A 288,358-nucleotide genomic window follows, 5' to 3' on the forward strand; every position below is an offset into this window, starting at 1 on the left:
ACTTGACCTGTCTGGAACATGAATATATGAACATCTGTTCTACAAGTACATGACTTTAGTCACTTATTATGACATGTTAAATGACAGAAAATAACTATAGATTTAGTAACTGGTCTCCATTGAAAAATTTGTAAGGTACTCAGTTTTATAATTTTTTTTTAAGAGACAGGATCTTGCACTATTGCCCATACTGGGTGGTGCAATCATAGCTCACTCTAGCCTTGAACTCCTGGGCTCAAGCAATCCTTCTGCCTCAGCCTGTCCAGTAGCTGAGACTATAGGCACACACCACCATGCCTTGCTGATTTTTAAAATGTTTATGTTTTGTAGAGACAGAGGTTTCACTATGTTGCCCAGGCTGGTCTTGAACTCCTGGCTTCAAGAAATCCTCCCACCTGGGTTCCTAATTTATAGAGACAGAAAGTACATTATTGGTTGATTAGGAGTTGGTGGTCACATGGGAAGAAAAGTGAAGTGACTGCTAATGGATATAGGGTTACTTTTAGGGAGGATGAAAATTTTCTAAAATTACATTGTGGTGATAGTTTCTCAACCCAGTAAATATATTAAAAACATTGGCATGTACATTTTAAATGGGTTAATTTTTTAATGTGAAATACACCTCCAAAAACTTAAAAAACAAATTTGCATGACTTTGACATGATCCTGAGGCTAATGGAACAACTCATATCCAATATGATGTGACTACACATATATCTGTTAAAATAAAATAAATATTCTCTTCTGGTTTATAAGAGAAGGCAACTTACTATATTAATTCAGTGTTTGTCCTCCCATCTATGTGTAATTAGTATTTAAAAATACAAAGCACAGCTAAACAGATAGTTAAGTGAAACAGACCCTATTTGGGTCCTGAAAGGTTGCTTGCCCTAATGAGCCGGGTGCTCCTTGGGAATAAATAGGCACTCGAATCTCCCCTATGCCATACTTTAAAGGGCATGTAAGTTCAAGTACAAATAGTCATCAGCAATTTTTCAGAGCTATTTTTGCTTTTTCCTACAGAGGGGGAAATGGAGCCCAATAATATATGCTATTTATAAGCACTCTTTTTTTTCCTCTAATGGACATTGCTATGTTTTCTGCTTTTGTACTCTATGTTTCCCCCACTTCACTATCTTACTCTGTCACCTTTCTCTAATCTTTTCACAATCATGTTATGTTATAATAGCACCTTACAACAACCTTGGGCCCAGATTTGTGCACCTTGGTTCCTCTTAGCTACTTTTCAAGCACACAGTGAACTGCTGCAATCAAGAGGTTTTGATTTATTTTTTCTACCTCCTTTGCCATATGTTTAATGCTAGTTTGTTTGTATCATTAATCTTGTAATTAAAGTCTTCCTTGGCTGGGCACAGTGACTCACACCTATAATCCCAGCACTTTCGTAGGCCGAGGTGGGGAGATTGCTTGAGCCCAGGAGTTTGAGATCAGCCTGGGCAACAAAATGAGACCTCCATTTCTACATTTTTTTTTAAATTAGCCAGGCATGGGGTGTGAAATGTTACTGTCACGATAAGCCTTTTATATAGCCTATAGTCCCAGTTACTTGGTAGGCTGAGATGGGAGGATCGATTGAGCCCATGAGATCAAGGCTCCAGTGAGCCATGTTCGCACCACTGCACTTGAGCCTGGGCAACAAAGGGAGACTTTGTCAAAAGAAATAAATAAATAAAATAAACAAAATCCCCCAAAACCCTCCTTAGTTGAATTCACAGCCTCTGCACCTACCTGAGCAGTATGTTCTTTCTGACAACTTGAAAGTGATTTTCCTTGATCTGTAAGTCTTGTATCATTCCTAAACCTTGATCCTCAAAAATTGCTTTTAGGTCCACCAGCTGGGAGTTGGAAGGGCAGATACTGTGGTATCTTCCCAGGACAACTTAAAGGCTAGAGCCTCCAAGGGGAAGGACCACTTTCAAGCTATATGTTCATTTCTTTTGATAGTAACTGGGTTGTAATACTGGCTAAAATGTGTTCAGCATAATAACAATAGCCACCAATATGTGACAGGTTCCCCATGGGCAGCCCTTGTTCTTGCTACAGGTCCACCAGGGCATCCCCTAAATGAATGTAATCCAGGGAAAGAGTTTGTATTATGCATCTTTATGAAATTTGATAGTTGTCAAACACCCTTGTTTTTTAATATTCTTCTCATCCATTAGCAATCCTTCTTCTTCTTCATGCAAACTGTTTCTCAAGATTATCCCAATTATCCAGAGATACTCAACTTTTACCTTTATCTTGGCACCCCATTTAGCAAAAGAAAGCCTAGTGATCAGCAAGGAAGCAACAATCTTAGACGCCATGCCTCATGATAATTTTTCCCTCACCCTACTGGCTTTTCAAAGTACTTTATCCAAAAAAGATTATTCTCATATATCTTACACATCATTTTATTGAAATGTTACTGTAGTGATAAGCCTTTTATATACATTTAGAATATTCATATGTTCAGTTTTAGTAGAGACTGCCAAAAGTTTTTCCAAAGTGATTGTATCAATTTAAATTTTTACCAAGAATATATGAGAGTTCCTTTTGCTCCATATCCTCATAATTTGCTAGTGTTAGTTTAATGTCCACATGGATGTGTAGTGGTTTATCATTGTGGCTTTAATTTGAACATACTGATGATTAATGACATGGCCCAGTTTTTAATATGTTTTTTGGCCATTTGTATATCTTTTTTTATTAAGTGCCTCTTCAAGTCTTTTGCCCTTTTTTTTTTTTTTTTTGAGACGAAGTCTCGCTCTGTCACGCTCTGTCATCCAGGCTGGAGTGCAATGGCGAGATCTCAGCTCATGGCAACCTCCGCTGCTCGGGTTCAAGCAATTCTCCTGTCTCAGCCTCCTGAGTAGCTGGGACTATAGGCGCCTGCCACGATGCCTGGCTAATTTTTGTATTTTTGGTAGAGACAGGGTTTCACCAAATTGGTCAGGCTGGCCTCGAACTCCTGACATCAGGTGATCTGCCTGCCTTGGCCTCCCAAAATGCTAGGATTACAAGCGTGAGCCACCACGCCTGGCTTCTGTCTTTTTCTTACTGATTTGTAGTTCTTTATTTTGTATAGTATATGAGTACTTTGTCAGCAATATATTTTTCAAACATTTCCTACTCTGTGGCTTGCTTTTTCACTCTTTTTGTTGTTGTTGTTGTTTTGTTTTGTTTTTGTTGAGACAAAGTCTTGCCCTGTCGCCCAGGCTGGAGTGCAGTGGTACAATCTTGGGCCACTGCAACCTTCACCTCCTGGGTTCAAGTGATACTCCTGCCTCAGCCTCCCGAGTTGCTGGGATTACAGGCATGCGTCACCAGGTCCAGCTAATTTTGTATTTTTAGTAGAGACAAGGTTTCGCCATGTTGGCCAGGCTGGTCTCAAACTTCTGGCCTCAAGTGATCCGCCTGCCTTGGCCTCCCAAAGTGCTGCTGGGATTACAGACGTGAGCCACTGCGCCTGGCCAGCCTTTTCACTCTCTTAATGGTACAATTTGATGATCAGAAGTTCTTAATTTTAATATATTCCAATTTAATATTTCCCTTTAATGGTTAGTGTTATTTTTGCCTCCCATTTAAAAATATTTGTTATTCCAAAAATCATAAATATGCTTTATTATGTTATGCTCTAGAAGCTTTACTGTTTTGCCTCTCACATTTAGATCTACAATCCACCTTGAAATCATTTTTGTATAGGTGTGAGGTTGTGGCTGAGATTCATTTCTTCCTTCATTCCTTCTATAGACCTAGAACAATTAATTTAAAAGAATTCCTTTTCCCACTGCTCTGCAGTGTTATCTTTGTCACAAATCAAATGTCATATGTGTGTGGACCTATTTCTGGACTGTGTTCTGTTCTATTAGTCTATTTGTCTGTCCTTTTGAAAAGGCCACAGTCTTTATTAATGTAGTTTTATAAGTATTGCTATCTGTGTTAATCTTCCCTTTGTTCTTCTACTTTAGGATTGTCTTGGCTATTCTTGGCTCTTTGCATCACTTTCTAAATTTTAGAGTGAGCGTGTCAATTTCCACTCCCTGAAGAAAGAATGTGCTGAGATTTTAATTGGACTATATTATGTTTATAAATCAATTTGGGCAGAACTCACATCTTTGCAATATTGAGTTCTTCAAGAACTTAGTAAATTCCTCCATTTATTTACATCTGCTTCAATTTCTCTCACTAATATTTTGTAGGTTCTTGTGTAGAGGTCTTGTTAATCTAATTCCTAGGTATTTTATGTTATTCTAAATAGTATTTTTAAAATTTTTTCATTTACAATTACTTGTTGCTAGTCTATTGAAATAAAATTGATCTTTTACATAATGACTTTCTATTTAGTAAAATGGCCAAATTCACTTATTATAGTTTTTATCTGTAGATTATTTTGTCTTTCTATATACATACTCATGCCGTCAATACAGTTTTCCATGAATATGTGTGCCTGTGTATATGTATGTAATACAAATGTCCACTGGGAGACTGCAGCAAAGAGATGTCTCTCATGTGATATAAACTAATTTATCCACTGTAGTTATCACTGAGCAGTCACCCTGTTCTTTTCTCCTTTTCTGAATCCCATTTGTCTACAACTGCTGCCTGACGAGCTACTCAGAAAAGCATGACCACTGATACCACCTATAGTGTCAAGTAAACTGTCTCTGCATGCTTCAAAAATGCTCGCTCTTTAGGGTATCAAATCAGTACTGAGTCCCAAGAATAGGCAAAAAGGGCTTTTCCTATTCTGTATTACACTGTGTTGACTTAGATCTAAAGCTAACCCACTTACGCCCAGAATTTCAGAGCCTTTCTTGAATGTTCCCTGCCATTTCTGGTTTGTTCATCCTTCTCTAACCACAAGGGGTCACTCAGTACACAGGGCTGGGAACACATCCTATATTATCACCTCTGTTCTCTTTCTTCATCTCTTTTGGTTCCTCTCCCCAGAATAAACAAACAAACAAACAAACACTTCTCATAGTTTATCAATGGTAACAAATGGATATTAGTATGTGGAGAGTGGAGGGTAGACAGGGAGCTCATTACACTAGCTGCAGCCAACACAAGAGTTCCCATTATACTTTAGCCATAGTAAAATATTCGTAGTCTTTTGATTTAATTGATCCTTCCTTAAAATGGTGTGTGTGTTGGGTGGGGTTGCAGTCGCAAATACAGACATACCTTGCAGATATTGTGGGTTCAGTGCCAGAGCACCACAGTAAAGTGAATGTTGCAATAAAGTAAGTGACAAAAATTTTTTGGTTTCCTAGTGCATATAAAAGTTATGCTTACACTATACTGTAGTGTATTCAGTGTGCAATACCATTATGTCTAAAAAAAACCAATGTACATATCTGAATTAAAAACACTTTATTGGGCCGGGTGTGCTGGCTCACACCTGTAATCCCAGCACTTTGACAGGACGAGGCGGGCAGATCACCTGAGGTCAGGAGTTCAAGACCAGCCTAGCCAACATGGTGAAACCCCATCTCCACTAAAAATACAAAAATTAGGGCATGGTGGTGGGCGCCTGTAATCCCAGCTACTTGGGAGCCTGAAGCAGGAGAATTGCTTGAACCCGTGAGGTAGAGGTTGCAGTGAGCCAAGACTGTGCCATCGCACTCCAGCCTGGGCAGCAAGAGTGAAACTCCATCTCAAAAAAAAAAAAAAACTTTATTGCTAAAAAATGCTAACAATCATCTGAGCCTTCAGCTAGTCATTATCTTTTTGCTGGTGGAGGGTCTTACCTCAATGTTGATGGCTGCTGACTGATCAAAGTGGTAGTTGCTGAAGGCTGGGATGGCTGTGGCAATTTCTTAACATAAGATAAGAAATGAGTTTGCCACATTGATCGACTCTTCCTATCAGGAGAGATGTCTCTGTAGCACACAATGCCATTTGATATCATTTTACCTACAGTAAAACTTTCAAAATTGGAGTCAGTCCTTTCAAACCCTGCCACTGCTTTATCAAATAAGTTTATGTAATATTCTAAATCCATTGTTTTCTTTTCAACAATGTTCACAGCATCTTCATCAGAAGTAAATTCCATTTCAAGGAACTATTTTCTTTGCTCATCCATAAGAAACAACCCTTTGTTTATTCAAATTTTACCATAAGATTGAAGCTATTCAGTCACATCTTCAGGTTCCACTTCTAATTCTAGTTCTCTTGCTATTTCCACCATATCAGCAGTTATTTCCTCCAATGAAGTCATGAACTTCTCAAAGTTGTCCATGAGGGCTGGAATCGACTTCTTCCAAACTCCTGTTAATATTGATATTTTGACCTTGTTCCATAAATCACAAATGTTCTTAATGGCATCTAGAATGGTGAATCCTTTCCAGGTTTTCAACTTCCAGAAGGTTTTCAATTTTCAACTTTGCCCAGATCTATCAGAGGAATCACTGTCTATGGCAGCTATATCCTTATGAAATGTATTTCTTAAAAAAACAGAAATTGAAAGTCAAAATTACTCCTGCAGAATGGATGCTGTGTTAGCAGGCATGAAAACAACATTGATTTCCTTGTACATCTCCATCAGAGCTCTTAGGTGACCAGGTGCACTGTCAATGAGCAGTCATATTTTTAAAGGAATCTTTTTTCTGAGCAATAGGTCTCAATAGTAGGTTTAAAATATTCAGTAAACCATGCTATAAACAGATGTGCTGTCATCTAGGCTTTGTTGTTCCATTTATAGAGCACAAGCAGAGATTTAACATAATTCTTGGGGCCCTAGGATTTTTAGAATGGTAAATGAGCATTGGTATCAACTTAAAGTCACCAGCTGCACTGGCCCCTAAGAAAAGAGTCAGTCTGTCTTTTGAAGCTTTGAAGCCAGGCATTGAATTCTCTCTAGCTATGAAAATGCTAGATGGCATTTTCTTCCAATAGAAGGCTTTTTTCCTGCTACATTGAAAATATGTTGTTTAGTCACTTTCATCAATGATTTTAGCAAGCTCTTCTGGAAAACTTGCTGCAGTTTCTACATCAGCACTTGCTACCTCACCTTACACTTTTATGTTATAGAGAAAGCCTTGTTTCTTAAACCTTATAAATGAACCTCTGCTAGTTTCAAACATTTCCTCCGATGCTTTCTACCTTTCTCAGACTTCATAGAATTAAAGAGAGTTAGGGCATTGCTCTGGATTAGGCTTTGGCTTAAGGGAATGTTGTGGTTGGTGTGATCTTCTATTCAGACAACTCAAACTTTCTCTATATTAGCAATAAAGCTGTTTAGCTTTCTTATCATTTGTGTGTTTACTGGAGTAGCACTTTTACTATTCTGTAAGAACTTTTCCTTTGCATTCACAACTTGGCTAACTGTTTAGCATAAGAGGCCTAGCTTTCAGCCTATCTCAGCTTTTGACATATCTTCCTCACTAAGCTTAATCATTTCTAGCTTTTTATTTAAAGCAAGAGATATGTGACTCTTCCTTTCACTTGAATACTTAGAGGCCATTGTAGAGTTATTAGTTACCCTAATTTCAATATTGTTGTGTCTCAGGATATAGGGAAGCCCAAGGAGAGGGAGAGAGATGGAGGAACACCAGTCAGTGGGGCAGTCAGAACACACACATTTGTGGATTAAGTTTGCCATCTTATATGGGCATAGTTTGTGGTGCCCCAAAACAACTAAGATAGTAACATCAAAGATCACTGACCACAGATCACCATAACAGATATAATAATAATGAAAAAGTTTGAAATATTGTGAGAATTACCAAAATGTGACACGGAGACACAAAGTAAGCACATGCCATTGGGAAAATGGTACCGATAGACACTGGGTTGCCACAAACCTTCAATTTATAAAAAACAAAATATCTGCAAAGTGCAACAAAGTGAAGTGCAATGAAACAAGGTATGCCAGTATGTAGAAACTAGGGCCAGGCACCACGGCTCATGCCTGTAATCCCAGCACTTTGGGAGGCCGAAGCAGGCGGATTGCTTGAGCCCAGGAGACCAGCCTGGGCAACATGGCAAAACCTCATCTCTACAAAAAATACAAAAATTACCTGGTTATGGTGGTGCATGCCTGTAGTCCCAGCTACTAGGGAGGCTGAGGTGGGAGGATCACCTGATCCTAGGAGGTTGAGGCTGCACTGCAGCTTGGGTGACAGAGCAAGATTCTGTCTCAAAACACACACACACACACACACACACACACACACATGAAACTAGGATAATAGAAGGAGGCTATTTGAATGTAACTGTAAACACAGATTGGGACTCCTAGCGTAATGACTTACAGTTATTTTTGGATGCTAGAATGATGCGGGCTTTTCTTGATCCCATACTCCATCCACATGGATTTAAAGCCCTTCCCATCTTCAATGAAAGAACTAAATGGAATAAATAGATAACAAACAATCTAGGTGAGAGACTGAAGCAAAGAAAATGTAGGAGCTCAGAAGAAGAGAGAGGCTTAACAGCAGGAGAGGCCTGTAGAAAAATGAAGAGATGACTCCAAGAGGGAAGTGGTTCCCTAGGAGAAAGGTGACTACATGGATGGCTCCAGGAATTAATACAACGGTTCAACATGTAGGCCAGGTGCGGTGGCTCACACCTGTAGTCCCAACACTTTGCATTGCCAAGGCAGGAAGACTGCTTGAGCCCAGGAGTTTAAGACCAGCCTGGGCAACATAGCGAGAAAAAATTAGCTGGACATGGTGGCTCACAGCTGTAGTCCCAGCTACTCAGGAGGCTCAGGTGGAAGGATCACTTGAGCCTGGGAGGTTGGGACTGCAGTGAGCCATGATCGCGCCACTGCACTCCAGCCTGGGTGACAGAACAAGATTCTGTCTCAAAAAAAAAAAAAATTCAACACACATACATCTGTTAGCAGGATGAGCTACATAGTGTGGAAAAGCTACTTCCAGTTCTGAAAAGAGATCCCTTTCTTGCACATTCTTCTGGGCTCAGGGCAAGTGACTAATTGGCTAAGAGTAAGATTTATCTTTTTGGAAATGTATTTTATTGTGTTCCATTTGGGTATTCAAAACAGTAAAGAAGTTACACCTACCAACTCTGAGTGTTTGGCTTTGAATGGCTTCCAGGGAAGTTGCTGTGTTGGCAGTTTTCTTCATTGGATGCAGAGAATAGAAGTTTCACATTTTGATGCCCTTAGCCATCTTTAGCCCCAAATTAGGTCCTGTGTCTACAGTTATTTCCCTACCCAAATGGCTAATACCACGTTGTAAAACTCTCAAAACCATGGGACTAGTATTTTTGAGGTATAATTAGTTGTTTCTATTGCCCTTACCCAGGTTATAATGTAACATACCTTTAATCAGTACTCATTTATGCTATTCTTCAAGCAAAATATATATTCCTCTGGAAATATCTTACAAAATTTATCCTAGGAGGCCCTGGGTCTTTCCATTAATCAGCCGCTTTAGCTTGCATTCTGTCCATTGTCCATTCCTCTGGGTCTCACTCCTAGTTGGAAGATTGACAGGTTGTTAGGACCAGAGTTGATCACCACCATAGACCCATTCCCTGGAGACCAGCCCCAATTTCTGCTATTTCTCATTCAGAAAAGTATGCTATACTTTGGGAGCTAGATGGCCCTGAACCCTTCATCCAAGATACTTTCAATAGCCTTAGATATGCCTTGTGAAAAACAGCATCACTGTCTTAATCTTAAACCCAAGGCTGTAGAAAATATTGTACTGAATCATAAAATTAATATATGAGTGCTATTGCTAGTAGCACCTATCAGCATTGGTAAGTATACAGATAAGCAGTACATAAGAAAAGGCACACTATAAACATATTCTCTGTAAGAGCCCTTTTAAAGCCAAGAATGATATTTTGTGAATAGGATATTGAATCTCACCTGCAGACAGACTTATACTGGCAATAACTACATACATATATCCTCTCTTCTTAATTGTCCTGATAAACCACAATCCTAATGTAAAAAGAATGGTAAATACAAGTTTTGGGGAGGTCAAAAATGTTAGGATGGAAGCCTAAACAGGTCATCACTGCCTGAAATACCTATCTGTAGGCTTTTTTTTTTTTTTTTTTTTTGAGACGGAGTCTCACTCTTGCCCAGGCTGGAGTGCAGTGGTGTGATCTCGGCTCACTGCAACCTCCACCTCCCAGGTTCAAGTGATTCTCCTGTCTCAGCCTCCCAAATAGCTGGATTACAGGCACCCACCACCATGTCTGGCTAATTTTTTTTGTATTTTTAGTAGAGACAGGGTTTCACCATGTTGGCCAGGCTGGTCTCAAACTCCTGACCTCGAGTATTGGGATTACAGGCATGAGCCACCATGTCTGGCCATACAGGCCTTTTCTGGCTAATCCCTAAAGGGGTAGAATGACCTGGCTATCTGGTCATTGAAATACCCCATTTTAAATCTAGTAACTCCAAGTCAGTTCATAAAGGGGTTTCAGAAATCTGTAATGCCCATTGAACCTCAAGAACATCCTTAATTAATATAATTGCTGAACAGAGACAGTTGATAAGAACAAAAATCTTTTGAAAATCTGTGATCATCTCCAGTCGTGGCATAATATGCCCTATGTAATCCAGGACTGGTAGAATTGGCATTTGCCAATGAATACCTTCAGGCTTGCATTTTGCAAAGGGTTCCATATTAAGAGCAGTTATCATTAATTCTCCTCCAAATTCCTGGCAAATATAATTATACCATTTAAATAAACTAACATCACCAGGTAATTCCAATTACCAATCACTTTTTCCATCAACTGCTGGAATATAGTAGTTCCTTCACAAAGATAACTTGGAGCAGCCTTTCGGACTGATAAATTCCCACAAGACAGATGAAAGCTTCCTTTTAATTGCTCACTTCATCCATAGGAATTTAATAATATTTACACCTCCAGTCCAACAAATATTAACTCATTACAATATACATGGTAGTTGATATTTCCTTTTACAAATGAGGAAACTGAGACACGGAGAGATTAAATGACTAACCCAAGCACACACACTAGTTACTGGTGGAGCTGAGATGTGAACCCAAATATTGAGTCTTCACTCTTAATGTCTACTTTTCAATCTTACTAGATAGTTTCTTAAATGAGTAAAGATTCCCGCAACTGCGTCTCATGCTTGTCACCTTGAATACACCCACCCCATTGACAGAGGGAGAAAAGTTTACTCTTGGCTTAGAATTTCCTCCTCAATCTCACCATCCTCTCTTCAGGTGTTAGTGAGTTCTCCTAACTAAAACTGTCTGCATTTAACCTAGGGGACCAGGGAGTGTTCTTATCCAGGATAGAAATATGGGTTGGGGCAATGGGACAATGCCAAAAGAGAGTTGTAAAAAACCATCATTACACTCAAGCCAAAATAGGAAAGGGTAAAAATCTATACATCATTATCATAGCCATTGGCATATAGGCCCTGCCAAGTCCACCAATATTGGCCATCTGGTTTGCAAATACAGTGGAATTGATAAAAGAACCATTGAGAAGTTTGAGAAGGCAGTACCTGAGCTGGGAAAGAGATCCCTCAAATAAGCCTGGGCCTTGAATAAATCGTTAAGTTAAACATGAACGTGATGGCATCACCAATATCTTTCTATGGACATTCAACACCTTCAAATCCTATGTGCTCATCATTAATGTCTCAGGACACAAATGTTTTCTTCTAAAACATTTACACATACACTTAAGCCTGATGGAATTGGCTAACATAAAATAATTGTTTGTTTTAAAAAATGAATTCCACCGAGACACTCTACAACCGGGAAATATATGACAAAATTGTTAAAGAACCCAGCCCTTACTTTTCAAAAATGGCTACAACCCAAACAGTAGTATTTGCTCTAATTTCTAATTGAAATGGGAAAAATATGCTGGAGTCAAGCTCTAAAATAACTTCATCAAATGGATGGGAATTAATATATAAGGATGACATTGCTTGAAATACACTGCATGAAGCTTTGGATTCCATCCTGAAGGAGGAAACATCTAAAACTGTCTAACTTAGCTACAAAAGTTTAAGTGTAAGACTAGCTAATGATAACAATGCATCATAAAAACTTTAGATGAAAAGAAATATTTTGTGGATCATTTATTTTGTGGAAATTTGTAACAGACTATGTCAGTTTCCTACCCAAAAATTACTAGTCCCATCCCTTGCTGGCAGAGGTATCATTAATTACATACAAGCCAAAATACCAAGCAATCCTTATTTATTTATTTATTTATTTTGAGATGGACTTTCACTCTTCTCGCCCAGGCAGGAGTGCAGTAGCACGATCTCGGCTCACTGCAACTTCCGCCTCCCAGGTTCAAGCGATTCTCATGCCTCAGCCTCCCGAGTAGCTGGGATTACAGGAGCCCACCACCACACCCGGCTAACTAAGTGTCAGCCATTCTGAATATTTTGTTGATGAATACTGGATTTTTAAAATTTCTTTAATTTTTTTTGAGTTTTGTCTAGGGGTGTTGTTAAATTATGTGAAGACACAGAGAGAAGACAGCCATCTACAAGCCAAGAAGAGAGGCCTCAGAAGAAAACAATCCTATGGACACCTTGATCTGACTTCTTGCCCAGGAATGTGAGAAAATAAATTTCTGTAATGTAAGCCACCCAGTCTGTGGTACTTTGTTACAGCAGCCCTAGCAAACTAATAAATTGCCCACTAAAGCATCATAACTGATAAAGAATGTAGTTATCAGTTTATAAGATTGACACTCTAAAAATGGAAACAACCTGACCAAAAGCTACCACAGATTTTTTGGAACAATTTAAACAAAGTTAATATAAAGCAAAACAAGACAAAAACAAATAAGACCAAGTGTTGGGGTTCCACCTTAAATGACTGTAAAACAGGACAAAACGTACAAAATAATTTTTTCTTTTTTCTTTTTCTTTTTTTCTTTTTTTAGATGGATTCTCGCTCTGTTGCCCAGGCTAGAGTACAGTGGCGTGATCTCTGCTCACTACAACCTCCGCCTCCCAGGTTCAAGTGATTCTCCAGCCTCAGCCTCCTGAGTAGCGGGGATTATGGGCATGTGCCACCACGCCCAAATAATTTTTTTATTTTTTAGCAGAGACGGGGATTTCGCCATATTGGCCCGGCTGGTCTTGAACTCCTGACCTCAGGTGATCTGCCCACCTCGGCCTCCCAGAGTGTAGGGATTATAGGCATGAGCCACGGTGCCTGGCCCAAAATAATGGTTTTCATACATTGAACAATAGGCAGTGCAGGACAGCTATCTTCAAGAAAAGGGGAAAAAAAAGAGGTTAAGTCCTAAAATTTCCCAGCTTACTGCCTGGTAATATCCCTGAATTGAGGGTACAGAAAATTCAAAGAGATGGAGACACCTAGAATTTGAAAGGCACAGTACTGGACATGAGAGAGTTGAAGTTTGGGGGTTGCGGGAGAAGGAAGGGAGAGAGAGAGAGAGAAAATGGAGGAGGGAGCGGCAAAGCATGAACACTGGAGATCTGTGGAAAGTTTTCCTTAAATCTTTAGCTGAGTACTGATTATACATGTGAGGAAAATACCTGAGGCTGGGATGGAGAGGTGGTGGTGTACGATGGAAAGGAGTAGGAGGAGCAATCCTCAGAGCTCAGTTGGGGTGAGGAATAATTTGTACTCACACTAGCCAGAGTGGAAAACATAATTCCAGGGCACCAGGAGCCACAAAGGTATTACCTCAGTAGTGGGGACAAACTAGCTCTAGACTAAAAGCTGCTCTGATCTTACCCTAACAAAGTTTAAAAGCAAGCCTCAATAGTATCCCATGATTTTCCAAGTAATTTAACAACACCCCTAAACAAAACTCAAAATAAAATAAAATAATTTTAAAAATCCGTTTCTCATCAACGAAATATTCAGAATGGCTGACACTTAATTAAAAAAATTACTTGGCATGCAAATAAGCATGAAAATGCAACCCATAATGAGGATAAAAGTGAATCAATAGAAAGACACACTAAGGAAACATATGATAGAATTACTGGGCACCGACATTGAAACAGCTATTATAACTATACTCCATATATTCAAAAAAGTAGGGGAAAGTGTGAACATGTTAAAAGACATGGAAGACCCAAAGTGCACTTTATCAGAAAAATACAATTTCTGAGATGAAAAATACCTTATATGGGAGTAACAGCAGATTAGATATTGCAGAAGAAAGATTGGTTACTTTGAAGACATAGCAAAAGAAAAAAACATAATACAGAGAAGAAAGACTAAAAAATTGATAGGGCATCATTAAGTTCTGTGGGACAACTTAAAGAAGTCTAATACATGTGTAAATAGAGTTCAAGAAAGGAAGAGAAAACTATTTGAAGAAACAATGGCAGAAACTATATGATAAAAATCTGTAAGGCCACAAATCCTAAAAGCTCAATGAATCTCAAGCACAAGAAATATAAAGAACAATACACCAAGGCATATCTTAAACTGCTTAAAACCAGTGATACAGGGAAAATATTAAAAGCAATCAGAGAATACATTACATTCAGAGACACATTACTTTCACAAGAATAAAGATAAGAATGACAGTAGATTTCTCATTGAAAACAATGAATGCTAGAAGAGGGAGGATAAATATATTTAAAGTAGGGAGAAAAATACACTCTCAACTTAGGCAAAATATCTTTCAAAACCAGAATAAATTAAAAATGTTAACAGACACTTCTCAAAAGAAGACATTTATGCAGCCAAAAAACACATGAAGAAATGCTCATCATCACTGGCCATCAGAGAAATGCAAATCAAAACCACTATGAGATATCATCTCACACCAGTTAGAATGGCAATCATTAAAAAGTCAGGAAACAACAGGTGCTGGAGAGGATGTGGAGAAATAGGAACACTTTTACACTGTTGGTGGGACTGTAAACTAGTTCAACCATTGTGGAAGTCAGTGTGGCGATTCCTCAGGGATCTAGAACTAGAAATACCATTTGACCCAGCCATCCCATTACTGGGTATATACCCAAAGGACTATAAATCATGCTGCTATAAAGACACATGCACACGTATGTTTATTGCGGCACTATTCACAATAGCAAAGACTTGGAACCAACCCAAATGTCCAACAATGATAGACTGGATTAAGAAAATGTGGCACATATACACCATGGAATACTATGCAGCCATAAAAAATGATGAGTTCATGTCCTTTGTAGGGACATGGATGAAATTGGAAACCATCATTCTCAGTAAACTATCGCAAGAACAAAAAACCAAACACCGCATATTCTCACTCATAGGTGGGAATTGAACAATGAGATCACATGGACACAGGAAGGGGAATATCACACTCTGGGGACTGTGGTGGGGTTGGGGGAGGGGGGAGGGATAGCATTGGGAGATATACCTAATGCTAGATGACACGTTAGTGGGTGCAGCGCACCAGCATGGCACATGTATACATATGTAACTAACCTGCACAATGTGCACATGTACCCTAAAACTTAGAGTATAATAAAAAAAAAAATTAAAAAAAAAATGTTCACAGACATACAGGAGCTCAAAGAGTATGTCATCAGTCAACCAAAAGTTCAAGAAAGATTTTGCTTCCATCAGATGGGAGCAAAATGGCAGAGTAGGCACCTCCCAATACCTGCCTATTCACAGAAACATTTAAAAAAAATGCAGAGCTGTCAGAATCAACTTTCCCAGAACTCTGGAAATCAGTCAAATGTTTACAGCAACCAAGCAAACACCGAATCAAGAAAAAGATAACTTTAAAATGCAAGGAAACACTTTTGGTGTTTTTAATTGCCCTTGTCCTGCTCCCTTCCCTACTCTACAGAGGTCTTGAAGACAGCAGCTTATGGTTCTATGCACATGCCAAAGACAGGACCATGCTCAGAAAAGACCTGACAAGACCTTGTTTTCAACACTGGCTGATCTATAGGCTCAGTGTAAGTGAAGTGAAGGCTGAGGCAGAATTATAAGTCGCCTAGCTAAGTTTTAAAGAGGGGTCCAGCACAGAACCAATCTATTATGACTGGGGAAGGTTTATTTTTGGTTTTTGATTTTTTTTTTAATTCCTGGCAGTCAAGAAAACCTCAGTCAAAAACACATGGAATACAACCAAAGCCTTCAATAATCAAGATTAACAAACCCTGGGGAAGAGGGAGAGAATCTGATTTCCAGAGCTACCACATTATGATATTTGAATGTCCAGTTTTCGACAACAACAACAAAAAACCCACAAAACATACAAAGAAACAGGAAAGTATGGCCCATTCAAAGAAGAAAATAAATAAACAGAAATTGTCCTCGAGGAAGCCCAGACATTGGACTTTGTCTTAGGCCTTTGGTGCTGCTAAAAAAAAAAAAAAAAAAAAAAAAAAAAAAAAAATCCTACTACAGACTGGGTAATTTATAAACAGAAATTTATTTATCACATGTTTAGCGGCTGGGATGCCGAGATCAAGATACCAGCAGATTTGGTGTCTGGTGAGGGCCTGGTATCTTCTTCTTGTTCCATACTCCAGAAGGGAGGAAAGCTATGTCCTGACATGGCAGAAGGGCAGAAAAGAATGAATGAACTCTCCCAAAGCCTTTTATATTGGCCTTAATCCCACCCATGAGGGCTTTGCCGTCATGAGTTAATGACCTCTTAAAGGCCCCACTTAATACTATCACTTTGGCAATTAAGTGTCAACATATGAATTTGGGGGAGATACCATTATTCAAACTATAGGAGGCTTACTAGACAAATATTTTATTTTTTTAATTGACAAAATTGTCTTTATGATGTATTACATGATGCTTTAAAATATGTAAACATTACAGTTTGTCTAACTTGAACTAAGTAACATATGTGTTACCTTACATACCTATCATTTTTGTTGTTGTGAGAACACTTAAAATCTACTCTCTTAGCAAGAGACAAAGGAGATGAACAGATACTTTCCAAAAGAAGACATTCATGCATCCAGCAAGCATACAAAAAGTGTTCAACATCTCTAATCAATAGAGAAATGCAAATCAAAACCACAATGAGATATCATCTCATACCAGTCAGAATGGCTATTAAAAAGTCAAAAAATAACAGATGCTGACAAGGTTGTGGAGAAAAGGGAATGCTTATGCACTGCTGGTGGGAATGTAAATTAGTGCAGCCATTGTGGAAAGCAGTTTGGTGATTTCTTGAGGAACTTAAAACAGAATTATTATTTGACCCAGCAATCCCATTATTGGGTATACATCCAAAGGAATATAAATTGTTCTACCATAAAGACACAGGAACGTGTATGTTTGTTGCAGCACTATTCACAATAGCAAAGACATGGAATCAACCTAAATTCCCATCAATGGTAGACTGGATAAAGAAAATGTACTGGCCAGGCATGGTGTCTCATGCCTGTAATTCTAGCACTTTGGGAGGCCGAGGCAGGTGGATCACCTGAGGTCAAGAGTTTGAGACCAGCCTGGCCAACATGGTGAAACTCCGTCTCTACTAAAAATACAAAAATTAGCCAAATGTGGTGGCATGCGCCTGTAGTCCCAGCTACTCGGGAGGCTGAGGCAGGAGAATCACTTGAACCTGGGAGGCAGAGGTTGCAGTGAGCCAAGATCGTGCCATTGTACTCCAGCCTTGGTGACAAGAGTGAAATTCTGTCAAAAAAAAAAAAAGAAAGAGAAAAGCAAAAGAAAGAAAGAAAGAAAGAGAAAGAAAGAAAGAAAAAGAAAGAAAGAAAGAAAGAAAGAAAGAAAGAAAGAAAGAAAGAAAGAAAGAAAGAAAGAAAGAAAGAAAGAAAGATGGTACATATACACCATGGGATATTATACAGCCATAAAAAAGAATGAGATCATATCCTTTGAAGCAACACGGATGGAGCTGGAGGCCATCATCATTCTAAGAGAACTAATGCAGGAACAGAAAACCAAATATTTCATGTTCTCACATATAAGTGGGAGCTAAACATTGAGAACATATGGACACAAAGAGGGAAACAATGGACTCCGGGGCCTACTTGAAGGTGGAGGGTGGGAGCAGGGTGAGGATCCAAAAACTACCTATTGCGTACTAAGCTTATTACCTTGGCAATGAAATGATTTGTACACCAAACCCCCATGACATGCAATTTACCTGTATAGCAAACCAGCACATGTATGCCGGAACCTAAAGTAAAACTATTAAAAAATATATAAATAAATAAATATATATTCAATATAACAATTATAAATATACTGTGAAAAAATACACAAGAATGTATTTTTAATGAGGCAACAGATAACAATATAACATGGATTTTAAGTAATAGTTAGAAAAGTATTTTTAGTTTAAAATTTAAAAAATAGAAATTAAATAGCACACTTCTAAAACGATAGGTCAAATAAAAAATCTACAAGAGGAATGAGAAAATACCTTGAGGTGAACACAAATGAAAACACAACATAATAAAACTTATGTGATGCAGTAAAAACAGTGCTTAGAGGAAATTTAAATGGCTATAAACACCTACATTAAAAATGTAAAAAACAGCTGGTCATGGTGGCTCACACCTGTAATCTCAGCACTTTGAGAGGCTAAGGTGGGAGGATCACTTAAGGCCAGGAGCTTGAGTCTAGCCTGGGAAACACAGTGAAATCCCATCTCTTAAAAAAATATAGAAAAATTATCCAGATGTGGTGGCGCATGCCTGTAGTCCTAGCTACTCAGGAGGCTGAGGTGGGAGGATTGCTTGAGTCCAGGAGTTTGAGGCTGCAGTGAGCTAGGATCACGCCACTGCACTGTATAGCCTGGGCAACAGAGCAAGACCCTGTCTCTTAAAAAAGAAGAAGGAGAAAAAGAAAGATAAATATTAAATCCATAACCCAACTTTACAGCTTAAGAAAGTAGGAAAAGAAGAGCAAACTAAATCCAAAACCAGCAGAAGGAAGGAAAAAATAAAGATTAGACATGGATAAATGAAATAAAAAGAACAGAAAAAACAATAGAGAAAATCAACAAGACCAAAATTAGTTCTTTAAAAAGATGAAAAAAATTGACAAATCTTTAGCTAGACTGACTAAGAAAAGAGAAAAGACAAATTACTAATATCAGAAATTAAAGTGGAGATATTACTACCAAATTTATAGAAATAAAAGTACCATAGCTGAATAGTATAAACAACTGTATAGCAACAAATATGATCACCTACATAAATGGACAAATTTCTGGAAACATAAACTGCCAAACTGACTTAAGAAGAAATAGAAAATCTGAATAGCAATGTAATAGGTAAAGAGATTGTATCAGTAATCAAAAATCTCCCAAAAAAGAAAAATCAAGAGCTAGATGACTTTACTGGTGAATTATGTTAACACAAAACATGTAAAGAATTAATACCAATCCTTCTCAAACATTTCCAAAATATTGGAGAAGAAGAAACATTCCCAACTCATTCTATGATGCCAGCAGTATCCTATTACCAAAGCCAGAAAAAGACACCACAGTAAATGAAAACTACAGACCAATATCCCTTATAAATTTGCATGTGAATATCTCAAGAAAATACTGGCAAACTGAGCAGTATATTAAAAGGATTATACATCAAGACCAAATGGGATTTATCGCAGGAATGCAAAGGTCATTCAACATAAGAAAATCAACCAATACAATAAATTACATTAATAGAAAGACGGAAAAAACCCACATGATCATCTCACTTGATGCAGAAAAGTCATTCATGATAAAAACACTCAGTAAACTAGGAATAAAAGGAAACTTCCTCAACATGATAAAGGGCATTATGAAAAGCCTGCAGCTAACATCATACTCAATGGTGAAAAACTGAAAGTTTTTCCCCTATGATCAGGTACAAGACTAGGCTGCTTGTTTTTGCCATATTTATTTATTTATTTATTTATTTTTAGACACAGTCTAGCTCTGTCGCTCAGGCTGGAGTGCAGTTGCGTGATCTCAGGCTTACTGCAACCTCTACCTCCTGGGTTCAAGCGATTCTCCCACCTCAGCCTCACCAGTGGCTGGGATTACAGACACGTATCATCAAGCACCACACACTACGCCTGGCTAAGTTTTGTATTTTTAGTAGATATGGGGTTTTGCCATGTTGACCAGGCTGGTCTCGAACTCCTGACCTCAGGTGATCTGCCCCCTTCGGCCTCCCAAACTGCTGGGATTACAGGCGTGAGCCACTGCATCTGGCTGGCATATTCTTAAAAAGTTAAATATATACCTATCATATGATCCAGCCATTCCACCCCTTAGGTACCTAGACAGTAGTACCTAAGTACTGTTTAAGTTACAGTAATAAATAATCATGTGGTAGTAACATAAGGATAGACATCTGTCTAAGTACCTAAGGGATGGAATGCTATGTACAGCACTGGGCAAGCCATGCTTCGCATATCACCTGGGCCAGGCACATAACTGCTAATGTTTCTATAAGTCTTTCAGGAAAATTTCAGCTTTAAAATAATATGACTCAGATTTGTGTAATCTGTACACAAAATACATAGTACCCAGTTAGTCAACTGGATATTGGAAGGCAACTGGCATTCTCTGACAAACTCATTTTTCCAACCTTTCGAACTTTCCAGGATGTTCTCCAACTTTAGGGTATCATAACTTTCAGCTGTATGTAACAGAAAAGTGGAAATACATTACCTTAAATAATAAAGATAACTTATTATTCCTTGTAACCAAAAAGTCCAGAGTTAGGTGAGGTTTCAAGTGAGGCCCAATTCAACGGCTCAGTGATGTCACCAAAGACCTAACATCTTTTCATCTTTATTTGCTGCCTTCATTGATATCCACTTCACTTTAAGGCTGCTATCTATTCCCTCCAAACTGACTTCTGGAGGCTTTGTTTCCTCATTCACATCCAAAAGAAAGTCAACACTTCCTCCTTTTCACCAAGGGAGTTTTTATACTGAAGCCTCCAGCAACTGTCTCCTTAGACCAAATTAGCTTAAGTCAATATAGAACTGAATCTGGGCATGGAATCATTTCCCCTAAAACACATGGTCTGTGTTGGGTAACAAGGGATAGCTACCTGAGTGAAAATCAGGATATTATTACCAAAAGGATAGAGAGATGGACGCTAGGTAGATAAAAACAGTAAATGTTCACTACAATTGGGAAAAATACAGATGGGATTTTATGGTCAGTATTTGTACATAAGCTCATCCCCCACCTTTAGTAGGCCAGCTTACTTTGTGGGATCCTTGTACCTCTTTATCCAGTGGTTTTCCTTTTGAGGGATTACAAGAGGACACAGATTTTCTTTTTCCTTGAACTTTTCATCATTTGTACCAGTCTCTATAGTCACTTCAGTTGTTTAAGGGCTTCTCTTTTTATTGGCTTAGAAGCTTAGCATTTTCCTTCTCTCTTTTCCACATCATGTGCAACATGGGAAGGAGTAAGAAGTGTCTGTCCTTGGGTGGAAAGCTAGAACTTTAGCAGCGTGTCTCTAGGACAGCCTCTGCCTTCACTAGCTTGAGGTGGGTCTGATCTTCATTATTAATTGCTCCTCTTTTTGGTTGTCTTCGACAGGTATTTCCAGCCTTAAATTTAGTGGATATCTTTTTTTTTTTTCCCATACTCTCCTAAGTAGGAAGGAGTGTACTCTGTGCATCCCTGTGGCTCTTAATGCTTTCAAACGCCAGCTCATGAGTCTTCAAACTTTTGGTCTTTCTAACTGATGCTTTGCTTCCCTGGAGAAAACTAATTACTTTATTATTATTTTTTTCATCATTGTCCTTCTTGTTTCTACATCTGGTATATGCCACTCTTGCTGCAGCTCAGTAGCATGTCCCAGTCCAAGTGTATTAGTCTGTTTTCATGCTGCTGATAAAGACACATCTGAGACTGAGCAATTTACAAAAGAAAGAGGTTTAATGGACTCACAGTTCCACGTGGCTGGGGAGGCCTCACAATCACAGCAGAAGATGAAAGGCACGTCTCACATGGTGGCAGATAAGAGAAGAGAACTTGTGCAGGGAAACTCCCCTTTATAAAACCACCAGATCTCGTGAGACTTATTCACTATCATGAGAACAGCAGGGGAAAGACCCGCCCCATGATTCAATTACCTCCCACAGGGTCCCTTCCATGACACGTAGGAATTGTGAGAGTTACAATTCAAGATGAGATTTGTGTAGGGACACAGTCAAACCATATCACCAAGTTTCTATGTTTTTCCCTTGTGCTGGTATAGAGCTCTCTTGAAAACACCCTCAGTTCACTACTAATGGTCCACAAGAGGTTAAATTGTTTTCCCCACCAACTGTTCAACAACTGTGCCTTTTTTTTTTTTTTGAGATGGAGTTTCCCTCTTGTCAGCCAGGCTGGAGTGCAATGGTGTGATCTCGGCTCACTGCAACCTCTACCTCCCGGGTTAAAGTCATTCTCCTGCCTCAGCCTCCTGAGTAGCTGGGATTACAGGCACACACCACATGTAATTTTTGTATTTTTTAGTAGAGATGGGGTTTTGCCATGTTGGCCAGGCTGGTCTTGAACTCCTGACCTCAGGTGATCCACCTACCTCGGCCTCCCAAAGTGCTGGGATTATAGGCAAGAGCCACCACACCCGGTCCAACTGGGCAATTTTTTCATGTGAAATGGCTAGGGTTTAAGCTGTAGAGGTGTTTTTACACCCAAGAAATCTGGGCACATGCAAGAACATCTGTCCTTTTCTTTCTAGGCAAAGACTCAGTCTTTTAAAAATCTTAGAGTCCTGAAGAGGAGCCCTAAAAATTACTTACCATGTACTCCACTTTCTCCCTTTCCTTTTCTGGTATTTCCTAAGGCTTGCAAAATAATACCCTCAGGAAATGCTAGTAAGACCACATACACATACTCTTCCTTCCTGAATAATTATCAGGCACTATATATTTGCTGACAAAATAAATGCATGAATTAGTGAAAATACAGTAGTTATATACCAAATGAAAAATCAAATTATGAGACATATATAATATTATTCCTTCTCTGTAAAATGTAACATATATTTGAATAAGCCTACCTACATAGAAAAGTCTGGAATTATACATAAAAATGAATGTATAAAATAGTTTACCTTTAAGACTGGGATGAAAATTTTTAAAACTTAGTTACTTTTGACAATGATTTTTAATTGTTTCCTTCCTTCTTTTCTCTACTTATTTCCCTTCTTTATTCTTTCATTTATTTATTTTTTTCTTTGCATCACAATCATATATTCTTTAATACACTTTTTATTTTGGAATATTTTTAGATTTACAGGAAAGCTGCAAAGATAGTACATGGTTTCAGCTTCTCTTTATGTTATCATCTTACATTACTATGGTACACTTGTTTAAAGTAAGAAACCAACATTGGTACATTATTAACTAAATTCCAAACTTCAGTCACATTTGACGAATTTTTCCATTAATTTCCTTTTTTCCTTTCCAGGATCCAATCCAATTGCATTTAGTTGTCATGTCTCCTTAGTCTGCTCTGTCCTGTGACAGTTTCTTTCCTTGTTTTTTTTATGAACTTGATAGTTTCAGGGTGTACTAGGCAGGAATATTGAAGAATACCTCTTAATTTGTGTTTATTGGCTATTTTTTAAAATTAGACCGGGTTTGAGTTTTTGGGAGAAATATGATATAATCGATGTGTCCTCTTTGCATCATACTGGGGTACATGTTAACAACATGACTTATCCCTACTGATGTTCACTTTGATCACTTGGTTAAGGTGGTATTTGCTGTTTCTCCACATTCAAGTTACTGTTTCTCCCTTTCCAGCACGTATTAGTTTAATAATAAAACAACTAATAACATGTTTTTATTTATTTTTTATTTTTATTTATTTTTTGAGACGGAGTCTCATTCTGTCGCCCAGGCTGGAGTGCAGGGGTGTGATCTCGGCTCACTGCAACCTCCGCCTCCTGGGTTCAAGTGATTCTCATGTCTCAGCCTCCTGAGTAGCTGAGACTACAGGCGTGTGCCACAGTGCCCGGCTAATTTTTGTATTTTTAGTACAGACAGGGTTTCATCATGTTGGCCAGGCTGGTCTCAAACTCCCAACCTCAAGTGATCCTTCTGCCTCAGCCTCTCAAATGCTGGGATTACAGACGTGAGCCACTGCACCCAGCCACTCATATTTTTTAAAGTAGAAAAATTATGCCAAGGACCAGATGACTCCCTGCAGATCAGTGGCTTCTTTGAAAAGATCAAAAATATTCTTTTTTTTCCCCCCAGAGAATAGAGGAATATGACCTACTGGAAATTTCTTTTTTGTTTATTTTCCTGACAAATTCCACTCATATCCTTTCCATCCTTCTTTTCAGGAATATAGGACTTAGTTTTTTAAAGCAGTCTGAGTGGTAATGGAAAGAGAAAGTTTCCACTTTGTTTTCCAGAAATCCAGAAAGGCATGACTTGAACTTGATTCTTTGAAGTAGCTTGAAGTATTTTAGGAGAAGCTTAGAGTACAGCTGCACTGACTGCACCTCCACATTCAGGGTTTGGTATCATAGAACATCTTTCTGTTACCTTCACAACTGAAATGACATATCAAGACCTCATTCTGGTCGAAGTTTAAAAATTTAAATAATTAATGCCTTTGTGAAGAAATTCTCCTGCTTTCCTAAAGGAATGTAGAAAAGTGGCATCGTTGCTCAGGTACTGCGAATCTTTCACTTCAATTTTGAAGAAAATGATTTTTTTTTTTTTTTTTTGCCACAGAATACTCTATAGTAGTTAAAAGTTTAAGCTTGTTCTGGATACATTATTTACTATCTTTGTAGGCCCCTTAGTCTTTCTGAGACCTCGATTCCTCATCTGTAAAAATTAGAATAATTAAAACTACTCCCTACCTCATACTATGAGGACTATTGTCTTTCTGTTAAATTGACTCTTTTTAAAATTTTTATAGAGATGGGGTCTTCCTATGTTGCTTCGAACTCCTGGGCTCAAGTGATCTTCCCACCTCAGCCTCCCAAAGTGCTGGGATTTCAGGCGTGAGCCACTGTACCCGGCAGACCCTTTTATCACTATGAAATGTGCTCGTGTTCCCTATCTCCGGTAATACTTCTTGACTGAAAGACTACTTTGTCTGACATTAGTATAACCATGACAGCTTTACTGTTGTTGTTGTTGTTGTTAGAGTTTGTATGGTATATTTTTCCATTTTTGTACTTTCAATCTGTATCTTCATACATAAAATGTGTCTCTTGTAAATGGTATATAGTTGGGTCTTGATTTTTTCCAGTCAGACAATCTTTGTATTTCATTGGAGTATTTTGTTTATTTGTATTAATGTGACTAATGATATACAGCCATGCATTGCTTAACGACAGGGACACATTCTGAGAATGGTATTGTGCAAACATTATAGAGTGTACTTACACAAACCTAGATACTATAGCCTACTATATACACCTAGGTTATATAAAATAGCCTATCACTTCTAGGCTACAAATCTCTACAGCATGCTACTGTTAACACCAGCATCACCTTAAACACATGAGTAATGCATTGCACTATGACATTATATGGCTATGACATCACTAGATTATGGGAATTTTTCAGCTCCATTATGATATTATGGGACCACCATCATATTTGCAGTCCCTTTTTGACTGAAATATTGTTATGCAATTCATGACTGTGGCTGCATTTAAGCTCACTATTTTGCTATTGTTGTCTAGTTGTTTAATCTGTCAGTTGTTTCCTTGTTCCTCTTATGCTACCTTATTTTGGATTAATTCAGTTTTTCATTATTACAACTTCATTTTGAGTCCTCCATTAACATTTTGTTTATACCTTTCCAATGTTTTTAGTGGTTATTCTAGAGCAATAGTTCTTAAACAGGAGTGATTTTGTTACCCAGGGAAATTTGACCATGTCTAGAGATATTTTTGGCTGTCACATTTTGGGGAAGGTGCTACTGGCATCTAGTGGGTAGGGGCCAGGGATACCATTAAACAGCTTAAAATACAAAGATTAGCCATACACAACAAAGAATTATCCAGCCCCAAAAGTCAAAAGTGACAAGGTTAAGAAACCCTGCTCTAGAAACCCTTCATCCTTAATTTATTACAATCTTCCTTACTTAGTACCTTAGCACTTCATAATGCAAAAAATTAAACAAGAGTAAAGGTCCATTTATCTGCTCCCATCATTTCTACTATTATCATATATTTTACTTCTACATGTAACTCCACAAGGCATTGTTATTATTGTTACTTTAAATAATACATAATCTTTTATGTTTATGTACATGTATACCCTTTCTGATGCTATTCATTTCTTCCTGGAGTGCTGTTCTTTAATGTAGTATCCTTTTCCTTCAGTCTGAAGGAAAAAGTATTTCTTACAGTGCAGTTTTGATGGCAATGAATTCTTTCAACTTTCGTTTGTCCAAAAAAATCTTTATTTAATCTTTATTTTTAAAGGATTTTCACTGGACACATAATTATAGATCAGCAATTTTATCTTAGAGTATTTTAAAGATGTGATTATACTATATTCTGACATCCATGTATTGTGCTGTTTTGGAGTTTGTTGTTAGTCTTATGTTCATTTCTTTAAGGTCATTTGCCTTTCCCCACACTCCTCTGGCTTTGTTTTGCTTGTTTTTTTTTTTTTTTTGGGACAGGGCCTCATTCTGTTGCACAGGCTGGAGTACAGTGGCATGATTATGGCTCACTGCAGCCTTGACCTCTCAGGCTCAAGCAATCCTCCCACCTCCGCCTCCCACAGGTGTGCAGCACCACACCTGGCTCATTTTAAAATTTTTTTATAGAGACAGAGTCCCCTTATATTGCCCAGGCTGGTCTTAAACTCCTGGGCTCAAGTGATCCTCCTACCTCAGCCTCCTGAAGTGTTGGGATTACAGGCATGAACCACTTCATCCAGCTCTGGCTGCTTTTAAGTTTTTCTCTTTATCCTTCATTCAGAAGTTGAACTATAATGTGCCTAAGTATGGTTTTCCTGTTTTTATCCTACTTGGGGTTTACTGAGATTACTGGATCTGTGGGTTGATGTCTGTCATTACTTTTGAGAAATTATCAGCCATTATCACTTTGAATAGTTTTTTTTTTCTGCCTCATTCTCTTGCTCTTTTCCTTCTGAGATTTTAATTACACTAATATTATACTGGCTGACAATCTCCTACATAACTCTCGTGTTGTTTTCTCTTCTTTCCATTATTTTTTCTCCATGTACTTCAATTGAATAGTTTCTATTGCACTGTCTTTGAGTTCACTACTCTTCTGCTGTGTTCAGTCTACTAATAAACCCATTCAAGGAATTAAAGTGAAATACACAAACATAAAATTAATAAAGTGTAAAATTCAGTGGCATTTAGTACCTTCAGTGTTGTCCAACTACCACCTCTAGTTCCAAAAAATTTTAATCACCCCTAAAGTAAACCCTATATCCATTAAGTACTCACTCCCTATTCCCTTCTACCCATAGACCCCAACAACCACCAATCAGCTTTCTGTCTCTATGGATTTATCTATACTGGCTATGTCATATAAGTGGAATAAAAAATGTGACCTTTTGTGCCTGGCTTCTTTCATTCAGCATGTTGTTGGGGTATAGCTGTGCTGCATCACGTATCAGTACATTCAACATCTGGATCACTAGTGGGTCTACTTATACTGACTGTTTTCATTTTGATTATAGGTCACATTTTCCTGTTTCTTCATATGTCTCATAATCTTTTGATATGCTTGTTTTGCAGGAGACAAGTCTATGCAAACCTTTCCCAAAGTCCGAGGAAGCTGAGAGGCTGAAGAAAGAGGCTGACAAATCCAGTTTCTTAGATCCAGTTTCTTAGAAAGAAACATTTAACAGCGACTTAGGAACAGAAGCCATGTCTGTCTCAGGTGGTGATGAGACAAGATGGTGGATTCCTGTGCCATTACCCCCTAGACCCAGAGTTTATATACAACAGGGGAGGGGGTGGTTCAGAAGGGTTATGTAGGACAACTGAAGTATGATAACATCAAAGTTGTTTGACCTAAGGACAGGATTTATGGTAAGAACCTGCTCTTACACAAGGAACAATAGATAAACTGGAAATCTTGGAGGCCTTCCTGGAATAGGGGTTAATCAGAAGCCAGCATGGTGGATTAGCTTCCACGATGGAGTTGGTTTAGCCTCCACAATAATGAAAATTGTGCAAAAGTGATATAGATTCTGATATCAACGATTTTTTTTCCTTTTAGAGAGGGAAGGCTCTTTTGTCAGGAAAATGGGTGAGGAGTAATCACTTCAAACCAATTAGAAATTGAGCTAGGTTGGCACAGGGTTGTGGGTTTAGTTCCACTCTGTCCTAACTAAAATTCTTGAGGGCAAAATCTGAAAATAGATTCTTCCCTTTTGGGAGACAATCTTTTCTATACCCAGACTTTGTCTCCTATAAATCATGAGATTGCAAGAGATTTATCTCGGACTTTCCAGCCCATCCTCTGAGGCTCCAGTGCCGCTCCAGTGCTCAAGAAAAGTCAGTGGGGAAAAACCAAGGTGAGACCTGACTTCAAGTTTGAGGGTTCTCCAAATTCTGATCTTTCATGTCAGCTCATGAGGCTGTCAAAAGTTCTACTACTTTTATCTCCTGAGCAGAGTCTCTCTGCCTATGGCAAAAAACAATTATCAGCCCATACCCAGACTTGGCAGATGCCCATGGAAGGAAAGTGGTCATTAATCTCCACTCACATAGAAAGAACTCTCTCTCTCTCTCTCTCTCTCTCTCTATATATATATATATATACACACACACACATATACATATATACATATATTGTTGTTATAGTAGGAGGGAGGTATGTTCCTATCTTCTATATCCTGCAGGGTTGCACTCCATTACATCAAGTAGAAATGGGCTTATGAGAATTATATTGATTAATTTTATTAATTCATTCAATTAATATTTATTGTTCACCTATGTGTCAAGTACTGTTCTAAGCACTACAGTTGTTTCAATATTCTTATCTTTAGCAGCCATGTGAATAGTTGCATCATTTAGGGAGGTGTTAACATTGGGAATGGAACCAGTTTTTGAATAGGAAGTGTATCAAGAGTTCTGTTTTGGATGAGCTCAGTTTGACATGCATATTAGACATCTAAGTGGAAGTATCATGTAGGAAGCTAGATATACAAGTAGAATTCAGGGGAGTCTCAATCTGAATGAATTTGAATGTCATCAATTAGTACAGATAGAGAAGTATTCTGTAGTACTGAGCCCTGGGAAAACCCAACATTAAAGATGAGAGAAGACAAATCAGCCAGCAAAGGAAAGAATGAAAGAGCAGCCAGTGAGGGAGGAAGGAAACCAAGACTAAGGTTTAACAGTAGCCAGGTGAAGAAAACATTTCAAGGAGGGAGTGATCAACTGTGTTGAATGCTGCTGAGAGGTTAAGTGGGGACAAAAAGATGGCCATGACATCTTTTGGCAACTGGTGGCCTTAAAGAGTTATTTCAGTAAACGGGTAGGGCCAAAAGCCTGACTAAACTGAATTAAGGAGGAAAATTGGAGATAAAGAGGTTATACGAGGACAGGTGCCTGGATAGCCTCAGCCAACCTAGTTCTTCCCACTCCTTCCTCTTAGTTGAAGTGTCTGAAAAAATCTGAGCTATGACCTTGTTTTGCAACATTTGTGCTCAGTGGGACAAGTGGCATCCAGAATATATAAATCCAGAGCAGAGCAGTTTCGGGGTCACTCAGCTGTTGTGCAATGTAGGGTACGTGCAGATAAGACTCCAATCACCTTGGGCACTTCCCTGAGCCTTTGAGAGACCGGCTCACTCTGGATCCTAGGCTTCTGTTTATCCTTGCTGCCTATCTTTGAGTAATAAGGCAGCTTTTCTTGACTTGTACAAGTGTCCTGTCTTACTAAACTCACGCAGGTGGTAGAGATACTGGGGGTCCTTTTGCTCCTCGCAGCTGTTTTCATGTTATTGGAACTGCTGTTGCAACTGGGTCTACTCTAAGCCCCCGCCAGTCTTGTGAACCTTTACAGAGGTATAAACAACTCTGGATAAATTTTACTATTAAAGGGAGTATAGAAATGGGATGTCAGCTGGGAGGACATCAAGGGAGGGTTTTTGTAAAAATGATGAGATTGTACGATACATAAAACATGTTAGCATAGCAATGGTAAGTAAATTGTTATGCTTACTATTATTATCTCACTACAAGAATCATTTGAACTTTTCAAACAGCAGTCTATATAATGTTAGGACTTTTAGGATTCATATTCTGATTCTTTATAAGCTTAGGCCAAAAAGGAAAGTTAAGTTCTCAGAGAGAAAGTCAAAATCTTGTGAGCATACTTGTGACTGATGACCCTACTCACTATGGACAAGCTTATTCCACCAGAGAACAGAAGACATCCACGGTTGCTCAGGTATTATAGGAGAAATAATTTTTGGCATGTTAGTTTCTCACTATAATTGTTTGAAGAGGGAAAGACTGTAAGAATTAGCTAATGTGTCAAGTATATCTTCTCATTCACGAATTCAACAATTGTTTATTAAGCAACTATATGACACTATTCTAGATGCTTGAAACATGGCAATTAAAAAAATATTTTTACTCTCTTGGAGGTCATATCCTTTTTTTTTTTTTTTTTGAGACAGAGTCTCGTTCTTTACCCAGGATGGAGTGCAGTGGCGTCATCTCGCTCACTGCAGCCTCCACCTCCCGGGTTCAAGCGATTTCCGGCTAATTTTTGTATTTTTAGTAGAGACAGGGTTTCACCATGTTGGCCAGGCTGGTCTCGAACTCCTGACCTCAAGTGATCCGTATGCCTCGGCCTCCCAAAGTGCTGGGATTACAGGTGTGAGCCACTGCGTCTGGCCTCTTGGGGGTCATATGTTAATAGGGGAACAGATAATCAAGTATGAAAATAATTGGTAAGATAATTTCACATAATGTTGAGTGGTATGAAGGATGTACACAGGGTCATGAGATAGAAAGTGACTGAGAGGAGAGTTGGTGAAATTCTTTATAAATAAGGTAGCCAAAGAAAGCTTTTCTAAGGGAAGTGACATTTGGCCTGATGAAGGAGGCAGCCACGTGTACATATGGGGTTGTGGGTTGGCGGAGGGGGGGCAACTTTCTAGGCAAAGGGAACAAAGATGCTAAGGTAAGGAGAAGCTTGACTTCTTAGAAAAGAATGCCAATATGTCTGCTGTATGTGTAAGGGCAGAGTAGTATGAGAAGAGGTCAGAGAGGTGGTCAATAGCCAGATCTGTTATAGGGCTTTGTAGACTATGATAAGAAGTTTGCTTTTTTAAAAAATGTGGACAATGCACATAACATAAAACATACCATCTAGACTTATTTTAATTATTTTTTGCAGTTGCAAGATTTAATAGAGTGAAAACAGGGCTCCCATACAAAGGGAGGGGACCCAAAGAGGGTAGCCGTTGCTGGCTCGAATGCCTGGGTTTATATCCCGATCATTGTCCCTCTTGCTGTGCTCTCAGGCGATAGATGACTGGCTATTTCTTTACCTCCTGTTTTTGCTTAATTAGCATTTTAGTGAGCTCTCTGATTGGTCGGGTGTGAGCTAAGTTGCAAGCCCCGTGTTTAAAGGTGGACGCGGTCACCTTCCCAGCTAGGCTTAGGGATTCTTAGTCGGCCTAGGAAATCCAGCTAGTCCTGTCTCTCAGTACCCCCTCTCAACAGGAAAACCCAAGTGCTGCTGGGGAGGTTGACTGACGACCGCTCTACCTGCTTCCTGCTGAAATGGGGCATGGTAGGGGTTGTGCAGTTGAGATTTCCTCAGGAGGGGTGCCTTTGATGTCATTAACATCGGAACAAGGGCTAGCAGGCTGGTCCAGGGGTCCGTGGTAGATTTTAGTCATGGACTGCATCTGGGGCTCCATTTGAAGAACCATTTGTAGCTTTACAGCTTCAATTCTGGAAGAGACAAACTTAACAAGGAGGTTAAAGATACAGGGTCCAAAGAGGAGTAACAATATTAGAGCTGCTAGAGGTCCTAAGAAGGGGAGAACCCAGGGCATCCATTGGCTGAGGAGGCCCCAGTGTTCGGTGTTTTGAAGCTCCTCTGCTCTACATTGTATTCGATCTCGAATTTCTTTAACTTTCTCAGTGACAATTCTGGATTGATTAACATAATAACAGCATTCTTCTCCTAAAAATAAACAGGTTCCCCCTCTTTTGGCGGTTAGCAAGTCTAAAGCTCTTCGATTTTGAAGGACTACTGCTGCTAGGGAGTTAAGTTGATCTTGCAAGGTGACCAGGGAGTCAGTGACCTGTTCCATGTCACCATTTATTTCTTGAGATAGTTTGTAGTAGAACTGAGTAGAGGTTGTGATACTGCCAATGCCAGTACCTAGTCTGCCTAGCACTCCTGCTCTGATAACAAAAGGAAGAATGGGTACTCTTTTGTTGTGGGGCTTAGGTACGACATGATTGTATAAATCTTGTTCAGTGTAGATGGTCATAGGGGGCACTAAGAATGAGAGGAAGCACATAGATTCTGAAGAGCCATTCAAACAATGATAGGCTGAGGTACCACAGACAAAAAATATTCCTGAGGGTAGGCAGACTATTCGTGTGGGAGGTGTTACCCACCTGATGCATTGGGAGCTGGTTGTGTCTATAGTATTGCTAAATTTTACACAGGTGAGGTTTGAGGTATGGGTTATTTCCAGATTGGAAACAAGAGGTCCTACTAAAACGGAAGTGGTGTTTATTTCTGTGCTGAAGTTGTTCCATTGTTCAGGAACAGGGATTGAAATGTATGGCCTGAAGTGCAGGGGGAGGCACATCCAACAGTTAGTAGGGTTTTGGGCTGAGACCTCATGGAGCCGAGTGAGGGTGGTATTAAATAGGCTCACCAGGCGAGTATGGGTACGGAGGGTTTCATGTAGTTTTGAGAGAACTAGTCCTTTGTAGGGGCTAGGGGTGCTATGTCCCCGGGTCAGTTGGGAGATTGCTTCCTTTACTTGTTTTTCTCTTGCCTGACCTTGAATTCCACCCCCATCAGACATACTGGTATGGGTGAAGTAAGTCCAACAGACAGTGGCTCCAAGTCCTCCAGGACAACTAGGATTAATCATTTTCCCTGTCCAATAATGAGTATTTGCATGCATGCAAAGAGTGGCAGAGTTATAGCAGTTGCGGGGCATATGGGTGTGGGCAGTGAAGGTGGAGTTTCCCTTAGATAAACTCCTATATGATGGGGCATCAATATTTCCAGGAAGCCGCGTTCTTCATAGAAACTCTTGGTAAGGGGAGCTACTGGTTGTACAGCAGCATGGAGGGGGTGCAGTGAGAGCGAAAGGGGGTAAGAGAACAGTAAAGAGAAAAATATGATAAGGGAGGGCCATGGGGATTTATGATTTGTTACTTTCCTCACAGTTGTCTGATAGTCACAAGTCTCCTTTAGCAGTGAGCATGCCGTTCACATCATGAGATTCCACACAGTAAGATCTCTTCCCTGTATTATTTTAACTGCTTCAGATACTAAGACTCCTACTGCTGCCACTACCCATAAACAATGAGGCCAATCCTTTGCCACTACATCAATTTCCTTACTCAGGTACGCCATGGGTTGCAAGCTCATCCTTCGGACCTGTGTAAGGACTCCTAGAGCTATTCCTGTTTTTTTCTGTGACATATAAAGAAAAGTCTGCCCCACTGGCAAGCTTAACACTGGGGCTTGGGTTAGGGCCTTCTTTAGGGCCTGGAAAGCTGCTTCTGCTTCAGGTGCCCATCTTACTAAATGGTATTGGCTTTCTGAGTTTCCTTAATTAGTGTATATAATGGTCTGGCTATTTCGCCGTACCTGGGAATCTGTATTTGGCAGAAACCTGTTATGCCAAGGAACCCTCTTACTTGCTTTAGGGTTTTGGGATGAGGATAAGCCAGTGTAGGCTGGATACGTTCTTCACTGAGGGCCCTGGTGCCTTTGGATAATTTTAGACCTAAGTATTTAACCTGCTGTGAGCAGAGCTGAGCCTTTGGTTTGGAAACCTTGTAGCCACAGGTAGCGAGGAAATTTAAGAGCACTTGGGTGGCTTGATGGCACAAGGTTTCTGAACGGGTGGCTAAAAGCAACCATCTAGACAATTTTAAAGTGCACAATACAGTGGACATTAAGTACATTCACAATGTTGTGCAACCATCACCTCTATCTCACTCCAGAATACTGCCAGCATGCCAAAATGAAACTGGGTAACCATTAAGCAGTAACTCCCCATTCTCTTTCCCCCAACCCCTGGAAACCACTAATATTTCCATCTCTGTTGTATTTGCCTATTCTGGATATTTCATAAATTGAACCATACAATATGTGACTTTTTGTGTCTGGCTTATTCCATAGCATAACGTTTTTGAGGTACAAACATTGTAGCATGTATCAGTACTCAATTCCTTTTCATGGCTGAGTAATATTCCATTGTGTGGCTATATAACACATTTTGTTTCTCCATTCATCAGTTGATGGATATTTGAGTTGTTTTCACCATTTGTCTATTGTGAATAGTGTTACAACAAACGCTAGAGTACAAGTTTTATTTTTTTATTATTTTTTTTTGAGACGGAGTCTTGCTCTGTCACCCAGGCTGGGGTGCAGTGGCACGATCTTGGCTCACTGCAAGCTCCGCCTCCCAGGTTCACGCCATTCTCCTGCCTCAGCCTCCCGAGTAGCTGGGACTACAGGCGCCCGCCACCACGCCCAGCTAATTTTTTGTATTTTTAGTAAAGACAGGGTTTCATCGTGTTACTCAGGATGGTCTCTATCTCCTGACCTCGTGATCTGCCCGCCTTGGCCTCCCAAAGTGCTGGGATTACAGGCGTGAGCCACTGCGCCTGGCCAAGTTTTATTTGAATGACTCATTATTTAATGAACCACATCATAATTCTATGGTTAACTTTTTGAACAGCCAATCTGTTTTCCATAGCAGCTGCCTTCCAGCCATGTATGAGGGTTTGAATTCCTCAAAGTTCTTGTCAACACTTACTTTCCTTCTTAGAAATGTATTCTTATACTCATCCTTGTGGTGTGTAGTGGTATCTCATTGTGGTTTTGATTTGCAATTCCCTAATGACTAGTCAAATCTAAGAACACAAAGATTTATCCCTATGTTTTCATCTAAGAGTTTTATGGTTTTAGCCCTTATATTTAGGTTACCACAACTAACATCATACACAATGGTGAAAGACTAAAATCTTTTCCCCTATGATCAGGTGGAAGACCACTGAGTATCATGTTAGCTGTGGGCTTTTCATAAATGTTCTTTATCATGTTGAAGAAGTTCCCTTCTATTCCTAGTTTGCTGAGTGTTTTTATCACGAAAGGGTATTAGATTTTGCCAAATGACTTTTCTGCATTAAATGAGATGATCATGTGTTTTTTTCCTTTCTATCAATGTAACTTATTACATTGATTGATTTTCTTATGTGAATGACCCTTGCATTTCTGGGATAAATCACATATGGTCATGATGTATAATGCTTTTAATACGCTGTTCAGTGTGATTTGCCAGTATTTTCTTGAGGACTTTTGTATCTGTATTCGTAAGGGACATTGGCCTGTAGTTTTCATTTCTTGTGTATTTTTCTGGCTTTGATGGCAGTGTAATACTAGCCTCATAGAATGTGTTAGGAAGTCTTTCCTTCCTTTCCATTTCTTTGAAGAGTTTGAGAAAGATTGGTGTTAATTCTTCTTTAAATGCTTCTAGAATTTACCAGTAGAAATTTCTGTTCCTGGGCTTTTCTTTGTTAGGTTTTTGATTACTGATTCAATCTCTTGTTATAAGTCTATTCAGATTTTTTCTTTGTGCGTCAATTTTGGTAGTTGTGTGTTTCTAGGAATTTGTCCATTTCATCCAGGTAATCTGATTTATGGTGTATAATTATTCATAGTATTCTCTTATAATCCTTTTTATTTTTGTAAGGCTGACAGTAATATTCCCATTTTAATTTCTTAAATAAATTGAATCTTCTTTTTCTTAACCACTATAGGTAATGGTTTGCCAATTTTGGTGATCTTCTCAAATAATCTTTTTTTTTTTTCATTTTAATGGTTATATTGGTTTCCTAGTCCCTATTTCATTTATCTTAACTATTATCTTTTTTTTTTTGGGGGGGGCGACAGGGTCTCACCTTGTCACCCAGACTGGAGTGCAGTGGTACAAGCATGGATCGCTGCAGCGATCATGTGATTCTCCCACCTCAGCCCCCTAAGTAGCTGGGACTATAGGCATAAGCCACAATGCCCAGCTAATTTTTAAATTTTTTTGTAGAGACGAGGTCTCACTACATTACCCAGGCAGGTCTCAAACTCCTGGGCTCAAGCAATCCTCCCACCTTGGCCTCTCAGAGTACTGGGATTACAGACATGAGCCACTGTGCCCAACCCTTAGCTATAATCTTTACTATTTCCTTCCTTCTACTAGTTTTCAGTTTACTTTGATTTCATTTTTATAGTTCCTTAAGGTGTAAAGCTGGGTTATTGATCTGAGATCGTTCTTTATTTAAAAAAAATAGATGTTTGCACTTTAAAAATATGCATTTGAGCACCACTTTTGCTGCATCCCATAATTTTTGGTATGTTGTGTTTTTGTTTTCATTTGTCTCTTTTTGTTATATTAGTTGTTTAAGCATCTTTCATTTAATTTTAACTCATTTGTGGATTTTCCAGTTTTACTTCTGTTCTTCATTTCTACTTTCATTCCATTGGATTTGGAGAAGACACTTCATATTGTTTCAATCTTTTACAATTTATTGAGACTTGATTTGTGGCCTAACGTACAATCTGTCCTAGAGAATAGTCTTCCATGCGCACTGGAGAATAATGTGAATTCTGTTGTTCTTGGGTGTTCTATAGATTGTCTGTTAGGTTTAAGTGATTTTAAATGTTTAAGTACTCTATTTACTTCAAAAGCACAGGCAACAAAAGCAAACAAATGGGATTATATTAAACTAAAAAACTTCTGCATAGCAAAGGAAACAATCAACAGAGCAAAAAGAACCTACAGAAGGAGAAAATATTTGCAAACTACTCACCCAACAGGGGATTAATACTCAGACTATACAAGGAACTCAACATCTCAACAGCAACAAAAAAAACTGTGATTTTAAAATGGGCCAGTGATCTGAGCAGGCATTTCTCAAAAGAAAACATACAAATTGCCAACAAATACATGAAGAAATACTCAACATCACTAATCATCAGGAAAATGCAAATCAAAACCACACTGAGGCCAGGCGTGGTGGCTCATGCCTGTAATCCCAGCACTTAGGGAGGCCGAGGCGGGTGGATCACTTGAGGTCAGGAGTTCAAGACAAACCTGGCCAACATGGTGAAACCCTGTCTCTACTAAAAATACAAAATTTGCCAGGCGTGGTGGCACACACCTGTAATCCCAGCTACTTGGGAGGCTGAGGCAGGAGAATCACTTGAACCTGGGAGGCGGAGGTTGCAGTGAGCAGAGATTGCGCCATTGCACTCCAGCCTGGGCAACAAGAGCAAAACTCCGTCTCAAAAAAAAAAAAAAAAAAAAAAAATGATCTTTGATAGCAACAAGGACACTTTGTCTATTGTAATAATCTAACACTTACTGAGTTCATACCAGGCACTATTCAAAACACCTTACATGTATTAATTCTCACAACCACCCTGTGAGGTAATAGTATTATTGCTCTCATTTCAAAAATGAGAAAACGACTGTTTAGTGAGTTTAACTTACTCAGGTTCACACAGGTAGTAAATAGTGGCCAGATTTGGTTATAGAGCTAGTAAATGGTAAAGACAGTGTATGGTAGAGCCATACACTGGGAATATGGCATTAGATCACATGCCCTTAACCATTATACTGTTCCGTAAGTGGAGGAAGCTACAGTGTAGGCACAAAGGTAAGTAGGTGGTAGATTTGTATTGAAAGAATAAGGGCCTCGTGTCAGGCTGCTATAACAAAGTACCACAGACTGAGTAGCTTATAAACAGAAATTTCTCCCAATTTGGAGGCTGTACATCTGAGATCAGGGTACCCTCATGGTCAGGTTCCGGTGAGGACCCTCTTCCAGGTTGCAGACTACTGAAATCTCCCTGTATCCTCACATGGCAGAGAGACAGCACTCTTGGGTCTCTTTTTTTTGTTTCTGATCCCCTTACCTACCAGATGGGATCTAAACTCCCACAGTGCTTTGCATCTTTCTTTATGGTACTCATCACTTTATGTTACAGCTTACAAACAGGTTTCTTACCTCCCCTATAAGCTGAGAGATTCTTGAAGGTAGTGACTCATATATTTATTGTTTAACCTAGTACCCCAATGGCATCTTAGAGAATGTCTTATAAGTAGTAATGATACATATGTTTTTCTTAAGGGCATTAACCCCATCCTGAGGCCTCGCCCTTCTGACTTAATTATCTCTCAAAGGCCCCAATTCCTCAAACCATCACATTGGGGTTTAGGATTTTAACATATTAATTTTGAGGAGTCACATTCAGTCTATAACAATGAGGAGGTTCTCAATGAGAACACATGGACACAGGTAGGGGAACAACACACACTGGGGCCTGTGGGGTGGGGTGGGCGGAAGGGGAGGGAGAGCATCAGGATAAATAGCTAATGCATGTGGGGGTTAATACCTAGGTGATGGGCTGATAAGTGCAGCAAACCACCATGGCACATGTTTACCTATGTAACAAACCTGCACGTCCTGCATATGTATCCTGGAACTTTGAATTAAATTAAATTAAATTAAACAAACAATGAGGAAGTTCTCATTTGACTGCCAACATGATATTTTATTGCACGGTTGTACCATAATTTTAAACCAATCAGTCCCCTATTGATGAAATTTTGTTTCCAGGTTTTTGCTATTACGATGCAATGAATATTCTTGTGCCTATCTCTTTGAACACATGTAAGTATTTCTATATAATAGAGATCAAAATGTGGATTTTCTAAATCTACATACTTAAAATTTTAATAGATAATGCCAAATGCCCTCCCCAAAGGTTATACTTACTTATACTCCCATCCAAAGCCTACAAGAGTGTCTATTTTCCGTACCCTTAGCAACATTTAGTGTTATCAGTTTTTATATCTGACATTCTGACAGGTTAAAAAATGACAACTCAACATCTAGTGCCCAGATCTTGGTTTCTAAAAGTCATTTCCCAATAAAAGGAAGTAGGGATCCATGCAGAAATGATTAATTCCAGTGCTAGGGTAGGGAAAAAACAAGATGAGCCTGGAACATCTTGTGGTACCAGAAAACAAGGAAGTGGGCAAAAATTGGGGACATGTCTAAGAACAGAGGGGCCAACCTGAAGGAGCTCCTAATGGCCAAAGGTAGAAGAATTTGAGCAACAAAACAATGACAATATTAGGCTATAAGCCATAGAGTAAAATAAACATCCATGCTGATATAAATACATGAGAAAATAAGCAGGAGATGGGACATCTTCCTTACAGAATTTCAATATAGAGTGAAAAAAAAAAAAGAAAATCACTGCTGCTGTCTGAATGTGCCTTCTCAAATTCATATGCTGAAACTTAATCATCAATGTGATCAATGTGATAGTATTAAGTGGTGGGTCTCTAGGAGATGATTAAGTCATGAGGGTGGAGCCCTCATGATTGGGATCAATGATGTTATAAAAAGGGATTTGCCCTTTTTACCCTGTACCTCCGCCATAAAAGGGAGCAGCGTTCTTCCCCTCTGGAGGATGTAGCAACAAAGTATCATCTTGGAAGGGGAGAATAGCCTTCACCAGACACTGAACCTGCCAACACCTTGATCTTGGACTTCTAGTTTCCAGAACTGTGAGAAATAAGTATCTGTTCTTTAAAAATTACCCTGCCTCCATTTTTTTTTATTGTTGTTATAGTAGCACAAACAGACTAAGACAATCCCCACTAGGTAAACACTACCGTAATAATTGCTGCTGTCAAGAACCATTGATGAATGCTAAAAGTAGTGGGCAAAAGTATGATGGGAAACAGAATATTTGAACAGCCTCAGTGCATCTTCCAGAAGGTATTTAGTAATTGTAAAGAGGAAAACTGTAACTTTACAGTAAAGAAATCCAGCAAACACCCCTTTAAGCAAGTGATCAAGGTTAACATCACCAGTATTAAAAATTATCATCAAATATGTCCTGATACAATGCACTAAAAAGGGCTAAAAATCACTTTTGTGGCATTCTCACCAAAAACACAAAACATGAAAAAACATCAGACAGACCCTCATTAGGGACATTATACAATATAACTGACCAGTATAGTACTCTTCAAAATTGTCATGGTCATCAAAGACAGACTGAGAACTGTCACAAATAGGAACAGAATAAGGAGATAACAAAATGCAATGTGGCATCCTGGATTTGATCCTGGATCAGGAAAGGACATTAATGGGACAACTGGCAAAATTAAAATAAGGTCTAATAGTTAATAGTGTTGTATCAATATTAGTTTCCTGATTTTGATAACTGTACTATAGTTAAGTAAGATGTTAGCATTAGGGGAAGTTGAGTGAGGATATATGACAACTCTCTTATTATTTTTACAACTTTTCTATAAATCTAAAATGCTTTTTGAAAATGAGAGCCCACTGTCTTAATCTGCATTACTACTCTGAGCATTTGTCTTAGTTTATTGGTCATTTATATTTTCTTTTCAACAAATTTCCTTTTCCCACTTTTTTATTGGATTTTTTTATGTATACTAAAAAGTTATATACATTGTACACTAAGAAATTAGCTCCTTGTATGGGATAAATATATTTTCCAGCTTGTCCTTTGATTTTTTAAAATGGTGGGCTTATATGTATATGTGTATACGAATTTTTTCCTTTCTTTTTTTTAGAGACAGTGTCTTGCTATGTTGCCCAGTCTGCTCTTGAACTCCTAGCATCAAGTGATCCTCCTGCCTTGGCCTCCGAAAGTGTCGAGGTTACTCGCATGAGCCACCGTGCCTGGCCTACGAATGTTTCTAACTGATGATTTCTGCTGACCTGTGGGCAGAAAATAAGGAATGGTAGCAAAGTGGCTTTAAGTTTTCAACTGTAATCAAAAGGCCACAGAATAAAAAACTACTTAACAGAAATGACCGTCTCTCCAAGTTTTTCTTTCCTCCATAAAAATAACATTTATTTAAAAAAATTACACACAGTAAAATTCATCCTTTTTAGTGTACAAGCCTATGGGTTTTGACAAATGCATATACTTATGTAACTACAATAAAGACACGGAAAATTTCAATTATTAAGACAAATTCCTCATGCTACCACTTTGTAGTCAAGGAGCATTCCAACCTTAACCCCTGACATCCACTGAAGTTTTTTCTCCATCCCTATTGTTTTGCTTTTTGAGAAAATAATATGAATGGAATCAAACAGTAAGCAGCCTTTTGAGTTTGGCTTCTTTTACTTAGTAAAATGCATTTAAGATTCATCCAAGTGGTTGCATGTGTATTTCATTAGTTTATTGCTGAGTAGGATTCCATTGCATGGATATACTACGGTTTATCTATGCACCAGTTGAAGGATATCCTTCATTTTTATGTTCCTCAATTGCAGTGGTCTGTAGGTCTAGTAAAAAGCAGAGGTGAAATTTTCTACCTAACAGGAAGCACTTCCTTCTAAAAAGTCCAGCTTAGAAGTATGCCCCTGGTAACATGTATCAGAGGCTATATCAGGATAATTTATTCCTTGTCACTTAACTATGTCTGAAATTAGAGTGTTAATCCTAAGTGAGCAGTATATCAAAGGAATAGGAGTTTGTCCTGAGTATAGTCAGATGATATCCCCAGAGTAGGCCTGACAAATATTCTGGAAGCCATGCCATTGGCAGAATATTTTTTAAAAAATTTTTTAGTTAAAAAAAAAAATGAAAAAAGTAAAAATCACCCCAAAATCACACCACTTTAAAAATTTTACAAAGTGAAAGTCCTCCTTCAGCCTATTCAATCCCACTTCCAAAGGTTTATAACTTTCTATGTCTATTTCCCAGCTTTTTCTTAAATTTATTCAGAAATATCTATATACATACATACTATACATAAATGAATGCTTTTGCATAAAAATGTATTCATACTATACATATTTCTGCATCTTGTTTATTAACTTAATACACAACCTTGGACATGAGTATAGGTCATAATATATTCATAGATACACTTCACTATTTTAATGGCTGCATAGTATTGTACTAAATAGATGTACCATAAGTTATTTACCCATTTTCCTATTGATGGACACCCCTACTTTTGTGAGTTTTATTGAGATATAATTCATACACCACACAATTCACCCATTTAACGTGTACAATTCCTGGTTTTTAGTATATTCAGAGTTGTGAAATCACCACCACGACCAATTTTAGAACACTTTCATCAACCTCTAAAGAAACTTCATACACTTCAACTGTTACCCCCAGCCCTTCCCATTCCCCCCAACTCTGTGCTAGCCCTAAGCAACCACTAATCCACTTTCTATCTCTATATATTTGCCAATTCTGGACACTTCATATAAATAGTATCATATAATATGTAGTCTTTTGTGACTGGCTTCTTGCACTGAGCATATTCTGAGTTCTTCCATGTTGTAGTATGTGTCAGAAGTGTTCACCACTCTTCTACTTTTTGAAAAAGTTTGTGAAGAATTTGTATTAATTTTTCATTAAAAGTTTTGTAGAATTCATTTAAGAAGCTATTTCAGCCTGGGCTCTTCTTTGTGGGTATCTTTTCAAAAACTCATTTAACCTATTTACTTGATATAGGTTTATTCAAGTTTTCTACTTCTGAGTTGGTTTTGGTAGTTTGTGTCTTCCTAGGAATTTGTCCACTTCATTGATAATTTATTGACATAAAATTATTCATAATATGCCTTCATAATCTTTTTTATTTCTACAAGTTCAGTTGAAATGTTCCCTCCTTCATTTCTGATTTTAGTAATTTGATTCTCCTTTTTTCCTGGTCAGTCTAGCAGAAGGTGTGTCAGTTTTACTGATCTTTTTATAGAATCAACTTTTGGTTGCATTGATTTTTCTCTACTTTTCTTCACTCTATTTCATTTATTCTCATCTAATCTTTTATATTTCCTTCTTTCTCCTGGCTCTAGGTTTAGTTTGCTCTTCTTTTTCCAGGGTCTTAAGGTGTAAAGTGAGGTTAGTGCTATGGTCTTTCTTTTCTTTTTTTTTTTTTTTTTGAGATGGAGTCTCGCTCTGCTGCCCAGGCTGGAGTGCAGTGGTGCAATCTTGGCTCACTGCAAGCTCTGCCTCCCAGGTTCACGCCATTCTCCTGCCTCAGCCTCCCGAGTAGCTGGGACTACAGGTGCCCACGACCACGCCTGGCTAATTTTTTGTATTTTTAGTAGAGACAGGGTTTCACCATGTTACCCAGAATGGTCTCGATCTCCTGACCCCATGATCTCCACCCGCCCCGGCCTCCCAAAGTGCTGGGATTACAGGCGTAAGCCACTGTGCCTGGTCTTTTTTCTTCTTAAGTACAGGCATTTGTACCTATAGATTTCCCTGTAAACACTGCTTTAGCTGCATCTTGTAAGTTTTGGTTTGTTGTGTCTTCATTATCACTCATCTCAAAGGGTTTTGTAATTTCCCTTATGATTTTTTTCTTTGACACATTTTTTTTTTTTTTTGGTAATGACAGGGTCTTGCTGTGTTGCCCAGGCTGGTCTTGAATTCCTGGTCTCAAGGGATCCAAGGAATCCTCCCACTTCGGCCTACCAAAGTGCTGAGATTTCAGGCGTGAGCTACTGCACCCAGCCAGTCACTTACAAGTGTGTCTGATTTCCACATATTTGTGAGTTTCCCAACTTTTCATTGTTTTCTAACTTCATCCCATGTGGTCAGAGGGCATGCTTTGCATGATTTCAGTCTACTTATATTTATTAAGGCTTGTTTTATGCTTTAACTTATGACCTATTTTGGAGATGTTTCATATGCACTCGAGAAGAATATGTATTCTGATGTTGGGTGGAAAGTTCTATAGATGTCTTTTAGGTCAATTTGCCTTATAATGTTGTTCAAGTCTTCTATTTCCTGGTTTATCTTCTGTCTAGGTGCTCTATTATTGAAAAAGGGGTATTGAATATTCCAACTCTTTTTATGGACTTATCTGTTTCTCCTTTCCTTTCAGTTTTTGCTTCATGTATTTTGGGCTCTACTGTTAGATGCATATATATTTATAGTTGTTACATCTTCCTGATGTATTGACCCTTTTATCATTGTAACATTTTACTCTTTATCTCCAGTAACATTTTTTTAAGTCTATTTTGTCTGGTATTAGAATAGCCACTCCAGCTTTCTTATGGCTGTTGTCTGTGTGATATATTTGTTTTCCATCCTTTTACCTTTAATCTCTTTCTATCTTCTAAAGTGTGTCTCAAATAGATGGCATGAAGTGGAATCAGACTTGTTTCTGACATCTCTGCCTTTTATAGTATTGCTTAATCCATGCACATTGTTATTTTGATATAGGAAGACTTATGACTGCCATTTTATTGTTTTTGATATGCCTCAAGCTTTTTGCTTCTCCATTCCTTCTTTTGCATTATTTCATAATGTGATATTTACATTTAATAATATTTTTGATTTTTTAAAAGTTATTTCCTCAGTGGTTGCTCTAGGGCTTACCATACACATCTTAACTAAACAGAATAGGCTTCAGATAAACACTAACTTAATTCCAATGTAACAACCCTATTCCTATATAAACCCATCCCCCGCTTTGTGGTATTATTGTTATATATGTTATTCCTATACATTACAAACCCAACACACATTATTATAATTACTTAATATAATTTTACATCTTTAAAAGAAGCTGAGAGAAGAGTAAGTATATGTTTATAGTTTTTTTATATTAAACTTATTTCCTATTTCACGTTCTCTCCATTTGTTCCTGTGGATTTGTCTTACCATCTGGAGTCAGTTCTTTAGTACAAGACAGTTTTGCTTCCACTCAGCTTCTTCAACCTGTTATCGGCAAATATATTATATTTTATACGTTATAGGCCAAACGATGCAACTATATACATATTGTTTTATACAACTGTGTTTTACATTAGTTAAGAGAAAAAAGAAAAATGCATAGATTGTTTCTGATAATTACATAATTATTTTTGCCTGTGCTCTTTTTCTGCATGTGTGTAGATTCAGATTACTGTCTGTGGTCACTTGCTTTCAGGCTGAAGAACTTCCTTTTGTATTTCCAGCAAGTCAGGTCTGCCAGCAACAAATTCTCTTGGTTTTTGATTATGTGAGATGTTTTATTTCACGTTCATTTTTGAAAAATAGTTTTATTGTATATAGGATTATTGGTTGACAGTTATTTTCTTTGAACACTTTGAATGTGTTATTCCACTGCCACTGCCATTGTTTCTGAGGGGAAGTCAACTACTAATTTTATTTGGGTTCCTTGGTAAGTGATGGCTCATTTTTCTCGTATTGCTGTTAAGATTTTCTTTTCGTTTTTGGGTTTTAGCATTTTTCTTATGATGTATCTGTCTGTAATTTCTTTTTCTTCTGGGATGTATAGGTTAATGTCTCTCATCAAATCGGGGGTATTTATAGCCATTATTTCTTAGAATATTTTTCTGCTCCTTCATTTCTTTTCCTTTTTTCCTGTACTCCCATTAGAAATATGTAGGAATGCTTAATGGTGTCACACAGGTTCTATACTCTTGTTCAATTTTATTCATTGTTTTCCTTTCTGTTCTTCAGCCTGGATAATATCTCAGTTCATCTTCACAACCCAGTGAGGTAAGTAGCATTATTATCCTCACTTTATAGATGAAAAATGTGAGGCTCAGATTAAGTGACTTGCCAAGGTCATAGAATGTTAAGTGTGGCTGTACAGGTCTGACTCCAGTTTGTACTACTTCCTCTCTGTATATTGTTTTTTTATTTTCCAGCAACCATAAACAAACAACTGGGGGATTTGTGACTGGCATCCTCTTTTCTAGAGAACGCTTTATTTCCATTTCCGTTTGGCATTCTTTGCTTGTATGTTCCTCTTCTAAAATTCATATGCCTAATATTTAACATATATTAGACACTTAATCAATGTTTATTGCTATGAATTCAATGATACTCAATGGTTGCTAGCTTAAATGGCTGTGAGAACACCAACATTTTGATCTAAAATATTTCACTAGAAAAATATATAGCTTTTTGAAGACTGATAACTTGTGGAGGAAGCATTCATTAAATAAGTCAACTGACTTATGAAACTACCTACTATTACTGCTGATAGTTCTGACTTAATAGCATTTGTTGATGCTTAGGCCTGGGGGTCCTACTCTTTTATTTACTAGGTGGATGAAATATGGCAAATGGGCTCTAGTAAAGAAATATTTCAACATTTAATTAGTTTTTTATTTCTGTGTATACGAAGCAGTCTAAGAAAGAATGTTATCTCTAGAGACAAATATTGAGGACCCCAGAAAAATTATAAAGATTTTTAAAAATCCTTAGGAATAATCCGTTGTAATTCATCCTGAGAAAATAATACTCTTTGCACTTTACCCTTCATACTCAGCATATCATCTGTCCTATATAGTCTTCAATTATATAATAGAAAATGTTTTCTACCAGTTCTCTCCAAAAGCTGAAATTACTTTTTTCCCCTCCCTCAGTTAGTTTTTCCTCTTCAACTCCAAACAAACTGGTGTCTATACATAAATCCTAGATCCAAGATTCCAATTCAAGAAAGACCATCCAGGACCCACAATTTATATATATTCTAGCTACCACTAATTTCTGTAGTGCTACCTGTAGCACATGATATGAGAGAAGTCGCTTGGAGATTTGACCGTTGCTTTTTGTTCTTTCCAAACTCTATCACCAATATTTTCCCATGTAGTTTGTATCCATTTACTAGATGCAATGCTTGCCATGCTATCTCCTTATCTAAAAGAGAAAGAAAAAATTTCAATTTACATAGGACTTAATAATTCAATTCTATTCCAGGTTTAGTTTAGATTATTTTGCCTTGGAGTTAAATGTAAGCTATAAGGCCATATAGTCATTTGATTTGATCATTTTTTCTATAATCTCCCATTTGCATTATTAAGCAAAATTAAATTAATGGCAAAAATAATAACAATAAAAACTCAAAATCGGTGTTTGAGGGTGTCTCCTAATTCAAAGAAACAAGTAGAGAAACAAAGACATAGGCAGCGTGCTAAAGAAGTCTAAGCTATTAGTAATTATACACAAGTCTCTATCTTAGGTAACAGATTATAGGTATTATTAGAATCAATCATTTTCAAAATGAGTAACACAAAAGAAGTTATCATGTTATCAAGGGCACTTTGCCACTTTTTTTTCAGTGGGAGAGTGGTTCTGGGCCACCTTATTGGGATAAATAAGTATAAGAACACTTGTAGGCATATTGAAGGTTGAAATGTGAGAATATATACTACATGCCAGGAGTATTCAACTTATGGGTCTAAGAGCCTGGATGTAAGAAATAAGGAAGGGATGATTTGTGGCCAGGAGTTTGTGGAATCCTAAGTAGACAAGTAGACTAAACCAATTTTGTTTCATATATATAAGTACTACAAATTTTTTTAAGTGTATAGCTTTCAAGATTAGTAAAACAGCTACACATTTTAAAGTACTTGCTTTAAAAAGCCTTTTTATTATGTATTTTTTCAACTAATACATCGTATTATGTGGGGCACCCATAAACGGTTTTTTAAATTTAAAAGGGGTTCTTACACTTGAAAAGACTGAAAACCACTGGTATAGCGGATTTAAAAACCTTCAGTATGATAGGAAAGATGATACAAGACTGTATGAAAACAATGGAGGGGAGTTTGGCAGTATTCATGTGTAAAACCACTTGCCCACATATAGATTAATAGGCTATTTAGAAATGACGATACTTTAGGGACAATGAAAGGTACAGATCCTACAAAGCCTTCCCCCAAAACAACATATTATCTGGTCTGTCATAGAAACTGAAATTTGCATATTATTCTTCCAGTTGGATTAGAAGCTATGCATTAATTAATATGCAAATAATATTTAGAAGACTGTATCATCATCTACTAATTATGAATTAGTAATAAATTAGTATATTAGCTTGCTCTCACTTAGTCCTAAAGGAACAGCGCATAAGCCAAGTACATGTGTTCTGATCAGAATACTAATACATTAATTAATGAGTAATCTAATTATAACTTGGACTAGAAATACTATTGTCAGTGAAGGGAGTACAGATTTTGGTAGGGTAAGAAGGAAGTACCAAGACTGGGAAAAACTGAGGACACTGGGGTAGTGTGGCCATGCACTGTCAATGGAGGAGAGGAAACAGAAAGAAACACTGAAAACATATTTTTCGTTCATTGTCTTGTTCTCACATGCTGTGGAGAAATCAAAGGACTATATCTAAATTAGAGAGGTTATAGGTAATCTCTAGCGAACTGAGGGGCAACTGAGTAATCATCTGGATGAAACTACTTACTGGGAAAGGTGATAAAAGCCTGGCCCCTCATTCGTCCAGTCATCATTCGGAATTGAATTGGAGGTCCTTTTTTCTCCTGGAACCGAGCGAACAATGACACAAGATCTCTTTCAGTCACCCGAGGGCTAAGGTTCTTCAGGTATAATACCTAAAACAAATTGAGGATCAACCAAAATATCATATAAAGGAGGTAAGGCACTCTTTGTTTTTTTCTTTTTGAGACAAAGTCTCACTCTGTCACCCAGGCTGGAGTGCAGTGGCGCAATCTCTGCTCACTGCAACCTTGGCCTCCCAGGCTCAAGTGATTCTCATGCCTCAGCCTCCCGAGTAGCTGGGATTACAGTCATGTGCCACCACACCTGGCTAATTTTTGTATTTTTAGTAGACGTGGGGTTTCACCATGTTGTCCAGGCTGGTCTTGAACTCCCAAACTCAGGTGATCCACCCGCCTTGGCCTCCCAAAATGCTGGGATTACAGGCGTGAGACACCATGCTCAGCCGTAAGAAAACTCTTTCATTATGATTAGAATTAGTTTCACATAAAAATGGTGGATTGAACACATTCATTTAATTTCATTCCATCCAGAAAACTCTCTAAAACTATAGGCACTTAAAAAAAAAAAAAAAAAAACACAAATCAACAAGGTCAGGAGGAACAAGAAAAGGAGACAACAGCAATAATAATCTGGAAGATGAAAAATAATTGGATGAGCAGGAACCAACTCAGCACACTGAAGAAAGCTGAATTTTAAACTGGTAGTGGAGAGAGCCAAGAACACACCTGTCACCACTTAAGAATCCTTAAATAGTTCAGGAACTGATAATTTCACTTACCTTCAGAAATAAATGTGAAGGGATGGGGTTAAAATAAGGCAAATCAGTTGAAGGCTGTCTAAAAGCCAATATGATTTTTAAATACCCTCCCTCACAATATGCTATGGGGTAAAAGATAACTTGCCAATCCTGGTAGAAAACTTGAGGCTCATTGTCAGAAGATGGGGAATGCCATACATGGCTGAAGATGTGAACACTGTTTCTGAAAGCAAGGAAACTAAGAGAATACTAAATGTTGAGGTCCTCCCAGTCCTTTTCTGCCATTTGGCTCCTAGAACGCTGGTAGTACCCTCGTAAGAAAGATTTTGGAAGTCTTCTCTGGGAAAACTGGTAAGTCCTAGGAGGAAAGATATAAAAATACTGACTTGGGATGAGGAATTTCTCTAACAAATGACCCAGCCAGACCACTTTAAAGTGAAGCTCAAAGTCAACAAGTGCCATTTGTGTGCTCAGAGATTCCAATCTGCTTTTTAGTTCCTACTTATAAAGTTGGGCATGGATTATCAGGCATCTTAGGAACTCCTCTAATGTGAAAGAGAGAACACAACAAACATAAAGAAAAGAAAGGAAATAGGAAAAAACTTCAACAAACCATAACTAATATCCTCAGGAAAATAAGAGAAATTATTCTACCTATTAGGCGGCACGGGAGGGTAGGTGCGGTGGCTCACTCCTGTAATCCCAGTGCTTTGGGAGGCTGAGATGAGAGGATCGCTTGAGTCCAGGAGTTTGAGATCAGTCTGGGCAACACAGTGAGACCCTGTCTCTGCAAAAGAGACAGGGTGGCATGTGCTACTTGTGAGCAAACAGCATGCACCACCACAACTGGCCAATTTTACAAGTCCCAGCTATTTGGGAGGCTGAGGCAGGAGGATTACTGGAGCTCAGGAGTTTGAGGCTGTAGTGAACTATGATCACACTACACCACCACACTCCAGCCTGGGCAACAGAGTGAGACCCTGTCTCAAAAAAAAAAAAAAATTCAACAGAACAAAAATGAGCTCTTATATGTGATTGAACGTAAGATGTTATCAGCTTAAAACAGATTGTTTTACCATGCCCTATACCTATAAAAGATAAACAGAGAAAAATGGGAAAGATATCAAAGTATATCACTACAAAAAAAAAAAAAAACCCAATGAACCACAAAGGAAGACGGCAGAGAGGGAGAGACAAAAGAGCTACAACAGAGACAGAAAACAATTAACAAATGGCAATAGTAAGTCCTTTGCTAGCAATAATTACATTAAATATTAATAAACTCCCCAAGAGACAGAGTACCTGAATGGATAAACAAAATCCAACTATATGCTAGCTATTCTATGAGGCCAGGATTACCCTGAGACCAACCTAGACAAAAACATTATAAGAAAAATACAGACCAATATCCTTAATAAACAGATGTAAAAATCCTCAACAAAATATTACCAAACCAAATTCAACAGCACATTAAAAAGCTCATACACCTTGACTAAGGGAGATTTATCCCTGGGATGCAAGGATGATTCAACATACAAAAATTGATCAATGTAATACAACACATTAACAGAACAAAATATAAAAATTACATGATTATCTCAACAGTTGCAGACAAAGCATTTGACAAAATTCAACACTGTTTCATGATGAAGACACTCAACTACTAATAGAAGGAATTTACCTCAACATAATAAAGGCCATATATGTAAAGTCCACAGCTATAATATTCAGTATTAAAAAACTGAAAGCTTTTCCTCTAAGATCAGGAACAAGGCATGGATACCTACTCTCACTTCTATTCAACATAGTACTGGAAGTTCTAGCCATAGCAAATAGGCAAGAAACAGAAATAAAATGCATCCAAATCAGAAAGAAAGAAGTAAAATTATCTCTGTTCACAGTTGAAATGATCATCCATGTAGAAAACGCTAAAGACTCAACAACAACAAAAAATTAGACATCAGTAGAATGGGGAAAAGCTGAAAGCTTTTCCTCTAAGAACTGGCAAAAGACAACAATGCTCACTCTCACCACTCTTATTCAACACAGTAGTGAAAGTCTTAGCCAGAGCAATTAGACAAAGGAAAGACATAAAAGGCATCCAAAGCAAAAAGGAGGAAGTCAAATTGTCCCTGTTTGCAGACAACATGATCTTATATAGAGAAAAACCTAAAAAAAAACCTGAAAGAGTCTACCAAAAAGCCCTTAGAACAGATACACAAATTCCATACAGTTGCAGGATACAAAATCAACACACAAAAATCAGTAGCGTTTCTACACACGAACAGCAAACTAGCTGAAAAAGAAATCAAGAAAGCAATCTCATTTACAATAGCTACAAAAAGCAAAATAAAATACCTAGAAATAAATTAACCAAGGAGGTAAAAGGCCTCTACAAGAAAAACTACAAAACACTGATGAAAGAAAAGTTTAGAGGATACAAACAGAAAGATATTCCATGCTCATGGACTGAAAGAACATTGTTAAAATGACCATACTATCCAAAGCAACCTACAGAATTAATGCAATCCCTATCAAAATACCAATGACACTCTTCATAGAAAAAGAAAAAAAATCTTAAAATTTTTATGAAACCACAAAAGACTCTGAAGCCACAGCAATCCTGAACAAAAATAACAAAGCTGGAGGAACTGCACTACCAGACTTCAAAATGTACTACAAAACTGTAGTAACCAAAACAGCATGGTACTGACATAAAAAGAGACACATGTAACTGTGGAACAGAATAGGGAACTCAGAAACTGACCCATGTATCTACAGCCAACTAATATTTTAATAAAGACACCAAGAACATCAGTTGGGAAAAGACAGTCTCGTCAATAAGTGGTGCTGAGAAAACTGGATACCTATATGCATGAAGAATGAAACCAGACCCCCATCTCTCATCCTATACAAAAATCAACTCAAAACAGATCAAAGACCTAAACGTAAGACCGGAAACTAAAAAACTACTAGGAAAAAACATAGGGGAAACATTTCAGGACACTGGTCTGGGAAAAGATTTCATGAATAAGACCTCAAAAGCACAGGCAACGAAAGCAAAAATAAACAAACGGGATTATATTAAACTAAAATCTTCTGCACATCAAAGGAAACAACAGAGTGAAAAGACGAACTACAGAATGGGAGAAAATATTTGCAAACTACTCACCCAACAGGGGATTAATATCCAGACTATACAAGGAATTCAACATCTTAACAGCATCAAAACAAACAACCTGATTTAAAAATGGGCAAATGATCTAAACAGCTATTTCTCTAAAGAAGACATACAAATTGCCAACAAATATATGAAAAAATACTCAACATCACTAATCATCAGGAAAATGCAAATCAAAACCACAATGAGGCATCATCTCATTCCAGTTAGGATGGCTACTACTGGAAAGACAAAAGTTAACAAATGCTGGTGAGGATGTGGAGAAAAGCAAATTATTACAGACTGTTGGTGGGACTGTAAACTTTTACAGCCACTATGGGAAACAGTACGGAGGTTCCTCAACAAACTACAAATAGAACTACCATACGATCCAGCAATCCCACTACTGAGAATTTATCCAAAGGAAAGGAAATCAGTATATTGAAAAGACAATGGCATTCTCATATTTATTGCAGCACTATTCACAACAGCCAAGATATGAAGTTAACCTAGGTGCCCAACGATGTGGTATATATACACAGTGGAATACTATTCAGCCATAAAAATATTGAAATCCTGTTATTCAGAGCAATGTGGATGGAACTAGAGAATATTATGTTTAGTGAAATAAACCAGGCACAGAAAGTTAAACACTGCAGGTTTTTACTTATATGTGGGAGCTAAAAAGAATTGATTTCATAGAAGTAAAAAGTAGAACAGAGGATACTAGAGGCTGTGAAGGGTAGGAGGAAGGAAAGGATAGGGAGAGACTTGTTAAAGATGTAAAATTACAGTTTGATAAGAGGAATAGGTGCTAGTGTTCTATACCATTGTAGAATGGTTATAGTTAACAATAATATATTATATAGTATCAAATAGCTAGAAGAAGGATATTGAATTATCCCAACATGAAGAAATGATAAATACTTAAGATAGTAGATAAGCTAATTACCTTGATCTGTTCACTATATATTATATGTATCGAAACATCAGTATGTACCCCATAAATATGTATAATTTATTATATGTCAATTAAAAAACTTTAAAAAGAAAATAAATAAAATAATAAATCAAGGTTCACAAGTGCAGCAATCAAGACATCGATTTTTCTCCCTTGGGTACTTTGCAGCTGAGACAAGCTGCTACCTGGTGAATGGTGGTACCATGTTTATTTGGCCCACAGTTCAAATAGCTTTCATGGAAGACCTCTTGAGAACATCACTTTTCTGTTTTAATTATACCATTTTATTATTGGCATGAAATTATGACTATATTAATGGAAATAATAGAAAAAAATTAAACCAAAAAAGTTAGAACTAATTAACAAATTCAGTGAAGTTGCAGAATAAAAAATCAACATAGAAAAATTCAGTTGTGGTTTCTATACACTACCAATGAACAATATGAAGAGGAAATTAAGAAAGGTATCCCATTTACAACGGTATTGAAAAGAATAAAATACTGAAGAAAGAACTTAACCAAGGAGGTGAAAGACTTGTACACTGAAAACTACAAATGTTGCTGAAAGAAATTAAAGAAGACACAAATAAATGAAAAGGTATCCTGTGTTCATGGATTAGAAGACTTAATATTAATATATCCGAACTATCCAAAGCGGTCTACAGATTCAATGCAATCTCTATCAAAGTCCCAATGGCATTTTTTACAGAAATAGAAAAAACAATCCCCAAATTCATATAGAACCACAGATGATACCAAGTACCCACAACAATCTTGGGAAAGAACAAAGCTAGAGGCCATACACTTTCTTATTTCACAACATATTACAAAGCTACAGTAATCAAAACAGTATGGTACTGGCATAAAACTGGACACATAGGCCAATGGAACCAATTTGAGAGTCTAGAAATAAACCCATGAAGCTACAGTCAACTGATCTTCTACAAGTGTCCCAAGAATATAACATGAGAAAAAGATAGTCTCTTTAACAAAATGTTGAGAAGACAAGACAGCCACATGCTAAATAATGAAATTGGACCCTTATCTTACGCCATACACACAAGTCAATTCAAAATGGATTAAAGATTTAAATATACGACCTGAGACTGTAAAACTCCTAGAAGAAAACATAGAGGAAAACCTTCTTCACATTAGTCTTGGCAATGATTTCTTTGCTATGACACCAAAACCACATGCAACAAAAGCAGAAATAGATAAGTGGGACTGCATCAAACTAAAAAGCCCTGCACAGCAAAGGAAACAATAGAGTGAAAAGGCAACCTATGGAGTAACAGAAAATATTTGCAAACCATATTTAATATCTAAAATATATAAGGAACTCTACAACTTGATGGCAAGAAAACAACCTCATTAAAATATGGGCAAAAGACTTAAACAGACATTTCTCCAAAGAGATATAAATAGCCAACAGGTATATGAAAAGATGCTCAATATTACTATCAACAGAGAAACGCAAATGAAAAACACAATGAGATACCACATACCTGTTACAATGGCCATTATCAAAAAAAACAGAAAATTACAAATGTTGGCAAGGATATGAAGAAGTTGGAACCCTTGTGCACTGTTGATGGGAATGTAAAGTGGTACAGCTGCTATGAAGTACAGTGTGGAAGTTCCTCCGAAAATTAAAATTAGAACTACCATACAATCCAACAATCCCATTTCTGGGTATTTATCCAAAAGAGCTGAAATCAGCATCTCAAAGAGATATATGCATTCCTATGTTCATCCCGGCAATACTCACAATAGTCAACAGGTGGAAAAACCTAAGTGTCCACTGACTGATGAATAGATAAAGAATATGTGGCATATAAATACAATGGGGGCTGGGTGTGGTGGCTCACGCCTGTAATCTCAGCATTTTGGGAGGCTGAAGCAGGCAGATCATGAGGTCAGGAGTTTGAGACCAGCCTGGCCAACATAGTGAAACCCCATCTCTACTAAAAATGCAAAAAATTAGCTGGGTGCGTTGGTGGGTGCCTGTAATCCCAGCTACATGGGAGGCTGTGACAGGAGAATTACTTGAACCTGGGAGGTAGAGGTTGTAGTGAACCGAGATCGCACCACTGTATTCCAGCTCAGACGACAGTGCCAGACTCCGTCTCAAATAAATAAATAAATAAATAAATAAATAAATAAATAAATAAATAAATAAAATACAATGGAATATTATTTAGCCTTAAAAAAGCAGGAAATCTTATATGTCATTATGCTGTAACATGAATGAAACTCGAGGACTATAGGCTAAGTGAAATAAGCCAGTTGCAGGACAAATATTGCATGATTCCACTTACTGAAGTATCTAAAGTAGTAAAACAGAAAGTAGAATGGTAGTCACCAGGGCTGGGGGAAGGAGGAAATGGGGAGTTGCTGTTCGACAGGTATAAAGTTTCAGTCATGCAAGATAGAAAAGTTCTATAGGTTTGCTGTACAACATTGTGCTTATTATTCACAATATTGTATTGTACACTTAAAAATTTGTTAAGAGGATAGATCTTGTGTTTTTAAAACACAATTTAAAAAAATGGAGGAGGAAAAAAATCTCATACATTACCTAGCATTAGTTATATCCTTTATAGCTTAAAGGAACTATGGAAGAATTCAGGCAGGAGCAGCAAAAGCAAAGAACAAGCAAATATACCTCTTAAATGACTTAAGTGCTAAAAGGTATAAATAAATAAATATTGTTAACAAGTAGTAGAATCTTTAAGTTTCAAAATCTTTAAAACCTGGATATTAACATATTTAGCATTTATGTATGTTCATATCTTAAAGGCAAGGGCATGGAATAATTGACTTGCCTATGCTCTCAAATACTAATCATGAAAATATCAAATTAAATAACCATAGAAAGGGGTATGTGAAAACAAACTTCGAGTTTCTCATCCATTAGGGAAGACCCATACTAAGACTGTTCCCTTTGATATGAATTTTTTTGAGACAGAGTTTCGCTCTTGTTGCCCAAGCTGGAGTGCAATGGTGTGATCTCGGCTCACTGCAACCACCACCTCCCAGGTTCAAGCGATTCTCCTGCCACAGCCTCCCCAGTAGCTGGGATTGCAGGTGCATGCCACCACGCCCAGCTAATTTTTTATATTTTTAGTAGAAATGGGGTTTCACCATGTTAGCCAGGCTGGTCTCGAATTCCTGACCTCAGGTGATCCACCCGCCTCGGCCTCCCAAAGTGCTGGGATTACAGACGTGAGCCACCGCACCTGGCCAATATGAATAATTTTTAAAAATAAAGAGGACTTCTGGTTGAGGTGGCTCTGTCAGGGGATGCTGGGATACATCCCCTCTGCATATATACACACGTAAGTGCAGACTTGTATGTATGTATGAATGTATCCACAACATACATAACACACACACACACACACACACACACACACACACACAGATAAAGCTAGGTTCAAAAACAAGATAAACAAAGCTGTGAAAAAGAAAAACAGTGCCTCCAAGTCATAATACAGCATAAAGCTCTTCCTGGTATCCCTATGCAATACACGGTATTATTTTACATGTTTTCAACTTCATGTAATATAGCCCTTTATATAAACAATATGCATTCTTCTACAGCTACATTTTTAAAAACTCTTTAAAAATGGATTTTAATTTTAGAACAGTTTTGGATTTATAGAAAAATTGAGAATACAGAGAACTCCCATCTACCCCATGGTTTTCCCTGTTATTAATATCTTACATTAATGTAATGTAATGTAACCTCACATTAATATGTTGTTACAATTAATGAAGCAGTATTGATACATTATTATTAACTAAAGTCCACAGTTTAGATTTCCTTAGTTTTTACCTAATGTCCTTTTTCTGTTCTAGGATCTAGGTTACATTACATTTAGACTGGGATTATGGATTATTGGGAAGAAAACCACACAGGAGAAGTACAGTTTTGATCACATAATGTTAAGCATACACACAATCAATATGATTCATCAATATGATTAACAACTATTGGTGTTGGCCTTAATCACCTGGCTTAGGTAGTTTGTCAGGTTTCTTCTTGAAAAGTTACTCTTTTTTCCTGCTTTCTCTTCCTGTACTCTTTTGGAAAGAAGTCATTATGAGCAGCTCAAAACTAAGGAATGGGGAGTTATGCTCTCCCTCCCTGAGGCAGAGTATCTACATAAGTTGTATGAAATTCTTTTTCATGGGAGGTGTATATTTCTTTTCCTCTATATATTTGTTTACTCAATCACTTATTTATATCACCTGGACTCATGGATGTTTATTCTATACATTGGATTATCCAACATTATTTTAGTTTGTTGCACAAATTGTTCCAGCTATAGTCATTGGAAGCTCTTTCATTTGGCTCCTGTATTCCTTTGCAATACCAATGTCAAAAAACAACATAAAATCATGTCAAAGAACAATAAAATAATGATTTTAAGATAATGATTTATTTTATCTTAGTTTGTTGCACAAGTTGTTCTGGCTTTAGTCATTGAAAGCTCTTTCATTTGGCTCCTGTATTCCTTTGAAATATCCCCAATGTCAAAAAACATAAAATCATCATGTCGAAGAACAATAAAATGATTTAAGATAATGATTTATTTTATTTTATTTAGTTTGTTGCACAAATTGTTCTGGCTTTAGTCATAGGAAGCTCTTTCATTTGGCTCCTGTATTCCTTTGAAATACCCCGAATGTCAAAAAAAAAAACATAAAATCATCATGTCAAAGAACAATAAAATAATGATTTTATATTGTTCTTTTTAGCACTTCCTTACTTTCTGGCACTACAAGATGCACAAGGCTCATCTTGTATATTTCCTGCCCCAGTATTAGAAGCAGCCATTTCTCTAAGGAGCCCTGGTTCATTTTATTAGAAAATGGTATTAGAAACCAAGATAAGGATGCTGTGCAAGCTCATTGCTACTGGTGTGTCCTTTCATTTGGGTCCTTTCATCTCACAGAATAAAAAATATGTATTTATACTAATCCATGTATATATAAACACATATAAATATTTCTATATGTAAACACTTATATCTATATTAAGTTAAACATGAGTTCATCCTGATGTCTCCAACTGTAAACCATTATCACATGGATCATTTCAGCTTCCTCCCTTTACTTATCTGTAGATTGCAACAGTGAGAAACCTGGCCCCCGCCATCTGCCATACATTTACTTAATTGTTCCATTCCATTATGCATGTATAAGAGTATCAGAATTGTTACTCCCTAAGTAACCAGTACCTGCCATGGGAAATAACCTTATCAATAAGGGTACCGTGCTTATGTGAAGTTCCATTTGCTTTTAGTCTTTCAGACTCCACATATTTCCAAAGATGCTTAGTTCAGCATCTTTTCCCCCATCCCTTCGATGAGGTTGTTTTACAGTTAGACTCTCTTCTCACTGTCTGCATTCTTTCCTAGGGTCTCTCAACCTCCTAAATGAGTTTTTAACATTTGCATACATTAAGTGTCACTCTTTGTGCTATGTAGTTTAATGGTTTTTGACAAATGCATGTCTTGCCTCTACAACTACAGTATTATACAGAATAATTTTACCGCCCTAAAGATTCCCTGTGTTTCATGTATTTCTCCCTTCTCCATTTCCCTCAAACCCTTGGCAGTCATTTATCATCTGTCTATAGTTTTCCCTCTTCCAGAATGTCATATAATGAAATCATACAATATGCAGTCTTTCCATACTAGCTTCTTTCAGCTATTAATATATATCTAAAGTTCCTCTATGTCTTTTTGTGGCTGGACATGCATTTCTTTTTATTGCTGAATTATATTCCATTGTATAGATCTGCCACAGGTGAATGTATCCATTAACCTATTGGAGGACATCTTGACTGCTTCCGGTTTTTGGCAATTATGAATAAAGCTACTATGAACATTCACATGGCACTTTTTGTTGAACACAGGCTTTTCAAATCAACTGGGTAAATAAGTAGGAATGCAGTAGTTGGACTGTGTGGTAAAATAATGTTCAGCTTTGTAAGAGGTGGCCAACCTGTCTTCCAAAGAGGTTGTATTACCACCAGCAATGAATAAAAGTCCCAGACTTCATGACTGTGAAATATATCCATAAAAAAAAAAAAAACTGCAGCCGGGCATGGTAGCTCATGCCTGTAATCCCAGCACTATGGGAGGCCGAGGCAAGCAAATCACTTGAGGTCAGGAGTTTGAGACCAGCCTGGCCAATATGGCGAAACCCCATCTCTACTAAAAATACAAAACTAGCTGGGCGTGGTGGCTCGCACCTGTAGTCCCAGCTACTTGGGAAGTTGAAGTAGGAGAATTGCTTGAACCAGGGAGGCAGAGGTTGCAGTGAGCTGAGACTGCACCACTGCACTCCAGTCTGGGTGACAGAGAGCGAGACTCTGCCTCAAAACACGAAACAAAACAAAACAAAACAAAACAAAACAAAACTGCACTTGTATCTTCTACATCTATAATTTTTAAAAAAGTACCTGTTGCTCTGCTTCCTGAACAGAATTTGGTATTGTCAGTTTTATTGTGGACTTTAGCGATTCGAGTAGGTGTGTAGTGGCACTTCTCATTTTTCAATTCTCTGATGACAAATAAAGATGAGCTTCTTTTCGTATGCTTATTTGCCATGTATATATCTTCTGTGGTGACGTGTTTGTTCTTATTTTTTACCCATTTTTTAAATTGAGTTTTTTAATACTGTTGAATTTTGGGAATTCTTTGTGTATTTTGGATACAAGTTTTTTATTAGACGTGAGTTTTGCAAATATTTTTCTAGTCTGTGGCTTGTCTTTTGATTCTCTTAAAAGTGTTTTTCATATAGCAGAAGTTTATAATGTTAATAAAGTCTGACTTACCAATTGTTCCTTACATATATTGTACTTTTGGTGATATATCTGATAAATACATCATCAAACACAAGGTCACTTAGATTTTAATCTTTTTCTTCTAGAAGTTTTATCGTATTGTGCTTTATATTTAGGTCTATGACCATTACGAGTTAATTTTTATGAAGGATGTAAGGTTTGTATCTAGATTCATTTTTTTTTTACATGTGGCTATTCAGTTGTTCTAGCACCATTTGTTGAAAAGACTATTCTTTCTCTACTAAACTGTCCTTGATCCCTTGTCAAGTATCAATTTACTGTATTTATGTGGGTCTAATCCTTGGGTCTCTATTCTACTCCATTGATCTGTATGTCTTCTTTTCCCTCAGCAACACCACACCATGCTACTTGATTATAGTAACTCTTGAAGTTGGGTAGTGTCAGTCCTTCAAATTTGTTCTTCTTCAGGAGTGTGTTACATGTTCTGGGTCTTTTGTCTTTTCATATAAACTTAGATTAAGTTCCTAAATATCCACAAAATAACATTCTGGGATTTCATTGGGATTGTGTGGAATCTACAAATCAATTTGAGAAGAACTGATATCTTAACAATATTAAGTCTTTCAATCCAAGAACACAAAATGTCTCTGTGTTTATTTAGATCTTATTTAATTTTTCATCAGTTTTACACTTTTGTGCATATAGAACCTGTACATACTTTGTTAAATTTATACCTAAGTATTTCATTCTTTTTTGGTGCTATTGTAAATGGTGTTGTTTTTAATTTCAAATTCCAATTGTTCATTTCTGGTATAGAGGAAAGCAATTGACTTTTGTGGATAAACCTTGTAACCTCCAAGCTATACTAATCTACTAGTCCCAAGAGTTGTTTGTTAGTTTGTTTTTTGGCTGATTCTTTGGGATTTTCTACACAGACATACGTGTTACTTGTGAACAAAGAGAGTTTTATTTTTTCCTTCCCAATCTGTATACTTTTAATTTCCTTCACTTGTTTTATTGCTGTAGCTGGTACTTCTAGTACAGTGTCAAAAAGAAGTGGGGAAAGGGGACATTTTTGCCTTATTTCTCATCAAAGGGGAAAGCATCCAGTTTCTGTTAAGTATAATGTTAGCTGTAGGGTGTTGCAGATATTCTTTATCAAGTTAAGGATGTTATAGTCTATTCCTAGTTTGCTGAGAGTTTTTATCATGAATCGATGTTAAGATATTTCAAATGTTTTTCTACATCAATTGAAGTGACCATATGATTTTACTTCTTTAGTCTATTGATGTGGCAGATTATATTAATTGAATTTCAAATGTTGAACCTATGGTGGATATCTGGAATAAATCATACTTGATCATAGTATATAATTATTTTTATACATTATTGAATTTGATTACCTAACATTTTGATTTCTCAATCAATATTTCAATCAAATGTTTTGATTTTCCTAACATAGAGGATTTTTGCTTCTATACACGAGGGATACTGTCTGTAGTTTTTTGTCATTGTAATGTCTTTATCTGGTTTTGGTACTAAGCTAAGGCTGGTCTCATGAGTTAAGAAGTGTTCCCTCTGCTTCCGTTTTCTGAAAAAAGACTGTAAAAAATGAGTATTATTTTATATGCTTCCATTTTCACCCTTCTCTTAGCCATATCAGTTGTACTTCTTTATATAATTTTTTTTTAGTAATTGCCTTAGAGTTTGCAATATACATTTACAACTGATCTAAGTCCACTCTCAGATAAAACTATACCACTTTATGGATAGTGCAAATACCTTATAACAAAGACAAATTTGTATTTATATATATACACTAATTCCTGCAACCTATTCCTTATAATATCACTGTTACTCATTTCACTTATCCATATACTATCATTATCCAACACATTCCTATTATTAATTTGAAAAGTTTTATTCTAGATTGTTTTAAAATGAGAAAATAAAAGATTTCATTTTACCTTAATGCATTCTCCTACGCTCTTTCTTTCTTTATGCAGATCTGAGTTTCTGACCTATATAATTTTGCTTATCTCTGGAGAACTTTTTTTGAAAGCATTTTTTTTTTTCCCTACAAGGTGGGATTTACTGGTGAAAAAATTCCCTCAGTTTTGTTTGTCTGAGAAAGTCTTTATTATTTTTCCTTCACTTTTGAAGGATTTTTTTTTTTTTGCTGGATAAATTATTCTAAGTGGGTGTTTTCTTTTTACTTTTGACACAAATATTTCACACTACTCTCTTGCACAGTTGCTGATGAGAAATGTAATTCTTACCTTTGTTTCTATATAGGTAAAGTGTTTATTTTCTCTGGCTGTTTTTAAAATCTTTTCTTTGTCTTTCTGTAGTTTGAACATGATACGCTTAGGTGTAGTTCTGGTATTTATCCTGCTTGGTGTTCTTGGAGCTTCCCAGATCTGTAGTTTGTTATCTGCTATTAATTTTGGAAAATTCTCATCCATTACTACTTCAAATATTTCTTCTCCTTCTTTTTCTCTTCTCCTTTTGGTATTCCAATAACATGTATGTTATACTCTGAAATCGTCCCATAGTTCTTGGATATTCTGTTCCTTTTTTTCAGTCTTTTTTTCCTTTGTATTTCAGCATGGGAAGTTTTTATTGCCATGTCTTCAACCTTACTGATTCCTTCCTTGGCTGTTTCCAACTTACTGATGAGCCTATCAAAGGCATTCTTCATTTGTTACAGTGTTTTTGATTTCTAGCAACTCCTTTTGATTCTTTCTTAGAGTTTCTCTCTGTTTAGATTAGCCATCTGGTCTTGCATGTTATCTACTTTTATTCATAGCCTACTTAGTATATTAATCGTGGTTATTTTAAATTCCATATCTGATAATTCCAAAACCTGAATTTGGTTCTCACGCTTGTTTTGCCTCTTCAGAATGTGTGTTTTTTTTTTTTTTAGCATACGTTATAATTTCTTTTGTTGAAAACTGGACATGATCTATCAAGTAATAGGAACTAATCCAAAGAGACCATTAGTATGAGGTTTTATGTTAATCTGGCCAGGAGTTGGGCTGTGCTTAATGTTTGATGTAGCTGTAGGTGTCAGAAGTTTCTGTTTCTTCTACTGTCTTTTTGTCTCCCTTGTTTCCTTTGGATTTACAAAAAAAAAAAAAAACAAATCAAAACAAAACAGCAACAAAAAAACCTCCTTAAATAGAGTCTGATCCTTGCAGGTCTTTCAGCTATAATCCACGATTATTATACTGAAGCTCTGTTGATGTAGTAGCAAGGTGTGGAAGGGGAGGCATTCTCTAATCCTATGATGAAGTCTCAATCTTTTAGTGTGCCTGTGTCTCCAGCCTGTAACCTTCACAAGCACTTCACAGCTTTTTTTCTCTCTTAGATGAGACAGGAAGGCTAGAAGAGCCTGGAGTTGGATAAGGCTTTGGTAAAGTTGTTTTCCTTGCTGGGTAGCCCTTTACTAAGTAGAAAGTTCTAGATACACTTAAAAATGATGTTTCCTCTCTCCATGCCAGAAACAAGAGATTTTTTTTTCTTCGGTCTTTACCTTGAAACTTGTGGGGTTCCTGGAAGCAATCAAAACCTCTAAGACTGTGGGCCCCCAGTTTTGTCATTCCTACACTAGTCTACACTCTGACGCCAGCAATTTGTCAAAGTTACCACCTAAGTGTTTCTACCAGTTTATGGCTCCAGTGCGTTTTGCTCCTGATAAGCAAATCTGGGATGTGATTTTCTGTAACTGCCCGTTTCTTCAGATTTCAAGATTACAGTTTGCCCTGTGACTTAAATTTTCTGTTGTGTCTAAGAAAAGTCATTGATTTTTAGTTTGCTCAACTGTTTTTCTTATTGTAAGACAGGAGTGATGACTTCTAAGGACTTCACATGTTGAAGCTGAAACTAGAAATCTGCAACTAGCTATTTTTGTTCAAAATTATGTTTGTGAGTTTCATCCAAATTGATACCTATAATTCTATTTTATTCATTTTCTCTACTGTGTAGTATTCTATTTTATAAACATACCATGTTTTATCTATACTCCTGCTGATGAACAATGCCACAACAAGCATCATTATAACATCTCCTAATGTGGATGTCTAAGGGTTTCTCTAGGATAGATAATGAAGAGTGAGACTGCTGACTTACAGTGTATGAAGATCTTCAATTTTACTAGACATTGCCATAATGTTCTTGGAAGTGGTTGTATTCATTTATATTCCCCTGGAGGTATATTAGAATTCTTATTGTTTTTCTTTTTTTTCTTTTTCTTTTTTTTTTTTTTTTGAGACAGAGTCTCGCTCTGTCACCCAGGCTGGAGTGTTGGAGTGCAGTGGCATGATCTTGGGTCACTGCAACCTCCACCTCCTGGGTTCAAGAGATTCTCATGCCTCAGCCTCCTGAGCAGCTGCGATTACAAGTGTGTGCCATCAAACTCGGCTAATTTTTAGTATTTTTAGTAGAGACGGGGTTTTGCCACATTGGCCAGGCTGGTCTCGAACTCCTGACCTCAGGTGATCTGCTGGCCTCGGCCTCCCAAAGTGCTGAGGTTACATAGAGTTCTTATTGTTTCGTATGTTCACCAATACTTGGCATTGTCAGGCCTTTAAATATATGCCAGCATTCTAAGTACTAAATGTATATATCATAGTATAGATTTATTTTGCATTTTATTGATTACTAATGAGATTTCTTAAGTCTATAGGCCACTGGTGTTTTTGCCTCTGTGAACTGCCTGTTATGTCTGTTTTTATAAACACTTTTATTTTTATTGTGTTGTTTGTATTTTTCTTATTGATTTGTAGGGAAGGATCTCCTTAAAATGATTCAAAAAGCACAAACCATTGAATAAAATACCGATAATCTGATAACATTAAAATGAAAGACTTTTGCTCAACAAAAGACATCAGGAACAAAGTTAAAAGGTAAGTCATCCACTGGGCAAAGATATTTGCTAAACAACAGAAAGGATTCATATGCAGAATTTTAAAATAATCCCTATAAATAAATATGAAAAAACAAACGATTAAATATTCAGCAAAGGAATGTAACAGGTAACTCACAGAAAGTTCCTGAAAGGCCAATAAATGTTAAGAATACATGCATAACCTCACTGGAAATCAGAAACATGCAAATTAAAACAATGAGATAACTTTTCAAGCTGATTAGGCTGGCAAAATAATACTCCAAAGTTTTGGCAAGAATGTGAAGAGGATCTCTGAAACCCTGTTACATTAGAAATTGAGATATACATACCCTATATATCACAGTAATTCCACTCCCAGGTATATAACCTAGAATGATGATTCTTAAATTGTTACTCTCGACCAGCAGGATCAGAATCTCTTGGGAACTTGTTGGAAATGCAAATTCTCAGGCCCCACTCCAGATCTACTGAGTCAAAATTTCTGGGGGTGGAGTCTAGCAATCTGTGTTTTAACAAGCCCCCCAGGCAATTCAGATGCACACTAACATTTGAGACACTGTAATAGAATGACACCTTCCCAACACTTTTGATTGAGATCTACACGAAGAACTGCATTCTTCAATGTGGCCCCACACACATTATGTCACATATACACAAACACATATAAAAAAAAAGCTTTAAGAAACAGTAATTACCCTAACATACTGTAGGGAACACTTTTTGATATTTTCTATTCTATTCCATTTCATTAAAAAAATCCCATTGGTTGTAACCTACTAATTGTAATCTAAGTTTGAAAAACACTGTCCTAGAAAAAGTCTGGCATATGTGCAACAAGAGGTGTATGATAATACTTGTTGCAGAATTAACTGTAATAGCAAAATAACAGAAAGAACAAATCTTCAGGAAAGTGGATAAATATAACAAATGATGGTCTATTTCTACAATGGAATACTATATAGTTCCTTGTATCTTTAGAAATAAATTTCAAAAGCATTATGCATATTGAGTCAAAAAGGTTGTAGAATGATAGAGTATGTCATCTATATAGTTTTAAAACATATAAAACTATATGTTATTTGTGAATATATGGCTATGTAGTAAAAATATAAAAACGTGCACAGGAATTATAAATAGCAAATTCAGGATAGTGGTTACATCTGGAAAGGATAAAGGAGAATGGGATTGGTGAGGAATATGTGGAAGTCTTCAGGAATATCTATAATGCTTTATTATTTTTTTAATTAAGCAAATATGGAAAATATTAGGAATTGATAATGATTAATAAAGGTTGGCTGGCTACACAGGTATTTGCTATATTATTCTATATAACTTTTGGTATATTAATATTTCATAACAAAAAGTAAATAAAAACAAAGCTACCCTTGAACTAATAGTATAAATACCCCCGAACTATTAGAAATTCAATCAGTCAAACAAACTGTTTTAATATCCCTCATCTAGAATGATTTTTTTTTAATTCAGAGACAGTCAAAAACTAACATAATAATTTTGGTTTTGTTTTTTAAATTAGACACAACAAAGTATATGCTCCAGGGGTTTGTGTTGTCTCTTTGAGTAATATAGTAATGAAGAGTTTTCCATTCCAGATGTAACATATAACATGAATGTGAAATAATGATTTGATCAATAAAATAAGAATTATCTACAACGTTATTTAGTTACGTATTGGACAATTTTTTTTGAGACGAAGTCTCGGTTTGTTGCCCAGGCTGGATTTTGCAGTGGCATGATCTCGGCTCACTGCAACCTCCGCCTCCCGGGTTCAAGTGATTCTCCTGCCTCAGCCTCCACAAGCTGGGATTACAGGCACACACCACCGCGCCCAGCTAATTTTTGTATTTTTAGTAGAGATGGGGTTTTACCATGTTGGTCAGGCTGGTCTCGAACTCCTGACCTCGTGATCCGCCTGCCTCAGCCTCCCAAAGTGCTTGGATTACAGGCATGAGCCACCACACCTGGCCTTGTTGGACAATTTCTTAAAGCTTATAGGACCTTTTCACTTTGCTGCTTTGCCAACAGCAATTTAAGTCATATGTCATATGACAGCCAGGTAGAGCATTCTGAAGAGAAGACTCATGTGGTAGCATATACCCAACTCACGACCAGGCAGTCAATTATTGGCTAATTCCAGAGGCACCAAGGCTACCAGCTATGGTGGTCCTATGAACACTATTTGATTATTACACTGTAGGAAATTGGATGTTACTATTCCTTCAATTCGGGGCTTCTAATGGGTATGGACTAGAGTCTTATCAAGATTTCTTTAAAACGCTAAGGATAGTTCAGGACCTTAGCAAAGTACCAAGAACCTTATAGGAAATATGCTACTTATATAGTATGCAGAGAATGAATAGTCAAGGTCAAGGACAAACACAATCACTGTGCCTATATCATGATTCTTTGGTATAATCAAAGCTAATTTAAAAGTATTACTTTAGGTAGAGGTAAATAAAAGCGAAATCAACCCAGGTTGTTTTACTTGGTTTGGCCTATACCTTGTTTGGTTCCCCTGGATTATATGAAGAAAACATAGGAATTTTTCGGATCTCTTCCTCTGACAAACGATTTCTCTGGATTTCATCTTCTGGGACAAATTCTATTGGCTGCGTCAGCTTCTTAGGCCCAGTCCAACACTGCTCAGGTGAAAAATCAATAACATTTGCCACATGGAGACTGGGGCCTTTACCCTGTGCTGCCTGTTTTCCCTTGTCCTGGAGTAATGATGGGCTCTCAGCTGTGCCACTATCACCCACTGATGTAGCTGAGACCAGTGAGTGGGAAGCAAAGGGTTCACCTCTCATAAGTTGAAACTCTTCAAGACGTTTTTTCATTATCATCTCTTGGTAAAAACTTTCCAGGTTGTTCATGGGATCACCTTTGTTCTTCTTTTGGGGTTCATCTGGATCAAGACAAAGAGATAGGGAAGTTCTACAAAGCCTACCAATACAACCTTTGGCAAATTAATAAAAATTAAATCCTGGACCTCAGATAAAGAAACACTGCTGGGGCAGGTCTTTACAACCTGTGACAAATGACAATGGTAAATAGTTATCTTATTATAGTATATTTCAAGCAGAACTATAGGCCAGAACTATGGTGAGGCAAGTGAGGCACCTAGAGTCATGCAAATATATGCACCTCTAATTGATAAGGACATTTAAAAACATATAAGCAATATAGCATTATACTTCACAAAATTAATAATTCCTTAGTATCATCTAATACCAATGTTATGTTCAAATTGTCCTGATTCCATCTAAGATTTTTTTATACTTGTTTATTCAATTCAAAATCTAAACTAGCCTTTGGCTGTTATATCTCTTAAGATACTTTTATTCTAAAACAGTGCCTCGTCTCTCCCATCCCTTTATTTCATTTTCTCACTCATCCATTGATTAAATAAACTACATTTGTTCTATGAACAAATGAATTTGATTAATCATTTTCTGATGGTGTTGTTTAACTTGTTCCTTAATCCCTTCTATTTCTTGGCAGATAATCCATAACTATGCTACCTAATATAGTAGCCACTGGTCACATGTGTCTATTTAAATAAATTTTTAAATATCAGCTCCTCAGCCGAACTTAACAAATTTAAAGTGTTCGACAGTCACATGTGGCTAGTGGATACCATATTGGACAGAACAGATAAAAACTATTACATCATTTTAGAAAGTTGCATTGGACAGTGCTGATCCAGAGGTTTGATTAGGTTCAGGTTCAATATTTTTAGGAAATAATCCTTTATAGACAGATATGTACTTCCTATTGTATCATGTCATAAGACACATAACGTTTGGTGGTCCTATTTTTAGTGATACTGAAATTGATCAGTGGATTGAGGTGGTAGATGGCATTAGTCTCATCCCTCCATTATTAAATTTTCCCATTCACCTTCCACCTAATGGGTTTTTTACATCCACTGATGACCACTGCCTAGTCTATTAATTTATTAAGAGTTGCAAATCATGGCTTTCCTAATTCTTTCTTTTACGCTTATTATCCGTAATTCTAAAATGAACTTACCATCATCAACTATGTGGTTTCCCTAAAAATGTAGATCATATGGGAATGGCAGGATAAATGCTTGATTCTTTGCCATTATTTACCAATTATGAGAGTAAGAGTTGACATCTTAGAAATGTCTAATGGAGGCCGGGCGTGGTGGCTCATGCCTGCAATCCCAGCACTTTGGGAGGCCGAGGCAGGCGGGTCACAAGGTCAGGACTTTGAGACCAGCCTGGCCAATATGGTGAAACCCCATCTCTACTAAAAATACAAAAATTAGCCGGGCATGGTGGCGGGTGCCTGTAGTCCCAGTTACTCGGGAGGCTGAGGCAGGAGAATTGCTTGAACCTGGGAAGCGGAGGTTGCAGTGAGCCGAGATCGCGCCACTGCACTGCAGCCTGGGCGACAGAGTGAGACTCCATCTCAAAACAAAAAAAATGTCCAATGGTGACCAATGGTTATTTTTAGTATAATAATGAAATCGTGTATTTTCATATACTTTATCTGTGTCAATTAAACATACTCATTATTCTTTTTAGTGGCCAAATTATCCCACTTAAGACCAGTGGGAGCCCCTTCAAATCGGCTCCTGTATTGCTTCTCGGCTTTCTGGCACAGCCAAATATCCTAAGCTCATCTTGCATACCTCCTAACTCAAACCTGGAATATTTTTGTAGGGACCCTTGGTTCCTTTTAGTAGGAAGTGGTATTTAGAAACCAAAGTGTGTTGCTGGTGTGTGCAGAAGCAACTTCCAAGTTGTTGTTTCCAGGCCTTTTCAGTGGACAAAAGCTAGGACATTTTTTTTAAAATGATCCACTAGAATGGTTTTATTTTATTTTATTTATTTTTTTTTAAATTTTACTTTAAGTTCTGGGATACATGTGCTGAATATGCAGTTTTGTTACATAGGTATACATGTGCCATGGTGGTTTGCTGCACCTATCAACCCATTATCTAAGTTTTAAGCCCCGCGTGCATTAGGTATTTGTCCTAATGCTCTCCCTCCCCTTTCCCTCCACCCCCCGAAAGGCCCCAGTGTGTGATGTTCCCCTCCCTGTGTCCATGTGTTCTCATTGTTCAACTCCCACTTATGAGTGAGAACATGCGGTGTTTGGTTTTCTGTTCTTGTGTTAGTTTGTTGAGCAAGAGGGACATTTTTAAAGAGAAAAGTAAACCATGAGTTTATATTGGTATTTCCAACTCAAATTTAAGATAACAAGATTTTTACTTAAACTCCTTTATTTTAGAGTGTATCTCCTCTCATATGCTTAATATTAGCAAAATTATTCATTAGCTTCTTCCTACAATATACTTACAGAATTTTACAATGTCAATAACAATACTATCACCAATAAAACTGCTGAATATAGTTTTATATTTCTTTTGCAGTTACTTTTGCCCTTAGAATATGGGTCCCATTGGAAATATACAAATGTTTTAAAGTCACTATAAGTAACTGCTTTGTTTTCCAATTGTGTGTTTATGCTACTAACTTTATTTATCATTAGGCTCATTTGCTTCAGGTTGTTTTTGAATTTTAGGGATTGAATTTTACCTTTTTGATTAAACTTTTAGATGATGCAAAATATTTACATGGATCTAAAGTGAAACTGTTATACAGTACCTTCACAGAAGTCTCACTTCCATCTCTGTCCCCTTTATCCCATTCCCTTCATTCCCCATAAATAATAATTTTTATTAGGTTTTGGCTTATGGTTCCATTGTTTCTTTTTTGAAAATATAAGCAAATAGGCATATATACACATATACATAATTCATTAGTTATACCTCTCTCCTACATAAAAAGTAACTTACTATAAGCACTGTTCTACAATTTACTTTTTTGCACTTAACAATATGTCCTGGAGATAGTTCCATGTTAATGTGTAGAGCTCTTCTCATTCCTTCGTAAAGCTGCACAGTACTCCATTGTGTGGATGTACCATAGTTTATTTAACTATTCCCCTCCTGATACACGTTGGTCTTATATCTAGTCTCATACTGTTATGAATAATGTCCTGATAAACAGCTTTGTGCATACAGGATTTGGTATTTTTCAAGTATATGTTTAAAATAGATTCCCTGAAGTGAAACTGCTGAGACAAAGGGCAAATGTGTATGTAATTTTTCTATGTATTGTTAAATTTCACGCTGTAGGAGTTATACTATTCTATATTTCCACCAGCAAGGCATAGGAGTAGTTATGTAAGTATTTCCTAAGACACAAAAAGCACTAACCATTAAGGAAAAGATTGATAAATTCAACTACATTAAAATTAAGAACTTCTGTTCATCGAGATGTCATAAAGAGATGGACCAAAAAAAAAAAACCCCACAGGATAGGAAAAGATATTTGCTACACAAAGAATTATCAGAGAACTTAAAACTAAAATACATGAATAACTCCTACAAATCAATAAGAAAAAGATGAACAACCATTAGGAAAATGGGCAAAATACTGAAGAGATACCTTACAAAAGAGGAAATACACATAGCTAATAAATATATGTGGGCCAGGCGTGGTGGCTCATGCCTGTAATCCCAGCACTTGGGAGGCTGAGGCAGGAGGAAAGTTCCTTGAGCCCAGGAGTTCAAGACCAGCCTGGGCAACATGGTGATACTCTGTCTCTAAATTAAAAAAAATAATAAAATAAATATATACAAAAGTGCTCAGCCACATTAGAATTCAGGGAAATGCAAATTAGGAAGGGTATAAGATACTAATAGAAAACCAACATATTGGCAAAAATTAAAAAGAATGCCAACATTACATGTCAGTGAAGTTGTAGAGCAACTGGTACCCTCACATATTGCTAGTGGGAATGTGTATACACAGTGCAAATCAACATGACATCATCTACTAATGTTGAAGATATGCTCAACATACAATCCATCAATTCAACTCCCACATATATACCTTAGAAAAATGTAGGCATATATGCACCAGGACACAATAATAAGAATTTTCAGATCATTGCTATTTATAATTGCCCAGAGTTAGCAAAAATACAAATGTTCATCTAAGAAGAATTAATTATAAAATTCTGGTACGTTTATATGATGAAATACTATCATCCAAAGAAAGTGAACAAATTTCAGCTACATATGTCCAAGTGGATGAATAGATTAATAAATACACTAAAAAATAATTAAGGATGCATCAATAAATAAGGATTCCTCCCTTTGTAGAGCTAAGTGAATTACATGGCATGTTAGAAGGTAGGAGTGCTATAAAAAAGAAAAAAAATACAAGATAAGATTGGAAGAGCTATGGGGTGGTTGTAATTTTTAATGTTGGTCTGGATAGGTCCCATTGAGAAGGTGCTATTTGAGTGAAGACCTGAAAAAAGCAAGGGCATCTATCATACTGATATTAGAGTAAGGTCTCAAGGTAGGAGTATGTCTCAAAAAAACTAAAAAAGACTGAAATCATATAAAGTATGTTCTGTAACCACAATGGACATACATTAGTGATCCACTACTGTAAGAAACGGGAAAACACAAATATCTGGAAATTGAACAACAAACTTCTAAATAACCCATGGGTCAAAGAACTCATAAAGGAAATTTAAAAATATTTTGACCTCAATGAAAATGAAAACACAACATATCAAAATTTATGGATGCAGCTAAAACAATGCTGCATCCATATGATAGACAGTTAAAGCTTTAAATGCCTGTATTGGAAAAGAAGAATGGTTTCAAATTTAAAACCTGAGCTTCCAAGTTAGGAAACTAGAAAAAGAGTCAACTAAACAGAAAGCAAGTAGAAGGAAGAAAACAATAAAGATTAAGAAATAAATCAACGCAATAGAAAATGGAAAAATAGAGAAAAATCAACAAAACCAAAAGCTGGTTCTTTGAAAAGTTTAACAAATGACAAACCTTTACCTAGACTGAACAAGAAAGTAAGAGAGAAGACAAAAATGACTAAAATCAATAATTAAAGAGGAAGCATCACTACTAACTTTAGGGAATGAAAAACAATTATTTAGGAATATTATAAATAACTTTAGGCCAACAAATTAGGAAACCTAGATAAATGGACAAATTCATAGAAAGATACAAATTACCAAAGCAGTCTCAAAGAAAAAACGAATAACAAGAGGGTGCATTAGTACTCAATAAACAACCCACAAAGAAAAACCCAGGTCCAAATGGCTTCATTGGTAAATTCTATCAAATACTTAAAGAAATAATACTAATCCTGCAGAAACACTTCAGAAAAGGGAAGAGAAGGAAATACTTTCCAATTCATTCTATGATATCAGTATTACACTGATAACAAAACTAAACAAAGATATTACAAGAAAACCACAGACCAATATTCCTCATGAATATAGATGCAAAAATACCTAATAAAATATTAGCAAGCCTCATCCAGCAACATACAAAATAATCACACACACATAAGTGGGATTTATCCCAGAAATGAAAGATTGGTGTAACATCTAAAAATCAATAGATTAAATCTTAAATCACATGATCATCACAGTAGGTGCAGAAAAAGCATTAAACAAAATCCAATACCCATTTATAATTTTTTAAAAGCTCAATTAACTGACACTAGAAGGGAGCATCTTCAACCTGCTTATGGTAGGCTGAATAATGGCCCCCCAAAGATGTCCACATCCTAATCCCTGGAATCTGTGAAAATGTTAAATTATACTGCAGAGGGGAATTTGCAAATGTGATCATGTTAAGGTTGAGATAGGAAGATGATTCTGGATTATGCAGGTGGGACCAATGCAATCATAAGGGTCCTTATCAGAAGGAAGCAAGAAGGTCAGAGACAGAATGGGAGATGTGATGATGTATGCAGAGGATAATGTGAGGAAGGGGTCAAGAGCCAAGGCATGCAGGTAACCTCTAGGATCTGGACAAGGCTCAACCAGAGCCTCTAAAAGAAATGCAGTCCTGTTGACATCTTAAGATTTCTGACCTCTAGAACTATAAGGGCAGAAATTTATATTGTTTAAGCCACTAAATATACGGTAATTAGTTACATACTAATTACTTTTCTTTTCATAGGAAAGTAATACACTGCCAAAGAGCATGTGCAGAAAACCCAGAGCTAAGATCATACTTAATGGTTAAAAACTGAATACTTTTCCCCTAAGACTGGGAACAAGGTAAGGATGTTAGCTCTCACCACTTCCATTCAACATTGTACTGAAGGTTCCAGACAGTATAAGGAGGCAAAAAAAAAAAAAAAAAAATCCTCCAAACTGGAAAGAAAGAAGTGTCTTTATTCACAGGAAATAGGATTGTCTATGTAGAAAACTTTAAGGTATCCATAATAAAACTTTTAGAATAAAAGAGTTTAGTCACAGGATACAAATTAATATAGAAAAATCAACTTTAGGCCAGGCATAGTGGCTCATGCCTGTAATCCCACCACTATGGGAGGCTGAAGAGGGAGGATCACCTGAGGTCAGGAGTTTGAGAACAGCCTGGCCAATATGGTGAAACTCTGTCTCTACTAAAAATACAAAAATTGGCCAGGCGTGGTGGCACATGCCTGCAATCCCAGCTACTCAGGAGGTTGAGGCAGGAGAATCGCTTGAACCTAGGTGGCGGAGATTGCAGTGAGCCGAGACAGTGCCACTGCACTCCAGCCTGGGTGACCAAGCAAGACTCCATCTAAAAAAAAAAAAAGAAAAAAGAAATATCAACTCAATTTCTATATAATTGCATGCAACAATTGGAAAATGAAATGTGAAAACAATTCTATTCACAAGAACATGAAAATCATTAAAATGCTTAGAAATAAATTCAAAAGGCTGGGTGTGGTGGCTCATACCTGTAATCCCAGTGCTTTGAGAGGATGATGTGGGAGGGTCACTTGAGGCCAGGAGTTTGAGACCAGCCTGGGCAACACAGTGAGACCCCATCTCTAAACAAAATTTTAAAAACAATTAGCCAAGCATGGTGGCATGCACCTGTAGTCCTAGCTATTCGGGAGGCTGAGGCAAGAGGATCCCTTGAGCTCAGGAGTTGGAGGCTGCAGCGAGCTATGATTGTGTCACTGCACTTCAGCCTGGAATACAGAACAAGACCCTGTCTCTAAAAAATAATAAATAAATTCAATAAAGAAAGCATAAGATTAAGTTTGATAAAATAAATGTAACTTAAAAACTACAAAACAATGCTGAAATAAATTGTAGAAGATCTAAACAAAGGAAGAGACATTCTATTTTCTTGTATTAAAAGATTAATGATTAAAGATCAGTTTTCTCCAAATTGAATTATAGATTCAACTCAATCCTTATTAAATTCCAGCAGGCTTATTTTTCTTAAAATATTGGCAAGCTGTTTCTAAAATTTACATGGAAATACAAAGCACCTAGAATAGAAAAGAGTGATTTTAAAAAAGAGAAACAAAGTTGGAGGAGTCATACTACCCAATTTCAAAACTTACTATAAAGGTACAGTAAAAAGATTTAGAGTATAAGGATAGGCATATAGATCAATGGAACCAAGTTGAGTGTCCAGAAATAAAGCCTTACATTTATGGTCAATTGATTTTTCCACAAAGGTGCCAAGACAATGGGAAAAATAACAGCCTTTAAATAGTGCTGGAACAACTGGACATCCATATACAAAAATATGAACTTGGACCCTTTACTTCACACATAAAAATCAACTCAAATGTATAATATATCTAGATGTAAAATCTAAGACTATAAGTACTCCAGAAAAAAAAATAGAATATCTTTCTGACCTTGAGTTCAGCAATGATTTCTTAGATATGACACCAAAAGCACAAGCCATAAAATAATGAATTGAACTTCATTAAAATTAAAAACTTCTGTGCTTCAAAAGACACCATTAAGAAAATAAAGACAAGCTACAGACTGGAAGAAAACATTTGCAAATCATATATATACCTTATAAAGGACTTGTATTCAGAATAAAGAATTCTTATACTCAGAAACAACCCAATCAAAAAATGGGCAAAAGACTTGAATAGACATTTCACCAAAAAAGACATATTGATGGCTAATGAGCAGATGAAAAAGTATTCAAGATCATTTGTTATTACAGAAATTCAAAATAAAACTGCAATGAGCTATCAGTACACACACTGAAATGGCTGTAATAAAAGACAGGTAATAACAAGTATTGGCAAGGATGCAGAGAAATAAGAACTCATACATTGCTGATGAGACAGTAAAATGATACAACCACATTAGGAAATAGTCAATTCCTCAAATTGGTTATACACGGAATTACTGTAGGACACAGAAATTCTACTCATTCAAGAGAAATGAAAACATGTTCATACAAATGTTCACGGCAACATTATTGATAATAGCTAAAAGTGGAAACAACATAAATGTCATCAAGTGGTGAAAAGATTAAACAATGCGGTATATCTATTGACATGGTTTGGCTCTGTGTCCCCACCCAAATCTCATCTGGAATTGTAATCCCCATAATCCCCACGTGTCAAGGGAGGGACTTAGTGGGACGTGACTGGATCATGGGGGCGGTTTCCCCTATGCTGTTCTTGTGATAGTGAGTTCATTCTCACAAGATCTGATGGTTTTATACATGTTTGACAGTTCCTCCTTCACACACACGCTCTCTCCTGCCACCTTGTGAAGAAGGTGTCTGCTTCCCCTTCCGCTATGATTTTAAGTTTCCTGAGGCCTCCTCAGCCACGCAGAACTGTGAGTCAATTAAACCTCTTTCCTTTAAAAATTATCCAGTCTCCAGTATTTCTTTATGGCAGTCTGAGAACAGACTAATAAAGCTGTAAAATAAAAAAACTAGCTATATAAAGGAACAAATTGCTGATACATGCCACAACATGGAGAACCTCCAAAACATTATGGTTCCTGAAAGAAGCCAGATTCAAAAGACCACGTATTGTAAGATTCCATTCATTATGAAGTATCTAGAAAAGACAAATTTATGGAAACAAAGGCTTGGGGTGTATGTGGGAGTCATTTACTGCCAATGAGCCCTAGGGAATTTTGCCCCGGGTGATGGAAATGTCCTAAAATTGGACTCTGGATTTGATAGCACAATTCTATAAATTTACTAAAAATCACTGAATTGAACACTTACAATAGGTGGATTTTATCATGTATAAATTATATACCTCAATAAAGCAGTTTAAAAATAAACAAATTATTCAGAATCACAAAAGGTGAGAAGAAATAGAAAACAGAAAATGTACTGAAAGTCATTAAAGGATAATTAAATTAATGGAAAGGTACCATGTTCACATTTGAAGATTTGAAGACTCATAGATATGTCAATTGACCTCAATTGACTTAAATGCTCGATGGAATCCCAATCAAAATCATATAAAGGTATGTGTGCATGTGTAACTTCATAGATTTTCAAATTTACATGGAAAGGCAAAGTGTCAAAAGTAGACAAAACACTTTTGAAGAAAAACAAGTTGGAAAGAATTATTCTCCAGATACTAAAACATCATAAAGCTAGACTGTATGATATTGATTCTAAAATAGCCAAAAAGACAAAGGAACAAAAGAGAGAATCAAAAAAAAATTCATTCATATATGAACACCTGATATATGACAGAATATCCATCCATATATGAACACCTGATATTGCAACACAATAACAGTCTAGACATTTTCAATATTTGGTGTTAGAAGGCTATCTACATGAGGGAAAAAAGGAACTGGAACCCTACTTTATACCACATACATAAATCAATTCCAGGTGGATTAAAGACTTAAATGTGAAAGGCAAAAAACATAAAGCTTTTAGAATAAAGAACAGTATCAGGCCCAGGCGCGGTGGCTCATGCCTGTAATCCCAGCACTTTGGGAGGCCAAGGAGGGCAGATCACCAGAAGTCAGGAGTTCGAGACCAGCCTGGCCAACGTGGTAAAACCCCACCTCTACTAAAAATACAAAAATTAGCTGGCCGTGGTGGCGCATATCTGTAATCTCAGCTACTTGGGAGGCTGAGGCATGAGAACTGCTTGAACCCAGGAGGCGGAGGTTGCAGTGAACCAGGCCACTGCACTGCGGCCTGGGTGACAGGGGAAGACTCTTTGTCTCAGAAAAAAAAAAGGATTTATTAATCAAAGCACAAAACCACTAAGTATAAAGAAAAAATTAATAAATTTTATTACATAGAGATCAACAACTGTTGTTTACCAAAAGATACCATAAAGGCAGTGAAATGATAAACTACAGAATTGGAATATACATTTTCAACATATATTACCAACACAGAACAAGTATCCATAATAATAAAAAGACTGGTACAAATTTATAAGAAAATGCACCTATGATTAGAGAAAAATTGGATACAGAGTATTCAGGATGTATAACCTCAACACTTTCCTACCTCCTTCCTTCCTGTAGAGAGGTGGCAATAACTGAGATGTGCTATATCTTAGTGCTTTGGTGTTCACCCATTGGTTATTTTGTCTTTAAAGTTATTTATCTGCTGACTTCAAGATTCACAAGCTATTGTTTTGATAGATGCCTAAAGTGACCTCTGAACCAAGACTGCATCTGGACAAAGATACAAACAGACGGAAAGACATTCAGATAGTAAATAGGCATTTTCACATTTGCTAAATGGGCAAAAGAACTGAATAGCCATTTCACAAAGCAGGCTGTCCAAATGGCCAGTCAATGTGTAAGAAGGTATCCAACATCACTAGTTATCAAGAATGAAATTAAAACCACAATGAAACAAACAAACAATATAGGCTCAGACTCTTAAAATGACATCCTGAAAGGTACACACACACACACACACACACACACACACACACACACGAACACGAAGGCAGGGGAACTGTTCGGGGAACTGTTCTAAAGCAAACTAAGTGTAATGTGTGATCTCCAATTGTATTCCGGATTTATAATTGAGAAACCTGATTGCAACATTAGAGAAGCAATGTTAAATTTCTTAAGAGTGATCATTATACTGTGATTGCACAGGAGAATGTCTTTGTTCTTAGGAGATACACAATTAAGTATTTAGGAGTAAATCCTTCTTATTTCTGAAACTTACTCCAAATAGTTTATCAGTAAACAAACTACATACACATACACTCATATGGAGGAAGAGAGGTAAAGCAAATGTGGCAAGTTGTCAACAGTTGGTGAACGCAGGTGAAGGGTGTGGGTGTATTCTTTCAACTTTTCTCCACATTTGATATTTTCCAAAATAAAAGGTTGAGGAAAATAACACTTGACTAAAGGCTTTAAAAAAAGTAACATAAATTGGCCAGGTGTGGTGGCTCATGCCTACAATCCCAACACTTTGGGAGGCTGAGGTGAGTGGATCACTGGAGGTCAGGAGTTCCAGACTAGCTTGGCCAACATGGCGTGTGCCACTGTCCCTGGTGAATATTTTGTATTTCTAGTCTGTACTAAAAATATAAAAATTAGCCAGGGGTGATGGCAAACGTCTGTAATCCCAGCTACTCGGAAGGCTGAGGCACGGGAATTGCTCGAACCTGGGAAGTGGAGGTTGCAGTGAGCTGAAATCATGCCCCTGCACTTTAGCCTGGGCGACACAGTGGACTCTGTCTCAAAAAAAAAAAAAGAAAAAAAAAGTAACATAAATAAATGTTAACTAATAATAAAGGGAAAAAAGCACAACAAAATACAAGTAAATACTCATCAGATTAGAGTCTGACGATATCTGTTGTGGACAAGGATGTAGAGCAACCTAAACATTTCCACATGGCTGGTGGAATTTTAACTTGGGGGAATCCCTTCAGAAATTAGTTAACAGCTATTAAAGTTGAAGACAATGTGAACACTTCACCACCCAATTCCACTCCTAGATATATACCCTGAGAAACTCCTGCACACGTGTCCCAGAAAACATGTACAAGAAAGATCACAGTGGCAGAAGTGATATATACAGCCCCCCAAATGGAAACAACCCAAATGTGCAACTACAGTAGAATGGATAAACTATGGTATGTTCATATAAAGGAATACTATACTATACTTCAATGAAAATGAACTATGGCTACACATAGCAATATGTACGAATATCTCAAATATAATTGCCAGAAAACACCACAATATTGAGTAGAAAAGGAAGACCCAATAGAATACATACAGTATAATTCACTGACACAATGCTTAAGCACAGGCAAAACCAAACCAGACTGTCTAGTGCTGCATGTATGGGTGGTAAAGATATAAAGAAAAATAAGGAAATTATCACAAGTTAGGGCAGTAGTTATATCTAGTGGGAAGAGGGTTGTGATTTGTGAGGGACATATGGGGATTTTTGGAGTATCGGCATGTTCTGTTTCTTGATCTGATTAAAAATGTTTTAAGTGCTGTTTGTCATGATCTATCTCACTATAAAGAGATCGTTTGCAAAAAAAGTGAATGAGAGGTGAACAAGCGGCAACAAGTAAATGTACTGGGTTAAATAGAATCCTCCCAAAATTCATGTCTACCCAGAACCTAAGAATATGACCTTATTTGGAAATAGGGTCTTTGCAGATATAATTAGTTAAGGTGAAGTCACAGGGTAGGCTCTGAGTCCAATGACTGATGTCCTTATAAGAAGGACATGTGAAGATACAGAGACAGATACAGTCAACAACCAGAATGCCATGTGATGGCAGAGGCAGAGATTAGAGAGATAATCTAAGAACTGCCAGCAAACACCAGAAGCTAAGAAAGAGGCATGGAACAAATTCTCCCTCAGAGCCACTAGAAGGACCCAACCTTGCCAACATTTTGATTTTGTAGCCTCCACAACTGTGAGGGAATAACTTTCTGTTGTTTTAAGCCATTCACTTTAAGCAGCATCCTACTTCCCAGTACCAAAGTCTGTATTAGATTCCTAGGTCTGCCATAACAAAGTACCACTGGTACTGGGAAGTAAGATGCTGCTTTAACAAATACCTAAAAATGTAGAATTGGATTTAGAATTGGGTAATGAGTAGAGGCTGGAAGAATTTTGAGCTGCTTGATGGTAAAAGCCTATATTACATTGAGGAGATTGTTGGTAGAAATACGGATGTTAAAGGCAATTCTGGTAAGGGCTCAGAAAGAAGTAAAGAGACAGTAGAGAAAGCTGCTATTACCTTAGAGAATATATGTGTTCATGATTACATACACGTAATCATGAACAAAATGTTGCTAGAGGTATAAATGTTAAAGGTACTTCTGGCAAGGCCTTAGAAGGAAATGATGAACATGTTATTAGACACTGGAGGAAAGGCAATCTTTGTTATAAAGTGGCAGAAACTTGGCTGAATTGAGTTCTACTGTTGGGCAAAAAGTTTAACTTAAAAGTGACAAACTGATATTTCACTAAGGAGATGAATGGGCAAAGTGTGGAAGATGCAGGCTAGTTTCTCCCTGATGCTTATAATAAAATAAAAGAGGACAGAGGAAAATTGAAGAAGGAACTGTTAAGAAAAAAGGGGACAACACTTGATGATTGGGAAAATTCTCAGCCTATACAGATAGCGTGCTCTGGAAACAGGGCCAACAGTATAGATGGACAAACTTTCATTGAAGAGATTAAGTGTTAGGGTGTTAGGATCCAATCAACCACCTCAGCAGAAGCCAGGAATACAGATGGGGTTATCTAGGAAGAATCTGTAGAGAAACCTCATGTCTAATGGTGTAAATCTCTTGACATATATGAGACTGACAATGTTTTTGAGAATCTTATACCAGCAAAAACCACCAGTGCCAGCCTGGTGTGAAAGAGACAGAGACAGGACAAAGGAAGGATGATTACAAGAGCAAAGCCACAGACATAGAGGCCAGAGAGGATGGGGCTATAGCTGCCCTGATAGACTGAGTATATGGGCCCAGTGGACAAAGCACTGAGCCCAGAATATTACTCATAGGCCTTGAAAACTAATGGAATTTGCCATGCTAGGCTACAAACTTGCTTTAGACCAGTAACCCCTTTATTCCCTCATTTTTGCCCTTTCAGAATGGTAATGTCTACCTTATGCCTGTCCCACTATTTTATTTTGGAAGCAGATAACTTGTTTTCTAGCTCCACCAGTCTCTGGATGGAGAGAAATTTTGCCCCAGGATGGACCATATCCAGAACCTCACCTATACCTGATATAGATGATTTAGATAATGAGACTTAGGACTTTTTGAGTTGGTATTTAGATGATATTTGGGACTCAGACTTGGTGCTGGAATGGGTTAAGACTTTTGGGGATGTTATGTATTTTGCACGTGGATAGATGTGAATTTTTGGCACCAGAGGGCAGACTGTACTAGGTTGAACAGTATACCTCTAAAATTCATGTCCACCTCAAGCCACAGACTGTGAAATATTTGGAAATAGGGTCTTTGCAGATGTAGTTAAATTAAGATGAAGTAATACTAGATTAGGGTGGGGCCTAAATCCAATGACTGATATCCTTTTAAGAGAGCACTGTGAAAACACAGATACATGAGAATGCTATGTGATGACAGAGGCAGAGATAGGAATTATGCATCTATGAACCAGGGAACACCAAGAATTGCTGGCAACTTACCAGAGCTAGAAGAAGTAACGAAGGATATTCTCCTAGAGCCTGCAGAGAGAGCATGGCCCTGCTGACACCTTTGATTTTAGACTTCTAGCCTCCAGAACTGTGGAGAGGATAAATTTCTGTTGTTCTAAGCCACCAGATTTATAATAATTTGTTACAGCAGCCCTAGGAAACTAATACAGTAATTATAGAAAACTCTTCTAAGAATTGTGCTGTAGAAAGGGCAAACTATTGATACATACGACAATATGAATGAATCCCAAAAACATTATGTTGAATTAAAGAAACCTTACACAAAGAACATATACTGTACAATTCCAGTTATATGAAGTTCTAGAACAAGCAAAACTAATCTATGGTGGAAAAAAATCACAACACTAGTTGCCTCTGAGAGGGTAGGATGGGAATTACTGGAAAGAAGTATGCTGAGACTTTCTGTGGTGATAGTAATCTTCTGTGTTGATAGGGGTTAGGTTACACAGATGCAGTGTGTCCTGGAGATGGTCCGATGATTGTCTTTATTCCCAATTCCATGTTCAGTGATAACATATTGGTAGCTTGAAACTGGCTATGGTGGTAATATGTACACCTTGGAAACTGGCAAATGATACAAATCAGGGCCTGTTTTCCCCGCTCCCCTCCCCTACCCCCCCGCCAGAGACCTGGTTGTTAAACATTTACCAGTATATCACTACAGATTTATACACCGGTCAAAAGTCAGCAAATGAACACTTGAAAGATCTTTACATTTAACTGCTTGCAAATTTTGCAACAAAAGAAAAATCATTAATAAATATTTAACTCTAATTAACAGTATACATGCTGAAGTATTTCGGGGGAAGGAATTTACATCAGCGGTTTTCTAACATACATTAATAAAGATGGATTGATAGATGGGTATGGGTATAGATAGATTTGTGATAAGGCAAAATATTAATGGTAGATTCCAGATGGTAATATAATGGTTCTTTGTGATAAAATTCTTTCATCTTTTCTGTGTGTTTGAAAATTTTCACTGAAAACAAAGAATAGAAAAAATCTTTTCCCATTAGGATATCAAAAATATTAACATATTATATTATCTATTTAATATTATCTTTTTTAGGGCTTAAATTTTTACATTTCACTTTTTAAACGAACTGCTACTTATTATGGTATACAGTAAAAGAAGAAGATCTTGTCAAAGGCCTTTTCTGCATCTATTGAGATAATCATATGGTTTTTGTCACTGGTTCTGTTTATATGCTGGATTACGTTTATTGATTTGCATATGTTGAACCAGCCTTGCATCCCAGGGATGAAGCCCACTTGATCATGGTAGATAAGCTTTTTGATGTGCTGCTGGATTCGGTTTGCCAGTATTTTATTGAGGATTTTTGCATTGAATGAAAACTCTCAATAAATTAGGTATTGATGGGACGTACCTCAAAATAATAAGAGCTATCTATGACAGACCCACAGCCAATATCATACTGAATGGGCAAAAACTGGAAGCATTCCCTTTGAAAACTGGCACAAGACAGGGATGCCCTCTCTCACCACTCCTATTCAACATAGTGTTGGAAGTTCTGGCCAGGGCAATCAGGCAGGAGAAAGAAATAAAGGGTATTCAATTAGGAAAAGAGGAAGTCAAATTGTCCCTGTTTGCAGATGACACAATTGTATATCTAGAAAACCCCACCGTCTCAGCCCAAAATCTCCTTAAGCTGATAGGCAATTTCAGCAAAGTCTCAGGATACAAAATCAATGTGCAAAAATCACAAGCATTCTTATATACCAATAACAGACAAACAGAGAGTCAAATCATGAGTGAACTCCCATTCACAATTGCTTCAAAGAGAATAAAATACCTAGGAATCCAACTTACAAGGGATGTGAAGGACCTCTTCAAGGAGAACTACAAACCACTGCTCAAGGAAATAAAAGAGGATACAAACAAATGGAAGAACATTCCATGCTCATGGGTAGGAAGAATCAATATCGTGAAAATGGCCATACTGCCCAAGGTAATTTACAGATTCAATGCCATCCCCATCAAGCTACCAATGACTTTCTTCACAGAATTGGAAAAAACTACTTTAAAGTTCATATGGAACCAAAAAAGAGTCCGCATTGCCAAGTCAATCCTAAGCCAAAAGAAAAAGCTGGAGGCATCACACTACCTGACTTCAAACTATACTACAAGGCTACAGTAACCAAAACAGCATGGTACTGGTACCAAAACAGAGATATAGACCAATGGAACACAACAGAGCCCTCAGAAATAATGCCGCATATCTACAACTATCTGATCTTTGACAAACCTGACAAAAACAAGGAATGGGGAAACGATTCCCTATTTAATAAACAGTGCTGGGAAAACTGGCTAGCCATATGTAGAAAGCTGAAACTGGATCCCTTCCTTACACCTTATACAAAAATTAATTCAAGATGGATTAAAGACTTACATGTTAGACCTAAAACCATAAAAACCCTAGAAGAAAACCTAGGCAATACCATTCAGGATATAGGCACGGGCAAGGACTTCATGACTAAAACACCAAAAGCAATGGCAACAAAAGACAAAATTGACAAATGGGATCTAATTAAACTAAAGAGCTTCTGTACAGCGAAAGAAACTACCATCAGAGTGAACAGGCAATCTACAGAATGGGAGAAAATTTTTGCAATCTACTCATCTGACAAAGGGCTAATATCCAGAATCTACAAACAACTCAAACAAATTTACAAGAAAAAAACAAACAACCGCATCAAAAAGTGGGCGAAGGATATGAACAGACACTTCTCAAAAGAAGACATTTATGCAGCCAAAAAACACATGAAAAAATGCTCATCATTACTGGCCATCAGAGAAATGCAAATCAAAACCACAATGAGATACCATCTCACACCAGTTAGAATGGCAATCATTAAAAAGTCAGGAAACAACAGGTGCTGGAGAGGATGTGGAGAAATAGGAACACTTTTACACTGTTGGTGGGACTGTAAACTAGTTCAACCATTGTGGAATTCAGTGTGGCGATTCCTCAGGGATCCAGAACTAGAAATACCATTTGACCCAGCAATCCCATTACTGGGTATATACCCAAAGGATTATAAAACATGCTGCTATAAAGACACATGCACATGTATGTTTATTGCGGCACTATTCACAATAGCAAAGACTTGGAACTAATGCAAATGTCCAACAATGATAGACTGGATTAAGAAAATGTGGCCCATATACACCATGAAATACTATGTAGCCATAAAAAATGATGAGTTCATGTCCTTTGTAGGGACATGGATGAAGCTGGAAACCATCATTCTCAGCAAACTATTGCAAGGACAAAAAACCAAACACTGCATGTTCTCACTCATAGGTGGGAATTGAACAATGAGAATACATGGACACAGGAAGGGGAACATCATACACCGGGGCCTGTTGTGGGGTGGGGGGAGTGGGGAGGGATAGCATTAGGAGATATACCTAATGTTAAATGACGAGTTAATGGGTGCAGTACACCAACATGGCACATGTATACATATGTAACAAACCTGCACGTTGTACACATGTACCCTAAAACTTAAAGTATAATAAAAAAAGAGGAAAATCTAAATGTATTATTTGTTCAAGTAGCTAATCAATTGAAAGACATTTTTCATTTTTATCATTTTCTTTAGATAGTTCATGGTAAGCGTATGTAGACCATGGAGTCTGACAAGTATACAAGTCATGTTAAAACCCTAAAAAGAAAGAAGGAATACTGGGGATGACTGAAGTTATTTGGAAGATAAAAGGGATAGGATCCAGCACAAAATTATACACATTAGCCTTAAGCAGAAAGGACTTCCCTAGCACTGAGTCAAGAGAGAAGAAAACAAGGGTGAGGATACAGAAGTTAGCAGAGCATGAAGCAGGAAATGGATGAAAGTTCTTGCTGATGGCAGTTTCCTTTGAAATAGGATGGAAGACTGTTAAAAATGACAAAATAGTAGGAAAGGAAAGAGTAATGAGGATTTAAAATACTATTTATAAGGAATGAAATAGTGAGCTGACTAGGGACTAGGAGATAGATTGTTGAACAAGGGAGAGGCTCTAACCAATAACAGAGACGAGAAAGTTGTAGAGGCAATAATCAACAAAGTTATGTTTTCTTTCTAGCAGTGCCCAGAAGCCATGATGTAGAAATAGAGAAGGCAATTAGTCTGGTTGATTTGAGTTTGAGGTTTTGCTGGGTGGATGTGATACATAGACAAGGAAGCAAAGAGAATGATTCATTGTCAAGATGGGTGGTTAAATAATGGATGATAGAGTCTAAGTGAGATTTGAAAGCAAGAAGAAATAGAAAGGGGCTGACAGATTGGGAGAAAATTAAAAGGTCAAGGAACTGGAGATATAAACAGGGTTGAAGAGATGGTATGTGAATTTAAGAGAGTTATGCGAGCCAGAAGGATAAGAGAAAGGTTGTAGTCAGAGAGTACCATACTATAGTTGAAGATTTCAGAGGAAATATATTTCTAGAGATAATATATGTTTCTTTCTCACTGATTCAAGGTTAGAAAATGGGATATGTATAACTCCAGAAAAGTTTGTCTCGAGATATAGTAAAATCACACTTAATAAACCAATAAATCTTTTCCAATCACATATACAAGTGCTGTGGACAAAAGTACAGACTTTTGTGTAAGGACAAACATGGATTTAAGTCCCAGCATGGCCACTTAATAATTGTGATCTTAAGAAAATCACTTATGCCCCCTGAAGCTCAATTTCATTTTCTGTAAATTGGGTATAATACTGTACTATCTCATAGGGTGCTGTAAGGTTTAAATGTGATAATTTACAAAAATACTTAGCAAGGACTGGCACAAATAAGTCCTCAAAATTAGTAGCTATTAGGACTTGTTTGTGGGTAAGATGAAGTTAGCACACTTCACTCCGTGACTCCCATTGAATAAAGTTATAAAACCTGGAAAGAATGTATGGTACATTTAAATGCTATGAAGAGTGAATGGCAGCAGGAGGAAGGGGTAAGAAACCAAGAATTTGAACTAACAAAGAACTCATGTGCAGAAGAGACATGGCATAATCAAATTGCTGAAAATGAAGAGGAAAAAAACATTTTAAAAAGCCTCTTACATTTATGGTAAATTGATTTTTCACAAAGATATTAAGACAATTCAATGAAAAAGAATAGTCTTTTCAACTAAAGGCACCAGGACAATTGGCTATCCATATGCTAAGAGATGAATGTAACTTAAACAGTGAGGTTTGTAGCATTTCGACTTTCCATCATCCCATCTCCCCTTCTCTAGCTTTGCAGTAGCCTTGAAAACCAACAACCTTGCAACAACAGAAGCTGCAAAAACCAGCAGCCTATCTGAAACTGGAGTGGCAGACCAGTTCTGGAGCACCATAAAAGCCCCATCCTTGGAGAATTTTCACTATTTTACCTGGATGGAACTATTTGACCTGCCTGGCACTTCAATGAAAAGCCACATTCTGAGATGTAATTGGTATGACAATTACAGTAGAAAGTATGGGAGGTAGAGAACAGCTAAACAAAGTTTTTTAATATAATTGAAATTAAGTTGGTTTTAATACAAATTAATTTATTTAAGCCAAGAGGTTAATTGTAATCCCCAGAGCAACCACTAACACACACACACATACACAAAAACAGTAAAAGAGGCAAGAAGTTAATTAAAATGGCACATTGGAAAAATCTATTTAACATAAAAGAAGGAATAAATGGAGGAACAGAGGAACAAAAAAGATAGAAGAGAAACAGAAAACAAAAAGCAAAATAGCAGATGTAAATCCTTAACAGACTCTAATTAAATACATTAAAATAAATGAACTAAACTCTCCACTCAAAAGGCAGAGATTGAAATAATTGATTAAAAAGAGAAAATATAATCCAAACTATTTGCTGTCATGAGACACACTTTAGGTTCAAAAACACAAATAGATTAAAAGCAAAAAGATGGAAAAAGATGTCCCATACAAATAAGAACCAAAGTGGAGCTGAGTTTTAGAAATTTGAGTCTTCTTTCTGTTTAACTTGATCAGTCTAGCTAAGGGATTATAAATTAAGTTGATCTTTTCAAAGAACTAACTTTTGGTTTTGTTGACTTCCTCTATTATTTCCTCTATGTCATTTATTTTTGCTCCATTTTTTATTATTTCTTTTCATCAGCTTGATTTGGATTTAGTTTGCTCTTCTTTTAATAAGTTCTTAAGGTGGAGATTTCAGTTATTAATTTGAAATCTTTTTTCTTTATTAATATGGGCATATACAACTATGGGCATTACAGCTAAATATCCCCCTAAACACTGATTTTATTTTACTCCATAAGTTTTTGGCATGCTGTGTTTTAATTTACCTCAAAATATGTTCTAATATTCCTTTTGATTTCCTTTTAATTCATTGACTGTTTGGTAGAGTGTTAATTTCCACATATTTGTAATTTTCCTAAATGTCCTTCTGTTATTTATTTCGAATTTCATTCCACTGTGAACAGAAGTGGCAAGAGTGGACATCCTTATCTTATTTTTGATCTTTGGGGAAGAATTTCAACTTTTCACCATTAATTATGAGGTTAAGTATTAACACACAAATTCGGCCAATTGATTTCTGACAAAAATGCAAAGGCAAGTAAATGGAGAAAGGATACTCTTTTAACAGTTGGTTCTAAAACAACAGGACATTTGAAGCCAAAAAAAAAAAATAAGTGAACTTTAACCTAAACTTCATACCTTATATAAACATCAAGTAGTCAAAATGGATCATAGATCTAAATGTAAAATGTATAACTATATAACTATCAGAAGAAAACATAGGAAAATATCTTTTTCATGAACAGGTAGAGTTGTTAGATACATATAAATGCACATACATAAAAGGCAACCCATGAAAGGATCAACTGATAAACAAGATTTGAAACAATACTTGAAAACATTTTCTGTGAGGTAAAAGACTTATACACTGAAAACTACAAAATGTTGCTGAAAGGAATTAAACAAGACACAAATAAATAGACATCCCATGTTCATGACTTAGAAGACAATACTGTTAAGACATCAATACTAACCAAAGTGATATACAGATTCAATGTAAGTCCTACCAAAACGTCAATAACATTTTTTTACAGGAATAGAAAAATCCATTCTAAAATTCATATGGAATCTCAACCAATCCCCAAATATCCAAAACAATTTTGAAAAAGAACAAAGTTGGAGTTCTCACACTTCCTGATTTCAAAACTTACTACAAGGTTACAGTAATTAAAACAGTGTGGTACTGGCATAAAGACAGGTATATATAGTCAAATGATTTTTGAATAGGGTGCCAGGATCATTCAGTGTGGAAAGAACAGTCTTTTTTCAACAACTGGCACTGGGAAAACTGAATATCAACATGAAAATAATAAAGCTGAATTTTTACCTTAATACCATATACGAAAATTAACTCAAAAGGTTCAAAGACCTAAACATGAGAGCTAAAGCTATAACACTCTCAGAAGATAACATAAGGAAAAGCCTTCATTTCATAACAATGGATTTGGCAATGATTTCTTGGATATGACACCAAAAGCATAGACAACAAAAGAAAAAAATCAACAAATTGGACTTCATCGAAATTAAACACTTTGTGCATCAAAGGACAGAGTGAAAAGGCAATTCTTGGAATAGGAGAAAATATTTGCAAGTCATATATCTTATAAGGAATTAATATACAGAATATATATAGAACTTCTACAACTCAACAACAAACAAGAAACTTATTTTAAAAATGGACAAGAGATCTGAACAGATACATCTCCAAAGAAGATATACAAATGGCCAAAAAGCATGTGAAAAGATGCTCAACAGCACTAATCATCAGGGAAATTGAAATCAAAACCACAATAAGATAACATTTCATACCCATTAGGACGGCTATTATTTTTTAAGAAAATAGTAAGTGTTGCCAAGGGTATGGAGAAACTGGAACTCTTATCTTGTGCATTGCTGGTGGGAATGTAAAATGGTACAGTCTCTATGGAAACTGATATGGCAGTTTCTCAAAAAATTACATGTAGAATTAAGATGTGATCCAGCAATTCCATTTCTGAGTATATACCTACAATAATTGAAAGCAGGTATTCAAACAGATATTTGTATACCCATGTTCGTAGCAGCATTATTCACAAAAGCTAAAACATGGAAACAACTTAAGCATCCATCAATTGATAAACAAAATGTGCTATATACATACAATGGGATATTATTCCACCTTAAAAAGAAAATTCTGACACATGCTACAACTTAGATGAATCTTGAAGATATTATGCTAACTAAAGCCAGTCACAAAAGGACAAATATTGTATGATTCCACTTATATACTGAGAGTAGTCAAATTCATAGAAACAGAAAGTAGGATGGTGGTTGCCAGAGGCTGGTGGGGATGGAGAAAACGGGGAGTTAGTATCTAATAAGTACAGAGTTTCAGTTTGGGAAGATGAAAAATTTCTGGAGATGGATGGCTGTGATAGTTGCAGAACAATGTGAAAGTACTTAATGCCATAGAACTACACACTTAAAAGTGGTTTAAATGGTAAATTTTATGTATATTTTACCACAATAAAAAAAGTTTGCCCTGCAAAAGACACTGTTAAGAGAATGAAAAGACAAGCTACAGACTGGGAAAAAATGTGTGAAAATCACATATCCAACAGAAGATTGTGTTTAGAATATACAAAGAACTCTCAAAAGTCATCAGGAAGAAAATAAACAACCCAATTATAAAACAGCAAAAGATTTGAACAGACACTTTAGCAAACAGGATATAAGGATGGCAAATAAGCAAATGAAAGATGTTCAACATCATTAGCCATTAAAGAAATGCAAATTAAAACTACAATGAGGTACCACTTCACAGCTATTGAAATAACCAAAATAAATACTGACAATACCAAGTGCTGACAAAGATGTAGAGCAACTCGAACTTTCATACATTGCTGGTGAAAATGCAAAATGGTACAGCCACTCTGGAAAATGGTTTGGCAGTTTCATATAAAGTTAAATGTACACTTACCATATGACCCAGTAATCCCACTTCTAGATATTTACCTTAGAGAAATAAAAACTTATGTTCACAAAAAAACCTGTACAAGAACGTTCATATCAATATTATGCATAGCCATCATAACCTGGAAACAACCCGAATGCACTTCAATGGGTGAATGGATAAACAAACTTTGGAATGTCCATATGATGAAACACTACTCAACAAAATAAATGAACTATTGATACACGCAACAACTCAAATGAGTCTCAAAGGCATTATGCTGAGTGAAAGAAGCCAGTCTCACAAGGTTACATGTTGTGTGATTCCATTTACATGACATTTTCTAAAAGATAAAACTACAGTGATGGAAAACAGTCAGTGATTGTCAGGAATTATGGTGGGTTGGGAATGACTATAAAGGGACAGCATGAGGGAGTTTTTTAAGGTGATGAAGCTATTCTCTTTCTTGATTGTGGTGGTGGTTACATGAATCTACATGATTTACAATTCATAGAATTGTACACCAAAAAAGAAGAAGCCCCATGCAATTTTATTGGAAGTTCATTTCAAAAGTAAGAAAATATTAGCTATCATATCATCATCATCATCAATAATTATACTTTACTGACTAATAAAAATATTCAGAATTATTTGTGAAATGGGATCTAAAAATCATTAAGGTCAATTTATGTCTGGTACAATAATTTAAATGTATAGAGAAAAAACAACAGCAGTAAATGTAAAAGCTTTACAACTTCTACTAACTCCTCTCTTTAATATTCTGTATCAGGATAATATGCTCCCTCTGGATCATTTCCTATAAACATTGTCATATACTGAATATGGAATTAAATAAGTGCTCAACTGGGACCCTAGGTTACATTCCTAAGTCTAACACTATAAGAAAACTCTCGACTTGCCTTTTGTGCCTAATTTTATCTTCCTCTTCATTGAGGTCATGTACTTGTCTGCACTTGTCTTTTTGTGGTATGCTGTGAAGGTTTAAAGCAAGGAGTTTCAAAGATAGGAAACAGAACAGATTCATAAACCACCCACCCTCCACCCCAAATACCAGGTACTGCTTTAAGTGATTTACATGTATTCTCTCACTTAATCCTCTTAGTAACCCTGTAACATAGCTACTATTAATATTCTCATTTTACAGATGAAGATACTGAAGCATAGAGAGGTAACTTGCCTAGCATCTCATAGCTAGTTAAGTGGGGGAGCCAGGATTTTCCCAGGCAGTCTGCCTCCAGAGCCCATGTTCTTAATCATTATGCTAAATGTCTCTCCACAAAAGGTTATTCATTTGTTCATTCATTCCTTCCTTCACCACTGCTCTGCCATGTCTATGATCCTTCTATCTCTAACAAATCATTCATCCATTCTCACGGCCTTAACATGTTATCTAAGGATAGATGATTCCCAGTTCTATATATCTAGTTCTGACCTCTCTCCTGAGCTTCACGGCTGCATTTCCAACTGTCTCCTCAACATCTGCATTTGATGATCCTGCCATTCTCACAAATTCCACATGTTTAAAATCAAACTCATCATCCTTCCTCGAAATTTCCCCATAAAGGCTTTCTTAATTTTGCCAATTGGTAAGTCACACAGCCTTGAAACCTCTGGATTATCTTTGACACATACCTCTGCATTGACCTCCCTCCTTCATTTTCAGTCAACGAGTTTTATTAGTTCTTCCATTATAAACCTACCTCTCTCCAATTTCACTGCTATCACTCTAGACCAAGTCTTCATGCCTAAATGACTGTAATATCTCCTATCCATTCTGCCTGCTTCCAGTTCTTCCTCTCTCTAATCCTATTTATTGACCACCAGATTAATAATTTTCAAATATGGCTTTTATCATGTCACTTCTGGTTCAAAAACCTTCAACCATATTGAAACTAACTGATAACTAACTCTGTATAAGTCTATACTAGTTACCAAATACAGTTCAAAATTTTTAGCTACCTTTCTAACCTTGTCTCACATCTCCTCCATAGTTAGCACACTCCCTAGTGCTCACACCATCTGTTGCAACTGAAATGTCATTACCTCTCTTTTCTAAAGAATAGGTAGTATTAAAAGAACATTTAAATCTTACCTCCTCTGAGAGGGCTTCTTCAATCACACCAATACACAGTGGCCTTTGCCTCCTCTGAACTCCAACAACACTTAACAAATGTATCTAGTATTGTCACTAAATGTTACATGTTTATCTCTCCAACCAGACTATACTTGGCACAAGGTGAGGAACCATTTCTTAAACTTCCATGCACCTTCCACAGCGTCTAGTAAAACTTATCTGTCAAACTAAATCCTTCTGGTTAAGACACATACTATTTATCTATATATTTTGTGCTAATTTGTAGTTCAGCCTAAAGACCCTTCACAATCTAGCTTCGCCTCCCCTTCCTTCCAGTGTCACCTCCTGTCATTCCCTGCCACTTCTTCTACTCCTGCCACGTTAAACTTCTCATTGTTCCTTAGACACACCAGGTTCTTTCATAATCCTGTTGCTATTTACTACCTTTAATCTCCATTCCCCTTTATTTACCTGACAAATGCCCATTGATCCATCAGGAGTTAGTATAAATGTCAACTTCTGACTCCCCCAACTAGACTTAGATGCTCTGTGTTCTGCACTACCTCAGCATTTTATTCAAATCTCTATAATAGCAGTTTCCATGTTGTCATGCAACTAACTGTGCACATATTTGTCTCTCTTATGGTATTATACATTTCTCAAAAGTAGTGACAATTTGTCTTTCCCCTATTCCCTTCACTAACTCTTCATATTTAATGCCCTGCTGTTTAATCTTTCTCTCAGTGAAAGAATATATCAAAGTCAGTGGGGATCACATACCTTGGTAATAAAGAGCCTTAAGGAAGGAGTGACGATCAGCTCCCTGAAATAAAGACTTTTCTATTTCCATTTCTCGCCGGGTCAGCTGTTTGCTCTTTGCAAATCTCTGTGGCAGGCAAAGAATGCGCTGACGCTCCGAGATCCTTTCTTCAATATCTTGAAGACGGTTCTGTATTGCTTCAGGAGTTGCCCTCAGTTTTGTCTTCTGAAACCAGAGGAATGAGATGGCATGTATCATAGAGGGCACAACCTGAACATGATGATCTGGTATCTCAAGTAAAAAGATGACCTAGGCCCAGAAATGAATGTTTACAGAAAGTGTTAGCTAAGAAGTTAAAGAACAGCTTCTCTTTTACCAATGTCTGCATTCTAAAAATCAAAGAAGATTCAGACACCAAGCTCAGTTTTGTGAGAACTAGAAATGAAAAGGCTCTCAGTGCTAAAATGAAGATATTTTGCTCTGTTTCTTTGAGGAGAAAAACCAACAAAAAAAAACATTACCCCACTCACCTTTTCACCAGAAACATGGCTCTTCCAGATCAAGATTTCTGTTTCATTAAGCCCTAATTCCCTGAGAGAAGCAGTTTCCTGGTCCTTCTCATGCAGTGTCTGGAATTGGGACAAAGTCATAGTCCCAGCTGCTTCCTTCCCAAAGGGCTTGTACATAGTACCAGGAGCAAAGCTCTCTTTCTTAGACATACATCTGCAAAACATGCAGGAGGAGAGTAAGAACATCTTGAGGTTACTATCATTCACAAAAATGGAGGTTCAGCACTGTAAGAGGTACAATGAAACTCACCAGCAAATTTTCTCTTACATCTTATTTCTAAGCTGAAGCACCACTGCAACAAAATGGAACTCCATCGAGAGTGCCGTCATCCAGGAATAATAAACTAAATCAACAAATATTTATTGAGTACTTACTATGCATCAGATACTCTGCTAGGTACTAAGGATTTAATAGCTTTATAAAAAAGATAAAAATGGCTCCTGCTTTTGTGGAAAAACAGTGGAACAGAGGCAAGTAAACAGGCAATGATAATATTGGGTTACAAGTGCTATGTTAAGGGAAATATGGGATGCTGTAGGAGGACATAAAATAGGTACTTGGCTCAGACTTAGTGAGATATGGGAGGCTTCCCAGAGGAAGAGACACAGAATTAAAACCCTACCTAATACATTGAAGTCTAACAAAGAAAGGGAGGTGGGAGAGGAACATTCCATCTAGGCTTTAAGAGAGATCTGTCACCTGGAGGTAAGAGTCTATGATACTCTCCGTTTGCAAAATCAATACCTACTCCTCAATGGAGACAGAAGTATCAAGTTGATGCTGAAGGAGGCTTTTCAGCTGCCTCTCCCCTTCTGTTTCCAGCTCCTCCAGGACATGCTCATCACTCTTCACACAGCTGTTTACCCTGGAGTAGACATAAGAATATATACAGAAAACGGAAGAGACTGTGAGTCTCAAAATATATTCCTTATCTATATTATCTACCATTACTGACCCCATTTATTCAAAGACACTTCTCCAACAATTCATTGCCCTTTACCATTTAGTCCATGAACACTTACTAAATACCTGTTTACACAGAAGGCACTATGCTAGGTACTGAGGGAAGTCAAAGGTGTTTAAGACATAGTCCCTATCCTCAAGAAGCCCACAATCTATTTAGGGAGAAGAAGTGTGTGTTTATGTGTTGTGTGCATGTGCCTTGGCAGCGGGGGGAGGAGAGAATAATAACACATAGAAGCATATGCCAAATTAGTAGAAATTCACAGAAGAGAAAATTGGGAGATAAAGGTGGTAAAGGAAGACTTCAGAAAGGTACTTTTAAGCTGACATTCAAAGGTGTGTGATGCAGAAAAGGAGAACAGGGAAAGAGAGTACAAAGGGATAGTAATATATACTGAAGGATAATAAGAAGTAGTAATTTATCAAACAGTTAAGTGACACAGTGCAAGTGATGGTTTAGACAGATGAATGTGGTTATAATATGCCATAGAGATTCAAAGGGAAGAAACAAGAAGAACTAGTTATGAAACTACTGAAGTAAAAGGTGATGAAGGTCTAGACTGAAATGGTAATAGTGAAAATGGAAAGAAAGGGTTAGATGAGAGAGGCCTTTTGGAGGCAGAGGCAAGGAAGTCAAAGATAATCCCAAAATTTCAGTCTGTGTAACTGAGAGAACAATGGTACCAATGAAGGAAAGACAAAGCTCCAGATGGAATAAATGATTTGGGAAAGGGAAAGTCAGTATTGTTTTAGCCACATTGAGTCTAGTAGCTTTTACAATAGAAACGCCAGCATGAAGTATCAGGAATACTTCAAATACATGACTAGGAACATTTTGTTTAGGGATAAATTCATATGTACTAGAAACTATTTGCTTTTTTAAAAGCAAGGGAATTAATAACACAAAATTCCGGATAGTGGTCACCTCAGGGGGGAACGAAGGGAGGGAAGAGACACAGTAGACTTCTAAGGGACTGGCAATGTCCTATTTCTTAAGCTTGTAGTGGATGCGAACCTTTATTATTCTTTAAGCTGTATATATACATTATACATTATTTCGCATGGAGGAGATATCATAAAAAAATATTAAAGGTTAGTTTCAGGCAGGCAAAGTCATAAACGGTTTTTTAAAAGATGCAAGGAACTGACAGTGCAGGAAAGCATATCAGTAAGAATTTTAAATGCACTGCACTATTCCAGAGTGATGATTCTACTTGCAGAGTGAATCTAAAATTAATTTAAGCCCGTCAATAGTTAGGAGGCTCAGGCCATTTAGGCTCAAGCGGCCATTTACCTCAGGACAAGTAAGGGGAACTGAGCCCAGCAATGCCTTCCACCTCCCCTCCCCCCACCCCATAAATCGAACCGCTTTGGTGCTGTCCTTCCACATTTAGAAACAAAGTACCGCTCCCTTACTTTAAGATTCGAAAGCGCTACATGGTTTCGGGGCCCAAGCAAGTAGTCTTTAACACACAGACGTTGCAAATAAATGCGCCCGCCCCGAGCCTTTCTCAGGTGGAGGTGGAGGTAGGGGAGAACGGCGAGGGGCTGGCCCGAGGTACCTACATCTCCGGCGCCGGGAATTTGTCAGCCTCAAACCCTTTTGCCCAGCTGGGTCCGGGTGAAACGACGAAGCCGCAGCACCCGGCCAGCTCCCGGGGCCCGTGCCGGGAGGGCATTCCCACAGCAGCCGGCCCCGGTGGCAGCCCTTCCTGAACTTCGCTCTGCAGGCCTGTTCAGCCCGTCTCCCCTCCTCCCGTCTCCTTTGTCGTGTTCCCGCTCCCACGAAACCGCATCCTGAGAACGTGCAATACCCAAACCAGAAAGCAATGGAAGCCATTTTCAAAAGAAAAGGTAGAACAAAGCTCCCCTTGCCGCCTGCTCTTCAGACAAGTCCTTACCTCTTCATGTTTCCACAGGCCCCTACCTCCAACTTGGGTAAATAGGCCGCGGACCTCAAGTCCCAGAACTCCGCGCGGCGGACTTCTAAGGGTATTGTGATGGAGCATGGGGCTCTGGGAATTGTAGTAGCACAGAGCTATGGCAACAGAAAGAGAAAGTAGATCTCAAGTGACAGGTATGCTGAACATTGTCCAAATATTTATTTTGAATTTCTCATTTAGGTTCAAAAGAAGACCCAAAATATCCAGCTCATAAAACGAGTCACCTTTGACTTCTTGATTCTCTCATCCATTACCACTAATTCCTGGCTCTTCTGTAATTTCCTTTGAACTTATCAACACTGCTTTTCTTTCAAGGATTTATCCAGCCTACCTACCGTTTCCAGTCGAGCCTCTGCTTCATCCTTCACGATGTAGCCAGAGTCATCAGACACGAGTCTGACTATATCACCTGTACTAATGGTTCTCCTCTATCTGTAACAGAGACTTGAGAGTTTTCTCCACTCAGAATCAGAAGTCTGTGTATGTTCAGGCCCACATATGTTTTATTGATAATTATGGTGAATCAAGAAAGAGGTATAGTATAGTGGTTAAAAGCATAGGCTCTTAGTTTCCAGAAATGGAAATGCAAATGTCTTTAAGTGTATGAAAAGATGTCCAATCTCACAAATTTTAAAGTACACTGACTACCAGTACTCCTTAAAACTAGCAAGGTCATCAAAAACACAAGAATCTGTCACAGCCAAAAGGAACCAAAGGAGTCATGATGACTAAAGTAATGCAGTATCTTGGATGGGATCCTGGAAAAGAAAAAAAGACATGAGGTAAAAACTAAGGAAATGTGAACAAACTATGCTCTTTAGCTAATAACAAGGTTCGTTAGCTGTGACAAATGTATCAGAGTTATGCAAGGGAAACTGAGTTGTACGTATGTGGAACTTTGTACTATGCAACCTTTCTGTATCTAAAACTGTTCTAGAACTTAAAGTTTATTTTTAAAAGTACATTAAACTACCATTTTTCACCTAACAGATTGGGAAAGATCCAAAAGTTTGATAACACACTTGTTTTATTGAGATTGTGGGGAAACGGGCGCTCTCAATACACTAGTGGTAGGAATATAAATTGGTACAACATCTATTGGGGGCAAATGAGGATACTACTAAAATCATAAATGTACATTCCCTTTAAAGCAGCAATTCAGTTATGAATAGAATCCTCAATACTATATATCCTCTAACCTACTATCATTCCTTGCAACATTGTTTATGAAAACAGAAATGAAAATATCCAAGAACATACTATGAAAATGTATCATTCAATGAAAAACTATGCAGCAGTTACCAAGATGACAAAGTTCTCTATGAACTGCTACTAAACAATCTCCAAAATATAGTTAGTGCAATAGCAAGGTGCAGAACGATATGTATACTATGCTTCTATTTGCATAAAAAGGGGAGCTCTAGTCACTTAAAAACATATATATGTGTGTTTGCTTGTATATGCACAAAATATGTTTGGGAGAACTTACAGACAAATGATGAGTGAATGCCTCCAGGTAGGGGAACTGGATGGCTGAGGGACAAGGGCAGAAAAAATTCTTCACGTATCTTTTTGTGCCCTTTGAATTTTGAACCCATGACTACATTACCTAGTCAATACTTTTTTAATTAAAGAGAAACCCTCTTACATCTCAAGAAGCCAAAGAAGAAAAGATTGTAGGTAATGGTGGGGGGCGGGGCACACTACTTGGATTTGAATCTCACTTCTCAGTTGACAGTATAGCACGACAGGGTTTTAGAGGCAATCTGGACTTGAATTTTTGCTCTGGTAAGTTACTAGACCATGTGGGTTTCAGTAAGTTTCTTAACTGGTCTAGGCCAGTTTTCTCATCTGTAAAATGAGGATACCTCCTAAGTATAGGGTGACTGTCAAGCACATACAAAGGTATGGTTTTAAAGTTATTCCATGATTGAGTGGTAATCTATGAGTAAATAGTCAAATGTTAATCAGTAGATTTAGACTTATCCAAACTGCTTTGTATTTCCATGCTCAAGTTAGAGCAAAGGACCAAAAAGCAGCTACTGAAAAACATTGTAGAATTTCCTGTCCTGAGAACTTCTATCAGATTGAAAATGTCATGGTGAGCTACCTAAGACCTGTCACATGCAAATAACTGTGCTCTTGAATCATAAAGGTGAATGACTGCAGGCATAGCATGTACCACTTTGTAGCTTTGGCACAGAACGTGAACTGAATATAAGTATAAACAAAACGGGGGGTCACATCATTGCCTGCACCAGGTAAATCCTATATGGTGGTAGAGCTGAATTTTGTGGCTCAACCAATCTGTCCCAATTGACATATTGACAAGGAAATGGAAAAATACACCAAGGTTGCTAGTGTGCTTATCCCCTGGGACGGTGGCAAAGGATGGAACAAATATTACACCAACCATCACACCAAACTTGTGTACAACTTCTAATAAAACATATAGCCTATTGATACTGAAATGATACACACTACATTGCAAATCCACTAGGTGGGATGAGTGGAGAACGAATAGCTAAGATACATATTCACATAGCTGTGGAATTGCAACTGGAAAGCAAGGTCATAAGAAGTACTCTACATACCTGTGTATAACTGTAACCAGCGCAAGTGATAGGTACAAACAGACAAACATTCAGAAAATTACACTAAAAAGAAAACCAGGCCATTTCTAATTCTGCCAAACTTGTTAACTGTGTAATAATAGTTATTCTGTTTCCCACAACATTCTTCTCCCCAGCTTAAAAGGACATCAGACAGTGTATACAAAGCCTTGGAGATCTCTAGATGTTATACATGGGCACAGAGATCTTACCTAATTTCACAATTTTACCCCTAGAAGAATTTATGACAAACCGAAAAATATGCCTCATTTGTCTTTCTGTCAATTTAACAAGGTTAGTTTAATTAATCCAGAAGCTCCTTCTTAACAGAGACACATTTTCTGAGTTTGTCCTTTTTAGGTGCTTTGTTTGTGGCACGCTTCTGAAGACTACATTATGAAGCAGTTATGATTCCAAGATATGGAAGAAGATGTTAAAACCAAAAATCTTCTCTTGAATCTACTCACCATCTTATATTAAGAGTAAACAACTGTGCAAGTCTTTCAAATTTCCCAAATGAAATAGCATAAATGCTGTTATAGAGAACAAATATAGCATCTTTTCAAAGGATTAAAAAATGGGTATGTACTGGGATAGTGTCAACACTTTAAATTTAAGAATTCTTCAGCTAATATGTCAGCTGGTTAACAATGGTTACGAGGGGCTGAAGACTCCAGTGCCTAACATAAATGATGCTTTAACATTACTGGTAAAAATAGCTTATTTCTGTATTTCTGACCTTTTAATTAAGATTTGTCAACGTGACTGGGCACGGTGGATCACGCCTGTGATCCTGGCACTTTGGGAGGCCAAGGCGGGTGGGTCCTTTGAGCCCAGGAGTTCAAGACCAGCCTGGGTAACATGGCAAAACCCCATCTCTACAAAAAACTCAAAAATTAGCTAGGTGTGGTGGTGTGCACCTGTAGTCCCAACTACTTGGGAGGCTGAGGTAGGAGAATCACTTCAGCCCAGCAGGCAGGGGTTGCAGTGAGCCAAGATCACGGCACTGCACTCTAGCTTAGGTGACAGAGCAAGACCCTGTCTCAAAAAACAAACAAAAAAAAATTGTTCAACAATGTCATTTCTTTACATGTTAGAAATGGTCAGGAAGAATCTTAGAGATGATTTATGATTTAGTCCAATGTACAATTCCAGACAGTATACTGAGATCACCCTGTAAGTCTTAATAACATTACTAGATCAATCTAGAAGCCAGTTGCTATCCTCTGGCATCTTCTATGTACTAGGAAAAACACTAGAACTCCCACTGAAGATAATGTAACAGTAAGATAGTATAAGCAGTATTGTAGTCTCCTTTTTCTTTATTTTACTTAGGAAATATAGAGTAAGCACTCTACTCACAGTGAAAAGACATAAAGGAATCTCAAAACTTCAGAGAAATGAAAACCAGTTCCTTCTCACAAAACAGTTTGGGAAACCCTAATATGATCCAACTCTTTCATTTATGGACAAAGATAATGCCCAAGATGAAATTATTTGTCCAGTTAATTAGGCAGGAACAAGACTAGAGTCAGTGTTTCTTCTGATAAACTATATTTTCATTACTGAATGTAGAACTTGTACACAGGCTACTTTACAAGAGTTGAATCTCCAAAAGCAATGGGAAAAAATGTCTTTAGTATTACTCTTATCTACAGTATAAGAGTAATAATACTGAACTGAAAAATTAGAGATTACTAAAGATTATACTTAAAAGTTGTGTATCTACAGAAATAATTCACAAGATTATATGAGTTCTGGATTATTTTCACATTCTATAATTCTGCGTGGTTACAAAAACTTACTGGATAAGAAGCTGCTGCTTGGAAAAGTTTGAGTAGAAAAAAAAGAGTCCATGTCAATTTTGGCATTTAGTCTGCTCATAAGACTAATCGTTGCTAATATTCATTTCAAAAATATTTCTTCGTGTAATGTGTACCCGCCACGATGGTCGTGTGCAATCAGTACAACAGAAAATTTAGCTCAATAAATTATAGGTTACTGAGCTCTAGTCACTTAAAAACTTTTAATAGTTAATTTCAGTATTACATGTTTTTTTTTAGGACATTACCTTTATTTATGACTTAGGTGAAACATGAAACACAGGAGACCAGACTGTTCCAAACCTAAGAACAAGGCTTATTTAAAACAAAACAAAACAAACAAACAAAAAAAAAGAAAAACAAACAAATATACGGAAATCACCAACTATAAATCATATGCTAAAACCAAATAAAATGCCAGTATATCCATACATTAAAAATAACCAAATTCCTTGAAACTTACCTTTCCTTAACCCTTTAATAATAATCTACCCTAACTTTTCCTCCCTGCTCTGAATCTCTATAACACACTTTCTATAATTCATACTGCACTTCTTTATATTATCTATATTGTTTTTATGCAGACAAGCATTAATTATATCTCAAACTAGACAGTAGGTTCCTTTGAGGAGAAGAGACTTTACAGTATCTAGCACTATATAGGTTGGCATGTACTTTTGGCAGACATCACCCTATGATTCAACTGGAGTGAGAAGGATGATGTGTACTGATGCCAGGGAGAGTAAGACATAAATTACACATATAGAGTCAGCATCTAAGAGGTTGCTGTCTGGACAAAGGGGCTAGTATAATTTTGATTTTCTAATACTAAAAACAAAACTAAGGTATAATTCTCAACAGTACAATACTTAAATGAAAAAAAGGATGCACAATTCATTATGATCAAGATGAAATATTAAGTATAAATACTACTCTATTTAACATCAGAATTTGTAGGTAATAATCCAGAAACGACATGCTGAAGATATGGTCATTCACTAAAAAGCAGTGTTGACATTGTGTGCATGCTCCTCGTGACGATAATCCTCGAAAACCCGTGTTACCACTTCTACCTTCCTTCGCAGCATGCCTATAGGAGAAAAAGTCACACAATCATTAATCTAAGGCCAAAATATCCCATGAACATAATTTACGTATTCCTTTCAACACATGATTAACAAAATTTTACATAGCAATTTCAATAGCTTTACGTTTTAGAAAACACATAAGAAAAAAACACTCATCTATCTGTTTGGAAACTGTGCAAACAATGGACAAGACTTTTTTTTTTTTCTGCTCTCCCTAGCTTTCAGGCAAATAACTGTCTAGTTGACATTTATGTTTTGTTAGGATGAGGTGTTAACTGCTTTTTGACTCATTATACCCTAAAAGTGACATACAGGGTAGTCATTAAATTGGGAGTATAGGTTTTGGTGGGTCTTAGCTACCTATAAGCAAATGAGCGCACTGAGTATATTTACATTTCTGTTCTTTTCCAATAATGATTTATTTAACTTGGTGGTTCTTAAATTTTCTCAGGGGCAGAGTACCACAGAATACCATTAATTTTATCATATGAAACAGTAACTTTCTGCTAGTAAAACTAAGCTGTTGAAGTAAGCATGATACTCTGAGTTTTTCTATTAACATGCACAAATAAACTTTGTCATTTCTTTTAGTGTTCATTAATGGTTACTCATGAATAAGCCATAACTGGTGCCCAAGAAGAAAAACAATTTACAAGAGAAACACTAAAAAATTTAAACGATATACAGTTGACTCTTGGAAAACATAGGTTTAAACTGCGCAAGTTCACTATACGTGAATTTTCTTCCACTTCTGCCACACTTGAGACAAGACCACCCTCTCCTCTTCCTCCTCACCCTGTTCAACATGAAGATGAAGAGAATGAAGAACTTTATGATGATCCAATTCCACTTAATAACTGGTAAATGTTTCTTTTCTTCCTTATGATTTTCTTAACAACATTTTCTTTTTCTCTAGCTTACTTTATCATAAGAATACAGTATATAATAATACATATAACATGCAAAATACGTGTTAATTGACTATGTTAGTGGTAAGGCTTCCATCAACAGTAGGCTATTAGTAGTTAAGTTTTGGGGAGTCGAAAGTTATATTTGGTTTTTTACTGTGTAGGGATTAGCACCCCTAAACCCTTCATTGTTGAAGGGCCAGCTGTAATATACTTTAATTTTCTTCACCCAATCAGAAAAACCCTAATGTTACCCAGTTTTTAAAGTGTAATACCTCATTTTATCTTATAAAGACATTCTGCAAGATCATGCTTTAAGGACAGTGATTTCAATGCTGGCTGTCTATAAAAGGCCAGAAAAACATTATGTTCAACCTGGCAAACTATATCTCCTTTTTGTTGTAATAACTAACTGCGGGGTGCAATTTTTTCACCTAAATAACAGTTTTTAATATGATGGAAGCACAGATGAGCACTACAACAAACCATTAACTTGAGATCAGAAGTGTCAACATAGGCACATTCTAGTAATTTGCTGATTGATACATATTAAATGCAAAGGGGTACATTTATAATGATTTTAAAAATCAATAAACTGTCAAGAAATACAAGTCAGCATTCTTAAGAAAGCCTTACTATTAGCATTTTGTCATGTCTTCTAATTGAATTCCCAGGACTATTTCTGTATTAACATACTTTAAATTTTTTAGGACTTTCATTCTTTAAGGGCAAAAACTGCACCTAGGTACTTAATGCCCAGAATTTTGGTCCCATGACAAGCATCAGTGATTGACTGGTTCCTGCCAGCATATTAAATATGGCATACACATATTGACATTATTAAAAAATAATTGTTCTAAACAATATGAAAATAAGAAAACAATTTCATTCACAATAGCATCAAAAAGAATTATAATACTTAGGAATAAACTTAACAAATGAAGTATAAGACCTGTACACTGACAACAAAAAAACATTGCTAAGAAAAACTAAAGAATATCTAAATAAGTGGAGATATATTCCATGTTCATGGATTAAAAGACTCACTATTGTTAAGATGGCAATTCTCCACAAGTTGATCTACAGATTCAATGTAATCCCTATGAAAATTCTAGCAGGCTCTTTTTATAGAAATAGACAAGCTTAATTTAAATGTATATGGAGAGGCAAAGGATCCAGAAAAAAACAATCTTGAAAAATAAGAACAAACTGTAGGATTTAACACTATCTAATTTTAAAACTTAATCAAGTAATCAAGACAGCATGATATGGGCAATAATAGCCATAGAGATCAATGAAACAGAAACAAAGTCCAGAAATAAAACCTTATAAGGTACCAAGGCAATTCAATGGTAGAAATCATAATCTTTTTCAACAAATGGCTCTGGGACAACTGGATATCTACATCCAAATGAAATCAAACCCCCACCTTTAACTATATACAAAAATCAACTCAAGATGGATTATCAATCTAAATGTAAGTGCTAAAACTATATTTTAAAAAACAACAAGAGGCTGGGTGCTGTGCCTCATGCCTGTAATCCCAGCACTTTGGGGGGCCGAGGCAAGAGGATCACCTGAGGTCAGGAGTTCGAGACCAGCCTGGCCAACCTTGTGAAACCCTGTATCTACTAAAAATACAAAAATTAGCCAGGTGTGGTGGCAGGAGCCTGTAATCCCAGCTACTCAAGAGGCTGAGGCAGGAGAATCGCTTGAACCCAGGAGGTGGAGGTTGCAGTGAGCTGAGATTGTGCCATTGCACTCCAGTCTGGGTGACGAGAGAAACTCTGTCTCAAAAAAAAAAAACCAAGAAATGTCCATCAACTGATGAATGGATAAACAAAATATGGTATGACTGTACAATGAAATGATACACAGCAATAACAGGAATTAAGTACTGATACATGTTACAACATAGATGAACCTTGAAAATATTATGCTAAATGAAAGAAACCAGACACAAAAGGCCACATATAATATGATTCAATCTACATAAACTCTCCAGAAAAGGCAAATCTATAAAGACAGAAAGTAGATTAGTGGTTGCATGGGGTTTGGGATAGAAATGGGGAATAACTGCAAATGGCCAAGAGAAAATTTTGGCGGTAAAAAAAGTGTTCTAATACTGGATTGTTTGATGTCTGTACAACTCTATAGGCCTAACTAAATGGCTATTGGTTAAGGTGGTATATTTGTGTATTTTAAAATATTTTAAAACAATTATTTATTATTCTCAAAAGATTTTGGTGAAGCTGCTTCCAGTCAGTGTCATTCTGTTTTGGAGACAGATGTTTTCTTCAACTTAGCCTTTTGCAAATACTTTAGGTAAATATTCAAAAAAGATTAGGAAAAGAGATTTAGTCATTAAACCCAAACACAGACTTCTAGAAACTGTAATTAATGCTTTAAGAAAATTTTAAGTTATACATATAAAAATTATTAGATGAGATTAAATTCACTGTCAAAGAACACAATGTACTTTCATAAACAATGCTATATAGTATATCTCTCATTTCTCCCAGAAAAAAATTGAGGCAGTGAGATAAAAAAAAAATCCTGAGAGTAAAACAGTTAAAAACACAAATAGGCAACTTATAAAATGACACACAAATTATTTATAAACATTTTCAAAATACTCAACCTCATTAGTAACCAGAGGAATGCAAATTAAACCAGGAAAATATTATTTTAACTTGCAAATTTTGGCAAAGAATGATCATGGTGGTGGTGGTGGTAGTAATTACAGGAGTGGTACTGGAAAGAATGCAGAAAAATGGGTCCCCCCAATGAATTTCTGGTGAAAATATAAATTAGTACAACCTACCTGGAAGGATATATACCAAAAGCTTTTAAAACAGACATTACTACTGATTTAGCATTTTAACTTCTAAGAATTTTATTTATGTCCAGTAATCATGGATGTACACCTTAAAATTTACCTACAGCTAGGTTTTTACTGCAGCATGATTTAAAACAGCAAAAAGTTTGAAACATTAACTAATACCTAACAATGGGCTATTAACTAAACAAACTATGGTATATCCATATAATGCAATATTTAGCAGCCATTAAATGTAGAATGTTTAATAACATGGAAAGATGGTCATGTGCACATGTCTGTTAGCTTTGTATCTCTTTCTCCACCAAAAGCTAAATACAGTATCCTGTGTAAATATCAGGCAACAAATAAATTGAAACCATATATTGGACCCCAAGCTCATGCCAGGCATTGCTAAATTCTGAAGATACAAAAATAATTAAGATATTATCTCTATCAAGAAGCTCAAATTCCAGTAAACAGACATGTAGACAAATAACTGCAATATTATATGATAAATGCTAATACTACATTATGTAGAACACAGCCTGGATACAAAGAAGGGGATAAACAACTATTAGAATGATGAGCCAAGGCAGTCAAGGAAGGCTTCACAAACCATCTTGACATGGGAGCAGCTACCATGCAGACGATGATGGGGTAGAGTACTCCAGGCAAAAGAAACTGAACGTCCGAAAATATAGATGAGGAAAGAATATCAGGCGTTTAGAAAACCATAAATACTTCTTCAAGATGAGGCTAGAGAACCAGATAGGGGTTAGATTATGCAGGGTACTTTGTATATTATGCAAAGAATCAAATTTATCATTGGACAATGGGAACTAGTGAAGGGTTTTAATAAAGAGATGACTAGAATAGAGTGTGACTTTATCAAGATCATCTTGACAGTATTGTGAAAGTGAATTAGAATGGGGTAAGACTAGGCGGAGGAGACCACTAAGGTTACCAGTTAGAGATTAAGCACATGCATTTACCACTGCTCTATTTCAAAACATTTGTCAAATAGCAGTAAAGATATTTTTAACAGAAGAAGAAAAAGACAAAAGCATAAAATCGTAAGGACAAAAACAAGAAAGGAGACAACAAAAAAACTATGAAAATTGCAGCTGGATTTGTATGAGAGAACCCTAGAAAGAATATGGAATTAGTAGAGCTAGGTAATTCAAAGTGATATTGAAAGTGGAGCTAAAAACAGAATTGTCAAAGCATAAGAAACAGACCCCTCCTCTCATCCACATCCTACATCTGGGCAATTCTCCCTACCCAACTCCTGGAGATAATTTTCCTTTGGAGAGGGTGAACCAAATAAGCTGTGGATCAGGGACACCAGGCAGAGCAGAGGGCAAGTATTCTGTACCAAAACGGGAATTAAGTCAAAGTTATACAGGGATAAAGTGAAAGCCTACAAGCTGAACACTAAGCCTGCAGTCTCTTCTCTAACAGTTCTCAGAACACTGGCTTAACACCAGGCTTATCTCTAGCCAGGAGCTGGAAGTTTCTTCTCCAGAGAATTTGACCAGCTAAAGAGATAAATCCTGAAGATAACAGTTAGAGGTCCCCCAATGAAAATGTCTAGCCAAATTATCCTATAGTAAGTTAACAAGCCCCACCTACAAAACTTTTCAGTATATCATTCTTGAATATAAATGGACAACCAAGAATCACCAGATATTTGGGGAAAGCCTCTAACATGAGAAAGACTGAAACAAAACAGAAATATAAAGAAAGCTAAAAGAAATACTCCAGAAAGAATAAAACATACATTTAAAAAATCATTAATATCCTCAAAGAGATAATACTGAATTCATGAAATAAGAACAGGATGCTATTTACAAAGTACATATATATAATCATAAAACAACACAACATCTCTTGCAAAATTAAACTTATAGCAGAAATCAAAGATCAGTAGAAAGACAAATAAAAAGTTGAGTACATACCCCAGAAAATTTAACAAAAATATAACGAGAAAATAGGAGAGAAATTAAATTTAGATCAGTCCAGGGCATCAAACATTAGAAAAACAGTATTTCCAGAAAGAATGAGCAAAAACTTAATTCAAGAAAATAGACCCAAACTGAAAGAAATGAATTCCTTGAGTCACCAATAATGGGCTCAGTGGGTCAAACAGATCCACACCAAAACGCATCATCTGATATTTCAGTATTTTGAGGAAGATCCTAAAACCTTCCATTGAAAAACACAATGAAAAGTTCACATGAGGTTCAGGAATCAAAATGGCCCTCAAAGTTAGAAAACAACAGAACAACTTCTTCAAAAGTTCCAGGGAAAATTATTTCCAAGCTAAAATTCAATACCCGATATTATCGATTAGATGTGAAGGTAGAATAAACACCTTTTCAGACAGGCAAGGTCTCAAAAAGTTTACTTCCTATGCACTCTTTCTGGAAACTGCTAGAATATGTGCTATATCAGAAACAAGGGAATAAACCAAGAAACAGAAGTGTAAGTAAGAGCCATGAAACTGGAGAACCAACAAAGAGTAGAGTCAATATAAGAATGCTATAGAAGACAGACCATAGCCGAGCAGCAGATCAAGAAAGCAACAATTAAGGACTGTAGTATGGAGATTAGAGGACTCTGGCAGAGATGAATCAAAGAGGCAACTGATAGATTTACAGTAAAAGCAGGGACTTAGAAAAGTATATAGAAAACTAAGTAAATAAAGAAATAAGACTCAAAGGAAAATAAAACTTGTAAAAGGAAGAAGACATAATATAGTATACTACATGGCCAGGCTGCAAATAACATTTATGCAATCATAATCCAAATATTAAATATTGATTTATGTGAAATTTATAATATATACATATTAGGATGAGGAAAATGTGTGTGTGTGTATATATGTATATATGATGTAAAAGAGTTAAATCCTCCCCTCCACCCATTTTGGAAAGTCAGTAGAGAAGGCCTAATACGGAAAAACTAAAAAGTAACACTACATGATGTTTAAAAATATAAAAATAAATAGTTGCAAAATTTAGCTAACATAATTGAAAGTGATTGCCCCTAGGGAGTAAGAAAATAAGGTATGGACAAGGAGCTGATGTTTTTCATAAACCTGAAAAAAATTATATTTTCAAGGTGGGGGACAAAGAAAGCCTGAAATAGGGATGTGGTAGTGGGAAACTAGTGAAGAGAAAGGATTCAAGAGCTATTTAAGAAGTATAATCATCATCACTTACTGAAGAAATAGAAATAGCCTGCTTTAGATTCCTGAGTAAATAGCAGCAGTCTTTTGCTGAGAAAAAGAAAAGGAGTTACAGATCTGGGAGACCCGGGAGAATATGAAAATAAGGAGTTTAGTTTTAGACAAGTTTAATTTGAGCCTTTGGGATATCTATGTGCAGATGTTTGTTAACATGGAGCTTTATAATGGATAGTAAAGGAACCATTAGTGAAATTGACAGTTGGCGATAACAACTAGGGTTTTTAAATTGCTGATTATCAGAAATGCCTTAAAAGAGAATGTAGGGCCGGTACTCAAGATGGCAGCTCCGCGTCGCCAGTGACTAGTAGGCGAGGCGCCGCGGGACCAAGGCCGCGGCCGACTAGCGGGATCTGGAGGATGGAGAAGAGGAGGAAGAGGAGGAGCAGTTGGTTCTAGTGGAATTATCAGGAATTATTGATTCAGACTTTCTCTCAAATGTGAAAATAAATGCAAGGTTTTGGGCATTGACACTGAGAGGCCCATTCTGCAAGTGGACAGCTGTGTCTTTGCTGGGGAGTATGAAGACACTCTTGGGACCTGTGTTATATTTGAAGAAAATGTTGAACATGCTGATACAGAAGGCAATAATAAAACAGTGTTAAAATATAAATGTCATACAATGAAGAAGCTCAGCATGACAAGAACTCTTCTGACAGAGAAGAAGGAAGGAGAAGAAAACATAGGTGGGATGGAATGGTTGCAAATAAAGGATAATGATTTCTCCTATCGACCCAACATGATTTGTAGCTTTCTACATGAAAATGAAGACGAAGAAGTGGTAGCTTCAGCCCCAGATAAATCTTTGGAATTGGAAGAGGAAAAGATTCAAATGAACGAGAGTTCAAACCTGAGTTGTGAACAGGAGAAACCAATGCACTTGGAAATAGAAGATTCTGGTCCTCTTATTGATATACCTTCTGAGAAAGTTCTGTTTTTATGGAAACTCAAATGCTGCCTTAGAAATCACTCCTAGATGAAATGTTTCCCATAATAACTTGTCAAGAACTTTTTAGAGTTCTTACATAAAAATAATTGCTGTGTAGCTTTCAGTCTTTTAATGTTTTATTGCATTTTACTGGCTATACACACATATCCAGTCATAACACAACTTATTTTACCAGAATCATTTGGGACCAGACATGAATTGGATTTTTAAAATACAGTTTGGGCTGGGTGCAGTGGCTCACACCTGTAATCTCAGCACTTTGGGAGGCCGAGGTGGGAGGATCACTTGGACCTAGGAGTTTGAGACCAGTCTGGGTAACGTGGGGAGGCCCCGTCTCTACAAAAAATTTTTTAGAATTAGCTGGACATAGTGTCGTATGCCTGTGGTACCAGCTACTGGGCAGCTGGCCTGGGAGGATGGCCTGGGATGGGAGGTCGAGGCTGCAGTGAGCTGCGTTTGCGCCTCTGTACTCTTGCCTGGGTGACACAGTGAGACCCTGTCTCAAAAAATAAGTAAAATGAAATACTTGTAAATGACTTTAGGGACCCTTCTGAGTCCTTTAAATTCGAGGTTTTATTAAGTTAAGTATATAAGTTTTCCTTTGAGGCTGTTACAAATTACTTCAAACTCAGTGAGTTAACACAAATGTATTGTCTTATAGTTTTGTAGGTGAAAAGTGTGACAACGGGTCTTACCTGGCCTAAATTCAAAGTGCTGGCAGGAATGCATTCCTTTATGGAGTTTTTGGGGTTGGGGGCAAATCCATTTCCTTGTTTATTCAGTTGTTGGCAGAATTCAGTTCTTTGCAGTTGAAGGATCAAAGTCTCCTTTCCTTGCTGTCTGTTAGCTGAGGGTCATTTCTAGCTTCTGAAGGCTGCCTTCATTCCTTGGCTCATGATCCCCTTTTCTTCAGAGCCTGCAATAGTGGGTGAAGTCCCTCTCCCATTTTGAATCATTCCTGTTACTTCTTCCATCATCCCTCTCTCTGACCTACCCTGCTGTCTTCCATTCCTACTGTTAAATGTCTATTTGATTACTCTGGGCCCACGTGGATAATCTCCCTATTTTAAGATCGATAACTTTTTTTTTTTTCCTTTGGGACAGGGTCTCGCTCTGTCGCCCAGGCTGGAGTGCAGTAGCATGACCGCGGCTTACTACAGCCTTGAACTCCCGGGCTCAGGCAGTCCTCCCACCTCAGCCTCCTGAGTGGGTGGGACTGCAGGCACACACCACCATGCCTGGCTGTTTTTTTACATTTTTTTTAAGAGATGGGTTCTCATTATGTTGCCCAGGCTGGTCTTGAACTCCTGGGCTCTGGTGATCCTCCTGTCTTGGCCTCTCAATGTGCTGGGATTGCAGGCATGAACCACTGCACCCTGCTGAAGGTGTATAAGATTAATTCTGGCCGGGCGCAGTGGCTCACGCCTGTGATCCCGGCACTTTGGGAGGCGAGGCGGGTGGATCACGAGGTCAGGAGTTTGAAACCAGCCTGGCCAACATGGTGAAACCCCGTCTCTACTAAAAATACAAAAATTATCCAGGTATGGTGGCACACACCTGTGGTCCCGGCTACTCAGGGTGCTGGGGTGGGAGAATTGCTTGAGCCCGGGAGGTGGAGGTTGCAGTGAGCTGAGATTGCACCACTGCACTCCAACCTGGGCGACAGAGCGAGACTCCATCTCAAAGACAAAACAAAACAAAACAACATTAATTCCATCTGCAAAGTCTCTTTTGCTAGGTCATTTAACATACACAGGCATAATACTAGGGATTAGGGCATGGAAGTCTTTGGGGCCTATTTTTAGTCTACTACAATAAGTATTTTATCTAGGAACAGAAAAAGAATTTTGAAGTGCTTAAGGATAAAGGAACAATTCCAAATATTCCAGATGTAATTTTGCTCCTTTCCCACTTGAGAAAGATTATTGAAATTCAGCTGTATTAGTCATTTTATCATGGCAGTAAACTAAATCTGTGCTAGTTTATATTTTTTAAGTAAATTATTCACACCCTTTGATACTTTGTTACAGGTTGACCTGTGTAAAATTGCCAATATTTTATTGTTTCTGACTACAAAAAACAGCAATTTCCTATAGTTTAACCTAGCACCAGTAAGTTAAAATATACCTCATGTTAATTACATCTCACAATTGATGGAGATAAAACTATTTTAACAGATTAGAGAGCTAACGTTCTAGGATGAATAATTTTTTTTTAAATCAAGTTCTGGCTCTGTCGCCCAGGCTGTAGTGCAGTGGCGCAGTCTGGGCTCACTGCAACCTCCGCCTCCTGGGCTTAAGCCATCCTCCCACCTCAGCCTCCCTAGTGGCTGGGACTACAGGCGTGTGCGACCATGCCCAGCTTATTTTTGTATTTTTTGTAGAGACGGGGTTTTGTCGTGTTGCCCAGGCTGGTGTCGGACTCATGAGCTCAAGTGGTCCTCCTGCCTCGACAAGGTGCTATAATTACAGGTGTGAGCCATCATGCCTGGCCCAAAGAATTTTTTTCTTTCAAAAGTTTTGTATTTCATTGGAAAATGACTTACCTTGATAAAAAGCATTTTAAAATCATAAGCAGATGATTATAAGCAATCATCTATATCCCAATGTCTACATGACTTTTTAATTTTTTTATTTTTTGATAGTCTGTCACTCTTGTTGCCCAGGCTGGAGTGCGGTGGCATGATCTTGGCTCACCGCAACCTCTGCCTCCCAGGTTCAAGCGATTATCATGCCTCGGCCTCCCAAGTAGCTGGGATTATAGGCATGTGCCACCATGCCCAGCTAATTTATGTGACATTTTTTTAGTCTCAGCTTTTAATAAAAAGCTTATTGTTTCCCCCTTATGTATGTATAGGAGAGCATGCTAATTGCCTGACCCAATGATCTGTTCTCCCTTTTTTGCTTTGTATCAGAATCCCATAATTTATTCAGGTTAGCAATGTGCCTAGCTTTCCTTGCAGATACATGTGGTCATATGACTAAGTTCTGGAATTGACATGGAATAAGAAGTGCTGAGTGATGGGAAAAAAAAGAAAAAAGAAAATAACAAGTGCTTAGTGGTGCTTCTGGGAAGTTTCTTTAAACTTAAAGGCTTAAGGGGAAGCAGGTGGGCTCATCTTCTGTTCCTGCTAGAACATGGATGTGGTAGCTAGAGCTCCAGCAGGATTCTTGGACTTCAAAGTAACCTTGGAAATAGAAGCCATGAATGGCAGAGCAGCAATATAGGAGACTGGGTCCTGATACTGTGAGATTACCCTGGACTGCTATGAGTAAAGGGTTAATAAAACCTTTTCTTTCTCCCTGGTGAAATGACCTCGAGTTTGGCTTTCAACACTGTTTCTCTGGAAACCTACTAGGCAAGGTAATAATGGAATGTCAGCTGTAATATTAGGCAATATTATTTATGATTAAAAATGAGCCCTTAGCTGGGCGCGTTGGCAAAAATAAATAAATAAATAAATAAGGAGAATGCAGTAGTCCTCCCTTAGGCATGGTTTCACTTTACGTGATTTCAGTTACCAGTGGTCAACTGTGGTCAGAAAATGTTAAATAAAAATTTCTAGAAATAAACCATGTATAAGTTTTAAATTGTGCACCATTCTGAGTAGTGTGATGAAATCTTACACAGTTCAGCTCTGCCCCACCCAGGATGTGAATCATCCCTTTGTCTAACAACACCCACGCTGTATATGCTACCCTCCAACCCATAAGTCACTTATTAAAAAGAAGGAGAGTTTGCAAATCAATAATCTTAAGTTCTTACCTTAAGAAAACAGAAAAAGAGCAAAATTAACCCAAAGCAAGCAGAATGAAGAAAATAACAAAGAGTTGTTATCAATGAAATTGCAAACAGAAAAATCACAGAAAAACATCGAGACAAAAAGCTGACTCTGAAAAAAATCAATAAAATTAATAAACCTCTAGCAAGACAGAAAAAAAAATAGAGAAAACACAAATCACCAAAACCAGGAAACAGGGTATACCACTACAGATCCTACTGCCATTAAAAGGGTAAAAAGGAAATCCTATCAACAAATTTATACTCATAAAGTCAACCACTTAGCAGGAATGCACCAATTCCTAAAAGACTACAAACTATGAGATCTCAACCAAGATGAAACAGATAATCTGAATAGTCCTGGAAACATTAAAGAAATTCCATTTGTAACTTAAAAGCTCTCAAAAACAAAATATCCAGGCCCAGATAACTTTACTGGAAAATTCTACCAAGCACTTAAAGAAGAATTAATACCAATTATTCACAAATCCTTCTAAAAAATAAAGGCCAGTATTATACTATTACCAAAACCTGGCAGAAACAGCAAAAGAAAACAAAACAAAAAATGCCCCAAACTACCAACCAATACATATCATGAACACTTGAAAAATCTCTCATACATTTAAAAATCCTCAACAAAAGACTAGATGTATTTGGCTACAATGTATAAAAGGAATTATAAACCCTGACCAAGTAGAATTTATTCCACATATGTAAGGCTGACTCAAGATTGAAAATATATCAACGTAGGCTGGGCGTGGTGGCTCATGCCTGTAATCCCAGCACTTTGGGAGGCTGAGGTGGGTGGATCACCAGATGTCAGGAGTTCGAGAGCAGCCTGACCAACAAGGTGAAACTCTGTCTCTACTAAAAATACAAAATTAGCTGGGTGTGGTGGCACGTCTGTAATCCCAGCTATTTGGGAGGCTGAGGCAGGAGAATCGCTTGAACCTGGGAGGCGGATGTTGCAGTGAGCCAAGTTTGCACCATTGCACTCCAGCCTGGGCAACAAGAGTGAAACTCTGTCTCAAAACATAAAATAAAATAAAATTATTATATCTCAATGTAATCCACTGTATCATGAGTTAAAGAAGAAAAATCATGATTATGTCAATTGCTACAGAAAAGGAATTTTGACAAAATCCAGTACCTGTTCATGGTAAAACAAACAAACAAACAAAAACTCCCAGAGGGGAATTACCTCAACTTGATAAAGGGCGTCTACAAAAAAAATCTACAAATAACATCATACTTAAGGTGAAAGACTGAAGACTTTCCACATAAGATCAGGAACAAGGCAAGGATGTCTGCTCTTATCACTACTACTCAACATAGTATACTGGAAGTTCTAGCCAGTGCAAAAAGACAAGAAAAAGAAATAAATGACATACAGATTGGAAAGGAAGAAATAATACTCTATTTGCAGATGACATAACTGTCTATAAGGAAAATTCCGAGGAATCCACACAAAAAAACCGCCTAGAACTAACAAGTGAGTTCAGCAATGTCAAAAGATATAAAATCAACACACAAAAATTGTGTTGATTTTACACTAACAAAAACTTGCGTAACATAATACCATTCATAATCACTACAAAGTAATAAAATACTAAGGTATAAATCTAACAAAACCAAAACATGTATGTGATGTGGGTGATGAAAATTACAAAATGCTCATAAAAGAAATCAAAGAACACCTAGATAAATTTTGGGACATATGTTCATAGATGGGAAGACTCAACACAGTAAAGATGTTAATTCTCCCCAAATTGATCTATAGGTTAAATGCAATTCCTATCAAATCCCAGGACATTTTCATGGAAACTAAAACAATCTTGACAGAGTAGAATAAAGTGAGAAGAATCATTCTACCAGATACTAAGGCTTCTTACTGTATGGCTATAGTAATGAAAGCATTGGGGGAAAGACACATAGACCCATAGTATAGAGACCTCAGAAAAAGACCCACACAAATATGTCAAACAGGTTTTTTGTTGTTGTTGTTTTTTAAGGCACAAAAGCAATTTAATTGAGGAAGGATACTTTTTCAAAAATGGTGCTGGAACAACTGGATATTTGTAGGAAAAAAAAGAAGAATCTTAATCTAAGCCTCCTATCTTATATAAAAATTAAATCAAAATGGGTCACAGCCTTAAATGTAAAATGATAAAACTTGTAGAAAAAAGATATAGGAAAAAATCTTGGGGATATGGGGCTAGGCAAAAAGTTCTTAGACTGGACACCATAAACATAATCCATAAAATAAAACTGATCAAATGCATTGCATCAAAATTAAAAAACTTTGTTCTGTGAACAACTCTACTAAGAAAATGAATAGATAGGCTACAGACTGCGAGAAAATATTTGCAAACCACATATGTGACAAAAGACTTGCATCTAGAACACATGAAGATTCTCAAAACACAACAGTAAAAAATAAACAATTTGATTAGAAAATGGACAGAGGACACAAACAGGCATTTCACTGAAAAGTTTATACTGATGGGAAGTAAGTACAGGAAAAGGTTCAGCACCATCATTCATCAGGGAAATGCAACTTAAAACTGCCTTGATATCACTACACCTCCATTACAAGAGCTAAAATGAAAAATAGCGAAAATACCAAATGCTGGTGAGGACACAGACAAACTGGATCACTCATACACTGCTGGGGGATACATAAAATGGTACAGCCAGTCTGGAAAATAATGTGGCAGTGTCTAAACCCACAACTACCATATGATCCAGCAATTGTATTCTTGGATATCTATCCCAGAGAAATGAAAACTTACATTCACAAAAGAACCTGTACATAAATGTTCACAGCAGTTTTATTCATAATGTCCTAAAACTGGAAACAGCCCAGATGTCCTGCAACAGGTGAATGGTTAAACCAACTGCGGTATACCCATACCATGGAATATTACTCAGCAATAGAAAGAATCAAACTATTGATACACACAGAAACACAATGAATCTTTGGAGAATTATGCTGAGGGGGAAAAAAGCCAATCCCAAAAGGTTACATGCTGTATGACTCTATTTATGTATTTTGAAATGATAGAATTTTAGAAATAGAAAATAGATTTGTGGTTGCCAAGGAGTTAATTAGGAAATGCGGTAGAGGGGTGGGTAAGGGAACTTGGTAGAAGGGAGGGAAGGTGGATGCTGTGATTAAAGGGGGAACATGAGGAAATGTGGTATGAAACTGTTCTGTATCTTGACTATGGTGGTAGATATACAAATCTACATGTGATAAAACTGTACAGAACTAAATACACACACACAAGTAAAACTGGGGAAATCTGAAGTAGATTAGATTTTATCAATGTGAATATCCTAGTTGTAATACTGTACTACAGTTTTGCAAGATGTTGCCTCTGAGGAAAACTAGGTAAAGAATTAACATGACTTCTATATTATTCTACAACTACCTCAATAGAAACTTCAATTAAAAAAAGACCAACGCACACAAATAAGTTTTGATTCCCAACCTCTTTTCCTACAACTGCCAGCTCAGTAACCATATAATATGACCCCCAATTTATGTTAGGCAACAGTTTTACCAAATCTGTTCTAACTGCTTAATATGGCTGGCCATCTTTTCAGCCTTCACCGTATGTTTCCTCATTGTTGCCTGCCTGCTAAGCCAGTGCCACATTTTAAGGTTTCAGTTATTGTCCAATCTACCTTCTATGTTAGTGAGGTTGTTAGTTAGGCTGTTTAAAAGCAACCTTGAAATCTTAGGGGCTTGCCATAATTAAGGTTTATTTCTCATTCAGAAACGGAGGAAGGGAAGGATACAGGGAGAGGGGAGAGGGAAGAGGATGAAAGAGAGAATACTGTCTTCTCACTACTCATAGATTCTTTTAAGATACCCAGTTTATTAAAATCAAAGTTACACTCAGAATTAATGTACCTGAATTCCTAGTGCTAAGTATGTCTGATGGGAGAAAGAGTATTTACAGAGATGTACAAAGCTCCATTTCTGCCATGAGAATACACATACTGGTCTTGCCACTGATATATTAAGGTGGTGACAAGACATTCTGCTTGTGTGTAGCACTGCCCTTCACACAAAATTAATAAAAAATACATTTCAAGGAAGAGTGTAAAAAGAAAAGATGGTGAAAGCATCCTGAATTCATGGAGGCAGAGGAGAAAAATGTAGTAGAATTATTATATCTTAAGTGGTCTTTATTCAGTCATCCTGTTGAAATTATTACTTATTCAAGTCTCATTTCAAATTCTACCTTTTCTAGGAAATCAACTGAATATTATGTTCTTCTTCCTTTACCATACCCCTACCCCCTCACTTTGTATCTGTTCAAGGCAGAGGTGCCATTAATATTTATACCTCCTACACTGAGATACACAATGACTTGGCATATAGTAGATGCTTTGTATTTAGAGTCACAGCTACTGTGCTGTTTCAACTGGCATCTAAAAGAACATCTTCCAATTATATAGCACTCAGTTTTCAAAATGCCCATATATATTACCCACAATACCCTGGGATGGAACAAATAATTAAAAACTCAAGAAGGTTAAGTTACCTCTCAAAGGCCAAAGCTAATGAATTTCTACTATGACCTGTATCTTTAGATTCCCATACAAGAGTGCTTTTTCTGTTACAGTACACCTGTTTGCCAAATGCTGTGCAATTTTTTAATAAAAAGTATTATGCTGAGCTAATAACTGGCATTGCAGCAAATACTATTTGTTGTCCCTTCAAACACTGAAGTGCTTAGAATGTGGCTGGCCTATCTGAATCCCATCTGGCAAAGTTTAACTGGTGAAATACCATCAGTTTATCTTATCCATGAGGTGGCCATTGAGATGGGCCCCAAAAAAAGCATTAGAGTAAGACTCCAGTGTACGGTGTTTGTTTTTTGGTCAGTAACAGAAATAAAATTACTTTGGAGAAAAATCCGTCCTTCTCACAAACAATATATATTCTGCTATTTGGAAGTGATTTAAATTATGTTACATATTTCATCTGGGGAGTCTCTCCAACTTGAGGAAATTCACTTGGGCACAAAATGTACATAAGTAGGATTAGTGAGAAATCTAATTTTGCAGATGTATTGAGTGTATTTCAAATCTGGATTTACATATAGAAAAGGAAGTTTGGGAAGTGGAGCTCTGAGAATGTTAACCATCACATACATGTGCTTTCCTAACAGCAGCTGAATACTTGCTCAATTCTAATTTTAGTACCCTAATCAAACCTACAAGAAGTTCTTCAGAATCAAGAGACAAAGGTGTGACAAAAAATCTATTTTGTCTGTAAAGGGGAACAAAGATGAGCAAGTGGCTAATAAACAGTGGAAAGACATAAAATACCTTTCAATTAACTGCACTGGGAACAACCAAGTGTCTCTGTTGAGGTTAAGAGACGCTAAAAGTGAACCTCACAAACAGAGATATCTTTGTGTTGCTGCCGCATCTCTGGCAGAACAAGGGCATTCACTTTTCAAGTAGGTGAAGTGGAACATTATACTCAAGAACACAAGAGATGACCTCACCAATCAACCAATGCCACCAAGATTTCCCAAAGAATTAAAGAAAAAGAGGAAGTAAATGAAACAACCTTGCTCAGTAAATCAGATTCTATTCTAGAAGACGAAACAGGAAGAAGGCACCTTAATTGGAATTCAAAGGCATCTTTTGGCATCTCAGCATCTGATACTCTTCAGATATGAGAGGGATGGATGAAAGTAATTAATAAAAATATTTTTAGGCCGAGTGTGGTGGCTCATGCTTGTAATCCTCACACTTTGGGAGGCCGAGGCGGTGGATCACTTGAAGCCAAGAGTTCGAGACCAGCCTGGCCAACACCATGAAACCCTGTCTCTACCAAAAAATACAAAAATTAGCCGGGTATGGTGGTGCGTGCCTGTAGTCCCAGCTACTCGGGAGGCAGAATCACTTGAACCGGAAGGCAGAGGTTGCAGTGAGCCGAGATCATGCCACTGCACTCCAGCCTGGGTGACAGAGTGAGGCTCTGTCTCAAAAAATACATATAATATATGTATTTTTAAAAAATCTTTCTTGTCTGCACCAAAGCTTCTTAAAAAAATCCTACTCCAAAAAATCTAATTAAAAGCAATACCCTCAGACAATAAATATTAACACTGGGTAAATATAAAGTATGATTATTACATATCACACAAAACTACTTCTCTAAAATGATCCTATGACATTTTATGCAAGAGTTAGTCAAATCATGAGAGACAACTAAGAATGTTTTGCACCAAAAAAATAAGGTGTTCATAGCCATTCAGCTTAGTACTAATGGGATTTTATTTTGGAAATATTACAAAATCCCTATGGTGCTTATAGTTACTCTAAGGAGTAACTCTGCCCTAAATAGCAGCCTAAATGTTGTGAGCAGCTATTAAATAATTATCCAGTTCTATTCCTTAAGAGACTGCAATAATTGTGGAAGAAATATATTTTAGTCTTGAAGCTTTGGGATACTTTATGAAAGAAGTAAAATGCCATGAAAATACTCAGTGAACTTTCAAATAATTACAAGTATAAGATTTTTCCATTGCCCGTTCCTTTATTGGGGTGTTGGATAAATATTACCAGACATGATTATGGTTTGGTATATGAAGAAACAGAAAATGCCTATCCCTCACCCCATGTTGCCTCTCTAAGAGAAGTAGCACCATATACTTAAAACTAGTAACGAATTGGTTCAGATGCATTGCCAATTCTGTCATAAGTGGTCCCAGAAGAACTGGAGTTGCTGCAGTTTCAATGACTACCAACTCAGAAGACAGATGTGTGACTGCAGCATTGCCATCAAGTCAACCTCAAAATAATGTTGTAAATTTTTACAAAGAGAATAACAAGAGGGGAAACTGGTATTTGACTATAGTTACTACTAATTCCCAATTATCTAGACTGATCGGGAGGAAAAAAGGCATAGTTAATGTTAAACAAAGGAGGGAAATATCAAATGTAAAAACTGGTCATTACCTACACATGTTCAGACACTCCTTAATTCAATTATCTAGTACTTTGACACCTTTCTAGTTCAGTCCCATCACTTATCTAACCCATCACATAAGTTAGAGAAAGAAAGGGGCCTAGTTCTCTGTAACTTATTCATGGATATTGAAAAGTTGACTGGACTTTTATGTAATATTTTAACATATTTAAAGTGTAATGTTTCATTTCCAAATCACGCTTTTTTATTAGACACAGTCTCACTGTCACCAAGGCTAGGGTGTAGTGATGCAATCATGGCTCACTGAAGCCTCGAACTCCCAAGCTCAAACCTCCTACCTCAGTATCCCAAGTAGCTGGAACCACAGGTGTGTGCTACTACACCCAGCTATTTTTTTTTTAAGAGATGAGGTCTCACTTTGTTGCCCAGGCTGGTTTCGAATCCCTGGGCTCAAGCGATCCATCCACCTTGGCCTCCTGAAGTGCTGGGATTGCAGGTATGAGAGACAGTGCCCAGCCTCCAAATCACTTTTAAAGAGCCAACTTTTTAGTTAAATATATGATCTTCTTAGTGCAACAGTTGTCATGTTTTATGATGGAAAAAAATGTGTACTAAAATTAAAGATATTGAATTATCAAAACATTTCCCAGAATCCTTTTAAAATAAAGATTTGATTATATACAAGTTGAAGATTTCTCTTTAGTAAAAAACTATAATATTTGTATTGTTAAAATAACACATCTATTACTTTTTCTATAACGATTATTTGAGTAGAAATAAATGGATTCATTGAGCTTACTCAAAAAACTTTTCAGTCCACAGATCATTTCAGCATACATGATCCAATTAACTACTAAAAAACAAAATAAAACAACAAAAAACAACCTCTCTTAAGACAGCATAATTAAACCCTGCCACTCTCAATTTCTTCATCTTGTCATTTCCTGATATGAAAAAGAAAGTCTCCTTGGGTGGGAATGGCAAAAAGGAGCCCACAGTCAAGAAATACCAGGCTTTTTTTCTCATTCTTTTTCATGGCCTCCTTTGTCTCAGTTGAGAACCAATATGAAATCTCATCGCCTCTCCAGCTCAAATGAATTTTTAGCAAAAAAGTAACTCCAAGTAATCATTACTCTTCATTGTTTTACTCTTTTTATCCTGTGTTTACTTAGAACTTTCCCCAGATACCTAGAACTTATATCCTATCCAAAGTACTATCATACTTTGATAACCTTTGTCCTCTACTATTAGGTACATGACTAAGATTTGTTTTTATATTTAGTGATCCTACATTACAATTGTTTTAAGAGCATACCAGAAGAAAGAACACCATTCTGATAATAAGGAAGTCTGGATCCTGGTCCTAGCTCTGCCATTAATTAGCTGTGTGTTCTTAAAGAAGTCATTCAACCTCTCTGAGCCACAGTTTCTCCATTTAAATAAAGTAAGTCCCTTTTCAATGCTAACAATCTTAATTTTATTAAGGAAACACTGGCTGAAAGCCTTGAGATTTCATTTATGACAAAGAGAATCCCTGCCAAGAGAAAAAAATCACTATAATTTTTCTCTACAGCCCAAATTACTTTTTGACACCTTCCTCAACTCTACCCGAGAAGCACTGATCACTGTAGAAAAATATGCGACAGGAAGACAACTAAGTCAAGCATTGTTTAATCTCATTCCTGAGTGTTTTCTAGTTACTGACACTCTCACATCTCAGCAGTTCTTATAACCTGTCTAGGTAAGTGGTTTTTGGTGATAAACTACCTGGAACTACCTTCTCTAGATCCAATTTAATAGCTACCTTTTGAATCACATGACCCTTCTTTTCTCTTACCTGACCACACAAACATAGTAAATTCTGATAATCAGTAACCAGTTCTGCCACTACCATTTACTGACATTGCTTCTTTTAATCCTTACAAAACCCCTAAAAGATAGATATTATCCCTCATTTTAAAAATGAAGATACAGACTCAGAGAGATTAAGTAACAATTAAGGTCACACAACAATTAAGTGGTAATGCCTTGACTTGAACCCGTATCTATCTGACTTAGAAACTCTCCCCATCAGGCAGTTTTAAAAAATATTAAAGCGATATAGAATTTAACCTCCCTCTGATAATTCAAAATAGTTTCAAAATTGATAGAATATTTTTTCCTTAACACAGGAGAGAAGGAAGTAAAGATGAATGATGATATAGGTATGTCTGGAAGGGAAAGAAGCTGAAGAAGTTCATGGTTGATGACCTCTATTAATGCAGAAAATGAAAAATCTAGCATGCCAAATAATAAAATTTGTATTATTTTAAGGCCACATCTTTAAAAGTAGTTAACTCTGGTTAACTAGCTCCCATTTGTCTTAATTCCTTAGGCTTCATTATATTCCATATTTAGGCAAAGTCTATAAAAATGATTTCCACCCCCCAATTTTTAAGTCTATAGGAAAGTTGAGAGAATAGTAAAAACCACACACTTGTATGCCTTTTACCTAGATTAACCCACTGTTAACATTTTGCCACAAATTGCTAAATCTTCCTCTTTGCAAATTTTTGCTGAAAGTAAACCACAGACATGAGAATTCTCTAAATAACATAGCCTGAATCTTCTAAGAATAAGGATCTTTTCCTACATAATCAATAACTATCACATCTAGTAAAATAAACAATTCCTTAATATCATTTAATATACAGTCCATATTCAATCCCCCAATATTCTAAACAATATCTTTTTAGTTTTGATCAGTACCTAATCAAGGGTAACAAGGTAGACTTGAATGTTATGCCTTTTTTAATCTAAGACTATCCACTTATTTTTGTTTGCTTGCTTCGAATTTTTTTTCTCATAACGAACTTTTTGAAGAGTCCAAGCCAATTATCTTTCAGAATGTCTCACACATAGAATGTCTGATTATTTTCCTGAGATTAGATTCAAGTTAAACATTTTGGGTAAGAATACTACATCATCTTTCAGAATGTCTCACATGTGGAATATCTGATTATTTTCTTATGATTAGATTCAAATTAAACATTTTTGATAAGACTACTACATAAATGGTATTGTATACTTCTTATCATGTCAGATCAAGAGGCACATAAAGTCCAGTTATTCTACTATTGGAGAGGCTAAGTTTGATCACTTCATTAAAGTGGTACAAGTTAGATAGCTGTTGTAAAGGCACATTTTGTCCTTTGTAACTATTCAGTAATCTATGGAGTGATATTTTTGAGACCACATAAATATCCTATTCTCCAGCGATCTTAAACTCAATGGTTTTAGCATTCATTGATGATCCTTGCCTGAATCAATGATTGTGCTGGGGTTGCAAAATGGCTCTTTTCCTCATTGAAGTGTACAATTAAAATGGGTGAACTTTATGGTATGTAAATTATGCCTCAATAAAACTGTTTTGAAAAAATTAACTCAGCAACTTACAGACTGTATTTGGTACATTTTCTGCTAGCATATTTTTCTGCCAAGAAATGACAGTTTGAACATTTTACGAATGAGGCAGGTGTTCAAGATGAGAGTGAGCTTAATGAAAGTGTTCTGTTGAAAGTTTTATTAATAGCAGTTTTCTAATTTTATCATTCCTTCTTTCAATAATTAGCTGGCATGCTTCTGTAGACTTTCTCCTGTACCTCCTTTTTTTTGGAGTATCATTATAGATTCATGAGATTTTATTTTCCCTCAATCTATTATAATCTGTTACTACTACTATTCTTTTTGATGTTCAAACCATCCTAATGTGGCCAGTGGGAGTCCCTTCAAGCACAATCTTGTGCCCTGATATAACCTTATTAGTCACTGAACAATGATTGCTTTCTTGCACAAGAAGTCTCAAGCTCACTCTGTACTTTCCCAGCCTGAGGCATGAGATTAGACAGTTCCCCAAGAAGACTTGGTTCCTTTTAGTGTGAATGGCATTTAGAAACCAAGATCTAGGTTCTAGGTGTGCTCATTGCCACTGGGATATGTCTGTCATTGCTTCTAGGCCATTTCTGTGTATAGAACAAAGGAACAGGAATTCATTACTCATATCTTAAATTCAAATTTATAATGCAAATAGAAAAGAAGAGGAAAAATAACTTGTATCTCTTTGACTTTCAATGAAAATCTTGACTTCTATTATCACTAATATGCTTTACTTTATTTCTCAATATATATGAAATGGTAGTAATACTGGTATTATAATTCTGAAACTAATAATAAACCTATTAAGAGAAAGTTTAAAATTTCCCTGATGTTCCTTATATCCTTAAGATGACCTCCTAGAAGGATGCATCATCAAGAACACTATGTTCAAAAGTTATCTGAACTGGGCGATTGTTATAAATTAGTTATGTAGGTTTGTTTAGTTTCAGTATGTATTCAATTTTAGTATTTGTCTTCCTTCTCATTATTTTTGACTTAATTCTAATTTTTTGGTATGTAAAACATTTATATGGCCCCCAAGTCAAAACTGTGTAAAAAGGCATATTCATAGAAGTCTTGCTTCTATCCCAATTCTATGTGCCCCATTCCTATCCATCCTCTATTTTCATTAATTTCTAGTTTATCCCATGTGTACTTCATTTAAAAAAATAAGGAATTACAGTTTTTCAGAACTATAATACACATACTGTGCGTTAAGCAACACCCATACAACAGCTTTTATATGAGTTTGGTCATGGAGCATACAACTGACATGTATCACGTTTTCTACTTGCAATAAATACACAGAGTGGCATACAAGCAAACTCCCACCTGAATTCCGATCAATCCACTGCAGGGAGTCCATATGGGCATTCAGAATTCTGCAGATCTGGTGGAGCTAAAAATACATATAAGACTTTTAGATTATGATTATTCTGAGGTGGTAAATAAAAAATAAACATAAGAAATTGACATTAGGAAGTGACTTTTAATTTCTTCTGGTAAGAAATGGACTGAGAATTACTAAATACTAATTTTTTTGTTGCTAATTCATATTTGCAATGTTCATTATCTTTATATATTGGTTCAATTTAATTATTTGTAACTATCATGAATTGGATACCTACAATTCAATAAGAAACTGACTACCACAGTATAAAGAACATTAAGACACATTTCACAAGACAATGAATTCACATAAAAAAATTAAAAATAGCACCAGTTGTCAACCAAATCAGCAATTTTTTAAAAATGGTCTTACTCAGTTATCGAGTGTGTGGGAAAAAATAGTTACATTCATATATAGCCAATAGTAATATAAATTGACCCAACCTTTCAAAATGTAAATTTTTATGATACATATCAAAAGCTTTAAAATATTCATACCTTTTGACTCAGTCAGTATATTCTATTTCCGTTATCCAGAGGAGATAATCAAATCTAAATATAAGTGGTGATTACTGGACTATTTTATATTGGCTAAAGATTGGAAACAATATCTCTACCAATCAAAAAATGATTAAATAGATCATGGTAAAGTCAACCCTGATGAAACATTATAGTACCATTAAAACTCATGTTTTCAAAGAATGGTTAAAATTTTTGGGAAAGACCATGAAAGAATATTAAGTGAAGATAGAATACAAAAAGTTATATAGTTTCCAGTACTCTTTAATACAAAAGAAGTATTTTTAGCAGCATAGCAAAAAAGACTAGAAAGAAATACACCAGTATATTATCAGGGTACTGTTAATATAGATGACTTAATTTTCCTTATGGATTTTGTAAGAAAATGTGACTGAATAACACAGTGCATAATATGAACTTACTTAATAAAACTTTTAGACATTAGGTGGTCTTTCCCATTGCCGCTCACAAAAAAAGGGGGAATAAAAATAGATAAATCTCATCACCGTGAATACTGGAACACATAGCTCCTATTTTTCTACCCTAGTATATGACCCAGAGTAATAAAGCTTTGTTAATCCGGTTAAAATAAATTATCTACAGGAATATTATTGTTCAGAAAATGTTTTTCCCGTTTCTTGTCCAAGGATTTATGCTATCTGCAAAAAGAGCTGTCAGTGATCTCTTTCTTCTTTTATTCTGCAATCAAACAGCAATTACCCTTTAATTGACTCATCTTAAACATCCCAATCACCCCTGCCAGGAAAACAAAAAGACTCAAACCATTTACTACCCACTACTAAAATAAAATAAAACAATCCAGGGCTAAGTAGAGAAAATGGACAAAGACAGAATTATAGTCTCCTTTTAGTTACTTGATTGAGAACACTCCACTTATATTAATTCAACACAGAGAAACTAGAAATCAACTCTGCTGAATGTCTAAATCTGCATATATTTACCTATGCACCAAAATTCTATTACAACAAAACAATTTTGAATTTTGGAATTACAATGGTAATCTAATATTTCATTAAGAGAAAATCTGTATTTTGTAAACTCTTGATCATTTGTGTGAACACAGGGACATGGTAGCATGAATAATTTCAGATTAATTTATATTTGTCTTTGTTCAACTTTAGATTCACCCAAAGTACAGAATGGCATAATTTTTATAGCGGGAAGGGACCTACAGATCATTTAGTCTATCCTTGACATTTTGCAAAAAGAAGGAGCCAAGACCCAGAGAGATTAAATGACTTAAACAAAATTCTAATACTTTCTCAGCTATAACACACTGTATCTTCATAATTTAAAAAATGGTAATGTGTATGTAGATAAAGAACTGTCTGTATATAATTGAACAAAGAGCTTACTAAAGAATAATCACCACTTACATATATGTCATTCATCTTCACCTACCCGATCCTGGCCTCACTCCTGATTATGATTAACTGATAGAAAGCACAATGGGAACTCCCACAATGGGAGATCCCTCTTACTACTACTGCCACAGAGTGGGAGCGGGAAAAGGAGGACTCCATTTAGCTGCTAAGACAACAGGGAAAGGTACAGGAAATAAGCTGTTTAATCAGAGTATAGAGAAAGAAAAAAAAAACAATTCTTTCTTACTGCCAAATTAATTCACAGCACCTTAACTCTAATTGGAGCCTCAGCTGTAATTCCACTGATATAATACATTTATTATGAGCTAAATAGTATTCTGTGGGGGCAGGTGTAAACCTAATAACCATATTTCACCAAGTTTCTATAGAAAAATGTAAAGTCTCAAATAGTCAACCTAACAAATTTTAAAATACAATCTAACCATAAATTAAGGATTGCCTGGTTGTGTTGAACAGACACAAGCATACCTACTAACACTTATATAAGTATGTAAACAAATATGTAAAAAGAAGAATGAACTGGCTAGTAAGTGAACAGAAAAATAAATACAGGTACATACTTAGTTATGTGAAGAATAAGGGAGAAAAGCATGACAACTTAGGGAAGAGTAATATTTTCACCTTCCTGGGAATAACCACAAAAAACTCACAACCTTTTCTGCCTCTAGATGTTTCCTGCTCCACTAACCACACCCAAGGGGCTTCATATTTCTAGAGGCAGGAAGAAACACTATAGAAGACGGAAAAAAGGGACTAGCTTAAAAGAACCACAGAATGCTAATTTCTTTCTAGAGACAGGATCTCACTCTGTCACCCAGGCTAGAGCACAGTGGTGCAAGCATAGCTCACTGCAGCTTTCAACTCCTGGGCTCAAGTGATCCTCTCACCTCAGCCTCCAGAGTAGGTAGGACTATAGGTATGTACCACCATGCCCAGATAGATTTTTTCATTTTTGATAGAGACAGGGTCTCACTATGTTGCCCAGGCTGGTCTCAAACTCTTGGCCTAAAACAGTTCTCTTGCCTCGGCCTACCGAAGTGCTGGGGTTATAGGCATGAGCCACCATACCTGGCTGTATGCTAATTTCATACTAAATCTTGGTTGCCTAAGTACACAAAGCAGTAAACACACCGGATCAGTAGTGTCAGAAGAACTTTCAAATGTATTCAGGTGATTAACAACGTCCTTGAGATCTTGGGCCATTTGTTTCAGCTGAGCATCTATACTTTCTGCTAATCTGTAACTGAAAAGGCAAGTAAAATAAAGGGATTAACAAAAAGTGTTTTCTCCACTACCTATTGTTATTGATATATAAACATGACACTACCAATTGGATTTGCCCTAATTCCCCTGTCTTTTCAGTGGAGCTCAGTTATGACTACTGATATATTTTCATGGATGCAGCATTTGTGACGTTATTATTACCATGTTCTAAAAAGACTCCAAATGAGAAGACTTTTATCTACCTTGCCTTTTTACCTTCACCTATTTATCCTCTAGGTGAATACCCTGGGGATCTGTAGAGCAAAGGAATCCTTTAAGGTGTCAAAATACACCTATAGCACATTTACATACAAAAGAGAAGTTATTTAGGGTTTGGCAATATTCAATAGATGCTGAGATGTCTTCAATGATCTTGAATACACAAATTTTCAAAATAAAACCTCATATAAATATACTTCATCAGGCAAAAAAGATGTTTTGAGAAATGAGCTTCACAATAATCAAAGATAGACAAACCTGCTAAGTTCACAAGTTAGTTGCCTAAATTCTCGAGATTTCCACCCAAACCACACACACACACACACACACACACACACACGACCCAGTCAATAAATATGTTTATGAGAATTAAAGTGGCCAGAGGATTTTTCAACCTTAATGTGTATAAAGATTGAAAGAGTCAATTAGATTTGTAGGTAACAACTATCTACTGCCTTTCTATGGCATAGTACTTATGCCATAGAATTGGTTGCCTACATTATTGAAGATTCTGGTAAATATTTCATCACAATACAAATCTGGGCCGGGCGCGGTGGCTCATGCCTGTAATCCCAGCACTTTGGGAGCCCGAGGGGAGTGGATCATGAAGTCAGGAGTTCGAGACCAGCCTGGCCAACATGGTGAAACCCGGTCCCTACTAAAAATACAAAAAATTAGCTGGGTGTGGTGGCGCATGCCTGTAATCCCAGCTACTCAGGACGCTGAGGCAGAAGAATCGCTTGAACCCAGGAGGCAGAGGTTGCAGTGAGCCGAGATCGTGCCACTGCATTCCAGCCTGGGCGACAGAGCAAGACTTCATCTTGAATATATATATATATTCAGATATATATATATATATATATATATATTCAGATATATATATATATATTCAGATATATATATATATTCAGATATATATATATATTCAGATATATATATATTCAGATATATATATATATATTCAGATATATATATATTCAGATATATATATATATATGACTACAAAGGAGCAACTGGAAAGGAACTAATGTCATGAAGATTTCTTCAAACTACAGTTAGGATCTTATGGCCAAAAATGTAACTCTATATGTTTCAAAAAAATGATAGAATGCATAGAAAGCAATACAAAGAAAAGAAAAATTCACAAAGGTTGAAATACAAAAGCAGAAACTGATTTAGGTTAGTATAGATTAGTTGTACTTACCACATTTAATGCGCCTACAAAAAAGTTAACTTGCAAGCATGTTAAAAACAGGCCCAGTCTTAACTCATAATAAGTCATTGATAAAATGTGTCCAATTTAGTCTCAATCTAGATTATGTTGTTCATTCATACAAATTCTAATACTTAATAAATTGGCCAATTACCAAACCTCAGTTCCAGAGAAATAAAGTTACTTTGGGAATACTGGCACTGTATTGACAGAAGGTAAAGACTGAAGAGTTCACAAATAAAATATAGCCCTCCTAAGACATTGACAAAATCACTCCATTTTTGAAAGCTATACAGTTTGCCTCCAGATTAACAAATTGCCTTTAAAATAGCAAATGATTTATCACTAAAGCAATTGCATGACTATTAGTTTTAGCAGAATCAACATAAAGAGGAGACCATAAATATCCCACAATACCATGACACCATACACATAAAATTTGTACTTCTAATTTAAGAACAAATTTGACAAATACAAAAACTTTACAGTGAACATGCATAAGGTTGACAGTAATAACAGTAAACAAAATGCTATAAAACAAAATTGCCAGAATGATTTCCTCATTTACAAGCATCCAGAAAAGATAACCAGAAAACAATCAAACAAATTGATAAATGTCAACTACAAAAGCTTGTCCCTTTCTACCGATTTGTATTCCTTGCCTTCCAATTCGACTTTTCCCCTCTGTTCCTGGAATGCTCTCAGAATACGTAAGTCCTGCCCCATTCTTCAATCTTTTTTCAGTTACTTACATCTCCACATGCTCCTCATCTGCATCCTGCAGATAATGAAGTCCACTCTGGTCACGCGTAGACTCCTCTAAATAAGTCAACAGAAATTCTAGTTCCTGCTGCTGTGACAGGATAAAATCCAATTCTTGTTCCAATCTGAATAAAATAAGTTAATAAAAAGGCTGATGAAAGGAATTTGGAGTGACAAAAAGAAAAGAGTTAACAAACTACAGAAGGAAAAAAAAAACACTGAATAAAAAGATAGGTCTTTAATCTTTCAACCAAGGAAATCTAAGGTTCTACCTTTTCTGATCCAGTTTCACTTTGTTCACTTCTCCATGTAAAATACGAATCTATAAAGAGAAATATGAATACAACAATATAAGTATTTGAATTTATATAACAATTTTAGAGCAATATTAATTTTCTCAAATACACTTCAAATATGAAAGATTTCCTTTTATTCAGGGTACTTATTGCCTAAGGAATATACTTTGAGCTGCTCACCAATATTGGAATAGAAAATTAACCACAGGGCTGGGTATGGTGGCTCATGCCTATAATCCCAGCACTTTGGGAGGCTGAGGCAGGAGGATCACTTGAGCCTAGGAGTTTGAGACCAGACTGGACAACGCAGTGGGACCCTATCCCTACTGAAAAAACACACACACAGTTAGCTGGGGGTGCTGGTGTGCCCCTGTGGTCCCAGCTACTTAGGAGGCTGAGGTGGGAGAATTGCTTGAGCCAGGGAGATCGAGGCTGCAGTGAGCTGTAATTGCACCACTGTGCTCCAGCCTAGGTGATAGAGCAAGACCCTGTCTCAAAAAACAAAAACATAAACAAAACAACAACAACAAAGAAAACCACAAAACACAGGTCTATTTTCTTGTGTTCATCTGCAAATACTTGCACAATGTAGGTAGATTAATGAAAATATTTTCTTACCATCTCACCATTCTCAATCAATGTATGGTCCCAAGCATTGACCTGAGTGGCCTGGAGAAGAAAGTACTTCTCTTGATCTTCCAGCTCAAGGTTCCACTCATTTATAAGACCCTCCAGATGACCATATGTCATCACAGGAGTTGCTACTACACTAAAACATAAAAAGATGCAGGATGATCCAATAATCATACTTTAAAAAGTGTGATCAGATTTTAAAAACGAACACAGGAGGACTCTGAGAAGAAAACAGCATGTAAGGAATTTCCCATACCTGCTTCCCAAGAAAACAAACATAACTGGTAAAGATGATTAAAAAAAACAACCCCTCAAAGTCACTTGAAATTATCCTAGGTGAATATAGTAAATAAAGATTTATTAAGAAACCTACTAAATCACAGCAAGAATAGCTAAAGTCTGTGCCATAATCTGCTCCTTCTCTTCCCCTCATCCCAGCTCAGCATGAGAGAAGCTCCTTTCTGGGTAGGCATAGCTAAGGAGATAGGATTCTCTCTCCCCCAGCTCTTAGTCAAAGTGACCCATTCCCTGTTTGAGTAGTATCCACAAGAGAGTGGGCATTCCTCACTGGGTAGAACCATGCAGAACTCTGATTCCCCTGCCAAGTGGTATCAAAAAAGGCTCAGCAACTAGCTGATCTTTTGGCCAGCAGAGCCAGTCAATGGTGATTCCTCTGCTGGGGTAGTGTCAGCACGGCTCAGTGGGAAGGTAATCATCAATTCCCTAAGTGGAAGACACAGGCACGATTCCAATTCCTCCACCAGGGTTCTTTCTGTGGGATCCAATGACAAGTTGAACCTAAATCCCTACCCAGTAGCAACAGGGCTCAATGAGGCAGAATGAGGCAGGGTTAGTCACCATTAGGCTTCACCTCTTGCCTCTGGTGTCAGAGAGACCCAGTGGGGAGCTGAATCTCTATACCCACCCAGCATCATTACAACTGAACAAGGTGATTCAAGTTAGGGCTTGTAGGGATCCCACTTCCTGCCATCCATGGGGTCAGCAATGCTCAATGAGAAGCTTGACCTCCACATCCACTGGCAAAGCCAAGACTAAATGAGGTAGGGCAAAGAGCGCCTAGTCAGTACTTTGTCCCGCTTCTCCCATGAGCCTGTGTCAGCTGGGCCCAGTAGAGAGCTAAGCCTTCATACCAACCAAGGAGGCTGAATGAAGTGATATGAAACAAAGTAGTTGACATTATGCTTCTTCTTCCCTCCCCTTGTGTCAGTGGGGCCAACAGGAAGCTGAAATTCTGCCTCCATGTGCAGCAACTAAGCAGTGTGAGTCAGTCCTCCACTTCCCCCTGATCTGGGGGCTCCAGGGCCCAGCTGGGAGCTGAGCTTACATCTCCACTTACTGTCAATAAAGTGGTAGCATGCAATGTTCACCTTTCATGAGGGATGAGTCAGTGGGGCTAAGCGGGAAGCAGTTTCCATACCACCCATCTGCCTTGAGGCAGCGTGGTAAGTGCTCCACTTTTGCTGGAGTGGTGTGGGTAAGGTCCAGTGGGAAGCTGAACATACAAACACACCCACCCCTTGTACTACATGTCAAAAAAGAGATGCTTGATGAAAAAAAAATATGAAAATAGGACCTAGACTTTCCTAACATAATAGACAAAATGTCCAAGATAAAATTTTAAAAATTACCTATCATAGGGGAGGAGCCAAGATGGCCAAATAGGAACAGCTCCGGTCTACAGCTCCCAGCGTGAGCGACACAGAAGACGGGTGATTTCTGCATTTCCATCTGAGGTACCGGGTTCATCTCACTAGGGAGTGCCAGACAGTGGGCGCAGGCCAGTGGGTGCGCGCACCGTGCGCAAGCCAAAGCAGGGCGAGGCATTCCCTCACCTGGGAAGCGCAAGGGGTCAGGGAGTTCCCTTTCCGAGTCAAAGAAAGGGGTGACGGACGCACCTGGAAAATCGGGTCACTCCCACCCGAATATTGCGCTTTTCAGACCGGCTTAAAAAACGGCGCACGACGAGACTATATCCCACACCTGGCTCGGAGGGTCCTACGCCCACGGCATCTCGCTGATTGCTAGCACAGCAGTCTGAGATCAAACTGCAAGGCGGCAGCCAGGCTGGGGGAGGGGCGCCCGCCATTGCCCAGGCTTGATTAGGTAAACAAAGCAGCCGGGAAGCTCCAACTGGGTGGAGCCCACCACAGCTCAAGGAGGCCTGCCTGCCTCTGTAGGCTCCACCTCTGGGGGCAGGGCACAGACAAACAAAAAGACAGCAGTAACCTCTGCAGACTTAAATGTCCCTGTCTGACAGCTTTGAAGAGAGCAGTGGTTCTCCCAGCACGCAGCTGGAGATCTGAGAACAGGCAGACTGCCTCCTCAAGTGGGTCCCTGACCCCTGATCCCCGAGCAGCCTAACTGGGAGGCACCCCCCAGCAGGGGCACACTGACACCTCACACGGCAGGGTATTCCAACAGACCTGCAGCTGAGGGTCCTGTCTGTTAGAAGGAAAACTAACAAACAGAAAGGACATCCACACCAAAAACCCATCTGTACATCACCATCATCAAAGACCAAAAGTAGATAAAACCACAAAGATGGGGAAAAAACAGAACAGAAAAACTGGAAACTCTAAAACGCAGAGCGCCTCTCCTCCTCCAAAGGAACGCAGTTCCTCACCAGCAACGGAACAAAGCTGGATGGAGAATGATTTTGACGAGCTGAGAGGAAGGCTTCAGACGATCAAATTACTCTGAGCTACGGGAGGACATTCAAACCAAAGGCAAAGAAGTTGAAAACTTTGAAAAAAATTTAGAAGAATGTATAACTAGAATAACCAATACAGAGAAGTGCTTAAAGGAGCTGATGGAGCTGAAAACCAAGGCTCGAGAACTACGTGAAGAATGCAGAAGCCTCAGGAGCCGATGCGATCAACTGGAAGAAAGGGTATCAGCAATGGAAGATGAAATGAATGAAATGAAGCGAGAAGGGAAGTTTAGAGAAAAAAGAATAAAAAGAAATGAGCAAAGCCTCCAAGAAATGTGGGACGATGTGAAAAGACCAAATCTACGTCTGATTGGTGTACCTGAAAGTGATGGGGAGAATGCAACCAAGTTGGAAAACACTCTGCAGGATATTATCCAGGAGAACTTCCCCAATCTAGCAAGGCAGGCCAACGTTCAGATTCAGGAAATACAGAGAACGCCACAAAGATACTCCTCGGGAAGAGCAACTCCAAGACACATAATTGTCAGATTCACCAAAGTTGAAATGAAGGAAAAAATGTTAAGGGCAGCCAGAGAGAAAGGTCAGGTTACCCTCAAAGGGAAGCCCATCAGACTAACAGCGGATCTCTCAGCAGAAACCCTACAAGCCAGAAGAGAGTGGGGGCCAATATTCAACATTCTTAAAGAAAAGAATTTTCAACCCAGAATTTCATATCCAGCCAAACTAAGCTTCATAAGTGAAGGAGAAATAAAATACTTTACAGACAAGCAAGTGCTGAGAGATTTTGTCACCACCAGGCCTGCCCTAAAAGAGCTCCTGAAGGAAGCGCTAAACATGGAAAGGAACAACCGGTACCAGCCGCTGCAAAATCATGCCAAAATGTAAAGACCATCAAGACTAGGAAGAAACTGCATCAACTAACGAGCAAAATCACCAGCTAACATCATAATGACAGGATCAAATTCACACATAACAACACTAACTTTAAATGTAAATGGACTAAATTCTCCAATTAAAAGACACAGACTGGCAAATTGGATAAAGAGTCAAGACCCATCAGTGTGCTGTATTCAGGAGACCCATCTCATGTGCAGAGACACACATAGGCTCAAAATAAAAGGATGGAGGAAGATCTACCAAGCAAATGGAAAACAAAAAAAGGCAGGGGTTGCAATCCTAGTCTCTGATAAAACAGACTTTAAATCAACAAAGATCAAAAGAGACAAAGAAGGCCATTACATAATGGTAAAGGGATCAATTCAACAAGAGGAGCTAACTATCCTAAATATATATGCAGCCAATACAGGAGCACCCAGATTCATAAAGCAAGTCCTGAGTGACCTACAAAGAGACCTAGACTCCCACACATTAATAATGGGAGACTTTAACACCCCACTGTCAACATTAGACAGATCAACGAGACAGAAAGTCAACAAGGATACCCAGGAATTGAACTCAGCTCTGCACCAAGTGGACCTAATAGACATCTACAGAACTCTCCACCCCAAATCAACAGAATATACATTTTTTTCAGCACCACACCACACCTATTCCAAAATTGACCACATAGTTGGAAGTAAAGCTCTCCTCAGCAAATGTAAAAGAACAGAAATTATAACAAACTATCTCTCAGACCACAGCGCAATCAAACTAGAACTCAGGATTAAGAATCTCACTCAAAGCCACTCAACTACATGGAAACTGAACAACCTACTCCTGAATGACTACTGGGTACATAACGAAATGAAGGCAGAAATAAAGATGTTCTTTGAAACCAACGAGAACAAAGACACAACATACCAGAATCTCTGGGACGCATTCAAAGCAGTGTGTAGAGGGAAATTTATAGCACTAAATGCCCACAAGAGAAAGCAGGAAAGATCCAAAATTGACACCCTAACATCACAGTTAAAAGAACTAGAAAAGCAAGAGCAAACACATTCAAAAGCTAGCAGAAGGCAAGAAATAACTAAAATCAGAGCAGAACTGAAGGAAATAGAGACACAAAAAACCCTTCAAAAAATCAGTGAATCCAGGAGCTGGTTTTTTGAAAGGATCAACAAAATTGATAGACCGCTAGCAAGACTAATAAAGAAAAAAAGAGAGAAGAATCAAATATACACAATAAAAAATGATAAAGGGGATATCACCACCGATCCCACAGAAATACAAACTACCATCAGAGAATACTACAAACACCTCTACGCAAATAAACTAGAAAATCTAGAAGAAATGGATACATTCCTCGACACATACACTCTCCCAAGACTAAACCAGGAAGAAGTTGAATCTCTGAATAGACCAATAACAGGAGCTGAAATTGTGGCAATAATCAAGAGTTTACCAACCAAAAAGAGTCCAGGACCAGATGGATTCACAGCCGAATTCTACCAGAGGTACAAGGAGGAACTGGTACCATTCCTTCTGAAACTATTCCAATCAATAGAAAAAGAGGGAATCCTCCCTAACTCATTTTATGAGGCCAGCATCATTCTGATACCAAAGCCGGGCAGAGACACAACCAAAAAAGAGAATTTTAGACCAATATCCTTGATGAACATTGATGCAAAAATCCTCAATAAAATACTGGCAAACCGAATCCAGCAGCACATCAAAAAGCTTATCCACCATGATCAAGTGGGCTTCATCCCTGGGATGCAAGGCTGGTTCAATATACACAAATCAATAAATGTAATCCAGCATATAAACAGAGCCAAAGACAAAAATCACATGATTATCTCAATAGATGCAGAAAAAGCCTTTGACAAAATTCAACAACCCTTCATGCTAAAAACTCTCAATAAATTAGGTATTGATGGGACGTATTTCAAAATAATAAGAGCTATCTATGACAAACCCACAGCCAATATCATACTGAATGGGCAAAAACTGGAAGCATTCCCTTTGAAAACTGGCACAAGACAGGGATGCCCTCTCTCACTGCTCCTATTCAACATAGTGTTGGAAGTTCTGGCCAGGGCAATCAGGCAGGAGAAGGAAATAAAGGGTATTCAATTAGGAAAAGAGGAAGTCAAATTGTCCCTGTTTGCAGACGACATGATTGTTTATCTAGAAAACCCCATTGTCTCAGCCCAAAATCTCCTTAAGCTAATAAGCAACTTCAGCAAAGTCTCAGGATACAAAATCAATGTACAAAAATCACAAGTATTCCTATACACCAACAACAGACAAACAGAGAGCCAAATCATGAGTGAACTCCCATTCACAATTGCTTCAAAGAGAATAAAATACCTAGGAATCCAACTTACAAGGGATGTGAAGGACCTCTTCAAGGAGAACTACAAACCACTGCTCAAGGAAATAAAAGAGGATACAAACAAATGGAAGAACATTCCATGCTCATGGGTAGGAAGAATCAATATCGTGAAAATGGCCATACTGCCCAAGGTAATTTACAGATTCAATGCCATCCCCATCAAGCTACCAATGACTTTCTTCACAGAATTGGAAAAAACGACTTTAAAGTTCATATGGAACCAAAAAAGAGCCCGCATCACCAAGTCAATCCTAAGCCAAAAGAAAAAGCTGGAGGCATCACACTACCTGACTTCAAACTATACTACAAGGCTACAGTAACCAAAACAGCATGGTACTGGTACCAAAACAGAGATATAGATCAATGGAACAGAACAGAGCCCTCAGAAATAACGCCGCATACCTACAACTACCTGATCTTTGACAAATCTGAGAAAAACAAGCAATGGGGAAAGGATTTCCTATTTAATAAATGGTGCTGGGAAAACTGGCTAGCCATATGTAGAAAGCTGAAACCGGATCCCTTCCTTACACCTTATACAAAAATCAATTCAAGATGGATTAAAGATTTAAACGTTAGACCTAAAACCATAAAAACCCTAGAAGGAAACCTAGGCATTACCATTCAGGACATAGGCGTGGGCAAGGACTTCATGTCCAAAACACCAAAAGCAATGGCAACCAAAGCCAAAATTGACAAATGGGATCTAATTAAACTAAAGAGCTTCTGCACAGTGGGGGAAACTACCATCAGAGTGAACAGGCAACCTACAACATGGGAGAAAATTTTCGCAACCTACTCATCTGACAAAGGGCTAATATCCAGAATCTACAATGAACTCAAACAAATTTACAAGAAAAAAACAAACAACCCCATCAAAAAGTGGGCGAGGGACATGAACAGACACTTCTCAAAAGAAGACATTTATGCAGCCAACAGACACATGAAAAAATGCTCATCATCACTGGCCATCAGAGAAATGCAAATCAAAACCACTATGAGATATCATCTCACACCAGTTAGAATGGCAATCATTGAAAAGTCAGGAAACAACAGGTGCTGGAGAGGATGTGGAGAAATAGGAACACTTTTACACTGTTGGTGGGACTGTAAACTAGTTCAACCATTGTGGAAGTCAGTGTGGCGATTCCTCAGGGATCTAGAACTAGAAATACCATTTGACCCAGCCATCCCATTACTGGGTATATACCCAAATGACTATAAATCACGCTGCTATAAAGACACATGCACACGTATGTTTATTGCGGCATTATTCACAATAGCAAAGACTTGGAACCAACCCAAATGTCCAACAATGATAGACTGGATCAAGAAAATGTGGCACATATACACCATGGAATACTATGCAGCCATAAAAAATGATGAGTTCATGTCCTTTGTAGGGACATGGATGAAATTGGAAACCATCATTCTCAGTAAACTATCGCAAGAACAAAAAACCAAACACCGCATATTCTCACTCATAGGTGGGAATTGAACAATGAGATCACATGGACACAGGAAGGGGAATATCACACTCTGGGGACTGTGGTGGGGAGGGGGGAGGGATAGCATTGGGAGATATACCTAATGCTAGATGATGAGTTAGTGGGTGCAGCGCACCAGCATGGCACACGTATACATATGTAACTAACCTGCACAATGTGCACATGTACCCTAAAACTTAAAGTATAATTTAAAAAAAATAATAATAATAATAGTAATAATAATAAAAAAAATTTAAAAAAAATGAAAAAAAAATTACCTATCATATCAAAACCGAGAAAACCCACAACTTGAAAGAGAAAAGGCAACAGATGCCAACACTGAGAGGTATCAGATGTTGGAATTATCTGAAAATAATTTTAAAGCGACCATCAAAAAAAGGCTCAAACAAGCCATTTCAAATTTTCTTAAAACAAATGAAAAAAACAGAAAATCTCAGCAAAGAAATAGAAAGTATGAAAAACAACCAAATGAAACGTATAGAACTGAAATGTAAAATAACCGAAATAACAAGCTCACCTAAGGAATTTGATAACAGAATGGAGTCAACAGAGGATAGAATAAGAAAACTTGATGACAGACAAATATAATTTACAGAAAACAAAGAAAAACTTCGCAGAAACAAATGAAAAATGTCTCAAGGACTTGGAAGACAATAATAAAAGCAGTAACATTTGTATAATAAGAGCTCCAGAAAGAGAGGAAAGAGAGAATGGGACTGAAAAACGTATTTAAAAAAAAAGATTGAAAACTCTCAAAGTTTGTGAAAAGATATAAACTCATAGATTCAAGAAGCTGGACAAATCCCAAAGAGAATAACTCAAATCCACGCTAAGACACAAAATAATTAAACTTCTGAAAACTAAAGACAAAGAAAAAAAAATCTTGAAAGCAACCAGAAAGAAAAAAATGCATTACTTAAAAGGGAGTATCAGTTTAGATGACACCAGATTTCTCGTCTAAAACCATGCAGGCTTCAAGCACTGAATGAAAAAAAGTGTCAACAATGACTTCTGTATCTGGTGAAAATGTCCTTCAGAAATGAAGGGGGAGATAAAGATATTCTCACACAAAGTCAATTCAAGATAATTTGTTGCTAGTAAACCTACCCTTGAAGATTAAACAGAAAGGAAATGAAAACAGAAGACTTGGAACATCATATAAAGCAGCGATCCCCAACCCTTTTGGCACCAGGAACTGGTTTTGTGGAAGACAATTTTTCCACAGATGGCGGGAGGGGCCTGGGGGAGGATCATCAGGCATTAGATTCTCATCAGGAGCGCACAACCTAGATCCCTTGCATGTGTAGTTTACTATAGGGTTCACGCTCCTATGAGAATCTAATGTCTGATCTGACAGGAGGCGGAGCTCAGGCAGTAATGCACGCTCACCTGCTGCTCACCTCTTGCTGTGTGGTCCGGTTCCTAACAGGCTACAGAGCAGTACTGGTCTTCAGCCCAGGGGTTGAGGACCCCTGATATAAAGTAAGGAATATCAAAATGGGTATAGACAAGGTAAATATACTATTCTACTTCTCGTTTCTCAGATCATTTGATGGCTGAAGTAAAAATTATAACCCCATGTGATGTGATATTCAATGTACACAGAAGAAATGGCTGAGACAACCATACTTAAAAGCTAAGAAGGGTAAAAGGAACTAAATGGAATTAAGGTTTCTGCACTTCACCCAAACACTGTAGTGGTATGACTACACTGTTGTAAGTAATGCATGTATCTGTAATACCTAGAGCAACCAGTAATAAAACTATACAAAATAATGTATTTAAAAACACTATAAACAGAACAAGATGAAACCCCCCCAAAATACTCAAACAACTGACAGCAGGGTAAAAAAAAGAAAGAGAAGAACAAAAATCAGAGGCAACAAACAAATAAAATGGCAGATTTAAGCTCTAACATGTGAATAGTTACCTTAAATATAAATGTGCTAAACATACCAATTAAAATACAGAGAGTGGAAGAGTGAATAAAAAATGATCCAACAATATACCGTCTATAAGAAATTCACTTCAAATACAAGGATATATTAATACATAGTTTGAAAGTAAAAGAATGGAAAGAATGTACCATGCAAGGTTCATTTTTTTAAAAAGAAATGGCTATATTAATATCAGATAAAGTGGACTACAGAACAAAGAAAATTACTAGAACCAAAGAGAGACATTACAGAGTGATAAAGGAATCAAGGCATCCAGAAGGCTAGCAATCCTAAATGTATAGGTGACCAAACAAGAAAGCCTCAAAATACATGAAATAAAAACTGATAGAGCTAAAGGGAGAAATAGAGAAATCCACAATTAAAGGCGGAGATTTCAAAAAGCCACTCTCCACAACTGAAAGAACTACTAGACAGAAAGACTCCAATAACACAGTATCTGAAATTACAGTGAAGCAACAGAATTTAATTAACATATATAGAACATTCCACCCTGCAGCAGAAAACACAATTTTCAAATGTCCATGGAACATTCATCAAGACAGACTGTATCCTCACCCACAAAACAAACCTAAATAAATTTAAAAGAACTAAAATCGTACAAAGCATATTCTAATACCACAATGGGATCAAAGTAGCGATCAATACAGAAAAAACAACAAGAAAATCTCCAAACACTTGGAAATTAAACAACACACTTCTAAATAATAAATTAGTCAAAGAAGGATTCACAAAGGAAATTTAAGAAGTATATAGAGCTGAATGAAATCACAATATAACATAATATGTAGGTCACAGTTAAGGAAGTGTTGAGTTGGGTATTTATAGCACTAAATGTGTACGTTAAAAAATAGGAAAAATCTCAAATCAATAGTCTGAGTTCATACCTCAACGAACTAGAAAAAGAGCAAAATGAACTCAGTGCAATCAGAAGGAAGGAAATAATAGAGTAGATATCAAGTGAAATTGAAAACATGAAAAGAATAGAAAATGATTAATTAAACAAAAGCTGGCTCTTTGGGAAGCGATCGATAAAATTGATAAAAGAAAGACACAAACCACTAACATCAGAAATGAAACAGGAATATCCCTACAGCCATTAAAAGGACAATAATGGAATACTATGAACTACTTTATTTTTAACAATATAAAAAATGGGCCAACTCTTTAAAAACAATACATTCATCAAAGATGAACTAGATAACCTGAATAGTTCTAGAACCACTAAAGAAATTGATTTGTAATTTAAAAGCCCCTTTAGCCTAAAAGCCCCTTTAGCTGGGCGCAGTGGCTCACGCCTGTAATCCCAGCACTTTGGGAGGCCCAGACGGGAGGATCACGAAGTCAGGAGTTCGAGACCAGCCTGGCTAACACGGTGAAACCCCGTCTCTACTAAAAATACAAAAAAATTAACTGGGCGTGGTGGCGGGTGCCTGCAGTCCCAGCTACTCAGGAGGCTGAGGCAGGAGAATGGCGTGAACCTGGGAGGCGGAGCTTGCAGTGAGCCGAGATCGTGCCACTGCACTCCAGCCTGGGCGACAGAGCGAGACTCCGTCTCAAACAAACAAACAAACAAACAAACAAAACAAAAAAACAAAAAACAAAGATTAGCTGGACGTGGTGGCGGGAGCTTGTAATCCCAGCTACTCAGGAGGCCTCGGCTGAGGCAGGAGAATCACTTGAACCTGGGAGGTGGAGGATGCAGTGAGCTAAGATCTTGACACTGCACTCTAGCCTGGGCGTCACAGTGAGACTCTGTCTCAAAAAAAAAAATAATAATAATAAATTAATTAATAAATAAATACCCCTTTAAAAGAAAGATACAGGCCGAGAAGTTTTCGCTAGAGAATTCTGCCAACATTTTATGAATTAACATTAATTTTACACTATTTCTTTTAGAAAACAGAAAACAGAATACTTTCCAGATCATTTTATAGAGCCAATGTTACCCTGATATCAAAACTAGAGACATAAAAAAAGACGAAAACTACAGACTAATATCTCTCATGAACTTAGATACAAAAGTCCTCAAACAAAATACCAGGAAACCAAATTTTTAAAAATGTACCAAAAAATTATACACCATGATCAAGTGGGATTTATTCCACATATGCAGGGCTGGTTGAACATCTGAAAATCAATCAGTGTAATCTACCACTTCACCAAGATAAAGAAACAAAATCTTAAGACTATCAATTGAGGCTGAAAAAGCATTTGACACAAATTGATTTTTGACAAAGGTGCAAAAGCAATTCAGGGGGGAAGATAGTCTTTCAATAAATGATGTTGGAAAAACTCGACATCCACAGACAAAAAAAAATTAATCTTGACCTAAACCTCACACCTTATATAAAAATTGACTCCAGTTGGATCACAAGCTCAAATGTAAAATGTGAAACTATAAAACTTTTAGAAAAACACAGAAGAAAAAGAAAATCTTTGGGATCTAGGGCTAAGAAAAGATTTCTTATAATTGACACTAAAAGCACAATTCATTAAAAGAAAATGTGATAAACTGTAACTCATTAATTAAAGGTTTTGATACAGCAAAAGGACCCTGTTAAGAGGATGAAAAGCCAAGTTACACAGTTAAAGAATATACTTATGAGCCACATATCTGACAAAAGACTGGCATCTAGAGTACATAACAAACTCTGAAAACCAAACAGTAAAAAAATCAAATAATCCAAGTAGAAAATGGACAAAAGATATGAACAGACATTTCACCAAAGAGGATCTACTGATGGCAAATAAACATGTGAAAAGACGTTCAACATCATTAGTCATCAGGGAAATGCAAATTAAAACCATAATGAGATATCACTTCACATCTGTCAGAAGGGCTCAAATAAAAAGTAGTGACAACACCAAATCCTGGCAAGAATGCAGACAATCTGGATCACCCATACATTGCTAGTGGGCATGTAAAATGGCACAGTACTCTGGAAAAGAATTTGACAGTTTCTTAAAAAACAAAACAAACAAAAAACATGTAACCACCATACCACCCGACAACTGCACTCCTAGGCATTTATCCCACAGAAATACTTATATTCATAATAAACATGTACATCAATGTTCACACCAGCTTTTTTCATAATATCCAAAAAACTGGAAACAACCTATATGTCCATCAACAGGTGAATGGTTAAACAAACCATGGTGCATCCACAATACCATGGAATACTACTCAGAAATAAAAAAGAACAAACTGTTGATGCACACGACAACTTGGGTGGATCACAAGGAATTATGCTGAATAAAAAAATCCAATCCCCAAAGGTCACATATATATGACTCTATCTGTACAACACTCTTGAAATGTCAAGATTATAGAAATAGAGAACATTAATTGTTGCTCAGGGTCAAGGAAAGGAGGGGAGTGGGTGTGGCTATACAAGGGTAACAGGAGGAATCCTTGTAGTGATAAAACTGTTCTGTATTTTGACTGTAGCAATATCAATATCTTGGTTGTGATATTATACTGTAGTACTGTTGAGATGTTATCATTGGAGGAAATGATATAAAGACCATACAGAATGTTGTGTATTATTTCTTACATATACATGTGACTCTACAATTATCCCAAAATAAAAAGCTTAATTTAAAAAATGAACAAATACTAGAGAGAAACATCATATACAGGCTCCAGAGCTTGACTGTCTGAATTTTAATCCTGGCTCAACCATTAACAAGTATGCGACTATGAGCAGATTATAAAATCTCTATATGCTCTTGTTTTCTCACCTATAAAATGAAAATGAAAATACTGCCTACCTCATAGGGTTACTGTGAGGATAAATGACATGATGCTTGTAATGCATTGTCATCTTGCTAAACATACACAGATTACATACACAGTAATTGCACAATAAGTGGTAGCTATTATTAGTAATAGTAATGATTCTATTATAATGATATTCAGAAGGTAAAGGTGTGCTGCTGTTTATTCAACTTCCTAAGCTACAGAAATCTTTCTCTTGACTGTTCCCTCAACTCAGTCATTTAGCTAACTTTCAAATATTATTCTAAAGTTATCCAAGCAAATGTCTTGTACATGATAAATAAAATGAAACACATGCAAGTTTTTAAATAAATAGGCTTACCTAACAGTTGAAGTATAAGGTACAAGGTTTTCAAACCCTCTTGATAACAGTTGGTTTTGGTTCACAGTAAAGCCACTGGTGATTGTGGTAGTAGTGTTGGTGGTGAAAGTGGCGGTGGTAGTCGTTGAAGTTGTAACTGGAAAATAAAGTGTATAATGTTAGTAAGAAATGAGAAATTTGTTTCATTTAAGCCTTGATCATTCAGATTTAAAATTATGGAGGCATTTTTAAAAATACAAATTTGAACTCAAAGATGCAGATTTGAATTCAACACTGTTGTAATATGAAATAATAAATGGCAGGCCAGGTACCTGGATTAACTTTCCAGCTGAAAATCCTGGATAAATTCATAGAAAAATAAAACTTCTAACCAGCCCAATAACCATGAAAGAAATCAAATCAATCCTCAAAATTCTTCTCATAAAGGAAACTCCAGTCCCAGATGCCACTGCTGGTAAGTTTTATGAAACTTTCAAGAAAAGAATAATTGCAATTTACAAAAGATCTCTGTACATCTATATCTTTGCATATTTACATGACTGTATCTGTGTAATTAATTCCTAGAAATAAAATTTCTAGATCAAAGTGTCAGCATGCTCTAAATTTTAACATAACTTGCCAAATTGCCCTATCTAAACAATTTTGCCAATTTATGTCCCTATCAATAGGAAAGAGTGCCTATTTCTTTATACCACAGCCAATACTAGGCATGCATTTTTGCAAACCCTAGTCAAAAGCCTCTCAAAGCTTTATCTACAGCCCAGACTCTCTCCTATATGTCTTTTTCTGTTACACCCCTATTAGAATGTCCTGCTCTCTATAGATAAAATCCTAAGTATACTTCATGGCTTGACTCAAATTCTTTGTTCCCCATATTTATCACCCACTTCTCTCCTACTCATAGTTTCCTTTGGTTTTCTAAATTTCTGCAGCACTTTTGGTTCTTACTACACACTGAGCACTTAATGAACAAGGCACAGAAAATTGTGGCTGCTAGGGCATTGGGAAGGTTTTATTTTCTTCTTTTTGGTTCTCTGCATTTTCAAATGTTCTTACAACTAGTAAATGCTGCTTCTGTAACAAGAAATATGTTATGAAAATATAACGTACATGATTGTTTGTTTTATGTTAGCTTTGCTTTCCCAATTAGCAATAGTTTCAGGTTAATGGCCACACTGGATAAATGCATAAACCATGGTGCCTGCTGCAAGCACTGACTACTCTGAGGGAGGCTGGCCTGAGGGAACATTCCTGCTGAGGGAACAAGCTCAAATACCCATTCTTTGTTCCAGATAACTCTGTCCTTTTTGTTCCTGGTTCAAAGTTGACTGGGCAGGATGGCCAACTGAAGGATGGGAAGCCATCCAATGTACTACTAGCAGCCTACCTGAGGGTCTGGCACAAAAAGCTCTAGTGAAACAGGATTAATATGAGTCAGAATTTCATTTTCAAAAATTTAGCAATACGGAAAAATCTGACTCTAGGCAGATACTGGGAAATATTTCCAAAAGTATAGAAGGAATCCAACTATAGGCAAAAAGACTTGATAGGACTGACAGAAGAAGGAGATGAAGTAGAAGTAAGGGACCATGAGCAAGTCACAATTAAGAATAAGGTACAGCAGGAAGGCAGAGAAAGAGGTAAGGAAACCAATGAGAAATTTAAAAAAAGAAAAAAGTAGACAAAGGGAGAATAACCGAATTATGTATATGCAATGTTTGATTTGGGAGGTCCCTAAAGCTGCCTTAAGAATAATCTTAAGTTCCAATTTCCTTAAGGTAACAGTGTCGTGGCAATGACTTTACTTGAATTCCACAAGACTCCATTTCCTTTTTGGCCACAAAGGTTCTTATGATAATTCCCCATTCTTTATGTTAGCCCTTGTGAGGGTAAAATGTGCACCACAGAGGAAGACCATGCCCAATCACAAAGAAGCCCAGGAGTCACTATGGTTAGAACAGTGGAGAGATTACAGATTGGATCTTGTGTGATATTCTTTACAACCATAAGTCATCATTTTATTCATCTGAGAACAAAAATCTTACCTGAAAGGAAAACCTTCCTCACAAATGCTAAAAATTAATGATAATGCCAATAGACTCCCTTTATTGATTAATTCAACCAAACACTGAGTAACTACTGCATTCAAGACAGAAAGAAATTTTTTTTTTAAAAAAATGAGCCCTTCTTGTAAAGGAGAATATCTTCACCCAAAGATGGTTTTCTAATAAAGTAATCTGTACTTCCTAACATGGATAGATATTCAAAGATATATAATTGGCTAGGCATGGTGGCTCACACCTGTAATCCCAGCACTTTGGGAGGCCGAGGCAGGTATATCACTGGAGGTCAGGAGTTTGAGACGAGCCTGGCCAACATGGTGAAACCCCATCTCTACTAAAAATACAAAAATCAGCCAGATGTGGTGCACACCTGTAATCCCAGCTACCCAGGAGGCTAAGTGAGCGACAGAGCGAGATTCTGTCTCAAAAAAAATAAAAGAAAAAGAAAAAAAAAAAAGATGTGTACTTAAGAGGAAACAGCAAATTCTAAGAATGTGTACACACACACACACACAGAGTATGGTACCATTTTTATAAAACAAATTTAATGTATGTATATGCTTAGAAAAATGTCTAAAAAGATAAACTGTTCTCTCTAGAGGGAGTGATATGTATATATGCATGTACGAATTGTTTTTACCTATAAGCAGCCCAAACATAAAGGAATCCTGAGTCATTTTAAAATGGTATGATTATTTTAACTTTTTTTTTTTTTTTTTGAGATGGAGTCTCGCTCTGTCACCCAGGCTAGAGTGCAGTGGCACAATCTTGGCTCACTGCAACCTCCACCACCTGGGTTCAAGTGATTCTCCTGCCTCAGCCTCCCGAGTAGCTGGGACTACAGGCATGTGCCACCACGCCTGGCTAATTTTTTGTATTTTTAGTACAGACGGGGTTTCACTGTGTTAGCCAGGATGGTCTTGATCTCCTGACCTCGTGATCCACCTGCCTCGGCCTCCCAAAGTGCTAGGATTACAGGCATGAGCCGCCACACCCGGCCTATTTTAACTTTTTGTACAGTTTTATTTTTGTTATCTTTCATGCTATTTTTAAAGGCATAAATTAACTCTGGCATATTCAAATAATATTTCAATTAATACCAAATAAAGGAATGGGTTTGAAAGTTCTATCACAGTCTGATTTTGCAAATTACAACTTTGGTCTTAACCAGTTAATACAGTCAATCCTACAATATCTGTGTAGTAAAAGGGAAGTATGGTTCTAAAAATAATACAAAAAACTACACACTAAATTTGAACTCACATTTAAAAAATAATGAAAATAGCCTTTAAAATATTCTACTATCAAATTTTCCTATCCTGTCCCTGATCAACAACTATACATCTCAATCCATGCTGGAAATGGACATCATCACCTTCCCAAACTATAAAAATCAAATTTCTCTTAAAATTTGCTGATTATATCTAGGGCAGACAGTAATCCCAAATGGCTGTAAATCTACAGATACAGATGCTTGAAAGCTGCTCTGCAAGACTGGTTAGTGAGATGAAGAATCTGAATAAGTAAATACACTTGAAGAGAAAGAAAGGTAAGTAGGGGGAAGAAAACACCCCAAATTGGGGCTGTCAGGTTGAGACATACCTAATGGGGAGAAGGGTAAGTGCTTAAGGTCCTGGTGGGTGAAATGGTGTGTATTAGTCTGTTCTCATGCTGCTAATAAAGACATACCTGAGGCTGGATAGTTTATAAAGGAAAGAGGTTTAATTGACTCACAGTTTCACATGGCTGGGGAGGCCTCAAAATCATGACAAAAAGTGAATGAGGAGCAAAGTCACATCTTACATGGTGACAGGCAAGAGAGCTTGTGTAAGGGAACTCCCTTTTATAAAACCATCATATCTTGTGAGACTTATTCACTATCACAAGAACAATATGAGAAAGACCTGTCCCCATGATTCAGTTACCTCTCACCAGGTCTCTCCCACAACACATGGGAATTATGGGAGGTACAATTCAAGATGAGATTTGGGTGAGGACATAGCCAAACCATATCATGGTGCTAAGGGATGGGCTAGTGGCAAAAGTAGTATTTGTAGGAAGGAATTTGAGACTTATATAGATAAGGGCTGGGTATGACAGCATCATCAAAGAGGCTGCCCATTCATATTTCAGTGATTCAACCCATGACTAAAAGAATCAGGGTTTTTTTTTGGTCATTGTTTTATGGGGAAATGTGTTACATTTTTTGCAAATATGGTAACTTGTAATGTTCTTATGACACACCCTTCACAAGTCTCATACATTGGCCAGTTAGTCTACTAAACAGTAGAAACTCATAAGGTCATGTAAAAGAAGAAATAAAAAGATGAGGCCAGGTGTGGTGCCTCAAGCCTACAAGCTGAGCACTTTGGGAGGCCAAGGTGGGAGGATAGCTTGAGCCCAGGAGTTTGAGACCAGCCTGGACAATGTAGTGAGACCTCATCTCTACTAAAAAAAAAAAAAAAAAAATCAGTTGGTCATGGTGGTGCATGCCTGCAGTCCCAGGTACTCAGAAGGCTGAGGTGGGAGGATCACTTGAATCCAGGAGATTAGGCTGCAGTCAGCTATAATCACGCCACTGCACTCTAACCTGGGTGACAAAGTAAGACTGTATCTTAAAAAAAAAGGGAGGGATGATATACATGTCTGTTTAGGAATAATTATTTTAAGCTTAAACGGGATTGACTTTTAGTTTAAGCCAGATTAAAACAGATTCATTTAATCCCTAAGTAAACTTCTTACAGTAAAAACAAACAAGACTTCTCCAAAATGGAGTCTAACTTAAAAGACAGGTTTGAGTAGATGACCCCTTACCACCCAGCTCTAATAGCTACGGGCAATGGATAACCAAGTTTTCTTCCATCTACAGCCTAACTAGCTCCTAACTGGCAGAAACAAATTTAGAATAGGTCTAGGGAAACTCCTATAACCAACTTTAGAAGAGGGCCAACTTCAATAGAGGTCAAAACTTAAATTAACTTTTAGAGAAAAAAAAAACTTTATCAGTCTCAACCAGCTAAATACTGTGATCAATAACGAAAATTCTTAAGTTTGATGGTTGGCAAGAATTTGGCAGCTGTTTTGCCTGTAGTCATCTCAAAGAAGTAGCATCATTGATATCAACTGTCTCATTGTACTCTTTGGCAATCATCTACATAAACATATTGGTGTACCTTTTGGATACTCTGATGAGATGGTCAAAACCACTTAGCCCTAAAAGCCATAGAACCTACTTACTGCTTGTTATGAAGCACATTTCCAATGAGACCCCCAAGACATCCTGATAATTCTAAAATCTTACTAACTGCAGTAGGAGCTGCTCCACCTGCTCCAGGGAATTTTAATGCAAATCCCAAGGTTATAATATCAAGTGTTCTAGCCGAAGTTGTTGGAGCACCAACTGCAGAGAACAACATAATATTAACTATTACCCTTTAAATCAAAAACAGTGAGAAATTTATATAGTCTTTTTCATCTGAAGAGTCCTTTAGAAACTTTTGGTTAAACTTCAAAAAACCATGGTCAAACCATTTACATGAAATGTCCAGAAAAGGCAAATATATGGAGATGGAAAACAGATTAGTGGTTGTCTGTGGCTGAGGGATCTTACTGCAATGATGGAAATGCTCTAAAACTAAATACAGTGATGGTTACACAATTCGATAAACTTACTAAAATTTCTGGATTGCATACTTAAAGTGAGTTAATTTTATGATGTGTAAGTTATAATTCATTAAAGTTAATTAAAAGATATTGTGGTCCCAATATCTTTTCATTTTGTAGACAAGGACATCAGAGGGAGAAAAGTGGGGGAACCTGTCAAAGGTCAGAGAGCAAGTTTTGACTGAACATGGAATTAATTCAATAATTTTAACTCCAAACCTTGGACATGGTCATATTCATGAAATCTATCACAGTTGAGAAGGATACTGCTTACATATATCAAAATGATTCCAGAATCATAGTCATGTCTCAAAATTGAAGTCTAAGTGGTAGAAAACATAATTCATGTGGTAACCAATCTTAACTAATGCCTAACTATGCCAATAACACAAGAGGATGGTGATGGTTAATTGAGCACTATTCATGCTCAATTAAGCATCAAACATTTTCTGGCTAGTTGTATTCCCAGGAATGGAGACAATCTTACTGTCATAGAGCTGGGGAGGGGGGCTATTACAGCTAGGATTACAACAAAATTTAATGATGAACATTATGATATTGTGAAGAAGAAACCTTGAAAGAAGTCAGTTTATAGAGGCCTGTAAGAAAAAATTGCCTAAGACATACAAAATTCAGTATTTTCTTTTCTTTTTTTTCTTTCTTTCTCTCTCTCTCTCTCTCCCTCCCTCCCTCCCTCTCTCTCTCTCCCTCCCTCCCTTTCTCTCTCTCTCCCTCCCTCCCTCTCTCTCCCCCTCTCTCTCTTTCTTTCTTCCTTTCCTTTTTTTTTTTTTTGGTTTGACAGGGTGTTACTCCGTCACCCAGGCTGGAGTGCAGTGGTGCAATCTTGGCTCACTGCAGCCTTGACCTCCTGGGCTCAAGCAATCCTCCCACCTAAGCCTCCCCAGTAGCTGGGACTACAGGCATGCACCACTATGTCCGGCAAATTTTTGTATTTTTTTGTAGAGACAGGGTTTCACCACATTGCCCAGGCTGTTCTCAAACTCCTGGGCTCAAGCAATCCACCTGCCATGGCCTCCCAAAATGCTAGGATTACAGGCATAAGCCACTGAGCCTGGCCTGAATTCAATATTGTCAACATTTGCTATTACTATACTAATGGAAAATGTGTAACAAAGAAGTTGGGGTTACGAGATAATGTCTCACCTCTTAGCTCAAAGCATCCAGATAGATGGTCCTCTTCAGGTGGAGAGGTCACAAGACATTACACAATGTCAATTAGAACCCCAAAACTACAGCTGGCCCTTTGTCATGTTCCACTTCTGATAGGTAAAATGTAAGGACCACAAACCAGGTCGGTATCAGAAAACACACTATAGCAAGGCTCCTACATTTATTTCCCATTTTATCTTAGTCACATGGATAAGGACTTCTTCCCTTCAGAAATACTTGGCAAAACTCCCACTCTCCCTTCTGTTAATAGCTTCAAGGAGTTGTTTCAATGCATCACAATATTAATGAATTATATGCTTAAAGTTAGCATTTTAAGCTATAATAACCATGTTAATATAAAAAATTCACAGCTAAAGCCATGAGAATTAGGTTCTTAAGCAAAGCTACTATTGATATCAGCAATTATAAATGGGTTCAAGAATAATGATAATTTCTGAGACAGAGATCTGTAGCATATACTGGCAAACTGAGTAAGGTGGCATCATGGGAAATAACAGTATTTTCTTTAGAATTAGTAACTTACATGAGAGCCCAATAGCAGCAGTGGAGGTCAAAGAATTTGATATTGAGGTAAACTGCATGGTGCTTGAACTAGTGGTGGTGGCAACAGCAGCTGCTGGAGCCAAACCTAAAAATCAAAGTAACAAACAGAAAAATATGTCACTAAAAATAATTTTTAAAAGTAAAACAACATTATGACAAGGTTCATTAATATGGAGAAATAAAAACAAAGCAAGGAAAAGCAGGTATCCTGAAACCTAATCAATAAGACAGAGTAAAAGCTTGATTTAAAAAACAGTTCATTGGTACTACTTTAGTATAGTCAGTCTTCTAGCACCATCATAACAAAGAAATTCTACTTTACTGAAAAAGAAGTCCTAAGAGGGGGGATCCACTTCCAGAACTGCAGCATAAAAAGTCCCATGGACCTGTTCCCAAGTAAATCCATAACCAGCAAAAAGTTCCAGCAAAAAGTTACTTTTTTTTCTTTAAATCGGAAATGGCTGGAAATTGTTTTAAGACCCCAGAGCAAATGAAGAAACATTTATTCAAGAAAATCTACTAAAACTCAGTAATGTAACAGTGACAGTCAATGGCATATGAGCCACAAGGCACTCCTTTCCTTTCACCGTCCCCTTGTCTACCTTGATGGAAGCTACTCTCTAGGGAGGGGTAGCCAAAACTTTACTCCCTCTGACCCCAGCTCCCAATCAAGGAATAGAGTATCCCAATGGGAGGGAAAGGTAGCCAGCATTTCTTATCACTTCCAACACAGAGTTGAAGGGGTGAAATTCCTGTTCAGTATAGCCAAGAGTTCAGGGGCTCCCTTCCTTTACTCACAGGGTGGAGACTCTACCCCAAGTAGAGAAGGCTGAGAATACTGAGGCCCCAATCACCCTCACCCTGATTATTCCACCCCAGTTTACTTGCAGGGTTAAGGTCCACACCTGAAGAGGTAAGCAAGAAGACCAGTGGCTACTGCTACTGCTCAGTACCCAAAGCACTGGCTGAACGATTCTGCCCAGGGATAAAGGCCATTCATAAGAACAGAGAGCTCCCAAGCCATTCCCCAAATAACTGACTTTATTTGAAACAGAGTGTGAGGACATTCAAGCCCAAAACATTACTATAAAAAATGGAGATTTGGGAGGTAAACAATTAAGAGGAGGCAGGGAGCTTTATGAGAATAACAATTTAGGGTGTAAGTCGGATAGTTTATCAGAGATAACCAGGGAAAAAGAAAGCTGAAAAGGTCCGTCCTGAAATCGGAAGAATTAAGTACTGATGTACGCTACAACATGGATGAATCTTGAAAACATTATGCTAAATGTAAGAAGCCAGACCAAAAAAACAAAACAAAAAGCTTCATATTGTGAAATTCTATTTATATGAAATGTCCAGAATAGACAAATTCATGGACAGAAAGTATATTAATGATTCCCAGGGGCTGGGAGGAATGGGTAATGGGGAGTGACTGCCAATGGGTATAGGGTTTTTTTTTTTGTCGGGGGGGCGATGAAAATGTTCTCAAATTACATAGTGGTGATAGTTGTACACTCTGTGACTATATTAAAAACCACTGGATTGTATACTTAAAACAGTGAATTTTAAGATATGTGAATTATACCTCAATTATGCTATTATTAAAAAAAACACATTATCATCTCAATAGAAGCAGTAAAAGCATTTGATAAAATCCAATACCCTTTCATGGCAGAAACACTCAACAAATTAGGAAGAGAAGGGAGCTTCCTAAACAGGATAAAGGGCACTAATGAATAATCTACAGTAACATCACACTTAATGGAGAAAGACTAAATACTTTCCCACTACCATCAGAAACAAAACAAGGATGTCTGCTCTAGCCACTTCGATTCAACAATACATTGAAAATTCTAGCCAGGACAATAGGCAGGAAAAAGAAATAAAACACATGTGGATTGAAAAGAAAGAAGTAAAACTCTCTATTCATAGATGACATGATCACGAATACAGAAAATTCTAAGAAATAAAAAAAATCTACTAGAACAATAAACAAGTTTTGTAAGGTTGCAGGATACAAGATTAATATATAAAAATAATTACATTTCTCTATTATAACAATGAACAATACAAAATGAAAGAAATTAAGAATATAATTCCATTTATGATTGCTCAAAAGGAAATACTTAAGGACAATTTTTAAATTACATAATGTACACAAAAATATGAAACATCATTGGAAGAAATTAAAGATGTTCTAAAGGATCTCATGTTTATAGATCAAAAGACTTAATATTGTTAAGATGGTGTGATAGACAGAAAACCAGTCCCCAAAGATGGCCTAATACCCAGAACTTGTGAACATATCGCCTTACTTGATAAAAGGGATTTTACAGATGGGATTAAGGTTAAAAACCTTGAGATTATCCTGAATTATCCAAGTGAGAAAATTTAATGACCCCAATCCCTTAAAGCAGAGAACCTTTCCAGGATGTGGTCAGAGGCAGATGTGACTGCAAGAGAATGGTCAGAAAGATACAAAATTGCTGATACAAATGGCCAACAAAGCACATGAAAACATGCTCACTATCCTCAGTCATTAGGGAATTGCAAATCAAAGCCACAATGAGATACTACATTATACCCATTAGGATGGCTATAATCAAAAAGATAGATCAAGTGTTGATGAGGATCCTGTTGGAAATGTAAAATTCTGTACCTCTTTGGAAAACTGTCTGGCATTTCCTCAATGCGCTAACATAGTGTTACCGTATGATCCAGCAATTTTACTCTTAGGGATACATATATATGCCAAAAAGAGATGAAACATATATCCACACAAAAACATATATGTGAATATTCATAGCAGTATTATTCAAAATAGACAAAAGGTAGAAACAATCCAAATGCCTATTAACTGATGAATGGATGAATAAAATACAGCATATCCAAGCAATAAAATTGTACTTGCCATAAAAGGAAAAGTACCACGCTACCATATGAATGAGCTTTGACAGCATGCTAAGTGAAAGAAGCTAGTCACAAAAGACTGAATAATATATTATTCCATTTATAAAAAATATATGATTCCATTACAGAGACAAAATGTAGATTAGTGGTTGCCAAAGACTGGGGAAAAGGAGGAATGGGCAATGACTGCTAATGAGTAGAGAGTTTCTTTTGGGGATGATGAAAATATTCTAATACGGCCTGTTGTAATGGTTGCATAGCTCTGTGAACCACTGAACTGTACATTTTAAATGGCTGTACAGTATGTAAAGAATAAATGAAGGTCTGGAATAAATTTTCAGAAAACAGATTACCTGCCTCTTTAAAAAGAAAACTATAAGGATAAATTAATGCATAGTGACACAAATAAGATAGAGTTACTTGAAAGCAAAGTTCATATCTTTTCATCCTCACTGCAGATCAATGCACATGGCACATAATAGTAATTGTTCAATAAATGTTTCTGCTGAATTGAACCAACTTTTTCTAGACTCTAACACATAATTACAGATATTCTATTTCACCTTTAAAAGGAAAAAGGTGCTTAATAAGTAACTGTACTTGCACCTATTATTGCCTGCATTCAACTGTCATGGTGACAAATGATGTAAGATTCTGCTATCCAAAACATCTAGGTCCTCTGGGGGTGAAAGAAACAGAAAGGAGATGTGGGGAAGGAATTGGAAACTTTACCACATACAAAAGCTACTTAAAATTTACACAGTGCAATATCCCTATGTTTCATTTAGGAGAAGAACCATATGTACACTTTTAAAGAAATAACCAATTGTACTTTGGGAGGCTGAGGCAGGAGGATACAGGTCAAGAGATAGAGACCATCCTGGCCAACATGGTGAAACCCCGTCTCTACTAAAAATAAAAAAAAAATGAGCTGGGTGTGGTAGTACACCCTTGCAGTCCCAGCTACTCAGAAGGCTGAGGCAGGAGAATCGCTTGAAACCAGGAGGCGGAGGTTGCACTGAGCCGAGATCGTACCACCGCACTCCAGCCTGGCAACAAAGCAAGACTCCATCTCAAAAAAAAAAAAGAAAAGAAAAGAAATAACCAATTGTATAGCAAAGGCATTTATATTTACAATTCATTACCTATCTGAGAGGTTGAATTTTTAATATGGGTTTCATTGCTACTTCAATTTTTTCATTTGAAATTGCCTATTCATGTCATCTGCCCATTTTCACATCAAAGAATACTGTCTTATTACTGATATTTTTAAATTTTATTTTAAAGTTACATAGATATATTGCATAATAGTGGGGGTTGGGCTTCTAGTGTACCCATCACCCAAATAGTGAACACAGTACCCAATAGGTAATTTTTCAACCTTTACCCCTACCCCCAACTCTCTCCTTTTGGAGTCCCTAGTGTTTATTATTTTCATTTTAATGTCCATGTGTACCTACCGTTTAGCTCCCACTTATACATGAGAACATGCAATATTTGATTGTCTGTTTCTGAGTTACTTCACTTAGGCCTCTGGCTCCATCCATGATATCACAAACGATATGATTTCATTCTTTTTATGGCTGCATAGTCCAATCAACCACTTATGGACATTGAGGTTGATTTCATGACTTTGCCATTGTGAACAGTGCTGCAATAAACATGTAAGTGCAAGTGTCTTTTTTATATACTGGTTTCTTTTCCTTTGTATAGATACCCAGCGTGGAATTGCTAAGTCAAAAGGTGGTTCTATTTTTAATTCTCTGAGAAATCTCCATATTGTTTTCCATAGAAATTGAGACAATTTATACTCCTACCAACACTATTACTGATTTTTAATAAAAGTGTATATCAAGGCTATTTATTTTGTCATATGTTGCAATAATTCCTCTACCCCAGTTTGCCATTCAGTTTTTATTTTATTTTTATGTAGTCAAATCTTTCCATCATTTTTTCTCTCTGTCTATGTCTCTATATAATAGTCTATGTCTTCATATCATGTTTAAAAAGACTTTTCTCTTAAACATATGAAAAGGTGTTCAACCTCATTTTTAAGAGAAAATTGCAAATTATAACTACATTGAGAATAATTTCATTTAACGAATGACAATAAGTCAAAAACTAAACACACTCTGTTAAGGACACTATAAAGAAGCAGGCAGCCTCACAGATTCCAAATGGGGGGATAAATTGGTACAACTATGGGAAACAACTGGTCAATGTTTTAAAAATTACAAATGCATCTATCTTTTGAACCCGCAATACTTTTTCTGGAAATTTAGCCACAAAAATATACTTGAATACCTGTAAAATGACATGTAAAATGATATCCATTGCATCACTGTTTGTATTAGTAAAGGATTATGTAAACAACCCAAATGGCCATCAGCAAGGGACTGGATATATAAATTATAGCACATCCAGAGCATGGAATACTACGATCCTATAAAAAATACTGAGGAAAAACATACTGAAGTTCTCTATGTACTGACTAATGTGAAAACATTCCAAATGTGTAAAATAAGCACATAAAGTTTTTAAGTAAGGTACAGAATACAAGTTAAAAAGCAAGGTACAGAATAGTGTCTAGAGTATACCATTTATATCAAAAAAGGCAGAGGACTAATATGTATTTTTATTTCTCAACAAACTCATGAAGAAGCTCTGGAAAGACATACGCAATTACAGTGGTTAACTGAGTATGGGAAAGGGGCAGGGGTAATAAAGATGCAGATGGGGAATAATATACCTATTTATGCTATTTATAGTTTTATTTTTGAATCATTTGACTATGTTATTTTAAACTCCTATAGAAATGCTTATCTCCTCAACTCCAGAAATATTATTTACATATTTTCATATTCACCTATGCTTTAAAAAAATTTATGGTTTCGCTTTTTTTTTTTTTTTTTTTGAGGTGGAGTCTCGCTTTGTCACCCAGTTGGAGTGGTGCAGTGGCACGATCTCGGCTTACTGCAACCTCCGCCTCCTGGGTTCAAGTGATTCTCCTGCCTCAGCCTCCCTAGTAGCTGGGACTACAGGCATGCATCACAACGCCCAACTTTTTTTTTTTTTTCTGTAGTGACGAGGTTTCACCATGTTGGCCAGGCTGGTCTTGAACTCCTGACCTCAAGTGATCCACCCACCTCGCCCTCCCAAAGTGCTGGGATTACAGGCATGAGCCATGCACCTGGCTATGGTTTTACTTTCTACCTTAAGTAACCAAGGATTTTTTTCAGTTAATCTTTTTAGGCAAAATTCATCCCCTTACCCACAATAACTGGTTAGCCAGCTACTGCAATTCATTTATTCACTACTCTTTTCTCTATCTCACAAATTTGAAATGTCACCTTCACAAGCACAGGTTTGTTTCTGCACTGTACTTCAAAATATTTCACTGATTTTTCTTTCTATCCCTGTTCCATAGCACTAGAATTATTTTATTTTTATGTTACATAATATTTTAAATTTACAGGAAAAGAATAAATTTATAATAATTTTCACATATTTTCTTGCAAGTTCTCATTACTTTCCTAAAAAAAAAAATAGAGGTGGCTTGTCTCATGCATTTATTCCCCCATATAAACTTTAAAATCTTGTCAAGTCCTTCCTTCCTTTCCTTCCCCCAAAGATTCCCATTATGGTTTTACGAGAATTGCATGAAATGTATAGATTAATTCAAAGATAAATGACATCTTTATCTTATAGGGTCTGAGCATTCAGTGGGTCTTTTCATTTATTCACATCCTCTTTTACATTCATCAGTAAAATGTTGTGGTTTGCTTCATCTAAGTCATGCATATTTTTAAAAGTTTACTCCTATGCATCTCATACTTTTGGCTGAAATTGTTAATTAGACCTTTCTCCATTATATTTCCCAACTGCTATTGCTTAAACATGGGAAAGCTATTGATTTTTGTATTATTTATTTTGTAACTGGTCATATTACTGAAACCTCTTTACTATCTCTAATTAAATTTACACTTGATTTATGCCCGTATTTAAAAATCTTGATCATTTGTCCCAGATACTGGCATAATTTCAGGCGCCTGACCTTAAATCACATACCTAAAGGTAACTAGGGGAGCAAATACCACTTAATATGATTTGCTTTTAAGTTAAATGAATCTTAGAAAAGGATTTAAGAGACAAAAACCTTAGCTTCCTAATTAAAGGACAAGATCAGAGTTGTTCGACATTACCAAATAATTCTTTGCTGTGGGGGACTGAACTATGCACTGTAGGATGTTCAGCAGCATCCCTGGGCTCTGATGCCAGTAGCATCTCCCTAGTCTTGACAACCAAAAATGTCTCCAGATTTGGCCAAAATTCCCCCATGGTGGGGCCAACTGTCTCCAGCTGAGAACTACTGAACTAGAAGAAGGGTTCAATATCACAATTTCCTCCATCTAGTGCTATAAGGATCCCAAAATCAGCCTTAATTCCTTTACGTTTAAGAACTTAAGAAAATGCCAACTATCTTAATAAATAGTAGGACATAGAAAATAGCAGTTTTTTTTAAAAGAATAGAGGTAGTGACCTTACACTACAAGATAGGGGGGGCATGCTACAGTAACAAAAATGGTAGTACTAGAACAAGAAAAAGAGATCAACAGAACAGAATAGAAAGCCTAGAAGCAGAGTCAAGCCAAGTCAAACAATAATTTGGTGTATCAGGAAGGCAGCAACTTCAATTAATAGAGAAAGGATGTCTATTTAACAAAACACAATGGTTCAATTCACTAATCTCTTAGGGGGAAAAATTAAGATTCTTAAAAATATAAAACACAAAATAACCAAAAAAATAAGAATGTTGAGATGGAAAGGCCTATATGAATAAGCTGTGAGAGAACCCCTAAAAAATGAAAGTTTTGACAACATAATAACTAAAATCTTAGGCTAGGTGTGGTGGCTCATGCCTGTAATCCCAGTGCATTGGGAGGACAAAGAGGGAGGATCATTTGAGGCCAGGAGTTCAAGACCACCCTGGGCAACATAGCAAGACCCTGTCTTAAAAGAAAAATATTAGCCAGGCATGGCGGCATGTGCCTGCAGTCCTAGCTACTCCAGAGGCCGAGACGGGACAATCACTTGAGCCCAGGAGTTTGAGGCTGCAGTAAGCTGTGATTGTGCCACTGTACTCCAGCCTGGGCAACAGAGTGAGACCATGTCTCTAATTAATTAAAATCTTAAGGACTTCCATTTCAGGGCAGATGGAGTAGCTGTACTTCTCCCTCTTCTTCCCCCTAGATACAACTAAAACCCCAGGACGTTACATATAAAATAGACGTAAGAAGCCCAGGAGTGGTGGCTCACACCTGTAATCCTAGGACTTTGGGAGGCTGAGGTGGGAGGATCACTTGAGCTCAGGAGTTCAAAACCAGCCTGAGCAACATAATGAGACCCTGGCTCTATTGCTTAAAAAAAGAGAAAAAAGTAAAATAAGATAAAAAATAAATAAACCTAAGAAGATTCTGAAAGGTAGAGAGAAGAAGGCAAACTGGCTAGGGATTCCAAAACCAAAGGAACAATATGGTGGTGAGTTCCCTAGGTTTTCTTTTTGCCTCATATTTCCCAGGCTTGGAGTTGAACAGGCTGGCAACCCAGAAATGCCAATGGGTATAAATTTTTCAAAAAGCCCTAACAAAAAAGTCTGCTTTTTTTAGACAAAGGGCAAGGGAGGGGGCAGCCAAGCAAGTCAGAAAACTTTTAGACAATAACCACTCCAACTATAACCAACCACCACAGAAAAATCTGTGGTCCTATCTGCACTCATGCTAGCAAACACCAGGAGAGCCTAGACACCCACCCTTGTGAGGCTATAATAAGGCATCCCAACACCCTCGCCAGGGTGGTATAAAAGAAGACCAAACTCGAAGCCAGGTTTTTCATCCCTGCCAGCAGTTAATAAACTCCATCCTCACCTTGCCAGCAGAAACCATGTCGGGGGCAGGAATCCCCACTCCACCTAGCAGTAACTTGGAGACCCTCATTTCAGGTGTCCACTGAGACCAAGTATGGAAACTGAAGTCCTACTCCCATTCTGCAGTAAAAAGGCAGCACCTCCCCCCCCTCCACCAGAACAATGTCAAATAAAGCCAGCCAAAGCAAAAGGTTTAAATCAGATCCAGAGTCTCATAACATAGTATGAGAATATCTAGGTTTCAGTTTAAAAATTACAAAGATTTTAAAGCATTCATGTAAAACAAATTCATCAACAAACAATTATTAACACACTTCAAACAAATGAAAAAACCCGCCTCAGCACAAAAAAAGAGAAGAAAGAAAGAAAGAAAGAAAGAAAGAAAGAAAGAAAGAAAGAAAGAAAGAAAGAAAGAAACTAATTAATTATTGGTAAAGAAACGGAAGTTATAAAGAACCAAGCAAAAATTTTAGAATGAAAAATTTGTAATAGATGAAATGCAAAGGTTGGTAGAAGGACCCAGTAGTAGAATAGAGGGAGAGTACAGAAATAAGAATCAGTGAACTGGATGATAGAATCATAGAAATTATCCAATCCAAACAACAGGGAAAAATAGACTGAAAAAAAATTAACAGAGCATCAGGTCCTGTTGGACTATAACCAAGGACTTAACTTTCGTGTCATCAGAGACAAGAAGAGAAAGAGGGTAGCGCTAAAAAGTAAATAATAGCTGATAGAAAAATAGGTGAAAATGTTCCAAATTTATGCCAAAGAGGCATAAATGAACATACTCAAGAAGCAGAGCGAACCCAAAAAGGATAAGCACAAAGAAATTTACAAAGACACATAATAATTAAACTTCTGAAAACCAAAGGCAAAGAAAAAAACTTGAAAGCAGTAAGAGAAAAATAGCATCTAACCAAGAGAGAAAAGACTATTTAAATGACAGAGGATTTCTCATCAGAAAGCAGGAAAGCAAGAAAGAAGTAGCCCAATACTTTTCAAGTGCTGAAAGAAAAGAACTGTCAACTCACAGCTAACGAAAATATCCTCCAGAAAAAAGAGAGGAAATCAAGGCATTGAGAGATGATGGAAAGCTCAGAAAATCTGTTGCCAATAGACTACCGTAAAAGTAGTCCCAGCTACTCGGGAGGCTGAGGCAGGCGAATGGCGTGTACCCCGGAGGCGGAGCTTGCAGTGAGCCGAGATCGCGCCACTGCACTCCAGCCTGGGCGACACAGCGAGACTCCGTCTCAAAAAAAAAAAAAAAAAAAAAAAAATGGCTGAAGGAAATTATTAAAACAGAAAGGAAAGTATAAAAGAAGGAATCTTGGAACCTCGGGAAGTAAAAAACAACAAATAAAAGCAAAAATATGGGTAAATATAATAGGCTTTCCTTCTTACCTTCAGTTTTCTTAATTATGTTTGAAAGCTGAAGCAAAAATTATAACCCTGTCTGATATGGCTCTAAATATATGTAGAGGAAATAGTCAAGACAATTACATTACAAATGGGGAAGGGTTAAGGGACATACAGGGAGGAACAATTTTTAGACTTCACTCAAACTGGTAAAATAGCAATGCCAGTAGACTGTGATAAGAGATGTATACTGTATATGATATCTAGAGTGACCGTAAAAGCTATACAAAAAGATACTCTCAAAAACACTATAGACAAATCAAAATGGAATTCTAAAAAATGTTCACATAACCAATAGGAAGGCAGAAATGGAAAAGAAAGAAATGAAAACCATAATTTAAAAAATGACACACTTAAGCCCTAATACAGCAATACAATAATTATAGTACATGTAAATGGCCTATACATACCAATTAAAAATTGGTAGAAGGAATTAAAAACACGACTCAACTATATGTTGTCTGTATGAAAGTCACTTCAAAAGTAATGATATAGGCAAGTTAAGAGTTAAAAGATGGGAAAAAATATACCATGCAACATTTAACAAAAGGGAGTAGGGAGTAGATATATTATTATCAGACAAAGTAGACTTCAGAACAAAGAAAATTACCATAGACAGAGGAGGATATTTACAATGATAAGAGGGCCAATCCTCTAAGAAGTCTTAGTAATCATATGTGTATGAACCAAACAACAGAGCTTCCAAATATGTAAAGCAAAAACTGATGAAACTTACAGAGAAATTCACTATTACACAGTTAGAGAGTTCAATACCCGTCTCTTACCAACTGATAGAACTTATCAGAAAATCAGCAAGGATACAGAAGAACTCAAAAACATCATGAACCTTCAGGATCTAATTGACATTTATAGAACACTTCACCCAACAAAGCAGAATACACATACTTTTCATTTTTAAAAATCAATTTATTGGGTATATTTAATATATTAAACATAATGTTATGGGATACATATAAATAATAAAACAGTTACTATAGTTAAGCAAATTAACATAGCCATCATCTTACATAATTATCCATTTTTTTGTGTAACAGCAAAAATCTACTCAGTTTTGCAGATACTTTTAATACACAATTTTGTTAACTATACTCCTCATGATGTTATATATTAGATCTCTAGACTTGTTCATCCTACATATCTACTACTTTAAAAAAATGTCAGTAGCATTTGGGGTACAAGTGGTTTTTGGTTACATGGATGAATTATATAGTAGTAAAAAATACACATACTTTTCGAGCGGGGCGTGATAGCTCACTCCTGTAATCCTAGCACGTTGGGAGCTGAGGTGGGCAGATCACTTGAGGTCAGGAGTTCGAGACCAGTCTGGCCAATATGGTGAAACCCTGTCTCTACTAAAAATACAAAAGTTAGCTGGGCATGGGGGTGCATGCCTGTAATCCCAGCCACTTGGGAGGCTGAAGCAGGAGAATTGCTTGAATGCGGGAGGCGGAAGTTGCAGATCACGCTACTGAACTCCAGCCTGGGTGACAGAGCTAGACTCTGTCTCAAAAAACAAAACAAAAGAATACACATACTTTTCAAGTGCCCATGAAAGAAATACCAAGATAGATCATATATTTAGCCATAAAACAAACAACGACAAATTTAAAAGAATTAAAATGATACAGAGTGCATTCTCCAACTACAATTGAATCAAACTAGAAAGATAACAGGAAAATCTTCAAACATTTGGAAACTGAACACTTCTAAATAATACATGGGTCAGAGAGGAAGTCTCAAGAGAAATTTAAAAATACACCAAATTGAATGAAAATGAAAATACATCCTATCAAAATTTGTGAGACACAAAGCAGTACAGACAGGGTAAGTTACAGCATTAAATGTACACATTAGAAAAGAAGAAAAATCTAATCAATAATTTAAGCTCCCAACTGAAGAACTGAGAAAAAAAATAGCAAAATAAGCCCAAAGCAAACAGAAAAAAAGACCAAAAACTCAGTAAAATTAAAAACGAAAACAATAAAAAAAATTGTACAAACAGCTAATTCTTTTATTTATTTATTTATTTATTTTGAGATGAAGTCTGGCTCTGTCACCCAGGCTGGAGGGCAGTGGTGCAGTCTTGGCTCACTGCAACCTCTGCCTCCCGGGTTCAAGCAATTCTCCTGCCTCGGCCTCCCGAGTAGCTGGGATTACAGGTGCGCACCACCATGCCCGGCTGACTGTTGTGTTTTTAGTAGAGACGATGTTTTGCCACGTTGGCCAGGCTGGTCTTGAACGCCTGACCTCAGGTGATCCGCCCGCCTAGGCCTCCCAAAGTGCTGGGATTACAGGCGTGAGCCACTGCACCCAGCCAAGAGCTGATTTTTGGGAAGATCTATAAAATTAACAATTCTAGTAAGACTGACAATAAAAGAGGGAAAACACAAATACAAATATTAGGAATGAAAACAGGGGATATCATGACATACCTAGCAGACATCAAAAGAATACTATGCCCATGAATTTAATAATTTAGAAGAAATGGACCAACTTTTCAAAAAACATAAACGACCACAATTCATCAATATGAGAAACATCATTTGACTGGCCCTATGACAATTAACGAATTTGAATTCATAAATGTGAAAACTCCCAAAAATCAATCTCCAGGTTGGGATGATTTCATTGGAAAATTCTACCAAATGTTTGAAGAATTTCTTTCAGAAAATAAAACAGGAGAACTCATTTTATGAAGCTAGTATTACTCACTGACCAACTCATTTTATGAAGCTAGTATTACTTACTGACCAAAACCAGACAGACAATAGAAAAAAGAAAACTGCGGACCAATATCCTTCATGAACATAAATGCAAGAATCCTTAATGAAATAATAGCAAATATAATTCAACAATATATAAAAGAACTATATACCATGACAAGTGGGATTTATTTCAGAGATGCAAGGTTGTTACAATATTTAGGGCCAGTTGATGTAATTCACTGTATTAGCGGGATAATGAAAACCAATCACATGACCATATCAATTGATGCAGAAAAAGCATTTGAAAAACTTCAACACCCAGTCATGGTAAAAACTCCCCCCCACCACTCCCCCAGCCCCGCCAAAAAAAATTGGAATACAGAGAGGGGAACTTCCTTAACTTGATAAAGAACACCAACAAAAAACTGCAGCTAAGACTATACTTAATAGTGAAAGACCGAATGTTTTCCCCCTAAGATCAATAACAAGGCAACTTGCTCTCACCACTCTTATCCAAAACAGTGCTGGAAGTTCTAGCTATTGCATTAAGGCAAGAAAAAAAGGCATCAGATTGGAAAGGAAGAAATGAAACTATATTTGCAAATGACATAATTATCTATGTAGAAAAATCATAAGAAATTTACAAAAAAAACTCCTAGAATAAATGAGTTCTCCAATGTTTCAGGATACAAGATAGACATACAAAATCAACTGTATTTCTATATACTAGTGATGAAAAGCAAACACAATATCATGTACAATCTCTAAAAAAAAGAAATACCTAGGTGTAAGTTTAACAATAGAAAAAATCACAAACAGCATTCTGTCTTTTGTAAAATTATATTATCCACTGACATTACTCAAATCCTCATGCAAAAAGGACTCCTATAATACATTGCTATTTTGGATGCTTTTTTTCTCACTAAAAAAAGACATGAACTGATAAGATATACAGATGATAAGTACAGGAAAAGATGTTCAACATCATTAACTATCAGAGAAACTGTAAATTAAAACTACAATTATGGTATCACTATCTACAAAAATGGCTAAAATAAAAAATAGTAACACCAAATGATAGTGAGGATACAAAGAAACTAGATCTTGTATACATTGCTGGTGGGTATGTAAAATGGTACAGCTAACATGGAAAAGTTTGGCAGTTTCTTATAAAACTGAATATGCAACTACTGTATAACCCAGAAATTGCACTACTGGGTATTTATCCCAGAGTAATGAAGACTTATATTCATGAAAAAAATCAGTACACAAATGTTCATAGCAGCTTTATTCATAATAGCCAAAAAGTAGAAAAAATACAAATATCCATTCATAGATAATAGTTTTAAAAAAACTGTAATACATCCATACAATACAACAGTATGCAGCAATAAAAAGAAACATGCAGGCCAGGCACAGTGGCCCATGCCTGTAATCCCAGCACTTTGGGAAGCCAAGGCAGGAGGATTGCTTAAGCTCAAGAGTTTGAGACCAGCCTGGGCAACATGGTGAAACCCCGTCCCTACAAATAATAATAATAATAATAATAAATTAGCCAGGTGTGGTGGTGCACGTCTATGGTCCCAGCTACTCAGGAGGCTGAGGTGGAAGAATCACTTGAGCCTGGGAGGTCGAGGCTGCAGTAAGCCATGATCGTGCCACTGTACTCCAGCCAGAGAGAGAGCGAGACCCTGTCTCAATGAAAGAAAGAAAGAGAGAGAGAGAAAGAAAGAAAGAAGGAGGGAAGGAAGGAAGGAAGGAAGGAAGGAAGGAAGGAAGGAAAAAGAAAGAAAAGAAAGAAAGAAAGAAAGAAAGAAAGAAAGAAAGAAAGAAAGAAAGAAAGAAAGAAAGAAAGAAAGAGAATCGATACAGACAACAATCTGGATGAATCTCCAGAAAATTACGCTGAGTGAAAAAAGGCATTCCCAAAAGATTATATACTATATGGTCCACTGTATATAACATTTTATTAACTGCATTTTGGTTTAGCAAGATCCTGAATGTCTTCTCATTAATGTTGAATACAAGTTAAATGTATTTTACTGCAACCTAACTGGAAACTGGTTACCCATATATAGTATATAAGATGTCTCCACTAGCCAAAATATTTTAGCAAGAATATACCACTCCCAAATCATGCCATATAACTGACTTATTGCATCATATAATATTCTCTAAAATGTCATACTACCCTAAAGATATGCTTTCTTGTTCTATTGTTCCTCCTGATAAATTTCATTTCAGAAGTTTTAAGAGAGGAAGAAAAACAATCAACAGATTGTGAACAAGAAATATTTGTTAAACATAAGCATTAAACAATTGGCCAAAATATTTCAGGGTAACTCTGATTACTATATGCCAATTGGTCTAGACTACTGGTTCTCAGGAGTTTGTTGCTTTTTCCAAAACAAAGATTGATTGGTTCTAAACCTAAAACTATAAACCAGAAGGGGCACTTTGTATTTAATTTCCCCTATATTCATCAATAACACTAACCTCCAACAAGAGAAGTGACCACATTTGGATTTGAATCAATCAAGTAAGAATCTCAAAATCAATCTTGAATACTGTGCTTCTCCATTAGAGAGCAGAGTTCAAACCTTACTTGTGGACTGTCTGCCAAGGACGAAAGGAGCTATTGGTTGTACAGCAGTTGTGCCACTAGATGCCTAAGTAGCAGGAATAAGGGGTAATTCTACAAATGCTGTTGGCTGAGCGGCATGCCTCATGGAAACAATATTGAAACTGGTGCTCCCAGTCTGAGGTGTGCCTCCACCGATGAATGAGAAACCTAAATAGCAGAGGAGGGAGAAGAGCCAAAAGCAAAAGGAGTGGATGCTGTCACCTCATGTGACAGGGTATTGCTAGTTGCAGCATTAGTAAGGGTGTTGGCACCTACCCCAGAAGCCCCTGTAATCACTGTAGGTTGTGTGGAAGCAGTGTTGTCCAACTTTTTTTTTTTTTAATTGTTGTGGGTTTAGTAGGTGTATAACTTTACGGTTACATGAGGTATTTTAATACAGGCACATTCTAAATAGAAAAAAGGAAACAAAAATCAACATAATAGTTATCTGACATATTAAAAGGCAACTAGATAACATGGCTCCTGTCAAATTAAGTTTTAAATGTGAAGGTTTTGTTCTATAGGTTATTTCATCTCAATACAGAAAGATAACCAGATATTAATATAGGAATACATGTACAGAGCTCCATATTTCTCATTCATAGATAAAGGTTACCTAATTTGATCCACCTTAAGGGGAAAAACATTTAAAAATGTTTTAATGGGGAAAGAGTAGTTCAGAAAATTTTGTCTTCTGTAGAGACAAAAGGACTTATATGGCCGGGCGCCGTGGCTCACACCTGTAATCCCAGCACTTTGGGAGGCCGAGGCAGGTGGATCACGAGGTCAGGAGTTTGAGACCAGCCTGGCCAAGATGGTGAAACCCTGTCTCTACTAAAAATACAAAAATTAGCCGGGCACAGTAGCGCATGCCTGTAATCCCAGCTACTCAGGAGGCTGAGGCAGGAGAATTGCTTGAACCCAGGAGGCAGAGGTTGCAGTGAGCCAAGATCACGCCACTGCAATCCAGCCTGGCGACAGAGTGAGACTCCATCTCAAAACAAAAAAAAGGACTTATACTTCCTCTTTCTGCCAGCCCAGCACTTTATTAAACAACACAAGTTTTTGTTTTAGACACTAAATCAAACAACACGCATCTCTTTAAAACAATTTTTAGAGATTTTTTATCTTTTTTTCCACACTAACCAACTACAGAAAAGTTTAGAAATTTTTAAATGTATTTCATGACCCATGACAAAATGCTTTAATATTTAAATTAATCCTCCTAAGAAAGATTATTTAGCATTCAATTACAAGTTATTAGATAACTATAACAGGATAAAGGAGAATTCCAGAGGGAATACCCTTGCTTTCACCAGGTTCTCAGGTGCTACTAAAAGACATGAGGCTATCAGTGCTACAAAAAAACAAGTGGATTTACCTAAAAAGGCATGAAATGAGTACCTCCTTTAAAATTCTGAGATGCATGAGGGAAAACTATATAATGAGTTCATTACAATGATCGATAGAAAAAGATCTCTCTAAAGAGTCACTTATTCAGCAAGTAGCCTAATTTCAAGATGATACATTTCCAAAACTCAGTGAGTACTCCTCCTATGGTTCACATAAAATGAAGGGAGTCCACAGTACAGAATTCAGTGTGCCTTGTGCCTCAAATCTCAGCTGCCTTCAATTTGGTAGACTACCTTGGGAATAAATAGCATAATTCCAAATAGATTTTCATTTTTGAGACAGCGTCTCGCTCTGTCACCCAGGCTGGAGTGCAGTGGTGCAATCATGGCTCACTGCAGCCTCGACCTCCCGGGCTCAGGCAATCCTCCCACCTCAACCTCCTGAGTAGCTGGGACTACAGGCACATACTACCACGCCCGGCTAATTTTTTGTATTTTTTGTAGAGACGGAGTTTTGCCATGTTACCCAGGCTGGTCTCAAACTCCTGTGCTCAAGCAATCCACCTGCTTTGGCCTCTCAAAGTGCTGGGATTACAAGCGCGAACCACTGCGCCAGGCCAGAAATAGTTGATTTAGAAATAACATATCATTTCTTTACCCAGTTTGTCTCTCAGAGACAATTACCTTTGTATCCACTAAAAAAAATCAGAAACTGTATTGCTCTTACTCTAAGGAAAATTCAGTTGCTACTGGGGCAGGAGTTGACACAACCAGTGTTCCAAAAATGAATCCTGTAGTCTGTGTAGCTGGAGCTGGATGTGAATAAGCCAGTGGAAGATGAAGATGCACTTGCAACTGGTTGGGACAACACCCTCAAATTTAACCCTCCTATACCAGATGTAGAGAAAATAAACCCTGTAGTGGAAGTAGTCACTGTTGTTTTTGCAGAGCCAAATAATGAACCCACCTGTAAAGTTCCTCCAAAATTAAACCTGCTGATGACTCCAAACCCTAAAAAAGGATAAGAGAAGAATGGGAAAAAAAATTAGAGCTCTCAATGAGACCTCAAAGAAAAGATGGTGGACAGAAGCCACACTGGAGTTGCTCCCTCGTACTCCAAACTTCTAGAAGTACCAGTTTACAATCATTTAATAAAAACATTTTTTAATACAAAGCAAAGTTTTTCCAGAAAGAAGGACAATTTTTTAAGTGTCAGACAGAAAGGGAATTCATACCCATGAGCAGAAGTTAATGTTGATTAGCCCAAGATGATACCTTGAATGAGATATGTGCCTTAATAGCTGGAAATACAATGCTGAATTTGGGGTACGATTTAAGGCTACCTGGTAAGGCCACAGGCTCCTGAATCAGCAGAGACCTAGTGAAGTTTAAATCTGAGAAACATCTACAGGAGGATGGAAAAGACAAGAAACATGTGAGAATCCCAAACTGCTACAGAAGATATGCATAGATGGCTCAAATTCAATTTATGTTTGTGATGTAGAAACTTCAAGATAAGATGTTATCATAAAAACTGGTTAGGAGTTGATAAAACCTTCAAGGTCCAGGCAGGTTGCCCATGACATTACTCAAAAGGGACATCTCCACTTCCTAGGTCACATATAGTCAAAAAAAAAAAGCCCTTAGAAGGTTACTCACAGACAAGATATACAAAACATCTAAGTCAGTCATCTTTAGACCTAAGAAAATGAGAGAATTCTTATCCCAGAAATTAGAGATAAAAGCACAATCTGAACAGCACATCAAAATATATGTCTGATATGTTCAAAGAGCTCAAGAAAGAAATAGCATCCATAAAACTAAGTGAATGTGAAAAAGAACCAAAAGGAAATCCAAGAAACGCCTAACAGTATTAGAAATAAAAATGCTCAAAAGACAGATTTAAATAATAGACTACACAGTTGAAGAGAAAAAAATTAGCAAATTAGAAGAGAGAACAGAAAAAAATCTGCCAGTACCGAGGGCAGATAAAAATAAATAAATAAGAAAGATGGAAAAGGGGAGAGAATTAAGAGATAAGGAGAAAAAGAAGCTCCAATATATATCCAGAAGGAACAGAGAAGGAAAAAATAGAATGGCAGAGGCAGTATTCAAAGAGTTGATAAGTGAATTTCCTAGAACTGAAGAAAAATTAGTTCTCAGATTTAAAAAGCCACCAAGTGCAAGCAGGCAATCCCTCCTCACTACCATACAAACACACATACCCGTTATATACAATATATTGAAACCCTATAGAGAAAAAATTCTCATAGTTACCAGAGAGAAAAAAACAAATTTACCTAATAAGGAGCAACAACTAGATTGACAGCAGGCTCTTCATTAGCAATAATAAACATTAGAAGACAGTGGGAAAATATCTTAAAAGTGTTAAGGGAAAAGTCATTGTGAACTTATAATTCTATCCCAGTCAAAATTAATAAAATGAGATGACTAAAAATTAGTTTTTAACACAGTAGCTCTGAAAGGCAATTCTAACAAATTTCAAAAATGTCTCATTAAAACTAAGAGTTGCATTACTTTATGCACCACTAAGAAAGGAAGGGAGAAAAACCACCAACCTGTCATAATTCCTTATTATTTAATTTTTAAATACTTTTTGAAAGAGCTCTTTTCATTGTAGACATAGATTTTAATCAAACATGCATATATTAGAAAAACGTATAAGCAAAGTAACTTGGTTAATGTATCTCAAAAATTCACATTGAGTCCAATTTTCTTTTCTTTCTCTCTTTTTTTTTTTTTTTTTTTTTTTTTGAGACGGTCTCCTTCAGTCACCCAGGCTGGAGTGCAGTGGCACAATCTCAGCTCACTGTAACCTCCGCGTCCCGGATTCAAGCAATTCTCCCGCCTCAGTCTCCTGAGTAGCTGGGACTACAGGCATGTGCCACCATGCCTGGCTAATTTTTGTATTTTTAGTGGAGACTCGGTTTCACTGTGTTGGCCAGGCTGGTCTCGAACTCCTGACCTCAGATGATCTGCCTGCCTCAGCCTCCCAGTGTTGGGATTACAGACATAAGCCACCGTGCCAGGCCCCAATTGTCAACACAAATTTCTTGATAACTTCTATGCCACCAGGAGCACTGTTAAAGCAGCATTTTAAAAAATAAATTATAAGAGAACTAAAAGCCATTTTTGCTATGCTCTTAAGTCAGCTTTGCAAATATGTAGACTAGCTTCCTTTTGTCTCCCATTTCAGCATATTGGTAACTAAATCTGATTTACTATCTCCTCCATTCATTCCCCACAACCACTATTTTCTAAGAGTTAAAGGTGATCCTCCATTGTCTCAGGGATTTTTCACTTCAGTCATCCATTATGAAAGTTTTGATCCTAAAGATTTTGATATTATCTGTGCATGCAGGAACAACTATCATGTCACAACTGCCACCTGGCCAAAAGATACCATTCAACTATTGGACTTGCCTCCATTTCAGAGATGTTAAGACATGAAAAAAATGTACCTCTTTAAATGGCTGAGATACAGCATCTTGAATACTGTTAGTGTCATGGGTATAAGGGAAAACTTTCCCAAGAGTAACTCTGAAGGACAACATTTATCTGAATGTGTTAGTTACAACATGCTTATTTTCAAGTCTTATACACATCTTAAAACTTTTTAAATGTGAGCTCCAAATGGTGATTTCAACTGTAACAACTCAATCCTGGAAGGCACAGAAAGGGAAGCAATAAGAGCATTTGCTGTGTTTAGTTTTATATTCCCAAGTGTACCACTTTCCTGAGGTTACAAGTGCTATGTTGTTATAAATTATAATATTATTATAGGTTTTATAACATATAATTATTTATGTGTTATATGTTTTAATATACATGATGATAATATAAATATTGATAGAAAAATTCATTGTTGTCAAACCATGGTGGGTGTTTATCCTGTAAAAGAAATTGACAAACACTTCCAGATTTAGGTATTGTCATCAATGTCATATTGCAGACAAAACTAAAGTTTTCTGGTAGCCATCAAAAGGTGGATTTTTTTTCCTATGCCCTTGCATTTATGGAATTTCTATTCTTTTGGAAATAATTTAAGAATCTTCCTATTAAATGTAGCACATAACTTTAATTTTTTCTGCCTTAGAAATTTGAGAAATAAAACAAAAAAATCACTTTTTGGACTAAAAGTACATTTTTGTCACTAAAAATTTGGAATTAAATATTCTTGCCCTTCCATCTCATTTAGATCTTAAATATTTCATATCCTTAGCTTTTTTTATTTTTTAATCTATTTTGCTTGACCAGTTTCTGACAAAGGTGTTTAAAAGCCTCCAATTATTATGAATTGTCAGTTTTTCCCTATAATCCCATTGCTTTTTCCTTTATATATTTCTTTTGTTTGTTTGTTTGTTTTGAGATGGAGTTTCACTCTTGTTGTCCAGGCTGCAGTGCGATGGCACAATCTTGGCTCACTGCAACCTCCTGCAACCTCCGCCTCCCAGGTTCAAGTGATTCTCCTGCCTCAGCCTCCCAAGTAACAGGGATTACAGGCATGTGCCACCACGCTTGGCTAATTTTTTTGTTTTTTGTATTTTTATAGAGATGGGGTTTCACCATGTTGATCAGGCTGGTCTCAAACTCCTGACCTCAGGTGATCCACCCGCCTTAGCCTCCCCAAGTGCTGGGATTACAGGTGTGAGCCACCACGCCCGGCCTCCTTTATGTATTTCAAGACTGTATTGTTAGGGGCCTATATGAAGTTCACAGTTGACAGACTCTTCTTGGTAAGTTTTCTTTCTTTCATCAGTATGAAGTAACTAATTATTACTAAACTGCCTTAAATCATATTTTGTCTGACACTGATGTTGCCTCACCATTTTTCTTTAGGTTGGTATTGGCCTAGTGCATCTTTTTCTATTCCCTTGTTTTCAACCTTTCTGTGTCATTTTAAATGTGGTTTTTGTAAGTAGCATAGCCGAAATATTTTAAATCCAATCTGACAGTCTCTTAGTGAGTTTAACTTACTTACATTTATTGTGACTACTAACACTACTGGATTTTTCTTCCATCTTACTTTGTATTTTTTATTTGCCAGGCTCTATATATCTTTTATCTTTTTCTGCATATTTGGATTGATGAGATTTTCTTTATTCTCTTAATTTTTCCCAGGCGTGGAAGTTACATATTCTATTAATTTGTAAGCATTCTCTTGAATTATTTCTTTTCACACAGAGTTAAATTTATATTTTTTAAAACAAAGTCTGAAATTATTCAGTATTCCCTATCCTTTTTTAACAAACAGGAACTTAGCACACTTTAGCTTCCCTATGCATATCATTACTTTATTAAAAAATGGGAAACAGGTCTGTACTCCCTATCTGTGGCAATCAAGAGGAATACGCTATCTCTGCCTTGTTGGGTTTCTCCAGACAACCTCTCTTCCTCTTCTAAGTAACCTCTCCTTATCCACACTGCCTAACTACAGGAGCTTAAAACTGATAAAACTACAGCTTTGTATGTTGAGCCCAGCTTACAGTCTCTCTTGGGTGACTCAATGCAAGCACACATATTCAAAGAAAGGAATACTAGATGATAAAGGCCCTCAGCAGAAAGCACACTAGGCCCCCAAAAATCATCAGAGCTTATTAGAAGGGCTACTAGAAATGAGCAGAATGTTCCCTACCTGGCAGTCCAATCTAAATGGGGCTTACTGAATTAACTAAATGGCTGGAGATAAAGAAAACAACTGAATGAGTGTTGATGCCCACTAGACTGTTCTAGTCATTTAAATGCATTTGGAGCCTCAGTTTCCTCACTTCTAAAATTCTGACGGTTCCATTAAGTGAATAACCAAAATATTATTTTAAAAATAAGTTTGTATAGGACTCTTCACATATATTACCTTGTCTAATTTAATTTTATGTAAAGTGCTATGTGAAAGCTTTCCAAAGTATAATGCTGGGGTTATCCTCACTGCTGGTGAAGAACTAATCAGTGTCTTCTAATCAGGTCTGTGTCTAACTAATCAGGTGGGGACCTGGAGAACTTTTCTGTCTAGCTAAAGGATTGTAAATGCACCAATCAGCACTCTGTCTAGCTAAAGGTTTGTAAACACACCAACCAGTGCTCTGTGTCTAGCTAAAGGTTTGTAAACACACCAATCAGCACTCTGTAAAAACACACCAATCAGCGCTCTGTGTCTAGCTAAAGGTTTGTAAATGCACCAATCAGCACTCTGTAAAAACGGACGAATCAGCACTCTGTAAAATGGACCCATCAGCACTCTATAAAATGGAACAATCAGCAGGATGTGGGTGGGGCCAAATAAGGGAATAAAAGCTGGCCACCCGAGCCAGGAGCAGCAACCCACTCGAGTCCCCTTCCAGGCTGTGGAAGCTTTGTTCTTTCACGCTTCACAATAAATCTTGCTGCTGATCACTCTTTGGGTCCACACAGCCTTTATGAGCTGTAACACTCACCGTGAAGGTCTGCAGCTTCACTCCTGAAGCCAGTGAGACCACGAACCCATCGGGAGTAAGAACAACTCTGGACGCACCACCTTTATGAGCTGTAACACTCACCGCGGAGGTTCACTCCTGAAGCCAGCAAGACCACGAACCCACCAGGAGGAATGAACAACTCCAGACACACTGCCTTTAAGAGCTGTAACACTCACTGCAAAGGTCTGCAGCTTCACTTCTGAAGTCAGCAAGACCACGAACCCACCAGAAGGAGGAAACTCCGGACACACCATCTTTAAGAACTGTAATACTCACCGCGAGGGTCCGCAGCTTCATTCTTGAAGTCAGCGAGACCAAGAACCCACCAGAAGGAACCAATTCTGGACACACTATCAGCTGGCCCAGACAGTGAACATAAACTGGATTTCAAACTATAATTTTAAAAAATTACTATTCATCTATCTCATGTATCAGCATGCAAATTATCTGCTCTGTGTACTACCTACTATTATTTATTGATTCTGGGAGTGTTCTTGGTAGTAGGAAACCTGATCTAGAATCAATAAATGATGGTCATTTCAGGACACACCACTTTATCACTCAAGTTCTAGACTCTCTTATGTAATATAAAGGGGAAAAGATAAAAGGAAGCACTTATTGAAACTGAAATCCCTTACCTTCATTACCTAACAACAAACCAAAAAGGTATTTTGATCTCCATTCTATAGCTGAGGAAGCAGAGGCTCTGAGACACTAACTTTCCTAGGGTCAAGCAACTAGTAAGTGAAGGAACCGGACACTATTCTTCTATTTTAATACTAGCTTAAGCAACACATCATTAGGAAGATAAATCTACTGTGTGTCAAAAGGCAGAAACAAAATCAGTTCAAGCCTGGGTACCTATCATAAGCCATTTCAGCATAATGTTTAAGGATTTCTGTCTCACAAAGTATAAATGATTTTGAGAGTAATCATTCATTCCCCTACATTTACTTTGAGAAATGACTGTCAAGAGGTGACCAGCACAGAAGCTTAGCCATACGATTTATTAAAAATTGTTCCTAGTTTCTTAGAAGCAAATAGACTATTCTTCTTTAGAGGCAACATTTTCCCTAAACCGCCTAGTTATTGACAATCATCAAGTTCCACGAATGCACTCAACCTTCTCAAGAACATCATGACTGAGAGATCTGGCCTGAAAATTCACATATGATTAGTCATGTTATAAAACCATTTCTATAAATAGCAACCTCTGGCAATACATATGATTGTTTAACACATCATTAATTAGAGAGGCAGAGATGCAAAGGAAGTACAAATTCACAGAAGAAACCCCTTGTTCTACCAAGATATAAAGTCTTCCAGAAAAAGTACTCAAGAAGAAAGTAGAAAAATCTAAGCCTCAAAGCACAGTAATGACCCTATTTGTCAGTAATAGTTATGCATGCCAACTCTGGAAGTAAAAACTGAATTACTAATGTCTTACTCTAAATGTTTCTGTTCCCAGAGAGAAATTGATAGGGAGAGGTGAAGTTAGCCCAGGCATTTTGAAGGAAACAGAGAGGGATCAAACTTCAAATGGTAATCATCTTATGCCAAAACAAAATATAGGGCTTCTGAAAATGGTGCATTGGTTTCAAGTTCATATTAAACATCTTAAGCAGTATAATTTGCTGATTATCTTTCACATTAAGTTCTTTTTTCCCCCTTCATACTATAGCTTCTCAAAGCCTTAAGGTCAGAATCTAATTTTAAGACCTAGAAAAAGTTTTTATTTTAATCCCAAATGAGGATGGATCAATTCTTCAAATGTTAAAAGTGTGATATTGCTGAAGACTGTTAATTGCTCATGTGAAGTTTGATCCTGTAATCCCAGCACTTTGGGAGGCTGAGGTGGGCAGATCATGAGGTCAGGAGTTCAAGACCAGCCTTGAGCAACATGGTGAAAACCCGTCTCTACTAAAAATACAAAAATTAGTCAGGCGTGGTGGTGAGTGCCTGTAATCCCAGCTACTCAGGAGGCTGAGGCAGGAGAATCGCTTGAACCTGGGAGGTGGAGGTTGCAGTGAGCCGAGATCGCGCCACTGCACTCCATCCTGGGCAACAGAGCGAGATTCCGTCTCAAAAAAAAAAAAAAGAGAGAGAGAGAGAGAGAATCTTGGAGGAGCTGAGAAGGACCCAAGGGATGGCAGAGTGTATGTGTGGGCATGAAGACCTAGGAAGAGGTATGGCAGCTTGGAAAGGGGATGGAGGGATGCAAGAGAGGGCAGGGAATAGGGGAGGGTAGGTGAGGAGAGGAGAGAGAGTAAAATACTTGAAAGAACTAACTGGTGAATAGCAGTCAAATGCAAAAGACAGCCTCAAAGGTACGCCCATATTTATAAGAATCTTTCCCAAAACTCTGGAAAAGTAGAGCAAAAAAACCCTCAAAAAACAAAAAACTGGAGAATTCTGAAGAATGATAATCATAAAAACCTTTTACAGACATGCAAGTAAGAAAAGTTGTCATATAAAGATCTCAAAAACTGTTATTTACAAGGAAAAACAGATCTGGCTAATATAACTTAAAGTTTATTTTTTAATAGGAATGTTCACTTTTTTCATGGCCTCACTCCACAGAAAATAAAGCAATTAAACATATGCTTCTGAAAAAATAAGCATAATTCTTATGTTTCTAATTTTTAGTTTTTTAATTGTGGTAAAATACATATAATATTTGCCATTTTACCCATTTTAAACTGTACAATTTTGGTAGTATTAGGTACACTCATGATGTTATTCAACTGTCACAACTATCTGTTGACAAAACTTTTTCATCATCCTGAACAGAAACTCTGTACTCACTGAACACTAACTCCCTTTTCCTCCCTCCTCCAGCCCCTGGTAAACTCTACTTTACTTTCTGTCTCTATGAATTACTCTATTCTAGGTACCTCATGCAAGTGGAATCATAACAATATTTGCATGATTTATATGAATCTTATCTCTATATTTACAACAACCTAAATGTCCAACAGCAATAACGGAATGGAGATTTTTTTAAAAGTGATTTAGTCATATATTGGAATACTATATAGCAATAAAAAATAACTTTATTTGCATTTTAAAATCTCAAAAATACTGCTGACCAAAAAAAAAAAAATGCTGCAGGGCCAAGCACAGTGGCTCACACCTGTAATATCAGCACTTTGGGAGGCTGAGGCAGGAGGATCACTTGACCCCAGGAGTTCAAGAACGGCCTGAGCAACATAGTGAGACCTTGTCTCTACAAAAAAAAATTAAAAATTAGCCAAGCATGGTGGTGCGCACCTGTAGACCTGTGGTCCCACCTACTCCAGAGGCTGAGGTGGGAGGATCACTTGGGCCCAAGAGGTGGAGGTTGCAATGAGCCAAGATCACGTGGCTGCACTCCAGCCTGGGCAGCAGAGTGAGACCCTATCTCAAAAAAGAAAAAAAAACTTCAGAAGAATAAATTATACCATTTATATAAATCTTAAAGACACACAAAACAATATATTACAAATCATTTATGGCCACATGTCAGGGCACTTATAAATACAGATTGGAAAAATGTATACCAACTTTGGAAAAGTATCTCTGGGATGGGAAGGAAATGAGATTGGGAAGGGGTATAAGGAGATAGCTGTAATGTTTTAGTTCTTTAAAAAGATCAACACCTTAAAGAAAATGTGGCAAAATTATAACAATTGTTAAATCTTTGGTAGATACATGGATGATGGTTCATAAGTCTATTTTTCTGTTTGAAATATTTCTTAATTTTAAAGAAGTAATGTTTTAGAATGACAGAAAATAAGACAATATGTGTGCTTTGAAAATGGAGATGTGCTAATATAGACTAATTGTAGCCTTTATTCTCCCAGCCAACTTAATTGGCTCCTTTATAAAAATTGTTTAAATTATAAATTAATACACACTCATATAATCTTCGAAAAAAATATTCATAAAGTAACAGTGTGAGTGTTACTATGGCACTTGAACCTATGTGAAGCTGCTGTGATTCATATATTTTTTAAAGTAAATCATTTTAAAAATGTCTATACTTAGTAAAAAAATAAATTCAGGCTGGTCTGACTACAGTGGTATTTATTAATACAACTAATTAATCACAACCAGTTACAGAATTCTTTGTTCCTTCTCCACTCCCTTTGCTTCACTTGACTGTCTTAAAAAAAAAAAAAAAAAAAAAAGAACATTCATGGCTGGGCCCAGTGGCTCACACCTGCAATCCCAGCACTTTAGGAGGCTGAGGCAAGTGGATTGCTTGAGCCCAGGAGTTTGAGACCAGCATGGGGAACGTGGTGAAGCCCAGTCCCTACCAAAAAAGAAAAAAAAAAAAATTAGCCAGGTATGGTAGCATGTGCCTACAGTCCCAGCTACTTGTAGCCCCAGAGGTCGAGGCTGCAGTGAGCTGTGATCATACCACTGCACTCCAGCTGGGCCGACAGAGCAGACCGTCTCAAAAAAAAAAAAAAAAAAAGTACATTCAACCTAACTCATATGTATAAAGGACACCAGGACTGATCACTGCCTGCTCTAGCACATAGAAATCTTGATTGTCAAATTCATACATCCAAGAGGGGCAAAAACTCCCAGCTCAGGTCCAGATCTAGATCTGGCCTTCCTGTTAGGCTTCCTATTGAGCTCACTGTTATGTAAGACATAAGTTATAGAAATGATTTTAAATAACCCAAGACATCATGGAATAACTATATTAGCACATCTCCCTTTACTTTTTTTTTTTTTTTGAGACACAATCTTGTTCTGTCGCCCAGGCTGGAGTGCAGTGGCGTAATCACAGCTCACTGCAGCCCCAACCTCCCATGCTCAAGCGATCCTCTCACCTCAGCCTCCTGAGTAGCTGGGACCACAGGCACATGCCACCAAGCCTGACTAATTTTTTAATATTTTTTATGGAGATGGGGGTTCACTGTGTTACCCAGGCTGGTCTTGAACTCCTGGATTCAAGTGATTCTTCCGCCTCAGCCTCCCAAAGTGCTGGGATTACAGGTGTGAGCCACCGCACCTGGCTACATCTCCCTTTTCAAAGGACACATAGTATCTTATTTTCTGTTGTTGGTTAGTTAGGCTAAGTAAATTACAGCCAACTCACTCTACGAAATATTAGGTTGCTGTTAATAATGCAAAATATAAAGATCATCACAACACAGAAAAAAATTTCCAAAACAGTATTAAATAAAAATAACAAAAAAGTATATGAAAAAGGATCACAATCATGTAAAAACATGGGTACATGTGGATAAAGATAGGAGGGGAACAGAATTATCAGTTATATTATGGTAGCAGAATTGAGTGAGATTTTTCATCTTTAATTTCTTTCAATGTTGCATTAATAAATTATTTAACCAGTGTTTTAAAATACTCTATATAAAAGAATTAGCTAAACTATATCCATTTTTCATAGCTATAAATCCACAGAAACCTTTGGGTGTATTTTAAAAAATATTTTAGATCTCTCAGGTTTCATTATTTTTTTTCCCTTTAAAAAAACCTTTATTTCACCATTATTCTTTTTTTTTATTATTATACTTTAAGTTTTAGGGTACATGTGCACAATGTGCAGGTTAGAAGTTTCATTACTTTAAAACCGAACTAGGAGTCAAATTCAGTTGTCTCTCCTTTGGGATAGGCAAGTTAGGGAAGCTCTCTTTCTGCTTCAACCACTGCCTCCAGATTGCGGCTGCTATCAAGGCAGAATGGACAAGAATATTAGAATAAGGAAGTGACTTCTAGTCTCGGAGATCCACTTACTGACAGCACAATCCTGGGAAAGTCACAGAACCTCTCTAATCCTTATGTTCCTCAACCTCTAAGCTTCTGTATTTCCGACATTGTTCAGGGAAGCCAACTGCTTAAAGATTAATCTCAGATCCTGGACCCATCCCCCACCCCGCTACTTCCTCTACCTGGGGAAAACAGTTCTTAGTATTGGACGCCACCTTGCCAGGGACAGATGAAACCTTGAAGAGTTGATTATATCCCTAAAGATAAATAACATTTGTTCCCCAAGAAGAAAACTAATATTCACTGAACACCTGTGCACTTGACACTGTACCAAGTATTTCATATATGCTATATTGTATATCTTCCTGGGTCCCACTAGACCACAGAACCAATTTCTGGAGGGAGCCAGGGCAATCTGCATTTTAAATAAATTATTTATTTAAATAAATTTTAAATAAATTATTTATTTAAATAAATTTTAAATAAATTATTTAAATAAATTTTAAATAAATTATTTAAATAAATTTTAAATAAATTATTTAAATAAATTTTAAATAAATTATTTAAATAAATTTTAAATAAATTATTTATTTAAATAAATTTTAAATAAATTATTTAAATAAATTTTAAATAAATTATTTAAATAAATTTTAAATAAATTATTTATTTAAATAAATTTTAAATAAATTATTTATTTAAATAAATTTTAAATAAAGTGCACACACAAGTTTGAAAACTAAAGGTCTAGGGACAAATCATTAGGGTGTTGTGGTGTACATTTTTTAAAATGTAATGGAAATTATCAGAGTATATTGCAAGTAGTAAGTGTTAAGTGTTGTTTCTGTAAAAACAGTTGTCGGTTATATATTGTCTACATGTGTACTAGGTCACAATATAAAATTTATTTCTTACTGTCGGTCACAGTCAAAAGGTCTGAAAAACACCGGCTGAGCATTACAGACTTAGAATAATGCACAGTGAGGCAGAATAAAAACAAAAAAGCAAGAAGAAGGAGATGGCATAATATCTATAATTTAAGCTCCACAAGTATCTAGTGAATTAGCAAAATGCAAGACAGCTAAACTCTGATCATTCACAGTAATAAGCGGAATTAAGGTATTGGTAATTTGGCCAAAAGGCCAATAACGTTACTTTAGCCAATAACCTTATTCTACCCCCATTTTTTGTTTACTGTAGATAAGAACAAGTAGAAGGGACAAATTAATCAAACTTCACTATCTCTTATGCCAGATGGGATGGTCGTTAAGAAATGCATGGTATATAGAAAGAAGGGAAGCAGTTTAGTTCATTCATAATCAAATTCCAATACCTGAATAACCAAAAGTAACCATTCATTAAAACCTTCTGTGGGGTCCTACTATTGATCATGGCTAATCAGTCCTGAATACTCCAAATATTTATTACGCCATCCCCCCGCCGCCCCTTTGTTTAAAACCAAGCCACGGAATTTATGGGAAACTAGGGTAACAACTCTATCTCTAAGTGAACTTAAGACAACCAGATTCCCTAGCAGTGGCAAGCGAGCGGCGCGCCTGCTTTTCTCCACTCCGAGGCGGGAAAAGCAGAGCTCCCGGAGTCGCGATGTTCCTTAGAGTGGGAACGACACGTAGCTCAAGCCAGTGCCCCACAGGAACCGGGTGGCAGTTGACCAGGTGCTCCCCCGGGGACTTGGGGCCCGGAAGCCTTGCCTACAGAGGAGAATAAAAAGCGCGATCCCACCTGCACACATACAAACACACTATCGCCCGCGACAAGCCAAGACAGAAGCACAACACGTGTTTCTGTCGCGTGGGGGAGACGTGAAAGGCTGGGGGCGTGGAGGACTGTAGCAAAACCTTCTCTACCCCCGGCCCACTGACCCTACCCTTCTGCCCCCGTCTCTCCAGATCGGCTGGAGTTCGAGTCCTCAGATCGGGAATTCACGCGCGGGAAAAGCGCAAAAGAGAGCGAAGCCTGCTGACGAACGGGACAAACGAAAACCCCACAAACTTACCTTACTGGCAAGTCGCCGCCGCTCGCTGTCCGGCCCTGAACTATACGGGCAGGCCTCCGAGACTGCTAGACGCCAGAGGGGCGGGTCCGGACCTGCTCGAGCCGGAAAGAATCGGCCTCCTTAGTGGGCAGGTTCCCGCTGAAGTGAAGCTAACCGAGACTGAGGCTTAAAAGGGGTCGACCTGGTTAACTAGAAAGGGCGACCAGTGACCCTGACCTGGACGCGCTCGGATTGGTCGATTCCAGTGCAGTCTCAGATGAGACTCTTCTATGATTGGCCAGAAAAGTCAAGCGGGAACCCGGAGGTTGGCAGGTGGGGGGCGGGAACAAAACAAAGTTGTTACCCTAGCAACGGAGAGACGCCACGCTCTGCACAGTCTATTTTCGGAGCCTAGCCAGAGACGGGAAAACTGACCAAGGTGAGGAAACTCGAACCTCAAGACGGGGAAAGACAGGGTCCTCAGATGCTGTGGCTATCAGAAAAACTAGGGAGAACTCTAGATATTTATAACTCTGCGAGATACCCCAAAAAGCCACAAGTTGGGCAAGGTGGAGAAGACCCGTTCCCTAAATCCCGCTATCCTAGACTCTTCACTAAATCCCGCTATCCTAGACTCTAGAAACAGGACGCTGCTTTAACAAAACTCGGTTTTACAGGATGTGAGTGAAAGATGGATGCTGATCGACTGTCAGAAGGCAAAAGTAAACATCTGAAAGTTTCCCAACTGGTCTTCTCTCAACTCTCACATGCACTTATTGGTTCTCCCTTCCCATTAATAATGACTAATTTGGGAATGTAAACCATATTTTCTTATAGGAGGACCTGGGTGCTCCAAACTGGAGCAGCCACTGTACCCTTCTGTTTTATATGTGCAGGCACGATTTATCCTGGCCTAGCATGCCTTGGTTAGGAAATGTTTTGGGGGATATCACACTTCAGACTGAAAAAAAAATGGCCCCAGTACTTACTACGTGAATAATGTCCTTTGTGCGACAACTTGAACGCTGTGGTCTGAGGGTTCCAGTGTTGCTTGGTTAGATAAGCTGAGGAGTGAGAAGTAATCAGACCTTCACTTGGTGGGCCCGAGTGTACTGTGCAGAGACTACTTGTACCTACAAGACCTGCTACTCGCCAAGGGCTGATTGGGAGAGTAAGTATTACATGTCGTTTGACTGTAACTATCAAAAGGTGGGGAAGTGTGACCAAAAAAATTAAATCTGAGTGAAGGGAGAGAACCTAGTTTGACCAAAGAGGGAGGAGTCATTACTCCTTAAGAGCTTCTTGTGATAAGGATTCAGAACAGAGACCATATTTCCTGAAGAAAGGAAAAAAATAGGACTAGGGAGAAAATTTAAAGCACAGCAAGAAAATTTGCCAGGCCGAGCGCGGTGGCTCCCGCCTGTAATCCCAGCACTTTGGGAGGCCGAGGCGGGCAGATCACTTGAGGTCAGGAGTTCGAGACCAGCCTGGGCAATATGGCGAAACCTGGTCTCCACTAAAAATACAAAAATTAGCCGGGTGTGTTGGCGCCTGCCTGTCTGGATGCTGAGGTGGGAGAATCACCTGAGCCCTGGAGATCGAGGCTGCAGCGAGCCGTGATGGCGCCACTGCACTCTAGCCTGGGCGACAGAGTGAGATGTGGTCTCAAAAACAAAAGAGTTCTCATACTCCACCTGTATCTAAAAAGAGTCCCTCCAACTTCTTTTTAGATAGAGGTGGAGTATGAGACTTGAGATAGATAAACGAAGAGAAAAAAATATTAAGTGTATTGTTTGTCTGAAATGTACTATAGAGCATTCGATAATTCAGGATGGGTTCTACAGATACCAAGGATTTGCCTCTCCATATTAAAACTAATTTTTCTGTCAACTCAGCACTTTGAGAGTCCTAAGCGAGGGATCACTTGAGCTCAGGAGTTCGAGACCCATCTGGGCTACACGGTGAAGCCCCGTCTCTACAAGTAATAACAAAAATTAGCCGGCGAAACCCCGTCTCTACAAATAACACAAAAATTAGCCAGGTGCAGTGGCACAGCCTGTAGTCCCAGCTACTTGGGAGGCTGAGGTGGGAAGATTACTTGAGCCAGGGAGGTCGAGGCTGCAGTGAGCCGAGATCGCGCCACTGCACTCCAGCCTGGGCTACAGCAAGACCCTGTCTCAAAAACAAAAAAACAAAAAAACCCCTCCATTTTCAAAAAGGATTGGGATGGTACAGACTCCTTATGAATAAATGACTAAAACAGAGGAAATATTAAATCAAAAGACGCAATTTTTTTTTTTTTTTGAGACGGAGTCTCGCTCTGTCGCCCAGGCTGGAATGCAGTGGTGCGATCTCGGCTCACTGCAACTTCCACCTCCCGGGTTCAAGCGATTCTTGTGCCTCAGCCACCCGAGGAGATGGGATTACAGGTGCGTGCCACTATGCCTGGCTAATTTTTGTATTTGTAGTAGAGACGGGGTTTCACCCTGTTGGCAAGCTGGTCTCAAACTCCTGACCTCAAGTGATCCGCCGGCCTCGGCCTCCCAAAGTGCTGGGTTTACAGGCATGCACCACCGCGCCCAGCCAAAAGACACTTTTTTTGATTTAGTAATCAATAACTATTTAATTTCTTGACTTCTTTTTCTATGAAAGATTCTAGGTACTTTCAAAAAGCATCTTCCTTAAATATATTTTAAATTTGAAACGAAAACTGTTAAGTTCCCATAGTTACTTATGAGTTAGTACATTTGATGGTAGCGAAAGTTAGAGACCTGAAAAAGAAACCATTCTTAGTATTGTAAAGATAAATTCAAAATGAATTATTTTTAATAGGTGGGAAATCATTGATGAGTATAGTTATCAAAAAATGCAAAGCAGAAAGCAATTAGTCAGTATATTATAATTTAATTCAGACATAGGCAGAGATGATATCACTGTTGTGTTCTCAAGAATTTTAATGGAGGAATTGCTAAATAAGGCACTATATAAATAAAGTTGCTTCAATCTAGGAAAGCTGATTTAAAAAAAATAAATAAATAAAAATAAAGTTGCAGAAGAAATGCCAAATTTATTTAGAGAATAAATAGATTTTGAGTACTTGCAAATCATTGTGTTAAAGTCAGTATTTTACATAGGGATATATCTATTTACTTAAACAAGTTCCAAAAGGATATTGCTTGGTGACTTTTTTTGGGGGGCAGGGAATTGAGTTTCTCTCTGTCACCCAGGCTGGAGTGCAGTGGCATGATCTCGGCTCACTGCAACGGCCACCTCCCAGGTTAAGTGATTCTCCAGCCTCAGCCTCCCAGGTAGCTGGGATTACAGGCGCCCGCCATCATGCCCGGCTAATTTTTGTGTTTTTTAGTAGAGTCGGGGTATCGCCATGTTGGCCAGGCTGATCTTGAACTTCTGACCTCAGGTGATCCACCCACCTTAGCCTCCCAAAGTGCTGGGATTACAGACGTGAACCACTGCGCCCAGCCCTGCTTGGTGGTTCTTTATCACCCTGATTTTATTTACCATATATACTTGAATTAATAAAATCTATTATCTATTTGAATAGTCTGTAATTCAGAGTTTTCACTAATTTAACCTAGACTTTTCTACAATTAACTGATGTCAAAAGCCATCTTTATTGATACTGTGAAGGAGACAAATAAAATAGAAAGCATGATCCCAGCCTTAGAACCAGTCTGACTTTAACTCAAGGTTACTGATGTTGCTTAAGTGCTGTGGGTCTGGAGCCAATCTGGTTGAACTTTTTCAGCCCCTGACTGGCTCCAGTGTTATGGTAATGAGCTGGTTCTGGAGTGTCAGTTGCTTTAGCTCATTGTGGCTAGTAGATGGTCCAATCATGCCTCTATTTATGAAGACCCCAAGTACTCAGGTTAATGTGGGAAAATCAAAGGCTCTGTCTGGAAAATGTTGCCATTAGCATTGGCCTAGCAAAAGAGAAGGAGAGAAAGAAAAACAAAGGGCCTAAAAAATTTATTTTCTAAATACAAATCTCAAATAAAAGACAGTAATATATTTTGTTTTTACTGAAACTCTTAAATTTTCCTTACTTTAAGTTTATTCTTGGCCTATTTAAGTGACAGTGCCAGATTCAAACATTTTAGGCAGTGTGGCTCCAGAATCTTCTTTTTCATTTTTTATTGTTATTATTTTATTTATTTATTTATTTTTGAAACAGGATCTCACTCTGTCTCCCAGGCTGGAATGCAGTGGCCCGATCTGGGCTCACTGCAACTTCCATCTCTGGGACTCAAGCAATCATCCTGCCTCGGGCCCCTGAGTAGATGGGACCACAGGGGCACACCACCGCGCCCGTCTAATTTTTGTATTTTTTGTAGAGTCGGGGTTTCGCTATGTTGCTCAGGCTGATCTCGAACTCCTGAGCTCACGTGACCCGTGAGCTCACCTTGGCCTCTCAAAGTGTTTGCATTACAGACGTCAGTCAGCCACCATACCCGGCCAGAATCTTCTTTTTAAAAATCGCTACACTGTACTATCCAATAAGTCAGGGCAAAAGGAAGAATGCACTCCAAGGTACAAAGGCAGGAAATTATAGAGTATGTTTAATAAGCAGTTTAGTTTTTAACAGAATATGTAGGAGAATAATAGAAGGGAAGGACAGAAAATTACGTTGGGACTATATCCTGAAGGACCTTGATTGCCAGACTCAGGATGAACTTAAATGTATATCACATTTAGAAATAAAAGATAGAGCTATAAACTAACACTGCATAGTTCATTGTAGTGAAGATAGTTCCCTACAAATAGTTCTTTGTAGTTCCTAAAAAGTCCTCCTGTTTTAGTTTTTCAGCTGTGATCCACTTGTGTCAAATGAATTTTAATAAATGTTTTTTAATAAAGTTGAATAAGTTATTCTAAATATGTTAGACTTCTTAAAAAGCTAGTAGAATCTTCCTTTCCATTGAATTTTGAATGTTTTTTTCTAAAAATTCACAAACTGTTTTTCTCTTTTGATACTTTGAACCATTTAACTAGTTAGTCACAAAATATTTGGGATTCTTTTGTTTATCAAAATACAATATCAACAAACTTGTCATGATTGATTTATTTATTTTTGTTGTCATGATTTATTAATTTGTGTTTACAGATTATTATTACATTTGATATGGCAAAAATATTTTGGCTAAAGTGGTAATTTTATTATTATATTTCTATTTTAATTGAGCTATAGTGCAAATCTATGGCATTTTATTCCAGCATAATTTGGAAGTCCAATTGTACTTTAAGAAGTCTAACTCCTAATATGCTTCAGATATATAAAGTGTTACTAAGAATTATTGTGAATAATTTAACAAAAACAAGTGTACACGTTCCAAGGAGGACCATCCCCTTCGAAGTAGTCACTTTAGGAGACTAATCTATTTACTCTAATGTTGTTGTTATTGCTAAAATTGCTTTTGAAACTTCTGTTTTAGAATCACCTTGAGGCATGTAGCACATTCTTTTGAATATCCTCAAAGAAGAAAATCTTCATATTTTGAAAGTAGACATGATATCTAAATATATCTAGAAATCACTTGGCGACAAATCTGATGTGTAATCAAACCAAATGATACCATAATGATACCATAATGATACCTATTTTCTTGGTGATACATATGAAGGCAATTCCAAATAAAAAGAAAAATCCCAAAATATTTTGAGCATTGATAGCATAATTTACATCAGTGTATAACCTTCCAAATGACTATTTTGAAATATAACATTCAGATGAATTTAGTCATGCTTCATTTGGTATTAATCAACTGCTGACTATGTGCCAGCTGCAGTTATTAAAGACACTAAATCTACAGGTATAGCTTCCCACTGCTCACACTGGCCTACTTCCCACCTAATGAGAACCAGGCCAGAGTTCCTTTCCAAATAACTGGTAGGGATTCAGAATTAATCTGGTTTTTCTGAATCCAGTATCCAATGTACCAAAGGAACCATAACATTCCTTCATAACCTCCACTGTGGGTACCTAGGTGACACGAGAAAGCCACCGACACAGTGCCTGGTTTGTTTTCTCTTTTCCAGCTGGAACTTTGAGCCCTATTCTGCCCTATTCTGAACCTTCATCTCTAGTAGTCAACTTGTGCACAAACCTCAAGAACTGTACCCCACCTTCTATAGGCCAGCGTCCTTCTTCACTTTAAATAGGTCTCCCTGTAACCATGACTTCAACCTTTCTGCCCTGAAGCACTGCTCATGTCTAAAAAATATGTTCCCAAATGATGATACATAATGTATCATACACTTTTTCTAGAGGTAGGGCTTAAGAATCTGCATTTTAAACCAACTCCCCCAAGTGATTATTAAGCACATTAAAACCCGAGAACCACTATACTAGGTGCTCAATAAGTGCTTGTTAGCTTGAGTATGACATTTTAGTAAAGCAGGCTGAATGTTTGAGTTTACTTGGTGCTCCAGGTCTGTGAGTTAGCAAAATACATATATTTGAAGGAGTTTAAAAGGATTTCCAAGGAAGTATAAGAACCAATGGAGTGATCCAGGGAAAGAAGGGAGATATGACAATAAAACATCTTCATGTCTTAAATAAAACAGAAAAGTAAAATACCTCTTTCTGATTATCTTTTTCTTCAGATAATGGAATCTGAAAATATGGATTCTGAAAATATGAAGACAGAAAATATGGAATCTCAAAATGTAGACTTTGAGAGTGTTTCTTCAGTTACAGCTCTGGAAGCCCTCTCTAAGCTACTTAATCCTGAAGAAGAGGATGATTCTGACTATGGACAGGTGGTCATATACTTAACAGTTGAATTAGTTTTGTTCATGGGAAGTTGTGGAACTGTATTTGAATAACCTGTTCCCACCTAGCTGTGGGAACAGAGCTGTGTCATTTGATACATTCACAGGAAGCTACAAGGCTGATTATGCATGACAATGTAACCTGTAGTACATTTCTAGCAAAGATAATTATATTTTTCTAAACCACCTGAACACTGAATAGGAAAATAGTTCTGTAACTGTGGTAGCAATAGCCACATCTCAAAATGTTGTCATTTATATTTATAGCCAAAGAATGCTTGACAACCATTGCAGAGTGGTAGCTAGGATTGTTTAAGCCTAGGCAATATTTCTATAAAACAAATATTTTCAGTTATACAGTATTAATTGGACCACCAAGTACCAGTCCCTTAATTTTTTAATTTGTCTACACATTAACGCAGAACAGAAAGTTTTTGAGCCAAATAATAGGGCAAACTAGTTTCAGCCTACCAAAATTGGCTTCCCAGTAATGCACAAATAAAGTTGTGGAGTCTAATTAGTTGAGTAGCATTTGGGGTCAAGATAGGTAATGCCAGCAAGGCTTGCAGTAGCAAGATGGGCTTCATTTTGGGTAGAAGAGTTCATTGAACTGACCTTTGACCACTCCAAGGTTACTGCCAGTATTCCCAGAACAATTAAAACACTTTTATATAACTCCCTGCTCTCCATTCTCCTATTTCTTAACTATCGGTGAGCCTTGGCTATCAGACTGCCTATGATAGGGCAAACAAAATTTGGGGCAAAAAATCCCATATCATAACAGAATCTGTCAATTTGCATAAAATTATTTTAATGAAGTGTTTTGTTATATGACCAATTTATCATGAATAAATCATCTTTCACAAACGTACATATCAATTTACTCCTCCCAAAATTTATTTTTGCCACAATGTGGAGAAAAAAGCAAGCTATGAACAGGCAGCAAATTCAGTGGCTCAGATTGACACTGAACTGAGCTACCACCCTAAGGAAGAGCTTAGGTGGAATAGGGCAGAATAAATAAGATGTGAAATGGGAATAACATTTGTAGAAGAACTGAGTCAGCTTGGAGCCAGGATCAGGAACCAGGAAGTTTTAGTCAGGGAAAAGTCTTAGTAGAGGCTAAACAAAGAAACATCAGGATGTTAATGACAGCATTAGCTATACACAACAAACAGGATACAGGAGAAAAAGTTAGGAACAATGTATCAATGAAGTTGGGAAGGCAAGCTCATTTTTGCTACCTTAGTTGAGTAGCAGAATAATAATTTTCTGGAGCCTACATCCTAGGAAAGGTAAGGTTATGCCATATAGAAAAAGTATATCAAGTATTTGAGAAACAGTGACCTTGAATATAGTGAAGTGGAACTTGTAACTGGGACAGATTCAAATATAAGGATTTACCCTGGTTACAGAGCCTATTCCATTTGGTGTTTATGGCTGGAGGTGTTTATTTGCATCTAGAGGTGTTTCTAGGAGAAAAGATGAGTGCTTATGAGAATAGACTAACATAATATTACTGAGTTGTACAGTTTATAAAGGAAAATTACTATAATAATGTATGATTCTGTATATCTGGGTTATAAACAATTTTGAGATAATTGGTCATTCAGACACCACAGTACAGATATCATTAGAGGACATACAGTATCAGAACAGTGGGAGAATAATTAATGTTTCTAATGAACTATTACATTTTCCAGGAGAGAAACTGCTTTTCATTTTTTAACATGTATTAATCTTGGGAACTGTGGGATGATTACAAGAGTGATGTGTTTTTGAAAATATGCTCTCTGAAAACAGCAAGAGAACAGTTGCATACACATTGCTTCATTTACACTATCCCTTTTCTATATGACTTGTTAAGAATCTGGGAGATTGAGGAGAGAGTGTGTCTGTCATTTTTCAAAGCCATGAGGGGATCTTAAGGCCTGTGGGAAATAAGGTTCACTGCTCTTCACAGACATTATAACGAGGATGTTCTGTCTTACATATTACAAAGTGGCATGAATTGCAGTGATAAATTGCTCAGATAATTGGCTGTAGATTCATGGTAAAGGCTCAAATGATGTTCTAATAGAAAACAATTGCCAGATGGTTTTTAATGTTTTTATGATCCCATTCCATCTTTTAACTTGAAAATTTTATTTTTAATCATTTATTTTCATTAAATTAATAAATTGAAACTCCCATGTGTTCTGAGCCAATCACTGTCCATGGAAAGTATACCAATTTTTGTCAAGAATGTCCAAGGTTTTACTTCTACTGCTTTTAATTTTCTGTGGAAGGCAGCACTCAACTAAACAAGAGGCCCTCATGTTCTGAGAAATGCTTTACTCTGACTATTAGTGTTCTGATGATTAATAATTTAAGAAAAGTACTACACATTTACATGACATTAGTGATTAAAAAAGAGGGAAAAAAATGTCCCAAATATTATCTTGGGATTTTCACATAAAAATGCCTGTAATGCCTTAACCGCAGACATAGCACTTTTGAAACACCTTTTGGAAAGGAATAGTTACTGTCTCAGACACTGTTGAGAGATTATAGATTAATTTCTGATTTATAACTCTTGGAATAGTTTCACATAATAAAGACCCACGTGAGCTGTTCCATCAGCTTTCAAGAACAGACACTACTCTCCTTGCCCAAACAAGACATTCTAACTTTTGTACATGTCTAAAGTCTTAGGAGATGAGGACAGGGGCCTGAGAAAAGAGAGATAGAGGTGCTAGTTGGCCAGTAGGCAAGGAGATAAGAATTTTTTGACTGCCAGCAGTGGAGTGAGTTGGAGCTGCAGGGTCTGTCATCAGCAAAAAACAATTGGTAAGAAATTGGGATTTTCTTGAAATATCAAAGAATCCCTGAGACGGGCCAATGAGGTGGTGTCGCTATGTGTTATACTTAGTTGAAAAAAATGAAGATTGCTTGTATTGGTGAGTCAGGGCAAGTCCTTTGGGGATGTGTATGCTTGTGCAGAAGATGGAAAAATAAACTTATGAAGTTATGAAGACTGAAGTACATCAGCATGTATTAGAGACTATTAATTTGTGGTTGCTGTTTAAATCCACTAGTTCAGTGTCATGAGGCGGTGGGACAGGGAAGTGTTTCATACCTATAGTGGAAAAAAGTAAAAGCAGTTATCAGGGCTTTTGAATGATTAATCTGAAGTCTGAATACTTAGCTTCTGCTTAGTGTTAGTTTTTATTTCTATAAAACTTTCACATACTCTGTCCTCCATCTGACTACAACCAGACACTGCTAAACCCCAAAAGTGTCAATGCCTTTATACTAATACTTGGTTCTAACCTTCATAGAGATGAATGTGGCTCGTTCCTCTATCCCCAGGGATACATGATTCACTGAGCTGGAACTAGGGTTTTAGCCTGACTAAAGATCAATTCTGCTCTTGAGTCTATTAAACCAAACACTTTTTGAAAGAACAAGGAAAGCATATTCGAAATAGTACTTGACATCTGTCTTTCTGTTTTATAACAATGATGGGTAATTAAAGTGGAAAGCTCCATGAGTTTTTTTATGGAAATCCTATCAAATTTAAAGTATCACTAGTCATATAGGTTATACAAGTATTAATTACAGAATATTGAACTTTTTCTCCTCCCTCAGACAAATGGTTTATCTACTATTGGAGCCATGGGTCCTGGGAATATTGGACCACCCCAAATAGAAGAGCTCAAAGGTAAGTTATTTAACAAAGCAATATAGATCAATATAATCTTTTCCTTGGTAGAGAAATTATAGGGAGAGTAATAAGTACTAATACTAGTATTTATTAAGATGAACTAAATAACAATGTATTGTATACTTGGAAATTGCTAAGATAGTAGATTTTAAGTATTCTCATCACAAGTAAATGATAAGTAGGTGAGGTAATCCATATGTTAATCAGCTTGAGTTAGTCATCCACTGTGTATACATATTTCAGAACATCATATGGTATATCATAAATATATACAATTTTTATTTGTTCATTAAAAATGGAGAAATGAATAAATAATTTTTAAATAGAAAAAAGATGAACTAAAATAATCATGGAAATGATGAATAGCCATTTACATATAAAGATGCTGTTTTTACTCTACCACTGCAGGTAAATAGTTTTTCTAATAATGGAAATATATTTGCCTTGAATTATCCACATTCCTTGCATATTTTCTGAGATAGAAGACCAAGAAAGTCACGTGTGGTTAGATCATTTTTTATTTTTTAAGGTCTATTTACCAAGATGCTTAGCTTCTTTACCTTCTACCTTCCTATATTCTAGCAATTTCATGGAATTCATTCATTGAATTGTTTAATAAATATTTATTGAGAACCTATTGTATCAGGCAGTATGACCATCTCTGATACTACAATGCAGATCAAAACAGAAAAAGTCCCTGTTCTGATTGAGCTAATAGACTTTTGGAGAAGACAATAAAACAAATAACTACACAATTTTATCTTACATTAAGAGGCTTATACATTAACATCTTTGAGTTTACTTATAAAAAAAAGTCCAATAAATAAGGCTAAATAATATTTTTACATTTCCCCAGCATTTTGAGCTATACATTTTTACAGAGTTGAACATTTTACAAATCTTTAAAAATATAAAAGGCTCTAATTCTGTTGGTCATGATCACCATTAACCAGAGGATAGGAAGGGAGAGGAAGTGAATTTCATTCATCAATTTAGTTAATTGCAAAAGATTAATCTGGACAAATGTTTAAAATAATGGCTAAAATGAGGTCTAAGGATGGTTTTAAAATTTCAGTTATTATTGCTATACATACTCAAGAGGCTATTTGCCTTACCCAAGAGATATTCGCTCCATGGCAGTCTAATTCACATTTCATGTATTTCTGTGCTGCCTGTATTTCTGATAATGTAGGTCTAATAATCTTTAAATTCTGAAGGCAATGATTCATATGTAAAATGTTATATATAAATCTGTAGTTAGGCTTTACAAAGCCCGTGCTAGATAGAAGCTGATCATTTCAAAAGAATTGCCAGAATTGAAAACCTAACAATCGGGTGCATTTCTGGGAATGCTTAAAATGACTCAAAGCAGTGCTCTGCACCTAATGCAGGTCTCCACCGGATGCTACAATAGTTAAAACAAATGTGAGCTGGGTTTTTGCATGCCTACTGGAGCCTATCCATTTTTAAACATTTAAAGATGACATGCAGAAACCCAACCTCATGCTCAGCTCTGCATGAGGAAAATGCTGGACTAAAAAATGATCATTGTATCCACTGCTTTCAGTTTCTTTAATTGATATTATTGAGAATTATGTCATGCTTGCATGGAAAAGATATCAAAGCGTTTTTATATAGTAAAAACAATGCAAGATAAGACATTTCTCTCCACATCAGATTGATTGTAGTTGTAATTTTTTCTTTTATATAAAAATATTTTTAAATATAATCCTATTTATGTTTCTGGAAAAATGTGTAATATTTCTTTGCATATGTATATGGAGAGAGAGAGAGAGAGAGACTGGAATGATACACAACAGAATACTAACATTGATTATCTCCAGGCAGTTGGATTGTAGATTATTTTCTTCTTTTTGTTTATGTTTTTGCCAAATTCTCTACAGTTGTTATTAAAATTCTACAATGTATTGGTTCTGTATTGATAGAAACATTTAGTCAGTAGTTACTAATTTAGTTTGTTTTGATCAAAAAAAAAAGCTAGCGATTACAAATAATGTTTTATTTCAATGAACCCAAACTGAGTGTGAAGAAGAACAGGAGCAATTTAGAGAAGGAAAAAAGCATGAGCTTCAGCTTTATCTTCCCTTTCTTCACAGTCATCCCTGAAACCAGCGAGGAAAATAATGAGGACATCTGGAATTCAGAAGAGATTCCAGAAGGAGCAGAATATGATGATATGTGGGATGTTAGAGAAATCCCAGAGTAAGTCAAATGAAGCCAGGAATGTCTTTAGGAGTTTAAGTTAGCTGTGTCATCTGATAACATTTTACTTTTTACAAGATTCATAAAGTAACATACCACATAAAAGATAAAACTACAGTGACACACGGAAGGCATGTGTAATTGATTATTTTTTTCCTTCTAGAGCAGAAACAAATAATAAAGCATAACACCTTCCTTTCAGTTACTATCTAGCAAAAATGAAAAATATAGTCATTTCCATTATAAATTTATATTTAATGTCAATTTGTTGTATAATGTGGAACTAGCAGTTGGAGAAAGCCAGCCCATTAAATTGCAAGCATTCATACAAACTAAATTACAATGCCATGTTTATTTGTCAAGCACTTGCTTTTAATTACTCAATGTTCCACAATTTCGGTAAAAGGCTATGTTCTCTCTCCAATTATCAATTATTACCCAGACTTGTTTACTAGATATTCTAAGATTATATTTAGTGTTCAGTGTATTTTGCAAGCAGGGTTCAAGACTTGCTTTGTAGCCTTTTCAATACAATCAAGTTGTAAATATGAAATTTAGAATTATTATAAAAAGCCTTTTATTCTGATTTTAAAAGCACTCATACTTTTAAGAACCTTAAAATATATTTATATACATAGATTAAATTATTGGTCAAATAGACTAAGCTTTACATATGTGTATTTTGAAATAAAATTTGGATTGACTATTTAGAATAGCAGGAAAAATAAAGCCAACACTTACTAAATTATAATGTACTATATAAATTCTTAAAGACTTCTATGGCAAGTGATCTGACAACTTTTCTAATACTGAATACAAAACTATCCAGTATTTTTTTTTTTTTTTAGACAGAGTCTTGCTCTGTCGCCCAGGCTGGAGTGCAGTGGCACAATCTCTGCTCACTGCAACCTGCGCCCCTCCTGGGTTCAAGCAATTCTCCTGCCTCAGCCTCCCATGTAGCTGGAACTACAGGCACCTGCCACCACGCCCAGCTAATTTTTGTATTTTTAGTAGAGACGGGGTTTCACCATGTTGGCCAGGCTGGTCTGGAACTCCTGACCTCAGGCAATCCGCCCGCCTCAGCCTCCCAAAGTGCTAAGATTACAGGCATGAGCCACTGCGCCCAGCCAAAATTGTCCAGTATAAAACAAGCAAATAAACAAAAACTCCATGCTTCTGCCTTCTACATAAGTTCTGAAAACAGAAGCAGTGGGAGACTGCAGACAATTAACTAGAAAGAAGTATCCAGCTTTCAAATAAACAATGTCAAGACCATAAACCTCATAAAAAATCAAAGGAGATTTTAAAACATTTCTTAGAGAACGAAGAGAGTAAATTTGAAGTTATGTTTATATAGTGTCCACGTATCATATGAAAAGTAATAATTAAGTCACTTATTTGTCATATTGTCTAACAAATGTCAAATATCCATATGCAGCAAACTTCAAATTTGAGTAATTTTTCCCTTTTCATCCTGATGTTTGATGTTAGGTAGATAGAACATCCATGAAAGCTTTAAATGAATAATAACTTCAGGTTATTATGAGGAAAATTGCTTTATAAGATTTTAAAAATCTTCATCTTCTACCTTATGAAAATACATTTCAACATTTCTCAGTGGATGCAGAGGAAAATAGGTAAAGAACATGAACAGGCAGTTCAAAAAAGAAGAATCACAAGTGGCCAAGTAAAAGAATAACAAGGAGCTGAGCTAAGGCACTGGCCTTGGGGAGAAGTATGAGGGTCTTTATTTGAGTGAGTTTTGGATGAAGAGTTGGTATTTGGTTAGATAAAATGGATGAGAGGAGAGCGTCAAAGATGATGCTGAAGTTATTAGCTTGGGTGACTGAGGAAATGATAATGCCATTAACTTTGATAGGAATTATAGGTTAAGAAGAAGCAGTGAGTTTGTTTTTGTTTTCTTTCTTTCTCCCTTTCTTTCTTTCTTTCTTTCTTTCTTTCTTTCTTTCTTTCTTTCTTTCTTTCTTTTTCTTTCTTTCTTTCTTTCTTCCTTTTTTCTGAGACAGAGTCTTGCTCTGTCGCTCAGGCTGGAGTGCAGTGGTGTGATCTCGGCTCACTGCAACCTCTGCCTTCCGGGTTCAAGCGATTCTCCTGCCTCAGCCTCACAAGTAGCTGAGACTACAGGTGCATGCCACCAGGCCTGGCTAATGTTTTTTGTGTTTTTTGTAGAGACGAGGTTTCACCAAGTTGGCCAGGCTGGTCCTGAACTCCTGGCCTCAAGCAGTCCACCTGCCTCAGCCTCCCAAAGTGCTGGGATTACAGGCCTGAGCCACAGTGCCCAACCAAATTTGTTTTTTTTCTTCGCCAACCACCGCCCCCCCGGCCCCGCCCATTGTTCACTGCAGCCTCAACCTCCCGGGCTCAAGCAATTCTCCCACCTTACTCTCCCAAGTAGCTGGGACTACAGGTGCACACTTTATTTTTGTGAAGACTGCGTCTAACCGTGCTGCCCAGGCTGGTCTCAAACTCCTGGACTCAAGCAATCTTCCTGCCTCAGCCTCCCTAAGCACTAGATTACAGTTGAGAGCCACCATGACTAGCTGGTTTTTGATATGTACACTTTGAGTTGTCTTTGGGACATCCAGGCAAACCTTTGTAGTAGACAGTTGGAAAATTGCGTCTGGAGCTCAGGATAAGAGCAGGAGCTTGAGCAAATCCATTAGGAGCAATGAACATATAGATCAATCCTCTGTTTGTTTTAACCTGGCTTCACCTTCATAAATAATTGGTAGATGTTATAGCCTATTAAGAGAAAAGTGCCCCATAGCAAATAGCTGCTTATTGTTAGCCATGTTCAAACTCAGAGAAATCCCTTTTTTATTTTTGGGCATTCCTATTGGCAAATGGTCAGAAGTTCAATCAAGTCCTTTAGTCTTACTATCCAGAGATCTACAATTTCTTCATTAAGGTAGCATTAAGCATAATAATAATAATAATAATAATAATAATAATAATTTGTAAATATTTGTTTCATTCTATCTGAAGAGATGGGGTACCTTGTGGTGGGTGCTTCTATAAACCATTGTATTCCTGGAGGCCCAAATTTGGAGGGAGGAATGATTTGTGAATTGTCATGTGTGGGGTGAAATATCAGGAAAACCTTTCATTACACTCAGAATTCTGTAAGACTAGATTCTAAGCACTATGGTGTAGCTGTGCTGACTACATTACCAGTGTTTCTATTGTAGAATTTTAGCCGTGGAGATCATTCAGTTCAAACTCACCCCTCCCTCCCATAAATCATACAAATGTAGAAACTGAGACCCCATGAGTTTGTGACTTGACCAAGGTCCACAGTTAATGACAGAAACAGTACTAAACCTGAATTTTCTCCTCTGCTCTGTGGTTTAAACTTGGCAGAGGAAGGTTTCTATCAATCCCTAGGTTATGGACTCAGTATTTTTCTGAGCTATTGTTTTTCAGGAACAGACTTTCCTTTTTTTTCTTCTGCTTTTAATCTTATTAGAATCTTATTACAAGTTCCCTCAATCTATTTTATTTGTCTAGCTCTGAAACAGTTAAAGCTTTATTTTAGAAAATAATAACAATCCTGCCTTTCAGTGTTTATTTTGACCACATTTCTAGACTTCTTTTCCTTTATGTTCTATTATATGCCTGAAGACCTGCAAGCACTTTATTTGTTTAGTCCTTTTATTTTACCTAATAGCATATCCTCATAAGTTACTAGTTTTCTTTTCTGTGACAGGAAATTGCTCTTTCATCTGAGTCCCTATAATCATTGATTTTTTTTCAGGTATGAGATTATATTCAGACAGCAGGTGGGAACTGAAGATATATTTTTAGGGTTGTCAAAAAAGGACTCCTCAACAGGTTGTTGCAGTGAACTAGTGGTAAGCCTCTCCTCCCCTTCTTCATTTTCTATACAACCATTGTAGCTAAATTGACTGACTATTATTTACATAATATTGTAGGCAAGGTTGTAAACTCTTTAAAAATCGTGGTTGCTATGTTTCACGTACTAGGGTAACAATGGGATAGACAGTTTAAAATTGTTAACTTGTACAAAATAAACTAAGTTTACACATTTGGATGAGATTTACAAATAAACATAATGGAATCATATGACACAATACACAATTTCTATTTTTATCCCTATTAAAACTTCCCAATTGGATTGGACTGGATTTTCTTCCATCCTAGTTCCGTCCCATGCATGCCAACTGATTGGTTATTAACTTATGATGAATTGACAGGCAATCAGAATGAAGTATCTCCTTCCCCGCATCTGTCTTATCTCTTATTTCTGTATTTCTCGTAATGACTCAGCTTACAATGTGGGACTTAAAAAGGGATTTTCTTAATTTTGGGATCTGACTTCTGATTAAAAACACTAAGAAAGACATCTAAAATGTTACTTTGCTTTCTTATCTGAATGACGCTACCGAATGTTGGAGAGCATCCTTTACCAGGTCACTGTTTCTGTATAACAGTTGTGGCAATACCAACAATATCAATGATACCACCTTACTTTTGCTTATTTCATCCTGATAATGACCTTGTTGAAAAATCTGGGCCTAACCCAGAGTGTGGAATTTGATTCATTTTAGCAACATTAACAAGTAATTCTTGTGTTAAAATTTTATTTTTTGAGATCAGGAACTTTGCTTCTATTTTTTTTCCTCCTTTCTTACAATACATTATAGAATACCATGGTGCCCATGGGAGATGTGTAATATTTTTTTCTTAAGCAAATGATAAATGGAATTTCTCTTTTGCATGAACTTCAGGTTTTCTCTTATTAGCAAAATCTAAGACATTCAATTCAATCAAGTAACATAATGGGAATAGTGGCTTTAAGTACCTCAGGAGATTTTTCAAACTCTAATGAGTTATGCTTTCAAGTAATCTTGAAGTAATTAGCTCCCAGGGTTTTACCAGTAATATTCAAATTCCTCTCTTTTAAATTATTGTAAAATTGTGTTTTTGATGTGTAATGTTGGGGATTGCTCTAAATTCTGGAGGAATTCTAGGCCCTAAATAAATAAAACTGTTGCAAGCCTTACAGTTTATCTCATGCAAAAATTGCCACTAGTTTTAATAATAAAGGTATCCTGAATGAAGAATCTTGGAAACTAAATCATACCTCATAATAGGAATATATGGTTTATCTAAAACTCAATAAGTATATACAGAAGACTTGATATTTCTCTCAAATGAATTTATAATCAACTGGGGAGACAAAACTAACATAAATGAACCAATTTTATTATTAAGAATTAAACTCAGTGTAAACAATTATAAGTCGAATAGAAGTTCAGAAGGTTGGGATAAGTCATGGACACCACTGAAAGGCAGCAGCAAATAACACATTTGTTGATACTGTGGCACTTTGTCACGTGTATACTGTTCCTTTTCTCTTTCTTTCCTTTATTTCTCTTTGTTTCTTCATTTATTACATCTTTAAATACTTAGTGAATGTTACTACATACCAGGGACTGTCCTAAGTACTAGAGATACAAAAATAAATGATAAACAATCAATTGTCCTCAAGGAATTTACAGTAAAGGAGATTGACACCTAATAAATCACTGCAGTTCAGTATGGTAAGTACATATTTAGAGGCAAACACCATGAACAGAATGATGGTTACCAGAGACTGGGAAGGGCAGTGGGCAGTGGGAGTTGGAAATGTGGGGATGGTTAATGGGTACAAAAATATAGTTAGATACAATAAACACGATCTAGTATTTGATAGTACAACAGAAGGATAACAGTCAGCAATAATTTGTTGTACATTTTAGAGTAACTGAGGGAGTACAATTGGAATGTTCATAACACAAAGAAATGGTGAATGATTTAGGTGATACAAACCCACCCCATTTACCCTGATGTAATTATTATACACTGTATGCCTGTATCAAAATATCTCATGCACCCCATAAATATATTTTCCTATTATGTACCCATAAAAATTAAAGATAGAAAAATAAAGACATATATCAGGTACATAGTGACATAAAGCAGGAAGAGATCAACTTCAAGTGGATAATATTACTACAGTGGACAACATTCTAAAAAGGGCATTCCAAGCAGAAGTAAGAGCACGTGGAAAGGTATCCAGGCATGAAATAGCATGGCATATTTGAGTAAACAGAGAATATAACAAGAATAAAGAGTAAGTGTCGGTAATAATGGACTAGTAAGCTGACTCTCAAAAAAGATAAAAGCTTGTAGCTTTTATTTGTAGCTTGAATGTTATCCTGTAGGCATACTAATGATGACATCCACTATCATTGCTTACTCCACTGACAAGACTCAGAGTAAATAGGTTGTTGAGCCCATCTCAAGTATTTCTTGCTCAAATGTATATGCTTATCATTCTTCTTGATAATATGGTGTTTCCTTGAATCTAAGACATCATAAAATTGTAAATGTGCCATTTATTTAACAATAACAATGTTTCAGAGGAAAATAGTTATAATGCCATATTATACCACCATTGATTGTGCAGTTCGTCTCAATATCATAAACATTAAAATGTGGGGAAAATTGTACCTGAGAATTGCCTAAATATGTTATTTGTGTCCTGGACCTGGTCTATATGTAACAATCCAATCCAAAAACTTTAAGAAAAAATCCTTACTTAAACCGAGTAAGGCAATAGGAGTACAATCTGTTTACGTACAAGAAGTGATTTGGGGTTTAAAAATTCACAAGGACCATCCTTTCCTTTACCCTCCCCAGACTCCAAATAAGAAAGCAAGATTTATGAATCCTAAATCAAAGCAACGGTCCTAAACAAAATTATGAATTAGGAATGTCTTCAGCAAACCCTTCGAACCTCAAACCCAAAGAGCCCCATTAACCAAACACTCCCTGCCCTATTGTTATCCTCTGCAACTGCTTTACTCCTGAGTTTGTAGCCACCAAGTTTCCCTTGCCTTAATCTATATTTAGGTATTTTAGAGCTAGAGCTAGCCAGTGGTTTACAGGTTTGTTTTGTTTTGTTTCTAGCTCTCAAGCTTTTTTCTTTCCAAATAAAATTCTATGAGTAAGCCCAGTGTAATAAACATAAAAAGTACCACTGCCTTGTTTAAGAAGGTACTATCACCCATGAGGCAGCTCTTAGGAGAATGGCTGAGGCTCCTTGGAACACAGTTAGAAAGATGCTGATCTAATTTCTCATCCTGATATTACAGTTGATAAACTAAGGTCAGGCTTACAAGGTTTCAAATACTCATATACATTAATGGAAGAATAATAAGAAATCTAGAGGGCTTCTTTTTCCTTGGTGACATATATGCTTTTCTTTAAACCCCACGAGTGGAAGGCCCTAGCTTATTTCATTTTGTTTTGGTTGTTTTTCTTTTTATCCTCTAGCCATATTCTCCATCCCTCTCCCCAAAGCTCTCACTGTAATGGGTGTGATATTAGGTTGGTGCAAAAGTAATTGCAGTTTTGCTATTGCTGACTACTGGTTATTGCCAGACTGACTGAAGTACTGGACCTCTTGGGTGCCAGCTGAGGAGCATGGAAAAAAGAACTATAGGTATAAAAATATGTAGCAAGATACCCTAATTCTCCATAGGATTATTTGTGGCAGGAAATGGGATGGGTGTATTGGAAAAATAGGTCAGCAGATTCTCATTTTCACCCATGGTGCCAAAATCCAAAAATGAATGGGCCTAGGGTTATTGGTATTCTGCCAAATTACCCTTTGTTTGTTCTAGGAGAGGGGAAAGGCAGCTTGCAGATAGCTTGATGCTCTTTGACCTAGAATGAACACATATTTTGATGTTTTACTTTGATAGATCTATATTGATAAGGCGACATTCTGATATGACCCAAGAAACAAGCCACTAAGCCTATTTTTTCCCAACATCACCTCCTCCCTAGGATATGATTCTTCCCCCATCTTTAAATCTCACTGAGAATGGGATGAGAGTCAGGGATGGGATAGAAGTCAGTCACCATCTGGCAGGCAGACACAACCAGGAGTCACATGTTTATCATACATATTTATCTCAGAAAGTGCTATCAATCATTTTGAGCAAAGTATTTGCTCATCCTCTAAGAATTCACTTGCTTCCTGAATGGTCTGCTCTTCAAATCCTGATTTCTTTCTTAAGGTTAAAACAGTTATATTTGTTTACTTTTTTATTTTTTGAGACAGAGGCTCACTTTGTTACCCAGGCTGGAGTGCAGCCTCAACTCACTATAGCCTCGGCCTCCCAGATTCAAACAATTCTCCTGATTCAGCCTCCCGAGTAGTTGGGATTCCAAGCATTTACCACCAAGCCCGGCTAATTTTTGTATTTTTAGTAGAGATGGGGTTTCACCATGTTGGCCAGGCTGGTCTCAAACTCCTGACCTCAGGTGATCCACCTGTCGGCCTCCCAAAGTGCTGGGATTACAGCCGTGAGGCACCGTGCCTGGCCTATATTTGTTTACTTTTAATGAAAAAATGTATTTGGCTGCTTGATAATGAAATAGGTTTTGTTCTCCATTCTATTCCCCTCTAGAGGATGGACCTAGTTTTTTTTTTTTGGTAGGCTTCCTGATTATGTTAACCTTGTTTGATTGGTTGTATACCAGACCATGTGGCACAGGGAAGGATATCTGATCTGTACTATGATTCCTTATTGTCAGTTCCAGGCAGCACAGTAAACCTTCACTTAAATTTCTAATCGCTGTCTCAGTAATATATTCATAATATATACATTTATAGTTAATGTCATAACACTCCTTCATAATGATGGTGGTTGTGGGACATGGTAACAAATACTTCCTTAAAAGCTAATCTAATCATATAGACAGTATATTTCTGATTATGGAAGTAATATATATGTAAAATTTTAAGCAATACCAAAATTAGTAGAGTTGATGATAAAAGTCCATCATAATGAGATGGAGAAAAATTGAGAGAGAGAGTGTGTGTGTGTTTGAAATAGGCTATGGTCAAGGATGGAATAAAGGTAAAAGATGTCATATACATATTACTTCATATATGTATCAGTAATTTTACATTTTGATGATGTCATTTTGAGGTTTCATCAAAATATCTGAATCACATGGTCTGGAATCCTTGAGCTGGACCTGGCAGAAACTCCCGATTCCATGCAAGCAGATTCACAGATTGACCTTGGAAATTACCAATACTTGAGGGATCAATAAAGGTAGAGGAACTGAGAAGGATATTCAGAGATGGGAGGGAAACCATAGTAGTATCCGCTGCTGTCAAGCAGGATTAGGATGCAGAAAGAACTTTGAGATTTGTCAGTTAAGAAGTCTTTGGTGATCTTTGGAAGAGAGCAGCTTCAGTGGCATGGCCAACACCAGATTGAAGAAAGCTGAGAAGTGAAGAGGAAGTGAGGAAGAGAAGCCAGCAAATATAGATTGTTCTTTGAGGAAGTTTAGTGGTGAAGAGGAGGAGAATGAGGAAATGATTTTTGAGAAGGAGGCAGGATTTAGGGGAGTTTTTTTAAGACAGGAGAGATTTATGTATGCATTTCAGCTGATGACAAGAATCCATGCATTCATCCATGTAATATTTATTTAGTTCCTACTGTGTGTCACTAGAGCTAATGAACAAACAGTAAAAAAAAAAAAGTAGTCATGGTGTGGGCCCCTAGGTGGAGGCATTTTTGGTTGTCACAATGATTACAGAATTTTTTGTTTTTTTGAGATAAGGTCTTGCTCTGTCACCCAGGCTGGAACGTAGTGGCTTGATCTCAGTTCACTGCAGCCTCAACCTCCTGGGCTCAAGCGATCCTCCCACTTCAGCCTCTCTGGTAGCTAGGACTACAGGCATGCACCACAATGCCCTGCTAATTTTTCTTTTTTATTTTTTGTAGAGACAGGGTCTCATTATGTTGCCCAAACTGGTCTCAAACTCCTGGGATCAAGCAATTCTGTCACCTCGGCCTTCCAAAGTGCTGGCATTACAGGCATGGGCCCCCATGCCCAGCTGATTACAGGATATTATTGTCATTTAGTATTCAGGGCCAGGGTTGCCTTAAATCTTGCAATAAGAGGTATAGTCCTCAAGAATGAAGAGTTGTCCTACACAAAATGCCCATATTGCTTTCCTCTAGTTTAAAAACACTGATTAGATAAAGAGGGATTGAAGATATGAGGGTGCTGCTACTCAGCAGCATTCCACCCTGTTGACTACTCTTTTTTTTTTTTTTTTTTTTTTTTTTTTGAGACAGAGTCCCGCTCTGTCGCTCAGGCTGGAGTACAGTGATGTGATCTTGGCTCACTGCAAACTCCACCTTCTGGGTTCAAGCTGTTCTCCTGCCTCAACCCCCTGAGTAGCTAGGACAACAGGCACGCGCCACTACGCCTGGCTAATTTTCATATTTTTAGTAGAGACGGGTTCCCAGGCTGGTCTCCAACTCCTGGCCTCAAGTGATCTGCCTGCCTCGGCCTTTCAAAGTGCTGAGATTACAGGCATGAGCCACCGCACCCGGCCTGCTCTCTCCTTGAAACACAGTTTTCTCTTTACTTTAATGACCCCATTCTCACTGAGGAGTGAGGAAAGACTTCACTCTTTTCTTCCGAAATCACTAGGCATTCCTCCTCTCTTTCACTCCCAAATCACTGGCTCTTCCTATTCTGCCTTAAGTTCTCTGGAGATTTGACCTATGTCTTTTTTTTTCTCTACCTATTCTCTTTTCACCTAGTCTCATAGCTTTAAATATCATTTATCTCTCTAGTCCTGAACTCTCCCATGGGCTTTGGATTCATATAACTCTTTTAACTCTCGCTCTGTCACCCAGGCTGGAGTGCAGTAGCGCGGTCTTGGCTCACTGCAAGCTCCACTTCCCGGGTTCACACCATTCTCCTGCCTCAGGCTCCGGAGTAGCTGGGACTACAGGCGCCCCCCACCACGCCCGGCTAATTTTTTGTATTTTTAGTAGAGACGGGGTTTCACCGTGTTAGCCAGGATGGTCTCGACCTCCTGACCTCGTGATCCGCCCGCCTCGGCCTCCCAAAGTGCTGGGATTACAGGTGTGAGCCACCACCCCCGGCCTCATATAACTATTTACTTGCCATCTCTTACTTGTTTAATAGACAACTCAAACCTAACATGTCTAAAACAGAACTCTTAATTGTCTTCCATAAACCTTTTTCTCATTCATCTTCTTTGTGGCAATAACATTCACCCAGTTGCTCAAGCTAAAAACCTAAATCAGCCATCATTCCTCTTTCCTTTATACCTCATGTCTAATCCATCAGCAAGTATTACTGGCTGTACCTTCAAAATATATTCTAAATCCATCTAATTTTCATTACCACTGCAATTGCTATCATGTTACTAACGATCATCATCTCTATCTGGACCATTCTGACGAGTCTCTAATGACATTATCTCCCTGCTTTGACTCTTCCTTCCCTATAGCCTTTCCACACAGAGTGTAAGAGTTCCTTTTTAAAAGTAAGTCAAGGCCAGGCACAGTGGCTCACACCTGTAATTCCAGCACTTTGGGAGGCTGAGGCGGGTGGATCACCTGAGATCAGGAGTTCGAGACTAGCCTGGCCAACATGGCGAAACCCTGTTTCTACTAGAAATATAAAAATTAGCCGAGCATGGTGGTGCACTTCTGTAGTCCCAGCTACTTGGGAGGCTGAGGCAGGAGAATTGTTTGAACCTGGGAGGCAGCAGTTGCAGTGAGCAGAGATCACGCCATTACACTCCAGCCTGGGCGACTCCGTCTCAAAAGAAAAAGTAAATCAGACCATATCACCTCTTCGCTTACAGCCCTCAATGGCTTCCTGTTGCACTTACAGAACAAAATCCAAACTCCTTATCTTAAAAGTAGGGAAGGGCCCCGTGTGATCTGACCCTTACCTACTTTTACAGTTTCATCCAATGTGACACTTTCTTCCTTGTTTGTTATGTTCTGCTTATCCTGACCTTCTTTTTGATCCTTCAATATGCCAAGTTATTTCCCGATTCCTTGTTATTCATTCCACCTGGGTATTCCACCTAGTCCCTCAGATAATGAAATTTTACTTCTTCCTTTCCAATCATTTTAACCTATTTCTTGTTTAATTGCATGTTAGTACCTCCAGAACTATATTATGTAATAATAGTGAATACTGAACTTTATTTCTTATTTCTCACTTTAAATTTTTAAAAATTAAAAAAATATGAGTACGTAATAGAGATACACTATTCAGCCATTAAAAAAAGAGATCCTGTCATTTGAAACAACGTGATGGAACTGGAGATCATTATGTTACGTGAAATAAGCCAGGCACAGAAAGACGAACATCACACTTTCTCACTTATTTGTGGGATCTAAAAATCAAAACAATTGAACTCATGGACATAGGGAGTAAAAGGATGGTTACCAGAGAATGGGAGTGGTCATTGAGGGAGGGGAAGTGTGGGGTTGGTTAATGGGAACAAAAATATAAATTTCTCACTTTAATTGGAATGGTTCTAGTGTTTCTTCATTTAGTTAGATACTGATTTTTGGGGTATGTGTTAAGGATCTGTTCATCTATTCTGATTTTAAGAGTTCTAAGCAAGAATAGATGATGAATTTAATCAAATGCCTTTTTACCATTTGTGAAGATCATATGATTTTTTTAGTTTTTATCTATTGGTAAATTATATTAGCAAATTTCTTAATATGGAACCATCCTTGCATTCATTCATTCAGTCAACAAATATTTGTTGAGTGCCTATGATTTGCCACTAAGTATTTTATGAAAACTCTCATTAACAATGATAAGCTGTAGGAAAATGAAAAAAAAATTAAAGGTGATGGGTCTCTGTTTTGAAATTATAAAAATATTTACCTCTGAAGTATAAAAATGTAGAGGTATGTATTGTCCAAAACCAGGGCAAAAAACCAGTAGGTCATCTTTTTAAATTGATAGATAAATTTCTTTTTTTTCTTTTTGTTTTTTGAGACAAGGTCTCACTCTGTTGCCCAGGCTAGGGTGCAGTGGTGCAATCTTGGCTCACTGCAACCTCCACCTCCTGGGTTCCAGCGATTCTCCCACCTCAGCTTCCTGAATAGCTGGGATTACAGGTGCATGCCACCACACCTGGCTAATTTTTGTATTTTTTCTAGAGATGTGGTTTCACCATATTGGTCAGGCTGGTCTCAAACTCCTGACGTGAAGTGATCCACCCACCTTGGCCTCCCAAAGTGCCAGGATTACATACATAAGCCACTGTGTCTGGCCAGATGGATAAATTTTGATAATGCTACCACTTTGAAACAGTCCAGTACTATATTACCATACCTGTCTTTTTAAAAATAGTTTATAGATGCATGACTCCTCTCCCATCACAGGAGTCAAGAGTCCTCAGAGGCCTCTTGTGGCTTTCCACAACTTATTGTCCCATATTTTTATGGCCAGTTCATGCAGGCACCCCATAAACCTTTTTCCCAACATATTACCATACCTGTCTTTTTAAAAATACTTCATAGATGCATGACTCCTCTCCCATCACAGGAATCAAGAGATACTGTTCTAAGTATAGAGGATAGCATAGTAAACAAAACATAAACATCACTGCCTTCACAGAGCTTACCTTATTGTGGAAGAGATAAATAAAATAAACACATAAATTGTATTGTACATTAGAAGGTGAAAATGCTCTGAGGAGAAAAGGAGGAGGAAGTGATAGGGCATACTAGAGTTGGTGGTGGCTGAAATTATTAATAGTGTGGTCACGAAAGCCTTCACTAAGAAGGCAATATTTGAGCAGACACCTGAAAGAGATGAGGAAGTGAGGTTCCAATGTTAGAAAGGGTTTTGTTGTTGTTGTTGTTGTTGTCATTTGAGACAGGGTCTTGCTCTGTCACCCAGGCTGGAGTGCAGTAGTGTGATCTTGGCTCACTGCAGCCTTGATCTCCTGGACTCAAGTGATCCTCCCACCCCAGCCTCCCAAGCAAATGGGAGTACAGGCGCGCACCACCATGCCCAGCTACTTTTGTATTTTTTGTAGAGACGGGGTTTCGCCATGTTGCCCAGGCTGGTCTTGAACTCCTGAGCTCAAGTGATCTGCCCATCTTAGCCTCCCAAAGCACTGAGATTATAGGTGTGCACACCACACCCACACTAGAAAGGTTAATCTAAGTGAATATTTAAAACTCCAAGATTTAAGACAGGAGGTAATCTTAGAAATATCAATAAAGAACAAGTAACTATTCTTAGAGAAATCAGGGGAAGTGTCCCAGGAATTAGTAAACGATTCCAGCAAGATGGGTAATAGGTGGTATCGTGTAAGAACATGAGTTTTTACGTTGTATATGTTTTAGGTGTACAACATGATGTTTTGATATACATATTCTCAGTAAAGTGATTACTACAGTCAAGCTAATTAATGTATTTATCATCTCAGGTAGTATCTTTTGTGTATGTGGGGGATAAGACCACCTAAAATCTACTCTTAGAAGAGTTCCACTACTTGGTATAATATTAACTATAGTCCTCATGCTGTACCTTAGAGCTCTAGATTTATTCATGCTAAATAACCCAAGTTTGTATCCTTTGACCTGCATCTCTTCATCTCCCACCCCACCTCTAGTAACCACCATTCTTCTCTCTATTTCTATGTATTAGATATTTTTTAGGTTCCACATTTAAGAGAGATCATGCCGTATTTTTCTTTCTGTGTCTGGCATTTTTCACTTAGCATAATGGAGGACATGAGTTTTTTTTTTAACTGGAAGAAAGGGACAGGCCCAGTGTTATAAAGGAAATAGGAGAGAAAAAAAAACTGGCGCCAACTGAGAAGACTATAGGGGAAGCAGTGTAATTGGGGAGATCCAGATTTCAGTTAGATTAAGAAGCTGAGAATATTCAAAGAGGCTAAAGAGATAAGGGATGATGTACTATGTATTCCAGAGGACCTAATGGAAAAGGCTCAGGATTTGATGAGGGATGGAAAATGGAGACATAATAGGAGATATGAAGATCCATATGGTAGTTATGTGATAAGGAATGATTTGGGAGTCTGAGACTTCTTGTGGTTATTGACAAATAGAGTTAAAAGTATAATGAATTTAGTTCTGGTGGTCTCAAGACAGGTAGTGGTGGTGAGGCTATGATTATTTTGGGGGAGAGGGTGAGTGCCAGTGGAGATGTGGATGCCTGTAGATGAATGTTCTTACTGCAGAGTGAGTTGACTCCTGTGGTGGAGAGGAGGTATGCATCTATGAAGCATTTTTAAAAAGACAGGTGTGGCAATATAGTACTGGACTGTTTAAAAATGGTAGCATTATTGAAATTTATCCATCAATTTAAAAACATGACCTATTGGGCCTTTGCCCTAGTTTTGTACAATACATACCTCTATATTTTTATCCTTCAGAGGTAAATATTTTTATAATTTCAAAGCAGAGATCTAATGCCTTTAATTTTTTAAAATTTTCCTATAGATTATCATTCTTCATGAGAGTTTTTATAAAATACTTAGTATGGCTGCAGTGGAAAAAAATATCTTATACATGTTTCTGTAGTTAAACAATGGGAAATTAAACAGTTGAAGCAATTCAGAATGAAATCTACCCAAACTTTTTCTGTTAATCAAAATTTCCTAATATTGTTAAGTTTCAAATGGGAACTCAAATAGCCTTCTTTCCTAAGAATCAAATGTGTGAGGAGTGGTTTCTGTATTTCTGTCAAATGGAAATATTCTTATAATATCTAGAACCCATAAATAAATTAATTTAGAATATCTTCCAAAGTGTCAGTCCAAACCCTCCAGTGAAGCAGCTTCACTGAAATATCAGTAAATAGTGCTGGTCAAGTTACATATATTTTTTACTTATTCTTATCGTGGTGATGAAGTGACAGTTCAAGAGGAAACCTAGAATGGATGACCTCCATGAAACACCTGCTATTTGGACTTCTCTTGTCAATTTTCAAACATCTTATAATATAATTGTAGACATTTATCTGAGGAGCTGAGAAGCCTGTTAATCACTTACAAATTATATGACCTTTCAGGAACCATCTTGTCATACACATCTCTCATAAGAACACGACAGGAAAGAAGAGATTTGAAACTCACAATAATAATCACTCAATAATGACTCCCTAGTAAGTCAGCTCTCTTACAGCACATAGAGGACAATAAATGAAGGCCAAGGAAAACGATTTGCAAGCACTTTAACCTTCCTTTACCTCTCTTGAGGGAAGCCTCAAAGTAAATTCCCAGAGAGAGACTGAGTAGTTTTTACTACTTGCCTGAAGAGAAGCTGAAAGTGGGAAGAAGGGATCTCACAAACCTTAAATTATGGGCTTTTTTCCTGTTACTTTTTATTTATAAGGACAGAAGGCAGATATTTGAAATAAAGTTAGTGATGGATACTGGGGTAACCAGCTTCCAGCATGGCACCCAATAATTCTCACCTCCAGATATTCTTCTCTTTGTGTAGCCCCCTCCCACATTGAGTAGGGCTGACCTGTATAACTAATAAGATTTTTTTTAATGAAAAAGTGTAATCTATGAGGCTACATTCTAAAAAAGGCATTGCTTCTGCCTTCATCTTTTGGATCCTTTACTCTGGGGAGAATACAGCTGTTGTATCCTAAGGACACTCAAGCAACACTATGGAGAAGTCCATGTGGTGAAGAGCTGAGGCCGCTTACAAACAGCCATGTAAGTGAACTATCTTAGACACAGATCCCCTAGCCCTAGTCAAACCTTCAGATGTCTACAACCACAGCCAACATCTTGACTACAGTCTCATAATAGAGCCTAAGCCAGAACCATCTAGCTAAGCCATTCCCAAATTCCTCATACACGAAAACATGTGGCATAATAAATGTTTATTGTTGTTTTGAATTATAAATTGGGGGGGGGAGGTATAATTTGTTATGCAATAATAGATGACCAGTAAACAATAAATAATAAGTGGCTGGGCATGGTGGCTTACACTTGTAATCCCAGCACTTTGGGAGGCCAAGATGGGAGGATCACTTGAGCCCGGGAATTTGAGACCAGCCCGAGCAATATAGCAAGACCCCATCTCTACAAAAATAAAAATAAAAATAAATTAGCCAGGTGTGGTGGTGCACACCTGTGGTCCCAGACACCCAGGACACTGAGTCGGGAGAATTGCTTGAGCCCAGGAGGTCGAGGCTGCAGTGATCCATGATCACACCACTGCACTCCAGCTTGGGTGTCAGAGTGAGAGCCTGTCTCAAAAATAAACAGTTAATTTTTAAAAAGTAACAGAACCAGAATTTAAACCTAAGTTTGATTCCAAAGGTTGAGTTCTCAGAAGGTTAAAAGTTTCCCAATGAATTTTTAAAGTTTTCCTTAGTTTACCTGTTAAAATAACTTATTCTTTAAAACAAATTCAATTTGCACCCTATGTAAAGAAAGGAACATCAATCCCTTTAAATTGTTTGGTCAGTGACATCATCCTATATTTACTAATGTTTAACAAGTTAGGTCTTGAGCGCAATCAGTTAGAGGTCAATTAATATCCATGTCTGTATTCCAGGTATTTGTTTTAAAGTATTGCTGGAAAAATCTCATGCATGTGTCAGGAGTTGTTTTTCTATTAAGATTCCTCATTGAGTCTTCTGTCTTGCAAGATATTAATGTGTGCGATTCCACCTAATTTGTCCCTTCTCTTGTCTCTTCTCTGAAACCACTGTAGTATATAATTTTAATTTCCTTAAGAAGAAAAATTAGTGAGTTGTTTCTGAATTGCCCTTCACTAGAACAGCAAATGATTTTAAGAACCATTTTAAAGTTCTACCCAGAAATTGTATCTATTTTTGTCTTTCTCAATTGGCATTTTAACCCTGGAAAAATAATATTTTGCCATGAAAATTCTAAACATTTCAGACTAAAGAAACAAATATTTGTATCTCTTCTTTGAGGTGACATGAGTTAACATGTGACGTTAAAGATCTCAATTTGACTATCAGACCTGAGTATTAGAGTAAAAATGGGTGGGACTTTCTTTGTCGAATAGAATGCCTATTTACTTTGAGGCAGAGCACCTGTAACTACCCCCTGAGAACTGTACGTCTCTCACTTGAAGCATCTCTGATTATGAAGATCCAAATTTTCAAAATATAAATTAGGAGGCAATTTTTTGTTGAATGAAAATGTTAACCGTAGTATTTAGATAGTAGCACCTGTAGAGCTCTATTTACAAATCTTTGTTTATATACAGATTTAATAAAGTAAAATATAACTCACAAGCATGTATTGCTCCAAACACATTATATTGCAAAAACACAACTGCCTACTTTAAGCTTCTTACAAGAAATCTCAATTTGTCGCATTATTTATTTGATATGTATTTTCCTCATAACTTACTGCTTTCCCTCTGGCCATTAGAGCCATGAATTCACCAGATGTTCAATATTTCAAGTCTTCTATCTCATTTTACAGAAAGCTTCATAATTTACCTGAACCTTGGGCTGCATTTTCTTCATTTCTTTGTTTATGGAAACCATATGCCATGCTATCCTATATATAGACATCAACTTCCATCAGAAAGAGAAAGCATGTAGAGAGTAAGAGATAGACTTTGTGTTGTGGTAAAAATACACATAGTATAAAATTTACCATTAGTGACATTTAGTATATTCACGATGTTGTGCAACCATCACCAGTATCTAATTCCAGAACACTTTCATCAGTGCTAAAGGAAACACCATACCCATTAAGCAGTTACTTCCCTCTTCTCCATTTCCGCAGCCCCTAGCAACCACCAATCTCTTTTCTGTCTGTATAGATTTGCCTATTGTGGGCCGGGCGCGTGGCTTACCCCTGTAATTCCAGCACGTTGGGAGGCTGAGGCGGGCAGATCACAAGGTCAGGAGATCGATACCATCCTGGCTAACACGGGGAAACCCCGTCTACTAAAAATACAAAAAATTAGCCGGGCGTGGTGGCACGCACCTATAGTCCCAGCTACTCTGGAGGCTGAGGCAGGAGAATTGCTTGAACCTGGGAGGCAGAGGTTGCAGTGAGCCGAGATTGCCCCACTGTACTCCAGCCTGGGCAACAGAGCGGGACTGCGTCTCCCACAAAAAAACAAAACAAAAACAAAAATTTGCCTATTGTGGACATTTCATATAAATAGAATCCTATAATATGTGACATTTTGTCCCTGGTTTCTTTCACTTAGCATAATGTTTTCAGGATTCATCCATATAACAGTACTTTACTCCTTTTTATGGCTGAATAATATTCCATTGTATGGATACAACACATTTTGTTTTTTCCATTCATCAGTTGATGCACATTTGGGTTGCTTACACCTTTTGACTGTTATGAATAGGGCTCCTATAAGCAAAAACATTATGTACATGTTTTTGCTTGAAAACCTGTTTTCAGTGCTCTTGGGTATATACCCAGGAGTGGAATTGCTGGGCCATGTGGTAATTGAGATGAAACATTTAAAGTGAAATCTTACTAAACCAATATGTTGTCCTTTTGGGGAGGTGGGAGTCATATTGTTATTTCTCTTTTGTTTTGATAACATAACACCTGAACTCCCACACCTCCCTAGAAAATGTGGTATGGAAATTTATGCCAGAAGACTATTAGATGGCATCACCAACTCATACCCAACATGAGAACTAAACTTTTTTTATACAAATTGCCAACTGATATAAAGGCAGTTGAAGGTCCCCAACTCTAACAGGTGTACTACTATGTACCTTCAGAAAATGAAGGTTACAGTCAAGTAACCAAAGTGTTTCTGTATAGCTTTGGAGCCAGAAACCTTAGTCAGATTACAGGAGGTTGCCCTTGGGCCACTCACTAAATTTCTCTGTTGTAGTTTCTCCATCTGTAAAATGGGGATAATAATCTCTGCTGCTCAAGATTGACATAAAGATAGGGCATAGCCTGGCACATAGTTGACAATAAATATTAGTCTCTTTTCCCCATATATTCTTATATTCTTCAAATTAATTGCTCTCCAAGATATCACTATTTTTCTTCTCATTTTCTCTTTCAGGCTAAAATTAAATTGCCAAATACAAACCCTTCTGATATTCAAATTGATATCCAGGAAACAATCCTTGACCTTCGTACTCCTCAGAAGTGAGTAAAACTTAGAACTGGAATAGTGTATTATAATATTAAAGAGTCTTCAGTCAATATTATTTTTTAAAATGTACAGTTATTTTGTATCACCCCTAAAGTCTGAAGAAAAGTGGAAAATTTTGTATTCAGATGTTTGATCTACATTAATATAAACATAAATATGTTTGGAAATACTTGGACTTTTTTCTACTTTGCATCCGTGCATTTGGAGTGGGTTAATGCTATTAAAACACAATTCTTGACACCCAGATGCAGTTTATCTATCAGAAAAAATAACTAGAAGTGAAAATGCCATTAAGTTGTAAGTCTTATATGTGGTTTTTGTACATTGATTACATAAGGGAAGCAATATCTTTATACTTTTGTCATTTTGTGGGGCTGTAAGGTTAAATTTGAGTGTTTTCATTTAAATCAACAAAAAGATCTTGCCATCAATTACTATCTAAATACCTCACTGCTTTGTGCACATCTTATCTGGATATAGAGCAGTGAGCACATACTGGTTCACTGCAATGGTCCTAACTCTGTAACTCATGAACATTTCAAACTGGATTTGGGAGGCAGGCAGTTGCTGGCACATTTTCTTCCTTCCATTATCAGTACCTATAATTCTCCTTTGTTGAGCTTAGGACTTCAAGAAAATGACAAGAAGATCCTTCATACAAAAGATTCCTATGTGTAAACAACCCAATATGCATATGTAGCTTAATCTTGGCTTCTATAGTAAATGCATTTAACCCAAAATGGTCTACAGATAAATATATATCAAATGTTTTCTTATTATTTACATCATTTCAAAAATGTATCCTCACAGAACAATCATCTCATGTTATAAAAATTATATTCACTATTTCTGCTGTTTACTTCAAGGAGTATTGTACCCTTTTGTTGCATTTTATACACGAATTTACTCTTCCACATAACCTTTACAAGGAAAATTGGTTAAATGAACAATCTTCCAAGATATTTGCAAGCTTGTTAAAAGCACACACATGTCTACACACCATGGGGTTAATTTCCGTTTCCCTAGCAGTTCTCACTGTCTGTGAGACTTTCATTTAGTGGATTCTGATGGATATCTGTAATGACGGCACAGCCATAGCAGCTACCTAAAGATTGATGGAGACAGCAGAAATACTGAATACAATTTTTATAACATGAGATGTTTGTTCTGTGAGGATACATTTTGGATTAAAAGTACTTTCCCACATAGAACATGGGCTATACACTAGGTCCTTTGGATCATAATGTACTTATATATTAAATGCGCAGTGCAGAGAGGTACCATCTCAAGAAAACCTGCTTAACTAAGATAGAAGACAGAAAATATAATTAAGGATTTTATCATGTTTCCTAAATACTTGAGAATCCTTTAGAGCCATGCTTTTCTCTGAAATTGCATTATCGGGAATGTGTCTTGTTTTCGAGTTTATTGATATTCACACCTACTTTCTTTAGTTTCTAACTTTGACATCATATAACGCTATGTTTATCCAATCTGAGAAAGATTTGAGAGGGCATTCTGTTCTTGTATCTATAAGGCAGAAACAAGCGAATTTATTTTAACTGAATTGACCAGTGGTTTCTGTCAAACAATAGTCAATTTCATTCGAATTACCAATAAAACCCAGGTATTTACCAAAATAAATAAAGCAGTTTACCAAATTCTTCACTTTTTTCAATTGGTTGTTTTGGCATGTAGATACCCAACATGGAGTAAATGGAGAGGAGGAAAGACGGAGAAAATTGGATAATTTACGGGGATCTCTTAAGTCTTCATATGAGATTTCATTATTTTTCTAAGTGAATTCTAAGAATTTCATAAATGAATACCTTGAATGTGATAATAATAACACATTCTAAAGACAAATGTAAGCTAATTTTTGGTTGAGTGCTGCTTTAGATTACTCACACATTTGCTGTGCTCCTTTAGTTTGGATTGGGAATTGACTGATTTTCAAAGACTGATAGCTAAAAAAGAAGTTTTCTAAATGAAATAGTTGAGTTGCAGCTCAGTAGCTATTTCTGCACTTTCTTTGAAAATAGTTATGTCTCCTTCAGTAAACCTTAAAAAGGTTTTTAACCCAGATATGTAAGTCAAATAATTTTGTTAATTATATAAGATAAAAATTTCATTATGCGAATATGCTGGGAACCAGGATGTCCTTTGCTTAAATCTCTTGTGAGCAACATCAACTTAAACTCTCTAATATAAGTATAAGCATGTAAGTCTCTAAACTTGAGTTCACTGTAGAGATTTTTTTTGTATTTACATTCATGTATTATTGTTTGCATTTAATTTCTAATGAAAATTAACACTGGATGAACCTTTGATCACTGCCTAGACTGTAACTTCTGAAAATGCAAATACATTGTCAATGTAAAAGTAGAGGTATTGGGTTTAAATGTTTGTTCATATCTTATAGTACTAATCTATGGTAATTATTCAAATGTTATTTTGTGGTGACCTGAATACTTGCTTCATTTATTTACTCACTCATTCATTTATTTATTCACTCAACATTTATAAAGTCTTCCACTAGACACTAAGGGAGCACCAAGATAAGATACATTAATGTCCTTCCATGAATTGTACATGGATAAGTATTTGGAGAATTTTTATTTTGTTTAAATATAAATCTCAGTACAGATAATAAGACAGTAAAACAGACGACGAAAATATTTCCCTTCTCCTAAGAGCCTAAATCAGTTGTACAGTTCTACTGTTCAACATTTTATTATGTGAAGCCATACTACTTAGAACTACACAGAAATGCAGGCGTAGATGGATCATTCCAATGGCCACTAACTGTCTCTTTTGAATTTATTTCTCTCTGGACAGAGAAGTGCACATTATCATTGGAACTCCTTCTTCAGCTGATTTATAGTTGTCTTTTAGTGCAACGAAGCTACCATACTAAGCTTTGCTTTCTTTTAAAAGTGAATATATTATCATTTATTGAATAAAGTATAAAGGAAATCTAAGTCTAGCACAACCTATATAGTAAACAGATTTAAAGGATGGACTCTACACGGTTTTTGCACTCACTTTTTTTTTCCTGAGATGCCAAATATTACAGTCTACATTAAAATGCATTGCCACTACGTTTGGCAACGTATTCAGGCGAAGTGTTTTTCCTACCCCACATGGAATGGAACAAGAGTCACAGAAAATTTATCCTTCAGGTTCCATAAATGTGTAATAAATACTTTTAATGAACCCAGTCTTCTGAACTCAGGTTTTTGCAAAGGAATAAAGAAGGAATTGATTTTCAAGGGTTTTGTTTTCAAATACATACTAGTTCTCAATTCAAGAACCCAATAAGTGCCCCTAAAAATACCATATTCCTTTACTTATTTGGATATTATACCTTCTAAAAGAGCATCCTGTCCACCTTTTATAGAGATACTCAGACCTTCTCTACTGAAAATGCGAGGTAACAAGTGTTTCATGCATTTAATTTTCTTCCAAAACCAGCATGTGCTGACCCCGTGCATAATTTAGATTCATGCCAATATGGCAGAATTATGGATGTCTCATCCCAGCAATGCATCTAAAGCATAAAACTATCCAGCAACTGAACTATAAACCACAAAATAAACCTAGCAATCTATCACAGGGAATTTTTGTCAATGTGTAAGTAGAAAGAATCAGAAGCAAGGAGAGAGAAGCACTTTCATTGATTTGGTATTGAAATCATTCCCAGCCTCAGTTTCAAAAACTACACCTGTGGTAGAGACTCTGCTTAAATCTATGTTAGCAGAAGTGTCATAGAGCCATTCCAATTTTCAAATTTGTATCCGTCGGCCACATTGCATCTATACATAAGTATGAGTGGCAACAGATCTGTCCAGCAAACTTAAAAGTTGCATAGTTCTATTTCTATGCCTGTAAACATAGCCTGAGACTATGTAAAATGAGGTCAATTCGGAGAAAAATAGGGGCGCCAAAACAACTGCTTGGATTTTTAAGTCCAGAAAAACTGGTATACTGTTTGTGTTATTTAGGCATATTTTTGATCCAATATTTACACTATCTAAATATTGGGGGGGGGTTGTTTTCTAACACTCTAGTGGCATATGTTGTTTGCAATTGTCTTATTGAAAGTGATACATCATTTTAGGAAGCTAAGGTTTTATTTTGTTGTTTTTTTTTAGGAAGCTGTTGATAACTCTTCCTGAGCTGGTGGAATGTACCAGTGCCAAAGCATTCTATATCCCAGAGACTGAAACTCTTGAAATCACTATGACTATGAAAAGAGAGTTAGATATTGCTAATTTCTTCTGAAACTGCATGAAAAAGATAAAAAGTAGTAAAATGGCATTGGTAACAATTAAAAAACTTTGAAAAAAATGATTGTTTTCTATATTCTCTTTATTATTCTGACATATTTTTGAAAGGGACAAAATTCAGTTCTAGTGATATTGTGACCATTTACAGTAATTTCTATTACTCTGTTAGGAAATATGTTTCCTTGGCCAGGTGCAATGGCTCATGCCTGTAATCCCAACACTTTGGGAGGCCGAAGCAGGCGGATCACTTGAGGTCAGGAGTTTGAGACCAGCCTGGTCAACATGGCGAAACCCTGTCTCTACTAAAAATACGAAAATTAGCCTGGCGTGGTGGCAGGTGCCTGTAATCCCAGCTACTCTGTCTCAAAAAACAAACAAAAAAAGGAAATATGTTTTCTTATGTAAATAAACTATTCTATTTTTATAGTGATAGCTGAGTAGAATCTTTACAGGTTAAAAAATTAGAATATTTCATGGTCAATTACATAATTGAAATATGATCATGAAATGGTTGGTCCACTTACTTCAGTAGTCTGAAAAACTTATGCTAATTATTTACATTTACACTGTGATACAATCAGTTGCATAGCAATTGGTCATTATTATTACCAGAGAATTTTATTTGGTTGCTTTTTCATTGATTTGAGCAAATGATTTACAGTGTTCTCTGTTTAGGCTCTCACTGTTGTTCTGGAATATACAGGTAATAAATAGTTTGATGTACCATACTATCAACATATTTACTTGAGTAAGGAACACTTTTGTGCGTACAGTATTATTTGGCTTCTTCAGTTGTGCTTTTAATGCTTGGATATAGTTAGGTTAAAAACATTTTTTATATGCACTAATAATTATTAGCATTGCCTTTTTGGGTACTGTATTTATATGTAGTCAATTGAAATCCTTGACTTTAAAATAAATTTAAAGTGTGGCACATTTACAAATCCTGTTTGCTCTCATTTCCTATCTTTCTTCTTAAATAGACATATCTCTTTTAGGAATTGTCTCAATGTCCCCTCCTTCTTCTATACTGTATTGCATATGTTTATTTTGGAATTATTTATGAATACATTATAAAGCTTGTGTGACTTGGCTTCATACATTATTTTAGAACTGTGGAGTTACCAAGGAGTAAATTTTGAAAAGATGAACAATGAAAAGATGTTCATCACTTCTATATGAACTATTAAGGGAATAAATAGCAGATATTTTCTAGAGTTAATTATATATATACAACTATGAAGCATCTAGTTTGTGACTAGATGAAATGATGAAATAGAATGAAAAGACTGAGATTTTGGAAAAAAAAATGGTTGTGTTAGAACACTAAGCTCTTACAGAGAATTTGACATTTAAGCTACCAACACGACTTTCTTCTATGGGGGCAAAAGTTGAGGGTGGGATTAGCTGAAAGGAAGCTAGTGTCTGTGAGTTTAGGTCCATGATGTTACAGGACCTAAAGAGCATCATACTTTGCTTTTTTAGCATCTTTTTAAAAGGCTATATTTTAAGAATTTAAGTTGATGCCCCAAATTTAAGCTATGGGGCAAGTCTAAGCAGTAACTGTATTAGTCAGAGGTCTCCAGAAAGACAGAATCAATAGGATATATATAGAGAGATATATGGAAGGGAATTTATTAGGGGGATTGGCTTACCCATTTATGGAGGCTGAGAAGTCCCACGACAAGCTGTCTGCAAGCTGGAGACCCTGGGATGCAGGTAGTGGCGCAATTCAAATTCACAAGCTTCAGAAACAGGGAAGCCAGTGGTGTAACTCTCAGTCCAAGGTCGAAAGCCTGAGAACTGGAGGGGATGGGGGTGAGGAGGGGAGGTGCTTGTGTCCAAAGGCTGGGAGCCTGGTGTTGTTGTCCAAGGACAGGAGAGGAAGAGTGTATCTCAGGTACAGCAAGTTTGGATGAACACATTTGCCTTTTCTCTGTTTTTGTTCTGTCTGCACCCCCAGCAAATTGGATGGCACCCACCTACATTGAGGTCAGATCTTCCCCACCTAGTCCACTCAAACTCACATGCTAATAATCTCCTCTGGAAACATCCTCACAGACATACCCAAAAATAATACTTTATCAAGTTTCTAGGCATTTGTTTCTTTTTTTTTTTGAGACAGAGTTTCGCTCTGTCTCCAGGCTGGAGTGCAATGGCGCGATCTCAGCTCACTGCAACCTCTGCCTCCCAGGTTCAAGCGATTCTCCTGCCTCAGCCTCCCAAGTAGCTGGGATTACAGGCACGTGCCACCATACCCAGCTAATTTTTGTATTTTATTAGAGACGGGGTTTCACCATGTTGGCCAGGATGGTCTCAATCTCTTGACCTCATGATCCACCTGCCTTGGCCTCCCAAACTGCTGGGATTACAGGTGTGAGCCACCGTGCCCGGCCTCTAGGCATTTCTTAATCCAGTCAAGTAGACACCTAAAATTATCCATCACAGTAATCAGTATTTTTTTCTTCTCTAGAGAGAAACAGAAAGCTGGTGGAAAATGTATCTTTTTCCTATGTCCTGGCCCTAATTACGAAGACTATTCTTACCCAAGTTGACTAAATGTGTACAGATTGTTCCCAGAAGAAGAGATAGAACATATCCAAGCCAGCTTGAATTGGGCTTTGGTTATGTGGTATTGTATCAATTATATAATGAAACAGCTTTGAGAACAATGAAATGTGATCCAGTGACTTATACCCATCTAGAAATCATCCTGGGTCACTGTCCTTGGCTTCAGAAGTAACAACTATAGTAGTTATTTTGTTGTTTTGTTTTCAAGCTAATTCACAGTGCTTTCTTCCCTTAAAGAGGAATAGTCCACTAAAGCAAATGGAGAAAAGAGAATACAAAGGGAAACTTATCTTGTCAGCATTTATTACTGAATCTTAGCCATTACCAGGAGAACTGGAAGTTAAACCACAATTGTGGCATAGTGTAGGCTACATACACATCTCCTTCATGAACTCCTTTATCTCATTTTTTGTTCCATAATCTCCGGTAGCATTTGTGGGGATTCAATAATTCATTTATTCATTCATTCACTCATTTATGCATTCTTTCAGCAAATATCCACTGAGCACTCCCCACATGCTTAGCACTGTATTAGGTGCTGGGCATATAGCAACAGCAAACCAGATGTGGTCTGGTTTGCTGCTCTCATGAAGCAGACAGTGTAGCAAGGGAGACAAACAATAACCGAACAAACAGACAAATATCTATGTTCAAATTATAATTGCTGCTATGAAGAAACAGAACAAGTACCTAGAGAATATCAGAGAACCAAACCTAGTCTGGGGAGGGGTAACAGAAAAGGTTATCTTAAGGATGTAAGATTTCAGCTGACAAATAAAGAATACCTGGACTTAGGTAAAGAGAGTGTTGGGGGAAGGAGAACAGTAAGGCTTCTGGGTGCAAGGGGTAGCAAATATGAAGACCCAGGGTGAGTACAGCTTGGGGAGTTCCATGAAATGAAAGTCAGTGAGTCTAAGGTAAACCTGGGGGAGGTCAACTAGAGGTAAGTTTGGAAATGTAGGCTGGAGCAAAGTCATGTGGAATCTCATAGGCTAAGATTGGGAATTTGGAATTTATTCTAAGTGCTTGGGGGAAGAGAATGTATTAGGAGGCAAGAATGGAAAAGAAGAGATAAGTTAGAAGGCTACTGCAATAGGCTAGGTTATTATTCTATATGTTAGCCTAAATAAAATTCATTATCGATTTCATTCTAATTAGAAAAAATACATACGGACTGCTATGGTTTAAATATAGTATGTTCCCACCAAACACATGCTAAGGCTTGGTTCTCAGTGCAGCAATGTTGGGAGGTGGGGCCTAGTGGGAGGTGTTTGGGTCATGGAGGGAAGATCCCTCATCAATAGATCAATGTTGTCTCGCAAGAGTGAGTGCTCACTCTCATGGGATTGGATTACAATGCAAGAGTGGATTGTTATAGAATGAAGTTGCTCTTCATGTCTTCTTTCTTTGCACATGCCTGCTGGCCCTCCCACCTTTCCACTGTGAGATGAAACAGCATGTGGCCCTCTCCAGAAGCCAAGTAGATGCTGGGCCCATGCTTCTTGGACTTCCGAGCCATCAGAATCTAGAGCCAATTAAACCTCTTTATTGCAAATTACCCAGTCTCAGATATTCTCTCATAGCAACTGAAAACGGACTAAGACACTGACATGTTCCAGGCAGGAAACTTTAACAATAGAAAAGCTCTTTAAAAATGAAGCAAAATTTAAAATCACCTATAAGCAAACGAACCATAAAAAAACACTGTTATCATTTTGGTGCCTCTTCCCAACCTTTTATTTTCGATGCCTAACATTGATGTTATTTTTTCCCAAATGGGATGATATTGCACACACTGGTTTTATAATCCACTTTATTTTAATTTCCAAGTCTATTCCTTTTTAAATCATATTTTTTCCTGAATTCTAATTGTATTGCATTGTGGTAAAAGAATGTGATAAATAATCTGTGTATTTTAAAAGACAATATTGTGTAATTGTTGGGTACTGAATTCTACATATGTCAATTCAAGTTTTTTGTGTTTTTCAAATCTTCTACATTCTTGATAATTTTTGGTCTGCTTTATCTGCCAACACTAACAGGTATATTAAAATTTACCACTGATGATAGATTTGTCAGTTTCTCCTTGTAATCCTGTCCATTTTTGTTTTACATATTTTGAGGCTATATTTTTGGGTACAGACAGATTTAGAATTGTTATATCTTCCTAGTGGATTACTTCTTTTATCAATATGCTGTGAAACTCTTTAACCCTAATAATTGTTGTTTTAATGTATGTTTTGTTTACCATTAACATGGCTGTATCATTTTGGTTAGTATTTTTCAGGCATACTTTATTTTCTATCACTTTCCATGTTTTCCATGTTTTAGATAAGACTTTTATTAACAGCATGTAGCTAAATCTGGGATTTTAAAATTTAACGAAGATTCTGTCTAAACTCACAAGTTTTAGTCCAGTTGCATTTATTGTGATTAATGATACATGTGGATGTATTTATATCATTTTATCATGAGATTTATCTTTTATTCTTCTTTTTCCTCCTTTCTTGCTATTTGTCAATTTTTAAATATTTTTTCTCTTACTGGTTTGAAAATTATATATTCTGTGTTTTTTTAACATAAATGTCTAAAGTTTCTCAGTAGTGCTACCCTCCCATAAAATAATTCAAGGACTTAGTTTTAACCCAACCACGCCTCTGTCACTTTGTTTATATATTACCAGATTATTCATCATCATTATTGCTTTTAACAGACAATGCTTGTCTAGATTTACCCATGTGTTTACCAGTATCTTTGTTCACCATCCTTTTTCCACATCAATGCTTCCTTTCTGAATGTACACACTTTAGTGTTTCCCTCAGCAAAGGGAGTTCTTTATTTTCTCACTTAATTTCTGAAAATATTTTTATTGCCCTCATTCTTGAATACTAATTTAACTGGGTTTAGAAATCTAGGTTGACAGTTATTTTCCCTCAGACAGGGAATTTCTCTCAGACAGTTATTTTCCCTCAGAACTTTGAAGATATTATTTACCTGCATTCTGGCCTATACTGTTGTAATGTAAAAGTCTGTTGTCTGTCTTTTTGTTGCTGTGTAGATAATCTGTCTTTTCTCTCTGGTAGTTTTAAAGATTTTTCTCTTTATTTTTTGGTGTTCTACAATTTGACTATAATATGTTTAGATATAGATTTATTTTTATTTTTTTTACTTGGCACTTGTACTTCTTAAGTCTTCCATCAATTCATAAAAATTCTCAGCCATTATCTCCTTGAATATTGCCTTTCTCCCATTTTCTGTATTTTTCTTCTGGAAGTCCTCTTAGGTAAAGGTTGAATCTTTCATTCTGTCCTCCATGTCTTTTAGCCTCTGTCATATTTTTCATCTCTCTTTGTTCTTAATACTGGGTAATTTTCTCAGATCTATTCCCCAGTTTAATAATTCTCAGGATTCTAATCTTGCCAGTGATTATGTCCACTGACTCCCCCTCATAGTGAAATGAGATAGTTCCCTTTACACCTTCACAGGACTCCTGAAGGCGTTGGCTCATTTACTCAGACTGCAGCTCTCAACCCCTTGTGGGAGGGGGGTGCACACAGGTCAGCAGGTGCAGAGGCCAGGATGAGCGCTTCTGGGCAACTGGCCTGAGCAGATCTCTGTACAGGCCTGCAGCAGCATCTAGGGGTTGCCCATGACCCCTGGAGCCCCAGAGGGAATGTGTTACAGTGTGCTCTTTTAGCTTTGCCATCCATGGACGGCTTAAGTGTTAAAAAGTTCAGTGGAGGGTCAGTGTGCCAGCCTCTTACACCTGCACCTGGGCCCTTATCCAGTGTCCAGGAAGAATCAGGTTGCATGAATGAATTGAAGAGTGGTGAATGTGGAAGATTTTATTGAGCAATGGAAGTGACTCTCAGTGGGCTGGGGAGCTGAAAAGGGGATGGAATGGGAAGGTGGTCTTCCCCTGGAGCTCAGCCATCCCTGGACAAACTCTTCTCTGAGGTTCCACCGTCAAGCCCTCCCTCTGAAGTCAGGTTGCTTCTCTCTGATGTCCAGCTACTTCTTCTCTTCTCTTCTTCTCTGCCACTCTGCCACTTTGCCAGTGGGGCCTAGGGTTTTTATGGGTACAGGATGGGGGGCAAGGTGAGCCAGGGTGGTTTTCGAAAATGCAACATTCGGACAAGAAAACAGGAATGCATGTTCTCACTTTGGGCCATGGATCCAGGCTTGAGGGTATGGCCCTCACTGGGGACTGCCCTCTTCTACCCAGTATTTCCCTGCCCCCTGTTCATATCAACAGTAGGTAATTTACTCTTGTATTTTTTATTGTGATATCCCTTTTCATGGGGCTTTAAAAAAATCTGTGAAAATCTCTTGTGGTCTGTGTTGTGGGAGCATCCTTCCAAAGCAGTTTTTCCTTTGCTTCTGCCAAAAAACCTCAGAGTTAATGTTCCCAGGCCATTCAGGTAGAATAAATTAAAACCGCAACCCTATTTGACTTCCAGGCCTGTGCTTTAATTCTCAGAGGAATTTTTTCTTCCACCTAAAGCTTAGATGAGACAGATAGGATTCCTTGTTGTTTCCCTGTGCCAAGATGCACAGAATCTGAGCTTTATGATAGGACCTGTGGCCTAAGACATCTTCTGTCTCTGTGTTTGTTAAAAATTGAAACTCCCTTACCAGGGCAACCACAACTTTCACAAGATTACCACTCTGGCTTTCAGTTTTCTCCTCATTTTTGGCTTTTGGGAGTTTTCCCTTATTTATTGGGGGCTCAGTTATTCAATTAAAACAAATTTTGTATATCTTACCTTGTGCTAATAGAAGTTTATATCAAAAAGTAATTAGTTGACCATATTGCTGGAAATGGCTGGTCTGTTTTCTTAACTTAGCAATACATTTCAAATATCTTCCATGTTAATATTCTTCAACATGATTGTTATAGATTGAATTTCCTAGACAGCGGATTCCAAATCAGACAAAAAGTTTACTGGGGAGTACTCTTGGGATCAACACTTGTGGGAAGAAGAAAAGGAAGCAAAATTGGACAAAGAGGTTGAGCTATGATGCAGTCATACCAAGGCCTTAGCAGACCACACGGGGAGCTCTGAATCTGGAATAAACTTCCAGAATTGTTTCCATTTGGAGCAAGGAGGCTGAGACTATACTCCTGCACTGACTGGCCATTGAATGCAAACTGCACCTGGGAAGGGGCATAACCTTACATTAGGTCACTCTCTTCAGCCAAGGGCGGTTGCCAGAGAAGAATGACAGCAGAGAGCTGTCTGCCAGCAGCCCTCTCAGTAGCTGGGAGAATAAGCCCTTTGTCTTGAAGCAGGATATGGATGGCACAGAATAGTGTCCACAACAATGATTTTAAATGGTTTGAAGTCTCCCATCATATATATATGGACTCTGAATATCCAATAATGATTATTTCTATTTTTTCTACAAGAATAATAAATGAATAATACTAATATGAGCATTATTGTACATTCTCTTTGTCCGCATCTTGTATTTTATTCCTCAGGTTAAAGTCCTAGAAGTGAAATTGCTCTATATGCACATTTCTAAATATTTTGATAAATTTAGCCAAATTGCCTGTCAAAAAGGCTCATATTAGTGCGCATTTCTTTACACCCTAAGAAACCTTGAATAACATCATCCTTTTTAATGATTTACAACTTAATAAGGAAAAATAACATTATATCATTTTTACAAATTCTATACCTTGACATACTTAGTGAGGCTGAACAATTTACCATACATTTATTGGCTATTTATGCTCTTGTTTTGAGGTCTATTTATTCTTGTCTTTTGTTAATTTTTCTATTAGAGTATTTAATTTTTTCTTATTGATTTGTAAAACCTTCTTATATATTAAGAATAGTAAAGTTAGCTATCTGTAACATATTTTACAAACATTTCTCACAGGACTTTTTGTCTTTTAATTCTGTTTAGTATTTTTAATATGAAGTTTTTATGTTTTGTAGCATATTCTTAGGTTATTCACTTATTTTTATTCTGGTGGTATTAAGATTTCATCTTTTACTTTTAACTGTATCCAGCTGGAATTTATTTTGGAACAATTAATTTTTGGCTTTTTAACTCTAAAGTTGAACATTATAAAATATGTTTAAAACATTCACTGTCACACTCTGCCTTCTCCCATTTAATTTTACTATGAAATCATCCATAATTTTTGCTGCTAGAAGAGCATTTGATGATTTGTAATATATTATAAAGCAATGGAATTTGAGTGCAGTGCACTTTTAGTCAATTCCCCTGACAAGATAATTTTTAAATGTTTCTATTTGACTTTAAAATACATTTCACATATGTACATTTCACACATACATGAATAGGTCTTACACTAAATTTATACCAGTCCGAATTTCAGAAGCATCATTATTAACATCCAACTTGACAGATGGGAAGCAACCAGTTTTCCTTATCCTGCTAATCTGTTTAAACGCGTTTTTGTTTCTTACTCACATGCAGAAAATGACTGTATCACCTATGAAAGGAAAATAAATATTGGTACCCCAAAATCACTAAGCCAAAGGGAAAAGTCAAGCTGCAAACTGTGTCAGGCAAATATGCCTCCCATTCTATTCCTAAATAAGATAGCTACAAAGATAAAAAAGCTACATACCTCCCTCACAATTTGCCCACGAGGAAATTCCTTGTGGACAAAGGATAGGCAGAACTCAAAGTTATCCCTCTGCTCATGTGAGACAAATGCATACCTGACTGCTTCCTTTGCCCTATTGTTTCACTAAGCCAGACTAAGGCATAAGCGACTATTCCTGTAAATTGTGCATTCAGTGAAAAGCTAATCAGAAACTCAAAAAAATGCAACCATTTGTCTCTTATCTACCTGTGACCTGGAAGCCCCCTCCCCGCTTTGAGTTGTCCTGCCTTTCCGGACAAAACCAATGTACATCTTACATATATTGATTGACGTTTCATGTCTCCCTACAATGTATAAAACCAAGCTGTGCCCCGACCACCTTGCGCACATGTTGTCAGGACCTCCTGAGGCTGTGTCAGTGGCACATCCTTAACCTTGGCAAAATAAACTTTCTAAATTGGTTGAGACTTGTCTCAGATAATTTTTAGTTTAAACACATTTCAACCTAAGCAGTGCTTTTACCTAAATACATTGAATATTCCCACACTCAGGAGGGGGAATTGAATGGATGAGTAGTGTGTGAAAGGTAATTTTTTTTCTTTGAGATGGAGTTTCACCCTTGTCACCCAGGCTGGAGTGCAATGGCATGATCTCGGCTCACTGCAACCTCTGCTTCCTGAGTTCAAGCAATTCTCCTGCCTCAGCCTCCTGAGTAGCTGGGATTACAGGTGCCCACCAACATGCCTGGCTTATGTTTGTATTTTTAGTAGAGATGGGGTTTCGCCATGTTGGCCAGGCTGGTCTCGAACTCCTGGCCTCAGGTGATCTGCCTGCCTCAGCCTCCCAAAGTGCTGGGATTACAGGTTTGAGCCACCACACCCGGTAGAAAGATAATTATTTCTGTTTAAAGCATTTTCCATGTGGATAACGCACAGTACAGGGAAAGGCAAGGCCAAGGTTAACATGGAATCTTTATGCCAATAAGAAAAGCCCTACCCTATTGAAGAAGAGGTTAAAAAAAAAAAAAAAAGGCATCCTTCGCAAACAAATTACAACCTCCACCACTACCCGAGGGAGACAAATTAGGAAAAGGCCCTCAACATTGCTATGCTGACTTTTGGCTTCAACTTCTTGCCTCTTTCTCAAATGCCTTTGGGCCTATACAACCTTAGGCAGTACCTTCTCTTCATCCTCCTTTTTGTTGTCCTCTTCAATTCTTGCTGTACTACAGGCTTTAACGGTCAGTTAAGGAATCCAAATAAAGTCTGTAATTTAGTTAATAATATTATACCAATGTTAATTTCTCAATTCTGATCATTGCACTATAGTTATGCAAGACATTAACATGAGGGGAAGCTGAGTAAAAGAAACACAAAAACTCTGTATGATTTTGGCCACTTCTTGTGGGTCAAAAATTATTTTTTAAAAAAAGGTTGTTTTAAAAAGTCAGTAGTGACTTTTTTTTTAAAAAGTAGTGTTTTAAAAAGCAGTGAGATGGCAGTGTAGGACTCTCCATTAATCATCCCCCCCACAGAAACATCAATTTGAACACATGAAAAAAATCTTTACAAGAGCTAAGGAAACCAGGTGCAAGATCACACCACCTAATTTTAGCATAATAAGACACACTGAAGGGGATGGAAAGGGCCGTTTTACATTACTCACTTCACCCCTCCCCCAACCCCAGGCTGCATGGCTATGAGTAAGTTTAACCAGGGAGGTGAAAGAGCTCTACAATGAATAATATAAAACACCAATGAAAGAAATTAAAGAGACAAATAAATGGAGAGATATCCTGTGTTCATGGATTGGAAGGATTAATATTGTTAAAGTGGCTGTACTACTGAAAACAATCTACAGATTCAATGCAATCCTTATCGAAATACCAATGACAGTCCCCACAGAAGTAGGAAAAATTGTACTAAAATATGTATGGAACCAAAAAATACCTGGAATAGCCAAAGCAAACTCAAGCAAAAAGAACAAAGCTGTAGGCATCACAATACCTGATTTCAAAGTATGTTACAAAGCTCTAGCAACCAAAACAGCATGCTACTGACACAAAAACAGACAAATATACCTACAAACTAAAAATAAAATCCTAAGCCCCCCCACTCTCTGAACAGACCCACTATTGGCCAAGGGGATCCCAGAAAAACCTTAAAAACTGAATTCTTGGTCATAATGGGAAGGAAGGTCAGACGTGCCTTGTTATACTCCCTCCTTTTTGGAGATTATGCACAACTGACCAACATTAATGTTAAAATAGAGATCATAAGACTAACGAAACAGACTTTGTGACAATAAGATAACAAATTATAAACAGGACCTAATGCCTGATCCAGTGTATTGGTTAACAGACATATCTATCTTACCTTTGTGAAAGGAAAATAAATCTTGGGGCCCCAAAATCACTAAGATAAAGGAAAAAGTCAAGCTGGGAACTGCTTAGGGCAAACCTGCCTCCCATTCTATTCAAAGTCATCCCTCTGCTCACTGAGATAAATGCATATCTGATTGTCTAAATTGACTGAGACCTATCTCAGGTTTTTGGGGTTCACAGGTGCCAAGAACACACAAAGGGATAGATTCAAGTCTCTTGAATCAATGGTGCTGGAAAAAACTGGGTATCCATATGCAGAATAATGAAACTAGACCCTTATCTCTCACCATATACAAAATTAAACTCAAAATGGATTAAAGACTTAAATGTAAGACCCAAAACTATGAAATTACTAGTAGAAAACATAGAAAAACACTTCATGATGTTGGTCTAGGTAAGGATATTTTTGGATAAAACCTCAAAAGCACATACAACAAAAGCAAAACTAGACAAATGGGATGACATCTCACTAATAAGTTTCTGCCTAGCAAAAGAAACAATTAACAGAGTGAAAAGACAGCCTACAGAATGGAAGAAAATATTTGCAAACTATATATCTGACAAGGCGCTAATATCCAAGATATACCAGAAACTCAAACAACTCAATAACAACAACAACAACAAAAAACCCAATTGACAAATGGGTGCATTACCTGAATAGACATTTCTCAAAAGAAGAAATACAAATAGAAAACAGGCGTGTGAAAAAATGCTCAATATTGCTAATAATCGGGGAAATGCAAATCAAATCCACAATGAGATATCACCTCACTCCAGTTAAAATGGCCATGATCAAAAAGAGAAAAGATAATAAGTACTGGCAAGTATGTGGAGTACTTATCTCCACATACTTATAGAGATAGAGAGTTACTGGAGGCTGTGAAGGGTAGAGGAGAGGGGAGGATGAAGAGAGGTTGATTCATTGGTACAGATATACACTTAGAAGAAATAAGACCTGGTGTTCGATAGATCAGTACAGTGATTATAACTAACATGAATCGATTGTACATTTCCAACTATCTGGGAGAGAAAAATTGAAATATTCATAGCACAAAGAAAAGATAAATATTTGAGGTACTAGATATCCCGATTACCCTAACTTGATTATATGAATATATTGAATTATCACATGTACTCTGAAAATATGTACAGCTATTATGTATAAAACAACTTTTTAAAGAAAAAGAATTTTTAAATGTAAAAATAAATTTAGAAAAGAAAATGTGGTATATATACACAATGGAATGTTACTCAGCCATAAAAAGAATGAAATCCTGCCATTTGTGACAACATGTATGAGCCTGGAGGACATTATGTTAAATGAAATAAGCCAGGCACAGAAAGACAAATACCACATGATCTCACTCACATGTGGAATCTAAAAAAGTTGATCACATAGCAGTAGAGAGTAGAATGGTGGTTACCATAAGCTGAGGTCATTAGCAGTGAGGATGGGGGATGGAGAGATGTTGATTAAAGGATACAAATCACAGAAGAGGAATAAATTTTAAGAGAAATACAGCAAGGTGACTGTAGTTAATGGTGACATATTCTTAAAAAATGTAAAGAGAGTGAATGTTATGTACTCTTACAACAAAAATAGCTAAGTGAGGTAATGCATTTATTAATTAGCTAGATTTAACCATCCCATGATGTTTATGTACTTCAAAACATCATGTTGTACAAAATAAAAACGTAAAATGTTATCTGTCAATTTATTCTTTTATTTTTGTTCTTTTTATTGTTTTTCTTTTTTTCTTTGTTTCTTATCTGTCAAATTAAAATAATATTTTTAAAAGTCAGTACAGGAGAAAGTCAGCTACAGGATTTTGATCCTAGCCTCATGGCTCTGTCTTCCTTTGCAGCTCTGAACTCTATTTTTTGTCATTCACACCTGTGGTGTGCTTCCAATTTTGCTGGATATATTGCACAAACCAGCGAATCTTTAGATTACAGCTGGTTTTCTTTCCCAAATACAACCTGTTCAACATAAAGACATAAACAATAAGCTCAATCTCAATTTCAATAAAGTTGATTAATCAACTTTTTTGCTAGACACTGTGGGGGTGGTATACAGAAGTATACATTAAAAAAATTTACAATTAAATTTAGAAGACATGAGTAGCACACATAATACAAAAGAAAACATATAAGCGACAATATGTAAGTGTTAAATTGTGTACTTCAGGACATTAGTGAAAATGGTGGGATCAGAACTTGCAAAAATCCTCTCCTCCATAAAGCAACAAGAGCATTAAGTGAAAACTCTAAGAATTAAATTTCCAGAACCTGGAAATGTAACCAAAAGCTTACAACAATCCAGGGTACATTTATTCGAGAGAAATAGCTGAATCTGAGTAAAAACAGCAAAATTTGTGGCATTTCAACCTACCCTATTCCCATCCTCATCCCCTTCCCAGTTCCACAATAGCTTTGAAGATCAGTGGACCTCAATCAAAGTAAAAACAAGAAGCTGGGAAAACAGTAGAGGGAGCAAAATGCAGTTAGAGCTTCTTCAGAGTTTCATGCCCAGAATTACTCTGCTACTTAAACAAGAAAAACACTCAACAAGAAAAGAAAACTATAGACCAATAAACCTTGCAAATATAGATTCAAAAATCCTCAACAAAATGCTAGTGAATGAAATCCAGCAACATATAAAAAGGATCATACACCATGACCAAGTAGGATTTATCCAAGGAATGGAAGGTTGGTTCAACATATAAATATCAATCAATATAATATACTATATTAATAGAATAAAGGACAATTACTTCATGATCATCTCAATAGATACAGAAAAAGCATTTGACAAAATTAAACATCCTTTGTGACAAATATGCTCAACAAATTAAAAATAGAAGGGAATTTTCTTACTCTCTATATTAGGCCATTCTTGCATTGCTATAAAGAAATAACTGAGGCTGGGTGCAGTGGCTCATGCCTGTAATCCCAGCACTTCGGCAGGCTGAGGTGGGTGGGTCACCCGAGGTCAGGAGTTCGAGACTAGCCTGGCCAACATGGTGAAACCCCGTCTCTACTAAAAATACAAAAATTAGCTAGGCGTGGTGGTGCATGCCTGTAGTCCCAGGTACTCGGGTGGCTGAGCTAGGAGAATCGCTTGAGCCCAGGAGACGGAGGTTGCAGTGAGTTGAGACAGCACCACTGCACTACAGACTGGGTGACAGAGCAAGACTCTGTCTCAAAAAAAACGGAGACGGGGTAATTTAATAAAACCAAACACCGCATGTTCTCACTCATAGGTGGGAATTGAACAATGAGAACACATGGACACAGGAAGGGGAACATCACACTCTGGGGACTGTTGTGGGGTGGGGGGAGAGGGGAGGGATAACATTAGGAGATATACCTAATGCTAAATGACGAGTTAATGGGTGCAGCACACCAGCATGGCACATGTATACATATGTAACTAACCTGCACATTGTGCACATGTACCCTAAAGCTTAAAGTATAATAAAATAAAATAAAATAAAAAAAGAAAGACGTTTAATTGGCTCACAGTTCTGCAGGCTGTACAGGAAGCATAGCAACATCTGCTTCTGGGGAGGCCTCTGGAAGCTTATAATCATGGAGGAAGGCTAAGAGGGAGCTTGCATGTTACATGGTGAAGGCAGGAGCAAGAGAGCCAGTGGGGAGGTACTACACATTTTTAAATGACCTGATCTCATGAGAACTCACTCTCTATTGTGAGGACAGTACCAAGGAGAATAGTGCTAAGCCATTCATGAAAAATCGGCCACCATGAGCCAATGACTTCCCACCAGGCCCCACCTCCGACATTGTGGCTTATATCTCAATGAGATTTGGGCAGAGATACACATCCACACTATATCAGCTCCCTACCCTTTGCTCATTACCACTGTTCCTTTTATTGTCTCTATGTTTTGCCTTTTTCAAAATGTCATATAATTGAAATTATACAGTATATAGCTCTTATGAGAGCAATATAGTGTGTCCCTGCCCAAATCTCATATTGAAATATAATCCCCAGTGTTGGAGGTGGGGCCTGGTGTGAAGTGATTGAATCATAGGCATGGATTTCTCATGAATGGTTTACCACGGTCCCCCTTGGTACTGATTGGCTTCTTTCTTTGTCCATTTTTAATTGGGTTGTTACTTTATTATTCAGTTGTAATGCTTCTTTATATATTCTGGATATTAGTCCCATATCAGATATACAGTTTGAAAATATTAATATTTTCTCCTATTCCATGCGTTGTCTTTTTACTTCCTTGATAATGTCCTTTGAAGTGCAAATATGTTTAATTTTGACAAAGTCCAATTTATCTATTTTTTATTTGGTTGCTTGTGCTTTTGGTGTCATGGCTAAGAAACAGTTGCCTAGTCCAGGTCATGAAAATTTATACCAGATCATTGCCTAATCTAAGATCATAAAGTTTTATACCTATGTTTTCTTCTAAGAGTTGTAGTTTTAGCTCTTACATTTAGGTCTTTGATCTGTCTTTAAATAATTTTTATATATGATATGAGGTCAGGATCATGTGTATGTGCAGTTGTCCAAGCACCATTTGTTACCTGACATTGAAGAGTCTTAGCACCCTTATTGAAAATCAATTGGCCATAAATGTATGGCTTTATTTTGGGGCTATCAATTCTACCCCATTAATCTATATTACTATCCTTATGCCAATACCACACACTTTTTTATTACTGTACCTTTGTAGAAAGTTTTAAAACTGGGATGTGTGATTTCTCCAACTTCGTTCCTCTTCATTCATCTTTTTCATGATTGGACATTTCCGGGTCACTTGCATTTCCATATGAATTTTAGAATCAGCTTGCCAATTTTTAAAAATGAAACCAGTTGGGATTTTGATAGAGCTTGTGTTGAATTTGTAGATTAATTTGTAGTATTTCTACCTTAACAATATTAAGCCTTCCAATTCATGACCATGAAATGTCTTCCCATTTATTTATGTTTTCTTTAATTCCTTTCAACAATATTTTGTGGTTTTCCATGTACAAGACATACTGTTCTTTTAAAAAAATTATTTCTAGCTATTTTATTTTTTAATGCTATTATAAGTAGAATTGTTTTCTTAATTCATTTTCAGATTGTTCATTGCTACTGTATAGAAATACAAATTATTTTTGTATGTTGATCCTGTTTCCTACAACTTTGCTGAACTTGTTTATTGGCTCAAAGAGTTTTTTTGTTTGTTTGTTTTTTGTTTTTTTTGAGATGGAGTCTTGCACTGTTGCCCAGGCTGGAGTGTGATGGCATGGTCTCAGCTCACTGCAACCTCTACCTCCCAGGTTCAAGCAGTTCTCCTGTCTCAGCCTCCCAAGTAGCTGGGATTACAGGTGTGCACCACCATGTCTGGCTAGTTATTATTATTTTGTATTTTTAGTAGAGACGGGGGTTTCACCGTGTTGGCCAGGATAGTCTCGAACTCCTGACCTCAAGTGATCTGCCCGCCTTGGCCTCTCAAAGTGCTGAGATTACAGGTGTGAGCCACTGCACCCAGTCTCCAGCTCTAAGAGTTTTTAAAGCATTCTTTGTGGTTTTCTTTTTCTTTTATTTTTGAGACAGGGTCTCACTCCGTTGCCCAGGCTGGAGTGCAGTGGCACAATCTTGGCTCACTGCAACCTCTACCTCCTGGGTTCAAGTGATTCTCATGCCTCAACTTCCTGAGTAGCTGGGATTACAGGCACAGTCACCATGCCAGGCTAATTTTCATATTTTTAGTAGAGATGGGGTTTCACCATGTTGCCCAGGCTGGTCTAGAACTCCTGGCCTCAAGTGATCTGCCTGCCTTGGCCTCCCAAAGTGCTAGGATTACTGGCATGAAACACCATGCCTGGCCTCTTTGTGCTTTTCTTTTTCTTTTTTAAAAAATTTATTTGTTAATGTTTTTCTATGCACAAAGTTATATTATGTGAAAATAGAGTTAGTCTTCCTTTCCAGTCTGGATGGTTTTTATTTCTTTTCCTTGCCTAATTGCTCTGGCTAGTGCCTCTAGTAAAATGTTGAATGGAAGTGGTAAAAGTGGATAAATAAATATTGGAATATAACTCATTAAAGTATAAAATAAATATCCATGTGTTCATACTCATATAAACAAATAACTAATTAAATAAATAAACAAGAAGAGACAAATCTCCTGTGCAGAAGAATTCCAAATAATTTATGTAGATAATCTACTCTCAAAAAGGTGGAGCTTAGCTCCTCACTCCTTAAGTATGGGCTGTGCATAGAGACTTCCTTCAGAGTACATTACAGAAAATGAGAGACAAAGAGTAACTTCACAGTGGAGAAGCTGGATGAACACTACTTCAGCCAGGTGATACAAATCAACATCGACAGTGATGAGTCATGCTCACAGTAAGTACCCTCACCCCTGTCTAACAATGAGAAATCTGATAAATCCCAATAGTGGGACATCCTAGAAAACACCTGCCCAGTACTCATCCAAATTGTCAAGGACAATATGAGAAACTGTCATGCCAAAAGGAGCTTAGGGAGACATGATGGCTAAATGCAATGTGTTATCCTCAATGGCATCTTGGAACAGAATAAAGACATCATTAGGTAAAAGCTGAAGTATGTTTTTTTGAGTTGGGGGTCTCACTCTGTCACCCAGGTTGGAGTGCAGTGGCATGATCACAGCCCACTACAGCCTTGAACTTCTGGGCTCAAGGGATCCTCCCACCTCAGGCTTCTGAGTATCTAGGACTACAGGTGTGAGTCACCATGTCCGGCTAATTTTTTAAAAAATCTTTTTGTTGTAGAGATGGGGCTCTTGCTATGATGCCCAGGCTTGTCTTGAATTCTTGGCCTCAAGCAATCCTCCCACCTCAGCCTCCCAAGGTGCTGGGATTACAGACATGAGCCACTGTGCCTGGCCTGAAGTATTTTTTAATAAATAAAGTAATTCTAGTAACTTAGTAAAATAACTTCAGTTAATAATACTGTATTAATATTTACCATTAACTATAGAAAATGAACCTTATTAATGAAAAATGTTAATAATAGCAGAGACTTGGAGCGGGGTATATGGGAACTCTCTGTAATATCTTTGCAATTTTTCTATAAATCTAAAGTTAAAAATAAAGTTTTTTCAAATGGACAAAGAATTCAAATAGGCATTTCTCCAAAAATATATATACAAATGCAAATAACCAGATGAAAATATCCTCAGCATCAATAGCCGTTCAGAAAATACAAATCAAAACGAGATACCACTTCATACCTAATAGGCTGGCTATAATAAAAAAGATGGAAAATAATCAATGATGGCAAGGATGTGGAGAAATTGGAGGCTTCATATTTTGCTAGTGTAGTAAAGTAAAATGTAAAACGGTGCTTTGGAAAATAGTCTAGAGGTTCCTCAAAAGTTTAAACATATATTTTCTATAGATCCAGCAATTACACTCTTAGGTATGTACAAAAAAGAGTTGAAAACATATGTCCATACAAAAACGTGTACATGAATATTCATAGAATTATTATTCATAACAACCAACATGGGGAAAAACACAATTGTCCATCAATTGATGAATGGATAAACAAAACATGGCAGATTCTTACAGTGGACTATTATAGAGTCACACAAAGGACGGAAGTACTGACACATGCTGCAACATAAATGACTCTCAAAAACATTATGCTAAGTAAAAGAAGCCAGAGGACAGTTGTGGTAGCTAACAACTGTAATCCCAAAACTTTGGGAAGCTGACTGGGGGAAGATCACTTGAGGCCAGAAACTCGAGACCAGCCTGGGCAATATAGCAAGACTCCACCTCTACAAAAAAATAAAAATTAAAAAGTAGCTGGGTGTGGTGGCACACATCTGTAATCCTAGTTACTCGGGAGGCTGAGACAGGAGAATCCCTTGAGCCCAGGAATTTGAGGTTAGTGCAAGCTTCAATCATACCACTGCATTCTATCCTGGGTGACAGATTAAGACTTTGCCTCTAAAAAAGTAAAAATAAAAATAAAAAATGTAAAGGGCCGGGTGCAGTGGCTCACGCTTGTAATCCCAGCACTTTGGGAGGCCAAGATGGGAGGATTGCTTGAGTCCAGGAGTTCAAGACCATTCTGGGGAACGTAGTGAGACCCCCATCTCTATAAAGAAAAAATAATTATCAAAAAATTTTAAAAAGAAACCAGACACAAAAATAAATAAGTAAAAATAAACAAAAAAGAAAAAAATGAGAAAAAAGCAAAAATTAGAAAAAAAAGCCAGACACAAAGGCCATATATTGTATGATTCTCATTATATGAAATGCTCCAAATAAGCAAATCCACAGTGACAGAAAGTGGATTAATGGTTGCCTAGGTCTGGGAAGAGGAGAGAAGTGAAGTGTTACAGACTAAATGTTTGTGTCCCCTACAAAATTCAGATGTATAAACCCTAATTGCAATGTGATGGCATTAAGAAGTGGGACCTTTGGGAAGTAATTTGATTATGAGGGTAGAGGCCTCACAAATGGGATTAATGTTCTTATAAGAAGAGGCCACAGAACTAGCTAGCTTCCTTTCCTACCTTGTGAGGATACATGTGAGGAAGCCAGCAGTCTGCAGCCTGGAAAAGGGCCCTTGCTAGAATGTGACCATGCTGGTACTCTGGTCTCAGACTTCCAGCCTCCAGAACTGTGAGAAATAAATTTCTGTTTTTTTATAAGCCACCTCTCTGTGGTACTTTGTTATAGTAGCTCAAACTGACTAAGACATGCAGTGACTGCTCATGAGCATGGGGATTGTTTTTGGGGTGATTAAAACGTTCTATACATAGAAAAAGGTGACATGGCAGGGCGCAGTGGCTCGGGAGGCAGAGGCAGGAGAATCACTTGAACCTGGGAAGCGGAGGTCGCAGTGACCCAAGATTGCACCACTGCACTGCAGTCTGGGCCACAGAGCAAGACTCCATCAAAAAGAAAGAAGAAAAGAAAAGAAAAAAGAAAAGTTGATGGTTTGTAGTGTAGGACCTAAAATTAAGGTTCAATATTATGTGCTGCTTTGACGTCTGAAATGGGAGGGAGGGTGTGGCTCTAATGGTTCAACTGGGAGCATCCTTAGGCAAAACTGCTGTAGCAGATTTCAGGTCCCCACCAGTCTGTGGAATTATTCAAACAAGCCATTAACATCCTTTCTTGGAAACCAAGGGTCACTTTGCCCTCTTGATACTACAAAACCTACCTCCCACCTCACCCACTTGATCTCTCACTCTGTTCCTGAGTATAACATCTGTGTGGGCCTGTATAGCATGCTGTGTCATTCTATGGGCTTTGAGTATCTGTGATTAATAAACTGCTATCAATCTGGCCATCCCCATAACCCTAGGATGGGACTCTCTCCCTTACCAATGGGTGAAGAGCAGGCAATCAAAACATGGTTGCACATCTTTGTGAATATATTAACAACCACTAAATTGTATACTCTAAAAAGGGGAATTGTATGTTATGTGTATAACTCGATAAAAAATATATTTTTTTGAGACAGTCATGCTCTGTTGCCCAGGCTGGAGTGCAGTGGCAGGATCTTGGCTCACTGCAACCTCCGTCTCCCGAGTTCAAGCGATTCTCGTGCCTCAGCCTCCCCAGTAGCTGGGATTACAGGCATGCACCACCACGCCCTGCTAATTTTTGTATTTTATGTAGAGACGGGGTTTCGCCATGTTGGCCAGGCTGGTCTCGAATTCTTGGCCTCAAGTGATCTGCCCTCTTTGGCCTCCCAAAATGCTGGGATTACAGGCATGAGCCACCATACCAGGCCTGCCATGTTCATTTTTAATTCTGGGACTTCATTTACCTGGAATTCTCAAATCTTAGCCATCCTTCAAAGCCAAATCAAGATCTAGCTATATGAAGCTTTCCTTGATCTCTTATTGCTCTGAACACCAACATAATTTGTCATCTGTAGACACAATTTTTTCATCTTGTTTTTTAAAACTGATTTTTTACTGGGCCAGGCGCGATGGCTCACGCCTGTAATCCTAGCACTTTGAGAGGCTGAGGTGGGCAGATCACTTGAGGCCAGGAGTTCCAGACCAGCCTGGCCAACATGGTGAAACCCCACGTCTACTAAAAACACAAAAATTAGCCGGGTGTGGTAGCGCACGCCTGTAATCACAGCTACTCAGAAGGCTGAGGCACGAGAATTGCTCGAACTCAGGAGGTGGAAGTTGCAGTGAGCCAAGGTTGTGCCACTGCACTCCAGCCTGGGTGACAGAGCCAGACTCCGTCTAAAAAAGAAAAAAAAAATTAGCTGGGCATTGTGACTGGTGCCTCTAATCCCAGCTACCAGGAAGGCTGAGGCAGGAGAATCGCTTGAACCCAGGAGGTGGAGGTTGCAGTGAGCAGAGGTCAGGCCACTTCACTGCAGCCTGGGCGACAGAGCGAGACCTTGCCTAAAAAAAAAAAAAAAAGAAAGAAAGAAAAGGAAAGAGAAAAGAAATGAACACGGCAGATTTGATGCACAGTATGGAAACTCATCTGACTAAATTGCATGATTGCTTTAGGAGTTATCAGAGAATAAGACTGGCTAGGTAGGTGGAGGAAAAATTAAGGCGGAGCTTGAAAGATAGCAGAGTTTTGTCTTCATCCTATAAATCCAGATTTTTATCAGAGAATTGACATGATACAGAGACAAGAGAGGCAGTATATAACCTAGTAATTAAAGAGCATAGGCTCTAGAGTAAGACAGACCTAGGACTCAATTGTGGCTCAGACTATTTTCATCATGACTACTGTACCTTTACCATTTCACGGGTTTGAAGCTATTATCTTTGAATCCTGGTATGGCAAGGCATCATTGTCACTTTCTCTCATTGACTGTGCTAGCATTCTCCCACCTCCTACTTGTTCTAAGTATTCTTTTATTTTTTTAAATCCAGGACTGAGTGAGCAACCAGGACCCAGAAAAGCTTGCTAGCATAATCCTCAGTTACATTTAAAATACTTGGAAATTTTCATTGTTTTGAAATAGTTTGATTTGAACTAAGCTAAAATTTACCTTCCATTGGTTTTCTATGAAATAATGTAAACAAAATGATATGGTGCCTCAACGTATTAAGAAATTAACTTTGTGAAGACTTTAGCATGTGTATTGTTTTATTTAAAAGGTAGGGCTACATATAAAGAGCTCTTTATTTTTTATTTTTATTTTTCTGAGACAGAGTCTAGCTCTGTCACCCAGGCTGGCGCGCAGTGGTGTGATCTGGGCTCACTGCAACCTCCCGCCTCCTCGGTTCAAGCAATTTTCTTGTCTCAGCCTCCTGGGTAGCTGGGACAACAGGTGCAGGCCACAATGCCTGGCTAATTTTTATATTCTTAAAGTAGAGACGGGGTTTCACCATGTTGGCAGGCTGGTCTCAAACTCCTGAGCACAGGTGATCCGCCCACCTCGGCCTCCCAAAGTGCTGGGATTACAGGCTGAGCCACCATGCCCAGCCCAAATAGCTCTTCATTAAAGGAAGCCTAGCAATAAACCTTTTCAGAAAGCCTATGTTAATTAAATATAAAATGCTAGCAACTATATTACTAAAACTGCATGAAGTTATAAAAATGCATTTTAATTGTGTTTTATATAATTATGATGTATAAGGCAGCTTTTGCTGCTGCTCATTCCTCTTCTACTTCTCCTTCCTCTTCTTGTTCTTCCTCTTCTTCTTCCCCTCCCCCTACTACTTTTCCTGCCCCTCCTAACTATGACCTTGTTAACTATTTTTATGTTTCAGGAAAATCTGTCAATCATCTGCAGGATGCATGGAAGTGGGTATATACAGAGATTCTGTTATAGGAATCCAAGAGTAATGTTAAAAGACGCTATAGATTCTATACATTCTAGCCCACAAAAGCTGGCTTGCTTGGCATGGCTTTTACAGGTTTTACTTAGGACTGAGGCACTAAATTTGCCTCCCACTAACAGGGCTGGAACAGAGGTATAACAAAACTAGTGAAAACTACAAGACATAAGAAGATGTTCCACCCTCCCTAGAGTGCAGACAAGCAGCTGAAGACTGACCCCTGTGCCAATAAAGGAGCCAGAATGAAAACATAGGAAGAAATGGGCAAAGACCCAGAAGAAGTTAGTGTTAAGAGAAACCAGGTAAAGCCTGTTAGATATTATAGTGAGATCAGGAGAATGAGAACTGAAAAGGTTATTTGAATTAAAGGATTAGGCCACTGCCTTACAGCAATGTTGTGGGCGGGTAGAATCTAGATTGGAAGAGATCAATGAGTAACAAAAGGGAACTTTGGAGAAATTTGGCAGGAAAGGAAAAGATGGACTAGCAGTTTGTGGAGAGAGTGGTATTAGGTTTTCTGTTTTGTTTTTGTATTTTATTTTTACTTTTCCTTTTGTTTTTGAATTTTTAAAGATCTGCATACTTGAATGAGTTTCAGGCCAAGGTAGAGGAGTCAGTACTAAATATTTAAGGTAGGAAATCATTTCAGTACAAATAATAGAAGAGATGGGGTCAAGAGAGCACAGGTTATTAACACTGGTATTGAGGACAGACACATGCTTTAAAGATAGGAGTAATGGGATAATTATGATGATGATGATGATAATGATGATACTGATAGCGAAGATGTATTGAAGAAACTGTTCTAAGAGCTGTACATGGATTATTTTATCTAATCCTTACACTGATCCTTTGAGGATGAGAAAACTGAGACAAAGTGAGGTGGTAAATTGTTCAATATCACGCAGCTAGCAAACATAAATGCAGGAATTAAATCAAGGCAGGAATTAAATTAAGGAGGTCTGACCTCAGACCTCCGCTACTAAGAGAAATACAAATAAGACACAAATATATTTTGAATTGTGGAATTCATGAGGACAAAGTGAGATAGACAGGAATTGTATGCAAGACTTGAGGAGAGTGGAAGAAATTTGGAACAGCTACTTGTAGTCAATAGGGGAGGAATGGAAAGACTGCAATGTGGAGAACATAACTGAGGTGGAGAGCATAAATAAATAATATACCGTGACCTTTACCTGTTTGTAACTTTCTCTAGCAGGGTCCCAGGAGCAAAGGTAGAATTTGATGTTGGGGGTTAGGGAAGTCAAGGGCAAGGGATTCTAAACCCATTACTAAGTGCATTATTAAAACATTTGCTGGAGTGATGTTAGTGAAAATAGCAAAGGAAGGAACTACAAAATTCCACTCCTCCATTAAAACAATGAAAAACTGACAAAAACGGTTAGACTCAACTATTTCAGAACTCTGGAAATTAACCAAAGTCTTGCAACAACCTGGGAAGCACATATTCAAAAACAGTGGCTGAATCTTAGAAGAGTGAGCTTTGTGATATTTTAATGTGTCCTATTCCACTCCCTCCTCCCTAGCTCAGCAGTAGCTTTGAAAATAAAAAGTTACATTCCTAGTACTGAGGGGAGCAGAGAAGAACTCATTCTCCTCAAACTGTCATTATTTGATTTGTTCAGAGGCTCCCTGGACGACTGGTTTGAAAAGCGTGCCTTTATCAGGAACACAGTGCTAACAGTTTTTCCCCAGGGGATGTTTCTCAAAAACATTCAGAGGCAAATGTTTCTTTTTTTTTTCTTTTTTCTTTCTTTTTTTTTTTTTTTTTTTTTTGAGATGGAGTCTTGCTCTTGTTGCCCAGGCTGGAGTGCAATGGCGCAATCTCGGCTCACTGCAACCTCTGCCTCCCGGGTTCAAGCGATTCTCCTGCCTCAGCCTCCTGAGTAGCTGGGATTATAGGCACCTACCACCATGCCCAGCTAATTTTTTTTTTTTTGTATTTTAATAGGGACAGGGTTTCACCATGTTGAAGTCATGTTGAAGTCATGCTGAGGTCAAACTCCTGACCTCAGGTGATATGCCCCCCTCGGCCTCCCAAAGTGCTGGGGTTACAGGCGTGAGCCACTGTGCCTGGCCCAGAGGCAAATGTTTCAATGGCATGGATGTCTTAGGTATCTAATGAAGCGTTTTTATCCAAAATGTATAAGGAACTCAACTCAATAGCAAAAGAACAAATAACCTGATTAACAAACGTGCAAAGGATCCAAATAGATATTTTTCCAAAGAAGACATACAAATGCCCAACAGGTATATGAAAAGGTGCTCAACAACACTAGTCATCAGGGTAATGCACATTGAAACCACAATGAGCTATCGCCTCACACCTGTTAGAATGGTTATTATCAAAAAGATAAGCAATAATAAGTGTTAGTGAGGGTTTGCAGAAAAGGGAACTCTTGCACACTGTTGGTGGGAATGTAACTTGGTGCAGCCACTATAGAAAACAATATGGAGATTCCCCCCAAAAATGAAAATAGAATTACCATATGATCTGTCAATCCCACCTCTAAGCATATATCCAAAGGAAAGAAAATCAGTATCTCAAAAAATATCTGCACCCACATGTTCATTGCAGCTTTATTTACAATAGGTAAGATATAGAAACAACCTAAGGGTCCCTCGATGGATGAATGGATAAATGAAACTTGGTATATAGTGAAATATATTTAGCTATAAAAAAGCTATAAAAAACTCACATTCATTTAAGCAGAGAGTAGAATCGTAGTTGCCAGGGGCTGGAGAGTGGGGAAAATTGGGGAGATGCTCACGGAAGGGTACAAACTTTCAGTAAAAAGATGAATAAATTCTGGAATGTAATAGACAGCATCATGATTATAGTTAATAATACTGCATTGTTTCCTTGAAATTTACAAAGAAAGTAGATTTCTTTTTGTGTCTTCACCACATACACACACATATACACAATGGTAACTATACTGATTGAGGCGTTAAATAATTTGTGATAATAATTTCACAACACATACATATATCAAATCATATTGTACACCTTGAATACATACAATTTTTATTTGTCAATTATACCCCAATAAATCTGGAAAAAAGAAAAAAAAAACCAGAGAAAATGAATGAAACCAAATTTTGGTATTTATCACCAAAACTTAGAAACCTTTAGCTAGACTGACCAATAAAACAAACAAACAAACAACAAAAAAACAGAAGAATGAAATGACTAAAATCAGAATAAAAGAAGACACATTACCACCAACCTATATAGAAATAAAAAGTATTATATGGGAATAGTATGAACAATTGAATGCCAACAAATTGGATACTCTAGATAACATAGACAAATTCCTAGAAACACAAGACAGACCCAAGAAGAAATAGAAAATCTTTATAGACTTGGAACAAGTAAAGATATTGAACTAATAATAAAAATTTTCCCACAAAAAAAAAACCCTCAAGACCAGACAGCTTCAAGAGTGAATTCTACCAAGTGTTTAAACAAAAATTAACACCTATCCTTCTCAAACTCTTCTAAACAATAGAAAAGAAGGAGCGTTTCATTTTTTGTTTTTTTTTTTTATTTTATTTATTATGCTTTAAGTTTTAGGGTACATGTGCACAACGTGCAGGCTAATTACATATGTATACATGTGCCATGTTGGTGTGCTGCACCCATTAACTCATCATTTAACATTAGGTATATCTCCTAATGCTATCCCTCCCCCCACCCCACCCCACCACAGGCCCCGGTGTGTGATGTTCCCCTTCCTGTGTCCATGTGTTCTCATTGTTCAATTCCCACCTATGAGTGAGAACATGCGGTGTTTGGTTTTTTGGAAGGAGCATTTCTTAACACATTTTTATGAGGTAAGTATTATCCTGAAACTAAACCCATATGCATCACAAAAATAAAACCAATGACCAATATCCTTTATTATTATTAAAGCAAAACACTAAACAAATTACAATACTAGCAAAATGAATCCGGTAACATATAAACAGAATTATATAATAATATGATGACCAAGTGGGATTTATCCCAGGAATGTAAGGTTGATTTAAACACTCAGCAATCTAGGAATAGAACTGAAATTCCTCAACCTGATAAAGAGCATGTATGAAAAACTCATAGCTCACATCATACTCAATGGTGAAAGACTGGAAGCTTTTCCAAAGGAATCAGTAACAACACAAGGATGTCTGCTCTCAATACTTCTATTCAACATTGTTCTGAAAGTTCTAACGAGAGCAATTAGTCAAGAAAAATAAAAGTCACTCAAATTACAAAAAGTAAAACCATCTTTGCAGACGATTTTTTGTTTGTTTGTTTGTTTGTTTTTTTTAGACAGGGTCTCACATTGTCACCAAGGCTGGAGTGCAGTGGCGCAATCTTGGCCCACTGCAGCCTAGTCCTCCCTGTCTCAAACCATCCTCCTACCTCAGCCTCCTGAGTAGCTGGGAACACAGGTGCTGGCCACCATGTACGATTAATTTTTGTATTTTTAGTAGAGACGGGTTTTTACTATGTTGGCCAGGCTGGAACTCCCGACTTCAGGTGACCTGCCCGCCTTGGCCAAGTGCTGGGATTACAGGCACGAGCCACCGAGCCCTGCTGACACAATCTTATATATAGAAAATCTTTTTTAAAAATTTAGGGCTAATAAGCTGGGCGTGGTGGCTCATGTCTGTAATCCCAGCACTTTGGGAGGCCGAGGCAGGTGGATCACTTGAGGTCAGGAGTTTGAGACCCTCCTGGACAACATGGCTAAACCCCGTCTCTACAAAAAATACAAAAATTAGCTGGGCATGGTGGCAGTCGCCTGTAGTTCCAGCTACTTGGGAGGCTGAGGCAGGAGAATCTCTTGAACCCGGGAAGTGGAGGTTGCAGTGAGCCGAGATAGCGTCACTGCATTCCACCCTGGGTGACAGAGCGAGACTCCATATCAAAAAAAAGAAAAAAAAATAGGGCTAATAAATGATTTAAGCAAAGACGCAGGATACAAGGGCAACATACAAAAATCATCATTTATATTTATATACACTAACAGTGAACAATCTGAAAAAGAAATATTAAAAAATTATAATTAAAATATCCGCACTGCAGGTGGAGCTCATTGGCTCATGCCTGTAATCCCAACACTTTAGGAGGCTGAGGCATACCGACCACTTGCGGTCAGGAGTCAAGACCAGCCTTGCCAACATGGCGAAACCTCGTCTCTACTAGAAATACAAAAAATAAAAATAAAAATAAATTAACCAGGCGTGGTGGCCCACGCGCCCCTGTAGTCGCAGCTACTTTGGAGGCTGAGGTGGGAGAATCACTTGAACTCGGGAGGCGGAGGTCGCAGCGAGCAGAGATTGAGCCACTGCACTCCAACCTGGGTGACACAAGAAAGAAAGAAAATGAAGGAAAGAAGAAGGAAGGAAAGAAAGAAGGAAAGAAGGAAGGAAGGAAGAAAGGAAGGAAGGAAGGAAGGAAAAAAATAGCTGGACATGATGGAGGACTAGCATTTCTCAATTTCAAAACGTACTACAAACCACACTAATCAAAACAATGTGGTACTGGCATAAGGATAGACATATAGATCAATGGAATAGAATTGAGAGTCAGAAACCCATACATCTAAGGTCAACTGATTTTCAAAGAGATGTCAAGACCATGCAATTGGAAAAGAATAATCTCTTCAACAAATGGTGCTGGAATACTTGGATACTCACATGCAAAAGAATGAAGCTGGGCCCTTACCTCACGCCATTTACAAAAAATAACTCAAAATGAACCAAAGACCTAAATATAAGAGCTAAAATTGTAAGCCTCTTAGAAATAAACAGAGGGCGGGTCGCGCGCTCGGTGGCGCGTTGTGCGCGTGTGTGGAGTGCCCTGCTGCCCCCAGCTGGAGGGGAACTAGTCTGCTCCAGGTGGCAAGCTGCGTGAGCAAGCAAGCCAACATGGACCGCGACTCGTACCATCACTATTTCTACGACTATGACGGCGGGGAGGATTTCTACCGCTCCACGACGCCCAGCGAGGACATCTGGAAGAAATTCGAGTTGGTGCCGCCGCCCTGGGACTTGGGTCCCGCAGCCGGGAACCCAGCCCTCAGCTTTGGTCTCCTGGAACCGTGGCCGGTAGGGTGCGCTGGGGACGAGACGGAATCCCAGGACTACTGGAAAGCTTGGGACGCGAACTACGCCTCCCTCATCCGCCGTGACTGCATGTGGAGCGGCTTCTCCACCCAGGAGCCGCTGGAGAGAGCGGTGAGTGACCTGCTTGCCGTTGGCGCGCCCTCGGGATACTCGCCCAAGGAGTTCGCCACCCCCGACTACACTCCCGAGCTCGAAGCCGGCAACCTAGCGCCCATCTTCCCCTGTTTGTTGGGCGAGCCCAAGATCCAGGCCTGCTCCAGGTCTGAGAGCCCAAGCGACTCCGAGGGTGAAGAAATCGACGTGACAGTAAAGAAGAGGCAGTCTTTGAGTACGCGGAAGCCAGTCATCATCGCGGTGCGTGCAGACCTTCTGGATCCCCGCATGAATCTCTTCCACATCTCCATCCACCAGCAACAGCACAACTATGCTGCCCCTTTTCCTCCAGAAAGCTGCTTCCAAGAAGGGGCTCCAAAGAGGATGCCCCCAAAAGAGGCTCTAGAGAGAGAAGCTCCAGGGGGAAAGGATGATAAGGAAGATGAAGAGATTGTGAGCCTCCCACCTGTAGAAAGTGAGGCTGCCCAGTCCTGCCAGCCCAAACCCATCCATTATGATACTGAGAATTGGACCAAGAAGAAGTACCACAGCTACCTGGAGCGCAAGAGACGGAATGATCAACGTTCGCGGTTCTTGGCCCTGAGGGACGAGGTACCCGCCCTGGCCAGCTGCTCTAGGGTTTCCAAAGTAATGATCCTAGTCAAGGCCACGGAATACTTACATGAACTGGCGGAAGCCGAGGAGAGGATGGCTACGGAGAAAAGGCAGCTCGAATGCCAGCGACGGCAATTGCAGAAAAGAATTGAGTACCTCAGTAGCTACTGACCAAAAAGCCTGACCATTCTGTCTTAAAAAGACACAAGTTTTCTTTTTGATCTCCCTCTCCCCTTTAGTAACTTGTACATTTTTGTTACAGCAGGACACTCTGGACAGTAGATTGCAGAATGCATTGCAGCCAGTGCACAAACAATATAAAGGCTTGCATTCTTGGAAACTTTGAAACCCAGCTCTCTCTCTTCCCTGACTTATGGGAGTGCTTTGTGTTTTCTGGCACCTTTGGCTTCTCAGCAGGCAGCTGACTGAGGAGACTTGGGGTCTTCCTGGCTCACTATCTCCAAAGAAAAGGCTGACAGATGGTATGCAACAGGTGGTGGATGTTGTTGGGGGCTCCAGCCTGGAGGAAATCTCACACTCTACATGAACTTTAGGCTAGGAAAGGATGTCTCTGGGGTGATGCAAGGACAGCTGGGTGTGGACGCTCTCCCTGCGGCTCCATTTTTTTCCAGGAGACACACAAGCTGCCTTGGGTGAAAACAAGCTCAGAGACTTGATCAACGTGGACCATTACCTCACTGTCAGACACTACAGTAGCTGAGGAGTTGGAAACCTTACATATATGTATATATGTATATATATATGTATGTATATATGTATATATGTATATATATATGTATGTATATATGTATATATGTATATATATATGTATGTATATATGTATATATGTATATATATATGTATGTATATATGTATATATTATGATGTTGGCTGACCCCCTTCCTCCCACTCTCAATGCTGTGACTCAGAACATTTAAGAGAACTTCGTCTGTAAGTAATTTGTCTTAAAGCCCTCTGGGCTCTCTTCTCTGAGTGAGGGAACTTTCTGTCTTCACAAGGGACTTTGTCTCATTCTGCCTCTGTTATGCAATGGGTTCTACAGCACCCTTTCCCGCAGGTTAGAAATATTTCCCTAAGACACAGGGAAATGGGTCTTAGCCTGGGGCCTGGGGAAAGTTCCCAAGCCCTGGCTCATGAACTCAATCCCTGCCCAGGTGTTTTCTGAGGGGCCCTTGAGGCCCAATCTTTTCTCAAGACAGGTGTGAGGCACCTTAGAAGGGAGAACTGTAACACTTTCTCTTTCGCACCTGCCTCTCATCTCAATCCTTGACTGATGAATTTGAAGTTCTACTAGAACCATGAAAACTTGTTCCTTTCGTGCATCTCCAAGGAGCTTGCTGGCTCTGCAGCCACGCTTGGGCCCTCGCACCAGCCTGCAATGAGTCAGATGTCTGTCACAGAATCTGGGCCTCTCTGAAGTTTTCTGGAGAGCTGTTGGGACTCATCCAGTGCTCCACAACGTGGACTTGCCTCCTGGTGTGTTTTAAAGGATCCTCCAGGAGCTCTGCTTAGCCAATCATCATGATGGATTTTTTTTTTTTTTTTTGAGACGGAGTCTCACTCTTGTCGCCCAGGCTGGAGGTTAATGGCATGATCTCGGCTCACTGCAACCTCTGCCTCCCGGGTTCAAGCGATTCTCCTGCCTGAGCCTTCCGAGTAGCTGGGATCGCAGGCGCCTGCCACCACGCCTAGCTAATTTCTGTATTTTTAGTAGAGATGGGGTTTCACCACATTGGCCAGGCTGGTCTTGACCTCCTGACCTCAGGTGATCCACCTGCCTCCATGATAGATTTTGCCCCAGCTGGACTCTGCAGCTCCACGTGGAATCCAGGTGCTGCCTCCAGTCTGGGAAAGTCACCCAACCCCGCAGTTGTCATGTGGGTAACTTCTGAAACCCCTAAGCCTGTCCTGTGAGAAGGACCAGCCTCTCCAGAACTCTGCCTAGGACAGCAGGTGCCTGCTTGGAAGTTGGGAGGATGGGGAGTGGTAAGTCCTATTATATGTGGCTCTGGAACACCAGCTGCTACTTCCAAATCTATTGTCCATAATGGTTTCTTTCTGAGGTTGCTTCTTGCCCTCAGAGAACTCCAGGGGATGTTTGGAAATAGCCTCTTTACCCTTCTGGAGCATGGTTTACAAGAGCCAGCTGACTTTTGAAACTGTCTATGGAACAGGTTAAGTGTAGGTTACTGATGTTTCACCTGAATACCTTGTATTTTATAAGCTGCTGTTTGGTATTATACTGGGGGAGAGTATTTTTTATATTTTTTTTTGGGTTTTGTTTTTGTTTTTGTGTTTTGAGACGGAGTCTCGGTCTGTCGCCAGGTCGGAGTGCAGTGGCACAATCTCGGCTCACTGCAACCTCCGCCTCCCTGGTTCAAGCGATTCTCCTGCCTCAGCCTCCTGAGTAGCTGGGATTACAGACATGTGCCACCACACCCACCTAATTTTTGTTTTTTTTAGTAGAGTCGGGGTTTCACCATGTTGGCCAGGATGGTCTCAATCTCCTGACCTCGTGATCCACCCATCTTGGCCTCCCAAAGTGTATATTGTATTTTTGTATGCCTTTTGCAAAGTGGTGTTAACTCTTTCTGTACAAGAAAAAAAAAACCTCTTGGGTAATTCTGTTAAAAGGGTCTGAATAGCTTGTGTTTTATAAGCTGCTGTTTGGTATTACACTGAGGGGGAGTATTTTTTACATTGTATTTTTGTATGCCTTTGGCAAAGTGGTGTTAACTCTTTTTGTACAAGAAAAAAATACTCTTGGGTAATTCTGTTAAAAGGGTCTAAATAACTTGTGTTTTATCAGCTGCTGTTTGGTATACTGGGGGGGAGTATTTTTTATATTGTATTTTTGTATGCCGTTTGCAAAGCAGTGTTAACTCTTTTTGTTCAAGAAAAAAACCTCTTGGGAAATTCCGTTAAAAGGGTCTGATTTATTTTGAAAAGCACGTTTACCTGAAATTTTGTATTTAGTTTTGATTTCTGATTGCCTGATTGTAAAATGTTGCCTTTTGGGACATCTTCTAATAAAAGTTTCATCAAACATGTTTTTTTTTAAAAAAGAAGTAAACATCTTTATGACCTTGAATGTGGTAATGGATTTTTTTTTTTTTTTGACAAGGTCTTGTTCTGTTTCCCAGGCTGGAGTGCTATGGCACAATCTCGGCTCACTGCAACCTCTGCCTCCCAGGCTCAAGTGATCCCCCGACCTCAGCCTCCCAAGTAGCTGGGACCACAGGCTCGAGCCACCACGCATGGCTAGTTTTTGTACTTTTGGTAGAGACAGGGTTTCACCATGTTGCCCAGGCTGGTCTCAAACTCCTGAGCTCAAGTGATCTGCCCACCTTGGCCTTCCAAAGTGCTGGGATTACAGGCGTGAGCCACCACACCTGGCCTAGTAATGGATCCTTAATAGATATGACGAGACCACAAACAACAAAAGAAAAAATACATAAATTCAACTTCAACAAAATTAAAACTTTTTCTTTTTTGAGACAGAGTCACTCTTCTCACCCAGACTGGAGTACAGTGGTGCGATTTTCGCTCACTGCAACTTTCCACCTCCCAGGTTCAAGCAATTCTCATGCCTCAGCCTCCCAAGTAGCTTGGATTACAGGTGCCCGCCACCACACCCAGCTAATTTTTGTATTTTTAGTAGAGACCGGGTTTTGCCATGTTGGCCAGGCTTGTCTCGAATTACTGACATCAGGTGATCTGTCCACCTCGGCCTCCCAAAGTGCTGAGATTCAGGTGTAAGCCACTATGCCCGGCCCAAAATTAAAACTATTAAGCACAAAGATACATCAAGGAAGTTAAGACAACCTACAGAATGAGAGAAAATATTTGCAAATCATATATCTGATAAGGTTCTAGTATACATATTATGTAAAGAAGCTGTACAACTTAACAACAAAAAAGACAAACTGATTTTAAAATGGGCAAAAGACTTGAATAGACATTTACTCAAAGGAGATATACAAATGACCAACAAGCACATGAAAAGAAGTTCAACGTTGTTAGTCATTAGGGAAAAATAATTCAAAACCATAATGACATAACACCTAACACACACTAAGATGGCTATAATTAAGAAAAAAAACCCAGAATATAGCAAGTGTTGGCAAAGATGTGGAAACTGGAACCGTCATAAATTGCTAGTGAGAAAGTAAAATGATGCAATTGTGGAAAACAATTTGGCAGTTTCTCAAAAAGTTAGACATACAATTACCATATGACCCAGCAACTGCACTCCTAGAGAAATAAAAACATATGTCCACACAAAAATTGCACATAAATGTTTATATCAACATTATTCATGATAGCAGGAAAAGTGAAAACATCCAATTATCCATCAACGGATGAATGCATAAATGACATGGGATATAATAGGATTTGGGTCTGTGTCTCTACCCAAATCTCATGTCAAATTGTAATCCCCAATGTTGGAAGTGGGGCCTGGTGGGAGATGAATGCATCATGGGAGAGGATTTCTCCTTTGGTACAGTTCTTGTAAGTGAATTATCACAAGATTTAGTGGTTTAAAATTGTGCAGCACCTCCCCCCACTTCCTCCTGCTCTGGCCATGTGAAGACATACCTGCTTCCCCTTCACCTTCTGCCACGATTTTAAGTTTCCTGAGGCCTCCCCAGCCATGCTTCCTGTACAGCCTGCAGAAACCATGAGCCAATTGAACTTCTTTTCTTTATAAATTACCCAGTCTCAGGTATTTATAGCAGTGCGAGAATGGACTAATACAGAAAATTGGTACTGGGAAGTGGGCATTGCTATAAAGATACCAGAAATGTGGAAGCAACTTTGGAACTGGGTAATGGGCAGAGGTTGGAAGAGTGTGGAGGGTTCAGAAGACAGAAAGATGAGGGAAAGTTTGGAACTTCCTAGAGACTTGTTGAATGGTTTTGATCAAAATGCTGATAGTGATGTGGACAGATGTTACCAGAAAGGGGTCCTGATCCAATCTCCAAGAGAGGGTTCTTGGATCTTGTGCAAGAAAGAATTCGAGGGAAATCCATAAGGTGAAAGCAAGTTTATTTAGAAAGTAAAGGAATAAAAGAATGGCTACTCCATAGGCGAAAAGAGGGATATAAGTTCTCACTTTGGGCCAGGGTTTCAGGCTTTTTGGCTTAGGGGTGGGGCTTCGCCAGGGACCTGTCCCTGTCTTCCTAGAATTTCTCTGCCCCTTGCCTTTATCATTGTATCATAATGAACAGTGAGAATGACCAGAGGTTGCTTTCGTCACCATCTTGGTTTTGGTGGGATTTGGCCGGCTTCTTTCCTGCACGCTGTTTTATGGGCAAGGGCTTTGTAACCTGTATCTTGTGCTGACCTCCTATCTCATCCTGTGACTTAGAATGCCTAACCTACTGGGAATGCAGCTTAGTAGGCCTTATCCTTATTTTACACAGCCCCTATTCAAGATGGAGTCACTGTGGTTTAAACGCCTCTGACATATTTCCTCTTCCCTTTTACAAGGGAACCCTTAATCCTAACAGTTGTAGAGGGAAGAAGATCCATCTTCTGTAACTTCTTCAGGCTGAATGGGGCAATGATATTCCAGCCTAACTCTTAGGGTCTCTTGTATTCAGGGCAGAGAGGAGCTCATTCCGAAAGTGTAGGTATGGCGAGGGCCATTCATAACTCAGTTCTGACAAAAGGTGATATCTGGAAGATTAATAAGTGTTCAGTTTAAGAAAACATTCAGTAAGCTTATCCTGCATTCCTACAAAAAGAATAAAACTGCAATATATTCCACAACAATAAAACAAAATAAGTCAAATTATTCCAAGTAAACTAAATAAGGCTTTCCATGAACTGGACAATTGTTGGAACCAAGCTGATGTGAGGTTGCTTGCCAATTACAACGTGCCCAGAATTAGAATACTGATCCAGATTTTTACATTACCTATACCTCTTGTTTCTTCTGAGCCACAGCAAGAGATCACTGGTTGGTTCACAGAAATAAGCAGGGTCTGTCTAAATTGCAGAAAGAAAATGCAAAAACAACTGACACTAGAGTCTAATAACAGATGTACCATAGTTCTTGAAATGTGATTTTTTCTCTCTTCAGTTTCCTATTTTTACTAAAGACAAATTATGGTAAGACCAATTTGCTTTATTATACTTGGCCTGATTATTTGTATAAACTACAGCAAGAATAATTATTTAAAATTTTTTTTATTACTTTTTATTATTATTCCATGAAAATCATGTTCAAGACAGAAAGCCAAATTTCACCCTTTGCATTAGCATAACATTGATGTTAAACCCAATTCTTAATAAAACCTTATAGAAAAATCTATTCAATTTTAATGTATGACCATAAGGCAAGATTCTCATAAATCTTTTTAAATAACCCTTTACCATTTTCTGTTACAGAGCAGATCAGTACTCTAAGAAAGCTCTGTTGTGCTTTTATTCCAATGTTCAATTTACAGAAAAACTGAATAATTCTTCTTTAACTTTAGCCAATAGGTTCACACACAGAATTTCTTTTATAAGATTAATTTTTCACAAACCTTCCACAATTTGTTCAAACCTTCAGCTTTATCCTATCTAACTTAAAACAATCTTTTAACCCTCTAAACTAGGCCCTCCAAAATTCACATTCCCTTGCCTTCTTATAATCTTTTACCAAAAATACATTTTACTTTCCTTACACACCTTGCATGTAAAACTGTTTTTTCAGTAGCCTACTAAAAGGCATTACAGTTTTTATTGTTATGACAACATATTTAAGTGGTTACTTTTCTTTACGCTAATTAATTAGAGCTCATTCATATATAAACATTACACATACAACACATATAAATACACAGAAAGATAGAAGATCCAGTAGTTGCAAGATTTTTCATTTGCTATTTTCCTTTTTTAAAAATTTTTTTATTTTACTTTAAGTTCTGGGATACCTGTGCAGAACGTGCAGGTTTGTTACATAGGTATACATGTGCCGTGGTGGTTTGCTGCACCTATTAACCCATCATATAGGTTTTAAGCCCCAAACGCATTAGGTATCTGTCCTAATGCTCTCCCTCCCCTTGCCCCCGACCCCCCAACAGGCCCCGGTGTGTGGAGTGTTTTACTTCCAATTATGTGGTCAATTATGTGAGAAGAATGTATATTCTGTTGATTTGGGGTGGAGAGTTCTGTAAATGTCTATTAGGTCTGCTTGGTCCAAAGCTGAGTTCAAGTCCTGAATATCCTTGTTAATTTTCTGTCTCGTTCATCTGTCTAATATTGACAGTGTCGTGTTAAAGTCTCCCACTATTATTGCATGGGAGTCTAAGTCTCTTTGTAGGTCTCTAAGAATTCGAGATTTAATTTCTTCCTAATTCCAAGATTGTGCCACTGCACTCCAGCCTGGGTGACAGACCGAGACTGTCTAAAAAAAAAAAAAAAAAAAAAAAAAAAAACAGACACACAAAATATAAAAAGCAAGAAATTAATACATACCACCAGAGAAAATTACCTTCACTAAAAGGAAGACTAGAAGGAAAGAAAGAAAGAAGAGAAGACCACAAAACAACCAGAAAACAAATAACAAAATGGCAGGAGTAAATCCTTACTTGTCAATAATAAACATTGAATATAAATGGACTAATCTCTGCAATCAAAAGACAGAGTTGCTGACTGGATGACAAAACAAATCCCAATGACCTATTGCCTAGAGAAAACACAGCTCACCTATAAACATGCACAAACTAAAAATAAAAGGTTGGAAAAAGATATTCCATTCAAACGGAAACCAATATAGCAGAAGTAGCTATATTTATATCAGACAAAATAGATTTCCAGACAAAAACTACAAAAACAGCTAGATGGTCATTGTATAACAATAAGGTGTCAATTCAGCAAGAGGATATAACAATTGCAAATGAATGTGCAGCCAACACTGCAGCACCCAGATATATAAAGCAAATATTATTAGAGCTAAATAGAGAGATGGACCCCAATACAATAATAGCTGGAGACTTCAACACCCCACTTTCAATACTGGACAGATCATCCAGACAGGAAATCAATGAAGAACATTGGACTTAATCTGCACTACAGACCAAATGGACCTAATAGATATTTACAGAACATTTTATCCAATGGCTGGAGAATACGCAATCTTCTCCTTAACATGTAGATCATTCTCAAGGATAGACCATATGTTAAGCCATAAAACAATTCTTAAAACATTCAAAATATTTGAACTAATATCAAGTATCTTCTCTGACCACAATGGAATAAAACTAGAAATCAATAACAAGAGGAACTCTGGAAATTATAAAAACGCATGGAAATTAAACAATATGCTCCTGAATAATCAGTGGGCCAATGAAGAGATTAAGAAGGAAATTGAAAAATTTATTGAAACAAATGATAATGGAAATACAACATACCAAACCTAGGGGATACAGTGAAAGCAGTACTCAGAGGAAAGTTTATAGCTATAAGTACCTACATCAAAAAAGCAGGAAAACTTCAAATAAACAACCTAATAATGTATCTTAAAGAACTAGAAAAGCAAGAGCAAACCAAACCCAAAGTTTGTAGAAGAAAAGAAATAATAAAATAAGAGCAGAAATAAAGGAAATTGAAATAAAGAAAACAATACAAAAGATCAATGAAACAAAAAGTTATTTTTTGGCCAGGCGCGGTGGCTCATGCCTGTAATCCCAGCACTTTGGGAGGCCGAGGCGGGTGGATCACCTGAGGTCAGGAGTTCGAGACCAGCCTGACCAACATGGAGAAACCCTGTCTCTACTAAAAATACAAAATTAGCTGGGCATGGTGGCATGCACCTGTAATCCCAGCTACTTGGGAGGCTGAGGCAGGAGAATCACTTGAAACCAGCAGGCAGAGGTTGCAGTGAGCCGAGATCACACCATTGTACTCCAGCCTGGGCAACAAGAGTGAAACTCCGTCTCAAAAAAAAAACAAACTTATTTTTTGCAAAGATAAACAAAATTGACAAACCTTTAGCTAGACTAACTACGAAAAAAAGAGAAGACCCAAATAAATAAAATCAGAGATGAAAAAGGAGACATTACAAACGATACTGCAGAAATTGAAAGGATCATTATAGGTTTCTATGAGCAACTATATGCCAATAAATTGGCAAACCTAGAAGAAATGAATAAATTCCTAGACATATAATGACCTACCAACATTGAGCCATGAAGAAATCCAAAACCTGAACAGACCAATAACAAGTAGGGAGATCAAAGCCACAATAAAATGTCTCCCAGCAACAGCAAAGAAAAACGTGAGGCTGGATGGCTTCGCTGCTGAATTTTACTAAACATTTAAAGAACCAACACCAATCCTACTCAAACTACTCCGAGAAATAGAAGAGGAGGGATTACTTCCAAACTCATTTTATGAGGCCAGTATTACTCTGATATCAAAACCAGACAAAGACGTATTTTAAAAAGCAATAGGCCAATAAACCTGATGAACATTGATGCAAAAATCCTCAACAAAATACTAGCAAACAGAATTCAACAGCACATTAAAAAGATCATTCATCATGACCAAGTGGGATTTATCCCAGGGAAGCAAGGATAGTTCAACATATGCAAATCAATCAATGTGATACATCACATCAACAGAATGAAGGACAAAAACCATATGATCATTTCAATTGATGCTGAAAATGCATGTGATGAAATCCAACATCACTTTATGATAAAAACCCTCAATAAACTAGGTATATAGAAGGACCATACCTCAACACAATAAAAGTCATATATGACAGACCCACAGCTATTATCATACTGACTGGGGAGAAACAGAAACTTTTCGCTAAGATTGGGAAACTTTTTGCTAAGTGAGAAGGATGCTCACTTTGACTACTGATATTCAACATAGTACTGAAAGTCTTAGCTAGAGCAACTCAGACAAGAGAAAGATATAAAGGGCATCCAAATTGGAAAGGAAGAACTCAAATTATCCTTGTTTGCAGATGATATGATTTTATATTTGGAAAAACCTAAAGACTCTAGCAAAAAGACTGTTGGAACTGATAAATAAATCCAGGAAAATTGCAGGATATAAAATCAACATACAAAAATAAGCAGCATTTTTATATGCCAACAGCAAACAATCTGAAAAAGAAATCAAAAAAGTAATCCCATTTACAATAGCTATGAATAAAATTAAGTACCTAAACATTAACTTAAATAAAGAAGTGAAAGATCTCTACAATGAAAACGATAAAACACTGATGAAAGAAATTGAAGAGGACACCAAAAAAATGGAAAGATATTCCATGTTTATGGACTAGAAGAATCAATGTTGTTAAGATGTCCATACAGCCAAAACAATCTACAGATTCAATTCATTCCATGTCAAATTACCAATGACATTCTTCACAGAAATAGAAAAAACACTCCTAAAATTTATATGGTACCACAAAAAGACCCAGAATAGCCAATGCTATCCTGAGCAAAAAGAACAAAACTGGAGGAATCACATTACCTGACTTCAAATTATGCTACACAGGTATAGTAGCCCAAACAGCATGATACTGGGATAAAAACAGACACAGACACATAAGCCAATGGAACACAATGGAGAACCGAGAAACAAATCCATACATCTACAGTGAACTCATTTTTGACACAGGTATCAAAAACATACATTGGGGAAAGGACAGTCTCTTCAATGAATGGTTCTGGGGAAACAGGATATCTATATGCAGAAGAATGAAACTAGACCTCTGTCTCTTGCTTTATACAAAAATAAAGTCAAAATACATTAAATACTTAAATCTAAGACCTCAAACTGTGAAACTCCTAAAAGAAAATATTAAGGAAACTCTCCAGGACATTGGACTGGGGAAAGATTTCTAGAGTAATACCCCTCAAGCACAGGCAGCCAAAGAAAACATGGACAAATGGGATCACATCAAGTTAAAAAGCTTCTGCATAGCAAAGGAAACAATCAATAAAGTGAAGAGACAACACACAGAATGGGAGAAAATATTTGCAAAGTATCTATCTGACAAGGGATTAATAACCAGAATATATAAGGAACTCAAACAACTATATAGGAAAAAATCTAATAATCCAATTTAAAAAATGGGCCAAAGATTTAAATAGACATTTCTCAAAAGAAGACGTACAAATGGCAAATAGGTTTATGAAGAAGTGCTAAATATCACTGATCATCAGAGAAATGCAAATTAAAACTACAGTGAGATATTGTCTCACCCCTCTTCAAAAGGCTTTTATCCAAATGCTAGTGAGGATGTGGAGAAAAGAGAACCCTCATACACCGTTGGTGGGAACGTCAGTTAGTAAAACCACTGTGGAGAACAGTTTAAAAGTTCCTCAAAAAACTAAAAATGGAGCTCCATATGATCCAGCAATCCCACTGCTAGGTATATACACAAAAGAAAGGAAATCAGTATATTGAAGAGGTATCTGCACTCTCATGTTTATTGCAGCACTATTCACAGTAGCCAAGATTTAGAAGCAACCTAAGTGTCCATAAACAGATGAATGGATAAAGAAAATTTGATATGTACAGACAATGGAGTACTATTCCGCCATGAAAAAGAATGAGATCCTGTCATTTGCAACAACATGTGTGGAAACAGAGGTCATTCTGTTAAGTGAAATAAGCCAGACACAGAAAGACAAACATTGTATGTTCTCATTTATGTTTTCACTTATTTGTGTTAGTCAAAAATTAAAACAATTGAACTCATGGAGATAGAGAGTAGGATGGTTCCAGAGGCTGGGAAAGGTAGTGGAGGTGGTGGGAAGAAAGTGAGGATGGTTACTGGGTGCAAAAAATTAGTTAGAAAAAATGAGTAAGACCTAATATTTGCTAGCACAGCAGGGTGACTATAGTCAGTAATAATTTATTTGTACATTTAAAAATAACTAAAAACATATAATTGAATTGTTTGTAACACAAAGGTTACATGCTTGAGGTGATTGATACCCCATTTACCCTGATTTGATTGTTATGCATTGTATGCCTTTATCAAAATATCACATGTATACCATAAATATACATACCTACTATGTACCCACAAAAATTAAAAATTGAAAAATACATTCGTAGACATAGAAAGTAGAATAGTGGTTGTCAGGGGCTGGAAGGAGAATGAAATGAGCAGTGACTGCTTAATGGGTACAAAGTCTGGGTTTTTTGGGGGGTGTTTCTGCATTCGATATTGGTGATTGTTGCACAACTTTATGAATATACTAAAAGGCACTAAATTGTATGCTTGAAAGGTTACAATGATGAATTATATGTGATGTGAACTTTATCTCAACGTAAAAAGGTTGTGTAGTATAGGCATATGGATAGACATATAAATAACTGAAATACATAATGAGATCAAATTGAGAGTTCAGTAATAAGCCCATACATTTGTGGTCAACTAATTTTCAACAAGGATGCCAAGACCAATCAATGGGGAAAAATAATCTTTTCTAAAATGAGTTGTCTATGACACCACTAAGCATGAATAACAAAGGTAGGTTGAGGATTGAGGTCAGTGGCACCAAGGAAAGAGAGAAAAGTTTTTCAGAAGGTGGTCCTTGGATCACTGGATTCAGAATCAATTGAAGGGTCTATTAAAATCTCAATTCCTGGACCCTTTTACTGAGTCAAATTTTCAGGTGTGAGCCCCAGGAATCTGCATTTTAACTAGCTACCTAGATAATTCTAATGCATACTAAATTCTGGAAACAACTGATATAGAGGTTATCAGCATGGGTTTCAGGAGAGAAAGAAACTGAGTTCAAATTCCAGCTCTGCCAATTAGTAGTTCTACCTTCTCTTCTGAGGTGTCACTGCCAACTCCCTGCACTCACCTGTGTTATCCTACCTCACATAATTAGTTCTTACCATAAGAGGCCCAGGTTGGTTACTTCGTTAATGATAGTAACCACAATGTAAGTGAACAAACTCAAGCACAAAATCTTAATATGAAACCTATGTCCTTCTTACAGCACTATCCTATCTTTTTTGTCCCGGCACCTCCAACAATGCCCTACACCCCAGGTCTCGTGCTGTCTGCTCATCTTCCTGTTAGAGATGACAGACATGAAATCAGAGAAAGCTTCATAGAAGGGGCTTCAAACAGAACTGTGCCTTGAAGAACAAGGCAGGATTTCCACATGCAGAAACAGGAAGGAAAGAATGTTCTAGAAGGAGGCAATGACATTAATGTGAAGTTAAAGAGGGCAGTTGCTACATGCTTTGAATTTATTACTGGGACCAATCAGGGCACTAGGCCTGGATTACTTTGTCGTTGGTTTACCAGTTTCCCTCTAACCTGTAGTTTTAATTCATCTTTCTGACCAATCAGGGAATTTGGCCTTGCTTACTTTGCTGTTGATTGACCCTCAGCTTCCTGCCCTTGTAGCAATCCACTCCAGTGCAAAAATTCCAAGTGCAAATTTGTTATCCTTCCTGACATTTCCAGCCCAGCTGTCCTTTCCCAGTGCTTCTAATACTCCTCTGAACCCCAGCACTTATACCTCTCCATAACCCCTCATAGTTACAGGAGAGGTCACATCTACTTGGGGTAGGGGACATGAAATCAGGGAAGGCTTTACAAAGGAGTCTGTGTTTATGTCAAGTTTTGAGGGAAGAAGCATGGTATTCCTAGAGATGGAAGAAAGAGGCATTTCAGAAAACAGGCAATGATATAAATTCATTTTTTCAAAAATGTTTGTTGAGCGCTCCATTTTCTCCAATCAATAATGCAACACAATTATTTTAAGCACCTTCTAGGTGCTGTGCTAGGCTCCTAGATACTCATTCATTTGCTCAAATTCCTCTTTAGCAAAACTTATACCACTTACCCACCCACAGATGTTGTAGCTGATGGAAGTATGCTTCAAGGACCACCTGCATGACTCACCTGAGTGGCTTATTAAACATGCAGATGGAAGTGTACTACTTTCTGTATCTTTGTTGCATACAGTGCTCCAGGCCCTAGTTAATTTTTATCTTCAAAGCTACTAAGCTTGCCAGGGAACTACCTTCAGGGTATCAGGCTTATCGTTCTCTCCCCGGACCCACTACCACCCCCAACTTCCCAATTACTACTCATTATCATATCTTTTAAAAAAAATTGGTAAAGCATATGTAACATAAAATTTTCTCTCTTATTTTGAGACAGAGTCTCACTCTGTTGCTCAGGCTGGAGTGCAGCAGCGTGATCTCAGCTCACTGCAACCTCCACCTCCCAGGCTCCAGTGATCCTCCTGCCTCAGCCTCCCAAGTAGCTAGGACCACAGGCACCTGCCACCATGCCCAGCTAAGTCTTTGTATTTTTGGTAGAGATGGAGTTTCCCTGTGTTGCCCAGGCTGGTCTCAAACTCCTGAGCTCAAATCCACCTGCCTCTGCCTCCCAAAGTGCTGGAATTGCAGGTGTGAGCCACAATGTCTGGCCCAAAACTTTCTATTTTAACCATTTTAAGTGTACAATTCACATTGTTCTACAACCATTACCACAATCTATTTCTAAAGTATTTTCATCACTCCAAACAGAAATTCTGTATCAGTTAAAGAATAACTCCGCACTTGCCCCTCCCCACAGCCCTTGGCTACCTCTAATCTATTTTCTGTCTCTATAAATTTGCCTGTTTTAAACATTTCATGTAAGTGGAATCATACAATATTTGTCCTTTTGTGTCTGGCTTATTTCATTCAGCATAATGTCCTCAAGGTTCATCCATGTCATAATGTTTATCATAATTTCCTTCCTTTTTATGGCTGAATAACATTTCATTGTATGTATAATATTTGCCACAATTTGTCTACCCATCCATCCACCAATGGACATTTGAATTGTTTTCACCTTTTGGCTATTGTGAATAATACTGCTATGAACATCAGCATATCTGTTTTGAGTCCCTGTTTTCAATTTTTTTGGGCATATACATAGGAGTGGAACTGCTGGGTAATATGGTAACTTTATGTTGAACTGTTTGAGGAACTGCCAAACTGTTTTCCAGAACTGCTGCACAATTTTCCACTCCCACCAACAATGTATGTGCATTCCAATTCTCCACTTCTCCACCAACACATACCCCAAACCATAAATAACATATATATTGAAAATATACTTTTACTTAGGTAGTTGGCCCTCTTCACTGTGACTTATTTGAAACTAAATGTTGTATCCTTGTATCCTTAATCGTACACACTTCAACTATGAAATCTAGGGTGAAGAAACTGGAATGGATCTCAAGCTACGGTGACAGTGCAGCAGAAAATGTTTGAAAGAAGTGGAGATGATTGAGGAAAGAGAGATTGGTGTCCTTTGACACCCTTTCATGGGCTGAATTCCAATTTATTCCGGTGACAGCATCTGCAGTCATGATAGAAAGGTTAACATTTCATAGATCACTTAACTATGCTGCCCATTGAAGCGAAGAGGTCAGCAGACTGGGAAGAAATGACACTATGCCACCCACATTCTGAGTGGTTCCTTTTAGCTGATTATTTTAGAACTTTTTGGGTGATACAATTTGGCCATTTCTCCCTATTTTTAAAGTACTCAAGCAATTTAGGCATTTAAGTGTTCTTCCATCTGTAAGAGGTTTAATCACTTAGCCCTGAATTTTCAATCTTCTTGAATCAATTGAAGCTTTACAAAGTGTTCCTTTTAGCTAAGGTTGGAAAGAGAACAAAAGGAGCTGAGCCAACCCTATTATTTGGGATCAGAGTTAGTGCGGTAAATTGGGCTGCCACCAAGGCTTTTTCCTGTGTCGTCTAAAAGTGTGGCCTGGGAACTACCTGCATCAGAAACAGCTGGGGGTGTTATATTAAAATAATTCACCCCAGAACTAGCATGAGCAATCATTTGGGGGTTTCCCAGGACTGAGGGGTTCCCCCGGACACTAGACTTTCAGTGATAAAACTGGAAAAGTCTTGAACAAACCAGGATGGGTGGTCACTCTGCTTCAGACCTTCTGAATAAGCATCCCTGCTTTTGTATAAAAACTTAAGTTTGAGAACCAATACAGTGGCAAAAGCACTCCATCTTCACTCCTCACTGAACTTCACCACCACCCCACCATCCCCTCCCTTGGCTGCCCCCAGCCTGCAGCTCATTCTGGAACTGCTTTGTCTAACTCCTTTAACTGTTACTTTCTTCCATTATTACATGTAGGCAGCTCTCTCCCTTCATTTGGAGGGCAGTGCTTTTAGGGCTACGCCCTAAAAATAGTCGAACAAGTAACAGACTCATGGTTGCTCATGTCTATGTGCTAGGAAAAATGAGGGCATGAAGAAGTTTATTTCTTCATTTATTCATTTATGAACATTTATTGAGCACCTTTCTATATACCATAAGTTGCTCAGAAACGATCCTAAGATTAGGTGTGAACATAGACATGCATGTAGGAACATGTCTGGCATGTTTCAGCATATAGATGGAGAAATACCCAATTTCCAAGAGCTACGACTATTTGAGAATATTCATTAATTCAGCAAATATTTACTGAGGACCTTTTATGTGCCAGCACTGTGCTAGGCACTGGGATACCATAGTGAGCAAGATAGTCAAGGTCCCTGCTCTCATGGAGCTCATGTTCTAGTACAGAAAGACAGGTAAACACAAATATATAATGACAGGTGCTTTAATAAGTGCCTTAAAAATAGACAGGGTGGTGTGTTTGAAATGGACAGTCTACTTTTGATTAGCTGGTAAAAGAGCGCCTCTCTGAGGAGGTGACATTTGGGCCAAGATATAAATCATAAAAGTCCAGTCATTTGCATACCCAGGGGAGAAATGTTCTAGGCAGAAGGAATAGGTAGTGCCTGAGCCTAAAGGCAGGAAGGAGCTTGGCATGCGAAGAAATGCTGACAAGCCTGGTGTGATGGGAGTGTCAGGAACAATGGAGAGAGTTGGGAGAAAGGAAGTTGGAGAGGTAGGCAGAGTTCAGATCATGGAGGCCTTGTAGGCCTGGGTCAGGGGCTTGGCTTTTATTCTTGTTCTGAACACTGGTTCAGGGAAGATATTGGATGGTCTTAAGCAGATTTGCATTTTTAAAATCTCTCTGATACTTCTGGAGAATAGACTATAATAGAGTGAGAGTGGAAGCAGAGAAACCAGTTATGAGACTACTGCAAGAAGACAATATGAGAGAGGGTGGTGGCTTGAAGTAATTTGGTGGGGAGCAGAACCAAGGACAATTCTGTATGTATTTTGGATTTAGGGCTACCACGTTTTGGTGATGGTTTGGATGTAGGGTATAAAAGAGAAGATTCAAAGGTACTCCCAAGTTTCTTAACTTGGATGAATGATGGGATTATTTACTAAAATGGGGAAGATTCAAGGAGAAGGGACTTGTGGGGGTTGGGGGGGTGATCAAGTACCACGAGTTGTTTTAGACATGTAAAAGTTGATATGCCTAATAATATTCCAAATTGAGGCATCACATAGTCAGATATACATGTCTCAAGTTCTGCGGGATATCAGAGTCAGATATATTAATTAATTTGTGGGTCAATAGCACATAGGTGATATTTAAAGCCTTGGGATTGCATGACATTATCTAGGGAGAAAATGTAATGGAAACGGGGAAGAGGTTCCTGTTCTGAGCCCTGGAGCCTCCAACATTTAGAAGTCAAGCAGAGGATATGAACAGACACTTCTCAAAAGAAGGCATTTATACAGCCAACAAACATGAAAAAAAGCTCATCATCACTGCTCATTAGAGAAATGCAAATCAAAGCCACAATGAGATACCATCTCACACCAGTTAGAATGGTGATCATTAAAAAGTCAGGAAACAACAGATGCTGGAGAGGATGTGGAGAAATAGGAAAGCTTTTACACAGTTGGTGGGAGTGTAAATTAATTCAACCATTGTGGAAGACAGTGTGACAGTTCCTCAAGGATCTAGAACCAGAAATACCATTTGACCCAGCAATCCTATTACTGAGTATATACCCAAAGGATTATAAATCATTCTACTATAAAGACATATGCACACGTATGTTTATTGCAGCACTGTTCACAAAAGCAAAGACTTGGAACCAACCCAAATGCCCATCAATGATAGACTGTATAAAGAAAATGTGGCACATATATACCATGGAATACTATGCAGCCATAAAAAGGGATGAGTTCATGTCCTTTGCAGGGACATGGATGAAGCTGGAAACCATCATTCTCAGCAAACTAACACAGGAACAGAAAAGCAAATGCCACATGTTCTCACTCATAAGTGGGAGTTGAACAATGAGAACACATGGACGCAGGGAGGGGAACATCACACACTGGGGCCAGCTGCGGGGTCGGGGGCTAGGGGAGGGATAGCAATAGGAGAAATGCTTAACGTAGATGACGGGTTGATGAGTGCAGCAAACCACCATGTCACATGTATACCTATGTAACAAACTTGCACATTCTGCACATGTATCCCAGAACTTAAAGTATAATGTAAAAATTTTTTTTTAAAAAAGAAGTCAAGCAGAGAACAAGGAACTAGCAAAAGAGATAGAGGAGCCAATGAGGTAGAAGATAAACCAGGAGGACAATGTAGTGTCACTGAAGCCAGAAGGGGAATAAAAGGAGGATCAAGGAGAGAATACTATTATTCCCATTTTGCAGATAGGGAAATTGAGGCATGGGAGTGTAATTGGCTTGCCCAAGGTCACGTAGCTAGTAATGGAAGAGCAGAAAGTGAAATCCAAGCAATTTGACTTCAGAGTCTGTGCTCCTAACCACTACCCCAGTGAGTGGCTCTCAAACTTCAGTGTTCATCAGAGTCATCTGTAGAGCTTATTAAGACACAGATTCCTGGGCCCTACCTCCAGAGTTTCTTATTCAGAATGTCTGAGGTAGGGCCCAAGATTTTGCATCTTGACCAAACTCCTAGGTGATGCTGATGCTGCTGGTCTAGAGACTGCACTTTGAGAATTACTGTCCTACCATATACTACCTCTTCTGTGGAAAAAAAAAAGGCTTGTGATAACATTGTTGATATTGCTTGCTTTTTCCAATGGGCTTTGAAAGATTCTCCCTTAGTTTTCAGGGGAATAATTACTCTACCACCCTATCCAGAATTATCTGAGCAAATAAACCACATTTTTGATTAGTTGAGCTCTAGGGCCTGAGGGATGTGGTTGGAACTGGAAAAAAAACAAAAAACAAAAAACGGATAAGCCTATAAACTCCTTGTTGGTTTCCCCACATCTACGGTGGCCCACATGGGCTATTACTAATACCACTCAAGGGCTAAGAAGGCAAGAAAAGACTGCACTGTAGTCTAGGCTTAGGAGTCAAATAAAGGTGAGACTGAACCTTCAGATATCTCTTGTCAATAACCACATTCCTCCACTACTCTGTCAATAGTCTTCTGTTTTAGCTTTACAAAGGCACCAGGTAGCAAAAGCATGCAAGGCACTGGGAGGCAAAAGACTGAAGCAATGGATCCTAGACTTAGATACCTAAATAGCCCATGGGCATAAAGCTGGAAATGCAGGTCCAAGGAAAGTAAGAAAAAGAGTAATAGAATAATAATAAACAAGTACTTCTTGTATGTTAGGCACTTGACATGCATTATCTCATTTAATTCTTACAACAGCCTATGAGATAGATACTATTTTTATCCCCATTTTACAGGTGAGAAAACACTCAACCTAAGGCCATAGCTAATAAATGACAACCTCTTGATTCAAACCTAGATCCGTCAAATTCCAAAGCTCTTATTCTTAACCAACACTCTCAAAAATGACTGGAATACAAGACTTTTCTAGACTACTTCCTGGTAGATAACATGCATGAGAGTGGCATAGTTTAAAGAAGGCTTGCCCTGGAAAATGAAGTGAGGCTGCCAGGTCAGATTGAAATAGGCTGGTCGTGCAATGGCCTGGGCCAGTGTTGTCAACATTGTTGTTATGTTTAAGTCACCAGATTTGTAAAACAGTCAACCAATAAGAATGCTACAGGTGGGAATAAGTGTGTGAGATGAGAGACATGAGAAGATAACCAAGAAACACTGTGTGTGATGCATGTAACACGCAGTTGCAAATTGGGAGAAACTGAATACCCATAGGCATTTAAATGAAAATATTAATGGACAAAAAGGTCAGTGCTGGAGAGGGGACATCTGGGGGAAGCAAGTAAATTAAATTCCTCTATTAAAATAAGACTTCTCATTGGAGAACTCTGGAGTTGAGAAACTTCTCTTTTTTTCTTTTCTTTTCCTTTTTGGTTTTTCTCTGTCTTCTTTTTAAATTGAAATTTTAATTCAAACTGTAGATTCATATGCAGTTATAAGACACAACACAGAGAGATCCCTTGCACACTTTTCCCAATTTCTCCAAATGGTAACATCTTGCAAAGCTATAGTATACTACCACAACCAGGATCTTGACATTGATATAATCCATCTATTTTATTCAGATTTCCCAAATTTTACCTGTACTCATTGTCTGTGTTGTGTGTTACATTCTATACAATTTTGTCACCCATGTAGGTTCATGTATCCACCATCGCAGTCAAGATACTCAACAGTTGGAACATCACAAAGATCCCTCATGTTGCTTTTTATAGCCAAACTTATCTCTGCCTCACATTATGTCTAGTCCCTGACTCCTGGCAACAACTTTCTTCTCCATCTCTATATTTTTGTCATTGCAATAACGTTATATGAATGGAATCACAGACCATGCAACCTTTTGTCACTCTGGCTTTTTTTCACTCAGCATAATTTCCCTGGAGATTCATTTAAGTTGCTGTGTGTATCGATAGTTTTTTTTTTTTTCTGCAGGGTGGTATTCCATAGTATAGATGTACCACAGTTTGTTTAACCATTCATCTGTTGAAGGGTATCTGGGTTTCCAGTTTTTCTCTTGTCTTAGTCAGTCCAGGCTGCTGTACCAAAGATTCAGTGGCTTATAAACAAAAAAAATTTATTTCTCACATTTATTGAGACTGGAAATCTGAGATCAGACAGCATGATCGGGTTCTGGTGAGGGCTGTCCTGCAGGTTGCAGACTGCTGACTTCTGTTGTATCCCCACATGCCAGAAAGTGGGCAAGAGAGCTCTCTGGGGTCCTTTACATAAGGCATTGATTCCATTCGTGAAGGCTCTATCCTCATGACCTAATTACCACCAAAAGGCCCCACCTCCTAATACCATCACCTTGGGGATTAGGATTTTAACATATTAATTTGGGGGGAGATAGGGGAACACAAATGTAAAAGTTGCCATGAACATTTTTATACAGGTTTCTGTATGAATATAGTTTCATTTCTCTGGGATAAATGCCCAGGAGTGCAATTGCTGGGTGATATGGCACTTGCATTTTTAGTTTTTTTATGAAACTGCCAAAATGTTTTCTAGAGTGGCTATATCATTTTACATATTTACCAGCAATGAATGAATGATCCAGTTTCTCTACATTCCTACCAGCATTTGGTGGTGTCACTATCTTTTATGTTAGTCATTTTGATAAGTACGTAATGGTGTTAATCTTTTATTTTTAGAAGAGGTAAACCAGAGAGGAGAAACTATTTTGAATTTCTTGGAAATAAGATCTCCTATTGTTTCAGTTTAAGCTCCTCCTAACTGGTTTTGCCTGGAAAGCTGTTTTGAACTTTTACACTAAATGATCTTCTCCATTCATCTGGGAGCCAGCTTCCCTAACACCACAAAGTAATTACCAATCTTGTTCTATGCCTAAAGAAAAGCTGAGATAGCTATGGATTCATTTGAGGAAGCAGAACAAGCAGGCACAGAAGGGGTATAAGAGGTAATTTCGGTGACAATATTTGCAAATAATTACTTTTCCATTTTGTTTTATAGTCCCCTTTGAAGGGAACAGCAGTCTGATTTAAATATCTGAGGAGAGAATTGAGTCATAAAGGTGGTATAATGAGAGTTGATTATGCACATCTACTCCCAACTTTGTGTTAAGTGACCTTACATTGATATCTTGAAATCTGCCATGGTGGGAATGAAGCAGGAGAATGGGGTCTGGAGGCAGGGAACCTAGGGCCCTTTCGTGTGGACTTCCTAGAACTAAACTGAAAGGAAAACCCTAACTATCCACGCCTAGAACTAAATTGAGAGGAAAACCCTAACTATCCACGCCTAGGTAACAAAACGACCAGAGGCTACTCCCTTTGCAAAGCCCCACGTTTTCTGCCCGGCAGATGGGAAATTCAAAGTACTTCCGCTTGGTTGCTTTTTGCAACCAATCAGACGTGTGTATAGGAGTGTAACTTTGTAACTTCACTCCAGCCTCTGATTGGTTACTGCCTGCAACCAGTCAGACTGATAGCCAGCCAAGTCTTCATTTGCATAGAAGTGCAATTCATAACTTCACTTTAGCTTCTGATTGGTTGCTTTCTGCAACTAATAAAATACTCAATGTCTTCATTTGCATAGAAATGCAACTTCATAACTTCACTTTAGCCTCTGATTGGTTGATTTCTGCAACTAATAAAATACTCAATGTCTTCATTTGCATAGAAATGCAACTTCATAACTTCACTTTAGCCTCTGATTGGTTGCAACCAATCAGATGTTTGCACAGGAGTGCAACCTTTGTAACTTCACTTCAGCCTCTGATTGGTTGCTGTTCACAACCAATCGGACTGATTGCAGGCCACCACTTCATTTACATAAGGTGAGCACCAAGTGGCCAATGAGAAACATCCAGGGGATATTTGGACCTGAGAAGATTCTGTATTTGGGCCCTTGAGCTGCTGCTCTGCCACTCCCACACTGTGGAATGTACTTCCTTTTTCTTTTCTTTTCTTTTCTTTTCTTTTCTTTTCTTTTCTTTTCTTTTCTTTTCTTTTCTTTTCCTTTCCTTTCCTTTCCTTTCTTTTCTTTTCCTTTCCTTTCCTTTCCCTTCCTTTCCTTTTCTTTTCTTTTCTTTCTTTCTTTCTTTCTGTCTTTCTTTCTTTCTTTTTTTGATGGAGTCTTGCTCTGTCACCCAGGCTAGAGTGCAGTGGCGTGATCTCTGCTCATTGCAACCTCTGCCTCCTGGGTTCAAGCAATTTTCCTGCCTCACCCTCCCAAGTAGCTGGGATTACAGGCACCCACCACCACGCCTGGCTAATTTTTGTATTTTTGGTAGAGACAGGGTTTCACCATGTTGGCCAGGCTGGTCTCGAACTCATGAACTCAAGAGAGCTGCCAGCGTCGGCCTCCCAAAGTGCTGGGATTACAGGCGTGAGCCACTGTGCCCGGCCTGTACTTTCATTTTTAACAAATCCCTGCTTTCGTTCTTTCCTTGCTTCATTCTTTCCTTGCTTTATTGCACGTTTTGTCCAACTCTGTTCAAAATGCCAAGAAACTGGACGACTTATAGTCAAGACCCTCTACTGGTAACAGGAGTATTTACACCACAGAAAATGGCAAACACTACAAATTATAGCATTTTTTTTTAACCCAGGAAATTGGTTCATAAACATTTAATAGTTCACTTCTGTGCATTTCTTTCCAAAACATATTCTCTATCATTAAGAAGGAGATGAGGAACTATCAATTGTGCACCAACTAAATTTGTTAGCTGATATAATTTTTGTAACAACTTTGTAAGGTATATGTTATTCTACCCATATTGTAGATGAGGAAACTGAGACTCAAGACATTAAGTATTCTATCAATGTTGTGTACGAAGTAAATGGCAGAGCCTAAATTCATTCTTGAGTCTAAGACAAATACAAATCTTGTCTTTGCACTATACCACATTGGCTCTGTAGGGGGGAGGAAACATTAATGTCAGAAAGAAGCAGTGAGGCAAAACTTTAAAAAAAATTTCCTTGACTTTAATTAAAAGAAAAGAAAGTTAATCAAAGAAAAAAAATGTCTGTCCTTGGCATTGTGTAGCACATTAGCTTGTATTTACATGTGTATAGTCCAACTGTGGTGGGCATAGTAACTATGGTTTTTGTCTTCCACATACTCTTTCCTACTTCCTTTCCTCTGGTTCTGCTAGAGAACAATTCCCCCTTTCGGTGTGACCCTAACTAAGCTATAAATCACAGTGCTCTGGCCGCTCCCAACCACAGGTGTGGCCAAGCCAATTAGGATCTTCTCTAGGAAACTTCTACTGAAGCTAGAGGAAAAGAGATTTTTTTTTTCCTGCTTGCCTTGCTTACCTAGGACATTGTGAAGCTGGGAATCAAACAGCATCATCAGAATTCTGCCTGTCTTGACTCTATTCTTTTCACATGGTGGATGAGATGGCCGCCTACAGTCCCAAAATACTCCGTAGACTTCCCAGTTATGTGAGCCAATAAAATACCCTCCCCCATCTCTCTCTCTCTGTATGTGTATGTGTGTGAATAAACTAGTCTGAGTTGACTTTACATCATTTGTAATCAAGAGTTCCATCTCCTTTGTGACTACTCCAGCTCATTATTCCTTTCTTCCTACAAGTTCTTACAACACTTATTTATAACAACTCTGTTCAATAGAAAGTATGAACCATATATACATATAATTTTAATTTTCTAGTAACCATATTTTTAAAAGTAGAAAGAAATAGGTGAAATACATTTAATAATATATCTTACTTAACCCAATATATTTTTTAAGTATCAGTTAATATATAATAAATATAAAAATTCTTAATGAACTATTTCTACATTCTTTCTTTGTCCTAAGACTAAAATCTTGTGTGTATTTTACATTTATAACTCATCTCAATTCTAACTAGTCACTTTTCAGATATTGTTAAAGGAAAAAAATATTTAATGACACTTGTTAAAGCATGGTAAGGAAGAATTTATTCAGGACCATTGTGATAGATATAGGGACCACGAAAATGGGATTTTGCAGTAGGAGAGAGAGATTGGGTTCATTCTGAATACAGCATGGGCTAGTGAATTTTATAGCCAAGGAGCAGGGTGTGGGGGTGGGGCGGTCAGTGGATGGAAAATTACTAAGAGGAAACATCAGGGGTGAAGGGGATTCTGGCTAAACCAACCTAACAGGATTCTTGCTGAAGGCAGGCCAGGGTGATTTGACATCATCTGGGGGATGGTGGAGGAGAAGAATGGTAGGAGGTTCTTGCTAAACAGACTTAGCAGGGTCCTTTGCTAAAACTGGGTTTTACAGGGAAGTGCATAGATTGACTTAGGAGAAGGTTCAGGAACCTGACTAAAGTTGGCCAAGCAGAATCTTTGTCACTACTCAATAGCCACATGTGGCTAGTGGCTACAGTACTGGACAACACAGATTTGTTCTATACATACTGGCATCTAATAACACATCATCATATATTACTACTTGAATGTTTCATGTGTAAATGTCTAATCTTCCCACTTAACAAATAATCTCCTTCAGAACAGAAATAATGCTTTAAAATTCTTTTGTGGCCCTCAAATTTTAGCATGGTGCCACACTAGTAGTAGGTAATATTATGAATAAATGATTTCAGTTAGCTTATTCAATGAGCAGAGGATTGTAATTCACACACTAATAAAGAAATGTGGCTGATCGGAAGAAACATATTGCAAGTCCACTGTAGAAATGTCATGTATCTGCATATGACTGTAGTAAAGTGTATTTCTGAGAGCAAACTATCACACTCTAGGCAGAGGAGACAAGGACCAAAGTGATAAGAATGCGTTATGATTCTCAAATGAAAAGTGCTAAATTCAAAGTGTAAAACTAGTATCCTTTCCCAGTACCACTTCCTATTGCAAATGAAAATGCTAAAATGCAGGATGAGTGATTTCTACCTCTGGTAACATGTAACCAGCAAAGAATTAACATCTGAGCACAGAGAGAGGATCTTTCTTTTGCCCTCTTATATAGCCACTTCTTTTTTTTAACGGCAGGTGGACAGTGAGGGGTGGAGGGTTGGGGAAAAGGTGAGGGAAATATAGGAATCATCTTACAAGCTTTTCCCACAAGTATACATACACCATCCTCACCCCAATGTGTATGCATACTTCCCACTGATATAATATCAATGTCTCATCAGAGTCCAGAGGGAGTCCCAGATATCAAGAAATTTTACTGGACTTCCCCCAAAGCCCACATACCCATTCAGCTTCTGAGGGGCTTCAGATCAGTTAGTCATTCATCCTTTCATTCATTAATATATTGGGTGTACATTACATGCCAGGCACAATAAAGGCAAAAGACACAATGTTTTCTTTCAGAGTTCAATCTATTGTGAGTGTACTGGCGAGGTGAGTTGGCAATAATGGCTGGGAGGATTCCTAACTGTAATGATACAGTATAGACACTATAGAAGGAGTATGTACAAAGTGCTACCACGGAATGCTATACAGCAGTTGTAGAAATGAAATGTATTCATGGAAAAGTCTCCCTGCCTATTATTTAAGGCAGTGATTCTCAAAGTATGGTCCCCGGACCAGCAGCTTCAGCTCATCTGAGAACTTTTTAAAAATGCAAATTCTTAGGTCCCACCCCAGACCTCCTGTATCAGAAACTCTGGAGGTGGAAACAAGAAATTTGTGCTTTAACAAGTCTCCTAGGTGTTGCCGATGCATGCTGATGTTCGAGAACCACTGGTTTAGAAGGAAAAAAAAGTTGCCAAATGAAATGTACAGCATGATAGTATTTATTTTTAAAATAGTACGTGTTTAGGCTGGGCACAGTGGCTCACACCTGTAATCCCAGCACTTTGGGAGGCTGAGGTGGGCAGATCACTTGAGGTCAGGAGTTCAAGACCAGCCTGACCAACATGGTGAAACCCCGTCTCTACTAAAAATACCAAAATTAGCTGGGCATGGTGGAGCGAGCCTGTAATCCCAGCTACTTGGAAGGCTGAGGCATGACAATCACTTGAACCTGGGAGGCAGAGGTTGCAGTGAGCCGAGATCGCACCAGCGCACTCCAGCCTGGGTGACAGAGTGGGACTTGGTCTCAAAAGAAAGAAAGAAAAAAAAAACCTACGTTTCATGTATATTTGCATTGCATATGCATAGAGGAATTCTAAAAGCAGATATATCAAGTTAGTAACAGGGGTTACCTCTGTAGAGGGGATTAGGATTGCAGGGCCAGGGGATTAGGCAAGTACACTAGAAACGAAAGAGAAACATTAAGTCTTCCCAGAGGAGGCAGCCTTTGAAACAGATTTTGGGGCTAGCCTACTCCTTGCTCTCCATCCATCCCTATGGCTCTCTCATATCTAGTACATAGTTCAAATTCTCATATTCTTGTCCTTCCAGATGAAGGGGGCATTTCTAGAGAAGCTGCAATTTGGTTTCTGAAATAGGATGGACCACTCACTTTCCCCTCAAAACTCAAGCCTTAGAGAAATGACTAAGCTGAGATCGTGAGCTGAAGATTGAAAAGTCCCGGGAAAAAAAAAAGTGAGTGACTGCCCTTCCAAGAGAAAGCAACTGCCCTCCACCTCATGTTTTAACAGTAATGTAGATCTGAGCAGCATATTAGGGTGGATGAAAAGCATGAAGCAAAGATCATTATTGATTCACCCTGAGCCAGGCTCATTCAAATTCAAGATGGAAAAGCCCTAGAGAGCCATCCAGGTCCTTGTCTTCCAGTGTCCAGTAACAAACCATTTTGGGAAAAAGGCCATGCCCTTTAGAAGGCCCAGCCTGCATTCTATTGACCTACTCCCTTTCACAGTCTGTTTTGGATCTTTTTAGCTGAAGAGACTGGTGAGAGGTGACAGAGGAAAAATAACAATAGTAAGATTTACCCAGAGTCCCTGGCATGAACATGGCCTTTTCAAGTTATAAAGATAAATAACTCTCTAAGCAGCATTCTGGGGAGTTTGTTTCCAGTAAAGTGAATTTGAAGAGAGAGGAAAAATAGTCACATTAACCTCTGACACAGCTTTCCAGGCAAAAGCTTTCATAACTAAGGGCCAATAATATGATGGCAAGATGCAGTCCTGTAGAATGGGCCAGGTTGCCCTATATAATCAAAAGGGGTAAGGAAACTAACAGGCTGAGGAAGTATCCCTATCATTAATAATCACTTTCTGACAGCCTGGATACTGTAGGGGTGGACTGATGTGTCCGAGAGATAACCGACTTAATAGGCTGCGGAGGAATGGGCAAGTGCAAAGTTTCTGCTGCTTGTTGCAAAGTCTGAGATAGAGAAGCAACACTTCATGTGCTGGGGAGTTTGATTTTGAATCCAGGGTTGTTTGAGCTAGAAGAGCCTCTAGAGCTTTTGATATAGCAAGAAGTAGCTCTGGATTAACAGAGAACAGTAGGACTTGAAGATAGAATGGGTTCTCTTTGAAAGATAATTCCCTCCATTTGGGCTAAGAATTTTGCTTTGTTTGTTTGAAGTCTTATTTAGGATACTTGTTCTCTGTTGAAGCATGTGAAAGCTCGTAGCTGAGCTCGGAGAACTAATGATCACTCAAATGATTTGCATTGACATAGAGATGCTGGAAGAATTCCATCTATCTTTTGAGATAGAAGTTTTTATCATTTAAAAAATATTTTAAAAAATATTTATTGGATACCTTCTACATGCATAGCACTGTGTTGAGAGCTATAAAAAAACACAATGAACAACATGCCAAACACATTCTCAAGGAGGTTATGGTACAGTTAGGGAGGGGCAGTGAAGGATGAGTTGAGTTGGAATCCATGAAAAGTTAACACTACAATGGTACAAGAGTGATTTAAAATTTAATGCCAAATTAATGACACAAGCAAAGAGTCAGGTTAATGATGGGTAAATCTTTGTTCATTGGATAAATCAGGAAAGCTTTAGGGAAAAAGTAGGAAATTAAGTGTGGTCTTATAAGCAAAAAGTACCTTGGGCTTTTTGGGTGTGTGTTTTGGAGGCTTTCTGTGAAGTTAAGTTATAAGTGGTGGCCATTGGTGATTGACCTAGGACAAAATTATGAAGAAAGAAGTTGTTTTTCCTGCCTTCTCATCCTCCCCGACCCTAGGCAGGGTGCTAATACTGTTCAGGTTGCTTAGAAGATAAGTAATGATACCCAAGTTGCTGTCCTCTACTTAATCCAGTTGACCTGTTCTGAGTCTCATTTTTCTTAAGATGTACCTTCTCCTTAGAAACCAGTTAGAGCAAAGGTGGTAATGATCCATAATGGTTTAGCATGACCTACTGTGCTAGACTGCACCGTTTAATTTCCACAACAACCTGATGAGATAAATTCTATTCTTCCTGCTTATCAGATGAGTACACTGAGGCTAGAGGGGCAAAGTAAATTGAACAAGTCAAATAAAGGCACTGGGATTTGAGTCCAGGCTTGTCATATGATACCATTATTTCAATGACTTATCCAACCCAAAAAACTACATACACTTACAGATTTATAATTCTGTTTCAAAATTAAAGATTCAGGTAATAACAATGAAAATGTCAGAGTAAGAATCTCCAAGAGCCCATCTCTCCACAGAAAGAGTGAATAAATGGGCAAAAGCTATCATTAACTTTATTGGAGCTCTGGAAACTAATCAAAGGTGTATAGCAACCAGGCCAAGGTTTAATCAAGATGAAGGTGGCTGAATATTGAAAGGAGAGCTTTGTGGCATTTTTATTCACTAACTAACCTAACCACTAAGCTAACTTAACTGAGACTTTAATCGCCATAAACAATAAAGAATATAGACTTTACAAAATTAGTTTAGAAGTCACTAAACAAACAAGAGCAACCACAACAAGCAGCAACAACAAGCCATGGAAATAAGAGACAACATGATTTCCAAAGCTGCCACATCATAATATTTAAAATGTACAGTTTTCAACAAAAAATTTCAAGGCATGCAAAGAAACAAGACAGTAGAGCCCATACACAAGAAAAAAATTAGTAGAAACTTCCTGTGGAATCCCCAACATTGAACTTACTAGAAAAAAACTTTTAAGTCAACTCTCTTAAATATATTCAAATAGATAAAATAATATAAAAATCAAAGAAACCATGATAATGATGTCTAGCAAATAGACAATATGAATAAAAGACAGAAATTATAAAAAGGAACAAAATAGGAATTCTCAGGCTAAAAAATACAATAACTGAAATTTTAAAAATCACTAGAGGGGTTTAACAGCATACCTAAACAGGAGGAAGAAAGAACAAGTGAATTTGAATACAGGACAATTGAAACTACCCAGACTGAGCAACAGAAAGAAAAAAAGAATGAAGAGAAATGATCAGTGCCTCAGAGACCTGTGGAACACCAGCAAGGATATCTACAATGCATAACAGTAGTCCCAGAAGAACCTAAGAGAAAACAGGACCAGAAAAAAATATTTGAAGAAATAATGGCGAAAAACTTTGCAAATACAATGAAAGTCATGAATCTGAATGTCAAGCTCAAGAACTCTGAGAAGGAGAAACTCAGGGATCAAAACTAAGACACATTATAAACAAACTGTCAAAAGATAAAGATAATTCTGAAAGCGCAAAAGAGAAGCAAGCCATCACATACAAAGGATCCTTATGATTAACAGCTCATTTTTCATCAGAAACCACAGATGCTGGAAGGCAGTGGGATGGCATATTCAAAGTGCTGAAAGTAAAAGATTATCAACCAATAGTTATATATATGGCAAAGCTATCCTTCAAAAATGAAGAAAAATTAAGACATTTCCAGATAAACAAAATCTTAGGAGTGCCATTGGAAGGCAGACAGCAAATCTAGAGAAAGCTGGGAGCTCAAACAGTGGGTAAGAAGCAAAAAAGAGCAGGGTAGGTGGGGGAGAGACTGGAGGCTATGCTTTGATCAAGGTCCATGGGTATTATTCCTTAGGCTTTCCCATGGGAGTTCTAAATTGGCTCGTTTAAAGAAAGCACAAGCAAAGGGGGGGAACTTATTTGGATGACTCTGGTGTTGACCATTAGGTTTTTATCATGGTTAGCAGCTGTGGCATGTGCTGGGTTTAGGGTCAGTGAGATGAGGAAGAAGCAGGCTGTATCATAGACAACCACATAGGGAAGTTTTTACTAGACCAAAGATGACAAGGTATGATTGGGTTTCAAACAACTTGTGTCAGGGCTAAAAATGGATACTGAGGCAGCAACAACGTTAAATAAACTTATGACAACAACCATGAGACTTTTCCCCCAGGAAGGAGGGAAAGGAGTAGAGTGTTATTTCAATGTTGCAGCCTTTCAGCACACTGTTTTAGGGAAAAGGGTTGGACAGCTTACTGCAAGTCACCATGTCTCTGCAAGATTGGAAGAAGGTGCACAACACTGACAGTCCTTCCCCAGGAGGGAGGGAGGGAGAGGAGTGGAGTGTGCACGTCCATAGTAAACGTTTGAGCGGCTCTCAGGATCTCTAGCCAGACTGATTGGTGAAGGTCTTTCTCTGTCAAAGTCAGTCAACAAAGACTGAGAGAGGTGGATGTTTCTTCAAATGTACAGACACCAATGCAAAGCACAAGGAACATGAAGTATCAGGAAACCATGCCACATCCAAAGAAAAAAATAAATCTCTGCTAACTGACCCTAAAGAAATGTAGATCTACAAATCGCCTGACAAGAATTCAAAATAATCATCTTAAAGCAGTTCAGTGAGTTACAAGAGAAAACAGACAACTAAATAAAATTAGGAAAATGATACATGAACAAAATGAAACTATCAATAAAGAGATTAAAACCATAAAAATAAGCAAACAAATTCTGGAGCTGAAGAATACAATAACTAAACTGAAATTTTTAATAGAGTATCAACAGCATACTTAAGCAGAGGAAAGAATCCGCAAACTCAAAGAAAGATTATTTGAAACTAGTGAGAGGAACAACAACAACAAAAAGAATGAAAAGGTGTGAAGAAAACCTAAATGACTTATTAGACACCATCAAGTAAACCAGTATATGCAATATGGGAGCTGAAGAGAGAGAAGAGAGAAAGGGGCAGAAAGCTTATTTAAAGAAAAAAGGCTGAAAACTTTTCAAGTCTTGGGAGAGAGAAATAGGCACTCAGATTCATTAAGCTCAAGCACCCCCAAACAGAACCAACCCAAAGAAGATTACACTGGGACATATTATAATCAAATTATCAAAAGTCAAGGACAAAGAAAGTGTTTTTGAATACAGCAAGAGAAAAGTGACCTGCCACTTACAAGGGAACTTCATGAGACTATCAGTGAATTTCTGAGCAGAAACCTTGTAGGCCAGGAGAGAGTGGGATAATATATTCAAAGTGCTGAGAGAGCAAGAAAACCAATTGCTAAACAAGAATACTGTACCTGTAAAACTGTCCTTCAAAAAATAAAGGAAAAATAAAGACTTTCCCAGACAAACAAAAGCTGAGGGAGTTAATCACCACTAGACTTCACCACTAGACTTGCCTTACAGGAAATGCTAAAGAGTTTTCCAAGTTGAAATGAAAGGGGGCTAAACAATGACACAAAAAGCATATAAAAGTATAAAACTCACTGGTAAATGTAACTTTATAAGCAAATACAGAATACTGTAATGATAGCATGTAAATCACACAATTTTAGTATAAAAGTTAAAATAGTTATTGAGTTATTAAGGATGACTATAATTACAAAAAAATTTTAATGAATACATAATACAAAAGCTGTAAATAATATAAAGTGGGGAGAGTAAAAATATAGTTTGTAAAATGTGATTGAAGTTGTTATTAGCTTAAAATAGACTGTTATAACTATAAGATGCTTTATGTAAGCCTTTTGGTAACCACAAAGAAAATACCTACAGAAGATACACAAAAGAGAAGTAGAAAGGAATGAAAGCATATCACTACAAAAAAAATCAATGAAATACAAAGGGAGACAGCAAGAAAGGAAAAGAACTACAAGACAGACAGAAAACAATTAACAAAATGGCAATAGTAAGTCCTTCCCTATCAATAATTACTTTAAGTGTAAATTGATTAAATTTCCCAATCAAAAGACAGAGAGTGGACGAATGGTTTTTTAAAAAAGATGCCATCATACACTGTTTATAAGCAACTTACTTTAGATTTAAAGACACACATAGGTTAAAAGTGAAGGGATGGAAAAAGATATTTCATGCAAATGGTAAACAAAAGAAATCAGGGTGGCTATACTTAGATGAGACAAAGTAGACCTTAAATCAAACTGTCAAATGAGGCAAAGAAGTACATTATATAATAAAGATAAAATGACCAATTTATCAGGAAATATAGATGCACCCAACATTAGAGTAACACACATATAAAGCAAACATTGGCAGAACTTAAGGGAGAAACACACAGCAATACAATAATATTAGGAAACTTCAATACCCAACTTTCAATAATGGATAAAACATCCAGACAGAAGATCAGTAAGGAAACAACTGACTTGACCAATACTATAGAGCAAATGGACCTAACAGACATCTACAGAACATTCCACCCAATAGGAGCAAAATACACATTCTTCTCAAGTGTGCAAAGAACATTCTCTAGGATAGATCACATGCCAGGTCAAAAAACAAATCTTAACAAATTTAAGATGATTGAAATCATACCAAATCTCTTTTATGACCACAGTGGAATGAGACTAGAAATCAATAAAAGAAGGAAAAGTGGAAAATTTACAAATATGTGGTATTTAAACAATGCACTCTTGAACAATCAACTGGTCAAATAAAAAATCGATAGGGAAATCAGACAATATCTTGAGACAAATGAAAATGAAACAAGCAGCAAAAGCACTACTAAAAGTTTATAATGATAAACTTCTACATTTAAAAAGAAGAAACATCACAAATAAGCAACCTAACTTTATACCACAAGGAACTAGAAAAATAAGAACAAATTAAGCCCAAATATAGCAGAAGGAAGTAAATAATAAAGATTACAGTAGAAACAAACAAAATAAAGAATAGAAAAATAATAGAAAAATGAACAAAACTAAAAGTTGGCTTTTTAAAAACAAATAAATAGACAAAACTTGAGCTAGACTAAGAAAAAAGAAAGAAGACTTAAATAAAATTAGAAATGAAAGAGGAGATGTTACAATACTATATTGTGAGGTTAAAAATTGTAAGAGGGTGGGTCTCATGTGTTACTACCACAAAAAAAGGAAGGCATGAAGAAATTTTTGGTGATTTTGAACATGTTTATTGCCTCAATTGTGATGATAGTTTCATAGATATATGCATAGGTCCAAACTCATCAAATTGTATACATTAAATATTTGCAGTTTTTGCACGTCAATTATACCTCAATAGTGTTGTTTTAAAAGCCCAAAGCTAACATCATACTTAATAGTGAAAAATAAAGCTTTCACCCTAAAGTCAGGAACAACACAAGAATGTCTGCTCTCACCACTCCTACTCAATATTATACCAGAGGTTCTAATCAGGGCAGTTAGGCAAAAAGAAATAAAAGTCATCCAAATTAGAAAGAAGGAGGTAAAACTATCTCTATGTGCAGATTACATAATCTTACATATAGAAAACCCTAAGAAAAATTCATACACAAAAACTACTATTAGAGCTAATAAATAAATTCAGCAAAGCATCAGGATATAAGATTAACATACAAAAGTCAGTTACATTTCTATACACTAGAAATGAACATACCTAAAAGCAAATTAAGAAAATAATTTCATTTATAAAAACATCAAAAAATAAAATACTTAGAAATAAATTTAACCAAAAAGGTGTAAAACTTGTGAACTAAAAACTGCAAAACATTGTGGAAATTAAAGAATACCTAAATAAATGGAAAGACATCTCATGGTCATGGATTGGAAGACTTAATATTATTAAAATGACAATGCTACTCAAAGGAGTCTAAAGACTCATTGCAATCTCTGTAAAAATTCCAAATGCCTTTTTATAAGCATAAAGGGATTCTAACATTCATATTGAATTGTAAATGACTCCAAATAGTCAAAACAATCTTGAAAAAGAAGAGCAAAGTTGGAGGACTCCCCCTTCTATACTTCAAAATTTACTATAAAGCTACACTAATCAAAACGCTGTGGTACTGGCATAAGGATAGCTATATAGATCATTGGAATAGAGTTGAGAGTCCAGAAATAAACCCATACATCTATTGTCAATTGATTTACAACAATGGGACCAATACCCTTCAATGTGGAAAGAAGCATCTTTTCAACAAATGGTGCCAGGACAATTGAGCATTCACATGCAAAAGAATGAAGCTGGACTCTTAACTCACACCATATTTATTAGTCAGACTTCTCCAGAGAAAAAAAACCAATAGGATGTATATATGTATATTTAGAAAAAGATTTATTATAAGGAGTTGGATCATGCAATTATGGAAACTGACAAATTCCAAGATCTGCAGGGCAAGTCAGCAATCTGGAGACCCAAGAGAGGCCAATGATATAGTTCCAGTCTGAGTCTGAAGGACTGAGAACCAGGAGAATTGATAGTGTAGATTCGTTCTGAAGGCCAGCAGGCTCAAGACCCAGGAAGAGTCAATGTTTCAGCTCAAGTACAAAGGCAGGTAAAAGCTGAACTCCCAGTTCAAAGGCAAGTCAGGCAGGAAGAGAAAGTCAGCCTTTTTTCTATTTGGGCCTACAACTGATTGGATGAGATCCACTCATATTAGAGAGAGCAATCTGCTTTACTCAGTCTGCTGATTTAAATGTTAATCTCATCCAAAAACACCTCAAATAGACACCCAGAATAATGTTTGACCAATTATCTGGGCACTTTGTGGCTCAGTCAAGTTGACCCATAAAATTACCATCACACCGTATAAAAATTAAATCAGAATGGATCAAAGGCCTAAAATGTAGGAGCTAAAACTATAAATCTCTTGGAAGAAAACTTAAGTGGAAATATTTGTAACCTTGGATTTGGTAATGGATT

General features: G+C 37.5%; 3 protein-coding genes and 3 pseudogenes across 35 annotated transcripts, besides 3 other annotated features; 4 read left to right on the top strand and 2 right to left on the bottom strand.

Moving 5' to 3' along the window:
• EEF1A1P40 (eukaryotic translation elongation factor 1 alpha 1 pseudogene 40) lies at positions 11,380 to 11,952 on the top strand (annotated as a pseudogene).
• Positions 31,234 to 97,954, bottom strand: RBM41 (RNA binding motif protein 41). 30 transcript variants are annotated; one of them, NR_136731.1, is made up of 9 exons: positions 97,563 to 97,717; positions 95,782 to 95,898; positions 94,994 to 95,186; positions 94,484 to 94,688; positions 92,529 to 92,600; positions 67,867 to 67,971; positions 48,387 to 48,534; positions 46,688 to 46,825; positions 41,017 to 44,890 (listed from the first exon to the last, which is right to left on the bottom strand). NR_136731.1 is itself a non-coding variant. In NM_001324244.2 (9 exons), exons 1-9 carry the CDS (start codon positions 97,903 to 97,905, stop codon positions 44,886 to 44,888), a joined length of 1,290 nt encoding a protein of 429 aa, NP_001311173.1. In that variant the 5' UTR covers positions 97,906 to 97,954; the 3' UTR covers positions 41,017 to 44,885. The 30 variants fall into 30 exon arrangements, 25 of the variants coding, with proteins under 25 accessions (NP_001381051.1, NP_001311173.1, NP_001381056.1 ...); NM_001324244.2 differs by lacking the exon at positions 97,563 to 97,717 and adding an exon at positions 97,898 to 97,954 and having other exon boundaries at positions 67,568 to 67,971; NM_001394127.1 differs by lacking the exons at positions 67,867 to 67,971; positions 97,563 to 97,717 and adding exons at positions 91,636 to 91,670; positions 97,898 to 97,954 and having other exon boundaries at positions 48,387 to 48,462.
• Positions 97,258 to 97,337: an enhancer, noted in NCBI's record as "active region_29831". NCBI's record gives its function as "activates an Ori minimal core promoter by ATAC-STARR-seq in GM12878 lymphoblastoid cells {active_cell/tissue: GM12878}" and the evidence as "EXISTENCE:reporter gene assay evidence [ECO:0000049][PMID:35858748]".
• Positions 97,718 to 97,907: an enhancer, noted in NCBI's record as "active region_29832". NCBI's record gives its function as "activates an Ori minimal core promoter by ATAC-STARR-seq in GM12878 lymphoblastoid cells {active_cell/tissue: GM12878}" and the evidence as "EXISTENCE:reporter gene assay evidence [ECO:0000049][PMID:35858748]".
• NUP62CL (nucleoporin 62 C-terminal like) lies at positions 102,559 to 185,565 on the bottom strand. 3 transcript variants are annotated; one of them, NM_017681.3, is made up of 9 exons: positions 185,405 to 185,565; positions 172,161 to 172,204; positions 154,221 to 154,325; positions 146,781 to 146,916; positions 133,228 to 133,378; positions 132,586 to 132,635; positions 132,304 to 132,438; positions 126,875 to 126,941; positions 102,559 to 103,464 (listed from the first exon to the last, which is right to left on the bottom strand). In NM_017681.3, the coding sequence occupies exons 3-8, from the start codon at positions 154,276 to 154,278 to the stop codon at positions 126,917 to 126,919; spliced, it is 555 nt and encodes a 184-aa protein (NP_060151.2). In that variant the 5' UTR covers positions 154,279 to 154,325; positions 172,161 to 172,204; positions 185,405 to 185,565; the 3' UTR covers positions 102,559 to 103,464; positions 126,875 to 126,916. The 3 variants fall into 3 exon arrangements, 2 of the variants coding, with proteins under 2 accessions (NP_060151.2, NP_001420543.1); NR_033676.2 differs by lacking the exons at positions 133,228 to 133,378; positions 172,161 to 172,204; NM_001433614.1 differs by lacking the exons at positions 126,875 to 126,941; positions 172,161 to 172,204.
• On the top strand, positions 110,710 to 111,483 carry GTF3C6P2 (GTF3C6 pseudogene 2; annotated as a pseudogene).
• Positions 135,203 to 135,363: a silencer, noted in NCBI's record as "fragment chrX:106399301-106399461 (GRCh37/hg19 assembly coordinates)". NCBI's record gives its function as "represses an EF-1alpha promoter that drives an FKBP-Casp9 reporter gene in an ReSE screen in HepG2 liver carcinoma cells {active_cell/tissue: HepG2}" and the evidence as "EXISTENCE:reporter gene assay evidence [ECO:0000049][PMID:32094911]".
• Positions 185,743 to 223,379, top strand: DNAAF6 (dynein axonemal assembly factor 6). Of its 2 annotated transcripts, NM_001169154.2 has the most exons (8): positions 185,743 to 185,822; positions 186,280 to 186,554; positions 192,005 to 192,160; positions 195,803 to 195,875; positions 197,996 to 198,101; positions 201,877 to 201,973; positions 218,054 to 218,139; positions 222,301 to 223,379. In NM_001169154.2, the coding sequence occupies exons 3-8, from the start codon at positions 192,008 to 192,010 to the stop codon at positions 222,428 to 222,430; spliced, it is 645 nt and encodes a 214-aa protein (NP_001162625.1). In that variant the 5' UTR covers positions 185,743 to 185,822; positions 186,280 to 186,554; positions 192,005 to 192,007; the 3' UTR covers positions 222,431 to 223,379. The 2 variants fall into 2 exon arrangements, with proteins under 2 accessions (NP_001162625.1, NP_775765.1); NM_173494.2 differs by lacking the exon at positions 186,280 to 186,554.
• On the top strand, positions 251,596 to 255,688 carry MYCLP1 (MYCL pseudogene 1; annotated as a pseudogene).

This window comes from Homo sapiens, chromosome X, assembly GCF_000001405.40.
Source record: "Homo sapiens chromosome X, GRCh38.p14 Primary Assembly".
Classification (NCBI taxonomy): Eukaryota; Metazoa; Chordata; class Mammalia; order Primates; family Hominidae; genus Homo; species Homo sapiens.

Bases quoted from the DNA above. Each gene is read 5' to 3' on its own strand.
- RBM41 (NM_001324243.1), bottom strand. From the start codon at position 97,675: ATGCCCTCCCGGCACGGGCCCCGGGAGCTGGCCGGGTGCTGCGGCTTC. The intron at 94,689-94,993 runs GTGAGTGGGGTA...CTCTGGTTTCAG, and splicing joins GCCATGTTTCTGGTGAAAAG to AAGACAAAACTGAGGGCAAC. The intron at 46,826-48,386 runs GTAAGTAGTTTC...TTTCTCTTTTAG, and splicing joins GGCTTTTATCACCTTTCCCA to ATAAGGAGATAGCATGGCAA.
- DNAAF6 (NM_001169154.2), top strand. From the start codon at position 192,008: ATGGAATCTGAAAATATGGATTCTGAAAATATGAAGACAGAAAATATG. The intron at 192,161-195,802 runs GTGGTCATATAC...CTCCTCCCTCAG, and splicing joins ATGATTCTGACTATGGACAG to ACAAATGGTTTATCTACTAT. The intron at 195,876-197,995 runs GTAAGTTATTTA...CTTTCTTCACAG, and splicing joins CCAAATAGAAGAGCTCAAAG to TCATCCCTGAAACCAGCGAG.
- NUP62CL (NM_001433614.1), bottom strand. From the start codon at position 154,278: ATGCAGTTTACCTCAATATCAAATTCTTTGACCTCCACTGCTGCTATT. The intron at 132,636-133,227 runs GTAAGAAAATAT...TTCTCTTTATAG, and splicing joins TGATTGAGAATGGTGAGATG to ATTCGTATTTTACATGGAGA. The intron at 132,439-132,585 runs GTAGAACCTTAG...TATTTTATTCAG, and splicing joins GTGAAACTGGATCAGAAAAG to ATTGGAACAAGAATTGGATT.